General features: G+C 39.7%; 2 protein-coding genes and 2 pseudogenes across 12 annotated transcripts; 3 read left to right on the top strand and 1 right to left on the bottom strand.

Moving 5' to 3' along the window:
- Nucleotides 1–96,216: 96,216 nt before the first annotated feature.
- LOC150001756 (uncharacterized) lies at nt 96,217–208,917 on the bottom strand. Of its 11 annotated transcripts, XR_016512942.1 has the most exons (10): nt 208,822–208,917; nt 206,355–206,559; nt 205,358–205,428; nt 204,924–204,974; nt 200,363–200,449; nt 194,867–195,004; nt 170,540–170,682; nt 138,371–138,448; nt 134,261–134,331; nt 96,217–96,990 (listed from the first exon to the last, which is right to left on the bottom strand). XR_016512942.1 is itself a non-coding variant. In XM_090286744.1 (7 exons), the coding sequence occupies exons 3-7, from the start codon at nt 205,400–205,402 to the stop codon at nt 96,963–96,965; spliced, it is 273 nt and encodes a 90-aa protein (XP_090142870.1). In that variant the 5' UTR covers nt 205,403–205,428; nt 206,355–206,559; nt 208,822–208,917; the 3' UTR covers nt 96,217–96,962. The 11 variants fall into 11 exon arrangements, 4 of the variants coding, with proteins under 4 accessions (XP_090142870.1, XP_090142868.1, XP_090142869.1 ...); XR_016512941.1 differs by lacking the exon at nt 170,540–170,682; XR_016512945.1 differs by lacking the exons at nt 138,371–138,448; nt 170,540–170,682.
- On the top strand, nt 157,020–157,118 carry LOC150001757 (U6 spliceosomal RNA; annotated as a pseudogene).
- Nucleotides 208,918–228,917: 20,000 nt separating the features above from the next.
- Nucleotides 228,918–242,274, top strand: LOC150001755 (non-selective voltage-gated ion channel VDAC3 pseudogene; annotated as a pseudogene).
- Nucleotides 242,275–242,508: 234 nt separating this feature from the next.
- SYPL1 (synaptophysin like 1) lies at nt 242,509–276,949 on the top strand. The gene is made up of 5 exons (XM_090287333.1): nt 242,509–242,700; nt 264,223–264,344; nt 265,694–265,892; nt 274,819–275,007; nt 276,698–276,949. The coding sequence occupies exons 1-5, from the start codon at nt 242,632–242,634 to the stop codon at nt 276,830–276,832; spliced, it is 714 nt and encodes a 237-aa protein (XP_090143459.1). The 5' UTR covers nt 242,509–242,631; the 3' UTR covers nt 276,833–276,949.
- Nucleotides 276,950–288,358: the final 11,409 nt, after the last annotated feature.

The raw sequence follows: 288,358 nt of genomic DNA, 5'->3' as shown, positions 1-288,358 counted from the left end.
AAAGGCTTGTCAATTTTGTTTATCTTTTCAAGGAACCAGCTCCTATTCTTGTTGATCTTTTGAATTGTTTGTTTAGTCTCTATGTCATTTAATTCTGCTCTGATCTTGATGATTTCCTTCCTTCTACTCGCTCTGGGCTTTGTTGTTGTTGTTCTAGTTCTTGTAGCTGTACGGTTAGATTTTTTTATTTGAAATTCTTCTGTCCTTTTTAGGTAGGCCTGTATTGCTTTGAATTTCCCTCTCAGAACTGCTTTTGCTGTGTCCCATAGGTTTGGGGCTGTTGTGTGCTCGTTATCATTTGTTTACAAAAACTTGATTTCTCCTTGATGTCATTGTTAACCCATTCATTATTTAATAGCACGTTATTCATTCTCCATGAGTTTGAATGTCTTTGATTTTTTTTCTTGAGATTAATTTCTAGTTTCAAGGCATTGTGATCTGAGAAGATGCTTGATATAATTTCAATTTCTTGAATTTGCTGAGGCTTGTTTTGTGTCCTACCATTTGGTCTATCTTTGAAAATGTCCCATGTGCATTCGAAAAGAATGTATATTTTGCTTCTTTGGGGTGAAAAGTTCTATGTATATCAATTAAGTCCATTTTGTCTAGAGTTTTGTTCAGTGCCTTTATATCGTTGGTGTTTCTTTGCTTCAAAGATCTGTCCATTGTTAACAATGGGGTATTAAAATTCCCTACTATGAGTGTGTTGCTGTTGATATATTTTTTGTAGTCTTCCAATATTTTCCTTATATATTTCGGTGCACCTATTTTGGGTGTATATATGTTTATCAGGGTTATATCTTCTTGATGGTTTTTTCCCTTAAGTATTATGAAATGTCTTTCTTTGTCTCTTTTTATGGCCTTTGCTGTGAAATCTGTTCTTTTCTGATATAAGTATTGCTACCCCAGCTTTTTTTTTTTTATGTCCATTTGCTTGAAATACTTTTTTCTATCCTTTTCTTTTTAGTCTGTGTAGATCGTTTGTTTTAAGGTGGGTCTCTTGTAGACAGCATATATGTGGGTCATGTTTTCGTATTCATTCCGCTACCCTATGTCTTTTGATTGGACATTTAATCCATTTACAATTAAGGTTATTATTGACCGGTATTTATTCATTTCCCTTTGTTCCTGTGTTCCTCTCCCTCTCTCTTTTTCTCTTTTTCATACAGCATTCCCTTTAACCTCTCTTGCAATGCTGGTTTGGTGGAGATGTATTCTTTCAGTCTTCCTTTCTCTTGGAAGCTCCTTATTTCACCTTCCATTTTGAATGAGAGCCTTGCTGGATATAGTAGTCTTGGTGTAGGCCTTTTTTTTCTTTCATTTTTTGAAATATTCTTTGCCATTCCCTTCTGGATTGTAGTGTTTCTGTTGAGAAATAAGTTGATAGTCTTATCAGAGCTCCCTTGTATGTTATCTGTCTTTTTTCTCTTGCTGCTTTTAGGATTCTCTCATTGTCTTTGAATGTTGCCATTTTAATTATGATGTGCCTTGAAGTAGGCCTTTTTGGATTCATCTTCATTGGGACTCTCTTGCTTCCTGGACTTGCATGACATTTTCTCTCATCAAGTTAGGAAAATTTTCTGTCATTACTTATTCAATCATGTTTTCTATCCCTTGCTCCTCTTCTTCTCCTTCTTGTATCCCTATGATTCTAAAGTTGTTTTGTCTCATGTTGTCCTGCAGTTCTCTTAAACCCTCTTCACTCTTTTTTTGTCTTTTTCATTTTGTTTGGAAATTTTTTTCTACATTGTCCTCTAACTCACTGATCCAATCCTCTGCTTTATTTAGCCTGCTTTTGATTGATTCTACTGTGTTCTTCAGTTCAGAAATTGTATTCTTCATTTCTTCCTGGTTCTTATTGATAATTTCTGTGTCTTTTTTTGTGCTGGTGTAGTTCTCAGTAAGTTCCTTGTATCTTCCCTGTAGTTCTTTGTAGTTTCCCTGGAGTTCTTTATAGTTCTCCTGGAGTTTGTTATAGTTTTCTTTGAGTTTGTCGAGTTCATTGAGCTTCCTCATTACTATTGTTTTGAATTCCATGTCTGATAGCTTGCTTGCTTCTATGTCAGCTATCCCTCCTACTGGGAATTCCTCCTTTTCTTTTGGTGGGGTGTTGTTTCTATTTGGTGGGTGTTATTCCGCCTCCCCATTTTGGGCACTGGTCTTGTTTCTGCTTCTTAGATTGATCTGCTTTTATTTTCTGCCTTTATGGTGTGACCTTGTATACAGTTTTTGAACTGCTGCCTCCAGCTAACAGTTGGAGGGGAGCAGTCTGCTTAAGTGATTTCTCCTGTAGCACTTGGGATGCTTCGGTCCTAGGGCCTAGTTCACTGCTCTCCCAGCTCTTTCTTGAGAGACAGCACCCAAAGCTTGTTACAAAGTGCCTCTAGTTCATTTCACTGCCCTTTGGCCTCAGGCAGAGGCAAGTGCGTTCCCTTGCACAGGCCAGGGGTGGGTTGACCCGTTGCGCACTGGGGCATGCAGGTCCAAGGCAGACTGGTTGCTCTCCTGTTCCGGCAGAGGGGGAGGCCTCTATACGCTGGTGGGCGGTTTTGTTGTAGGCCTATTGGGGTGGCCAGCGCGTTGGTTTCATGCCTGTTGGGGCAGGTCTGGGTGGCACCTGTGCACAGCGGCCAGCATGCTGGCCAGCGTGCGGTGGCTGGCGTGTTGGCTTTGTGCCCATTAGAGTGGGGCCTCGGGTACCTGTGCGCGGTGGCGGTGGGCACTTATGCGCCGTGGCTGGCCCACTGGGGCGTGCCTGGGTGTCACCTGGACACAGCAGCTGGCACATTCGTTTGGCGCCTATTGGGGAAGGCCAGGGTGCACCTGGGCATGGTGGCTGGCAAGTTGGTTGTGTGCCTGGGCGGGCAGACTGGGGCTTGTCCGTGTGTGCACTCGCATGACTCGGGTAGGGTTGGAGAGTGGCAAGTGTGCTTCTGCTCTTGCGCACCTCAAGAATCTCATCCTACCTCTAGCCTCTCCTCCCCTCTCCACAAAAAACGAAAGAAAAAGAAACAGAAAAAACACATTCATACACACACAGTAGTACGCTGCTTCTTGCCTCTCAGAGCCAGATGCCACCTGGCCCTCTCCTGGCTCTGCAAGCAGGCAGAGCCCTGCTCTCCTCTCGATTCCTCTCTGGGGAAACCTGGGGTCACTAAAAAATCTTTGCACACTGCCAGCCACAGCTTGGGGAGCGAACCCAGTCAGAAATCCCATCTTGTCCTGTTCTCCTCTGCTCTCCTCACCAAACAGGTCGCTCCCAGACAAGTCTTTCTGATCCAGCAGCGCCAAGGCTCAACTCCTGTCATTATCCAGATGTTAACTGAGATGTTCTGTCCACAATTAGTCCAAACTACAGACAGGTCTCGGAAGCAAGCAAGCACAGCCTCCCCTCACTCCTCCACCAACTTCCGGACCAAACTAAAATATTATATTTAATTATTTAGGAGTTTTTGCTATATCGCAGGATTTTGTGGTACTGTATACGTATGTTGTTAAAGTTACGTAGGTTTAAGAGTGTAGAATATGTTTAAGAACATAGTGTTTATAAAAGTGTGGAAAATGGTTAAGGGAGTGGAAAAGGTTAATAAGGGACTGGGAATGGTTTACAAGTGTGTGGGAAGCGTTTATAAAGCCTTAAAATATATATAAATACTAAAATAAATGTAAAGTTCCTACTTCGCGGATTTTCACATGTCGTGGGGGGGTGTGGGTCTAGAATCTAATACCCGCGATAAGTGAGGGAATACTGTATATTACTTTCAAACTAACAGGAAAAGGTTAAAATTTTTCAAAAGAATCCCCAAAATGAGGAAAAAGAAAAAGGGAAAATAGCAAAAATAAATAAAAATAAATAAAAATAAAATAATATATATAACGTGAATGAATATATATGTCCTATACACACATAAAAGCAATTAAAAGATAGAATGGTTGAGTTTTGTTTTGTTTTTTAACCCAATTATTTGCTACTTAAAGGAGAAATGTCTAAAATATAAGATGCAAAAGCATCTGAGCTGGGTTTAGGTCCGTTCCCCTTTGTATCAGTAGGTGGAGCAGGAGAGAGACAGGATGAAAATTATCTGGGGTGCTTTTCTGAACCTCATAAGTTTACTCCTGAACATCTGAGAAGTGCCAGGATAGGACAGCGGGAAAGGCCCATGTATCGTTTGGATAAACCACCAGATCATTCTTAAATACATACCATCTCTGGTTGAGAACCACTGCTTTGTGTATAAACCACTACCCAAATGTTAATGCAGGACTTGATCGCTAAGCACTCTATAAACCATACTACCTCCACTCAAAAATCAACAAGTGTTCTCCCTGCTGCTTAGAGAGCAAGGCACGGAGAAAGATAGCCAAGGATGGTTCTGTGACGTTAGTACAGTCATCACCGTAGCCTGTCTGAGGGAGGGATGGTCACTGTAATTTTCCTTCAGTGAGCAAAGAGGAGAGTAATTTAGCTCTGAGAAAAGGATATATGTATTATCATTTCTAGGCTCTGCAAATCTATTAACATGTCAAAACTTGTCATTTCCTCTCCTCTTTGCTAATGATAACCTGGAAAAACAAACCTCTAAGGAGGCTCCTAGCAACAATTTCCATGTACCAAAAAAAAAAACTTCTGGGTATATACTTTTCTATGTACTCTACAAGAGGCAAGTATTACAGTTACCAAGAAATAACAAGTATTTTTGATCAATGGAATTACAAGTGCTGGCTTAATAAATCAAAACAGTCCTGTGTTCAGAATCCTCAGGAAATGAGTTTTCCATCTTTGGGGGTGGGTGAGGAGAGCTTTCTGCTATTGAAGGCCTGGCCCGTTGAAAATCCTGAGAACCATGTAACTACAAAGCAACTTATTTTAGCATTGTGTATGTGAATATGTGTGTGTATGCATACTATGTGTTTATATAAACACACAGAAATGCCTCGTTCCTTTTCCTCTTGGCCAGTTTTGAAAGTAGGAACAGAACAAAATAATATATGTATCATGAATAGTTTAAAAAACTATTTAAATCACATATTATGCCCAGTGGCACTTTAAATCTTGATAGGTAAAATAATATAACTCATTGGATGAAACTGTTTCTTTGGCAGGTGGTTATGTGTTTCCACCACTTAAGGCAATGCTCCATGAGGCAGGAATGATGCCGGACCTTTTTAACTGTGAATCCTAAGGCCTAACCTAGGGCCTGGACCATAGTAGAGGTTCAACAGTAAATATTGAGTGTGTGAAGACTCATAATACTAAAACTCTCACTTCTACCTCAACCACGCCTCCACTGTCTAACAACATCTCATTTTTTTCTATCTGCCTCTTCCACTCCATACCCCTAAGGTCCTCATTACCGGAAGCCAAACACCAGTGCTTTTTAAGGCAACAAATGATTGGTGGAACTGCTCAACCATTCACATATTCCTCATTCATCAGCATTTTGTTGGGAACTTCAGCATTTCCATCTACTTTACCCAGAAAAGGTCAAATTAGATAAATATCCCAAATAGTCTCCCCCAACCCACCAAACTACTACAAGTGGTATGAAGCTTTCCTCCAGAATTTGCTATTCAGAGACGTGAACTCCCAGGATAGTCAGAATCCCCTAAACAAAATCTCTGATCCTCTAGAGCAGTGGTTCTCAACCTTCCTAATGCCACAACCCTTTAATACAGTTCCTCATGTTGTGGTGACCCCCAACCATAAAATTATTTTCTTTGCTACTTCATAACTGTAATTTTGCTAATATTATGAATCATAATGTAAATATCTGATATGCAGGATATATTTTCATTGTTACAAATTGAACATAAAGCATAGTGATTAATCACAAAAACAATATGTTAATTATATATGTGTTTACCTATGGTCTTAGGCAACCCCTGTGAAAGGGTCGTTCGACCCCGAAAGGGGTCGCAAACCACAGGTTGAGAACCGCTGCTCTAGAGCATAATTTGTGCTTATTTGTTTTTACTTCTATACCACAACCTTCAGTCAAAAGCGTTTCCCACTGCAACCCTGTCACACACATATGCAGTTGTTGCTAAAGCCCTTAGTTTGTGCAGTGCACTCTGACACTGCTGCTTCTGCTAGGCTTGGTTCTAGTCTACTCTATTGTTTGTTTTGTAATGCTTGTTCTAGCCCACAAAATTGATTTCTTGAACCACTAATGACCATAGCCTCCAGTTCAAAAACTGGCTTAAAATGACCCCAGTATAGCTTCACCCACCTTGTTCTCATATTCACAAGATCATAGTCCTCCAGGAATCCCCACATCAAGCAGACTCAGAAGCCAAATTTAGGGGCTCCAACTATAACTTGATGAGCATCGGGAACATATGAAGTTAACCACCTTGCTCACTGCTGTTTCCTTTGTAAAGAAAGATAAACGAAGAGAAAGAATAACAGTTATGCCTGCCAACTCTGTGCTAGGCATGCTAGGTACTTTGCAGGAACGACCTTTCTTTTCCTCTCAACAACTATGGTAGGCATCAACTCAATTTTAAAGGTGGGAAAAAAATGATGAAAACAGAAAGTAACAAGCTACGGAGAAACAAAGTTAGGTTTCTAGCCAGGGCTATGTACTCCACAGGCTACCGTGCTCATCTTTCTGACTATATTGCACCAGCCACAAGGAAGGGTCCTTCCCTCTTACCCTTTTTACTTGTGGCTACCCACAGACAGCATCTCGTTCCAGATCTGGCCTTATGTCACTTCCTCCAGGAGGGCTCCTCCAAGAAGCCACTGTTTGCCAATCTCTAGATATACAGCTGGCACTTTATTTTTCCACAAGGTTCTGCAGTGCTTGGTCATTGTATGTGCTATATCTGCACAGTATGAGTGGGTATAAATGGGTGTATCTAATGCTTTTCTGCCAAAATCACAGACAGGCTTTCAGTAAATAGGGGCTTGCAGTTCTTGAATCTGTACATCAGGCTCCACAATTGCCTTTTCTGGTGCTTCATCTGACCCAGCTACTTGAGAATGACTAGCGAGAGAATTTTTGGCTATTTAGTTCCTTCCAAAGCTGACACAGGCTGTTGGTGTTCACTGAGGAGGCAGGAGGAGCTGGGAAGGGCCATATCAGCCTCATCAAAAAGACTTCTCAGGCAGCTTACTTCCTGCATCTTTGGGACAAGGGCTGAAAATAAGGAATTAAATTTGCAGTTTTCCAGGTGGGGAAATAAAGAACAAGTGATCCAGACTGCCACCTCAGCCAGCTGAGACTGTAGGAGAAAAGACATCAAAGAGCATGAAGAGGGAGAAAAGGGCACCCTAACGTATCTGCAACCAACCAACTGGAAAGAGCAAAACCATGAAAAGAACCAGAGATAAGCTCCCCTCCCTGATGTCCTCCTTGAGCTTTCCTCAAAAGTTTTCTGGCATACATAGTACCATGGGAAACTGGGAATAACTTGTCTAGACTATGCACTGGAGAAGCCTTCTGCACTCACACCCTGGTAAAGGGGGAGCAGCCTAATAGACCCAAGGCAAATTCCTTTGGTTGGAATGTCTCCTTCTTCAGACTAGAACACTCTAAGATATCTAACTGCCCAGACGCCAATTCAGCGTATCCTGACCCAATCTCACTTTTACAAACTTTTCTATATCCATTGGTTTAAGGATATGTAGAGAATGTAGATATAGAAAGATACATGGAATATATATGTGATTATGTAAGATATTAAGAGAGACAGAGATTATACTTTACACTTTCACCCTAAGAGACCCACATTAGGGATGATAATTAGTTCTTTAAAAAAAAAATAACTTTTTCAGTTCTTCTAGTTGTATGAATTCACACCTTTGCTCAAAGAAACTAGACAAAAGAACAAGCCAGGCCTTTTCAAATAATTTGAACCAGTCTGTCTTGAGTTAAGTAGACTAAAAGGAATTAGTTTTTCAGTTTTTCTCTGTTTTTTAGAGTAAGATAAGAAAAACACCATTTTTCAGTATAGTCAATGGATCCTTTTCTGTTTTTTGAGCTTATCACAGGTCTGAATGTTATGTCTATATCCATAGCTAGCTCCTTATCAAAAGTTTTGACATTTATATAACCCATCTATCTATGAGCACATTTCTTCATGAGGGGTAGTAGTATCTATTCCAAATTTTTAGCACTTCCAATGAGCTGATTCCTATAAAGTATCTGAAGTGAGAAGGAAAGTATTTTTACTCATTCTAAATGAAACCCAAATTTTGTTATTTATAGTATATTTCTTCATATCTAAGCACAATAATTTTAATATCAAATATCTAGCCAGTGTGCAAATTTCCTCAATTATTTCATAATTCTTTAAAACCTATTGGAAGCACACTTAGAACATTCTCCAGGATAGATCATATGCTAGGCCACAAAACAAGTTTTAATAAATTTTAAAATACTAAAATCTTATCAAGCATCTTTTCTGACCACTAAATCAGAGGCATGGAAACAAGGAACAGACTAACAGTGACCAGATGGGAGGAAAAAGGGGAAGGAACTAGTAAAGGAACTAGTATAAATGGCCCATGGACATGGACAACAGGGCAAGGATTGACTAGGGGTGTTGGGGGAGCAGTGGAGAGCAACGGGAAAATTTGGGATAACTGTAATAGAAAAAAATTTTTATAAAGAAAACTGGAAAATTCACAAATATCTGGAAATGCTGCTGAACAACCAGTGGGTCAAAGAATATCTTGAGACAAATGAAAATGGAAATACAACATATCAACTCATAGGATGCAAAAAGCATCTCTAAAAGGGAAAATCATAGTGATAAATGCCTACATAAAGAAACAAGAGCCCTGGCCAGGTGGTTCAGGTGGTTGGAGCATCGTCCTGTACACCAAAAGTTTGCAGTTTCGATTCCTGGTCAGAGCACATACCTAGGTTGTGGGTTCAATCCCCAGTTGGGGCACACACTGGAGGGAACCAATCGATGGTTCTCTCCACTGTGTGCCCCAACCAATGTTCCTCTCTCTTTCCTGTCTCTAAAATCAATAAACATACCCTTGAGTGAGAATTTAAAAAAGGAAACAAGAAAGGTCTCAAATAAGCAATCTAACCTTACACCTCAAGAAACTAGGAAAAGAACAAACTAAGCTCAATGTTTGTAGAAGGAAGGAAATAACAAACATCATAGAAGAAGTAAATGAAATAGAGATTAAAACCCAATAGAAAATATAAATGGGAAAAAATGACTTTTTTTAAAAAAAAGATAAAACAGACACACCTGTAGCCTGACTCCCCATTAGAGAAGTCAAGTAAATAGAAATGAAAGAGGAAGCATTACAACTGATACCACACAAATACATAAGAGGCTGCTATAAAAAATTATATGCCAACAAACTGGACAACCTAGAAGAAAAGGGTAATTTCCTGGAAACATACAACTTACCAAAACTGAATCATGAAGACATAGAAAACATTAATAGACCAATTACTGGTTAGGAGACTGAATTTGTAATAAAAACACCTCCCAACAAAGAAAAGTCCAGTACTAGAGGGCTTCACTAGTGAATTCTAAACTTTTAAAAGAATAACAATCCTTCTCAAACTCTTCAAAATATAAAATAGGTGGGAATACTTCCAAATACAATTTAAGAGGCCAGAATTACCCTGTACCAAAGTCAGGTAAGGATACTACAAGAAAAGCATAAGCAAATGGCCCTGATAAATATGGATGCAAACATCCTCAACAAAATTTTAGCAAACTGAATTCAACAATACATTAAAAGAATCATACATCATGATCAAGTGAGATTTATTCCAGGGATACAAAGATGGTTCAATATCCATAAATTAATCAATGTGATATACTATATTAACAAAAAGGGATAAAAAATTATGATCATCTCAATAGATGAAGAAAAAACATTTCAGATCTTTTCATGATAAAAAAAACTTTCAACAAATGGGGTTTAGAGATAACATAGATCAACATGATAATAGCCATTTATGGTAAGTCCATATCTAACATTATACTCAATGGTAAAAAAGAAAAAAACTGAAAGCTTTTTTTCTTCAGGAACAAGACAAGGATTCTGACTCTCACCACTTTTACTCAACGTATGACTAGAAGTCCTAATCACAGCAATTAGACAAGAAAAAGAAATAAAAGATATCCAAATGGGAATGGAAGAGGTAAAACTATCACTATTTGCAGATGACATATTTTATATAGAAACTTGAGAGACTCCATCAAAAAAACAAATTCAATAAAGTTACAAGGTATAAAAATCAGTATACAGAGACGATCAAAGATGGCGGAGGAGTAAGTGGAAGCTACATTATCCTCCTCCCAGGACAAATCTGGATTTACAACTTAATTTTGGAGAAATCATCTGGAATAACCAACCGAACACTAGCTGGAGAGAAGTCTTATAACCACGGAGAGACAGAAAAGGCCGCCACATCACAACGTGGCTGGTAGGGAGTGCAGAGACGTGGAAGGGCTGACTGGGCTCCCACAGGTGGCAGCTGAAGGGACTGAGAAACAGATCAGCAGCTTGGGGTTCCCCCTGAGAAGGGCAGGGTCTAAACCCCCAGCTGGGCTTCTCAGCCTACAGCAACAGAGTGGAAAGTAAAATAGTATCCAGCTGTGAAAAGCAAAAAGCCACAGGGTTTCTTGCAAGCCAGAGAGAAACAGCAGGAGTAAAAGAGCTCTTAAGTGGATCACATACGAAAATATTTTGGCCCCCACTTACCCTGGACTCAAGCAGAGGGAAGGCAGCAAGGACTGGAGACACTTGGGGAGAGTTTGGCATGGTAGCTTTGATGGGAGAAAAGGGGGAGCAGCCGACCAGGTCCCAGTGCTGACTCATCCCCAGTACTGCAGGCAGACCATTCCCCTCCAAGTGACATCAGCCTGAGGGGAAGCAAAAGCCCTGCATACAGGAATTAAGCTGCCACACCCATGGTCTTTAAGCCTAATGGCTAATCACAGCCTGAGGGGAAGCAAAAGCCCTGCCTACAGGAATTAAGCTGCCACACCCACAGTCCTTAAGCCTAAAGTTAATCACAGATTGAATAGATTAACAACTAAAGAAGACAGACAAAGGCAGTAGATCCCTGGAAGTCTCCAACAGGCTGCCTAGGGCCAGAATGGTACATGATCTGACACCACCAGGGGCAGATCCAGAAAGTGCAAATCATTCTAAGAAGCACCAACAAACAATAGGAGTCACAAAAATGGGGAGACAGAGAAACAACCCCCCCATCGAAAGGAAAGACAGAATCCCCAGAAAGAGTGCTAAATGAAATAGAGGGGAGCAAATGCTCAGATATGGAATTCAAAACATGGATTATGGAGAAGCTCAATGAGCTCAACGGGAACTACAAAGAACCCCAGGGAAACTACAGGGAACTCCAGAAAAACTACAAGGAACTTACTGAGAATTACACCAGCGTGAAAAAGGACATCATCGTCATCATCATCGGCAGCCGTCCGTCTCGAGAGACGATGGCGTAGCTTCTTGAGAGTCTATCTGCACCGCCGAGAATGGCTGTGCAGTCCGACTCGGGAGTGACAATCCTTGCCGCACTTGTTACAGGTGAAGGCAGATGGCTGTTGTTGCTGCTGTTGACGCTGCTTCCGCCTCGATCTTTTCTGGACAGCCTCCTCGTTGCGCGCAGCCTCTGCGCGTGACGTACCTTGTCTGACCGTGAGCCTCCAGGCTAGGCGGTCGTCTGCTTGAACTTCCCATGTGTTGAGATTGATGTAGCACTGCGTCATGTCCTTTTTGCAGATGTCTTTGAACCGCAGTTTTGGGCGCCCTGTCATCCTCTGGCCTTCTGCTAGCTCGCCGTAGAGGAGGTCTTTGGGAATACGGCCTGCATCCATTCTTTTGACATGGCCGAGCCACCTGAGGCGTCTCTCACTAAGAACTGCATGCAAACTGCTCATATAGGCTCGCTTCAGCACCTCGGTGTTGGGAATCTTATCCTGCCAGGCGACATGCAGGACGCGTCGCAGGCACCTCATGTGGAAGCTGTTGAGTTTCCTTTCGTGCCTTGCGTAGGTGGTCCACGTCTCGCTGCCATAGAGGAGAGTGCTGAGTACGCAGGCTTGGTAGATGCGCAGTCTGGTTTTCTCATTGAGGCTGGAATTGTTCCACGCTCGCCGGTTCAGTCTGGCCATAACTGTGGCTGCCCTGGCGATTCTCCGGTTGACCTCCAAGTTGACTGACAGAGAGCTCGAGATGGTGGACCCGAGGTAAGTGAAGTCGTTGACAACCTCCAGGGTGTATCCGTCGATGGTGATGCATGGGGGAGTCCCCGTGCCTTGAACCATAACATTCGTCTTTGTCAGGCTGATGGCTAGTCCGAACTCCTTGCATGCATGGGAAAGGCAAGTGACTAGCTGCTGGAGTCCCTCTTCGGAGTGTGATGTCAAGGCTGCGTCATCGGCGAAGAGCATCTCACGGATGAGCACCTCTTTGACTTTGGTCTTGGCTCGTAGACGGGCCAGGTTGTAGAGCTTGCCATCGGATCTGGTGTGAATGAAGACACCCTCGCTGCAGTCCTTAAAGGCGTATTGGAGGAGCATGGAGAAGAAGATTCCGAACAGTGTAGGCGCGAGGACGCAGCCCTGCTTTACTCCGCTGCTGACTGGGAAGGCCTCAGAGGTTGCGCCGTTGTATGACACCGTGCTGTGCATGTTGTCGTGAAAGGACATGACCACAGCAAGCAGATGTGGTGGACAGCCAATCTTCCGTAGCAAGCTGAAGAGTCCGCTTCGACTGACCAGATCAAACGCCTTCGTGAGGTCGATAAAGGCGAGGTAGAGTGGTTTATGCTGCTCGTGACACTTCTCCTGCAGCTGGTGTAGGAAGAAGATCATGTCCACTGTTGATCGGCCAGCTCTGAAGCCACACTGGGACTCTGGGTAGACGCGGGAAGCAAGGGTCTGCAGGTGGGCAAGAGCGACCCGGGCGAATACTTTGCCGACGACGCTGAGGAGAGAGATGCCCCGGTAGTTGTTGCAGTCGCTGCGGTCTCCTTTGTTCTTGTACATGGTGATCAATAAGAGCCAGGAGGAAATGAAGAATACGATCTCTGAATTGAAGAACACAGTAGAAGGAATTAAAAGCAGGCTAGAGGAAGCAGAAGATAGGATCAGCGAGTTGGAGGACAATGTAGACAAAAACTCCCAGGCAGTTCAACAAAATGAACAAAGACTGAACAAGACTGAAGAGATTCTAAGACAGCTGCAGGACAACATGAAACATAATAATATCTGTATCATAGGAATTCCAGAAGGAGAAAAAGAAGAGCAAGGAATAGAAAACCTCTTTGAAAAACTAATGACAGAAAACTTCCCTAACATGAGGAGAGTAAGAGTCATGCAAGTCCAGGAAACACAGAGGGTCCCAATGAAGATGAACCCCAACAGGCCCACTTCAAGACACATCATAATTATAATGAAAACATTCAAAGACAAAGAGAGAATCCTAAAAGCAGCAAGAAAGAAACAACTAATAACATACAAGGGAGCTCCAATAAGGCTATCAACAGATTTCTCAGCAGAAACACTACAAGCCAGAAATGAATGGCAAAAAATATTCCAAGCAATGAAAAACAAAGGCTTACAACCAAGAATACTCTACCCAGCAAGGTTCTCATTCAAAATGGAAGGTGAAATAAGGAGTTTCCAAGACAAAAGAAGGCTAAAAGAATACATCTCCACTAAACCAGCATTGCAAGAGATGCTAAAGGGTCTGCTTTAAGAAGATGAAGAAACAGAGAGAGACAGAGGGGAACATGAGTACAAAGGGGGAAAATGACAATGAATAAGTACTTATCAGTAATAACCTTAAATGTAAATGGATTAAATGCTCCAATCAAAAGACATAGGGTAGGAGAAGGAAGATGGCAGAGGAGTGAGGGGAGGCTGCACTCTCAGGCTCCCAAGACCCGTCTGTAGTTTGGACTAATTGCAGACAGAACATTTCAGTGAGCAGCTGGACACTGGCAGGTGTTGAGTCTTGGCACTGCTGGATTAGAGAAAAACCATCTGGGAACAACCTGTTTAATGAGGATAGTGAAAGAAGAAAAAGGGACGAAACAGGATTCCTGACTGGGGTGGCTGCCCGAGCTGCAGCTGAAAGGACACAAAGGCTTTTTGGCAACCACAGGCTTCCCCAGAGGGAAGTCAGGAGGAAAGGGGATCTCTGCCGCCTGGCAGAGACAGTACTCGACCAGGTGGCATAGGCGCTGAAAGACGGGAGACAGCGTGCTGCTGAGCAAGTGAAATCGTAATTTTTTTCTTTATATTTTTCTCTTGGGAACTGCAGAGTGGGGGGGAAAGTTTGGGGGTGAAAGTACATTCTTGAGGAGTGCAGGCGCAGAAGTGCACGCACTCACTCCCCAACCCTCCCCTTGGGTCAGGGGCGCGCATAGGGAAGTGCACTCATTCACTGGCCCAGGTGCGCAGGGCCGAGAGTCCAGGGGCCCCTCAGACACACCCCAACAAACATAAGATCAGTGCCCCAATAGGCGCAGGGAGGGCTCACTGAATACACAGAAGACTGTGCGCAGCCGCCCCTGGCCAGCTCCAGTGGGAGCCAGGCCCGAGTCCCAGGCCAGAATGCAAAGCACTCGCTCAGGCTCGGATCGTGCCCACCCAGGCGGGTGCGGGAATGGTGGGCGGCTGTGGCGTCAGAACAGCAGGCAGCAGCGACTCACAATCACCCGGAGCGCTGCATGGAGGCTAGCTCCCCGGATGCCCTCGGCGAACAGGGGCGCGCGAGGAACAGCAGGCAGCAACGACTCACAGACACTCACCTGGAGCGCAGCGCAGCGCAAAGCAGAGACTAGCTCCCTGGCTGCCCTGGGTGAGCAGGGGCGTGTGAGAAACAGCAGGCAGCAGCGAATCACAGACAAACACCCGGAGCACTGGGCGGAGGCTAGCTCCCCAGCTACTCTGGGCGAACAAGGGCGCGCGAGTGCAAAAATACCTCACCGACATCAATAGGCACCAATCACTCACTTCCACTATACAGGAGTGTCTGGGGCCCAGCACTGGCAGGCAATAGACCAACTCCTGGAGCACCATGCGGCAGACCTGAGAAGAACTCCCTGGCCATCTTGAAAAACTCCTGGAGCGCTATGCGACAGGCCTGAGGCAAGCTCTCAGGCTGCCTTACCCGCTCACAGGTGTGCTTGCAAAGACACCTTGGCTAGCTCCAACAGACACCTAAGGAACGCGCTGTGCAGGGGCCCACTGCTGCAAGGAACAGGAACCTCTGAAGTACCTCATTACACCAGCTGTGGATACAGAAAAACAAGGCAACACACAAAGGCTGAACTGACATCTCCACAAAAGAATTCAAGATAAAGTGGATAGAGTGACTCTCAATCAACTAGCCAGAAGGAATATCCTAACAAAAAACATCTGAAATATAACGAGACAGCATAAACAAACAACATAAAAGGTACCCCAAGAGCATCAGGCTCAGGAGATCAAAGAGACTGTACCACTGAAACCCCCAGATCTACCATAAAGAATCTCATACCACAAAGGTGGAAAGGCAAAGCAGACAAATCCAAAAAACAAAAACAAACAAGAAGAATCCAACATGGTAAGACGCAGAAACAACCTCTCAATGAAAAGAAAAGAGGAGTCCCCAGAAAGAGAGGTAGATGGAATAGACATAGCCCAAATGTCAGACATGGAATTCAAAACAATGGTGGTGAAGAAGCTCAATATACTCGACAACCCTAAAAACAACTATGACGGCCTCCAATAAGTTACCAACAGCTCCAAGAAAATTACAGGGAACTTGCAGAGAACTACACCAGCATAAAAAAAGACATAGAAACTATCAACAAGAACCAGGAAGAAATGAAGAATGCAATCTCTGAACTGAAAAACACAGTAGAATCAGTCAAAAGCAGACTACACGAAGCAGAGGATTGTATTAGTGAGATAGAGGATAATGTAGGAAATAATTCTCAAACGATACAGCAAAATGAAAAAAGATTGAAAAAATATGAACAAGATGTAAGGGAATTACAGGATAGCATGAGAAGAAATAATATCAAGATCATTGGAATTAGAGAGGGAGAAGAAAAGGAGCATGGAATTAAAAAACTGATAGGAGATATAGTGACATAAAATTTTCCCAACCTGATGAGAGAAAAAGTTATGCAAGTCCAGGAAGCACAGAGAGTTCCAATAAAGAGGAACCCCCCCAAACCCACTCAAAGGCACATCATAGTTAAAATGGCAACATTCCAAGACAAAGAGAGAATCCTAAAAGCAGCAAGAGAAAAACAGCAAATAACACAACGGAGCTCGAATAAGGCTATCGACGGATTTCTCAACAGAAACATTACAAGCCAGAAGGGAATGGTCAAAAATACTTGAAGCAATGAAAAACAGAGACCTACAACCAAGAATACTCTACCCAGCAAGGCTCTCATTCAAAATAGAAGGTGAAATAAGGAGTTTCTCAGACAAAGGAAGACTAAAAGAATACATCTCAACCAAACCAGCATTGCAAGAGATGCTAAAGGGAATATTCTAAGAAAAAGGAAGAGAAAAAATTAAAAAAGAGTAGAGGAACAGAGATACAAAGGGAAAAGAATAAATACATGTCAATAATAACCTTAAATGTAAATGGATTAAATGCTCCAATTAAAAGACATAGGGTAACGGAATGGATAAGAAAACAGGACCCACATATTTGCTGTCTACAAGAAACACACCTCAAAACAAAAGATTTACAGAGACTGAAAGTAAAAGGATATTAAAAAAATATTCCAAGCAAATGGACCTAAAAAAAAAAAGCTGGGGTAGCAGTCCTCATATCAGACAAAACGGATTTCAAAACAAGGGCAATAAAAAGAGACAAAGAAGAACATTTCATAATACTTAAAGGAACAATCCATCAAGAAGATATAACACTGATAAACATATATGCACCCAACATAGGAGCAACCAAATACATAAAGCAAATATTAGAAGACTACAAAAAGTATATTAACAACAACACACTCATAGTAGGGGACTTCAACACTCCATTATCAACAATAGACAGATCATCCAAGCAAAGAAACACCAAAGGTATACAGGCATTGAACAACACACTAAACCACATGGACTTAACTGATATATATAGAACTTTTCACCCCAAAGAAGCAAAATATACATTCTTTTCAAAGGCACATGGGACATTTTCAAAGATAGACCACATAATAGGACACAAAACAAGTCTCAACAAATCCAAGAAAATTGAAATCATATCAAACATCTTTTCAGAAAACAATGCTTTGAAACTAAAAATCAAACTCAGGGAAAAAAATCAAAGACACCCAAATTCATGGAGAATGAATAACACGCTATTAAATAATGAATGGGTTAACAATGACAACAAAGAGGAAATCAAGAAATTTCTAGAAACTAATGACAATGAACACACAACAGCCCAAAACCTATGGGACACAACTAAAGCAGTCCTAAGAGTGGAGTTCATAGCAATACAGGCATATCTGAAAAGGATAGAAGAAGCTCAGATAAAAAATCTAACCATAAAGCTACAATAACTAGAACAACAACAAACAAAGCCTAGAGCAAGAAGAAAAAAGGAAATCATCAAGATCAAAGCAGAATTAAACGACATAGAGACTAAACAAACAATCCAAAAAATCAACAAAACTAAGAGTTGGTTCTTTGAAAAAATAAACAAAATCGACAAGCCTCTAGCCAGGATCATCAAGAAAAAAGGGATAAGACCCAAATAAACAAAATCAGAAATGAAAGAGGAGAAATCATGACTGATACCTCAGAAATACAAACAATTATAAGAAATTACTACAAACAACTATATGGCAAGAAATTTGACAACCTAGAAGAAATGGACAGATTTCTAGAAACATATAACCTTCCAAAACAAAATCAAGAAGAAGTAGAAAGTCTCAACAGACCAATAACGAAGAAGGAAATTGAAACAGTAATCAAAAATTTCCCAGCACACAAAAGCCCTGGACCAGATGGCTTCACAGGCGAATTTTACAAAACATTTAGGGAAGAACTAACTCCTACCCTCCTCAAACTATTCCAAAAAATCCAAGAATAGGGAAAAATCCTAAACTCTTTCTATGAAGCCAGTATTACCCTAATCCCAAAACCAGGTCAAGACACAGCTAAGAAAGAAAACTACAGGCCAATATCACCGATGAACATAGATGCTAAAATCCTCAATAAAATTTTGGCAAACAGGATCCAGCAATACATCAAAAAGATCATACACCACAATCAAGTGGGATTCATCCCAGGGATGCAAGGATGGTTTAATATTTGCAAATCAATAAATATAATACATCACCTAAACAAAATGAAAGACAAAAATCACATGGTCATATCTATAAATGCAGAAAAAGCATTTGATAAAGTACAACACCCATTTATGATGAAAACACTCAGCTAAATAAGAAAAAAGGGAGCATACCTTAACATAATTACGGCTATATATGAGAAGCCTGAAGCCAACATCATACTCAATGGACAAAAACTGAAAGCATTCCCCCTGAAATCAGGAACTAGACAAGGCTGTCCACTCTCCCCACTTTTATTCAACATAGTGTTGGAAGTCCTAGCCACAGCAATCAGACAAGAAAAAAAAATAAAAGGCATCCAAATTGGGAAAGAAGTAAAGCTATCACTATTTGCAGACGACATGACAGTATACTAGAAAACCCTATAAAGTTCACTAAAAGACTACTCGATATAATAAGTGAATTTGGCAAAATAGCAGGGTACAAAATAAATATACAGAAATCTAAAGCATTTCTGTACACCAACAATAAAATATCAGAGACAGAAGCAAAAAAGAAAATACCATTTACTATAGCAACAAGAAGAATAAAGTACCTAGGAATAAACTTAACCAAAGAGATAAAAGATCTGTACACTGAAAATTATGCAACATTGAAGAAAGAAATTAAGGAAGATACAAATAAATGAAAGCAATTCCCATGTTCTTTGATGGGAAGAATCAACATCATTAAAATGTCCATGCTACCCAAAACAACTTATAGATTAAATGCAATCCCTATTAAAATACCAATGACATTTTTCACAGACCTAGAACAAATACTTAAAAAATTTATATGGAACCAAAAAAGAGCCCGAATAACTACAGCAATTTTGAGGAAGAATAACAGTATGAGGAATCACAATACCAGATATCAAACAATATTACAAAGCCGCTGTGATCAAAACAGTCTGGTATTGGCATAAAAACAGACATATAGATCAATGGAACAAAATGGAGAACCAGAAATAAACCCAGGTCTACGTGGTCGACTAATATTTGACAAAGGGGGAAGGGACATCAAATGGAGTGAAAAGAGCCTCTTCAACAAATGGTGTTGGGAGAACTGGACAGGGACATGCAAAAAAAAAAATGAAACTAGACCACCAACTTACACCATACACCAGAATAAACTCAAAATGGATCAAAGACTTAAATGTAAGCCATGACACCGTGAAAGTCCTAGAGGAAAAAATAGGCAGAAAATTTTCAGATATCCCACGTAGCAACATTTTCACTGATATATCTCCTAAGGAGAGGGAAATAAAGGAAAGAATAAACAAATGGGACTACATCAAACTAAAAGGTTTCTGCTCAGCAAAAGAAAACATCAGCAAGATGAAAAGGAAACCAACCATATAGGAAAATATATTTGCCAATGATACATCAGATAAGAGATTGATCTCCAAAATATATAAAGAACTCATACGACTCAACACCAAGAAGACAGACAACCCAATTAAAAAATGGGCAAGTGAACTGAGCAGACACTTCTCTAAAGAGGACATACAGAGGGTCCATAGATATATGAAAGAACGCTCAACATCACTAGCCATCAGAGAGATGCAAATAAAAACCACAATGAGATACCATCTCACACCAGTCAGAATGGCCATCTTCAACAAATCAACAAACAACTTGTGCTGGAGAGGATGTGGAGAAATGGGAACCCTAGTACATTGCTGGTGGGAACGCACTGGTGCAGCCACTATGGAAAACGGTTTGGAATTTCCTCAAAAAACTAAAAATGGAACTGCCTTTTGAACCAGCAATTCAATTCCTAGGATTATATCTGAAAAATTCTGAAACACCAATTCAAAAGAGCCTATGCACCCCTATGTTCATAGCAGCACTATTTACAATAGCCAAGTGCTGGAAATAACCTAAGTGCCCATCTGTAGATGAATGAATCAAAAAACTGTGGTACATTTACACAATGGAGCACAATGTAGCAGAAAGAAAGAGGAAACTTCTACCATTTGCAAGAACATGGATGGAACTAGAGAGAACTATGCTTAGCAAAATAAGCCAGGCAACGAAAGAAAAATACCTTATGCTATCACCTATTACAGGAAAATAATGAACAGCACAAACAAATGAGCAAAATTGAACCAGAGGTATATAAACAAGGAGTAGACTAACAGCAAAAAGGGGGGAGGTGGGAGGGAGAAAAGGGGGTAAGAAGGGAATGGGTCTAGTCAAAGAACATGTATAAATGACCCACGGACATGGACAACTGAGTGGGGACTGAATGTGGGAGAAGGGAGGGACAGGGTGCCGGGAAGCAAGAGGGGGAAAAAAGTGGGACAACTGTAATGGAAAAACAAACAAAAAAATTTTTAGTGGGGGAAAAATGAAAATATGAAGAATGGAAATGCCAGTTCAGTGAATATTAGAAAGACAAGAATTCTTCATACTGTATATTTTTCTCCCTATCTGATCCCTCCAGAGTTTGGCATTCTAAAGAAGTAAGTAATGACATAAGTTTGCATAAAACTAATAAGACCAGTTGTCAATAAAGGTTTTTTTTTTTTTGACCAAGACTTTGACTGGAATGTCATGCCTAAAGGAGATATACTTCAGCTCTGGTTGTTACCAAAAATTCCTGAGAAACTGGGATTGACTTTCAAAGGTAATAAAAGCCCAGGAGATAAAAGGCCTGGTACTATGGTTGGTTGTGCGGTCCATAGCAATCTTTCCAGGGAAGGAATGAAGGTTGTTTCCTGAAAGATGGCTAGAAGGGACCTTAAGGCACAATGGAAAACCAGAAGGACTTGGAAAAGACAGGTGTTTACAGGCAAGACTGAATGCCAGGTATGTGGCTCAGCTTCTGTGCCCTGAAGGGCAGACTGAAGGTCACCCTAAATGTTCCTTGTGTAAGTTCCAGCAAAGCAGAACTAAAGATCATAAGTGATCATTTGCTGATCTTGTTGTGTTTATGCAAATGAATAGAATAAATTAAAAATGGACTTAACGCAGTCCCTTTAATGACAAGAAGGGTAATCTAAGAAGAAAAATTGTTATTCAAGGAAAATCACAATGATCAGTGGCAGACTATAAAGTAGTGCAGCTAACCATCTTTAAAGTTTCTTTTCATTTAAAATTTGTTTTCATTTGAAATTTAAACTATGTCTGTGGTATCATCAAAGATGTTTAATTTACAGGCAAGAAGAATGTCAAATGCCTTGCAACTGGATGTCTTTCCAATAAGACAGTCTTACAGATTTAGAGACTTGTTTGTGGGTTATGTTACATAAATTAACATGTGTTTTCTGTTTTCAAAGGGCATAAGCCTATGATCTCATTGCCTGAGTGATTGTCTGTACGTATAGGCCTCACTTAATCCTGCCTGCAGCGCTGCCTCCTGAGACACAGCAGTTTAGCTGAAGTAAGTGGCTGGGTTGGTGAAGTATGGAGTGGTTTGTGGCCTTCACTAAAACTGGTTTCTCTTTTCTGTCCTAATGGCTTGGACAGAAAGGGCCCAGAGGTCTGAGAGGGGGGGAAACCTAAAATATTTCCCTCAGCCCAAACTAAGTATAATGGGCAAAATGGTTTTGGACAGGTGAGCTGTGCCAGGCACACCTTCCTCCAAAGAAGGCCTTTTTTTCCCTAATGTGGGACATTGAAAAATTAATCCCTGCCTTCTGTTATCTAGTGGTTATGGATTGAATGATGTCTTTTAACCCTGTTGTCAAATCTTTTGCCCCCAGAATACAACAAGGATGCCAGCCTGTTAAACCAAGCACGTTGTTGTCTGGGGATATCCAACTGACCTGGAGTCTGCAAGATCCTTCCCCATGTGGGAAGGCCACCCTCCCCTCCACACCCCCACTTTTATTAGGGATTTCTGGACCCAAGTGTAGGTAGGACGACGACCATGTCCAGCTTGAAGCAGCTAGAAGAGCTCGAGACCTTCGCCCATTGTCCTTTATAAGATTATAAAGGGTCTTAAGTCTGAGAGGTAGGGATTGTTATTTTTCATTGTTAAAATAATTAATTAATCATTTATTTATTTTTTAAAAAGAAGAAGAATATATGAAAGGGTGAGGCAGGAGAGCTTGTATGTACGACCCATGGGCATGGACTTGGGGGGGATTTTTAGAGGAGGGGGTGTTGGATGGAGGGGAGCAAAGGGGAAAAATTGGAACTATTGTAACAATATAATCAATAAAATATACTTATAAAAAAGATTAAAAAATATATATATATATACTTTTAAAAATCAGTATACAAAAATCGGTTGTATTTCTAATACATTAATAATAAACTATCAGAAGAGAACTGAAGAAAACAATCTCATTTACAATCACATGAAAAAGAATGAAATACCTAGGAGTGAATTCAACCAAGTAAGTGAAAGACTTATACACTGAAAACTATAAGACATTAATGAAAGAAACTGAAGAAACACAAATAAATGAAACATTTCATGTTCATGGATCGAAAGAATTAACATTAAATTCAAAGTGCTCTATAGGTTCAATGCAATCTCTATCAAAATTCCAATGGCATTTTTCACAGAAATAGAATTAACAATTAAAAAATTTGTGTACAGCCACGAATGAATCTGAATAGTCAAAGAAATTTTAAAGCTAAAGGCACCATGCTTTCTGATCTCAAACTATAGTATAAAGCTATAATAATCAAAACAGGATACTATTGGAATAAAAACATATAAACAGGTCAACAGAATACAATAGGAAGCCCTGCTATAAACTCACACATATATGGCCAATTAATTTATGACAAATGAGCCAAGAACACAAGATGAGGAAAGGACATTTTCTTCAATAAGTAAGTGATGTTGGGAAAACTGGATGGCCACATGCAAAAGAATAAAACTAGACCACTCTCTTACACTGCACAGAAAAATCAACTCAAAATGGATTAAAGCTTTGAACATAAGACCTGAAATCACAAAACTCTTAAAAGAAAACATAAGATCATTGACATTGGTCTTAGTAATGATTAATTAGATTTGACACCAAAAGCAAAGATAACAAAAAAGAGAAAGAAAAACACCAACAAAAGCAAAAATCAACAAGTGGGACTACATCAAACTCAAAAGCTTCTGCGCAGCAAAGATAACCATCAACAAAATAAAAAGGCAATCTATAGAATGGGAGAAAATATCTGCAAATCATGTATGTGATAATGAGTCAATATCTAAAATATATAAAGAGCCCATACAACTCAATAGCTAAAAAAGTTAATTTAGAAATGAGCAGAGGATCTGAGTAGACATTTTTCTAAAGACATACAGATAGTGTAATATCACTTACACGTGGAATCTTTAAAAAAAAAAAAGAACTCATAAATACAGAAAACAGATTGGTGGCGTCCAAAAAGTCAGAGGGTGGGAATTGGGCAAAATGAGTTAAGGGGTTCAAAATGTGCAAACTTCCATTTATAAGATAAATGAGTCCTGGAGATCTAATGTACAGTATGGTAACTATAATTAACAATACTGTATTGTATGTTTGAAAGTTACTGAGTAAATCTTAAAAGTTCTTATCACAAGAATAAAAAATTGTAGCCTTGTATGATGATGGATGTTAACTTACTGTGGTAATCATCTAACAATACATACATATATCAAGTCATTATGCTGTACACCTAAAACTAATACAATGTGACTTCCGGCCAAGATGGAGGCTTAGACGGACATGCTCGGCCTCCCTCTACAACTAGAGAGGAATACAACTACTTCAAAACAAAAGATAACTAGAAATTCCAGAAAATAAAACTACACGGAAGCCCAACGTATGAAGTTATAAACCAGCGGCACTCTTTGGGTAGGTAAGAGCGAAAGTGGGCGGTGCTGTTCGTGGTCGCACCAGGGACAGCGGCAGGGAGAACAATCCCAGCGGCAGGGAGGACAATCCCGGCTGCAATCAAACCCCAGCGGCTCGCGACCCCAATGCTGGGAGAAGCAGCCACCACATTGCCTCGAACAGTGAGGCCCAGGGGGCGGGAGGACGGATCCCGGTCTCCTAGCAGAATAACTGGGCTGCGAAATAGGTTGCGGATCGCCACTGGTAGCTGGGCAGTGACGACAAAGCTCTGGCGAGAAAGGTTGCGGATCGGCGCCAGTCGCTGGGTTGTGAGGAGTACACAGGCACCACCCCCTATAGCCGGCCCAAGAAAACAAAACGCATCTGTCAAAATGAGGCAGACAACTATAGAAATCCCGGTGGCGCAGCTCACCAGGCAATAGATGAAGAATCTGACAGATGAACAAATGAGAAACCAGTCAGAGGCTCAGTTCAGGGCCATTGTTATCAGGTGGCTTACAGAATTAACAAAAGATCTGGAAAAAGATGAGAAAGAATCGAAAAACATACTGAAAGGAACAAAACCACATATGAGACAGATGGTGAGGAAATAAAATCCAGAGTTCAAATCAACAAACCAGAACACAAAGAAGGAACAAACAGTCAACCAGTGCAGAGAGAAAAAACGGGAAGCAAGGAAAATGATGAGAGGATTAGAAACCTCTGGGACAGCTATAAAAGGCCCAACATAAGAATCATTGGTTTGCCAGAGGGCGAAGAAGAAGAACTAGAAATTGAAAAATTAAGTGAAAATATAATAAAGCAGAACTTCCCAAACTTGGGGAAGGAAATAGACTTACAGGTCCAGGAAGCACAGAGAGTTCCAAAACAACTGGACCCAGGGAGAACCACTCCAAGACACATTATAATCAAAATGTCAAAAGTTAAAGATAAAGAGAGAATCTTAAAAGCAGCAAGAGAGAAGAAAAGAATCATGTACAAAAGGGTCCCAATTAGACTATCAGCTGACTTCTCAAGGGAGACCCTGCAGGCAAAAAGGGACTGGCAAGAAATATTCAAAGTAATGAAAATCCAAAACCTACAACCACGAATACTCTATCCAGGGAAATTGTCATTCAGAATAGAAGGGCAGAGAAAGTGCTTCCAGGACAAAATAAAACTGAGAGTTCATTAGATCCAAACCACTGTTATATGAGATGTTAAAGGGACTTGTTTAGAAAAAGGAGGATCAAAACTATGAACACTAAAATGAAAACTGCATCACAAGAAACAACAACAGAAGCTAGGGAATTGAAACAAAGGCAAACTACACAGGCAACAAGAGTGGAAAAAGAACTATAGGTATGGGAAGCATATTGGGGGGAGGTCAGCAGGGAGGGGGAATGGGGAGAGGGAGGGAGATGATATAAGAATTAAGGAACATCGTAGGAGGGAATGGAATAGACAGAGAGAGGTTGAGAAGAACTATATGCACAACTAATGGACATGGTCTAAAAGGGGGGGACAACTGGAGGGAGGGGGGCCACCGGGTGGAGGGGAGCAGAGGGAAGGGAAATTGGGACAAATGTAACATTATAATCAATAAAACACATTAAAAAAATAAAATAAAACTAATACAATGTTATGTTTCAATTATATCTCAATTTTAAAAGAAGTCTATTGGAATCACCATTTAAGTAAGATTCATAAATTACAATTGGTCGATGCCTCTAATATCCTTCTTAATCTCTGGAGCTCCCCCATTTTCTTTTTTCCTCCTTTCACTGCATTTATTTTGTTGAATGAACTGTCTCATGTCTCCTGGACACTCCCACAGCCTAAAGTTTGTTGATTATCTCCCTGTGGTATTTCGCCCCCTATGGGGGTGAAATCTAAAGGCTTGATCAAATTCAGGTTTAATATTTTGGGTAATACTACTTTACTGGTGGACTTGCATACTTCCATAAAGAATTACATAATGTTTTGCTGTCTATTTTTGTGTTGATAGCACACATCTGTGATTTGCCTAGATCAACTAATCAACTGGAATTAAAATCGGTGATATTCTAGTTCCATTATTTGTTTACCATTTACTATCCAGGATATATCTATTTAAGGATCAATCTTGCATCAACCATGTGACAACCATGTGGTACACATCAAATAGAAAATCCATGATAAATGCCTGAATCTTTCCATTACTGGAGCAGTTTTCAAAATAATGAGTTGGTTTCCTAATCCCTCAAGGGTAACTAATGAGTTGGGGGGGTGTTTTTTTTTAACTGAAGTTATCATTATGAACTCAGATATTTTTAGTTAATGCTGTTGATACCCAAGCCCATATTTCCTGAGCTCACCTCAGGTTTTGCCTGCATCTGTGATAGACAGTATCTATGTGTACAATCAGCTTCCCACATCATTCTCCACTTTGCTTCTTTGAGACCTTTCTCTTATGACACAGGAGTTTGCTCAGCTTACCCCGAGGACAGCCCAGAAATGATAAATATCTAATGCTCAAAAAACATCTTTCAACAAATGAGGGGCTGCTTCCCCTTCTCTTGGTAGGACAATTTTTAGAAATATTATACATAATTTATGAGAGGGTCTTCAACTCATTAATGTACCTTTAATTCACTGTTTTCCCTTCTCTGATTTATTTTCTCACTCATTTGGAATCACTTCTCTAACAAACTACCAGTATCCAATTCTTTGTCTCATGTTCTGCTTGGGGAAGCACTCAAACTAAGATAGATTTGAGTGACTTTTGATCTACTTTAATTATTATCCTTATAGAATACTCAAATGGTCCCATCTTTGGTCAGTTGGAGTTTACTCAAGCTGCTTCTGAGAATTTTTGACATGACACCACCACTTGGTATTGATAACTTTCTTTATGGTATGACAAGAAGTTTCAAGCTTATCTTGTATTTCCTTCCCCAAACATGGGATCAACTATTTCTCCAAATAGCCATAGTTTTACTTTATTTTTTTAGGTAAGAAATTACATTTAGAGACCACAATTTTGGCACTAAAGGTGCTTATTGCTACTAGATTTATCATTGTTTCTAGGTCTTTTCTATAGACAGAATAAGAAACTTTCTTGTTTCTTTGCATATGTTATAATTTTTTGTTAAAAATTGACATTTTAAATAATATATGGCAACTCTGAAAATTAGCTACTCCACCCCGGGTTTTTTGTTCCTGATGTTTGTCATTGATGATGCTTGTGTGCTTGTGTAGTGACTTTTCTGGATCAATTCTGTAAAATCTGTGTTCTTTGTCATGTGTGGTGACTGAAGTCTCTCCTAATTTCACTTAGTAGTCAGCTAATGGCTAGACAGAGATTTCTTCATGCCTGAGCCAACAAGTCTCCTACCCTTTTCTGAAAATTATGTGTATGTTTTGTGCCAAACCTTAAATGCTTCAGTCAGGCACTTTAAAAATCTACTTTTGCCTTAATTTCTCCCTATGTAAAGCCTCAAGATCATCATAAGATGAAAAAGTAGAACATTATCTGATCTTTCCTAGGCATACACACAGCCCTGCACAAGTATTCAGCTTTCTAGATTCTGTGGAATATGTGGAGCCTTTCAAAGACACTGTGTAAATCTCATTTCTCAGTTTTTCCATTTTATGTTTTGTTCAGCCTCTTGTTAGCAAAGTTTTGGAGAATCTTACCACACCATTCCAGAAATCAAAATTCTGGACAGTTTTTTTTTAATTTAAAAATATCATGAATTCATATGAATACTTAAAATATCAAATTTTTACTTCCTCATTGATTTTACTTAATCCATTTTCACCCTTGTCAAAAATCATGTTTCTTGATAACACCATCAAAATTGTTATTTTGCTCCATCCCACCCTTCATACACTACAGACTCCAAATAACAATACCAATGTTACTGCCCACAATAGGAATATTAGAAATAGTTTGATATTTTGCATTTATTTCTGCCCTTGGTGTTTGTCCCAGTGTAGTCAAATCACTGTACTTTAGAATTAATTTGAATAGTTCCTCCTGTGTGGGTTTGCTTCTGTATGGATAGGCAGTGGGTTTTGTTTAATTTTACTTTTATTTTTTAGAAATTAAAATTTTTTTACGTTTCAGTTTACTTTATAATATGTAAAATATTTATATGATTCCAAAGTCAAATCTACAAAACAAAATATATTCAAAGAACTATAACTATTAACCCTATCCTTTCTACACTATTTTCTCATCCTTCAACCACAGCCACTTTAAAAAATGTTAAAATTTAATTTATTCCTGCATTGTTATATTTTATCATTAATATAAGAAAATATGTTTGTGGGTATATTTTAATCATTACTCCTATACTAATATCTTTACTTAGTCCCCCTAGGGCTCTTATTTTTTATTGTTATCTGTTAGTTTCTACCATGAGTAATATTAAATTTAGCTTGCAAGCTCTTGTCTCATCCTTTCTTCTCCTTCAACATCTAATTTGAAATAATATTATTTTATTTCCAGGTAACACCTATAAAGCAATCAGCAAGTTTAATCTATTTTTCATATACTCACCCTATTTTTCCCAAGTTTTTGATAGTTTCACTCTATTACACTATCAAAACATATAGTCATTACACATCATACTTAAACATATACCTTTATAAGCTCTTCTTTTAGCTCTAGTTTCTCAGGTATTTAATTCTTATTACTAATTCCAGTTATTTTGCTTTCTGAAAATAGTTCTTTAGTAGGTTCCTCAGGAAAGGTCTTTGAAATAATATTTCCTTAATTCTTGCAATTTCGAAATAATGTGACTGAAGCTTTTATAACTGAAAGTGAGTCTGGTTAGATACAGAGTCTTTGATTTATTTTTATTTTCTCTCCTGGAATAAACCATTGCTGTAAGAAAAAGTGATGACAATTTAATTTGCTTTCTCTAAGAAATGTTTTAGTCCTTTAATAGGAATATCAAAATTTTTTGTTTTTTAAATTTTAAAAATTTTACAAGAATATGTCTCAGTGAAATCTGTTCTGAGTCATTTTACCCCAGATACATTGTTTCTTTTTAAGAGGTAGTTTTAGGGTTTAGTTTTTATGGTAGGTTTTCTTGAATTATACTTTTTCGCATCTGCTCTTTTCAATTGATTGGTTTTCTTTTTCAGGAAATTCTATTATACATATGTTTGATCTTCTTTAAAAATCTTTTAAATTATTATTTTCTCTCAAATCCCACCTCTTCATATCTTTTTCACTTTCAAAATTTTCTTCCTTTTGCTCTTTTTAAAAATAAATTATATGTATTTGCTCTTTTTTTCTTTATTTCTGAAATGATTTTTAAATTTTCTAATTCTTGCCTGAGGTAGTTCTGTCACCTCTATTTTCAAATATTTTTATTTTCCAAATACCTCATTTGAGAATCTCTCTAGCTTTGATTTGTTGCGCCTTCATAGATTTTATCATGTTATTTCATTTTAGCTTATTTTAAATAATAGGTTTTAGAGTTTTCATCTGTTTTGTGAGCATGTACTTTTCACTGTCTGAAAGAATGTTATTATACTTCATACTATATCTTATCAAAACTTTGTATGAACTTTGACCATGGTCTTTTCCTGTTGCTCATATTTAAGTGAAATAAAATTTTCTTTCATTTTTGCAGAGGATAGTTTTCCTAGATTCACATCTCTACAAATCCTTCAATTTTGTTATTTTGTGATAAGATATATGTCCTTAAATATATTCTGAACTTCCGGCCAAGATGGAGACCTAGACAGATATGCTGCACCTCCCTCCATAACTAAGAAGGAATACAACTACCTCAAAACTAGGACAACCAGAAGTTCCAGAAAATCAAGCTGCAGGGAAGTCCAACAAACAAAGATATAAAGAAGAAATATTCATCCAGACAGGTAGAAGGGGAGGAGCTGGGGTGGAGAGGATGCAGTGTGGTGGCAGCAGGACCAGCAGCAACAGCAGCAGGCCAGCAGAAAGCACAGTCACATGTTTTAAAAACTAGGGAGGGACACCTGGGGAGCGCTCTCAGCACCAGACCAGACCGTGCAGCTCATGGTCCCAGCGCCAGGGAAAATAAAGCTTCTTTGCTTTTGACTGTGCAAACCAGTAGGGGTTGGGGTGGGAGAAGAAACTGCCAGTCTCTCAGCAGAATCCACTTGTTTAAAGGGCCCCCATGGTCCTAGAATATCCGCAGATCCACCTACTCTGGGAATGACAGTCAGGGCAACCGGTCCCATACAAATTGGGAGTTCCTGGAAAAGTGGCGAGTGCTGAACAAGCGGCATTGTTCCCTCTCAGACCCCTCACTAACAGCTCCACAATGTGGGGAAATGTGTCACCCTGTATTGACAAATCTCAAAGACTCTACCCCCTACAACATAACAGGAGCGACAACTCTACCTAAGACATGGAGACAAACAAACACAAAAGCCTGCCAGTATGAGGAGACAGAGAAGTATGGCCCAAAAAAAGGAATGGATCAAGGTTCCAGTGGGAGAACTAAGCAACGAGGAGATAGCCAACCTAACAGATGCAGGGTTCAAAACACTGATGATAAAGATGGTCACAGGCTTGACAGATACGCTTAAATATGGCAGACGCATAAGGGAAGAAGTGAAGGCTATGCTAAATGAAACGAAGAAAAATACACACATAACCAATGGTGAAGGAACTGAAACCAGGGTTCAAATAAGTGATTTGGAACATAAGGAAGAAAAAAAACAGTCAGCAAGTACAGAATGAGGAAACAAGAATTGAAAAAATGAGGAGAGGCGTAGAAACCTCTTTAAACTTTAAACATGCCAACATCTGAACCATACGGGTGCCAGAGGAGAAGAGGAAGGGCAAGAAAAAAAAATTTTTGTGAAGAAATAATGAAGGAAAACTCTCAAATTTGGGGGAGGAAATAGACATACAAGTCCAGGAAGCACAGAGAGTCCCAAAGAATCTAGACCCAAAGAGGACCACACCAAGGCACATCATAATTAAAATGCCAAAAGTTCAAGATAAAGAGAGAATCTCAAAAGCAGCAAGAGAATAGCAGAGAGTTTCCTACAAAGGGGTGCCTGTAAGACTATCAGCTGATTTCTCAAAAGAAACTTTGCAGGTAAGAAGGGACTGCCAAGAAGTATTCGAAGTGCTGAAAAGCAAGGACCTTCAACCAAGATTACTCTATCCAGCAAAGCCATTATTTAGAATGGAAGGGCAGATAAAGTGCTTCCCAGACAAGGTAAAGCTAAAGGGATTCATCGTCACCAAGACATTATTATATGAAATGTCAAAGGGACTTACTTAAGAAAAACAAGATCAAAATTATAAACATTAAAATGACAACAAACTCAAAACTATCAACAACTGAGTCTAAAAAATAAAAAGAAAATCCAGCTAAGCAAACCAGAATAGGAACAGCATCATAGATATGAGTATAATTTGGAGGGTTATCTGCTGGGAGGGGGAAGTGGGGGAATGGGGAAATGGTGCAGGGATTAAGAAGCATAATTGTTTGGTACAAAAATAGACAGGGGGAAGTTAATAATAATATAGGAAAGGGTGAAGCCAACGAACTTATATGCATGACCCATGGACATGAACTAAGGGGGGTGGGATTGCTGGAGGGCAGGGTGGTACTGGGTAGAGGGGAGCAAAGGGAAAAAAATTGGGACTACTGTAACAAAATAATCAATAAAATTACTTAAAAAATAATACATTCTGAAATGTTTCAATTTACCCTCACCTTTTTTTTTTTATTCCCTCTTTCCTTTGTCCCTATTGTTCTGTTCTGCTCAATTTTGATTCTACTTTTTCTTCAGTGCAGTACTAAGAAAGCTTATTAGGAAAGAAAAAAAAAAAAAAGAATATGCAGCAGTGATCATAGGTAGCCCATAAAGCCTAATATATTGACTATTAGACCCTTTACAGAAAAGTTTGCCATCCCTTGTCCCAGAGCAACTCAACATTTTCTCTAGAGAGTTCCTCCCCATTCCTCAGGGTCTAGATGGTGCTTTAATTCTTGTGCACCATCATAGCAGTGAGATGGGACTCAAGTCGTCGGCAGCCGTCCGTCTCGAGAGACGATGGTGTAGCTTCTTAAGTGTCTATCTGCACCGCCGAGAATGGCTGTGGGACTCAAGTAGGTGGTAATAAATGAAGTCTTTACTGGAGTTGACATGCAGATATTAGGGTGCTTAGCTATGAATTTGTGAACTTCAGGCTACTGGTGGCCGCACTCTTAGCCACATGGAGGAAGCCTATTTCCAATGGGAGAAAAGGAGGCTCAGGTTATGAAGGAAGTTGGGGTGATTAATGGAATCTCTGAATCAAGCTGGAGCAGCTGAATCAATCCCTGGACTTTTCAGTTACATGAGCCAATAAATTTCCTTTTCTGCTTGAGCTTGTCTAAGGTGCATTTTGAACAGGCAACCCAAAAACCCAGCCTAACACAATTGTATATGTGAAAACACATGCATGTGGCCACTTAAAGGGTTTTTTCAAATTATTCTGTACCAATTCTGGGATGGCTTTTTTTGGGGGGTGGGGGGGCTGTTATAAGAGGATTAAAGACTCATGAAAGAAAAAAAAGCTTAATAAGGGATGCAAGAGAAACTACTTTGTCAACAAGAAAATACCAAGCTCTGGCTGCTGTGGCTCAGTGGATTGAGCATCGGCCTGCGAGCCAAGTGTCGCTGGTTCAATTCCCAGTCAGGGCACATGACTAGGTTGCACATCAGGTCCCCAGTTGGGGGCGCGAGTGAGAGGCAACCACACAGTGATGTTTCTCTCCCTCTCTTTCTCCTTTCCCCTCTCTCTAAAAATAAATAAATAAACAAATAAATTTTTTTAAAAAAGAAAATACCATAGCTAAGATTTCATAAATTAGTCTAAATTTGTTAAGGTATGTGCTTAAATAAATTCAGTTTATGTCTTTATAACTAAAATAAAGGAGGGTAATTGGGTTAGTGAGAACGATGAATGTCACATGGTCCAGTGCTGGTAGAGTTTGAATTAAAAAATATACCTGACTATTTTGTGGAATGGAACTTACCAGTTTCACCAGTGGAGCTTTTTCAAAAAACAGATTTTGAAAGGCTGCACCAAGCACCTATTGTGGTAACCCTGCTAAACAGAAAAGTTTGAGAACCACTGCCCTCTATGGGAATCTTAATCTTTAAACATTATGTATATTTTATATTTTGCTTACTTTCGTGTTTTTTAAATGATAAAAGTTCAAAGTCCTTATTTCTGTCATTTCTAAGCATACATTCATGCCCACCATCAGATGGTCTCTCCAATGCTTCATAATTTTCAGTTGATTACACCTAGTGGTAGCAATGATCTGGATAAATTTTGTAAATCTTTTAAAACAAAGTAAGATTCAAAACAAAAATTAACAATGACTAGGGAATCAAAAAGCCACAGAGCAAACATTTAAGATTTATTAAGATGACTTATGATACTGAGAAACAGTCTATCTTGAATATGTAAACAAAAATCTGACCCAGGTAAATAATTTAGGATTGACTTTAATTAGCTCCTGATTGATTCTCTGAATACTAAAATCATTCATGTGTAAGTATGACAGATGCCAAGCCCTCATGTCTTGAAAGCAACCTCTTTTCTCTCACCATTAAAGTGACTAAACGGACCACCTAAGGCTTTATTATGCACTACAGTGGGGCAACAAGAGTCCCAGAATAACTACAAACTCACTTTGCAAGCCCCAAGAATGGAAAGGACCCAACGTGCTGCGAAGTGGGAGCCTCTAGGACACATCCATGGAGGAAAGCTCATTCCAGTTCTATTGCTATCTGCACTACAATTTGTCAACACAGTGTTCTGTTTGTTCTGCTTAATGCCAGAAGAGATATGCATGAGAAAGAAAAAGGAGGCCAGGAAAAAACAAACTCCTATCATTTTACTCATGATTTTTTTTTTTTACAAAAAAAATAATTATTTTCTAACTTCCAGCCAAGATGGAGGCCTAGACTGACGTGCGCCATCTCCCTCTACAACTAAGGACTACAACTACCACAAAACCAGAAATAACCAGAAGTTCCAGAAAATAAAGATACATGGAAGTCCAATGTATGAAGTTATAAACAAGTGGCACTTGTCTGGATGGGTAGGAGGGATGAAGCCAGGGTAGAGAGGTCAAGCTGTGCTGGCAGCGACAGCTGCAGAGATGGGCGGAGGGACTGCAGTAAGCACAGATGCCTATATTTAAGGGGAGGCAAGAAGTGCCTGGGCGCACCCCTAGCTGCAGACCAAACCAGTCAGCTCGCGATTCCAATGCCGGGGAAGGCAGACCCCCATTGCCTTGAACTGTGAGGCCCAGAGGATGTGGGGATGGAGAAGGCGGCTCCTGGTCTCTCAGTGGAGAGAGAATGGCAGGAATCCATCTTGGACCCCCGCCCTCACACAAAGCGCCACAGTGTGGTGAGACGAGTGCATGGGGCTCCGCCCCCGATAGCAAAGGAGGTGTGACAGCCACGCCCAGGAAGCAAAAAACTGCCAGGATGGCAGGGTTAATGATAGAGATCCCAACCATGCAGATGACCAGAAAGCAAATACATGAATTAACAAACAGATAGATAACCTTTCTGAGGCTCAGTTCAGAGCTATAGTTATAAGACAGCTTACAGAAATAACACTGGGACTTAATCAAGACAGGGAAGAAATGAAGGCTAGTCCTGCTGAAATGAGTGAAAACACATACGAAACAAGTGGCGAGGAAAGAAAAACCGGGGATCAAATCAACAAATTGGAACATAGGGAAGGAACAAACAGTCAACCAGTACAGAGGAAACAAAAAGTGAGAAAAATGAGGAGAAGCTCAGATATCTCTGGGACAACTATGAGAGAGTGAACATCTGAATTATAGGATTGCAAGAAGGTGAAGAACTAAAAATTGAAAAATTATATGAAAAAATAATGAAGCAGAACTTCTGTAACTTGGGGAAGGAAGGAGACTTATAGGTCCAGGAAGCATAGAGGTCCAAATAAACTGAACCCAGGCAGAACCACACCAAGACACATTGTAATCAAAATGTCAAAAATTAAAGATAAAGAGAGAATCTTAAAAGAAGCAAGAGACAAGAAGAGAATTACGCACAAAGGGGTCCCAATAAGACTATCAGCTGATTTCAGCTCTGCAGGCAAGAAGGGACTGGTGAGAAATATTCAAAGTAATGAAAATCAAAAACCTACAGCCACGATTACTCTACCCAGTGAAGCTGTCATTCAGAATAGAAGGGCAGAGAAGGTGTTTCCAGGACAAAGTAAAACTGAAGGAGTTCATCAGACCCAAACCACTGTTATGTGAGATGTTAAAGGGACTTGTTTAGAAGAGGATCGTCGTCGGCAGCCGTCCGTCTCGAGAGACGATGGTGTAGCTTCCCGAGAGTCTATCTGCACCGCCGAGAATGGCTGTGCAGTCCGATTCGGGAGTGACAATCCCTGCCGCACTTGGTACAGGTGAAGGCAGATGGCCGTTGTTGCTGCTGTTGACGCTGCTTCCACCTCGATCTTTTCTGGACCGCCTCCTCGTTGCGCGCAGCCTCTGCACGTGACGTACCTTGCCTGACCGCGAGCCTCCAGGCTAGGCGGTCGTCTGCTTGAACTTCCCATGTGTTGAGATTGATGGAGCATTGTGTCATGTCCTTTTTGCAGATGTCTTTGAACCGCAGTTTTGGGCGCCCTGTCATCCTCTTGCCTTCTGCTGGCTCGCCGTAGAGGAGGTCTTTGGGGATACGGCCTGCATCCATTCTTTTGACATGGCCGAGCCACCTGAGGCGTCTCTCGCTAAGAACTGCATGCAAACTGCTCATATTGGCTCGCTTCAGCACCTCGGTGTTGGGGACCTTATCCTGCCAGGCGACATGCAGGACGCGTCGCAGGCACCTCATGTGGAAGCTGTTGAGTTTCCTTTCGTGCCTTGCGTAGGTGGTCCACGTCTCGCTGCCATAGAGGAGAGTGCTGAGTACGCAGGCTTGGTAGATGCGCAGTCTGGTTTTCTCAGTGAGGCTGGAATTGTTCCATGCTCGCCGGTTCAGTCTGGCCATAACTGTGGCTGCCCTGGCGATTCTCCGGTTGACCTCCAAGTCAACTGACAGAGAGCTCGAGATGGTGGACCCAAGGTAAGTGAAGTCGTTGACAACCTCCAGGGTGTATCCGTCGATGGTGATGCATGGGGGAGTCCCCGTGCCTTGAGCCATAACATTCGTCTTCGTCAGGCTGATGGCTAGTCCGAACTCCTTGCATGCGTGGGAAAGGCAAGTGACTAGCTGCTGGAGTCCCTCTTCGGAGTGTGATGTCAAAGCTGCGTCGTCGGCGAAGAGCATCTCACGAATGAGCACCTATTTGACTTTGTTCTTGGCTCGTAGACGGGCCAGGTTGTAGAGCTTGCCATCGGATCTGGTGTGAATGAAGACACCCTCGCTGCAGTCCTTAAAGGCGTATTGGAGGAGCATGGAGAAGAAGATTCCGAACAGCGTAGGCGCGAGGACGCAGCCCTGCTTTACTCCGCTGCTGACTGGGAAGGCCTCAGAGGTTGCGCCGTTGTAGGACACCGTGCTGTGCATGTTGTCGTGAAAGGACATGACCACAGCAAGCAGATGTGGTGGACAGCCAATCTTCCATAGCAAGCTGAAGAGTCCGCTTCGACTGACCAGATCAAACGCCTTCGTGAGGTCAATAAAGGCGAGGTAGAGTGGTTTATGCTGCTCGTGACACTTCTCCTGCAGCTGGCGTAGGGAGAAGATCATGTCCACTGTTGAGCGGCCAGCTCTGAAGCCACACTGGGACTCTGGGTAGACGCGGGAAGCAAGGGTCTGCAGGCGGGCAAGAGCGACCCGGGCGAATACTTTGCCGACGACGCTGAGGAGAGAGATGCCCCGGTAGTTGTTGCAGTCGCTGCGGTCTCCTTTGTTCTTGTACATGGTGATAATGTTGGCGTCTCTCATATCCTGGGGGATGTAACCCTCCTTCCAGCAGAGACAGAGTAGATGGTGGAGCGGCTGTAGCAGGACTGGTTTCCCGCTCTTTAGGATTTCTGGAGGGATTCCGTCGCTTCCTGGTGCTTTCCCGCAAGCAAGGCGGTCGATGGCTTTGCCGAGCTCTGCTGCAGTAGGTGGGGTGTCTAGCTCCTCCATGACTGGTAGGTCTGGGATGGCGTTAAGAGCAGTGTCTGTTACGGTGTTCTTCGTTGCGTACAGCTCGAGGTAGTGCTTGGTCCACCGCCGCATTTGCTGTTCCTGGTCAGTGATGACCTCACCTGTCTTGGACTTAAGGGGAGCGATCTTGGAGGGGATTGGGCCTGTTGCCTTCTTGATACCCTCATACATTCCTCGTGCGTTGCCTATATCGGCGGCTTCCTGAATGCTTCTGCACAGGTTTAGCCAATAGGTGTTGGCACAGTGGCGGGCGGTCTTCTGGACTTTGTTCCTGGCAGCCCGTAGAGCTTGAAGTGTACTGGGAGTGGGCGTGACCTTGTAAGCCAGTAGGGCCTTCCTCTTAGCCTCGATCACGGGTTCCATTTCTTCCCAGTGAGCCTCGTACCAGTCAGCGTTCTTCCGCTCTTTCTTCCCGTAAGCAATAATGGCGGAGTTGTATATGGCGTCGCGGAGACGTGGCCAATTGGATTCGATAATGTCATCTGCCGCCACTCCCTCGCCGAGTGCATCTTCCATCTTGTTGATGAATTGCTGGGTCTTAACTGGGTTGCTGGCACAACTGGTGTTGATGCGTGGGCGACCCTTCATCTTGGAGTGGTGCAACCTCTTCGGCATTATGCGCACCTTGCTTACCACGAGGGCATGGTCCGTGTCGCAGTCTGCACTGTGGTAGCTGCGGGTGAGGAGGGTGCTGCCAATATCCGTTCTTCTGGTGATGACGAGGTCAAGCTGGTGCCAGTGGCGGGAGCGGGGGTGCCTCCATGACACCTGGTGGATCTCTTTGCACTTGAAGAATGTGTTTGTCACGCACAGGCCGTGGTGACACAAAAGCTCAAGCAGACGCTGACCATTCTCATTGATCTTTCCTCTCCCAAAGTTTCCAAGGCAGGTGGGCCAGGCCATGTGGTCGGCTCCTACTCTTGCGTTGAAGTCTCCAAGGAGATAGAGAGCGTTACTTCTGGGAATCTTGGATAACGCTTCGTCCAGTGCATGGTAGAACTGTTCTTTCTCTTCGGTGGTGGCGCAGAGGGTTGGGGCATACGCGCTAAGAATGCTGGCTGTTGCTTAAAAATAGTTATTATTTTTAATAAAATGAGACACTATTCTATTGTTTTAAAAACCTACTTGTGTTGGTGGTTTACTTAGTGAAACTGATCCAAATGTTTGGCTGCCATTGCACTGCCATTTACTAATTCGAGGCATGGCACTTGGAGGACATTTAAGAGATGTTTATTGTTGGGTGAGTATACCCAAGCAGGGTATTGGTAGTATCTGCTTAGAAGGTTACACTGCCAGTTTTCTATTTTAGCCTGTAAATGCTGCCCTCAAGACTGTAAAGGAGGAAAGAGGAAGGACATCTCTAAAATCAGAGAAGGAAAACTCTGACTCCAAAAAACCTCCGCTGCCTTGCGGCATACCTCTTCAGGGGAAAGGCTAAGGGAGTAAACCCCGACAGAAAATCCGGAGCCGGAGTCCCTAAGGCGGTTTGACATTGTGGTCAACACCGGCAACTCCTGCGGCGCACCTGAAGCCAAGCTGTATTGACTTTGTCTTTCCCTTGGACCCTTCAGCTGCGAAGAGAGGGGGGGTCTGCTGCATGGGCAACAGCAGACCCTCCATATCACCCTGCCCAGGCTCTGTAGCTTCAGTTTCACTTGAGAGGACACTCCAGCGTCATCGCAAGATGTCGACTCAACACGGGAGGAGACAGATACCGGTTATAAGCTCATCTGATTGGCGAAGGAAACGAGCGCCAGGGGTCTCCTCTGACGGTGGGAGAGGTCATCGCACCTCACTGGACAGCTACCGTCTCGCCATGGCTCGCCTGCCCCACTGGGCGCGTGGGGATCAGAGAGGCGCCTCTCGAAAAGTGGGCCACAAAACACCCGCACCAGTTAATTCCAAGCAAACAACAAGAAAGAAGCCTCCGGCTCTTCGCCTCGCTAGCTGGAACATCAGGACCATGTGCCCCGGACTTACTGCAGACCTTCCGTGGATCAATGGTGCCAGGAAAACCGCTGTCATCGATAGGGAACTGGCACGACTAAACATCGACATTGCGGCTCTACAGGAGACCCGGTTGGCCGACAATGGAACTATCAGAGAAACCAACTACACCTTCTACTGGCAAGGGAAGTCTCCGGACCAACCAAGACAGCACGGTGTTGGGTTCGCTGTGAAGAACACGCTTGTTAACTCCATAGAGCCACCCACAGGAGGCACAGAGAGATTACTTACCCTCCGATTGTCAACAACTTTCGGCCCAGTCAGCATTCTTAGCGCGTACGCCCCAACCCTCTGCGCCACCATCGAAGAGAAAGAACAGTTCTACCATGCACTGGACGAAGTGTTATCCAAGATCCCCAGAAGTAACGCTCTCTATCTCCTTGGAGACTTCAACGCAAGAGTAGGAGCCGACCACATGGCCTGGCCCACCTGCCTTGGAAACTTTGGGAGAGGAAAGATCAATGAGAATGGTCAGCGACTGCTTGAGCTTTTGTGTCACCACGGCCTGTGCGTGACAAACACATTCTTCAAGTGCAAAGAGATCCACCAGGTGTCATGGAGGCACCCCCGCTCCCGCCACTGGCACCAGCTTGACCTCGTCATCACCAGAAGAACGGATATTGGCAGCACCCTCCTCACCCGCAGCTACCACAGTGCAGACTGCGACACGGACCATGCCCTCGTGGTAAGCAAGGTGCGCATAATGCCGAAGAGGTTGCACCACTCCAAGATGAAGGGTCGCCCACGCATCAACACCAGTTGTGCCAGCAACCCAGTTAAGACCCAGCAATTCATCAACAAGATGGAAGATGCACTCGGCGAGGGAGTGGCGGCAGATGACATTATCGAATCCAATTGGCCACGTCTCCGCGACGCCATATACAACTCCGCCATTATTGCTTACGGGAAGAAAGAGCGGAAGAACGCTGACTGGTACGAGGCTCACTGGGAAGAAATGGAACCCGTGATCGAGGCTAAGAGGAAGGCCCTACTGGCTTACAAGGTCACGCCCACTCCCAGTACACTTCAAGCTCTACGGGCTGCCAGGAACAAAGTCCAGAAGACCGCCCGCCACTGTGCCAACACCTATTGGCTAAACCTGTGCAGAAGCATTCAGGAAGCCGCCGATATAGGCAACGCACGAGGAATGTATGAGGGTATCAAGAAGGCAACAGGCCCAATCCCCTCCAAGATCGCCCCCCTTAAGTCCAAGACAGGTGAGGTCATCACTGACCAGGAACAGCAAATGTGGCGGTGGACCGAGCACTACCTCGAGCTGTACGCAACGAAGAACACCGTAACAGACACTGCTCTTAAAGCCATCCCAGACCTACCAGTCATGGAGGAGCTAGACACCCCACCTACTGCGGCAGAGCTCGGCAAAGCCATCGACCGCCTTGCTTGCGGGAAAGCACCAGGAAGCGACGGAATCCCTCCAGAAATCCTAAAGAACGGGAAACCAGTCCTGCTACAGCCGCTCCACCATCTACTCTGTCTCTGCTGGAAGGAGGGTTACATCCCCCAGGATATGAGAGACGCCAACATTATTACCATGTACAAGAACAAAGGAGACCGCAGCGACTGCAACAACTACCGGGGCATCTCTCTCCTCAGCGTCGTCGGCAAAGTATTCGCCCGGGTCGCTCTTGCCCGCCTGCAGACCCTTGCTTCCCGCGTCTACCCAGAGTCCCAGTGTGGCTTCAGAACTGGCCGATCAACAGTGGACATGATCTTCTCCCTACACCAGCTGCAGGAGAAGTGTCACGAGCAGCATAAACCCCTCTACCTCGCCTTTATTGACCTCACGAAGGCGTTTGATCTGGTCAGTCGAAGCGGACTCTTCAGCTTGCTACGGAAGATTGGCTGTCCACCACATCTTCTTGCTGTGGTCATGTCCTTTCACGACAACATGCACAGCACGGTGTCCTACAACGGCGCAACCTCTGAGGCCTTCCCAGTCAGCAGCGGAGTAAAGCAGGGCTGCGTCCTCGCGCCTACGCTGTTCGGAATCTTCTTCTCCATGCTCCTCCAATACGCCTTTAAGGACTGCAGCGAGGGTGTCTTCATTCACACCAGATCCGATGGCAAGCTCTACAACCTGGCCCATCTACGAGCCAAGACCAAAGTCAAAGAGGTGCTCATTCGTGAGATGCTCTTCGCCGACGACGCAGCTTTGACATCACACTCCGAAGAGGGACTCCAGCAGCTAGTCACTTGCCTTTCCCATGCATGCAAGGAGTTCGGACTAGCCATCAGCCTGACAAAGACGAATGTTATGGTTCAAGGCACGGGGACTCCCCCATGCATCACCATTGACGGATACACCCTGGAGGTTGTCAACGACTTCACTTACCTCGGGTCCACCATCTCGAGCTCTCTGTCAGTCAACTTGGAGGTCAACCGGAGAATCGCCAGGGCAGCCACAGTTATGGCCAGACTGAACCGGCGAGCGTGGAACAATTCCAGCCTCACTGAGAAAACCAGACTGCGCATCTACCAAGCCTGCGTACTCAGCACTCTCCTCTATGGCAGCGAGACGTGGACCACCTACGCAAGGCACGAAAGGAAACTCAACAGCTTCCACATGAGGTGCCTGCGACGCGTCCTGCATGTCGCCTGGCAGGATAAGGTCCCCAACACCGAGGTGCTGAAGCGAGCCAATATGAGCAGTTTGCATGCAGTTCTTAGCGAGAGACGCCTCAGGTGGCTCGGCCATGTCAAAAGAATGGATGCAGGCCGTATTCCCAAAGACCTCCTCTACGGCGAGCTAGCAGAAGGCAAGAGGATGACAGGGCGCCCAAAACTGCGGTTCAAAGACATCTGCCAAAAGGACATGACACAATGCTCCATCAATCTCAACACATGGGAAGTTCAAGCAGACGACCGCCTAGCCTGGAGGCTCGCGGTCAGGCAAGGTACGTCACGCGCGGAGGCTGCGCGCAACGAGGAGGCGGTCCAGAAAAGATCGAGGCGGAAGCAGCGTCAACAGCAGCAACAACGGCCATCTGCCTTCACCTGTACCAAGTGCGGCAGGGATTGTCACTCCCGAATCGGACTGCACAGCCATTCTTGGCGGTGCAGATAGACTCTCAGGAAGCTACGCCATCGTCTCTCGAGACGGACGGCTGCCGCCGCTGCCGCCGCCGCCAACAGAATTAACAAAAGATTTGGAACAAGACCAGGAAGGTCTGAAAGACACTCATAGTGAAATGAATAAAAACACATACGAGACAAGTGGGGAGGAAATTAAATCCAAAGATCAAATAAACAAACAGAAACATAGGGAAGGAACAAATAGTCAACCAGTGTGGAAAGAGGAAACAGAAAGTAAGGAAAGTGAGGAAAGGATCAGAAACCTCTGGGACAGCTATAAGAGATCAAACATACTGATTATAGGATTGCCAGAGGGCGAAGAAGAAGAACTAGAAATTGAAAAATTAAGTGAAAATATAATAAAGCAGAACTTCCCAAACTTGGGGAAGGAAATAGACTTACAGGTCCAGGAAGCACAGAGAGTACCAGAAAAACTGGACCCAGGGAGAACCACTCCAAGACACATTATAATCAAAATATCAAAAACTAAAGATAAAGAGAGAATCTTAAAAGCAGCAGGAGAGAAGGAAAGAATCATGTACAAAGGGGTCCCAATTAGACTATCAGCTGACTTCTCAAGGGAGACCCTGCAGGCAAGAAGGGACTGGCAAGAAATATTTAAAGTAATGAAATTCCAAAACCTACAGCCATGAATACTCTATCCAGTGAAGCTGTCATTCAGAATGGAAGGGCAGAGAAAGTGCTTCCAGGACAAAGTAAAACTGAAGGAGTTCATTAGATCCAAACCACTCTTATATGAGATGTTAAAGAGACTGGTTTAGAAAAAGGAGGATCAAAACTATGAACATTAAAATAAAAACTGCATCACAAGAATCAACAACAGAAGCTAGGGAACCAAAACAAAGGCAAACTAAATGGGCAACGAGACTGGAAAAAGAACTATAGGTATGGGGAACATACGGGAGGAAGGTCAGCAGGGGGGGAAGGGGGAGAGGGAGGAAGATAGTACAGGAATTAAGAAGCATAGTAGGAGGGAATGGAATAGACAGAAAGAGATTGAGAAGAGCTATATGCACAACCAATGGACATGGACTAAGAGGGGGGAAAACTGGAGGGAAGGGGGCCACCGGGTGGCAGGGAGCAGAGGGAAGGGTAATTGTGACAACTGTAACAGTATAATCAATAAAACATTTTAAAAAATAAAATAAGATACAAAGAAATAATTAAGAATTTTGAGAGAAAATCAAATAAATTGAGATGACTTAATTCAGAAAAAAAAGAAATTGGGACAACTGTAGCAGCATAATCAATAAAACATATTAAATAAATAAATAAATATATAAATTATGTTCTAAAACTCTCTGAAATCTATGGGAGTTTTTCTTGTTTGGATGACATAGGGGATCAATGAAGCCTATCATCCTGTGTTTTGCTTAATTTGTTCCAAAAGAGTAAAGGCACTTTTCCCTGATTTGATCTTGTAAGAACTGAACTTGGCCAGTTCCCAGAAGCTGGCTATAAATCAGAACTTGGGCACAGATTAGAAAATAATTCTTTGAATAACTCTCCTTGACTTTCCCACACATCCTGTCCCCAACCACTTCCTAGAACCTTATAATGACTTGTGGCAAAAGTTTTTTATATGCTTTCATCTTAAATTAGTCTGGAACATAGACCTCCTGCGAGGCTCTTAATAATAGCAGCAGCAGCAGCATCAACAGCAGCAGTAACAGGCAACAAACCAATTTGACAAACATTGTCAGATTTTATTTCACAGCAATTCTATGAGGAAAGTACTATAATCTTCATTCTGTGGACTGAATGAAGATGATATACTGATGGCATCTTCATTCTATGGACTGAATGAAGATGATAGTACTGATGAAGACTGAGATTCAGAAAAATTAAGCTAGAAAGGTAGAGAGCAAGTCCTTGAAATTCAAATCTTTTAGCTATAATTCAGTCCAATAATGTGAACCCCAATGTTCAAAAAAATTACAACACTTGTCCAAGTTGTCACAACTAATTAGTCACAAACCCTGAAGTTGACTGGTTACATAAGTAGTGGACCCAGAGAAATATGCTCTCAGATATTAATAGGAGTATGAAACTGAGTAGCTTGTGTTGTTTCCAGGGGCTTTCTGTGTTAGATGAAATGGCTTAGCTCTGTCATGTGTTAGAGAGCTCATTAGTAACAGAATAAGGGAACAGATTTTAACTTGACTTAAGAAAATATATCTGACTTCCAACCAAGATGGAGGTGTAGACAGACATTCTGCATCTCCCTCCACAATTTAGAAGGAATACAACTACCTCAAAACTAGAAACAACCAGAAGTTACAGAAAACCAAACTGCATGGAAGTCCAGCAAACAAAGATATGAAGAAGAAATACTCATCCAGACAGGTAGCAGCGGTGGAGCTGGGACAGAGAGGATGCGGTGTGATGGTGGCAGAGCGGCAACAGCAGCAGGCCGGTGGAAAGCACAGTTACATGTTTTCAAAAGTCAGGAGGGACACCTGGGGAGCATTCCCAGCTCCTCACCAGACCATGCAGCTCATGGTCCCAGCACCAAGGAAAATCAAGCCTCATTGTTTCTGACTGTGCAGACCAGTGGGGGTTGGGGTGGAGGCAGAAACTGCCAGTCTTTCAGCAGAGTCTGCTTGTTTAAAGGACACCCCATGGCCCTAGAATGTCCGCAGACCCACCCACTCTGGGAACTACACCCAGGGCAGCAGCTAGAGGAGCGCCAGTCCAGTGCAGAAGTGGGAGAGGTGCCTGGAAAAGGACTGAGTGTTGGGCAGGCAGCATTGTTCCCTCTCGAACCCCTCCCCCACAAACAGTACCACAACGTGGTGAAACAGGTTGCTCTGTACTGTTGAATCCCTAAGGCTCTGCCCCTTGCAACATAACAGGAGCGACAGCTCTACTTGGGATATGGAGGCAAACAAACACAGGAACCTGTCAGAATGAGGAGACAGAGAAGTATGGTTCAAATGGGGGAACGGATCAAGGTTCTAGTGGGAGAACTAAGCGATGAGGAGATAGCCAACCTCACAGATGAGGAGATAGACAACATAATAGACATAGAATTCAAAACACTGGTGATAAAGATGCTCACAAGCTTGACAGATATGCTTCCGTATGGCAGACGCATAAGAGAAGAAGTGAAGGCTATGCTAAGTGAAACGAAGGAAAATCCACAAAAAAACAATGGTGAAGAGAAGGAAACTGGGGTTCAAATCAATGATTTGAAATATAAGAAAGAAATAAACAGTCAACCGGTGCAGAATGAGGAAGCAAGAATTGGAAAAAATGAGGAAAACTTCCCAAATTTTGTGAAGGAGATGGACATACAGGTCTGGGAAGCACGGAGGATCCCAGGCGAGCTGAACCCAGAGGGGACCACACCAGGACTCATCATGATTAAGATGCCAAAGGTGAAAGATAAAGAGGAAGTCCTGGGAGCAGCAAGAGAGAGGCAGAAAGTTGCCCACAGAAGGGTGCCTATAGGACTATCAGCTGATTTCTCAGAGGACACTTTGCAGGCAGGAAGGGACTGGCAAGCAGTATTCAATGTGCTGAAAGCAACTTGGAACCAGAATTACTCTATCCAGCAAAGCTATCATTTGGAATGGAAGGGCAAATGAAGTGCTTCCCAGACAAGGTGAAGCTAAAGGAGTTCATCATCACCAAGCCATTATGATATGAAATGTCAAAGGGACTTAACTTAAGAAAAAGAAAATGTAAACTCTGAACACTAAAATGACAACAAACTCACATCTATCAACAACTGAATCCAAAAAAGAAAAAGAAAAAAATCCAACTGAGCAAACTAGAATAGGAACCGAATCATAGTATGAGGATCATCTGGAGGGTTATCAGCTGGGAGTGGGGAAGGGGAGAAATGGGGAAATGGTGCAGAGATTAAGAAGCATAATCGGTTGGTACAAAATAGACAGGGTGAAGTTAAGAATAATATAGGAAAAGGTGAAGCCAAAGAACTTATATGCATGACCCATGACATGAACTAAGGGAGGTGGGATTGCTGGAGGGTAGGGGGATACTGGGCAGAGGGGAGCAAAAGGGGAATAATTGAAACTACTGTAAAAACATAATAAAATATACTTTAAAGAAAAGAAAATATATCTAATGCTTACAGTCATCAATCATATACCTAGAAGTGAAAAAATGGCCATGCAGTGATGGCCTAAAGATGCAGGCCATCCAAGGGGACCTAAGCCACTGTGGGCTTAGAAAATGTCTCAGGTCCCTTTCAGCTCCAGAATTTCTATAAAGCCCTGGAAAAGTGAGGAGGAAGAAAGGACGCTTTGAAAGCAGAAGTGATGATTCAGTGAAGATGACAACTATATTTTTACTCCCAACATAGACTCAGAATAAACAGATTTTTCTTTACTTTTCAAGATCCAAGTAAGTAGAGTGGAGGGAAATGGAATATGAATTGATAAAACTGGAGTTAACACAAAAGAATGGAGGAAATCAAATAGGAGGAAAAAAAGGAACATGTTATGTTTCTTTAGAGAGAACCATTTAAAGGGATACTATGTCTTAACCTGATAATACCTGATAAACTTAACTTTTAAACTATTCTATAAAAATAAGAGAAATGTGTCACCTAATTGAAAAGAATTAAAAAACCTGTTTTTAATCCATTTCTTCACTTCTTCCATGTAGAAATAGTTAACCAAGCATTATGACTCGTGTTATGGTTGGCTTAATTGTGTCTTCAAAAAAAGATATACTGAAGTTCTAACCCCCAATACCTCAAATTGTGACCTTTTTTGGAAACAGGGTCTTTACAGAGGTAATCAAGTTAAAATGAGGTCATTAGGCTGGACCATAATCAAATATGACTTGTGTCTTTATTTTTTTTTAAAAAGGGAAGTGTTTGGATTTGGATACACAGACAGAGAGGCACACAAGGAGAACACCATGTGAAGATGAAGGCAGAGATCAGGGTGATGCATTTACAAGCCAAGGAAGGTCAAGATTGCCCGCAACCATTGGTGGTCAGGAGAGTAGCTTGGAGCATATTTTCTTTCGAAGTCCTCAGGAGGAGCCAACCCTGCAGACACCTTGATCTTGAATTTCTAGACTCCAGAACTATGAGACAATAAACTTCTGTTGTTTAAGGCACCTAGTCCATGCTATTTTGCTATAGTAGCCCTATCAGACTAATACAACTGATGATTCTCAGTTTCACATTTCTTAGACACACTTTCTAGTAAAGGTCTGGAATGCTCTGAAATTGTGAAGCTCAACAAGTTAGATCAGAAAATCACTGTAGAGGTCATTGAGTACAATTCTTGTTTTACAGCCCCCCCCCCCCCAAAAAAAAAATGAAACTCAGGAGAAGTGGGTGACTTGGCCATACTTTCACAGTGGCAGAACCATAACTAAGGTCCACCCATCCTGACTTTCAGGCCTAACTGCAAAGACAGCCCTTGAATAACTGCATCTTGGTTGTATGCATTGTAAGTGTGATACCTCGTTAGTTATATCTTGCTGGCATGTTGACTGAGGGGGGTCATTTTACTCACTAGGGAATATCGACAAGGACTATATCAGTGAGGCCACAGCCGGGAGGACTAGATGCACCTGGTGTCTATAGACACACTGCATTACTCATCCTCCCTACCTCCCTCCTCTGTACCCTTGACCAGATGATGGTCAAACTGCAGAAAAGACGGGGGTGGGGGGACAGTGCTCAAATACCAAGAAAGAACAAGTGACTGTAACATATACTTCACAGAAACTTATCGGCTACTTATCTTCAGTCATACTGATTGGAGAGCAGAGACCTGGAGTTTTTAAGTGGCTTTATTCCCAAATGAGAAGGCATTTTGAAGTGGTCCCTTCTCAAAAAGTCCTCAAAAAGTGAGAGTAAAATAACCTCTTCACAAAGAAGGCTCAAGCAGACCCTTGATTTCTGTCCCACCCACTGAAAGTACCAAGTTCCAGAGAGTCACAGATGTAAAGGGCAGAAATTAAGTGAAACTGGTGAGGGTGACATGGTTTTGTCTAAAGTCAGAGGGAAGGAGAAAAAGGATATGGAGCCTCCCTGGGACTGGGCTGCTTTTGATTTCATCTCTCAGCAGGAGGAATGAGGCAGAGCCACAGATAAAGTGGCCCAGAGCCTCGAGGAGCTGATGAGCAAGGAAGGGTCTTGGGTCTTCTGTACAAAAGGGCACTGGAGGATGCCCTTTGTTCAGATGCTCAAACACAAACCCCTGGGGGGAAAAAAGACAGACTCAGCTGAGGGACTGAGGAGGTGAAAAAGTCCATCCGTTTCATCCAGGGCTGTTGGCCTTATCTTTCTTCGCTGGTCTTCTCACACTCTACTCCTACCCTGACAATAACCAGACATAACTTCCAAACTGATCAGATCCTCAGCTGGCCTTTTCCCAAACCACCATTTTCAGACTAGTGCAGACAGACATGGCAGTGAGGATGAATTTGTGCCTAATTTTCCTTCAAGGTATAGAATCTTGGACTTCTCTACTTGCGATATGACCTACCCTCCCAGTCACTTTTTGTACATCTCTGGGCTTCAGGGAGGACCACATGAATTCAAGACTGAAAAACTATCCTGCCATGACTTTTGCATATATACTATATGTAATAATACATACATACATATATATGTATATACTATGGACTGAATGTGTTCCCCGCAAAATTCATATGTTGAAGCCCTACCCCACCACGTGATATGATGGTATTTGGAGATGGGGCCTTTGAGAGGTAATCAGGGTTATATGAGGTCATAATGGCGGGGCCTTCATGTTGGGATTATTGCCCTTATAAGGAGATGAGACAATGAAATATCTCTGCCACGTGAGGATACAGGGAGAATAAGACTGTCTATAAGCCAAGAAAAGCACTCTCACCAGAACCCAACCATGCTGCCACCCTGGTCCTGGACTTCCAGTCTCCAGAACTGTGAGAAATAAATGTTGTGTAAGCCACCCAGTCTATGGTATTGTTATAGCAGCCTGAACTAAGACAATATATATACACATTTTTTACAGGGGGTAGGGTCTGCCCAAAAATTCATTCTCCAACCTTCACACACTTTACCAGGAATGGCCTACCCTATCCCCTCCTCATCCACAAAGTTACTTGGGGAGCAACTATGTTTGGACAAGGTGCCCCTGTCCCTCTACACCATCACACATTCTTAGCCCAGTGGACCAACCAACTCCAATCTGGCGTGCTTGTAAATGAAGTAGATATGGCCCAGGAGCTTTTGGCAATGGCCATTTTCTGTCAAGTGAACTAGAAAGTATAGAAAACAATTCCTTTAGCCAGATAAATGGATGAACTGGACTTGTTGAGAACCAGGAAAAAAAGAGTAAGGGAATCCTTAGATTTCCATGGGGCTTTTATCCCTGGTTACAGAACATCCCTAAGGCTAGCTTGTGTAGGCTTCTGCTGTTTACAGCCAAAAGTCCCCATTTACCAGAAAGCATCTATGAAACCACTGGCTGGGGAATGGGCAAAGCCAAGGCACTATAGGACTCTCTTGAAAGTACCTTCCAGGAGACCTTGATAATCCACATTTTACCACTACACCTATGAGGGTGAAATTCAACTTTTTAGGATGACTATATCATACCCAGACCACAGCCAGAGTCTTGCACTTTTCTAGCTACCATATTTTAAGAAGAGGATAGGTCACAGTCCCTTATCTGAAGTTCTTAGGGCCCAATGTTTTTGGAATTTAGAATTTTTCAGATTTCATAAGTATGGTCCATACATTATGAATTACATAACTCTCCAAGAAGGGTCTGGGGCTATTGCCTAATCAAACACACTAATATGTCTGTAACAACATGTACAAATACCTTTTAAAGTAGGTTAAATCAAGATAACAGTTTCATGTCATTTTCCTGTCAGACAGGTTCAAATCAGCAGAGGCAAGATTTTGCCCTTGAGTTACTAAAAATCTTAGATTTAGAGTTTTCTATGCTATGATCATGGGCTATTATTAACCTCATTTAATAGATAACCTTTTTGGCCATCTGTTCACTTAAGTACTTCATTCAAATTGGGATCCAAATCCAGAAAGTTTAGCTCCAAAGGGTACAGCCTTAACTACCACCCCATCCTGGCACCCCACTGTTATATGCCTCTCCAGATACACTGTTAGAGGGTATCAGGCTGATTTCACAGCTGGAAAACTGCATGGAGAAAAATTAAGAGAACTAGCAACAAGTTGAGAAAGCTAACAAGGAGATGTAATTATTTTCTTCAAATATCTGTCTCCTTCCAAAAATTCTTCCCTAATTTCACTTTTTTAAAATCCTCACCCAAGAATATGTCTTATTGATTGTAGGGACAGAGAAAGGGAGGGAGGAAGAGAGAGACAGAAGCATCGATGTAAGAGAGAAACATTGATTGATTGTCTCCTGTATGTGTCCCAATTGGGGATTGAACCCACAACATTTTGGTGTATGGGATGATGCTCCAACCAACTAAACCACTTGGCCAGGACACCTAATTCCATTTTTAATAAGAGGACATCAGGGAGGTGACATTAGCAACAAAGCAGCATGAGAGGATCTTCAGGTCTCTCCCCTTGAAGTTAAAACATGATGGACTGCTATCACTCAACAAAGAATTTCTTGATCAACACACAAACATGTCTGAGATATATTGGCACATCTAAAGATGGTCATATCTGAGTGAACAGTGGAGAGAGACAGAAGACAGAGGACAGAGGACAGAGACAGAAGTTGCATACAGTCCCCCACTTGGCATCAGCAGACATGATAGAAACAAAGGGTTGGGGTGCAGCTGTCAACCAGACAGGAGCAGCAGAGACAGAAATTGGGCTGGGGTTGCTGGCCCCAGGGTCAGAGCACAGAAACAGTATAAAAAGTCACAGTACTCCAAGTCTGCAAGCACCTGACAAAGTATTTCACAGCTGCTGAATGCAGCCACTCTATACCCCTGTGGCCTACCCAGCAATAAAATTCTCACCTGAAAGTTTGCAAAAGGGCTGAAAAAACTTTCCAGTCAAAGTGGTCTGTATTTATTGTGGCTAAATCCATTAGGAAAAGCAGAACCACAGTTCTACAAACCTGCTCCCCACACCCCAACCCATCCCAGTGCAGCTGGTAAAGGCAGCTGAGTCAGCTCACATAGAACAACTCTGCCAGAAAAAAGGCACAGGGAACATACAGGAGACCCGTAGCCCACCACTTCTAATCCATGGGAGTGGTGTTTTTGAGACTAATGTGACTGGGTCATAAAGGGAATGCTCATCTCCACAGGGAATAGTTGACAAGCAAGTTGACATCACCCCACAGAGATTCTGGAAGCCCCAGCAGTGCAGGTGAGAGAAAATTAAAAATGTACTTCAGCACCACCTACTGTAGCACAAAGGAAAGACCTCTAATATAAACCTGCCAAATATGAGAGGGAACCCCCCAAAAACGAAGAATTATTTTCCGGAGGGTGGGCCCCATGTACTACAGGCTTCCCCTGCTAGGTGAGTGTTCTAGAAACCCATATGAATCAGTGTAGCAGCTGGCATTGTAAAAGGCTGCGTTCGGCTTCAGTAAAAATTTTTTTTTTTGAAGACTCAGTATGTATGCCTGTTTCGTGATAGGTGTTTCACGAGCGCTGCACTGAGTGTTCAGCAGTTTTTAATAAAAACATAATGACCCCCATCCCCCTCCTTATTCACCCAATTCACCCCAAGTAACTTTGTTTTTGTTTCCCGGGATGAAAAACATTCTCAAAGGGAAATATTTTGTTGATGTGGAAGAGTTGAAACAAAAAATGTCAGAAGCATGAAAAGGCATCAAAATCAATGAGTTCAAAAATTGTTTTGAGCAGTGCAAACTGAAGTTTAAACAAATAAGAACACACAGTTTTTAGAAATAAATTTTGGCTTTTTGGGGGGGATCCCCTCTCATAGTGAAATATCAAATACTTAAAAAGTAATTTTCATTCCTACAAATGCCCAGACAGAGAAGTAATCAATCAAGCACAATGAATAAACAAGATAACAAGGGAATTCAGGGAGAAAAAATGAAAAACCTTCAAAAAATAGACATAGAAGAATGTGATTTAAATGACAGAGAATTCAAAATTTCAGTTTTGAAAAAACTAAATAAAATATAAGAAAACTCAGAAAAGCAACTCAACAAACTCAGAAATAAAATAAGTGAACAAAAGGAGAATTTCAGCAAATAGATTTAAACTATTTTTAAAAATTCAGGAATTCTGGAGTTGGAAAACTCAATAAATGAAATGAAGAATTGGAACTGAGCAAACCAGGGCTTGGCAATGTGGTGCCTTGACACATGACCCAACAATTAGTGTTGAAGGAAACAGGTTTTTATTAACAGGGTTTCAACCTTGGGAGGGGGCTGAGAGCACTCCTGTTCAGAGTCCTCCTTCCCCAAGACCCAGAGCCTCCCTTGCTTTCCAAAAGCCTACAAGCCAAAATCATGCCCAGAAGTTCCCCACATCTTTATCTGTCCTTAAGCCAGTCATGCAAACAGATCTCCATCTTCTCTGGAATATGCACGTGTGGGTTTTAGAGTCACCATACTCTCATAGCAGCTCTCTCCTTCAGGGTTGGGGGAACGCTGTTCTCAATCTCCACGTAGTTGTTCAGGAAAACATGTGCGTGTTACACTGGATCATGGTGGAGTCCAGAGAGGCACACATCTCAAGAAAGTGGCTTCTCCATATGTCCTTCAGAGAAGCAGGAGTAGGTCCTCTCTCACTACAGACTTCATGGCTTTCCCCCTTCTCTTTCAGCCCACCTTTGTGTAAATACTTGGCCTGGAACTTCCTATGTGACCTCCTATCTGACCCATCCTATGACGTGTTAGCATCTGCCATTTTTGCCAGTTCCCCACTATCTTTTACCTTCTTTTGGCTGCCATCTGTAGTCAGAGCAAGAGTCCCCAGTAACACAGGGACATCTGCCTCCCCTAGCTCTGTCATGAGTCACTATACACTCTTAAAGTCACAAATACCTTTCACCCTTGGGGCAGTCCTCTACCCTTCAAGAAAGGCATGGCTATTAGCTTGCCATTGTTATGCAAAGTATCTTAAACAACATATCATTCACTTCCCCCTTCCCCCAACCAAGGGTTGTTGGGGTTTTCTCCTAGCTCTGCACCTTGTTACATAATGAATTAGTGAGCTTAGGAAATAGAGCAGACCAGATGAAGAAAAAAATTAGTGACATAGAAGATAGAAATCTAGAAATGACTCAAGTGGGAGAAGAGAGACTAGAGAGTTTAAAAACGAAATACTCTATGAGAACTGACTCCATTAGAAAGAACAATATGAGAATACTGGGTATACCAGAAGAAGAAGAGTGGGAAAGGGAACAGAAAACCTATTCAAACAGATAATCAATAAGAAATTCCCCAACCTATGGAAACAACTGGATCCTTGAATCCAGGAAACTAACAGAACATCTAATTATCACAATCCAAAATGGCCTTCTCTGAGGCACATTATATTAAAGCTGTCAAAAATTAATGACTAAGAAAGAATTCTCAAGGCATCCAGGGAAAAGAAGACAACAACATATAAAAGAAATCCCATTTGATTATTATAGAATTTTTTGACCAGAAATCTTACAAGCTAATAGAGTGGAAACAAATATTCAAACTGTTGAAAGAGAGAAATCACTAGCCAAGAATATTTCCAGCAAAGTGGTTCAGTAGATATGAAGACATACAGAAGCTGAGGGAATTTATCATCATAAGACCTCCATTAAAATTAATACTGAAGCATGCTCTTCTACCTGAAACAAAAAAATAAAAGGATACAAAACTATGAGTAAGATGACTAACAGACAGACAGAAGCAGAAAATTGTGACCCTTGCTCAGAATAGGGTATTGGCATTTAAATATAGCACAAAGGTGAAAGGGAGTAAAATCATTTTTAAAAAAAGAGAAGAAGGCAATACAGTAGGCCCTCTCTATATCACAATTCACTTATTGCGGTCTCACTGTATTGCAGGATTTTAAAAAATATTATATTTAATTACTTATTGCGCATTATTCACTATATCGTGGGATTTTGTGGTACTGTATATGTATTTATATGCATAGTATTTATGATTTTAATAATTTTTGCCTAAAATTTTTCAAAAATATATCTAAAAATATAATAAATGATTCTAACATTAAAAGAATATTACATCAAAATAAAATACTGCACACTATTTACAGTATGTATTTTTTTTGTGAATGAACACATACATTACTCTGAAAATGTGATGTACACTCGCGCTCGTTTGCCTACATGAGATTGTACACGGCACACGATTGGTTGATTGATAGAAGGCGACCAACCAGAACATTGTCTTGTGTATCCTGGGCACTGATTGGCTCAGTAACCATAGCATCAGTCTGTCTGCTATCCCACACTGTGCGCCTACATTTAGCATCTCGCCTTGTCCACTTCACTCCTACCTCCGATCACTGTGCATAGAAAACTATGCACTATGCTCTGCGGTGTTGTGTTTTGTGAAGTTTTCCTTAAAGACTGAATTTATTGCAAGCCCTACGATGCCACCCAAATGTTCTGCAACTTCTAAGGATGCTGGCAGTGAACCCAAGTGCCAGAGGAAGATGCTTACCATAAAATAGAAAGTGGAACTTCTTGACATGTTGAAGGGAGAATTCATGCATCTGTTGGCCACCATTACAGGATCAACGAGTCCACGGTTTGCTATATAAAGAAGGACAAGAAGAATATCAGGTCTACAGCATCAGTGACTTTCAACAAAACAGCAAAGAGGGTGGTTATTTCCCACAATAAGATCATTGTGAAGATGGAGTCTGCATTAGCTGTGTGGATAAATGATTACAGAAAAAAGAATATCTCACTGGATACAAACACCATCCAAATGAAGGCCAAGCAACTGTATGATTGTTTAGCAGCAAAAAGGGATGATCACATCGGTGGTGAGAATGAAGAAGAGGATGATGACAATGATGCTGAAGCAGGACCTTCGAGTGCTTCTCCAAACAGACCAACCCCATTCAGTGCCAGCAAGGGCTGGTTTGACAAATTTCAGAAACGCTTTGGACTCAAAAGCATTTCTCTGCATGGAGAGGCTGCCTCTGCAGATAAAGCTATAGCCAAGGAGTATGTGAACAATATGTTCAAAGACATCATTGAGGAAGGAGGCTATAAGCCTGAACAAGTTTTCAACATGGATAAAACGGGATTATTCTGGGAACGGATGCCATCTCGCACTTTCATTATGAATGAAGAAGCAAAAGTCCCTGGTTTCAAGGCCCAAAAAGATAGGGTAATTTTAATCATGTGTGTGGGAATGCTGCAGGCTCTCTGATAAAGCCAGGGCTTATTTATAAGTCCAAGAACCCAAGAGCCCTAAAAAACAAAAATAAGAATATGTTGCCTGTGTACTGGATGTACAACCCTAAGGCTTGCATCATAAAACCCCTCACGACTGATTGGTTTCATCAGTGTTTTATCCTGGAGGTTAAGGTTTATCTGGCAGAGAAAGGCCTTGATTTCAAAGTGCTTCTGATAATGGGCCATGCTGGAGGTCATGCTGTTGACCTGACATATTATGGAGTCCAGATAAACTTCTTTCTGCTGAACACCACATCACTCATTCAGCCAATGGATCAAAGTGTTATTTATGCTTTTAAGGTGCTCTACACCTGAAACACTCAGCAAAACCTCATTGAGGCTATGGACTCAGATGAAGACTTCTCGCTAAAGGCATACTGGCATGAGTACACAATTGCATTGTGTCTCCAAAATACTCAAAAAGCCATAAAGGAGATAAAGAGTGAGACTTTGAATGTCAACTGGAAAAAATTGTAGCCAGAAGTGGTCCATGATTACAAGGGATTCTCTCGTGATGAAATCCATCACTCTGAGGTAGATAAGGCCATGAAGCTGGCAAAAATACTGGGAGGCGAGGGCTTCAGTGACATGACTACTGAAGACGTAAATACCCTGATCGATGTGCACTCTCAGCCGTTGATGGACAAAGACCTGGAGGAGCTGACTAAGTCAGCAAGGGAAGAAGAGGATGAGGAACAAGATGAACAATGGGTTGAAGAAGAGGAGGAGGTTGGCCTAACAATTGATCATCTTGCAACCATGGTCAGAATGGCCAAAAAACTTCAACAAGCAACTGAAGAATGGAAACCCCATATGACTCATTTGTTACAGTTTGCAAATTCAATTGACAGTGCCATGTCAGTTTACAAAAACATTCTCAATCAGAAGAAGAAGCAGCGCCAGAAACTCCCCATAACTATGTTCATCACTCGAACAAAGAGATTGGTTACGCCTATGCCTTTAGCAGAAGTAGAAGTTACAGATGAGGCAAAGATACTACTACACCACCTGGGGAAGTGCCTGATGAAGTGCCTGATGAAGTGGTGCCTTTAGAAAAGCTGTAATGCTCTTCTTTGCTATGCAGTACATTCATCTCATCTTCATCACCTGCATTGTCATCAGTTGTCGTCGGCAGCCGTCCGTCTCGAGAGACGATGGTGTAGATTCTTAAGAGTCTATCTGCACCGCCAAGAATGGCTGTGCAGTCCGACTCGGGAGTGACACGGTATCTGTCTCCTCCCGTGTTGAATCGACATCTTGCGATGACGCTGGAGTGTCCTCTCAAGTGAAGCTGAAGCTACAGAGCCTGGGCAGGGTGATATGGAGGGTCTGCTGTTGCCCATGCAACAGACCCCCCCTCTCTTCGCAGCTGAAGGGTCCAAGGGAAAGACGGAGTCAATACAGCTTGGCTTCAGGTGCGCCGCAGGAGTTGCCGGTGTTGACTACAACGTCAAACCGCCTTAGGGACTCCGGCTCCGGATTTTCTGTCGGGGTTTACTCCCTTAGCCTTTCCCCTGAAGAGGTATGCCGCAAGGCAGCAGAGGTTTTTTGGAGTCAGAGTTTTCCTTCTCTGATGTGCCCTGACTGGAAGATCGAACCAGCAACACTTAGCTCGCAGGCCGACGCTCAATTCACTGAGCCAAACCAGCCAGGGTCCATCGTCATCAGTACTGCACAGCTAATTCATCATCTTCATCATTCCAGTTGTAGTATACTTCACTGGTGAGTACTCATAAAATTTTACAGTACTGTATATTTATGTTGTTAAAGTTATGTGGGCTTAAAGGTGTAGAATATGTTTAAGAACATAAGTAGTGTTTATAGAAGTATGGAAAAGGTTAATAAGGGAATGAGAAAGGTTAATAAGGGACTGGGAATGGTTTATAAGTGTGTGGGAAGGGTTTATAAAGCCTTAAAATATATATAAATACTAACATAAATGTAAGGTTCCTACTTCTCGGATTTTCACCTATTGCGGGGGGCAGGGTCTAGAATGTAATACCCATGATAAGTGAGTGAATACTGTAACTACTGCAATTTTGAAATGAACTCACAGTATAAATATAGATAATTTGTGACAATAAAAACATAAAAGGGGACTTCCGGCCAAGATGGAGGCCTAGACTAACATGCTCTGTCTCCCTCCACAGCTAAGAAGGAATATAACTACCGCAAAACCAGAAATAATGAGAAGTTCCAAAAAATAAAGATACATGGAAGTCCAACATATGAAGTTATAAATAAGTGGTGCTTATCCAAATGGGTAGGAGGGGTGAAGCTGGGATGGAGAGGTCCAGCTGTGCTGGCGGCAGCAGCTGCAGCGACAGCAGAGGGACAGCAGAAAGCACAGACACCCGTATTTAAGGGGAGGCAAGAAGCACCTGGGGAGCACCCCTGGCTGCAGACCAAACCTGTCAGCTTGTGATTCCAACACCAGGGAAGGAAGACCCACATTGCCTTGACTGTGAGGTCCAGAGGGCATAAAGATGGAGGAGGAGGCTCCTGGTCTCTCAGTGGAGATTGAACGGCAGGAATCCATCTTGGACCCCTGCCCCCACACAAAACGCCACAGCATGGTGAGAAGGGTCGCCTGGTAGTGACAAGTGCACGGGGCTCTGCCCCCTATAGCATAGGAGGTGTGACAGCCCCACCCAGGAAGTAAAGGTAAACATAAAACTGTCAGGACGCCACAGATCATGATAGAGATCCCAGTGACACAGCTGACCAACCAGCAAATATCTAATCCAACAGCTCAGCAGATAGAAAATCTTTCTGAGGCTCAGTTCAGAGCTTTGGTTATACAAATGCTTACAGACCTAACAGCAGATCTTAAACAAGATGGGGAAGAAATGAAGGCTAGTCCTGCTGAAATGAATGAAAATACATACAAAACTAGTGGTGAGGGAAGGAAAACCAGGGATCAAATCAACAAATTGAAACATAGGGAAGGAACAAACAGTCAACAAGTGCAGACAGAGGAAACAAAAAGTGAGGAAAATGAGGAGAGGCTCAGAAACCTATGCGACAGCTATAAACAGGCCAACACCTGAATCATAGGGTTGCCAGAAGGTGAAGAAGAACTAGAAACTGAAAAATTATGTGAAAAAATAATGAAGCAGAACTTCCTGAACTTGGGGAAGGAAATAGACTTACAGGTCCAGGAAGGACAGAGAGTTCCAAAAAAACTGGACCCAGGGAGAACCACACCAAGACACATTAAAATCAAAATGTCAAAAATTAAGGATAAAGAGAGGATCTTAAAAGCAGCAAGAGAGAAGAAGAGAATTAGGTACAAAGGGGTCCCAATAAAACTATCAGCTGATTTCTCAAAAGAAATTCTGCAGGCAAGAAGGGACTGGCAAGAAATATTCAAAGTAATGAAAATCAAAAACCTACAGCTACAATTACTCTATCCAGCGAAGCTGTCATTCAAAACAGAGGGGCAGAGAAAGTGTTTCCAGGACAAAGTAAAACTGAAGGAGTTCATCAGATCCAAACCACTGTTATATGAAATGTTAAAGGGACTTATTTAGGAGAAGGAGGATCAAAACTATGAACATTAAAATGAAAACTGTATCACAACAACCAACAACAGAAGCTAGGGAATTGAAACAAAGGCAAACTAAGTAGGCAATAAGAGTGGGAAAAAAATTATAGGTATGGGGAACATTATGGGGGGAGGTCAGCAGGGAGGGGGAAGGGGGTAAAGGGAGGGAGATGATGCAGGAATTAAGAAGCATAGTAGGAGGGAGTGGAGTAGACAGGAAGATGTTGAGAAGAACTATATGCATGACCAATGGGCATGGATTAAGGCGGGGGGACAACTAAAGCGAGGGGGGTCACTGGGTGGAGGGGAACAAAGGGAAAAGAAATTGGGACAACTGTAACTGCATGCTCAATAAAGCATAGTTTTAAAAAAACATAAAAGAGGAGGGGGTAAAGGGCAGAACTTGCACAGGTTAAGATAGATACAATACAATCAGAAGAAAAAGGATTACTGTATATGTGAAACTTCCTTTTGTATAAACCTAATGATAACCATGAAAAAAAAATATAGAACTAATATATATAATATAAAAAAGAGGAAACGGGGGGGGAGGGGATTACACAATACTAAAATAACAGACAAAATTACAAGGGAAGAGACATTGAAGACATAGAGCAACCAGAAAACAAGATAAAATGGCTATGTTAATAACCACCCTAAGTGTAAATGGACTGAACTAACCAATTAAAAGGCACAGAGTAGTGGAATAGATTAAAAAAAAGAAAAAACCCGAACTATTTGTTGCCTTCAGGAGATACATCTCAGTTGCAAGAACAAAGAGACTCAAAGTGAAGGGGTAGAAAATGATACTTCAAGCAAACGGCATCCAGAGAAAAGCAGGTGTAAGTACAATTATATCTGACAGAATAGATTTAAAAATGTTTTAAAAGGTAACAAGAGACAAAGATGTACATTTTATAACAATAAAGGGGCACTACATCAAGAAGACAACACTTGTTAATTTATATGAACCCATTCAGTGAGCACCAAAATACATAGAGCAACTAGTAATGAAACTAATGAGAGAAACTGATGAAAACACAATTATATTATGGCAAGGGACCTAAATATCCCAGTGACAACTATGGATGGACCATGCAAACAGAAAATCAGTAAGAAAGTCTGAGTCTTAAATGACACATAAGACCAAATGGACATGATCAATATTTACAGTTTTTTGTTTTGTTTTTTTTCAGAAAGCCAGAATATACATTCTTCTCTAGTACACATGGAAATTCTCAAGGATAGATCATATGTTAGGACACAAAACTAGTCTCAACAAATTTAAGAATATTGAAATCATACCAAGCATATTCTCCAACTATAATGCTTTGACTTTGAAAATCAACTGCAAAAGAAAAGCAGAAAAAAAAGCAAAAATAAGTGGAGATTTAACAACATGCTATACAACAACAAATGGGTCAAAGAAGAAGTAAAAAAAGATGAAACTGAAAAAGTTGACATTTGTGCTACCTGTGTCTACCAGAACAAATAAGTAGAAAAAAGGACTGAATCTTTATGGGCACATTTTTTTCAGATGGCTAGGGATATGAGAAGATGGCAGGTTATGTAGCCTAAAAGACCATCTTACATCTCAATGAAGCCAACCTGTTTTTTAAAAAGTAGGAGTGGGTAGGTAAGGGGTTTGGAATTCAGGGAAAATGGTTAACCAAATAAAAGGTTCAGTCCAGCAACTTTTCTATCATCCTTTCATCTGCTGACTGGTGTTTCTGAATCTGTGTCCTGGTTGGTGAACATTCCCTCCCTGGAGCAAAATGGCTCAGATACCATCTTGATAGCTTGCAATCCTACTGGAGCACAAAGGTCAAATTGCTTGTGGGTCTCTGCAGTCAGGGCTGGTCTGGTCATACATTCCAGTTCCTGGAACAATAATTTTCTATTGGCATTAATCACCAAGCTTATTAACTACATAATGAAAGCTATAAATTTTTAACTCTTGAGTTCCCCCATCCAACAGATGAAAAGAAACATATATACAAATGAGAATGACAATATGACATATCAAAAATTTTGCAGTACAGCAAAAGTAGTAATAAGAGGGAAGTTTGTATCATCATAGGCCTACCTCAAAAATCAAAGAAAATCTTAAATAAACAACCTAACATTTCACCTTTAAAAAAACACAAAGAAAGAAGACCAAATAAAGCTCAAATGAATGAAGGAAATAATAAAAATAGAGTGGAATTAAAGAGAATAAAAAGACAATAGAAAAAAATTAATACAATGAAGAGCTGGTTCTTTTAAATAATAAAATTGATAAACATCTGGCTAGGCTATCTAGGGAAAAAAATAAAAATAATTCAAACAAAATCAGAACTAAAAAAGAAGCCACAATGGACACCACAGCTATACAATGGACTCTACAAGAATACTAGAAAAGGCTAGAAGAAATAGACAAGGTGAAGTCATGAAGAACTAGAAAATCTAAATAGACTAATCAAGAGTAAGAAAATTGAAATAGTCATCCAAAACCTCCAGAAAAGTAAAAGTCCAGTACCAGTTTCTTCACTAGTGAATTCTACCAAACATTTAAATAAAATTTAATATCTATTCTTCTCAAATTCTTCCAAAAAAATTGAAGAAGAGGCAATACCTCAGCACTCATTACAGATGTAAAAATCCTAACCTAAATACTAGCAAATCAAACACTATAGTAGATTAAAAAGATAATACATCACATTTGACAAAATACATTTGACAAAAAATACACCATCCATTTATGAATAAAACACTCAATAAAATGGGTATATAAGTACCTCAACATTATAGGCCATATATGACAAACTCTCAACTAATATTTTACTCAATGATGAAAAACAGAAAGTTTTTTCTCTAAGGTCAAGAACCAGACAAAGATACCCTCTCACCACTGTTATTCAACAATACTAGAGTTCTAGCCAAAGTAATTAGGCAAAATAAATAAATAAAAGTCATTAAAATGGAAACAAAGAAGTATAATTATCACTTTATGTAGATGACATGATTCTTTCTAAGTAAACTTGACTCCGTAAAAAAAACTATTAGAAACAATAAACAAATACAGTAAAGTTGCAGGACACAAAAATTGATGTACAAAAATCCACTGCAGCTTCTGGGCAAGATGGAGGTGTAGGTAAATACACTTCACTTCCTCACACAATCATAAGAAGGATCACAACTAAATCAAAACAAAAGAAAACCAGAACTGCCAGAAAAATGAACTGTGGGGAAGTTGGACAACCAAATTTTAAAGAAACATTCATTCAGATGGGTAGGAGGGGCAGAGACAGGGAGCTGGGGTGGAGAGGAAGTGGTGTTCCAGTGGCAAGGCTGAAGCAGCAAGGTAGTGGCAGTGACCAGGGGAACGGGTGGTCCAACATTCATGTGGCAGATAAAAGCTAGGAGGGAAACCTGGGGAGCAATCCCAGCCCCAGGGTTCCAGCATTGGGGAAATAAAGCCTCATAGCTTCTCGCTATAAAAACCAGTGAGGGTTGGTGTGGTGGAAGAAACTGCTCATCTCTCAAAAGAGTTCATTTTGAGGGTCCTAGAATGCATGCAAACCCACCCACTCTGGGAACCAACACCAGGGCAACAGCTAGAGGGGCACCAGTAGCATACAGGAGTGGGTGAAATGGCTACAAATGGGGTGAATGCTGAGTAAGCAGCATTGTTCCCTCTCTGACCACTCATTCACATACAGAGCCACAACGCAGTGAAATGGGTTGCCCCACCCTGACAAATATCTCATACAGCATAACAAGTGTGCCAAGACAGGGTGTCAAAGCAGCTCTACCTAATACACAGAAACAAACACAGGGAGGCTGCCAAATTGAGGAGACAAAAAAATATAGCCCAAATGAAAGAATAGATCAAAACTCCAGAAAAAGAACTAAATAAAATGGATACAGCCAATCTATTAGATAGAGTTAAAACCACTGGTGATAGAGATGCTCAGAGAACTTGAGTATGGCAAATGCATAAGGGAAGAAATGAAGGCTACACTAAGTGGAATAAAGAAAAATCCACAGGAAACCAACAGTGAAGGGAAGGAAGCCAGGATTCAAAGCAACAATTTGAAATATAAGGAAGAAATAAACATTCAGCCAGAACAGAAAGAAGAAACAAGAATTGAAAAAAATGAGGAGAGAATAAGACTCTGGGAGATCTCCAAAATTGCTAACATTTGAATCATAGGGGTGCCAGAAGGAGAGGAGGAAGAGCAAGAAATTGAAAACTTATTTGAAAAAACATTGAAAGAAACCTCCCTAATTTTGTGAAGGAAATAGACATACAACTCCAGGAAGCATAGAGAGTCCCAAACAAGCTAGACCCAAAGAGAACCACACCAACACACATCATAATTAAAATGCCAAAGGTTAAAGATAAAGAGAGAATATTAAAAGCAGCAAGAGAAAAGAAGATAGCTACCTACAAAGGAGTTCTCATAAGACTATCAGTTGATTTCTCAAAAGGAACTTTGCAGGCTAGACAGGACTGGCAAGAAGTATTCAAAGTGATGAAGAGCAAGGGCCTGCAACAAAGATTATCCAGCTAAGCTATCATTTAGAACAGACTGGCAGATAAAGTGCTTCCCAGACAAGGTAAAGCTAAAAGAATTCATCATCACCAAACCCTTATTCTATGAAATGTTAAAGAGGTTTATTTGTGAAAAAGAAGATAAAAACTGAACAGTAAAGTGATAACAAACTCACAACTATCAACAACTAAATCTAAAAAACATCAAACAGATAACTAGAGCAGGAATAGAATCATAGATATGGAGATCATTTGGAGGGTTATCAACTCAGAGGGAGAAGGGGAGGATGGGTAAAAGGTACAAGGATTAAGAAGTGTAATTGGTAGGTACAAAATAGATGGGGATTTTATAAATAGTAAATGAAATGGAGAACATAAAGAACTTTATATGCGTAGTGGTGAACGGTTATACAACAATGTGAATGCACTAATGCCACTGAACTATACACTTAAAAATAGCTAAATGGTAAATCTTACGTTATGACTATTTTACCACAATTTATAAAAAAACCAAAGAGGTCCTAAGGGTAGGAGGGTTTGAAAAAGCTGTCAGCAAGCTATGAAGTAAAAGTCATGTATTTACATGAGTGAAATCAGTTATAGCCAAAAGGAAAACAAATCTAAAAAACAAAATGCAAGCCCTCGGTCATTGGGCATTCCACAGTGTAAGTACAGAGAAGGGGAAAGAACTGTGGTGGATATCATATGGGTTCAAAGCTTAACTCTCCCACCTCCTAGCTATGTGACCTTGGATAAGATATATAACCTCTATGAACCTATTTTTTTATTTATTAAATCAAAATAATGACCAGATTCACAGATCTATTGGGAGAATTAAACAAGATATTATAGTCAAGGCATAGTAATTGGCTCCTAGTAGGCATTCACTAAATGTTTCCTTTCCCTTTCTACAAGTGAAAGGTTACAAATGCACTATGTTATGGGACACAGAAATTAACTTGAAAAAATGGTAAGGATAAAACTGAAAATATAGGAATAGTATTTAGTGGTGGTTCCTGGCAGAGGCAACCAAGTGCAGTAAGAACACCCTAAATTGATTTTAAAAACTTAAAAACTTGTTACTAGTCAGAGTACTGGCCTAGTTGTTGCAACTGAGAAACACTCTAATACAATGGTTTAAATAAGATGGAAGCTTATTCTTCTGTATGTAATAGTTCAGGGGTTAGCTGTCCAAGGCTGGCAAGGCAGCTCTGTAATTTTCAACATACAATTTCCATCTTTGAGTCCAAATTGGTTCCTTTAGACCCTGATGTCATCTAGGTAGCAGGAAGGGGAAAAGGACCAGGGGTGGCATCAAAGGGCATGACTCAGAAATGGCACACCTTGTTTTTTCACTCACACCTGTTAGAAACAAGGACATAGTGACTCCCAAACCAGTAAAAAGTCATTAGTAACAAAGGGCAAATGTAATTAAAGGGTCCCAAGGGCAAATGTAATTAGAGGGTCTCTGAGAAGGGAGCTGACAGCACTGGCATATCTACAAACCACAGAAGGGGCATTTAGATAACCGTGTTAGATTGTAACTCCGGAGTAACCAGTAATGGAGAAATGGGGAAGAAGGAGAGGGGAGGGGGAGCTAATTGTGTTAGGGCGGGGAAGCTAATCGCTCTCACTTTAGGGCAAGAAAGATAATCACTTTAGGGTGGCAATTTTAGGGTGGAGAAGATAATCACTTTAGGGTGGCAATTTCAGGGTGGAAAAGATAATCACTTTAGGGTGGCAATTTCAGGGTGGGGAAGCTAAGACTATAAACCAGTTTCCTTTGTCTACTTGGCACACACATTCTCCTGGCTATGAGGGTGCGCCTGGCTCTGCAGACTTGTGAATAAAGGCCTTGCTTTACTGCTCAAGTCCTGTGTCCCAGTTTTTATTGTGAGCGTTTCTCACACACCCCATTGACCAAATTTATACTATAAATGATGCTGATAAAAGTTCTAATATTAAAGGAGAGATTGGATGCTGCTGTACACCAGGTCATCTCAGCCACACAACTCACATTATATTTTCTCTAGTTTACAAACCATAGGCTTCCCCCCCAAAAAAGCTGACACATTCCCCAAAATGGAAGCACAATTTCTTGCTCATTAACTTATTTGATAAATATTTATAGACTACTTGCTAGGTGCTACTCAAAACATTGAAGATACAGCAGAATTCAAAACAGATGAAGGGTCTGATCTCATAAATCTGAATTCAACAGGGAAAGAAAATAAACAAAAATTGAAAAGAAAAACATTAAATACCAATAAGTACAAAGATGAAAATTAAGGTGCTATAAAAAGAAGTGACAAGGTGGCAACTTAGATTAGGTGGTTAGGGACACCCTTGCTGAGGAAATGATGTGTAAGCTTAGCCATTTGATGAATGGGAAACAGAAAATTCCAGGCATGGGGAACTGCAGGTGCAAAGATCTTGGAGGAATTATGGTATAGAAGGGCTACTGTGGCTACATTTAGCAGGAGAGGAAGAGATGATACAAGATCAGAGAGGCAGCCAGAAGCAGTTTGTTCTCTGGCATTTTCTAACACTGAGCACAGTACACAGGGTAGACACCCAATGAGCATTTGATGAATGAATAAGCTAAAAGATTTGATGCTGTTGATAGTCAGCCTACTTATAGCTTTCTTCTGCTTTGCTTAGGCAAAGACTGGGGTTGTTCTCTGCTCATTATACACATACCTCTCAGCTCCTCTCTCTCAGAAGCTCAGAACCTCTTTGCTTCCAGTGTTCTTGGTAGCCCAATGTCCTCTTTTTAAAATTAAATTTATTAGGATGACATTGGTTAATAAGATTATACAAGTTCCAAGTATACAATTCTATAATGCAACATCTGTATATTGCATTGTGTTCTCACCACCCAAAGTCTAGTCTCCTTCTGTCACCATTTATTTGACCTCCTTTACCCTCTTTAATCTCTCTCTACTTCCCTTCCCCTCTGGTAACCACCATGGTTGTCTCTGTCTATGCATTTGTTAGTTGCTTTCTGTTTTATATCCTACATATGAGTAAAATTATATGGTTCTTGTTCTTTTCCATCTGACTTATTTCACTTAGCATGATACTTTCGAGACCCATCCATGTTGTTGCAAATGGCAGTATTTCATTTTTTATGGTTGAGTTGTAGTCCATTGTATATATATATTCCACATCTTATTTATCTAATAACCCATCAAAGGATACTTAGGTTGTTTCCATTCTTAGCTATTGTGAATAATACTTCAATGAACATAGGGGTACATATATCTTAACAATAATTTTTTAAAATATTTTTCAGGTAGATACCCAGAAGCAAGGTCACTGAGTCATATGGTAGCTCCACTTTTAATGTTTTAAGAAACCTGTATACTGTTTACCATTGTTGCTGTACCAATTTACATTACCACTAGCAGTGTATAAGAGTTCCTTTTTCCCCACATTCTCTCCAACACATTTCTTTGTCTTATTGGTAATAGATATTCTAACAGATATGAGGTGGTATCTTATTGTGGTTTTGATTTGCATTTTCATTATATCTAAGGAAAATGAGGACCTTTTAAAATATGTGTTGGCCATTAGTATGTCTTCTTGAGAAAACTGTCTGTTCAGGTCCTCTGCCCATTTTTTAACAGATAAATAAAAAAAAAAAAACGACAACAAATTTACTGTATTAAAAAAAAATTTTTTAAAGAATAAAATTGGAGGGATCACAATACCTGATATCAAACTATAAGGACACTGTGATCAAAACAGTCTGGTACTGGCATAAGAACAGACACTTAGATCAATGGAACAGAATAGATATTCCAGAAATAAACCCATGTCTCTTTGGTCAATTAACATTTGAAAAATGGGGTCAGGAGCATACAATGGAGTAAAAATAGTTTCTTCAATAAATGGTGTTGGGAGAACTGGACTGTTACATGCAAAAAAAATGACACTAGACCACCATCTTACACCACACACAGAATACACTCAAAATGGATAAAAGACCTAAATGTAAGTTATGATACCATAAAAGTCCTAGCAGAAAACATAGGCCGTAAAATTTCAGATGTCCCATGTAGCAATATTTTGCCAATATATCTTTGAGAGCAAGGGAAATAAAGCAAAAATAAACAATTACGACTACATCAAATATAAAAGCTTCTGCCCGGCTAAAGAAACCATAATCAACTGTATGGGAGGACATACTTGCCAACAATACATTGGACAAGAGTTTGATCTCCAAAATGTGTAAAGGACTCATATGACTCAGCACATGGAAGACAAATAATCCAATTAAAAAATAGGCAAAGGACCTGAACAGACACTTCTCCAAGGAGAACATACAGTGGGCCCACAGACATATGAAAAGATTCTCAACATCAATAGCTGTCAAGGAGATGCAAATTAAAACCATAATGAGATACCACCACACACCTGCCAAAATGGCTATTATTAATAAATCAACAAGCAACAAGTACTGGTGAGGATGTGGAAAAAAGGGAATGCTAGTGCACTGTTGATGGGAATGCAGACCGGTGCAATCACTGTGAAGAACAGTATGTAATTTCCTAAAAAAAATTAAAATGTAACTGCCTTTTGACCCAGTGATTTCACTGTTGGGAATATACCCTAAGGATTCTGAAACACCAATTCAAAAGAACTTATGCTTCCCTATGTTCAAAACAGTGCTATTTACAATAGCCAAGTGCTAGAAACAGCCTAAGTGCCCATCAGTAAATGAGTAGATCAAAAAACTAGTACATTTACACAATGGGATATTACACAGCAGAAAGAAAGAAGGAACTTCTACCTTTTGCGACAACATCGACGGAACTGGAGAATATTATGTTACATGAAATAAGCCAGTCAGTGATAGACAAATACCATATGATCTCACTTATAAGAGGAATCCAATGAATAAAATAAACTAAATAGAACCAGAGGCATGGGAACATGGAGGAGATTGACAGCAGCCAGGGAGGGAGATAATGGTGAAAAGGAGGAGATGGGACTAGTCAAAGAACATGTATGAATGACCCATGGATTGTACAAATGGTATAGAGACTGACTGTGGGATCAGGGGTCGGCTGGGCAGAGGAGGGCAAAGGGGGGAAAACTGTGGTATAATAACAATAAAAAATATTTTTAAAATAAAAAAATTCTAAACTAAAAGAGGATCATTTAATTTTACTTGAATTTAGCAGGAAATTTTAAATGAAACTAAAGGAGCTGGTGAATATTACATATATATATTTCTGCAAAACAAGAGCTATTAGTTACTAAGAAACTCTTCAAACAAATTACAAAAATATGAAGCTTTGACATTAGGGTTAATGGATATATTTTAAAGTTTATACTTCTTAGTAGCTATAAGTTTATGTTTCCAGATACTGAGATTGAGCTCAAGCTCTAATTCAAACCCAAAGCCATCATTGCTATGTTAAAAACAACAAAATAATTTGTTAAAGAGGAAGGGAAAGAGAAGGAGAGGGATGGAGGGAGAGAGAGAGGAAGAACGAGAATACAACACCACTTATGTAACTTTATACCTAAGTTTACTCTCTGGGTGATTTTTCAAAAAGAACATGAGGGAAAAACTGGTCTGTAAAGAAATATATGTTATTAAAATGGCAGAATACCTTCAGGAATAAAAAACCACATTTACCACAGAGAGATGTTTATATGGAGTACCTACTGAAATTCAAATTGATTTTATTTCATTCAGAGCGCTCATCACTATTTCTTATACACCACCAACTGCTCAAAATCTAACTTGATTCATATTTAGACCATGATTTTCTTGTAGAGTGTTTCACTTATTTCCCAGAGTATCTAGTGGCCATTCTTTTTCTTATTAAAAAAAAAGAGAGAGAGACTTACACCATCTCATTGTTAGCAGGTTGTAGTGACACTTCTAGATCTTAATCACATGACTTGTGCAGTGTTACCCACTTTCTTCCTGAAAACTGTTTCCATGGAGTCCTCTAACTTCCTGTTCTAATTTGGAATCACTGGTGTATAGGCACACAGAGCAACTATCATCATCTTAAGATTTCTTGTTATTATCCTTTAGATTCCATGTTTTTCTCTTTGGTTCCTTTTTTGCTTGGCTCTAGGACAGCTCTGAGTAACTCTTCTAGAAAAAAAATATAAAAAACAATCCTAATGAGTCCTTGCCTGTGTCCAAAGATATTTTTACACTTAGTCTAGCTGGTATTTATTTCTACATTCAGATCATTTCCATCGGAATCTGGAACTTGCCACTTCATTGTCTTAATATCCAGGGTTGCTAATGGGAGCAACCCTTCACAAGCGGTTTTGTTTTCTTTCTGAAAACTTTAAGGATATTCTTTTTATTCTTGCAGGGAAGAGATTTCTACTATGTGTACCTAGATGGGCCCTTTCATCTGAGGACCCAAGTTATTTCTTTATTTTGAAAAAAGTTAACATCCTCTCTCCATGTTCTTTCCATCCTTTGTAGACTGCTGTTGGAGTGGATGGAGGGTGAACTGCTAAGATTTTTTTCTCATCTTCTTCATGTCTTTTTACATCATGCCTTTGAGTTTTGGAAGATTTGTTTTTCCAACTTTATCACCCATACTTCTAATTCAGTCCTTGACTGCATCAATTTTATTTTTTTAGACTTCTGTGAAATTTTGAAATTAATTTTGGTAGATTTCAAGATACCTTTTTTCAAGAATTATAGTTTTCTGATTATTCCTTGAAATTGCAATTGCTTTTGACTTATGAGTATAATTAATATCCTCTTGAATCTGTCCAAAAGTTCCAATGAGACCTTCTCAAAAATTCTTTTCCTCCTCAGCATTCTCTTCATTTCCTCTAGTGGTAGGCTGTTCTTCTTATGCATGGTGTAACTTCTCCTTTGCCCTGATCATTTCTTTAATTGTCTGGTTACCTTTGTCCTTACATGTTGTTAAAGGGAGGGCCAGTTTACCCTGGGCTTTCCCTGAGTGCATTTTGAATAGTATTTTGAAAAGTGAGGACTAGGAATCTGGAAAGTCTGGGTGAGTCATCCCAGGTAAACTTCTAATGCTTTGTGTTTATCATGGGGGCAGAAGTAAGCCAATCACAGTCAAGGGAAAGGCATTAATATGAGTAGAAAGAAAGTGCTATGCTGGGAGTAAAAAAGAAAAATGATATTGGAAGATTTAGGGTAAGTATAAGATGATGATTGACATAGGATTTTTAATGAAGGGAGGGATATGCATGCCACTGTAATGAGAAATGAGAATACTTCTAATTCACTGATCAGCAAAGACCCTACCACTGTCACCACCTGCTGCTGTACTCCTGAGAGAGACTTAAAGGCTACCTTCCATTTTTTACTTGCCTCCCCAGGAAACAGAAATATTTGCTCCTGCCTCTTCACGGGGCCCTGCAGAGCTGGGACAGAAGCCATGAAGCAATCAGAAAGAGCAGAGGCCCTGTCATTTCGAGTCCAAGGGCCCAGCATAGTCTTGGCAGAGTGCTCAGGCTCTGGCTTAGTTTCCACTTTGGGAAACTATTGCTCAACACCACCGTGATGAAGCTATGTCCCTTCCTAGTTGACTTTCCAGGTCAATTTAACAAACATCCTTGCTGCTTAGTTAACTCTGACTAGAATAGCAACCTTCATGAACTTTGCATGCTGGCAAAAGTTTTTCTTTCAGAGCTCCTCATTTATGGAAATTTTCAATTATATTTAAAAGTAAAAAGAACAGTATAAGGAATCATCAGTATGTTAGTTCATTTAGGTAGCCATGATAGAATAACATAGACTGGTTGGCTTATAAACAACAGGAGTTTATTTTCCACAGTTCTGGAGGCTGGAGTTGATCATGGTACAAGCATGGCTGGATCTGGTGAGAGCCCTCTTGGTTAATAGACAGCCATCTTCTAAATGTATCCTCACATTGGGGGGGGATGGTGGAACTCTCTGGAGTCTTCTTTATAAGAGCACCTATCCCATTCAGGAGGGATTCACCCTCATAACATAATCACCATCCAAAAGCCCAGTCTCCTAAAACCATCACATGGGCGTGGGGGATAAAATTTCAATGTACAAATCTGGGGTCCATACAAACATTCCACCTATACCATCCAGCTTCAACAAGTATATCAACATTTTGCCAATTCAAGAACCTACTTTTAAGCAGCACCCATTTTTCAAAATGAGTCTCTCTTTTTTCATAAACACGTGCCTAAGCTGAACCTCTTGAAATTTTGTGATCAAGCCCCCCAAAACATAATTTCCCACAGCTTCACAAGTGATTCTGATGTCCACAGAAAGTTGAGAGCCACTGCTATAATGAAATGAGAACAAAAGCATGATTTTAGTATATACATGTCACTCAAAAGCCTTTGATAAATAACAGGGTACCCAGAAGACATAAAGGAAAAATGGATACATTGGTCTACATGAAAAATGTAAATAGCAGTATAGCAAAAGAACATGAAATAAAAGGACAACTATATAATAAGGAAAATATTTTCAACATAGTTAATATCCTTAATTCATTAGGAGTTCTTATAACTTAGTAATATTTATTCAAAATAACAGTATTTGTAAAATCCCATAGACAAAGCATAGGCTGTTCAGAGTTGAGGAGAATCTGAAAATAGCCAATAAATCTAAGTATAGATGCTCAGTCTCTTTTAGAAGTCAGGAAAATGCAAATTAAAATGATAAGAAACCATTTCTGCCCATTATATTGGCCAGAATTTAAATGATTCTTAATCCTGTGTTGGTAAGGTTTGGGAAAAAGACCACTCCCATTCACTAATTGTAGGATGGTAAATTGCTGCAAACTTTTTATTTATATTTATTCTTTTTATTTATTTATTTTTATCCTCATCCAAGGACATTTTTTCATTGCTTTCAAAGAGAGAAGAAGAGAGGAAGTGAGAGCATTGATGTGAGAGAGAAGCATTGACTGGTTGCCTCCCAGAAGCACCCAGACTGGGGATCGCACACACAACCTATGTATGTGACCTGACTGGGAATCGAACCTGCAAGATTTTGGTTCTGGGATGACACAACAACCAAGCCACACCAGCCAGGGCTGCTGGAAACATTTTTAGATAGCAATCAAGCACCATGCATTAAAATGTATGATGCACACACACTTGAACCCAAAAATTCTAATTCAAGGTATCCAGTCAGCAGAAATAAGTGTACAAGCATACTAAGACATGATGTCTGTCCAGAAAAAGTCCAGCCATTGTTAATATAATGAGAACAATTTGCATGACATTGATGTAACCTGGCAGCCAAGGAGAACTGGAATGTGCATGCATGAACAATAAGACTTCACTGTAATATCAGTAGGGGTAGTAGACACTGTTGAGTGAACATGTGTACTGTGTGGCCATAGATTTCAAAATGACTGAGTAAGTAGAGCAATAAATCTCCAACCAATTTTGCATTAAGCCTGAACATTCCTCTACAGAAATTATTCAGATGATTCAGAAGGCCATAGCTATGGACAACTGGTGATTGGCAGCTTCACAATGACAACACATCTGCTCATGTATCATGTCTTGTTGCAGAATTTTTTGGCAAAGCATAAATCACACAGGTGACTCAGACCCCATACAGCCCAGATTTGGTACCCTGCAACTTCTGGCTTTTCCCAAAACTAAAATCATCTTTGAAAGGGGAGAGATTTCACACTGTCAATGAGATTCAGAAAAATACGACAGGACAGCTGATGGCGATTGGGAGAATTGTGTGAGGTCCCAAGGTGCCTACTTTGAAGGGGACTGAGGCGTCATTGTCCTCAATGTTTCTTGTATCTTCCTAAGTATCTCTGTTTTTCATATTACATGGCTGGATACCTTCTGGACAGACCTTGTATGTGCTTTATAATAACATCAGTAACTAACATTTACTGAATGCTTACTGTGTGCCAAGAGCTGGGAAAAGTGCATTACAAAGGAGGTCTAAATTAATCTTCATAACAATTTTATAAAGTAGTTAGCATTATCTCATAGATAAGAACTAAAATTTAGACAGTTAAATGTGTTACCGGTTATTTTTTTCAATTGTACTAGTATGTGGAGTTAGAACTTGAAACCTGTCACTACAACTGCAAAGTTCATGCTCTTAGCCACTGCAATGTGCTGTCAAACTAGAGACAAACAAATAAGAAAATGTAAGCCAAATACTCTTGATAGAGAAATAGTCTTGGGAACTGGAGAAGATGGCGGAGGAGTGAGGGGAGGCTGCACTTTGTGGCTCCCAAGACCCGTCTGTAGTTTGGACTAATTGCAGAGAGAACATCTCAGTGAGCAGCTGGACACCAGCAGGAGTTGAGTCTTGGCACTGCTGGATTAGAGAAAACCATCTGGGAACGACCTGTTTGGTGAGGATAGCGGAGGAAAAAGGGATGAGATGGGATTTCTGACTGGGTTGGCTCCCCAAGCTGCGGCTGGAAGGACACAAAGACTTTTTAGCGAACACAGGCTTCCCCAGAGAGGAGTCGGGAGGAGAGCGGATCTCTGCCTGCTGGCAGAGCCAGGAGTGGGCCAGGTGACATCTGGCGCTGAAAGACAGGAAACAGCATACTGCTGTGCATGTGAGAACATGATTTTCCTTTATATTTTTCTCTTGTGTACTGCAGAGAGGGGAGGGAAGGTTGGGGGTGATAGGACATTCCTGAGGAGCGCAGGCACAGAAGTGCGCTCACCCACTCCCCAACCCTCCTCTTGGGTTGCGTGGGCACACATAGGGAAGTGCCCTCATCCACTGGTCCAGGCACGCAGACAGGTCACTGGCCATGCGTCTGGGTGCCCCTCAGTAACACCCCAACAGACATAAGATCAGTGCCCCAACAGGCAAGGGGAGGGCCCGCTGGACATGCATAAGACTGTGCACAGACACCCCTGGCCAGCCCCAGTGGGCGCCAGGCCAGAGCACAGCCCACTTGCGCAAGCTCTGCTCGTGCCCGCCCACGCGGGTGCAGGAACAGCAGGCGGCTGCGGCATGGGAAAAACTGGCGACAGTGACTCACAAATGCTCACTTCCACCGAGAACAAGTCTCCAGGGCCCCGCCCCAAGGGGCGAGAGACTGACTCTCAAGGCACAACTTGGCAGGCATCAGGCTAGTGCACAGGCCACCTTGTGCACGCACGTGTGCGTGTGCAGGAGCACCCTGTCTGGCTCCAACAGGCGCCAAACAAATACCGGCCACCGTGGGCACACAGAGCTGCTGCAAGAAACAGGAACCTCTGGCCCGCCTCATTAGACCACCTGTGGATCCAGAAAAAAAGACGACACACAAAGGTGAACTGAGAAAAAACTTTCCTTTTGTATTTTCTTTTAATTTTTATTTCTATTTTAGTTTTTCTTATTTGTATTTTATTTTATTTAAATTTTTTATTTCTTATTTTTAATTTTAATTGTTACTTTTATTTAAAAAAATTTTTTTTACTATATTATGCATTCTTACTATATTATGCATTCTTCCCTCTTTTCTTTTATTATTATTAACATACAATGTAAATATTACCTACTGTCTTGCACAGTCTCAACACTACTTGCTACTATTATTAGTCTATCATCCCCTCTCTCAAAAATCATATTTTTCCTCTTTAAAAACAACTCTTATCTATTCTTCCTAGAGTATAAACGCCCTAACCTCTCTACATTAATATTAATACTGCCTCATTTGCTGACAATAGTTGGATAGAGGGAGGGGGATATTTTTGAGGGTGTGGGTTTTCTGCCTGGGCTGTGTGTTTATGTTTTTAAGAGCATCTCCACAAAAGAACTCAAGACAAAGTGAACAGAGTGACTCTCATTCAACTAGCCAGAGGGAAGATCCCACCAGAGAGCATCTGCAATATAATCAGACAGCATAAAAGAATGACATAAAGCATACCCCAAGAACATCAGGCTCAGGAGATCAAGGAGACTGCACCACTGAAACCCCCAGATCTACCATAAAGAATCTCATACCACAAAGACAGGAAGTCAAAGCAGACAAATCCAAAAAACAAAAACAAACAAGAAGAATCCAACATGGTAAGACGCAGAAACAACCTCTCAATGAAAAGAAAAGAGGAATCCCCAGAAAGAGAGGTAGATGAAATAGACAAAGCCCAAATGTCAGACATGGAATTCAAAACAATGGTGGTTAAGAAGCTCAATATACTCGACAACCTCAAAAACAACTACAACAACCTCCAAGGAAGTTACCAACGGCTCCAAAAAAATTACAGGAAAATTATGGAGAACTACACCAGCATAAAAAAAGGACATAGAAACTATTAATAAGAACCAGGAAGAAATTAAGAATACAATCTCTGAACTGAAAAACACAGCAGAATCAATCAGAAGCAGGCTAAATGAAGCAGAGGATTGGATCAGTGAGTTAGAGGACAATGTACAAAAAAATTCCCAGACTATACAACAAAATGAAAAAATATTGAAAAAATATGAAGAAGATGTAAGGGAATTATAGGATAGCATGAGAAAATATCAGGATCATTGGAATAAAAGAGGGAGAAGAAGAGGAATGATGAATAGAAAAGCTGATAAGAGAAGTAATGACAGAAAATTTTCCCAACCTGATCAGAGAAAAAGTTATGCAAGTTCAAGAAGCACAGAGAGTCCCAATGAAAAAGAACAAAAAAAACCCCACTCCAAGGCACATCATAATTAAAATGGCAACATTCAAAGACAAAGAAAGAATCCTAAAAGCAGCAAGAGAAAAACAGCAAATAATATACAAGGGAGCTCCGATAAGGCTATCGACCGATTTCTCAACAGAAACACTACAAGCCAGAAGGGAATGGTCAAAAATATTTGAAGCAATGAAAAACAAAGGCCTACAACCAAGAATACTCTACCCAGCAAGGCTCTCATTCAAAATGGAAGGTGAAATAAGAAGTTTCCCAGACAAAGAAAGACTAAAAGAATACATCTCCATCAAACCAGCATTGCAAGAGATGCTAAATGGAATGTTTTAAGAAAAAGAAGAAAAAAAGAGGAGAGAAACACAGGTACAAAGAGAAATGAATAAATACATGTCAATAATAACCTTAAATGTAAATGGATTCAATGCTTCAATTAAAATACAGAGTGTAATGAAATGGATAAGAAAAAAGGACCCACATATTTGCTGTCTACAAGAAGCACACCTCAAAACAAAAGATTTACACAGACTGAAAGTAAAGGAATACAAAAAAGTATTCCAAGCAAACAGACATGAAAAAAAAGCTGGGGTAGTAGTACTCATATCAGACAAAATGGATTTCAAAGCAAAGGCAATAAAAAGAGATAAAGAAAGACATTTCATAATACTTAAAGGAACAATCCATCAAGAAGATATAACACTGATAAACATATATGCACCCAACATAGGAGCACCCAAATACATAAAGAAAATACTAGAAGACCACAAGAAGGATGTTAACAGCAACACACTCATAGTAGGGGACTTTAACACTCCATTATCAACAATAGACAGATCTTGGAAACAAATAAACACCAAGAATATACAGGCATTTAACAACACACTAAACCACATGGACTTAACTGATATATATATAGAACTTTTACCCCAAAGAAGCAAAATATACATTCTTTTCAAATGCACATGGGACAGTTTCAAAGATAGACCACATGATAGGACACAAAACAAGCCTAAACAAATTCAAGAAAATTGAAATCATATCAAGCATCTTTTCAGACAACAATGCCTTGAAACTAAAAATCAACCTCAGAGAAAAAAAATCAAAGACATTCAAACTCATAGAGAATGAACAACATGCTATTAAGTAATGAATGGGTTAACAATGACATCAAAGAAGAAATCAAGAAATTTCAGGAAAGTAATGATAATGAACACACAACAGCCCAAAACCTATGGGACACAGCAAAAGCAGTCCTAAGAGGGAAGTTCATAGCAATACAGGCATATCTGAAAAGACTAGAAGAACCTCAAATAAAAAATCTAACCCTAAAGCTACAAGAACTAGAACAACAACAACAAACAAAGCCTAGGGCAAGAAGAAGGAAGGAAATCATCAAGATCAAAGCAGAACTAAATGACATAGAGACCAAACAAACAATTCAAAAGATCAACAAAACTAGGAATTGGTTCTTTAAAAAATAAACAAAATCGACAAACCTTTAGCCAGGCTCATCAAGAAAAAAATAGAGAAGACCCAAATAAACAAAATCAGAAATGAAAGAGGAGATATCACGACTGATACCACAGAAATACAAAAGATTGATTTTTGGGAAGATGGCCACGGAGTAGGAGCAGTGTTCTCAGCTCGCTCCTGTTAAGGAGACAATCCAGGAGGAACAAACTCGGGGAGGAATGACTGAGTGAGTGGGAATATCTGATAACGTGAACGGGGAGGAGATCGTGGGAGCAGCGTGGAGGGGGGTGGAGGGGTTTATCACAAACTGCAGGCTGAGTCATTCTGAGACTCCGTGCATTTGCAGTATCAAGCCGGAGAGCTCACTAGCCGGGAGTGAATTCTTGTAGGGAGTTAGGGAGAGGATTTGGCCGAAAAAGCCAGAGGAGGGAGAGAACAGTGAACAACCAGGACTGGGAGAAACTGTGATCTGAGTCTAGAGAGAAACATCCTCAGCTGCAACCTCCGACCGAAAGCTCGGCAACCCGGGCGCGCCCAGCACTTGCGCTAGGGCCCTACAGAACAAAGGAGCAGTTTTGGGGCAAGGAGACGGGCCGCACAGAAAAGCTGCAGCGGAACTCCGGACCGGGGGAGAACTGTGTTCTTGAAATCAGTGTTTGCTCTTTAGTCGCGCTAGAATCCCACAGAACAAAAGGCCGGTCTGGGGCTAGGAGGGAAATAGGACGTGCAGGGTGTGTAAGTAGGGAAGAGAGCGGAGGCGGAGGTTCTGGAGGGGAGACGGTTTTAGGGCAAGGAGAAGGGCCCGCAGGGAAGGGCTGCTGCGGAGCTCCAGACCGGCAGAGAGCTCCGGGGAAGGAGAGTGCTGCGCTGACCGACCACACTAGAGTCCCACAGAACAAAGGGACGGTGCTGTGGCGGGAAGAAAGATAGAGCGCGCAGGCCGATAGACAGGGAAGCCAGCGGAAGCGGTAGCTCGGAATAGAGAAAGTTTTGGGGCAAGGAGAAGAGCACAGGCAGGAAAGCCACTGCAAAGCTCCAGACTAGGGGAGAGGCCCTGGGCAGGAAAGGGCCACTGGGCCCGGCACTTTGACCGACTGTGCCAGAGTCCTGCAGAACAAAAGGACGATCTTGAGACAGGGAGAGAGGTAGGGTGCGCAGGCATATAGACAGGGAAGAGAGCAGAAGCTGTAGCCTGGGAATAGAGACAGGACTGGAGGCGGGGCGGGGATTGCTGGCAGGCACAGGCTGGACCGACAGAGGGAAGGAGTAGCTGGACAAGCCTGAGGAGGGCTGAGGCTGCCTCAGGAGGGGACAACTAAAGGCAGCTCACAGCAGAGCGGTGGTAGGCCCACGAAAAAAAGACTAGCAACCCCAGAATCAAGCAGAACCCTCCCACAGCCAGCCAACCAACCAGAAAAGATTTGAAACTCATAGAATTTTGAATAGGAGCAGACTCAGGAAGGAAGCAAGGAAAAACCAAAAAACAAACCAAAAATACCCAGAGACTGTGCATAAAAGTTGAATTGAGTTAAAATCCTCATTCTTTTATCTCTCACTCTCTAACTACCCCTACCGTCAGTCCCTTCTTATTCTCACTCCTTTTCTCCCCTCCCCTTCCCTCCCTTCTCTCCCCTTAGCATTCTCCCCTGCATCCTATTCTCAGTTAATTTTATAATTTTAAGTTCTCTCCCTTTATCACCCTCTCCTTTCTCTGCGCTACGCACCTTCAACTTTATTAACTTTCTTTCTTTATTTTGTCCCCCTTCAGTCTACATTCATTTTTCTTTCATCTCTTGTCCTTATTTTCCTTCTCTCCCTATACATAATCTCTCTCTCTCCCTATTACACTTTATATTCTAATCTCTTAATATTCAAATTATAATTCTAATCTATCCCCCTCTCCCTTTACTCTCCCATTCTTACCCCTTCTCTTTTTCTACCCCACCACCCCACTTCTTTCCCTACCTCTTGTATTTCTCTCCTTCATCCTATCTTTTGCCAACTCTTCAATTTCAATCCTCCCCTCCCTAATATCTCCTCTTCCTCCTGATTTCCTTCCCTCCTCTGAGCTCTTTTCCTCCCAAATCCTCTTGCTTTCCTATCTCCTATTCCTCTCTCTCTATACTCACCTTTTCTCTCTATCTTGCAACTTTATATCATGTTTTAATCTCCTAATCTTTTTTATAACATATAATTTAAAAAAAGAATTTTAATCCAGTCCCCTCTCTTCTACCTCCCCTTCTTCTTTTGTTCTCTCTCCTACCCTTCTCTTCTCTACTTTCTCTCTCTCTTTCCTCTCTCCCTTCCTGTCTTGCTATTTTCTACTCTGTATTTTTACCCTTAAAAAATTCTCTCTCAATCTATTTCCTACCTTCTAACCTCCCCAGCCCTCTCCTTCAATTTCTGGCTGTCTGTCTACCTGGATGTCTGTTGTGTCTACCCTACCTCCCACGCTAATCATATAGTATATACCGATTATATAATCCTAATACTATACACTTCCACTTTCTCTCTCCACACTGTAACCCTCCCCTCCTTTTCAAACAGACAGTGTAAGTGTTAATTGCTCTCTTACATAACCTTGATCCCAATTGCTAATATTAATACTCTATCGACTTCCAGCTCAAAAATTACCCTTCCTTCATTTAAAACAACTCCTTTCTGTTTCTCCTACGAAATAAGAGTCCCAGTATCTCCACAAGTATATTAACACGGGCTCATTGGCAGCCTATAGTGGGATTGTATTTGGGGGAGACATTGGAGGGTGTGGGTTTCTTGCCTGGGTTGTATAATTATGTTTTAGCAGCACCTTCACAAAAGAACTCAAGACAAGGTGGGCAGAGTGACTCTCAATTAACTAACCAGAGAAAAAGATCCACCAAAAAGTAGCTGAAATACAACCAGACAGATTAAAGAAATATCATCAAGGACAACACAGACGGAAATCCAGGAGGGCGGAGGAGTAAGTGGAAGCTACACTAACCCCCTCCCAGGACCAGCCAGTGCTGACTCAGCCCCAGTACAGCAGACAGACCATCCCCCTCCAAGTGGTGTCATACTAAGGGGAAATAAAAGCCCTGCCTACAGGAATTAAGTTGCCACACCCACGGTCCTTAAGCCTGACGGCTGATCACAGATTGAGTATAGTAACAACTAAAGAAGAGAGACAAAGGCAGTAGATCCCTGGAAGTCTCCAACAGGCTGCCTAGGGCCAGTCTGGTACATGATCTGACGCTACCAGAGGCAGATCCAGGAAGAACTGATCATTCTAAGAAGCACCAACAAACAAAAGGAATCACAAAAAATGGGGAGACAGAGAAACAACCCTCCATCAAAAGGAAAGGTAGAATCCCCAGAAAGAGTGCTAAATGAAATAGAGGGGAGCAAAATATCAGATACAGAATTTAAAACATGGATTATGGAGAAGCTAAATGAGCTCAGCGGAAACTACAAAGAACTCCAGAAAAACTACACTGAACTCCAGAAGAACTATAAGGAACTTACTGAGAATTATACCAGCATCAAAAAGGACATGGAAGCTATCAATAAGAGCCAGGAGGAAACGAAGAATACAATCTCTGAATTGAAGAACACAGTAGAAGGAATTAAAAGCAGGCTAGAGGAAGCAGAAGATCGGATCAGCGAGCTGGAGGACAACGTACACAAAAACTCCCAGACAATGCAACAAAATGAAAAAAGACTGAACAAGACTGAAGAGGTTCTAAGACAGCTGCAGGACAACATGAAACGTAACAATATCCGTATCATTGGAATTCCAGAAGGAGAAGAAGAAGAGCAAGGGATAGAAAACCTCTTTGAAAAACTAATGACAGAAAACTTCCCTCACATGAGGAGAGAAAGAGTCACGCAAATCCAGGAAGCACAGAGGGTCCCAATGAAGATGAACCCCAACAGGCCCACTTCAAGACACATCATAATTAAAATGGCAACATTCAAAGATAAAGAGAGAATCCTAAAGGCAGCAAAAGAGAAACAACTAATAACATACAAGGGAGCTCCAATAAGGCTATCCTCAGATTTCTCAGCAGAAACACTACAAGCAAGAAAGGAATGGCAAAAAATATTCCAAGCAATGAAAAACAAAGGCCTACAACCAAGAATACTCTACCCAGCAAGGCTCTCTTTCAAAATGGAAGGCGAAATAAGGAGTTTCTCAGACAAAGGAAGACTAAAAGAATACATCTCCACCAAACCAGCAATGCAAGAGATGCTAAAGGGTCTGCTCTAAAAAGATAAAGAAACAAAGAGAAACAGAGAAGAACACGAGTACAAAGGGGGAAAATGACAATGAATAAGTTCTTATCAGTAATAACCTTAAACATAAATGGATTAAACGCTCCAATTAAAAGACATAGGGTAGCTGAATGGATTAGAAAGAATGACCCACATATATGCTGTCTACAAGAGACCCACCTTAGAACAAAAGATCTACACAGACTGAAAGTAAAGGGATGGAAAAATGTATTCCAAGCAAATGGACATAAAAAAAAAAGGCGGGGTAGCAATACTTATATCAGACAAAACAGATTTCACAGCAAAGTCCATAAAAAGAGACAAAGAAGGGCATTTCATAATACTTAAGGGAAAAATCCATCAAGAAGATATAACCCTTATAAATATATATGCACCCAACTTAGGAGCACCCAAATATGTAAGGAAAATTTTGAAAGACTCCAAGAAAGATATAGGCAGCAACACACTCATCGTAGGGGACTTTAACACCTCATTGTCAACAATGGACAGATCTTCAAAGCAAAGAAACACCAAAGATATTGAGGCACTGAACAACACTTTAGATCAAATGGACTTAGTCGATATATATAGAAGTTTACACCCCAAAGAAGCAAAATATACATATTTCTCAAGTGCACATGGAACATTTTCAAAGATAGACCACATGGTAGGACACAAAACAAGCCTCAATAAATTCAAGAAAATTGAAATTATATCAAGCATCTTCTCAGATCACAATGCCTTAAAATTGGAAATCAACCTCGAGGAAAAAACTCAAAAACATTCAAACTCATGGAGAATGAATAACATGCTATTAAATAATGAATGGGTTAACAATGACATCAAGGAAGAAATCAAAAAGTTCCTGGAAACCAATGATAATGAACACACAACAACCCAAAACCTATGGGATACAGCGAAAGCAGTCTTAAGAGGAAAGTTCATAGCAATACAAGCCTACCTAAAAAAGCTAGAAGAATCTCTAATAAAAAATTTAACCCTACAGCTACAAGAACTAGAGGAAGAACAACAAGCAAAACCCAGATCAAGTAGAAGGAAGGAAATCATCAAGATCAGAGCAGAATTAAATGACATAGAGTCTAAAGTAACAATTCAAAAGATCAACAAGAGTAGGAGCTGGTTCTTTGAAAAGATAAACAAAATTGACAAGCCTTTAGCCAGGCTCATCAAGAAAAAAAGAGAGAGCACCCAAATAAATAAAATCAGAAATGAAAGAGGAGAAATCACAACTGATACCACAGAAATACAAAGAATTATAAGAAATTATTACAAACAACTGTATGGCAAGAAATTTGACAACCTAGAGGAAATGGACAGATTCCTGGAAAACTATAGTCTGCCCAAACTGAATCAAGAAGAAGCAGAAAGTCTGAATAGACCAATAACAGCTAGCGAAATTGAAGCAGTAATCAAAAAACTCCCAGCACACAAAAGCCCAGGACCAGATGGCTTCACAAGTGAATTCTACAAAACATTTAGGAAAGAACTAACTCCTATCCTCCTCAGACTATTCCAAAAGATACAAGAAGAGGGAAGACTCCCAAACTCGTTCTATGAAGCCAGTATAACCCTAATTCCAAAACCAGGTCAAGACACAACAAAGAAAGAAAACTACAGACCAATATCGCTGATGAACATAGATGCTAAAATCCTCAACAAAATATTGGCAAACCGGATCCAGCAACACATTAGAAAGATCATACACCACGATCAAGTAGGATTCATCCCAGGGATGCAAGGATGGTTTAATATTCACAAATCAATAAACGTGATACACCACCTAAACAAAATGAAAGACAAAAACCACATGATCATATCAATAGATGCGGAAAAAGCATTTGATAAAGTACAACACCCATTTATGATAAAAACTCTCAGCAAAATGGGAATAGAGGGAGCATACCTCAACATAATAAAGGTCATATATGAGAAACCTGAAGCCAACATCATACTCAATGGGCAAAAACTGAGAGCATTCCCCCTGAGATCAGGAACAAGACAAGGATGTCCGCTCTCTCCACTCCTATTCAACATAGTCCTGGAAGTTCTAGCCACAGCAATCAGACAAGAAAGAGAAATAAAAGGCATCCAAATTGGAAAAGAGAAAGTAAAACTGTCATTATTTGCAGATGACATGATGGTGTACATAGAAAATCCTTTAGACTCCACAAAAAAACTACTCAATCTAATAAGTGAATGCGGCAAAATAGCAGGATACAAAGTCAATATTAAGAAATCGAAGGCATTTTTATACACCAACAATAAAAACTCAGAGATAGAAACTGAAAGAAAAATCCCATTTACCATAGCAACAAGAAAAATAAAATACCTAGGAATAAACTTAACCAAAGAGGTAAAAGACCTGTACACAGAAAACTACATAACACTGAAGAAAGAAATTAAAGAAGATACAAATAAATGGAAGCGTATACAATGCTCATGGATGGGAAGAATCAACATCATTAAAATGTCCATACTACCCAAAGCAATTTATAGATTCAATGCAATCCCTATTAAAATACCAGCAACATATCTCACAGACCTAGAACAAATACGTCAAAAATTTATATGGAACCAAAAAAGAGCCCGAATAGCCACAGCAATTTTGAGGCAGAACACAGTAGGAGGAATCACAATACCCGATATCAAACTACACTACAAGGCCACGGTAATCAAAACAGTCTGGTACTGGCATAAAAACAGACATATAGATCAATGGAACAGAATAGAGAGCCCAGAAATAAGCCCAGGTTCATATGGTCAACTAATATTTGACAAAGGGGGAAAGAACATCAAATGGAGTGAAAAGAGCCTCTTCAACAAATGGTGTTGGGAGAACTGGACAGGGATATGCAAAAAAATGAAACTAGACCACCAGCTCACACCATACACCAGAATAAACTCAAAATGGATCAAAGACTTAAATGTAAGCCGTGACACCATAAAAGTCCTAGAGGAAAAAATAGGAAAATTTCAGATATCCCACGTAGCAACATTTTCACTGATATATCTCCTAAGGCAAGGGAAATAAAGGAAAGAATAAACAAATGAGACTACATCAAACTAAAAAGTTTCTGCTCAGCTAAAGAAAACATCAGCAAGATGCAAAGGAAACCAACCATATGGGAAAATATATTCGCCAATGACATCTCAGACAAGGGATTGATCTCCAAAATATATAAAGAACTCATACGACTCAACACCAAGAAGACAGACAACCCAATTAAAAAATGGGCAAAGGACCTGAACAAACACTTCTCCAAAGAAGACATACAGAGGGCCCATAGACATATGAAAGTATGCTCAACATCACTAGCCATGAGAGAGATGCAAATTAAAACCACAATGAGATACCACCTCACACCAGTCAAAATGGCAATCATCAACAAATCAACAAACAACTTGTGCTGGAGAGGATGCGGAGAAACGGGAACCGTGGTGCATTGCTGGTGGGAATGCAGATTGGTGCAGCCACTGTGGAAAACAGTTTGGAATTTCCTTAAAAAACTAAAAATGGAACTGCCTTTTGAACCAGCAATTCCATTGCTAGGATTATATCCAAAAAATCCCGAAACACCAATTCAAAAGAACCTATGCACTCCAATGTTCATAGCAGCACTATTTACAATAGCCAAGTGCTGGAAACAACCTAAATGCCCATCTGTAGATGAGTGGATCAAAAAACTGTGGTACATTTACACAATGGAATTCTATGTAGCAGAAAGAAAGAAGGAACTTCTACCATTTGCAACAACATGGATGGAACTAGAGAAAATTATGTTTAGTGAAATAAGCCAGGCAACAAAAGAAAAATACCCTATGCTGTCACCTATTACAGGAAACTAATGAACAACACAAACAAATGAGCAAAATTGAACCAGAGGTATGTAAACAAGAAGTAGACTAACAGTAACAAGGGGGGCGGGGGGGAGGAAAAAAGAGGTGTAAGGGGATGGGTCAAGTTAAAAAATATATATATATATGAATGACCCACAGACAGGTGCAACTGAGTGGGGACTAAATGTGGGGGAGGGGAGGGACAGGGTGCAGGGAAACAAGAGGGCTAAAAAAGTGAGACAACTGTAATGGAAAAACAAACCAAAATTTCTTAGTGGGGGAAAAATGAAAATATGAAGAATGGAAATGCCAGTTCAGTGAATATTAGGACAAAGATTTTCCTTCACATTGTATATTTTTCTCCCTATTTGATCCCTCCAGAGTTTGGCATTCTAAACAAGTAAGTAATGACATAAGTTCCTTTGCATAGAACTAATAAGACCAGTTGTCAACAGAGGTTCTTTTTTTTTGACCAAGTCTTTGACTGGAATGTCAAGCCTAAAGGAAACATACTTGGGCTCAGATTGTTACCAGAAAGCCCTGAGGAACTGGGAATGACTTTCAAAGGTAATAAAAGCCTGTGAGATAAAAAGGCCTGGTACCATGGTTGGTTGTGCGGTCCACAGCAATCTTTCCAGGGAAGGAACGAAGGTTGTTTTCCTGAAAGATGGCTAGAAGGGACCTTAAGGCACAAGGAAAGACCAGAAAGACTTGGAAAAAACAGGTGTGTACAGGCAAGGATGAATGCCAGATATGTGGCACAGCTTCTGTGCCCTGAAGAACAGACTGAAGGTCACCCCAAATATTCCTTGGGTAAGTTCCAGCAAAGCAGAACTAAAGATCATAAGTGATCATTTGCTGCTCTTGTTATGTTTATGCAAACGAACAGGATAAATTAAAAATGGACTTAATGTAGTCCCTTTAAAGACAAGGAGGGTAACCTTAGGGAGAAAAATTATTATTCAAGGAAAATCACAATGATCAGTAGTAGAGTATAAAACAGGGCAACTAACCATCTTAAAAGTTTCTTCTCCAGATTTAGAGACTTGTTTGCGGGTTAGGTTACATAAATTAACACGTGTTTTTTGTTTTCAAAGGACATAAGCCTATGATTGCATTACCTGAGTGATTATCTGTATGCATAAGCCTCACTTAATCCTCTCTGCAGCGCTGCCTCCTGAGACTCAACGGTTTGGCTGAACTAAATGGCTGGGTTGGGGAAGAACGGGGTGGTCTGTGGACTTCACTTTAAAACGGGTTTCTCTTTTCTATCCTAATGGCTTGGACAGAAAAGGCCCAGAGGTCTGAGAGGGGGAAAAACCTAAACTATTTACCTCAGCCCAAACTAAGTATAATGGGCAAAAGGGTTTTGGACAGGCGAGATGTGCCTAGCACACCTTCTTACAAAGAAGCCTTTTTTTTTTTTTTTTTTTCTTTCCCTAATATGGAACATTGAAAAATTAATCCCTGCCTTCTGTCATCTAGTAGTTATGGATTGAATGATGTCTTTTAACCCTTTTCGCCAAATCTGTTGCCCCCAGAACACAACAAGGACACCAGCCTGTTAAACCAAGCACGCCGTTGACCGGAGACAGCCAACTGACCTGGAGTCTGCACGATCCTTCCCCATGTGGGAAGGCCACCCTCCCCTCCACACCCCCACTCTTATTAGGGTTTTCTGGACCCAAGGGTAGGTAGGACGACGACCATGTCCAGCTTGAAGCAGCTAGAGGAGCTTGAGACCTTCGCCCATTGTCCTTTACAAGATTACAAAGGGTCCTAATATTTGAGAGGGGGGGGATAGTTAATGTTTATGAACCAGGGGTATGGACTTGGGGGTGATTGCTGGGCGAGGGGGGTGCTGGGTGGAGGGGAACGGGGGGAGAAAATTGGAACTGTTGTAACAATATAATCAATAAAAAACATTATAAAAAAAAAGAAATACAAAAGATTGTAAAAAATTACTACAAACAACTGTATGGCAAGAAACTCAAAAACTTAGATGAAATGGACAAATTTCTAGAAACATATAACCTTCCAAAACTGAATCAAGAAGTGGAAAGTCTCAACGGACAAATAACAAAGAAGGAAATTGAAACAGTAATCAAAAACCTCCCAGCACACAAAAGCCCTGGACCAGATGGCTTCACAGGCAAATTTTACAAAACATTTAGGGACGAACTAACTCCTACCCTCCTCAAACTATTCCAAAAAATCCAAGAAGAGGGAAAAATCCTAAACTCTTTCTTTGAAGACAGTATTACCCGAATTCCGAAACCAGGTCAAGACACAATAAAGAAAGAAAACTACAGGCCAACATCACTGATGAACTTAGATGCTAAAATTCTCAACAAAATATTGGCAAACAGGATCCAGCAATACATCAAAAAGATACACCACGATCAAGTGGGATTCATCCCAGGGATGCAAGGATGGTTTAATATTCACAAATCAATAAATATAACACATCACCTAAACAAAATGAAAGACAAAAATCACATGATCATATCAATAGATGCAGAAAAAGCATTTGATAAAGTACAACACCTATTTATGATGAAAACACTCAGTAAAATGGGAATAGAGGGAGCATATCTTAACATAATTAAGGCTATATATGAAAACCCTGAAGCCAACATCATACTCAATGGACAAAAACTGAAAGCATTCCCCCTGAAATCAGGAACTAGACAAGGATATCCACTCTCTCCACTCCTATTCAACATAGTGTTGGACGTCCTAGCCACAGCATTCAGACAAGAAAAAGAAATAAAAGGCATCCAAATTGGGAAAGAAGAAGTAAAACTATCATTATATGCAGATGACATGGTAGTATACCTAGAAAACCCTATAAACTCCACTAAAAGACTACTCGATATAATAAGTGAATTTGGCAAAATAGCAGGGTACAAAATAAATATACAAAAATCTAAGGCATTTCTGTACACCAACAATAAAATATCAGAGACAGAGGCAAAAAAGAAAATACCATTTACTATAGCAACAAGAAAAATAAAGTACCTAGGAATAAATTTAACCAAAGTGATAAAATACCTGTACTCTGAAAATTAAGTAACACTGAAAAAAGAAATTAAGGAAGATACAAATAAATGGAAGCAAATACCATGTTCTTGGATGGGAAGAATCAACATCATCAAAATGGCCATACTGCTCAAAGCAATTTACAGATTCAATGCAATTCCTATTAAAATACCAATGACATATTTCACAGACCTAAAACAAGTACTACAAAAATTCATATGGAACAAAAAAAGACCCCAAATAGCCAAAGCAATCTTCAGACAGAAGAGCACAGCAGGAGGAATCACAATACCAGACATCAAACAATACTACAAAGCCACTGTGATCAAAACAGTCTGGTACTGGCATAAGAACAGACATATAGATCAATGGAACAGAATAGAGTCCAGAAATAATTCCAGGACTATACGGTCTACTAGTATTTGATAAAGCAGGAAGGAACATAAAATGGAGTGAGAAGAGCCTCTTCAACAAATGGTGCTGGGGGAAGTGGACAGGGACGTGCAAAAAAATGAAACCAGACCACCAACTTACACCACACACGAGAATAAACTCAAGATGGATCAAAGACTTAAATGTAAGTCGTGACACCATAAAGGTCCTAGAGGAAAACATAGGCAGGAAAATTTCAGATATCCCATGTAACAATATTTTCATGGATACATCTCCTAAGGCAAGAGAAATAAAGGAAAAAATAAACAAATGGGAGTACATCAAACTAAAGAGTTTCTGCTCAGCAAAAGAAAACATCAGCAAGATGAAAAGGGAACCAACCATATGGGAGAACATATTTGCCAACAATATTTCAGACAGGGGACTGATCTCCAAAATATATAAAGAGTTTATACAACTCAACATCAAGAAAACAAGCAACCCAATTAAAAAATGGGCAAGGGAACTGAGCAAACACAGCTCTGAAGAGGACATACAGAAGGTCCATAGGCACATGAAAAAATGCTCAACATCACTAGCCATCAGAAAGATGCAAATAAAAACCACAATGATACCACTTTACACCAGTCAGAGTGGCCACCATCAACAAATTAACAAACATGTGCTGGCGAAGATGTGGAGAAACGGGAACCCTACTGCACTGTTGGTGGGAATGCAGACTGGTGAAGCCACTATGGAAAACATTATGGAATTATCTCAAAAGACTAAAAAATGGAACTGCCTTTTGAACCAGTGATTCCACTGCTAGGATTATACCCGAAGAATCTTGAAACACCAGTTCAAAAGAACTTATGCACCCCTATGTTCATTGCAGCACTGTTTACAATAGCTAAGTGCTGGAAACAACCTAAGTGCCCATCTGTAGATGAGTGGATCAAAAAACTGTGGTACATTTACACAATGGAATACTATGTAGCAGAGAGAAAGAAGGAACTCCTGCCATTTGCGACAACATGGATGGAACTAGAGAGAATTATGCTTAGTGAAATAAGCCAGGCAAAGAAAGAAAAATACCATATGATATCACCTAATACAGGAAACTAAAGAACAACATAAACAAATGAGCTAAATAGGACAAGGAGCAGAATAACAGTTAATAGGGGGGAGGAGGGAGAGAGAGAAGGGGGATAAGGGAAGGGTTTAGTCAAGGAACGTGTATAAATGACTCATGGACATGGACAACAGGGAGGAATATGATTGTGGGGGAAGGGGAGGGTTGGGTGGGGGGGAGCAATGGGGGAAAAATGGGATAACTGTAATTGAAAAACCAAAAAATTAAATTTAAAAAAATAGTCTTAACAATAACGTCAGCCACTGGAAAAACAAAATGCCTAGTCCTGCTTTGCTTTACAGTTAAAATCCACTTTGGTGTAGGGAAGATGGAACAAATACATTTTCCAAAGAAAAAGGAAAAAATGAGACAAATATGAAAGTCTTTGCTGGGTGGGTGATTGGAAAGAGATTTCTCTCCAAAGCCACCTCAACTTTTCCCTGTAAATGCCTGGTTAGAAGATTTCTAAGTATGCCATGGATGGACAGAGTGCAGGTTCCCCAAGTTTCCCATCAGAAGCAGCTCAACTGGCCTCACCCTAACTGGCCCTCTCAAGAAAAATGGTTGAAGGTGTCAGCAACTTTTTTACTTGGCAGAGGAATGGTGATTATCAGGATTTGCAGGGCACTGGAACATGGCCTCAATTTTCCTAGAAAATGATCAATTACTTGTTTTCTCTTCTTGGAATTTGGAGAGGAGGTCATGAATACTGTGTTTTCCCCAAGCCTGTGGCTGACTCTGCCCTAAAAAACTTAACCCCTGGTGGACAGGAGAGAAGCTTATCAAGGGCACTGACATTGGCCATGTTCTGGGGCTCAGAGCTCACTCTCCAAAGCCATTTCCTCCTGGGTTTTACATCCAGAATATGGGGGAAGATTCCACAGAAAAACCAAATGCTGGAGCTGTCTGTTCTGGGTCCAGGGTACCCAGAAGCATATATTGGAACATGTTCTCAATTATTCTTTAAAATAGAATTATTTAAGTGCACTCTTTCTCTCCCTTGAGAATACCTGTGTCGTTTCCCATCCCCCTTTTCCCCCAGGGCACCCTCCATCTCTGGAGCAGGTCCATGCCTTTCCCCCTCTCCTTCCTCCTGGCACCATCTTCTTTACCTTTCTTTTTCCTAAGCTTCAAGGGCCCCTCTTTTGCCTCTGTAAGCTTGTTTCCTAAGCCCACACAGCGCAGATAGCTCAGTTCTTCCAGGGCTCATTTCTTCTACCTCTGTGACTTTCTAAATAAACTTTTGCTTGTAATAATAAATAAAATAGAATAGAATTATTTAAAACAATAAGCAACACATACCAGTTATAAGTACTAATGTAGAGAATGTGTTATAAAGGGTTATAATTAATCTAATAATTCTGTGTACCTGAAACCAGTAACAATAATACAAAATAAATAAATAGTAAATATTAGCTGTATAACCTATTTAACAGACTGTAGCAACCACAGTCCTGTGGTGTTTTTTCTTCCTTATAGTCAACTGTTATTAATAGCTATATAATCTCACCTTGTTCTCTCTTCAGACTCACTGGAGTAAACACACTCCTAACTTGTCCAAACCCCCACATTACAGTGAAAATCTCTGAAGCATATCTACTATTCTCAAGCCCAATAATGAGTGGTATTTCCAGACAACTATCCTCACACCAAAGTCCTCGTATAAAGTTCCTATTAAACTCACTTTTCTTGTAAGAAAAGTTTGCTTATTACCAGCTTGTCCAAGGTGGCGTGATGTTGCTCCCTTGACATGCCCAGGAGCCCTGAGCTCCTTAAACAATCAAACATCCCCCAACTTCTCCTTACCCTAGCCTTTGACCAAAGCAACGAGAGAATACTGGGTTGAAGCATTAGATAGATGGGAAGTATCCAGATTCTGGGAAAAATATTATTTGGGTTCAGATCCCAGCTTTGCCACTTAATAACTGTGGGAATAGAGCAAGACACTGCAGCTCTCTGTGCCTCAGTTGTACCGTCTATAAAATTGAAGCAATGACTGATACTCCTTCATAATTTTGTTGTAAGGAGCAAATGAGAAATTGTATTTAAAATATATAGCACTATGTCTGCACAGAAGAAACACCCAATAAACATTATTTATAGTTGTTTTTCTGTGTTTTCTTAACCTTTGATGAATCCTTCTTGACAGTTGAAAGAGTGCTTCAGCCCTTAACTCTGGCATCTATCAGGCTTGGGTTCAAATATAGTTTTGCTATTCACCTCCTCTAACTTCAGAAGCTCTTTCCTCATCTACAAAAAAATGGAAATGACTATAGTGACCTGCTTCTTAGGGTTGTGGGAGGATTAAATGAGAAAATGCATGTATTTTTCAAAGCCTACCATATAGTAACTGTTCCATAAATGTTAATGGCTTTTTTAATTTTAATTTTATACTCTTTCAATTTCTACTTGCTTCAAGACTTAGAGATTAGAACACAACTGGTTTCCTCACTGAGATTTGCGGGTTTACTGCAGTTTTATAGTCAGTCCATTTGAAGAAGCAAGTCCTGGTAATAGGAGTCAGAATATGAAGACCCTGGAAATGACTCTCAAATTCTAGCAAAGTGATCTCAAGAATTATCAGAAGCTTGGGCTTCTTACTGTCAAATCAAATAAAATATCCTTCATTACAGAGTAGGTAGATTTTTCATGGAGTAGGATAAAACATGCTTTGTAAACTATAAAACAATACAAAACTAAATTTTCCAAGGCTATATGAGCACTTAATAGAATAAATATAAACAAAGCAACCTAGACCTATGATGTGGCTTCTCCATTGACAGGAGTGGAGTTTTATTTCTAAATAACTTTTAAATGATTAAGAATTTCTTGGATATGTGCTTTAGGAAAAATAATGCCAAAAGAATGGGGAAACAAATTAGCCTTCTGCTAAACTTTATTTCTAAGTCACAAGCCAAGTAAATTTGGTCATAGGTTATGCTTTGGCATTTGGTGGATATCTGCTTCTTGCTAATTTTTATTCTATGTTTCAACAAACTTTCTAATGCAGACAAGTAGCTAAATACATGAAGGTCTCTCAATCTCTAAATAAATCCAAAAACATTAACAGAATGTGGTAGGCAAATATTCACACTTCTCTTACAAATAAATTGTAATTAACTCAAACAAACAAACAGGAAAATACAATTATTACCAGTTCTCAAAATTGTAGTTGGTAGGTATTTTTTTCTTTTTTTAAGAATATACATTTTGCTTTTGAATTTATGAATTGTTTTCTGACTGAGAAATTAAGAGATCCAGAAATTAAAGAAAATTCATCTGTTTTACCTTTTACCTTTATGAATGTAGCAGTACTGGTAAACCAAATATCTGGCCATTTGGATCTCTGTGTTAATCCAGTTTTCAAATCTCCCATTATTAGATCCATATAATCGTTTTGACCAAGAAGATGCTTGGAGCAGTCAATATTTTCTTAAAACCCATGAAAGAGGAAAAGGAGGAAATGCTTTCATCTTACAATGAGCAAATCAATGTATAAAGAAACTGAAGCATGCCCCTTGCCCACAGCTACATGCCAGCCTGTAGTAGTTGTGAGGTAAGAAACATCCCCTTGGTATCTGAATCTATTCCTAATTGCCCAACTTAAAAGAAAGCCTCCAAGAAAATGTAAGTTAGAAAAATAATAAGTCACTGTGCATGTAAACATATATTTCTTCAGTGTATTTACTGAGTGACTGACTGCTCCAAGCAGAGCACTGTGGGGCACGCAGAGCCAGGGGAGAAATGAGCCGCTCCATGCAGAGGTTTCCTCTAGCAAAGCAGGCTACCCGGACAATGAGCCATGATTCCTGCCTGCACCCCACCAAACATGACCACAGCTCCTAATCTGAAGCAGGGTATACATCTCTTCCTCTAAAACCTTCCATAGAGCTCTAGAGTCCTCCCCACATTATCAGCCTCTTCACAGTTTGAAACCAACCACTGCAACTTGCACTCTTTGCCCAGCACTACACACACACACAAAAGTAAAGGCTGTGTGCCTTTGCCTTGATCATCTCTTGAGCTTTCTTTGCTGCTAGAATGGCCTTTCCCTTCTTTACCCCCAAACCTTGCTCTTGGTCAAGCCCACCTCAGACTCCAACTTCCTGGGCAATCTCTCCCTCTTCCCTCATGTGGGGCAAAGTCATCCCTCCTCCCACTACAGCAGGCTTTACCTCTGCTCCAGCCTGCCCCCCAAAGCTATCTCTGTCTCTTTGCCTATGTCCTGTCCTCCATCATTCTACCTGCTTCAACCCAGAGCCCAAGAAGGCAAGAACTGTTTTTTCCTTTGTGCACCCAGACCCCAGTTGCAGAGATACTTGAGAAATCTGTTCAATTAAATAGAAAACTATAAGGCAGCTTGTGGTATCTCCAGAGAGACCCTGAGAGTTTTCAAAGTCCAGTGAAAGAAGAGAGGAGTCATTGAAATTATAGGAGTGCTTCAACCTGCCTTTAAGAATTTGCAAAGCCAACCACAAATCAACAGATTCTAAAATCTCATAAACACACAGGGATGAGAGCACATGCTTTTACAAGTGCCAACAGAAGCCCTTGGCTAAATAAACAGTGATGGGTTACTAGTATAATCAAAATTAACCTTTTAAAAACAAATAGTAATGAGCCACAGCTTAAGCTAGTAAACTGATTTTTAAAGGGGCACAGGACAGAATTTAAGAATCATTAGTAAAGTCTACACACTCTGAAGCAGTGGTATGCTGGCTAAACACAAAGCCTATGGACTCAAACAGCTGTAGTTCAAATTCTGGTCCTGCCACTTGATAGCTGTGTGACCTTGGGCAAGTTCCTTAACCTCTCTGGACCTCAACTTTCTGTCATTTAAAGAGAGAATGCTAGTAAAAATGCTTAGCGTAGTTTCTAGCACATAGTACACACTAAATAAAAATTTGTTGTTAACTAGCTTGAAATAATTTGCATTTTTCTGTGGATGCCTAAACTAGTAGGCCTCTTTTGATCTGAATATGGCTAATTCTAATAATGAATCATTTTGTAAAAACACATGCCTTCCCTCATCTCTCTCTAGCCAGAATCATCCATCTTAGCATTTCTAAATTCCAGACCCTCAGAAACTGAGAAAGATAATGAATGATGAGTCCTGTTTTAAGTGTTGGGGTGATTTGTTATGTAACAATAAATAACTAATATAAAGGGATATTCTGAGTGTTCTCACTGCTTTATATATAGAAACTCATTAATATTCATACCAATCCTAAAAGGTAAGCACTATTTAGTAGCCCTGTATTTTTTAAAACAGAAAGAAAAGAAAATGAGGCAGTAAGAAGTTAAGTGCTTAGCCAGGGCCATTCACTTCAGTGAAAGATCAGAGATGGAAATGAGTTGGTCTGGTTCCAACCTCTGTGCTCTTAGGTACCACACTGCCCAGCTTTGAGTGTGGGAGTTGCCTTGAGAAGAAAGTATTTGTATTTCTTAACTTATTCTGAATAATACTTTCTACACTAAAAATTTCTACTCTGTTAGCATTTAAACATAGAACATTTTTAGAAATTGACTCCAGTTCAGGACATGATTTTTGACTTGAAGTAAACATTATTTTCTTCCAGAAAACACATTTCTAATATTGTTAAAATATCATTGGGGAAAAGCATTCAGTAATCAAAAATTCATTTCACTGCCAAGTTATTTGGAAGCACTCAGATTGTTCAAAAAAAGGCATACCTCTTTCAGCCCATCAGCCATGTTTATTTATTCAGTGAATATATGAGACATTGTGGAGGAAATGTAAAAACAGCTAGCAGTGGATCATCCTTGAATTCCTACCACCCTAGTTAATCTGCATAATTTGACATTTACTAATACTGTCTTGTACAGGGTGGGACAAAAGTAGGTTTACAATTTTTTTATGGAAAATAATACAATAATTAATAAATAATAATACAATAATAAACTCTGTGTTTTGTGTACTCACAACTGTAACCCCCCTTTTGCCCCACCCTGTTTATATCTCTTGAAGGTACACATCAGGGTGTCAGCAGTGATGGAAGCCACAGGATGAACACAATATACATATTTTAGAACAAAAATCTGACCTGTTAGTAAAAATTTAAAACATGTTTAAAAATAATCAAATATATTATTGTTACTAGTGAAACGCCATCTGCTACCAGTGGCAGTATCTAAAGGAGAAAATTTTCTGAGACCCGTACAGGAGAATGTGGTTCTGTGGTATGGTTTATTGATGATGTAAAATTAAGGGATTCCCCTACTGACTTCCCAATGTCCTATCTTCATCTGTTTTTCCATGGAAAATGTCCAACGTTATCTTCAGTAGGGCCAGTATGAAAGCCACTGCCCAGAGTTTATCCTCCATATCAATGTTGAATCCAGTTCAGCATCCAACTAGCTCAGCACAGGTTTTCAGCTGTAGTCCATTTCAGGTTCCCTCCTGGAGCTTGCATATGGAGTTGTGCTACCATGGACCACGTGGCTGCATGATTCTGGGAAAGAGAGAGCACAAATGAACAAGGCAAGTTCATTGCCAGCTGGGCAAGAGAGAGAGTGGCTCCCTCCTGGAGTTTATGGGCTACATGGCTGCTAAGGCCATGTGGCAATGGAAAGAATAGGCAAGGCAAGTACACCGTGCTAGTGCAGGTCTCAAGGGGGGGGGGGGGGCGGGGAAGAGAGAGAGAGAGAGAGAGAGAAAGAGAGAGAGAGAGAGAGAGAAAGCTTCTATGTTCCCTGGGATTATATTGGATTTGGGATGGACCTGGTGCTTTCTCAAAATGGTCAATCAACTTCCCAAACTTTCTTGAACTTTGGTTGGTCCACTTCCCAACCAATCCCATCTTTCCCCAGGCTAGACTAACAGGCCTCTATGGTCTATTTTGAGTTCTATTGCACATGTGCCTGCTTTCAACCGGAGTGTGAAGCTGTAGCTTCCTGGCTAGCAAGCAGACTTATGCTTCCTAGTTTATTAAACTCAATGTCTAGTTTCCTAGCTAAATACTGCTGGTAACATTATGATATGAAATACAAATTTTGTTCAATTTTAGGATAAAAATCAGACTTAGAAAAAATACTCAGCCTTGGGTTACCTGAGGCCATGCCCTCAGACTCTGGGGAGGTTCTAACCATTCTCTTGCATGGATATGGGTACTTGCATGAAAAATATTGAGAAGCCTTTCTCTAAGACTACAGTGGCCCTAAAAAGGTAAGTTGAGAGGAGGTGCTAATGAAAGGCCTACAACAGGGCAATGGGCTTAGAGGGAGATGTTGATGGGCCAAGCCAATGCAGACACCCTCAAGAGCTACCAAAAAGGGGACAAGATTATTCCACTCACTCTTACTTCCCTGTTGATCTATCCATCCATTCATCCATTTTATAAACCTTTATTAAATGCCTCTTAGGTATCTAGTATAGAAATAGATGATAATGACAAAAAATGTTTAAAAAATAGACTGCGATATCAAATAATTTAATGTCTATTGCAAAAGTTCTCAAAGCTCTTCCTGCCCCAACATACAGGGGTGGGCCAAAGTAGGTTACTAATTTTAAAAACTACAATAATTAATTAATTAATTAATTAATAATACAAGAATAAATTCGGTTTCACATATTAACAACTATAAACCTACTTTGGTCCACCCCTGTATTCCACCAGTTACAAAACCTCTGTGGATACCATCACTCAAATCCACTTGCTCCATTTAATTTGTTCTATGTGTAGACTCACACCCTGGAATTTGATGTTTCAGATCCATTTTTGTTCCTGCCAATAATAAATCTCTAGCTGTATTCTGGAAGGCAGGAATTTATCAAGTTTATTGATGTATTGCCTTGAAGCATAAAGGGAAAAGACACAAACATGGAGTCTAAGGATTTTCTGTCTGACAAAGAAAAATAACCATTTATATAACTTTTAAAGGAACAGTTCTTAATTCAGATATCATTACCCCTGAAAACCAATTAGCATAAAAGGCATTCAGAGGCTTTTAAAGGCTATATTACACAGGAGATAGATGTCTGAAACCTAACTGGATCAAACGAGGGTTTTTTTCTCACAAAGATATGTTTTAATTTCAAAATACAGGCCAATCCTTCATCCTGAAAAGGTTTTCTGTTTTCAAGTTTATGTAATATGTTTCTCCTAATTAGTCTTACTGTTTACTTGCCCTCCCTTCTGCACCTGCATCACTTAATCCTCTGACCTACGCAGAGTTCCTTCTGTATTTTACTTCCCAGTTTAGAAGCAGGATTTCACTTGCAGGAACTGAATAAAAATGCTAGGGCCTAAAGAAATCTTATACATAATAAGAGAATGTACAAAACATGTTTTAAAGAAAAATATGTATCTATGCTTTCTAACCCTCCCTCATCTGGAATATAGATAGCACTTTCTCTTATCCACCCCTACAGGAAGTTTGGGCTGTGCAACCATTCACCCCAAGCCCCGCTCCCAATACAGTATTCCCTCACTTATCATGGTATTACATTCTAGACACCCCCCCCCATGATAGGTGAAAATCCACAAAGTAGGAACTTTACATTTATTTTAGTATTTATATATATTTTAAGGCTTTATAAACCCTTCCCACACACTTATAAACCATTCCTAGTCCCTTATTAACCTTTTCCACACTTTTATAAACACTACTTATCTTCTTAAATATATTCTACACTCTTAAACCTACATAACTTTAACAACATACATATACAGTACTGCAAAATCCCGTGATATAGCGATAAATCTGCAATAAATAATTAAATATAATATTTTTTTAAATCCCGCAATACAATGAGGCTGTAATAAGTGAACCACGATGTAGAGAGGGACTACTGTACCCCAGTCTCAGCCAAAGTCTCAGACCAGCCCTGCTCAGCTAAAAAGAAGGACGACAAGAATACGCTCCAACTAAAGTTGGGTAGAGGGAGTAATCTTTCCCAATATTTATTTAATCAAGGCCTTGACTAAAGGCAGAATCTGGAAACTTTTTTTCTGACCAAGATGGAATAACAGGAACTGTATTTACCATCACTTCTGAAACAATAAATAAATATATATATGAAGTAAATATATATGGTTTTCAAGACACTAGACACCAGGCAACAAAGAATGTGATCCCAAAGAGACTGAAAACAAATAAGAAATAAACCAAGAAGAACTTGATGGATTCTCTAAGTTAAAGAAATGCACCCAAAGGACAAAGAAGACCATGACAGCTAGAAATCCTGTGATTTGCATGCAGGGCAGAGTACCATAGAAGAAAGAATTGCAGAGCAAGAGTGAGAGAAAGAGAGAGAAGAGAAAGAGAGCACTCCAGAGATCTGAGGAGGGTTCCTCTTGAGAATTCAGCTGAGTACTGATCAAACCATGTGTGCAGAGAACTGGCTGAGAGGGTTAAAGGAAATAGTATCTAGAATATATGCAGATCCAATATTAGTGGCTTTTACTTCTAACCAGACAAAAAGGGGCCACATACCTGACAAGCTCAGAGGAGGCCTGCATGATGCCCTTACAGACTAAGAAACTGAAAGTAACAACATAGGATGGTCTGATATTAAAACTTTTAACTAAAAGCAAGTCATGGCAGGTAGTTATGTCATAGTTTAGTATCTTCCCTGACAAAGGTAAATCTTTACCTTAACTGAGTCTATTTTCTTTTTACATCTAACATACCTTTGGAAGCTCTGAGTAATCCTTTTCTCATACCCCTCAAGATACAATCTCCCACCAGAGCAGCAAGATCTCAGAACTCCTTATTGTTATCTTGTTGCTTCCTCCTCCTGTGCACCACCTCTATGTGCTATTAATGTTCATTGTTAACTATACTGTACCCACCAACGTAAGAGATGTATTTGTCTCTCCATTTTACTTTTTATCCAATCCCAGAGACTTCCCCACTTTGCTTTCTCCGAGCTCCCTAATCTAACACCAATGGACTCAATGTAACCCCCTTACATCTCCTGTTTTGATTTTAATGTATAAAATAAGGTGAAAAACTGCTATTCTCTAGAGCATTTTCTCAATCTGTTGTGTGTTTGCTTCCTGGCAATTGTCATCAGTTTGCCTCAAATAAACTCATAAAAATGCTTACAGGTTTGGACATTTCTTATATTGACATAAAAAACAGAGCACCACTGAACTTTGGAAAACATTAAGTTGCCTAATATACATACAATTAAAGTCTCCAAAGAAGAGGAAAGAGAGGGAGACACAGAAAAATATGTAAATAAATCATAGTTGCAATTTTTTTAAAATTGATTAAATTCATAAACAGATTTAAGAAGTTCAATATATGTCCTTAAATACATTCTAAACTTCCAGCCAAGATGGAGACCTAGACAGACACGCTATGTCTCACTCCACAACTAAGAAGGAATACAACTACCTCAAAATTAGAGACAACCAGAAGTTTCAGAAAATTGAGCCACATGAAAGCCCAACAAAGATATAAAGGAGAAATACTCATCTAGACAGGTAGGAGGGGCAGAGCCAGGGCGGAGAGGATGCAGTGTGGTGGTGGCAGCAGATGGAGTGGCAGAGGCAGAGGCAGAGGCAGGCTGGCAGAAAACACAGTCACATGTTTTAAAAAGTCAGAGGGACACCTGAAGACCATTCCCAGCCCCAGACCAGACCATGCAGCTCACAGTCCCAGTGCCTGGGAAACTCAAGCCTCATTGTTTCTGACTGTGCAAACCAATGGGGGTTGAGGTGAAGAAAGAAACTACTGGTCTCTCAGCAGAGTCCGCTTGCTTAAAGGGCCCCCATGGTCCTAGAACATCCACAGACCACCCACTCTGGGAACGATGGCCAGGGCAGCAGCTAGAGGGGCACCAGTCCAGTGCAGAAGTGGGAGAGGTGCCTGGAAAAGGGGTGAGTGCTGGGCAGGTGGCATTGTTCCCTATCGGACCCCTCCCTCACATACAGTGCCACAAAGTGGTGAAACAGGTCGCCCTGTACTGATGAATCTTTAAGGCTCCACTCCTTACAATGTAACAAGAGCAACAGTTCTACCTGGGATGCAGAGGCAAACAAACACAGGAGCCTGACAGAATGAGGAGACAGAGAAGTATGGCCCAAAATGGAGAATGGATCAAGGTTCCAGTGGGAGAATTAAGCGACAAGGAGATAGTCAACCTAACAGATGAGGAGATAGACAACCTAACAGACACAGAATTCAAAACACTGGTGATAAAGATGCTCACAGGCTTGACAGATATGCTTGAGGACGGCAAACGCATAAGAGAAGAAGTGAAGGCTGTGCTAAGTGAAACAAAGGAAAATCCACACAAAACCAATGATGAAAGGAAGGAAACTGGAGTTCAAATCAATGATATGGAACATAAGGAAGAAAAAAACAGTTAACCAGTTCAGAATGAGGAAGCAAGAATTGGAAAAAATGAGGAAAACTTCACAAATTTTGTGAAGGAGATGGACATACAGGTCCGGGAAGCACAGAGGGTCCTGGGCAAGCTGGACCCAGAGGCGACCACACCAGGACGCATCATGACTGAGATGCCAAAGATGAAAGATAAAGACAGAGGCCTGGGGACAGCAAGAGAGAGGCAGAGAGTTGCCTATTGGGGGGGGGGTGCCTGTAAGACTATCAGCTGATTTCTCAGAGGACACTTTGCAGGCAGGAAGGGACTGGCAAGCAGTGTTCAATGTGATGAAAAGCAACCCACAACCAAGATTACTCTATCCAGCAAAGCTATCATTTGGAATGGAAGGGCAGATGATGTGCTTCCCAGACAAGGTGAAGCTAAAGGAGTTCATCATCACCAAGCCATTATTATATGAAATGTCAAAGGGACTTATCTAAGAAAAAGAGGATCAAAACTATGAACACTAAAATGACAACAAACTCACATCTATCAACAACTGAATCTAAAAAATAAAAACAAAATCCAACTAAGCAAACCAGAATAAGAACAGAAATCATAAGTATAGGGATCATTTGGAGGGTTATCAGCTGGGAGGGGGGAGGGGGAGGACTGGGGAAATTGCGCAGGGACTAAGAAGCATAATTAGTTGGTACAAAATAGACAGGAGGAAATTAAGAATAATATAGGAAAGGGTGAAGCCAAAGAACTTAAACGCATGACCTACGGACATGAACTAAGTGGGGTGGGATTGCTGGACAGAAGCGGGGCACTGGGCAGAGGGGAGCAAAGGGGGAAAATATTTAGAACTACTGTAATAACATAATCAATAAAATATAATTTAAAAATAATATAAATAAATAAATAAAACTTCTGTTCTTTGAAAGAGACCTTTAAGAGTAAAAAGACAGCCTGGCTGGTGTGGCTCAGTGGATTAAGCACTGACCTATGAACCAAAAGGTCATTGGTTCAATTCCTAGTCAGGGCACATGCTTGGGTTTCAGAACCAGGTCATCAATATTTCTCTCCCTCTCTTTTTCCCTTCTTTCCCCTTTCCCTAAAAAGAAATAAATATTTTTTAAAAGAATGAAAAGACAAGCCATATATTAAGGAAAAATATTTATTAATCATATATTCCATAAAGGACGTATATCCAGAATATATAGTGAACTCTCAAAACTCAGTAACAAGAAATAACCCACCATAAAAAATTGGGCAAAATATTTGGACACTTCACCAAAGAAGACATTAGGAGGGCAAATAAACACATTTAAAAAAAAAATATGCCTAACATCATTAGGCATAAGGGAAATGCAAATTAAAGACAATAAGCTAACATTGTACAACTATTAAAATGGCTAAACTTTTAAAAACTAAAAACACACTAAGGTTGGTGAGGTGTGAAGGAACTGGGAATCTCATACACTGGTAGTGGGAATGTATTAAATGGAGCAAGGACTTTAGAAAATAGTATAAAAGTTTCTTAAAATGTTAAACAGACTCCAACCATATGATCCAGCCATTCCACACAAAGACCTGCACAGAAGTGTTCATAGTAGCTTGATATGTAATAGTCCCAAACTAGGAACAACTCAAATGCCTACCAACAGGTGAATGGATAAACCAACTGTGGAATATCCAAGCAATAGAACACTATTCAGCAATAGAAAGGGATGAGCCACTGATACATACAACAACACTGATAAATCTCAAAATAATAATTCCAGCTGAAGGAAGTCAAGCAAAAACATATACAAGTTGTATGGTTCCATTTCTATAAAATTATTTAAAGCACACACTAATCTGTAATGATAAAAAGTTGATCAGTGGTTGGGTAATAAGGTGGAGAGACAACAAAAAGAAATTACAAAAGGGCGTAAGAAAACACTGGGGAGTGATAAATATGTCTGCTATCTTGATTTTGGTGATAGTTTCATGGACATATACATGTGCCAAAACTTATCAAATTGTATACATTAAGATGTGCAGTTTATTGTGTGTCAATTATACCTCATTAGAGCTGGTAAAAAATTTAACAGTGGTAAAAAGAGAATAAATGCTAATTTGATCAAACCAGTAAATGTCAGGAAAGGGACAAAGAGAAACCAGCAAAGTAGAATAAACAATAAACATCATGCAAGTTGACAGACGTAAATTGAGCAGTATCAATTGTCATTAAATGTAAATAAACTGAATTACCAATTAAAAGTGAGAGTGTCAAATTGACATAAAAACAAAATCTACTCTGTATTATATACAAGCAAACAGATGTAAAAGTGACTTAGAAAAGATGAGATTAAAGGAGTGGACAAGGGCTATCAGGCAAAAGCAAAGAAAGGGAAAGCAGAAGCAGCATATTAATTAAAATGAACATAAACAACAATCTACTAGATGCAGACTTCCCTGATCTGGAATTTTTGAATTGTAGTAAATAAATTATTTACTAAAATTTAATAGATAGGTGTTAAAATGGGATACTTACTAACATGATTGTATAAATGATGACCCAAAAGAGAGGCCTGTATTGATTTTTAAATTACGAATCTATCTAAATTAACTATTTTTTTCACAAGTATGTTGTCCTTCTTGGAGGTCTTGGAATAACACTACTTGCTCTGAAAGCTTGCTTAAATGACGCATTGTGCTGGTCTTTTATGTTTTATTTCCAAGGGTTCTAAGTTGTTGCATCTAAGTAGCTACATGTACTGAGAGTCTCTGGGGTGCAAGTCATGACATGTAATTTAACCCATGAGTTATTAGTATTTTATCATTTGGAAAAAGGCTGGAGGATGCTAGTTTAATTTATTATTCATTTGTTGATCATTGGTGGTCAAAAGATATGACAAATCTTGGATAAAAAACATATCTTGTCATTCCTTTTAATTGTGGAAGTAGGATTTTGGCCAATGTGATGATTGCTCAGTGTATTTTGCTGTTCATTACTGCTCTTATAATTGGTCCAGAATTTCTATCAGTGTACAGAAGAGAAAGACAAGGATTGTGTTTAATCTACAATGTGCTTTGAATGACCATCTACAAAGGAACAGAACTCAGTACATACTCACTGAACTCTTTAAATCAGTCCTGCCACTGGGATAGTCTGGAGCAATGTTTCTCACACATTAGCTTGCATCGGAATCACCTGAGGCTTGTTAAAACACAGATTCCTGGGCCCCTTTCCCAACTTGCTGCCTTAGGAGTGCTGGGGTGGGGCTGAGAATGTGCATTTCTAAGAATTTCCAGGTGCTGCCGCTGCTGATGACTGGGGGACCACACTTTGAGGACCATTCATTCTGTTTCACCTGTTTGCACAGCTTCAGCCTTTGGCTAGTTCTCTAGCTGTCTTTGGCATGAACGTATCTGGTAGTACATGTCGTGGTACCTCCCCCAGACCCTCCCTCCACTATGACCTACTGCCTCAGTGCCCAGCGGTACCTCCTCCTCCATTAGCCTCAGAGACCTGGACACTCAGAGACCTCTTGCGTGGCCCTAGGTAGCAAGAAACAGGGAACACACACAGGTAACTCCAAAGGCATCAGCAAGGCAGGGAGAAGGTAAGCCTTCTCTGCCTCTTCAGCCTCTGGCTGTCATAAGGATGATGGGTGACGCTGTGGCCGCTGCCACTGGAGTCAGTTGGAAGCATGATGCTGGTAAGCCAGTGAGAATCAATCCAAGCATTGGCTCTGCCATAGAAAATGTGCAGTCAGCAATGCACACACACACACACACACACACAGGTGGGTGGGAGAGGAAATGGGAGGAGCCTGAAGGGTTCCTGCAGGGTAAGGGTTGCTGGGATCTCTTTGCTAGTTCCCCCTGAGATGCCAGAATGTCTCACCTTCTAATTCACAAACCCCTCAAAAACATTAGGTCTAAGAAATGCAGGGCAAGAAAGAAAACATATATATAAAACATAAATATAGGACTTCCGGTCAAGATGGAGGCTTAGGCAGACACGCTAGGTCTCCCTCTACAACTACAGTGGAATACAACTACTTCAAAACAAAGGATAACTAGAAATTCCAGAAAATAAAGCTACACGGAAGCCCAACATATGAAGTTATAAACCAGCGGTGCCATTTGGGCAGGTAAGAGTTAAAGAAGGCAAAGCTGTTTGCGGAGCGGCGGGGCGGGGCGGCGAAAAATCCTGGAGGCAATCAAGCCCCTGGCGTGCGCGACTCCAATCAAGCCCCTGACGTGCCCGACTCCGGCGCTGGGGAGCAGCCGCAGCATCGCCTTGAACAGTGAGGCCCAGGGGGGCGGGAGGACGGATCCCGGTCTCCTAGCTGAATAACTGTGTGAATCCATCTTGGACCCCCGCCCCCACAGAAAGCACTACAGGGCTGCGAAATAGGTCGCGGACAGGCAGGCGACTCCGATCAAGCCCCTGGCGTGCCCGACTCCGGCGCTGGGGAGCAGCCGCAGCATCGCCTTGAACAGTGAGGCCCAGCGGGGCGGGAGGACGGATCCCGGTCTCCTAGCTGAATAACTGTGTGAATCCATCTTGGACCCCCGCCCCCACAGAAAGCACCACAGGGCTGCGAAATAGGTCGCGGACGGGCAGACGCCGGCGGTCGCTGATTTGTGACGCGTACGCAGGCACTGCCCCCTGCCCCCGACAGCCGGCCCAGGAAAACAAAACGCATCTGTCAAAATGTGGCAGACAAATATAGAGATCCCGGTGACACAACTCACCAGACAGCAGATAGAGAACCTGACAGATGAACAGATAAGAAACCTGTCAGAGGCTCAGTTCTGGGCCATTGTTATCAGGTGGCTTACAGAATTCACAAAAGAGCAGGAAAAAGATATGAAAGAAGCGAAAAACTTTCATAACGAAAGGAACAAAACCACATACGAGACAGATGGTGAGGAATCCAGAGTCCATTTCAACAAACTGGAATATGGAGAAGGAACAAGCAGTCAACCAATGCAGCGAGAGGAAATGGCAAACAACAATGAGAGGATCAGAAACCTCTGGGACAGCTATAAAAGGCCCAACATAAGAATCATTGGTTTGCCAGAGAATGAGGAAGATGAACTAGAACTTGAAAAATTGAGTGAAAATATAATAAAGGAGAACTTCCCAGACTTGGGGAAGGGAATAGACTTGCAGGTCCAGGAAGCAAGGAGAGTTCCCAAGAGACTGGACCCAGGGAGAACCACTCCAAGACACATTATAATCAAAATGTCAAAAATTAAAGATAAAGAGAGAATCTTAAAAGCAGCAAGAGAGAAGAAAAGAATTATGTACAAAGGGGTCCCAATTAGACTATCAGCTGACTTCTCAAGGGAAACCCTACAGACAAGAAGGGACTGGCAAGAAATATTCAAAGTAATGAAAATCCAAAACCTACAACCACGAATACTCTATCCAGCGAAATTGTCATTCAGAATAGAAGGACAGAGAAAGTGTTTCCAGGACAAAATAAAACTGAAAGAGTTCATTAGATCCAAACCACTGTTATATGAGAAGTTAAAGGGACTGGTTTAAAAAACAGAAGCTAGGGAGATGAAACAAAGGCAAACGAAACAGGCAACGAGAGTGGAAAAGGAACTGTGGGTAAGGGAAACATAGTGGGGGGAGGCCAACAGGGAGGGGGAGTGGGGAGAGGGAGGGAGATGATATAGGAATTGGGGATCATGGTAGGAGGGAATGGAATAGACGGAGAGAGGTTGGGAGGAACTGTAAGCACAACTAATGGACATAATCTAAAAGGGGGGGACAACTAGAGGGAGGGGGCCACCAGGTGGAGGGGAGCAGAGGGAAGGGAAAGTGGCACAAATGTAATATTTTAATCAATAAAACACATTAAATCTGAAAAAAAAAAAAAAAACATAAATATAGACAACAGTGTAGTGAAAGCCAGAGGGAAAGTAGGTGGGGGTAGGTAGAGGGGTGCAAGGGTGGAGGATGGGGCCAGAAAGAAACTTTGTTGAGGCAATGGGTGCAAAATGCAATGCACAGATGATATTTTGTTGAGTTGCACACTTGAAACCTGTGCATTTTTGTGAACCAATGTGACCCCAGTAAATTGTTTTTAAAAAAAGAATAAATTTATGACAAAAAAAGGAAAGAAAAATGGAGGGCAAGAAACAATGGTTAAGCTGACCATCTTGTTTTTTTCTTTCATTTATTCAACAAACATTAGTTTGAGCTTCTGTGATGGGTTTTGGGTTAAATCTTGAGATCCAAAAAGAACTAATCATGCTAAGTGAAATAAGTCGGACATAACCACATGACTTCACTCATATGTGGGATATAAAACTGAAAGTAACAAATGAACAAACAAAAAAAATGAACAAAACTCACAGACACAAACAACAGTATGGTGATTGCTAGAGGGAAGGGGGTTGAGGTGTAGTAAAGAGTAAAGGGGGTCAAATATATGGAGACAGAAGAAAATTTGATTTTTGTGGTGAGCACACAATACAATATGCAAATAAGGTATCATAAAAATGTACACTTGAAACCTAATCTTTTTAACCATTGTTATCCCAATAAATTTAATTTAAAAAATAAATAAAATTTATGCTAATATTGTGACTGAACAGCACTGTGGGGTTCTACTTCTCACCACTCCATAAGCAAACTTTGGAGGCAGAGGCTTGGTGAAAAAGGAGTCTTTAATTCAAAAGCTACATGATTTTGGAAGAGTGGCAGGCTTCTGACTGAGAGCCCATTCCCTTTAAAACCCCCAAAGAAAAATAACTGTGCCAGAACAGACCAGTCCTAAGTTTTGCCTGGAATTCCTTCTCCCATTTAAAAGACCGTCCTTTGGGAAATGCAGGTGGCTGCAGCACAAGCATCCAGGCAGCTTAGCTGGTTCCCAGTCACAGTCTGGCCTCAGGTGTCTTTTGGAATCTGTGTGCCCTGGCATCCTATTTGTTGCATGCTGCCCTTTTCTTTCCACACTGCCCACCAGCCCAGCACCTGCGCCCTGTCCCTCTGGCCATCGGCTCACCAGTGTGTCCACGTGCTCAGCCTAGCAGGACCATGCAGTGCAGCACCAGTCACCCATGCCATCACCATTTCTCACACAGGGAGAGGCCCAGGAATGCTGCCAGACAATGTCATCTCCAGGGCCCCGCTGGCCTGGGAACTCTTCGGACCCCAACCAAGTAAGCAAGAGGAATGAGATGCGTATCGCCACATGACCTCCATTTAAAAATACAGGCCCAAAATCCCATGCATGGCAGAAGCATCCAAATTCCCAGCCAATCCAGGCTGCCACCCATTACTCTCATCAGCCTATGCAGTATCTCTGCCTCTCCTCCTGCCACCATGTTAATCTCCACAGTACATGTGTGTTATGACATCTTCAGCCCGTGCATATGCTGTGCAAGCTTCCTCTGGCTGTGTCATGAGTCATGCTCATTTGTTTACCCTTCTATGGGGGTGTGGAAATCTGTCATATGTCAGCTACAGTTTCAATCCCCCCTACCCCCTACCCCCTCCTTAGGCACTTCCCAACCCACCTCAGGGGTCCCAATGCCCAGTGATCTGGCCAGATCCCCACTGTAACAATATCAAAATTTAAAAAATCCCTTTCATCAAGTAATTCATAGTCTGGTGTAAGAGATGGACAAGAAATAGGTAGTCCCAATGAAGCACCATGAGGGGCAATATACACCGTGGTTAAGAGCTCTGCTGCTAGAGAAATACCCAACTCCAAATCCTGTGTGACCTTGGCAAAGTCACTTAACCTCTGTAAGTCCCCATGTCATCTGTAAAGCAGAGATGATAGCAGTGTGTACCTCATAGGTAAGTCTGGTTTAAGGTCTAAATGAGTTAATACATGAAAAGTGTTTAAAATGTGCCTGGTGTAGAGTCCTGATTGCTAGTTCTTATCAATATTAGCAGGACAAACAGAAAGATACTGAAGACATGATTCAGGGGAGAAGCCAGAGACCCAGACATAAAACAATCTCTGAGAGCTGCAGCTGGCCTTATGTAACAGAATCCCAATCTCCTTCTAGTGTAAAAGCTGTGGTCTAGAGGTGCCATCCAGTTGCCCCTACTGAGTACCCTGAGTGTCAGGCACTAAGCACAGTACCCAAGAGAATCTCTTCTGCTTGGAACAACTAGGAGTTAGGGAGAAAAGGAATCATCCTATTTCACTTGGATTCAAGGGCCTCAGTAAAGAAGAGCCAGGGGTGGTTCCCATGTTTGGGCATGCCCCTCCTCCATCCAAGGATCCTCAGGACTTAGGAGCTGCATCCTCCCTCTCTGTGCATCTCCCCTCCTCCCCACCCAGTCAATGCCTCTGCTCCATCTCTGGGCCCATTTTCCTCTTCTTTTTGTAACTGCCACTGAAAGCCTGTGACTCTGTACATACATTTGCTCTCTTGGCCAAAGGGACTACCAACCCCCCGCCCCCCCCCCCCCTAGCATGCCCTAGCTAGAAACTTTCAGAGGACTGTGCGTCAAGGCTTTTGGGCACATAGCCCTGTTGATGAATACTCAGGTTAGGAAAGGACACAGGATGACACATGAAGAATGCTGGAGCTCAGAACAAGGCTGGTGACTTCCTGAACAATGACTCAGGCTGGGAGATAACAGGCCAGCCAGCGGGCAGCTCATCATTGTGCAATGCAGACCATACCCTCCTCTCAGTCACCAATCAGGAGGTGGCCATGACCATGTGAATCACCCTCATGCTTAGCTGGAGTGTGTGATCTCCAGCTGCTGATCTTCCAGCACTCACATGCCATAAAGGTGACTGACTGAGTGAAAGGAAGAAATGACCAATAAATTCAGTGGGTCCCCAAGGTCTGTCCTCTTGTTTTTCTGTCTACCATTTGTCTCCTTCAGTCTCCTGAACTACAGTTAAGAAAAAAAGGGGAGGAAACAAGCCCTGAGAACAAGCTGGAGGCTAATTTCAATGCAAAACACTGGGTGTGACCTGGCCAGCATCCCTCACAACTTCCAGCTCAGCCACCCTATGCTCCTAGTGCTGAAAATACCCAAGCATCTGATGGAGCAGCTGCAGCTAAATTTAATTCTGGCATACCGGAGCTGGTCTGGGTGCTAGAAGCAGCAGAGTAGACCTACAGATGCAGCCATCACAAATGTAAGAGCTGCCAGCTATAAAGGACAGAAACTGTGATGATGATGATGACACCTGGAAGAAAGGAGAGCAGGGAAGAGAGGTTCATGGTCTAAAGGCAGGTCTCATATCACAATAGTATCACCCTTCATCCCGGTGCTGCCATCAGATGAGAGACCAGGCAGGTAGCACAGATGAGTAAAAAATGAAGATGGAAGGAAAAGGTAATGGTGGGGCCTGGGATGAACTACAGGGCAAATGTCTCATTTAAAACTATTCAAATTTCTAGTTTTAAATAACACCATGTTAGCCAAATAAAATCTTGCATTATGTCTGCAGAATTTCAGTGTGACTGACACCTGGGTGTAGGTACGTGGGGTAGGCAACCCCATGGTTACTATTTACTATCAGACATTAATTCTTTGTTTCTTCAGTCACATGTTAAATGCAAACAGACCATGGGCTTTAAGACTTCTTAGCTAACTCAGTTATTCTAACTAGTGCCCATGTTTAATAAAGAAAGAAAAAGAAAAAGAAATAATCAGCACACACAAATAAACTAATTGGTAAATTAGTATTTATAAATATGTTCAGAATCAATTAAAGTTTACCTGTGTAAAGTAGCAGTTATTGAATGCAAAGAACACTGAGCTTGGAGTCAGACAGGCTTGAATCTAAATCCTGGCTCTCATACCCATGAGGAAATTAATTAACTTCCCTAAACTGCAGCTTCCTCTTTAGTAGAATGGAAATAATAAGCTTACTTTGAATTGCTATGGAGATTAAATGAAACAACCCAGGACAGTGCTTGACATGAAATAATTCATTTTAAATAAATGTTGTATGAACTCTAATCATCTGAGAGCCAGGTTTTATAGGACAGCGCCTAAGAGTGAGAGGGAGAAGTTGGTGAGCCAGCCCTTCACCAAGTCAGAGGCTTCCTGCAACGTAGTTCAACCCTCCGTTAGTGCAGTAGGTTCTAAGCCACATGGAGCGACACTGCCCCCTGTGTCCATTTGCTGCACTGGAGCCACACTCAAGCTGAGTTGAACCTCACCTTTCTCTCCTTTGTCATTTGAGATGGAGAATAGGGTCCTGCAGACCTTCTTTGCAGTTGTTTCTACTCCATATGAGCCCCTCATGCTGTCATGTGTTGAGTTCTGTGGTTGTGGAAAACTATTATTTGAGACTGGAACAACCCAGCTTGTACAATCACCCAAGCTGCCTGCACTGGGGAGCATTTGCTTGGATTCTCTGATTCAACGCTAATGCAGATTGCTAGCCCTGACAGCATACTGGAATCCTTGGAAATATTTTAAAATAGATATCCATTTGTACATTATACCTCTCTCCAGACCAACCAGATTAGAATCTCTGAAAGTGGGCTGGAGAATTCATATAAAAAGAATAAACTCCTCAAAGGATCTCAAATTCAGCCAATTTTGAAACACATTGCTTTAACTCCTTACTGTGCTGCCCCGGCTCACTTCTTGGGTAGGCATTGGCTTTGCAAATAACACAAGTAAGAAAAAGACAGTGATGTCTGCGCAAGAAATTAGTGTTGCCGTGGAGCTGGAAAGCGAGTGGTGAGGAGCCAAGTAAGAGGGGTTAGACAGAGAGCAAAAGAAAGAAGAGAGATAGACACAAAGAAGGACATAGAAACAAAGGCAGGGAGAGAAGAACATAAACAGGCACCCAGAGAAAGGTGTGGGAAACAGAGGGAGTGGAGAGTGAAGAATACATATATATGTCTAACCATTGTTAATATAATGAGAATGGTTTACAAAACATTGCTATAACCTTGCAGCAAAGGAGATTGGACTGGAATGCAAATGCATGAACAATGGCAACTTCATGTACTAGTCAGTGGGTGTGGCTGAGTGAACATGTGTACTATGTGAGTACTGTGTGGCCATCGCATTCAAAATGAGCAAGTAGAGCAATGAATCTGAAGCTTGAACATTCCTCCACAGAAACTATTTGGGTGATTCTGAAGGCCACAGGTATGGGCAACTGGTGACCGGCAGCTTCATCACAACAATATGCCTGTTCATACATCACATCTTGTGCAGAGTTTTTTGGCAAAACATCAAATCACCCAGGTGACTCAGCCCCCATACAGACCAGATTTGGTGCCCTGTGACTTTTGGCTTTTCCCAAAATTAAATTCACCTTTGAAAGGGAAGAGATTTTAGACCATCAATACGATTCAGTAAAATGCAATAGGGCAGCTGATGGAGATTGGGAGAATTGTGTAAGGCCCCAAGGTGCCTACTTTGAAAAGTACTGAGGAGTCATTGTCCTATGTACAGTGTTTATTGTATCTTGCATCTTCTTCAATAAATGTCTCTTTTTCATATTAAATGGTGGGAGATTATATGTATATAATATATTTATGAAACAATATATTTATTTAAAAATTGTGTGTTTATTCTTACATGTTTAAACTTCAGTCACCTTCAAAGTACTATCATTTGATGCAATACATCTATAGACTTTTATTTTTACTGCTCAAAACAGTTTTTACCTCATTGATTTTTATACCATTTATGCTTCTGCTATTTTTTATTTCACCTCTTCCACATAAGCAAAATGTTTCCTTGTGATGACTTTTTTCATCCGGGGAAACAAACAAACAAAAAAAGTTACAGAGGGCAAGATCAGGTGAATAAGGTGTTGGGGCATAGGAGTTACGCCATTTTTGGTCAAAGGCTGCTGAATACTCAGTGTAGTGTGGGCAGGTGTGCTCATAAATCACTCACTATGAAATGGGAAAACACGTTGAAAGAGCCTTCAAAAAAATCCACTGAAGCTGAACTTAGTGTCTCACAACATGCTGGCTGGTATAGTGATATAACTGGGTTCCTGAACACTCACTTCGTGGGGGAAGCCCGTACTACAAGGGGCATGCCCTCCAGACACCTTTGGGACAACATGAAGTGTAACAGTATCCACATCATGGGAATATCAGAAGGACAGGAGAGTAAGGGGTTGAGAACCTGTTTGAAGAAATAATGACCCAAAACTTCTCTAATCTGGTGAAGAAAAAGACACACAAGTCCAGAAAGTACAGGGGGTCCTAAAGAAGATGGACCCAAAGAGGCCTGCACCAAGACACATCATAATTAAAATGCCAGTGCTTGAAGACAAGAGGAGAATCCTAAGAGTCACAAGAGAAAAGCAGTTAATTACCTACAAGACAGCTCCAATAAGACTGTCATTTGATTTCTCAACAGAAACATTTCAGGCAAGAAGAAACTGGCAAGAAATATTCAAAGTGATGAAAAGCAAAGGCCTACAACTAAGGCTATTTCACCCAGCAAGACAATCATTTGAAATTAAAAGAGAAATAAAGAGCTACCCAGAAAATAAAATGCTAAAGGAATTTGTTAACACCAACCAGTACTACAACAAATGTTAACTGGCTTTCTTTAAGAAGAAGAAAAAGGAAAAGAAAAAGAGGAAAATAGTTTAAAAATAAAATGGCAATAAATACGTCTCTATCAATAATCACCTTAAATGTCAATGGCTTAAATGCGCCAACCAAAAGACACAGAGTAGCTGAATGAATAAGAAAACAAGGTTCATATGTATCCTGTCTCAAAGAGATCCAAACCTCAGATCAAAAGATTCATATAGACTAAAAGTAAAGAGATGGAAAAAGATATTTCATGCTAATTTGAAATGAAAAAAAAAGCTGGGCTAACAATACTTATATCTGACAAAACAGAATTTAAATCCCAGGCTATAGTAAGAGACAAAGGACCCTAAATAATGATAAAGGGCAAGAGGATATAATCCTAGTAAACATTTTTGCAGTCAAAATAAGAGCATGTAAATATGTAAACCAAATCTTGATGGGCATAAAGGGAGAGGTCAACAAAAATACAGTCATAGTTGGGAATTTTAACACCAAATTGGCTTCAACGGATAGATCTTCCAGACAAAAAATTAACAAGGGGACAGTGGCCTTAAACAAGACACTAGATAAAATGTATTTAATTGATATTTTCAGAATATTTCACCCCAAAGCAGCAGAATATACATATTTTTTAAGTGCACAAGAAACGTTTTCTAGGATAGACAACATATTAGGACACAAAACAAGTCTCAATAAATATAAAAAGATTGAAATCATATCAAGCATCTTCTCTGACTACAATGCTATGAAACTAGAAATCAATTACGACAAGAAAACTGAAAAATACATAAAGACATGGAAGCTAAATAATATGTTATTAAATAATAAACAGGTCAACAATGAGATGAGACCAAAAAAGAGATCAAAAGATATCTGGAAACAAATGAAAATGAGTACACAAAAACCCAAAATATGTGGGACACAGGGAAAGCAGTTCTAAGGGAAAATTCATAGCATCACAGGCCCTTCTCAAGATAAAGTATTCTTGGCTGGCAACTTTTTTCTTTCAACACTTTGAAGATAAAGCTCAAATAATCAATCAAACTTTACCCATAAAGCAACTTGAAAAAACAACAAAGCCCAACGTGAGTAGAAGGAAGGAAATAATAAAGACCAGAGCAGAAATAAGAGTCTTAAAAATACAAAAGATCAGTAAATATAAGAGCTGGTTCTTTGAAAATATAAACAACATTCACAAGCCTTTAACTAGACTCAAGAAGAAAAAAGGAGGGAGGACACAAATAAATAAAATCAGAAATGAAAGAGACAGCTGCAGGACAACATGTCTAGCAAAGTTATCCCTCAGATATGGAGAAATAGACTTTCCTAGACAAACAAATGCTGAGAGAGTTTATTGCCACTAGACTTGCCTTGCAAGAAATGCAGAAAGGAGTTCTCCATGGTGAAATCAAAAGATGTTAGTGACATAAAAACACAAGAAGGTACATAACACAACACAACAAGAGAAATATACAGATTTAGAAAACTCTAATTCTGTAATACAATGGTGTGTTAACCACTTAATCATGGTAAAATATTAAAGAAAAATGTATTAAAATAACTACAACTACTATAATTTGATAACAAACAATATAAAAAAGACAAATTTTGACATAAAAAATATAATAAGGGACAAAAGAAGTGGTTAATCACAGTTGAGCTATAGAATTGGGTCTCAAGAGCTAAACACAAGTGAATCAGAGAACCACAGAGGTAGCAGCCAGAAGCCAGCACCATTCAAAGTTTCTGGGACATAGAGACCATGAATAGCAGTGGGCTACAGATGGCCAAGAAGCGGTCATAGGCCATCACAGCCAGCAGGAAGGCATCAGTGATTGAACATGTGCAAAACAAGTAGAACTGTACCATGTACCCCAGGAAAGAGATGGTTTTGTCCTTGTTTAAGATATTGAACAGCATCTTTGGCATGATGATCATGAACTAGCATAAATCTACAAAGAACAGGAGGGTGAGGAATAAATACATGGGAGTGTGAAGTTGATAGCTGACCTGAATCAGTGCAATCATGCCCAGGTTAGCAAAAAGTGTGACTCCATATATGAGAAGGAACAGAAGGGAGAAAAAGACTCTCAGCTCTGGGACATCTGATAATACAAGAAGAAGGAAGTCTGTCACAATGGTACAGTTCTCCTCCCCCATTTCAACCATATATCAGATTTGGGAAACCAAATAATAAGGTTTGTGTTTCTTCTGAGGTGGGAGTAAGAGAAAATACACATTTATATTAACTTAGAAAATATAGCATTAATCTCAAACAGTGTCAATGAAATTCAATTGTCAAAAAATTCTCAATGTTCAGTGTGTCAGTGGGTCCCACTGATCAAATTTAAAGTGTCATCAGAAAGCTGTGTGATTCCCAACTGTTATCTACCTCAATAAATTGAGTTAATGAATTACACACACACACACACACACACACACACACACACACACACACACACACACAAAATGGGAAAGTTAAAAGGTGGAGTATTTGTATGCAAAGTTAAGTTTCTATCAGCTTAAAATGAACTGTTTCATTTATAAGAGGTTTTATGTAAATCACATGGTAACCACAAACCAAAAATCTAAAGTAGATCCACAAAAGATAAAGAAAGGGGAAACAGAGCATTCCACCACAGAAAACCACCGATTTTAAAAAGGAGGTAGAAACAGAGAAAGAGGAATCAGTAGACTACAAAACAGCCAGAAACCAATAAATAGGAGGACATTAGCACGTCCATATATGTTAAAATTTACTCCAAATATAAAAGGATTAAATTCACCAAGAGAAAGTTATGGAATGGCTACATGGATTTATTTTAAAAACAAGAACAATAAGCTGTCTACAGAAGACACTTCTGATTTAAGGGCATATATAGGCTCAAGATGAAGGGAGAGAAAAAGATATCCATTTGGAAACCAAAGAAAGTAGGGGTAGCTATACTTATATCAGACAAAATAGACTTTAAGCCAAAACAATGGTAAGAAGAGACAAAGTGCACATTACATAATGATAAATGGGCAATTCATCAAGAATATATAATAATTATAAAACTATACACACTCAGCATCAAGGCACCTAAATATATTAAGCAAATACTAACAGATCTGAAGGGAGACATTCAATACAATACTATTATAATAGGGCACTTCAGTACTTATCTTTCAACAATGGATCAACCATCCAGGCAGAAAAGTCAACAAATATCAAACTTCAAACATACATTAGACCAAATGGACCTAACTGGCATTTAGAGAATATTCCATCCAACAGCAACAGAATACACACTCTTCTCACATGCTCAGGGCACATTCTCCAGGATAGATCATATGACAGGGGACAAAAATGTCTTAGAAAATTTAAGATTGAAATACAGGTACCCTTCGTATAACACGATACTTCCATAACATGGTTTCACTCTAACACGTTATGACTGTCGAAGATATCCAAGAATAGCTGGTAGAATAAACTGATGAAGTAACTTTGGTGGAAATGACATCTGGAATGTGCCAAGATAACTTAGGGGATGATAGCACTGATGAAAACAAAGAAGTTAAACAGTTTACTCTAAAAAGCATAAAGAAAGGCCTGGACTTAGCCAAACAGTTAGAGTCATATTTCTTAAATGAAGATCCTTGCACTGAAAGGAGCACAACATCTAAGAGAGAACATCAGAAGTGCTTAGCACTGTATAACAAATTTTATAAAGGTCTCTCAGCTAAAAGCAAGCAATCTAAAATAACATTTTTTGCAAAAAGTAGAGCAGAGAAATCAAGATAATGCTGAAGAAAATTCAGAGGATGAAGATATCTTGCCAAAAAGGGAACACATTCAGTTAATGGAGCTTAGTAGTGATGACGAAGAAAACATTACTTAATTCATATTAATATGTAATACTTTTGATGAAAATTGCTTTAATAAAGATATTTCTCTTAATTATAAAAATACAATAGTTTGTATTTTTTAAGTTTTTGGAACCTAACCCCCCCTTTTTGTACTAGTTCTTTGTTTCATATAACATGGATTTGTATAACATGGAATTTGTTAGGAACCTAACAACCGTGTTATACAGGAGTTATCTGTAATATTGTACCAAGTATCATTTCTGACTACAATGCTATGAAACTACAAATCAACATAAGGAAAACAAGAAAATTTAATTGTTTAGTGGCAAACAAAAAACACACTCCTAAACACACCAATAGAGCAAAAAATAGATCAAGGAGGAATTTAAAATATCTCAAAACAAATAAAAATGGAAACACTATACATCAAAACATATGGAATATTGCAAAAGCAATTCTGAGGGGGGAAGTTTATAGCAATAAATGCATACATTAAGAAAATAGAAAGATCTCAAACAACCTAACTTTACACCACAAGAAACGAGAAAAAGAAAAATAAACTAAGCCCAAACTTAGTAGAAGGAAGGAAATAACAAAGATCATAGCAAAAGTAAATGAAATAAGAGACCAGAAAACCAAATGAAGAGATCAACAAAACTAAGAGCTGTTTTATTAAGGGAAAAGAAAAACAGATAAAATTGACAAACCTTCAGCTTGACTAATTAAGAAGAAAAGAGAAAAAACTCAAATAAATAAAATAAGGAATGAAGAAAACATTATAACTGATACAACAGATATAATCATAAGAGACTATAACTAACTATATGTCAACAAATTGGACAACCTAGAAGAAATGGACTAATTTCTAGAAACACAATTTACTGAGACTAAATGGGAAAAAAAAAAAAAAACAGAAAATCTGAACAGAACAACAGTGAATAAAGAGACTGAATCAGTACTCAAAAAACTCCCAACAATGAAAAGCTCTGCAACAAATGAATTCACTGTGAATTCTACCAAACATTTAAGAATTAATGGCAACCCTTCTCAAGCTCTTCTAGAAAATTAAAGAGAAGGGAACACTCTGAAATTTATTTTACAGAGCCAGCATTTCCCTGATACCAAACCCAGATAAAGACACTAAAAAAAAAAACTAAAGAGCAATTTTCCTGATGAATATAAATGAACAAATTCTCAATAACATATTAGCAAACCAAATTTAATAACACAATTAAAAGGTCATACAAATGTCAGATGGATACCAGATTTATCAAGGTGATGACTTTGTAAGTTATTCAAATGTCTACTCACAGGGTTGTACACCTAAAACTAATATAATATTGTATATCAATTGTAATTGAAAAATTAAAAAATATTTAAGAGAAAGATAAACAAATAAAAGAAAGAATCATATACCTTGACCAAGTGGGATTTGTCTCTGGGATGCAAGGATGGTTCAACATACACAAATAAATAAATGTTATACACCACATTAATAGAATAAAAAATAAAAATTATGTGATCTCAACGGATGCAGAGAAAGCACTTCACAAAATACTAAATACTTTCATTATTAAAAAAAACTCAAGACTTCCAGCCAAGATGGAGGCCTAGACTGACATGCTCCATTTCCCTCCACAACTAAGGACTACAACTACTGCAAAACCAGAAATAACCAGAAGTTCCAGAAAATAAAGCTACATGGAAGTCTAGCGCATGAAGTTATAAACAAGTGGTGCTCATCTGGACAGGTAGGAGGGACGAAGCCAGGGTGGAGAGGTCAAGCTGTGCTGGCAGCGGCAGCAGCAGCAACGGTGGTGGGACTGCAGTAAGCACAGGCACCCATATTTAGGGGAAGGCAAAAAGCACCTGGGGAGCACCTCTGGCTGCAGACCAAACCCGTCAGCTCGCATTCCAATGCTGGCGAAGGCAGATCCCCATTGCCTTGGACTGTGAGGCCCAGAGGGTGTGAGGACGAAGGAGGAGGCTCCCAGTCTCTCAGCAGAGAGTAAATGGCAGGAATCCATCTTAGACCCCGCCCCCACACAAAGTGCCACAGTGTGGTGAGAAGGGTCACCCGGTAGTGACAAGTGCACAGGGCCCCACCCCCTATAGCATAGGAGGTGTGACAGCCCTGCCCAAGAAGGAAAGGTAAAACGAAAACTGTCAGGATGGCGGGATAATGATAGAGATCCCAATCACGCAGCTGACCAGACAGCAAATACATGAATTAACGAAGGAACAGATAGATAATTTTTCTGAGGCTCAGTTTAGAGCTATAGTTATAAGACAGCTTACAGAAATAACAGTGGGACTTAATCAAGATGGGGAAGGAATGAAGGCTAGTCCTGCTGAAATGAATGAAAACACATATGAAAAAAGTGGTGAGGGAAAGAAAATCAGGGATCAAATCAACAAATTGGAACATGGGGAAGGAACAAACAGTCAACCAGTGCAGAAAGAAGAAACAAAAAGTGAGGAAAATGAGGAGAAGTTCAGAAAACTGTGAGACAGCTATAAGAGAATGAACATCCGAATTATAGGGTTGCCAGAAGGTGAAGAAGAAGAACTAAAAATTGAAAAGTTATGTGAAAAAATAATGAAGCAGAACTTCCCAAACTTGGGGAAGGAAATAGACTTACAGATCCAGGAAGCACAGAGAGTTCCAAAAAAACTGGACCTAGGGAGAACCACACCAAGACACATTATAATCAAAATGTCAAAAATTAAAGATAAAGAGAGAATCTTAAAAGCAGCAAGAGACAAGAAGAGAATTATGCACGAAGGGGTCCCAATTAGACTATCAGCTGATTTCTCAAAGGAGACTCTGCAGGCAAGAAGGGACTAGCAAGAAATATTCAAAGTAATGAAAAGCAAAAACCTACAACCATGATTACTCTATCCAGCGAAGCTATCATTCAGAATAGAAGGGCAGAGAAAGTACTACCAAGACAAAGTAAAATTGAAGGAATTCATTAGATCCAAACCACTGTTATATGAGGTGTTAAAGGTACTTGTTTAAAAGAAGGAGGATCAAAACTATGAACATTAAAATTAAAACTGTATCATAACAACCAACAACAGAAGCTAGGGAATCGAAACAAAGGCAAACTAAGTAGGCAACGAGAGGGGGGATAAGTATTATAGGTATGGGGAACATATTGGAGAAAGGTCAGGGGAGAGGGGGAAGTGGGAAAAGGGAGGGAGATGATGCAGGAATTAAGAAGCATAATAGGAGGGAGTGGAGTAGACAGGAAGATGTTGAGAAGAACTATATGCACAACCAATGGGCATGGACTAATGTGGGGGGACAACTGGGGGGAGGGGTGGTCACTGGATGGAGGGGAGCAGAGGGAAATAAATTGAGACAACTGTAACAGCATAATCAATAAAATATACATTTTTAAAAAACTCAAAAATTGGGCATAGAAATAATATACCACAACATAATAAAACCATATACAACAAACCCACAATTAACATTATACTCAATGGTAAAAGATTGAAAGCTTTTCCTCTGAGATCAGGAATAAGACACTCCTACCTTTTTACTTAACATAGCACTGGAAGTCCTAGCAAGAGCAATTAGAGAAGAAAAAAATTAAAAGGCATCCAATTGAAAAGGAAGACATAAAATTGTCATTATTTGCAGATGATATGCTCTCAATAGAGAAAATATTAAAGGCTCAATTGAAGCACTGTAGGAACTAATCAGTGAATTCAGTAAAGTTGGAAGCAACATACAGAAATCAATTGTGGTTCTGTAGACTAACAGGATGTAACTTTAAAAGATATAAAGAAAACTATCCCATTCACAATAGTATCAAAAATAGTAAAATACTTAGGAATAAATTTAACTAATGAGGCAAAAGATTAGTACAATGAAATTACAAGACTTTGATAAGAGAAACTGAAGATGACACACACAAATGGAAAGATATTGATGTTCATGGATTAAAAGAATGAATACTGTTAAAATGTCCATACTACCCAAAGTCATCTATAGATTTAATACAATACCTATAAAAAAAAAGTCCAATGGCATTTTTTACAGAAATAAAAATGTTCTAAAATTTGTACAGAACCACAAAAGGCCCTGGAGTAAAAAAGAACAAAGCTGAAAGCACTTCCTGATTTCAAATAATACTACAAAACTAAAGTAATAAAAACATTATGGTACTGGCATAAAAATAGACACATAGACCAATGGAACAGAATAGAAAGCCCAGAAATAAATCCCCACATATATAGTCAACTAATAATTGACAAGGGAGTCAAGAACACTTAGTGGGGAAGGGAGAGTCCCTTCAACAAATGATGTTTAGAAAACTGGATAACCACATGCATAAAAATGAAACTGGACCCCTATTTTACACCAGTCACAAAAATTAACTCAAAATGGACGAAAGACTTTAAAATAAGACCTGATACCATAAAACTCCTAGAAAAACAACACAGAAGAAGCTTCCTGACATTAGTCTTGGCAATGATCTTTTGGATATGTCACCAAAAGCACAAGCAACAAAAGCAAAAATAAACAACTTGAGCTACATCAAACTAAAAAGCTTTGTACAGCAAAAGAAAATCAACAAAATGAAAACTGAGCCTATAGAGTAGGAGAAAATATTTGCAAAACATACATCAAGTAAGGGGTTAATATCCAAAATATATTTCTTTAAAAACTCACCCCTAGTGGTATGGCCCAGTAGGTTAAGAGTCGTCCCACAAATTGAAAGGTTGCTGGTTGATTTCCATTCATGGCACATGACTGCATTGAAAGCCAGGTCCCGGTTGGAGGCATGCGAGAGGCAACCAGGTGGATGTTTCTCTCACACATCGATGTTTCTCTCTCTTTCTTTATCCCTCCCTCCCTCTCTCTAAAAATAAGTAAATAAATAATCCTTTAAAAATTAATTAAATAAAAACTCATACAACTCAATAACAACCAAAAAAACCCAATCTTACTTCTTAATGGGAACTTAATAGATATTTTTCCAAAGAAGATGTAAAAATGGACAACACGTCCAAGAACAGTTGTTCAACATCACTAATCATCGAGAAAATGTAAATCAATACCACAATGAGATATATGACCTCATACCTGTTAGAATAGCTATCATCAAAAAGATAACATATGTTGGCAAAGATGCAGAGAAAAGGAAACATGTGAACTATTGGTAGGAATGTAAGCTGGTTCAACCACTATGAAAAACAGTATGGCGGTTCATCAAAAAATTAAAAATAGATCCAGCAGCCCATTTCCAGATATATGTCCAAAGGAAATAAAAGTAGAATACATCAGAAAGATATCTGTACCCCTTGTTCATTGCAGCATTATTTACAGTAGCCAAGATATGGAAACAACCTAAGTAGATGAATGGATAAAGAAGAGGTAAAATATATGTGATAGAATATTATTTAGCCATAAGAAATAAGGATATCCTGCCATTTGTGACATGAATGAACCTCAAGGGCATTATGCCAAGTGAAATAAGTCAGCAAAGAAAAACAAATATGAAAGATTCATTTCTATATAGAATCTTAAGAAATAAAACCCATAGAAACAGAGGATAGAATGGTAGTACCGGGGGGGTTGGAGGAATTGGGGAGGTGTTGTTTAAGAGTGCATACTTGCAATTAGTGCTGGCTGGTTTGGCTCAGTGGATTGAGCGTCGGCCTGCGAGCTAAGTGTCGCTGGTTCGATCTTCCAGTCAGGGTACATCAGAGAAGGAAAACTCTGACTCCAAAAAACCTCCGCTGCCTTGCGGCATACCTCTTCAGGGGAAAGGCTAAGGGAGTAAACCCCGACAGAAAATCCGGAGCCGGAGTCCCTAAGGCGGTTTGACGTTGCAGTCAACACCGGCAACTCCTGCGGCGCACCTGAAGCCAAGCTGTATTGACTCCGTCTTTCCCTTGGACCCTTCAGCTGCGAAGAGAGGGGGGGTCTGCTGCATGGGCAACAGCAAACCCTCCATATCACCCTGCCCAGGCTCTGTAGCTTCAGCTTCACTGGAGAGGACACTCCAGCGTCATCGCAAGATGTCGATTCAACACGGGAGGAGACAGATACCGTGTCACTCCCGAGTCGGGCTGCACAGCCATTCTCGGCGGTGCAGATAGACTCTTAAGAAGCTACACCATCGTCTCTCGAGACGGACGGCTGCCGATACGATACGATACTTGCAATTAGTAGACAAATAAGTACTGGTGATCTAATGCACAGCATGGTGATGATAGTTAACACTGTAGTATAAACTTTAAAGTTACTAAGAGGCTAGATCTTTTTTTAAGATAGATTTTTTCATTTGAAATCAATTAGCTTTCATTATAAAGGAATACATGTATATATTTTAAAAGTTAAAAAATACAAATAAGCAAAAATAAAATACAGTTTAAATACTTATAATTCCAACTACCCAGAGGCAATTCTCTTTGTTATATATAGTTCCAGATTTTCCTGTGCACCAAAAGAAAAAAAAAATTTAATACTATACATGTTTTGGATCTAGATTTTTTTTAGAGAGTTTGATTTTAATTTTTTAAAGATTTTATTTATTTATTTTTAGAGATAGGGGAAGGGAGAGAGAGAGGAGAGAAACATTGACATGTGAAAGAAACATCAATCAGTTGCCTCTCGCACATACCCCAACCGGGGAACCAGGTCCGCAACCCAGACATGTGACCTGACTGGGAATCAAACCAGGGACCCTTTGCTTTGTGAGACGATGCTCAACCAACTGAGCCATTCCAGTCAGAGCCAGATCTAGATCTTAATTGTTCTCACCACGAAAAAAAGAAATGAAAGTTATGTCATGTGAGTGAAGTGTTACCTAATGCTACAGTGATAATTATGTTGCGAAATATAAATGTTATCAAAGAAATGTTGTGTATCTTAAACTTACACAATGTTGTATGTCAATTATATTTCAATAAAAAACAAAAACTTGTGTCTCACATTCCATTGTCCAAAGCAGGTTACATCCCCAACCTGTACCAGTGGAATAAGAAAATATAGGGGTAGTCAAAAGTAGGTTTACAGTTGTGAGTACATGAAATGGAGTTTATTCTTGTATTATTTATTTATTAATTATTGTATTATTTGTCTTATTATTATTGTTATTATTTTGTACCCTTACTTATGATTTATCTTTTAGGTAATGATGGTTGGGATTTTAAACCTACTTTTGCCCACCCTTTTATACCCTCTTCCCATGAAAGTGTGTGGGACGGGGGTTGGATAGGAATGAAGGGAGAGTAATACTTGCTAAATAAAAAACCATCACCTGAGTTGGGAAGATGACGGAGGAGTGAGGGGAGGCAGCACTTTCTGGCTCCCAAGACCCATCTGTAGTTTGGACTAATTGCAGACAGAACATCTCAGTGAGCAGCTGGACACTGGCAGGAGTTGAGCCGTGGCACTGCTGGATTAGAGAAAAACCATCTGGGAACAAACTGTTTAGTGAGGATAGTGGAAGAAAAAGGGACAAAACAGGATTCCTGACTGGGGTGGCTGCCTGAGCTGCGGCTGGAAGGACACAAAGGCTTTTTGGCGACCACAGGCTTCCCCAGAGGGGAGTCAGGAGGAAAGCAGATCTCTGCCCGCTGGCAGAGATGGGACTCAACCAGGTGGCATTGGCTCTGGAATACGGGAGACAGCATGCTGCTGAGCAAGTGAAATTGTAATTTTTTCCTTTGTATATTTCTCTTTGTGAACTGCAGGGGGGGGGAAGTTTGGGGGTGATAGGACATTCTTGAGGAGCGCAGGCACAGAAGTGTGCTCACCCACTCCCCACACTCCCTTTGGGTCACTGGAACACATAGGGAAGTGCCCTCATTCACGGGCCCAGGTGCGCAGGGCTGCGAGTCCAGGTGCCCCTCAGACACACCCCAACAGACATAAGATCAGTGCCCCAACAGGCACAGGGAGGGCCCACTGGTCACGCAGAAGACTGTGCGCAGTCACCCCTGGCCAGCTCCAGTGGGCACCAGGCCCGAGCGCCAGGCCGGAGCACAAAGCATTTGCTCAGGCTCTGCTCGTGCCCGCCCAGGCAGGTGCGGGTACGGTGGGCAGCTGCAGCGCCAGAACAGCAGGCAGCAGCGACTCACAGACACTCACGTCTACTGAGCACAAGTGTTCGGGGCCCCACGCTAAGAGGCAAGAGACCAACTCTTGGAACGCTGCGAGGCAGGCCTGAGACTAGCTCCCCGGCCACCTTAGGCTAGCATGGGCACGCGAGTGCAAAAACACCTCGTGGACATCAATAGGCACCAATTGCTCACTTCCACTGTGCATGAGTGTCTGGGGCCCAGCACTGGCAGGCGAGAGACCAACTCCCGGAGCACAGTGCCGCAGGACTGAGGCTAGCTCCCCGGCCACCTTGGGAAGCTCCTGGAGTGCTGCGTGGCAGGCCTGAGGCAAGCTCTCGGGCTGCCTTACCCTTTCACAGGCGTGCCTGTAAGGACATTTTGGCTAGCTCCAACAGGCACCTAAGGAACGCGCTGTGCGGGGGCCCACTGCTGCAAGGAACAGGAACCTCTGAACCACCTCATTAGACCAGCTGTGGATACAGAAAAACAAGACAACACACAAAGGCTGAACTGACATCTCCACAAAAGAATTCAAGATAAAGTGGATAGAGTGACTCTCAATCAACTAGCCAGAAGGAAGATCCTAACAAAACACATCTGAAATATAACCAGACAGCATAAACAAATGACATAAAAGGTACCCCAAGAACATCAGGCTCAGGAGATCAAAGAGACTGCACCACTGAAACCCCCAGATCTACCATAAAGAATCTCATACCACAAAGGTGGGAAGGCAAAGCAGACAAATCCAAAAAACAAAAACAAACAAGAAGAATCCAACATGGTAAGATGCAGAAACAACCTCTCAATGAAAAGGAAAGAGGAATCCCCAGAAAGAGAGTAGATGGAATAGACATAGCCCAAATGTCAGACATGGAATTCAAAACAATGGTGGTGAAGAAGCTCAATATACTCGACAACCCTAAAAACAACTATGACAGCCTCCAAGGAAGTTACCAACAGCTCCAAGAAAATTACAGGGAACTTGCAGAGAACTACACCAGCATAAAAAAGGACATAGAAACTATCAACAAGAACCAGGAAGAAATGAAGAATGCAATTTCTGAACTGAAAAACACAGTAGAATCAGTCAAAAGCAGACTAAACAAAGCAGAGGATCGGATTAGTGAGTTAGAAGATAATGTAGGAAAAAATTCTCAGACGATACAGCAAAATGAAAAAAGATTTAAAAAGTATGAAGAAGAGATAAGGGAGTTACAGGATAGCATAAGGAAGAACAATATAAGAGTAATCGAAATTAAAGAGGGATCAGAAGAACAAGGAACAGATAAACTGATAGGAGAAATAGTGACAGAAAATTTTCCCAGCCTGATGAGAGAAAAAGTTATGTAAGTCCAGGAAGCACAGAGAGTTCCAATAAAGAGGAACCCCCAAAAACCCACTCCAAGGCACATCATAGTTAAAATGGTAACATTCCAAGACAAAGCGAGAATCCTAAAAGTAGCAAGAGAAAAACAACAAATAACATACAAGGGAGCTCCAATAAGGCTATCGACCGATTTCTCAACAGAAACACTACAAGCCAGAAGGGAATGGTCAAAAATATTTGAAGCAATGAAAAACAGAGGCCTACAACCAAGAATACTCTACCCAGCAAGGCTCTCATTCAGAATAGAAGGTGAAATAAGGAGATTCTCAGACAAAGGAAGACTAAAAGAATATATCTCCACCAAACCAGCATTGCAAGAGATGCTAAAGGGGATATTCTAAGAAAAAGGAAGAGAAAAAACAAAAATAAGAGTAGAGGAACAGAGGTACAAAGAGAAATGAATAAATACATGTCAATAATAACCTTAAATGTAAATGGATTAAATGCTCCAATTAAAAGACATAGGGTAATGGAATGGATAAGAAAACAGGACCCACATATTTGCTGTCTACAAGAAACACACCTCAAAACAAAAGATTTACATGGACTGAAAGTAAAGGGATATAAAAAAATATTCCAAGCAAACGGACCTGATAAAAAGCTGGGGTAGCAGTCCTCATATCAGACAAAACGGATTTCAAAGCAAGGGTAATAAAAAAAGACAAAGAAGGACATTTCATAATACTTAAAGGAACAATCCATCAAGAAGATATAACACTGATAAACATATATGCACCCAAAATAGGAGCACCCAAATACATAAAGCAAATACTAGAAGACCACAAGAAGGATATTAACAACAACACACTCATAGTAGGGGACTTGAACACTCCATTATCAACAATAGACAGATCATCCAAGCAAAGAAACACCAAGGATATACGGGCATTGAACAACACACTAAACCACATGGACCTAACTGATATATATAGAACTTTTCATCCCAAAGAAGCAAAATATACATTTTTTTCAAAGGCACATGGGACATTTTCAAAGATAGACCACACAATAGGACAGAAAACAAGCCTCGACAAATTCAAGAAAATTGAAATCATATTCAAACATCTTTTCAGACCACAATGCCTTGAAACTAAAAATCAACCTCAGAGAAAAAAATCAAAGACACCCAAACTCATGGGGAATGAATAACATGCTATTAAATAATGAATGGGTTAACAATGACATCAAAGAGGAAATCAAGAAATTTCAGGAAAGTAATGATAATGAACAGACAACAGCCCAAAACCTATGGGACACAGCAAAAGCAGTCCTAAGAGGGGAGTTCATAGCAATACAGGCATATCTGAAAAGGACAGAAGAAGCTCAAATAAAAAATCTAATCCTAAAGCTACAAGAACTAGAACAACAACAACAAACAAAGCCTAGGGCAAGAAGAAAAAAGGAAATCATCAAGATCAAAGCAGAATTAAACGACATAGAGACTAAACAAACAATCCAAAATATCAACAAAACTAGGAGCTGGTTCTTTGAAAAAATAAACAAAATTGACAAGCCTCTAGCAAGGCTTGTCAAGAAAAAATAGAGAAGACCAAAATAAACAAAATCAGAAAAGAAAGAGGAGAAATCACAACTGATACCTCAGAAATACAAACAATTGTAAGAAATTACTACAAAAAACTGTATGGCAAGAAATTTGACAACCTAGAAGAAATGGACAAATTTCTAGAAACATACAACCTTCCAAAACTGAATCAAGAGGAAGTAGAAAGTCTCAACAGACCAATAACAAAGAAGGAAATTGAAACTGTAATAAAAAATCTCCCGGCACACAAAAGTCCTGGACCGGATAGCTTCACAGGTGAATTTTACAAAACATTTAGGGAAGAACTAACTCCTACCCTCCTCAAACTATTCCAAAAAATCCAAGAAGAGGGGAAAATCCCAAACTCTTTATATGAAGCCAGTATTACCCTAATCCCAAAACCAGGTCAAGACACAACAAAGAAAGAAAACTACAGACCAATATCACTGATGAACATAGATGCTAAAATCCTCAATAAAATTTTGGCAAACAGGATCCAGCAATACATCAAAAAGATCATACACCACGATCAAGTGGGATTCATCCCAGGGATGCAAGGATGGTTTAATATTAGCAAATCAATAAATATAATACATCACCTAAACAAAATGAAAGACAAAAATCACATGATCATATTAATAGATGCAGAAAAAGCATTTGATAAAGTACAACACCCACTTATGATGAAAACACTCAGCAAAATGGGAACAGAGGGAGCATACCTTAACATAATTAAAGCCATATACAAGAAACCTGAAGCCAACATCATACTCAATGGACAGAAACTGAAAGCATTCCACCTGAAATCAGGAACTAGACAAGGCTGTCCACTCTCTCCACTCCTATTCAACATAGTGTTGGAAGTCCTAGCCACAGCAATCAGACAAGACAAAGAAATAAAAGGCATCCAAATTGGGAAAGAAAAAGTAAAACTGTCACTATTTGCAGGTGACATGATAGTATACCTAGAAAACCCTATAAACTCCACTAAAAGACTACTTGATATAAGTGAATTTGGCAAAATAGCAGGGTACAAAATAAATATACAGCAATCTAAGGCATTTCTGTACAGCAACAATAAAATATCAGGGACAGAGGCAAAAAAGAAAATACCATTTACTATAGCAACAAGAAAAATAAAATACCTAGGAATAAACTTAACCAAAGAGATAAAAGGCCTGTACACTGAAAATTATGCAACAATGAAGAAAGAAATGAAGGAAGATACAAATAAATGGAAGCAAATACCATGTTCTTGGATGGGAAGAATCAACATCATCAAAATGGCCATACTACCCAAAGCAATTTACAGATTCAATGCAATCCTTATTAAAATACCAATGACATATTTCACTGACCTAGAGCAAATACTCCAAAAATTCATATGGGACCAAAAAAGACCCTGAATAGCAAAAGCAGTCTTGAAACAGAAGAACACAGCAGGAGGAATCACAATACCAGACATCAAACAATACTACAAAGCCACTGTGATCAAAACAGTCTGGCACTGGCATAAGAACAGACATATAGATCAGTGGAACAGAATAGAGAGTCCAGAAGTAAACCCAGGCCTCTATGGTCAACTAATCTTTGATAAAGGAGGAAGGAACATAAAATGGAGTGAGAAGAGCCTCTTTAGCAAATGGTGCTGGGAGAACTGGATAGGGACTTGCAAAAAAATGAAACTAGACCACCAACTTACACCACACACAAGAATAAACTTAAGATGGATTAAAGACTTAAATGTAAGCCGTGACACCATAAAAGTCCTAGAGGAAAACATAGGCAGGAAAATTTCAGATATCCCACGTAACAATATCTTCATGGATACATCTCCTAAGGCAAGAGAAATAAAGGAAAAAATAAACAAATGGGACTACATCAAACTAAAGAGTTTCTGCTAAGCAAAAGAAAACATGAGCAAGATGAAAAGGAAACCAACCATATGGGAAAACATATTTGTCAATGATATCACAGACAGGGGACTGATCTCTAAAATATATAAAGAGCTTATATGACTCAACATCAAGAAAACAAACAACCCAATTAGAAAATGGGCAAAGGACCTGAGCAAACACTTCTCCGAAGAGGACATACAGAAGGTCCATAAGCACATGAAAAAATGCTCAACATCATTGGCCATCAGAGAGATACAAATAAAAACCACAATGAGATATCACTTTACACCTGTCAGAATGGCAATCATCAACAAATCAACAAACAACGAGTGCTGGTGAGGATGTGGAGAAACGGGAAACCTACTGCACTGTTGGTGGGAATGAAGATTAGTGCAGCCACTAAGGAAAAGAGTATGGAATTACCTCAAAAAACTAAAAATGCAACTGCCTTTTGAACCAGCGATTCCACTGGTAGGATTATACCCCAAAAATCCTAAAACCCTAATTCAAAAAAACTTATGCACCCCTATGTTCATAGCAGCCCTGTTTACAATAGCTAAGTGCTGGAAACAGCCTAAGTGCCCATCTGTAGATGAGTGGATCAAAAAACTGTGGTACGTTTACACAATGGAATACTATGTAACAGGAAGAAAGAACTCCTGCCATTTGCGACAACATGGATGGAACTAGAGAGAATTATGCTTAGTGAAATAAGCCAGGCAAAGAAAGCAAAATACCATATGATATCACCTAATACTGGAAACTAAAGAGCAACACAAACAAATGAACTAAATAGGACAAAGAGTAGTACAGTAGTCAGTAAGGGGGAGGAGGGGGAGAAGGGGGATAAGTAAGAGAAGGGTCTAATCAAGGAACGTGTATAAATGACTCATGGACATGGACAACGGGGAGGGATATGATTGTGGGAGAAGGGATGGGCTGGGTGGGGGGAGCAATGAGGGAAAAAATGGGACAACTGTAATTGAAAAACCAAAAGATAAAAGAAAAAACAAAAACCATCACCTCCTGAGTTATGTGGAAAGCTAGAGGTAAGAGGATAAGCTCAACTTGGAGAGTACTCAGGTGATGATGGAGAGATTGACGTAATGAAAATGTCAGTCTTGTTGTACAAACAGCAGTCACTTGAAGAGCACAGAGCACTTTTGTGATCGCAATAGAAAAGAGACTTGTTGGGAGAAAAGTATAAATTGTTGCAACCTTTTTGGAATGTTGTTTAACAATATTCATTGAAATATAGAATGCACATAGTTTTTGATCAACAATTTCTCTCATAGAATGATATCTGTGAATATACTAACCAAATTACATCAGGTAAAGCAGTGTTTACAATAGGAAGTAAAAATGGGAAATATCTAAAATATCAGAAGGACATGATTAAATAAATCACGCTCCATCCATAAAATGGGACATTTTGTAATTGTTAAAAATATATACAAATACTCTACGTATGCACATTAGAAAGATCTCCAAGATATATTATTAAATTTTAAAAATCAAAGTTCATAAAAATGATCAAAGAATACACACACAAAAAAGTATAGGAAAGAAAAACCCAGACTGTCAATGAATATGAAAACATGCTCAACTCCAGTAGTAATTAGGGATTTCTAATTATAGTAATAATAAGATACCATTTCACCCTCAGAAAATAGACTTATGATAATACCAAGTGTTAGCAAAAATTTGGAATAGCAGGAACTCTTGCACATTAGCAATAGTATCATTCACAAGTAATAAAGGGACCTGGCCTCTTGGGTCTTCTGCCCAAGAGACAGCTGGGTATGTAAAAGTGACAAGACCTTTCACTCTCTTTTTTGATAAAATTATACAACTATAGATCACATATAGGCTATGAATTTTTAAAAAGTACTTGAAAAAGCCACTCATGACATCCAGGTGGAGGGTTAGAACAATTTGGAGCATCCACAAACCAGCTAAGTAAACAAAGAGTCAGGTTGATTAATCAGCTTATACCAGCCAAAAGGCATCTAGACTGAGATCTTTTAATGTCTTGAGGGACAAGATGACTGGACTGTTCATCCAACGGGCAGATTCTTCATCCCATAGTGCACATCCAAGAAACGATTCAAAACGACTGGGAAGTAAAATGGATGCGTCCACAAACACAAAGCAGAATGTCATGGGCATTGATGTGAAGCCAAGTGTTTAATTACAAAATTTTAACAGGCCAAGTGCCAAATAGGAGAGCTGTAGTTTATCATCAGTTTATGTAAAAAAAGAAGCAGGGTGGTTTTGTTCATTTAAGATCAATTTGTGTTAACAGTATGTTGTAGCTATCCCCCCCCCCCAAAAAAAAGATATTTTGCAGACTAAGCTATAAGTGTTATGTCATAGTTATACTATGGGGCAGGTACTAAAACCCCCATTTCACAATAATAAACAATAACTCAGAGAGGCACAGCTTGTAAATGGCCAAGCCAGGACTCAAGCCCAGGTCTCTAAATCTAAAGCCCTGGCCTTTACCTATGAGATTCTATCACTGCTAACTGGAGGGTGGCCAGAGAAAGGCAAAGATAGAGAGGGCTGTCCCAGTATTGAGGACCTCAGGATCAGAACTCCTGCAGCAGATGCTCTCAAAACTTTTTACATGCCTATGTGGTATGATTTCAGGAGTAAAACCAATCACCAGACTCAGCAGGCTGATACAAACTAATCAACACTTGGTCATAAAGACAGAAAATAATAATGAAAACCATAAACACTTTAATAATCATATAGTTAGTTACTAAATGTAAATAATAGTCAATAAATAAGTTGACATCTTGTGGAGGCACCACTGCCTCATCTAAGTTATCTATGCCCTCTCTGTCCTACCACCTATATTTTAGAGCTTCACCTATGGCAAAAAAGAAAATCCAAGCAGACAGAACTCTAGGGTCATTTTTGGCCTAAGCTAGAATTCAGAGAAGCTCAAAGTGGGAAGGCTAGGTACATTGACCCTGAACTGTCCAGTTACAATCACTCAGATGTTTCCAAACACCACAGGGAGTAGCACAAGGAAAAATTAACACTAAATGCTCAAGCAGGAAGTGAACAAAGTCAGCTTCATGAGACTGAATTCCAGAAATTTTCTTTATCCATTGCATAGGAGAAAGCCACTTACTCTTTGAGGGAGCTTGGCTGTGAGCATGGAGTTGCCAGCTGCTGTTCTGCTGCTGCATGAGGAAGGTCTGCCTGGTAGTAAAGGCCACAAAGAGGAAAGCGTTACTGGGAGCTAGGGAGGGTGAGGTCATCAAGCTTTCCCTGGAGAGGATGTGTAAGCCAACCAGAATTCTTAAACGTCCTATATGACCCTTGATAACATTTTTGCGTTTATTCTGCCTGGATTTATTCTAACATTCTGAGTTCTTCTCAGCTAATTTAGCAAGACTGTGTCAGTGTGAAAGCATGCCAAACTCAGAATTTTACTGCCAGAAATGACAGTGAAAAGAATTGGACCATCAGGAGTGCAATTTGCTTGTCATGCTATTATCACCCCATGGAAGGAAAAACTTGAAATAAAAAGAAATTTTAAAATAAAAATACATTTAGCTCAGTTAATGGCAAAAAAATTAAATTAAATTAAAACCCGAAATTGGATTTTTTTTTTGTTTACAATGCCAATTAAATGAAAATAATATTGATATATAAATGATATGGAAATTTGACAATCACTTGCATAATTTTAGCAGAAAGAACCATTCATGTTTCTCTGGCTAATAAACTATACTGTAGACAATACTGAGACTTGAGAATCTTCACTTCTACACTGATCTTTACATTTTTATTCCATTTAGCACCCAATCATAGGGTGTTACTTGTCTCCCAATCAGTCAACCATAAGGGGAAAAAAGTCAGAAAAATTGATTTGCTTTAGAAAATATATCATCTGAATAGTATTGCCTAAATTATACTATTTTATTCATTTTAATCTTCACCCAAGGATATGTTTACTGATTTTTGAGGGAAAGAGACAGAAACATTGATGTGAGAGAGAAACATCAGTCAGTTGCCTCCTATACGTGCCATGGCCGAGGATGGAACCTGCAACCTTTTGGTGTATGGGTCAACACTTCAGCCAACTGAGCCACCAAGCCAGGGCAAATTATACTTTTTTTTTTTTTTAAGTCAGTAATTGTGTGTTTAATATAACATTTTCACATGCACAGTGGTATTCTACTTCCCTCTCAGTTAGGCACTGTCAAGCTTCCATGGGCTTCTGAACCCATCTGGTGGGGGAGACTTGTTAAAACACAGTTGGCTGGGTCCCATCCCTAGTGTTGGTCTGGGGTAAGAACCTAGAATATGCACTTTTAACAAGTTCCCTGCTGCTGCTGCTACTTGTGGTCGAGAACCAAACCCTAAGAACCAGTGCTCCAGATAAATAAACTACTTCCTCTCACAGCTACTTCAGTCCCTTGCTGATTCCCGTAGGCTCTAGAACTCTCACCACTCTTGGGTGATGCTGGTTCTCCAAACAACACCCTTCTTTTTTGCTTCTAAAATTTCTTCTAGTTAGCACATGCTAACTTCCTCAAACAATCTCAGATTTCCCGTTCACTAAAGGATTTCTACAGTTTCACTTTAGAAGTGGAAGGTGTAGGAACCATGTGAACTCTTGCTTAAAGAGTAACAAAACTGGAACTAGGATTCTTATAAAGTATTAGCAATGGAGAATTTAATTGATTCATAAAGCCTAATAGAACTTTTTAATCTAAATGATAATGTACTAATTTAATTTTTTATTGTAGTAAACAATTGTTTGGAAAAAGAAAAGTGAAAGAATTCAAATAATTTCTGTGCCACTCAAGGACAATGATTTCTTAAATTAAACCTTTTTCCTTTCCGTGCAACCAATTTGTGTTTAGGCAGAGCCTAGGCATGTAGTCAGATTTCAAGAGGAAATATATTCAAAACAGATGAGATGGATTATTTAATTAGTTGCGCAACAAAGAAATGCCATCCAATTTTATATATGTCAGTCAAAGAAACTTTGAAGTTGTCATCAACTATAACTGAACAGAAAAAATATTCAAAAAATTCTATATTTCTTTGTCTTTATTCACCAAACTTCTAAATCAATTTTTTCAGAACCACACAAAATGGAAGGTTGTAGAGGGTAGTTTCAGTGGTTGCTTATGGAAATACTGCAGAATTTATTCTTATCTTCATTTAAAATGGAATTGATCTGTTGGTTTTTTTGTTTGTTTGTTTTGATGTCTTCTCATGTTTGGGACTTTCCTTCTTTGATAAATAAATAGGTGACTAAAATTCACCCTGGCAGGAACTGCTGTATTTTTCACTCTGTATATAGTACTTCATACATAGTTGAACATTCTAACTTAAAAAAACATGTAACTTGAGTCTCATTATCAAGTATTCACTAGTTTATTCATTTACTCAGGTATTTATTAAGTAACTGCTAGATACTAGGGTTGAAAAGTGAACAATATATGTTCCCTGCCTCAGGAAGTCTAAAGTCCAGTGAAAGAGACAGCCAGAAATGGATGGTTACAGGTGTCCAGGCTGAAGACCTGGACTTGGTAGCCAGAGTACGTGAGTACTGGCCACCATACACTCTGGGGCTGGGTATGGACTGAGAAGTTGAGAAAGAATGAAACCTGGAGCAATGCCAACAATTAGGAAGAGAAAAACAAACCTTGCACAATGAGGGCCAGGGCTTATGTCATGGAAGCCAAAGGAATCTTTTCAAGGAGGGAAAATGCTTAACAGTGTAAAACGCAGCAGCGAGCCTGGGAGAAATGAGCCTGAAAAGAGTTGTTGGGGTTAGCTGTGGTGTTAGTAGAAGGGTCAGGGGAGCTTGATGCCAGAGTTGAGCAGCAGATGTGAAATGATTTAAAGAAAACCAGAAGAGAGACATTCTTCCCATACTAAAGAGCTGATGAAAATGCTTTCCTGGTTAGAGAACGTGTTCCTCACCAATAGAAGGTGAGATAGGAATCCGCCAATCTCCTAGGTTGCATAGCACCTGAATAAACCTGTTTCCTTTTGCACCAGCACCTGCCTCAGGAGTCTGGCCTTTTGTGGTGACAGGCAGCCAAACCTGTTTTTGTTAGGTAACAACATGAGCATGTCCTATCATACTCAGCTCTGGAAGTATGAGGGTAGTTAAGGAGAAACTAAATTTGAAATGAATGGAACCAGAAGCTAGACTATGGAAAATTCTTCCAACTTCCATAATTCATCACGAAGAAATTTGTTTGAGGATTTCCCAACTTTTACAAATTTATTCTAAATTTCTAAATGACATTAAAAATAATGTATTATGAAGCTGAAAGTAACTTTTCTAAAATCTTAGACATTAACAAAAAAGTATTTTGACCAGACCATGCTAAAAGGGAAGGTATATTTATCTGTCTTAATCCATTCAAGTTCCTATACCATAGACTGAGTGGTTTCAACAGCAAACATTTATTTTTTCACTGTTCTGGAGGCTGAGCGTATGGTAAGAGCCTTGCTTCCTGTTCAGACATCCCTCTTCTCGCTGTGTCCTCACATGGCAGAAAGGCAAGACAGCTTTCTGGGGCCTCTTTATAAGGGCACTAATGCCATTCATGAGGGCTCTGACCTCATGATCTAATCACTTCCCAAAGGTACCATCTCCAGAACCATCACATTGGAGATTAGGCTTCAACATTTGAACTGGGGGGAAAGCGGACACAAACTTCTAATCCATACCACTACTCTTCTGTCATCTCTTACAAAATATTACAAAATCTTTTACATGTTAAGATGTGCCCAAAGAGTATGCAGTCACAAATATAGGGAGAAAAATATTGTAGATGAACATTGGGCAGCTAATGTATTTCGTTATTTTGCTGGATTTTTGTGACATTTCTGGTATTTATTAGTTTAAAATTTTTAAATTTGTTATGACTTCTTTCTCATTCGAAATAAATATTCACTTTCACATCTAGTTTCTATTTCTACTTTTGTGTTCTTTTCTTTAGGGCATGTGCACACACACACTATATAGGCTTCAGGTCCCACAAAACCTGGGTCTGCCCCATGGTGTAAGACTTCATAGGAGGTACCTTGAGGAAAAAATGGAAGAGTGGGTGCCCATCATGTCCTGGGATGGACTCCCCCTCCTCCCTCTCCCAAATTGGCAAAGGAAACTCACTGAAAGTTTCTGATCTAGAAAGTGTTCTAAGCACTGAGTTCCTAGGAGGAAGTTGCATGTCCTCAGGAATGGCATGAGGAGGCAACATACCCCTTTAGCACTGGTCTCCACACTTCCAATCCCTCCAGGACTCAGGGCCAGGTGAAGCCATACAGGGTCAGTAGATGCCTGTAAGAAATAACAGCTGTTGCATGTACTGTCTTAGATGTCAAATCAAGTAGTATTTTCAATATTCTCCTTGGACATAGAAGGATCTAAGGATGGAGGCAGAGAAAATCCATGGGGTTTGACCAGATCTGATTGACTTGGTGGAAGCAGATGACTGACTTTTTGCCAAGACACAGCTCCCCTGAGCTTATGTATTTATATTCATACTCATCAGCTCTCTTTCCTACAAGGATGTAAGCTCCTTAAGGTCAGCATCTTTGTCCATCAGTGTTACACCTATGTAAAAACAGAAAATTAAAACTTCAGAAACTTGATTCAACCTTGGTTAAGATGAAATCAGAGGCTACATGTTACAAAAATGGTTAAGGATCTCTAATAAAAATAAAAGTACTATTATCACAAATGCTTTGAAAATACCAAGCCCATAGCTAGTCTTGAAGACAACAAAAGTATAAAAATTAGCCAAGTTAGAGTAAAAGCACTTTCACACTAAATCATAAAATTGGGTTCTTAGTTTGCCGTAAATGTTCATGTGAAATTCTATTTTAACTACAATAATTTACTGTTACATAAACCTTAACCTAAAGACTATCCTGACACTTTTACTTTTTGCTATAGAACATTCAACTTGCTGCCCTGGGCAGGTGGCTCAGTTGGTTAGAGTATCATCCTGTACACCGAAAGGCTGTGGGTTCGATCCCAGGTTAGGTGACAGGAGGCAGCCAATCGATATTTCTCTCTCACATTAATGTTTTTCTCTGTCCTACTTCCTCTCTATCTAAAATCAATAACATATCCTTGGGTTGAGGATTAAAAAAAAGAAAGAAAAAAACTGAACTTGCTCATTTTCCATTTGTTATGAAAATTTTTGGTTTACCATAAATATTGTATTGTTTATCCTATTATATATTAACTTCTCTGAACCTATTACAATTAACCAAGCCAGCATTAAAAAGTGGCATAGATTCAGTTGGGATTAGAAAGAGCAATGTGAACATCTTCTCTTCATGTAAGTCATGCAAGTTATGTATGTGTGTGTGTGTGTGTGTGTGTGTGTTTTGTATTTAACATTATAGCAGAATTGGTTTTGGAATACAGTGGAGGATATTTTCTTCCAGCTGCGTCCTAGTGTCTAGAAGAGTGTGTGGAACTTAGGTGTTCAGTAAATGTGTGTAGACTGACTTATTTGTTGACTTCTCATTACTTTAAATAATTGCACATTCTTTAAACATATAATTTAGTATTATAAAGGAGGCTGAATCCAGTCAGAGATGAAATGCAGTCATTAACAGACATATCTTTAAAACTGTAGCTCTCAACAACTGCTCTAATTTACAAAGGTTAATCTCATACAGATAAAGCAATAAGTCATGAGGCCACTAGAGGGAAACAAAGGGCCAGGAATTTATGGCTGAACCAAGAAAGTCTAGTGTGGGGGTCAGAATAATGTGACTCCTATTTAGGTCCAACTTGTATAAGCCAAAGGGCAGAGGAAAAACATTATTCTGAAGGACTGATGAAGACAGAGCTCAGGAATTTAAACATTTTAATCCAAACCAGCAGAGAATAGATAAGGTAGGAAACATTTAAAAAATGTGGATACAGGAATTAGAGAACAATAGTGTTACTAGAAATGCTAAATGTAGGGTTGAAAGCATGAAGGATCTTGGAGAATATGAAAAACCAAGATCACAAATCACTGGAAATTCAAGATTTTAACTACAGAAAGCAGAGGACATGTGGTCCAGTAAACTTGGATTGCCCCTCTGAACATAAGCAAAGAACTGACTTGAATAACCTGCAGTGACTATACATTCCTGAACTAAGTCTCATGGTAAAGAAAAAACATTTTATTCTGACCAAGATGGAGGCATAGGTAAACACGCTTTGCCTCCTCACACAACCAAAAGAAGCGTTACATCTATCTCAAAACAAAAAACAACCAGAATTGCCAGAAAATTGAACTATATAGAATTCCAACACCCAAGAATTTAAGAAGAAATAATCACCCAGACAAGTAGGAGGAGTGGAGCCAGGGAGCCAGGACATAGTATGGCAAAGGCAAGGTGGCAGTGGCAAGGTGACAGTGGCAAGGCAGCAGCTGCAGCCAGCAAAAAAAAAGTGGTCCCACATTCACATGTGGCAGATAAAAGCCAAGAGGGACAACTGGGGGGTGGTCCCAGGCCCAGGATAGACCATGCAGCTCAGGGTTCCAGCACCAGGAAAATAAAGTCTCATAGCTTCTGGCTGTGAAAACCACTGAGAGTTAGGGTGGTAGAAGAAACTGCCCCTCTCTCAGGAGAGTCCATATAAAGGATCCCCATGGTCCTAGAACTATGAAAACCCTGGGAACCATCACCAGGGCAACAGCTAGAGGTGCATCAGTTGCATACAGGAAGTGGCTGATGTGACTGAGAAAGGGGCGAGTGTCAAGCAAGCAGCATTGTTCCCTTTCTGATCCCTCCCCCACATACAGTGTCACAAAGTGGTGAAACAGGTCTCCCCACACTGACAAAAACCTAAGGCTCAGCCCCTTATAGCCTAACAAGTGCCGCAGCTTTACCTAAGACACAGGAGCAAACACAGGGAGACTGTCAAATTGAGGAGACAAAGAAGTATGGCCCAAATGAAAGAACAGAACAAAACTCCAGAAAAAAACTAAATGAAATAGATACAGCCACCCTAGCAGATGCAGAGTTCAAAACATTGGTGATAAGAATACTCAGAGGAATGATTGAGTATGGTCAAAATATAAAGGAAGAAGTAAAGGTTAAATAAATTTAAATAAAGAAAAATATACAGAGAACCAACAGTCATGGGAAGGAAGCTGGGATTCAAATCAATGACTTGGAACAAAAGGAAGAAATATTCACCCAGAACAGAAAGAAGAAACAAGAATTGAAAAAAATGAGGAGAATATGAATGCCTGAAGAATAGGGATACTGTCTGCTTTATTCCCATTTTATTGGTGAGAAAACTAAGGCATGGAGAGGTCACATAGGTATTAAGTGGTAGAGCCAGAATTTGAATAAAAACAGTCTGGCACTAAAGTCTATGTTATTGATCATTATATTACATATCTTAATAAAAAGAAGTGTAAGTAATAAGATGTTGTAGAAAACTCTGGGACTCTGAGTCCCAGTGTGGCTTCAGAGCTGGCCGATCAACAGTGGACATGATCTTCTTCCTACGCCAGCTGCAGGAGAAGTGTCACGAGCAGCATAAACCACTCTACCTCGCCTTTATCGACCTCACGAAGGCGTTTGATCTGGTCAGTCGAAGCGGACTCTTCAGCTTGCTACGGAAGATTGGCTGTCCACCACATCTGCTTGCTGTGGTCATGTCCTTTCACGACAACATGCACAGCACGGTGTCCTACAACGGCGCAACCTCTGAGGCCTTCCCAGTCAGCAGCGGAGTAAAGCAGGGCTGCGTCCTCGCGCCTACGCTGTTCGGAATCTTCTTCTCCATGCTCCTCCAATACGCCTTTAAGGACTGCAGCGAGGGTGTCTTCATTCACACCAGATCCGATGGCAAGCTCTACAACCTGGCCCGTCTACGAGCCAAGACCAAAGTCAAAGAGGTGCTCATCCGTGAGATGCTCTTCGCCGACGACGCAGCTTTGACATCACACTCCGAAGAGGGACTCCAGCAGCTAGTCACTTGCCTTTCCCACGCATGCAAGGAGTTCGGACTAGCCATCAGCCTGACGAAGACGAATGTTATGGCTCAAGGCACGGGGACTCCCCCATGCATCACCATCGACGGATACACCCTGGAGGTTGTCAACGACTTCACTTACCTCGGGTCCACCATCTCGAGCTCTCTGTCAGTCGACTTGGAGGTCAACCGGAGAATCGCCAGGGCAGCCACAGTTATGGCCAGACTGAACCGGCGAGCGTGGAACAATTCCAGCCTCACTGAGAAAACCAGACTGCGCATCTACCAAGCCTGCGTACTCAGCACTCTCCTCTATGGCAGCGAGACGTGGACCACCTACGCAAGGCACGAAAGGAAACTCAACAGCTTCCACATGAGGTGCCTGCGACGCGTCCTGCATGTCACCTGGCAGGATAAGGTTCCCAACACCGAGGTGCTGAAGCGAGCCAATATGAGCAGTTTGCATGCAGTTCTTAGTGAGAGACGCCTCAGGTGGCTCGGCCATGTCAAAAGAATGGATGCAGGCCGTATCCCCAAAGACCTCCTCTACGGCGAGCTAGCAGAAGGCAAGAGGATGACAGGGCGCCCAAAACTGCGGTTCAAAGACATCTGCAAAAAGGACATGACACAATGCTCCATCAATCTCAACACATGGGAAGTTCAAGCAGACGACCGCCTAGCCTGGAGGCTCGCGGTCAGGCAAGGTACGTCACGTGCAGAGGCTGCGCGCAACGAGGAGGCGGTCCAGAAAAGATCGAGGCGGAAGCAGCATCAACAGCAGCAACAACGGCCATCTGCCTTCACCTGTAACAAGTGTGGCAGGGATTGTCACTCCCGAGTCGGACTGCACAGCCATTCTCGGCGGTGCAGATAGACTCTCAAGAAGCTATGCCATCGTCTCTCGAGACGGACGGCTGCCGACGACGACGACGAGAAAACTCTGAGCTCTAAACCAGACCTAAGTATTGTAATGCTTTATTTCTGAAGCCAGAATGTCTATTGGAGGCATCAAATCACTGTTCATTGTTAAATGAGATGGTAATGGGGAAGAAAAGCATTAAGAGAACTTCACTGCCCTGACCAGTGTGGCTCAGTTGGTTGGGTATCTTTTACAAAGCAAAATGTCACCAGTTAGATTTCTGGTCAGAGTACATGCTTGAGTTGTAGGTTTGGTCCCTAGCTGGTGTGTATACAAGAGGCAATCTCAATGTTTCTCTCTCACATCAATGTTTCTCTCCCTCTTTCTCCCTCCCTTCCCCTCTCTCTAAAAACAAATAAGTAAAATCTTCTTTAAATGTTTTTTAAAAAACAAAGCTGCACTTATTAGAAAGCCACACGAGTCCATGAGACAGCCTAGAAAGGTCATCTTTTCATCTCTCTGCTTCAGCCTTATTAGGAAAACTACAATCAGCTGTGAATGTTAGTTTTCAAGACTTATTTCCACAACCACCTCTGGAAACATATGTCATTGTCTCATATTTCCATCAGCCGTTTTCTTAATGGGAGACATAAAATTTTCAATTTAATTGTACTGTGACTTGGGTGAGCTCTTTCCTGTTAAGTTTAGATACAGGGTTGCAAACTGATAGACTGTGGGCCAAAACCAGCCTACAGAAATATTTTGTTTTGTCTATGTGATGAAAGTGTCTCCACAGTTGCCAACATTTAAACAATATGGGCAATTCTATTAAAAATCCAGCTATTGTTGAAAAAAGTTCTCTGAAAAACTTTGCTTATAATCAGAATTACCTCGTTTTTGAAAGTTTGATGAATGTCACCTAAAAAACCTCTGAACTTGCTTCTTTCTTTAAGGGATGATGCTAGCTGATTCAAGTTATTTAAGGATTATAAGACTGCTCATTTCTTAAATTTATTCTTTTTTTTTTTTTTTTGGTATGTTTTATTGATTATGTTGTTACAGTGTCCCAATTTCTTTTTCCTTTGCTCCACTCCACCCAGCAACAACCCTCCTCCAGCAGTCCATGTGCATGGGTCATATGTATAAGCTCTTCTCTACATACCCCTGTCCATTCTGGACCCTCCTACTATGCTTCTTAATTCCTGCACCATTTCCCTCCCTCTCCCTCCTTCTCCCTCCCAACTGACCTCCCCCCACATGCTCCTCACACCTATGATTCTGTTCTCACTTTGGTTGTCTTAGTTTCCTGTTTCCATTCCCTAGCTTCTGTTGTTGATAGTTGTGATACTGTTTTCACTTTAATGTTTATAGTTTTCATCTTCTTTTTCTTAAATAAGTCCCCTTAACATTTCACATAATAACAGCTTGGTGATGATGAACTCCTTCAGCTTTACCTTGTCTGGGAAGCACTTCCTCTGCCCACCCATTCTGAATGATAACTTTTCTGGATAGAACAGTCTTGGTTGTAGGTCCTTGCTTTTCATCAGTTTGAATATTTCCTGCCAGTCACTTCTTGCCTGCAGACTTTCTTTTGAGAAATCAGTTGACAATCTTATAGGTACCCCTTTATAGGTAATTCTCCTCATCTCTTTTGTTTCAAGATTCTCTCTTTATCCTTAACCTTTTGCATTTTGATTATGTGTCTTAGTATGGTCCTCCCTGGGTCTAGTTTGTTTGGGACTCCCTGTGCTTTCCTTTGCCAAATTAGGGAAGTTTTCCTTCATTATTTTTTCACATAATTTTTCAATTTCTTGCTCTCGCTCTTCATCTTCTGGCAACCCTATGATTCAGATGTTGGCACATTTATAGCTGTCCCAGAGGTTTCTAAGCCTCTCCTCAGTTTTTTAAATTCTTGTTTCCTCCTTCTGTATAGGTCAACTGTTTATTTCTTCCTTATGTTCCAATTTGTTGATTTGATCCCTGGTTTCCTTTTCTTCACCACTTGTTTCGTATGGATTTTCCTTCATTTCAGCCAGGATAGCCTTCATTCTTTCCTTGTACTGTTTAACCTTTGCTGTTAAGTCTGTGAGCATCTTTATTACCTGTGCCTTGAACTGTGCATCTGTTAAGCTCACTATCTCCTAATCCGTTAGATGTGCTATCTGCTCATTGCTTAGTTGTGTCACGGGGACCTTCATCTGCCCCGCTTCTCTGTCCCCTCATCAGGACAGCTTTCCATATTTGCCTCTGTGAATTCTGTGGGGCTGTCGCACCTCTTACATTATAGGGAGCACAGCCTTAGGTATTGGTTAGTGCTGGTGACTGTTTCACCACATTTTCGCGCTGTATGTAAGGAGAGGGGTCTAAGAGGGAAAAGTGCCAGTTGCCACTACTTTTCCAGGAAGTTCTCCCCCTTGCCATACTAAGCAAGCTGCCTCCTTTTCGAGACTAGTAGCTTCTTCCTCCGCCCTAGCTCCCACTTGATTTCACAGTCAGAAGCAATGTGGCTCTATTTTCCTTGGCACTGGAACTGCAAGCTATGCAGTCTGGTTTGGGACTGGGATCACTTCTTGGGTTTAAACTGTATGACTGTGTTTCTCACCCCAGGTACAGCTAGCTGCTGCACCCACCAGCCACCACTGCCTGCCAAACACCACCCCTGCAGCCGCTGCTCCACTCCTCTTTCTCTCCATCCCAGCTCTGCCCCCCTCAAGCTTTCTGGCTGATTATTTCGTCTTTATTTCTTTGCTGAACTTCCCTGTATTTTCAATTTTCTGAATTTTCTGTGTGGGTTTTTTTTTTTTTTTTTTTTTTAGTTTTAAAGGGGTTGTAAATTTCTTCTTAGTTGTGAGGAGATGCGGCATGTGTATTTATGCTTCCATATTGCCCAGAAGTCCAAATTTATTCTTAAGTAAATGTAAGTTATACTGTTCAATGAATTTAATAATTTAAACTGTCTTCAAGTGTATTAAAAAAGGTTGTTCATAACATCCTTTTATTATTATAATGTCTGCAGTATCTGTAGTTCTCTTTCCATTTTCATCCCTACTGTTTATTTATATCTTTTTATTTTTATTTATTTATATTTTTTGTATGGAATAATTTTGCCTGAAGTTTATTTTACTGCTGTGAACCAATTCTTGGTTTTGTTTCTTTTCTTGATATATGTTTATTTGTGTCAATAAATCCTCTCTTATTTCTAAACTACTATATTTCTTTGTGTTTGATATGCTAAATTTATTATTAAAATTTTGAAGATGAAATCTTAGCTCATTATGGTTGATCCTTTCTTTTCTGATATAAACATTTAAGCTATCAGTTTCTGGGTAGCATTTTTTAAAGTATATTTTATTGATTATGCTGTCACAGTTGTCCCAATTTTTTTCCCTTTGCTCCCTCCACCCAGTACCCCACTTTCCTCCAGCAGTCCCACGCCCCTTAGTTCATGTCCATGAGTCATGCATATAAGTTCTTTGGCTTCACGCTTTCCTATACTATTCCCAACATCCTCCTGTCTATTTTGTACCTACCAATTATGTTTCTTAATCCTGGCACCATTTCCCCATTTCTCCCCCTGCTCCCTCCCACCTGATAACCCTCCAAATGACCCCCATACCTATGATTCTGTTTCTATTGTAGTTGTTTTCTTAGATTGTTTTTGTTTTTGTTTTTTAGATTCAGTTGTTGATAGTTGTGGAGTTTGTTGTCATTTTATTGTCCGTAGTTTTGATCTTCTTTTTCTTAAATAAGCCCCTTTAACATTTCATATAATAAGGGCTTGGTGATGATGAACTCCTTTAGCTTTACCTTGTCTGGGAAGAACTTTATCTGCCCTACCATTATAAATGATAGCTTTGCTGGAAATCTTGGTTGTAGGCCCTTGCTTTTCATCACTCAGAATACTTCTTGCCAGTCCCTTCTTTTGAGAAATCAGCAGATAGTCTTATATGCACCCTTTTGTAGGTAACTCTCTTCTTTTCTCTTGCTGCTTTTAAGATTCCCTCTTTATCTTTAACCTTTGGCATTTTAATTATGATGTGTGTTGGTGTGGTCCTCTTTGGGTCCAACTTGTTTGGGATTCTATGCTTTCTGGACTTGTATGTCTATTTCTTTGCCAAATTAGATAAGTTTTCTTTCATTATTTTTTCAAATAAGTTTTCAATTTCTTGCTCTTCCTCTTCTCCTTCTGGCACCCCTATGGTTCAGGTGTTGACACGTTTAAAGTTGTCCCAGAGGTTCCTAAGCCTTTTCATATTTTTTTTCAAGTCTTGTTTCTTGATTCTGTAGTGGTTGACTATTTATTTCTTCCTTATGTTCCAAATCATTGATTTGAACCCTGGCTTCCTTCCCTTCACCATTGGTTTTGTGTGGATTTTCCTTCATTTCACTTAACATAGTTTCCTTTCTTCCCTTATGCATTTTCGATACTCAAGCATGTCTGTCAAGTCTATGAGCATCCTTATCACCAGTGTTTTGAACTCAGCATCTGTGAAATTAGTTATCTCCTCATCTCTTAGTTGTCCCACTGGAACCTTGATCTGTTCCCTCTTTTGGGCCATACTTCACTGTCTCCTAAACTTGACAGCCTCCTGCATTTGCCTCTGTGCCTTAGGAAGAGCTGTTTCTCCTGTTACATTATAAGGGGTGGAGTCTTAGGTATTTGTCAGTGCAGGGAACCTGTTTCACCACTTTGTGGTTCTGTATGTGGAGTAGGGGTCTGAGAGGGAACAATGCCACTTGCTCAGCACTTGCTCTTTTCCAGGTACTTCTATCACTTCCCATATGTGACTGGTGTCCCTCTGGCAGTTGCTCTGGTTATGGTTCCCAGAGTGGGTGGATTTGCAGACTTTTTAGAACTGTGCAGGCCTCTAGACAAATGGACTCTGCTGAGAGACTGGCAATTTCTTCCACTGCCCCAACCCCCACTGGTTTTCACAGTCAGAAGGAATAAGGTTTTATTTTCTCTGGTGCTGGAACTGTGAGTTGCACAGTTGGTCTGGGGCTGGAATTGCTCCCCAAGTGTCCCTCCTGGCTTTTATAATGTGTGACTGCACCCCGTTGGCTGGCCACAGCCACTGCCTTGCTGCCACTGTGGCCACACAATGTCCTCTCCACCCTGGCTCCACCCCTGCTACCCATCTGGATGAGTATTATTTCTTTATATCTTTTTTTGTTGGACTTCCATGCAGTTCGACTTTCTGGTAGTTCTGGTTGTTTTTAGTTCTGAGGTAGCTGTATTTCTTCTTATTGTTGTGGTGGGTGGTGAATCATGTCTACCTATGCCTCCATCTTGGCCAGAAGTCAGGGTAGCATTTTAACTGCACCTCACAAATTCTGATACTTAGTGTTACATTGTTCAATTCTAAATAATGTTCAATTTAAATTATAATTTTTTTCTTTGACCCACAAGTTGTGGTGGATTTGGTAAATTGGCATTTGTCAACAATGTCAAACCTCTTTCTAGTTGCCTTCTAATCCTTCAGCATCTGGAAATATAAAAGATTCATATGTCAAACTTCCTTACAGCTACAGTTCTAGATGTGACTTAAGTTTTTCCACTGAATGTACTAACACATGATTTGAAAGGTGGAACAAAAGTAAACGACTAGGAGGGGGGACCAAGATGGCTGCGGAGTAGGAACAGTGTTCTCAGCTCGCTCCTGTTAAGGAGACAATCCAGGAGGAACAAACTCGGGGAGGAATGACTGACACCTTCACAAAAGATCTCAAGGCAAGGTGGGCAGAGTGACTCTCAATCAACTAACCAGAGAAAAAGATCCACCAAAAAGTAGCTGAAATACAACCAGACAGATTAAAGAAATATCATCAAGGACAACACAGACGGAGATCCAGGAGGGCGGAGGAGTAAGTGGAAGCTACACTAACCCCCTCCCAGGACCAGCCAGTGCTGACTCAGCCCCAGTACAGCAGACAGACCATCCCCCTCCAAGTGGTGTCATACTAAGGGGAAATAAAAGCCCTGCCTACAGGAATTAAGTTGCCACACCCACGGTCCTTAAGCCTGACGGCTGATCACAGATTGAGTATAGTAACAACTAAAGAAGAGAGACAAAGGCAGTAGATCCCTGGAAGTCTCCAACAGGCTGCCTAGGGCCAGTCTGGTACATGATCTGACGCTACCAGAGGCAGATCCAGGAAGAACTGATCATTCCAAGAAGCACCAACAAACAAAAGGAATCACAAAAATGGGGAGACAGAGAAACAACCCTCCATCGAAAGGAAAGGTAGAATCCCCAGAAAGAGTGCTAAATGAAATAGAGGGGAGCAAAATATCAGATACAGAATTTAAAACATGAATTATGGAGAAGCTAAATGAGCTCAGTGGAAACTACAAAGAACTCCAGAAAAACTACAGTGAACTCCAGAAGAACTATAAGGAACTTAGAATTATACCAGCATCAAAAAGGACATGGAAGCTATCAATAAGAGCCAGGAGGAAATGAAGAATACAATCTCTGAATTGAAGAACACAGTAGAAGGAATTAAAAGCAGGCTAGAGGAAGCAGAAGATCGGATCAGCGAGCTGGAGGACAACGTACACAAAAACTCCCAGACAATGCAACAAAATGAAAAAAGACTGAACAAGACTGAAGAGGTTCTAAGACAGCTGCAGGACAACATGAAACGTAACAATATCCGTATCATTGGAATTCCAAAGGAGAAGAAGAAGAGCAAGGGATAGAAAACCTCTTTGAAAAACTAATGACAGAAAACTTCCCTCACATGAGGAGAGAAAGAGTCACGCAAATCCAGGAGGCACAGAGGGTCCCAATGAAGATGAACCCCAACAGGCCCACCTCAAGACACATCATAATTAAAATGGCAACATTCAAAGACAAAGAGAGAATCCTAAAAGCAGCAAGAGGGAAACAACTAATAACATACAAGGGAGCTCCAATAAGGCTATCCTCAGATTTCTCAGCAGAAACACTACAAGCCAGAAGGGAATGGCAAAAAATATTCCAAGCAATGAAAAACAAAGGCCTACAACCAAGAATACTCTACCCAGCAAGGCTCTCTTTCAAAATGGAAGACGAAATAAGGAGTTTCTCAGACAAAGGAAGACTAAAAGAATACATCTCCACCAAACCAGCAATGCAAGAGATGCTAAAGGGTCTGCTCTAAGAAGATAAAGAAACAGAGAGAAACAGAGAAGAACACGAGTACAAAGGGGGAAAATGACAATGAATAAGTACTTATCAGTAATAACCTTAAATGTAAGTGGATTAAACGCTCCAATTAAAAGACATAGGGTAGCTGAATGGATTAGAAAGAATGACCCACATATATGCTGTCTACAAGAGACCCACCTTAGAACAAAAGATCTACACAGACTGAAAGTAAAGGGATGGAAAAATGTATTCCAAGCAAATGGACATGAAAAAAAAGCCGGGGTAGCAATACTTATATCAGATAAAACAGATTTCACAGCAAAGTCCATAAAAAGAGACAAAGAAGGGCATTTCATAATACTTAAGGGAAAAATCCATCAAGAAGATATAACCCTTATAAATATATATGCACCCAACTTAGGAGCACCCAAATATGTAAGGAAAATTTTGAAAGACTCCAAGAAAGATATAGGCAGCAACACACTCATCGTAGGGGACTTTAACACCCCATTGTCAACAATGGACAGATCTTCAAAGCAAAGAAACACCAAAGATATTGAGGCACTGAACAACACTTTAGATCAAATGGACTTAGTCGATATATATAGAAGTTTACACCCCAAAGAAGCAAAATATACATATTTCTCAAGTGCACATGGAACATTTTCAAAGATAGACCACATGGTAGGACACAAAACAAGCCTCAATAAATTCAAGAAAATTGAAATTATATCAAGCATCTTCTCAGATCACAATGCCTTAAAATTGGAAATCAACCTCGAGGAAAAAACTCAAAAACATTCAAACTCATGGAGAATGAATAACATGCTATTAAATAATGAATGGGTTAACAATGACATCAAGGAAGAAATCAAAAAGTTCCTGGAAACCAATGATAATGAACACACAACAACCCAAAACCTATGGGATACAGCGAAAGCAGTCTTAAGAGGAAAGTTCATAGCAATACAAGCCTACCTAAAAAAGCTAGAAGAATCTCTAATAAAAAATTTAACCCTACAGCTACAAGAACTAGAGGAAGAACAACAAGCAAAACCCAGATCAAGTAGAAGGAAGGAAATCATCAAGATCAGAGCAGAATTAAATGACATAGAGTCTAAAGTAACAATTCAAAAGATCAACAAGAGTAGGAGCTGGTTCTTTGAAAAGATAAACAAAATTGACAAGCCTTTAGCCAGGCTCATCAAGAAAAAAAGAGAGAGCACCCAAATAAATAAAATCAGAAATGAAAGAGGAGAAATCACAACTGATACCACAGAAATACAAAGAATTATAAGAAATTATTACGAACAACTGTATGGCGAGAAATTTGACAACCTAGAGGAAATGGACAGATTCCTGGAAAACTATAGTCTGCCCAAACTGAATCAAGAAGAAGCAGAAAGTCTGAATAGACCAATAACAGCTAGCGAAATTGAAGCAGTAATCAAAAAACTCCCAGCACACAAAAGCCCAGGACCAGATGGCTTCACAAGTGAATTCTATAAAACATTTAGGAAAGAACTAACTCCTATCCTCCTCAGACTATTCCAAAAGATACAAGAAGAGGGAAGACTCCCAAACTCGTTCTATGAAGCCAGTATAACCCTAATTCCAAAACCAGGTCAAGACACAACAAAGAAAGAAAACTACAGACCAATATCGCTGATGAACATAGATGCTAAAATCCTCAACAAAATATTGGCAAACCGGATCCAGCAACACATTAGAAAGATCATACACCACGATCAAGTTGGATTCATCCCAGGGATGCAAGGATGGTTTAATATTCGCAAATCAATAAACGTGATACACCACCTAAACAAAATGAAAGACAAAAACCACATGATCATATCAATAGATGCGGAAAAAGCATTTGATAAAGTACAACACCCATTTATGATAAAAACTCTCAGCAAAATGGGAATAGAGGGAGCATACCTCAACATAATAAAGGCCATATATGAGAAACCTGAAGCCAACATCATACTCAATGGGCAAAAACTGAGAGCATTCCCCCTGAGATCAGGAACAAGACAAGGATGTCCGCTCTCTCCACTCCTATTCAACATAGTCCTGGAAGTTCTAGCCACAGCAATCAGACAAGAAAGAGAAATAAAAGGCATCCAAATTGGAAAAGAGAAAGTAAAACTGTCATTATTTGCAGATGACATGATGGTGTACATAGAAAATCCTTTAGACTCCACAAAAAAACTACTCAATCTAATAAGTGAATTCGGCAAAATAGCAGGATACAAAGTCAATATTAAGAAATCGAAGGCATTTTTATACACCAACAATAAAAACTCAGAGATAGAAACTGAAAGAAAAATCCCATTTACCATAGCAACAAGAAAAATAAAATACCTAGGAATAAACTTAACCAAAGAGGTAAAAGACCTGTACACAGAAAACTACATAACACTGAAGAAAGAAATTAAAGAAGATACAAATAAATGGAAGCGTATACCATGCTCATGGATGGGAAGAATCAACATCATTAAAATGTCCATACTACCCAAAGCAATTTATAGATTCAATGCAATCCCTATTAAAATACCAGCAACATATCTCACAGACCTAGAACAAATACTTCAAAAATTTATATGGAACCAAAAAAGAGCCCGAATAGCCACAGCAATTTTGAGGCAGAACACAGTAGGAGGAATCACAATACCTGATATCAAACTATACTACAAGGCCACGGTAATCAAAACAGTCTGGTACTGGCATAAAAACAGACATATAGATCAATGGAACAGAATAGAGAGCCCAGAAATAAGCTCAGGTTCATATGGTCAACTAATATTTGACAAAGGGGGAAAGAACATCAAATGGAGTGAAAAGAGCCTCTTCAACAAATGGTGTTGGGAGAACTGGACAGGGACATGCAAAAAAATGAAACTAGACCACCAGCTCACACCATACACCAGAATAAACTCAAAATGGATCAAAGACTTAAATGTAAGCCGTGACACCATAAAAGTCCTAGAGGAAAAAATAGGCAGGAAAATTTCAGATATCCCACGTAGCAACATTTTCACTGATATATCTCCTAAGGCAAGGGAAATAAAGGAAAGAATAAACAAATGGGACTACATCAAACTAAAAAGTTTCTGCTCAGCTAAAGAAAACATCAGCAAGATGCAAAGGAAACCAACCATATGGGAAAATATATTCGCCAATGACATCTCAGACAAGGGATTGATCTCCAAAATATATAAAGAACTCATACGACTCAACACCAAGAAGACAGACAACCCAATTAAAAAATGGGCAAAGGACCTGAACAAACACTTCTCCAAAGAAGACATACAGAGGGCCCATAGACATATGAAAGTATGCTCAACATCACTAGCCATCAGAGAGATGCAAATTAAAACCACAATGAGATACCACCTCACACCAGTCAAAATGGCAATCATCAACAAATCAACAAACAACTTGTGCTGGAGAGGATGCGGAGAAACGGGAACCGTGGTGCATTGCTGGTGGGAATGCAGATTGGTGCAGCCACTGTGGAAAACAGTTTGGAATTTCCTTAAAAAACTAAAAATGGAACTGCCTTTTGAACCAGCAATTGCATTGCTAGGATTATATCCAAAAAAATCCCGAAACACCAATTCAAAAGAACCTATGCACTCCAATGTTCATAGCAGCACTATTTACAATAGCCAAGTGCTGGAAACAACCTAAATGCCCATCTGTAGATGAGTGGATCAAAAAACTGTGGTACATTTACACAATGGAATTCTATGTAGCAGAAAGAAAGAAGGAACTTCTACCATTTGCAACAACATGGATGGAACTAGAGAAAATTATGCTTAGTGAAATAAGTCAGGCAACAAAAGAAAAATACCTTATGCTGTCACCTATTACAGGAAACTAATGAACAACACAAACAAATGAGCAAAATTGAACCAGAGGTATGTAAACAAGAAGTAGACTAACAGTAACAAGGGGGGCGGGGGGGAGGAAAAAAAAGGTGTAAGGGGATGGGTCAAGTTAAAAAAAATATATATTTATGAATGACCCACAGACAGGTGCAACTGAGTGGGGACTAAATGTGGGGGAGGGGAGGGACAGGGTGCAGGGAAACAAGAGGGCTAAGAAAGTGAGACAACTGTAATGGAAAAACAAACAAAAATTTTTTAGTGGGGGAAAAATGAAAATATGAAGAATGGAAATGCCAGTTCAGTGAATATTAGGACAAAGATTTTCCTTCACGTTGTATATCTTTCTCCCTATTTGATCCCTCCAGAGTTTGGCATTCTAAACAAGTAAGTAATGACATAAGTTCCTTTGCATAGACTAATAAGACCAGTTGTCAACAGAGGTTCTTTTTTTTTTTTTTTTTTGACCAAGTCTTTGACTGGAATGTCAAGCCTAAAGGAAACATACTTGGGCTCAGATTGTTACCAGAAAGCCCTGAGGAACTGGGAATGACTTTCAAAGGTAATAAAAGCCCGTGAGATAAAAGGCCTGGTACCATGGTTGGTTGTGCGGTCCACAGCAATCTTTCCAGGGAAGGAACGAAGGTTGTTTTCCTGAAAGATGGCTAGAAGGGACCTTAAGGCACAAGGAAAGACCAGAAAGACTTGGAAAAAACAGGTGTGTACAGGCAAGGATGAATGCCAGATATGTGGCACAGCTTCTGTGCCCTGAAGAACAGACTGAAGGTCACCCCAAATATTCCTTGGGTAAGTTCCAGCAAAGCAGAACTAAAGATCATAAGTGATCATTTGCTGCTCTTGTTATGTTTATGCAAACAAACAGGATAAATTAAAAATGGACTTAATGTAGTCCCTTTAAAGACAAGGAGGGTAACCTTAGGGAGAAAAATTATTATTCAAGGAAAATCACAATGATCAGTAGTAGAGTATAAAACAGGGCAACTAACCGTCTTAAAAGTTTCTTCTCCAGATTTAGAGACTTGTTTGCGGGTTAGGTTACATAAATTAACACGTTTTTTTGGTTTTCAAAGGACATAAGCCAATGATCGCATTACCTGAGTGATTATCTGTTCGCATAAGCCTCACTTAATCCTCTCTGCAGCGCTGCCTCCTGAGACTCAACGGTTTGGCTGAACTAAATGGCTGGGTTGGGGAAGAATGGGGTGGTCTGTGGGCTTCACTTTAAAACGGGTTTCGCTTTTCTATCCTAATGGCTTGGACAGAAAAGGCCCAGAGGTCTGAGAGGGGGAAAAACCTAAACTATTTACCTCAGCCCAAACTAAGTATAATGGGCAAAAGGGTTTTGGACAGGCGAGATGTGCCTAGCACACCTTCTTACAAAGAAGCTTTTTTTTTTTTTTTTTCCCTAATATGGAACATTGAAAAATTAATCCCTGCCTTTTGTCATCTAGTAGTTATGGATTGGAAGGGCTGGAGAAGCGATGTGCGCTTTTACCCGGGTCTTTTCGCAGGATGTTTGACCATTAAGCCTGCCTTCTTAGAGATCCAGCCCTTCACACCTCCAGGTCTTGAACCCTGACACCTGCCTCCTCATGGAGGGTGACTCTTTGCTCTTGTCGCCAGATTCAGACGCGGATTGCTAACGAAAAGTACCTAAGGACCCACAAAGAAGTGGAGCTGCTCGTAAGTGGTTTTTTCAGGTAGGTGGTATTCTAGACACCCTGGCTGGTTTGGCTCAGTGGATTGAGCGTCGGCCTGCGAGCTAAGTGTCGCTGGTTCGATCTTCCAGTCAGGGCACATCAGAGAAGGAAAACTCTGACTCCAAAAAACCTCCGCTGCCTTGCGGCATACCTCTTCAGGGGAAAGGCTAAGGGAGTAAACCCCGACAGAAAATCCGGAGCCAGAGTCCCTAAGGCGGTTTGACGTTGTAGTCAACACCGGCAACTCCTGCGGCGCACCTGAAGCCAAGCTGTATTGACTCCGTCTTTCCCTTGGACCCTTCAGCTGCGAAGAGAGGGGGGGTCTGCTGCATGGGCAACAGCAGACCCTCCATATCACCCTGCCCAGGCTCTGTAGCTTCAGCTTCACTGGAGAGGACACTCCAGCATCATCACAAGATGTCGATTCAACACGGGAGGAGACAGATACCGTGTCACTCCCGAGTCGGACTGCACAGCCATTCTCGGCGGTGCAGATAGACTCTTAAGAAGCTACACCATCGTCTCTCGAGACGGACGGCTGCCGACGAGTTATGGATTGAATGATGTCTTTTAACCCTTTTCGCCAAATCTGTTGCCCCCAGAACACAACAAGGACACCAGCCTGTTAAACCAAGCACGCTGTTGACCGGAGACAGCCAACTGACCTGGAGTCTGCACGATCCTTCCCCATGTGGGAAGGCCACCCTCCCCTCCACACCCCCACTCTTATTAGGGTTTTCTGGACCCAAGGGTAGGTAGGACGACGACCATGTCCAGCTTGAAGCAGCTAGAGGAGCTTGAGACCTTCGCCCATTGTCCTTTACAAGATTACAAAGGGTCCTAATATTTGAGAGGGGGGGGATAGTTAATTTTTACGAACCAGGGGTATGGACTTGGGGGGGATTGCTGGGGGAGGGGGTGCTGGGTGGAGGGGAACAAGGGGGAGAAAATTGGAACTGTTGTAACAATATAATCAATAAAAAACATTAAAAAAAAAGTAAACGACTAGGACAGTCTTTAAAAGTGGCAACACAAGAGGCTCCTGAGCTCCCCCTCCTCCCACAGACACACTGAATAAAAAGCTACACATAGAGCAATTCTCTCTGAAAGAAATCCAGAAACTACCTGAGTGATTCCTATTCACTGAGAAAACAATACCCATATCAAAACAGGTAATAATATCTCCATAAATCCCACCACGGCATACAATTAGAGCAAATCCCAAACTCCAATCTTCATCCTGAGTAGTAAAGAGGTTGGACCCCACATTTAGAGACTCAACTTTTAAGACTACCACCTGAGTGCATGCTTCAACAGCATGTATACCAAAAATATAACAATGCAGAGATTAGCCTGGCCCTGTGCTAGGTTGACATGCAAATTTGTGGTGCATTCCATATTTTTTCACAGGAAATAGTCAATAATACTGTAGTAACTTTGTACAGTGGCAGATGACTATTAGACATATTGGGGTGATCACATCATAAGGAATATAAATCACTGTGTTGTATACCTGAAATATAAATTAATACAATATGTCAACTATACTTTCATTTTAAAAAGAATCCCACCTGAGAGATAGATCCACAAAACACTTAGCACTGACAGCCAACAGGGCTTGAATACATGAGACCTGCCAAACTATAGCAAGCAAAGAAGCAGCTATTTATTTATTTATTTTGATTGGTTGATTTTAGAGAGAGAGGAATGGGGAGAGGTGAAGAGAGAGAGAGAGAGAGAAACATCAATTTGTTTTTCCTCTTATTTATGCATTCATTGGTTGTATCTCATATGTACTTGACTGGAGATTAAACCCACAACCTTGGCATATCAGGGCAATGCTCTAACCAAGTAAGCTACCTGGCCAGGGCCACAAAGAAGCAGTTATTAAAAGGAGCAAGGAGGGTCCAATATGGCTGTGGAACAGGTAGAAGTTACACTCACCACTTTCCAGGACCAAACAAGAATGACAACTAAATTACAGAACAACCAAACCTAAATAACCAACTAAAGACATGTGAAACAAAAGTCTAATAATCAAGGACTTCCACAAGAAGCCACACTGAGACTGGTAATAAGGGCAGGGCCATGAAAAAGGCTGGCCCCATACCCACATGCAACTGTTGAGACTCTAGAAGGATATCTCAGCTGCAAAGAACACCCCTGAGGAGAAAGGGGTCTCAATCCCATGCCAGGCTCCCCAGCCTGGAGCAGCAGAGTGGGTAAGAAGTGCCCACATAAGATCTGGCTGTGAAAATCAGTGGGGATTCTGTCCACCAGAGAGACATAGGAGTATGCTAGAAACTCAGATGCCCTCTTAAAGGGCCAGCACACAAAATCTGATTCGTGGTCACTCACCCTGTGCTCCAGGGGAAGGAAGGCAGGGCAGAGCAGACTAGAGTCATACAGGAAGAAACGATTGTATGGCCTGAGGGAGAGGGCTGAAAGGGCAGCCACCAGAGTCCCTGTGCTGACTCCCTCTCCTATACCTCCCACAGATGCCATATTCCTGGGCCAAGCACTCTCCTCCATACAGCATCAGCCTGGGACAATGCATTAGCCCCAGCCTCCCAACTCCCTGTGGCTCTGCCTTGCCATGCTCGTGGGCTGCAGAGGAGTCTGCTGGCTGAGGCTAGCCTAGGCCAAGAGTGCAGACTTTCTTGGAGGGCTCTTGAGGAGGTCCAGGCAGACTCATGAGATGTCAAGACTAAGTTGTGTGGCTCAACAATGTGGGCCTTTTTCCCACACACACACTTAACCAGTGCCACCTTATCTGTGCATAACTCTCCCTCCACATGTCCAAATCTTGGTCTGTTTTAGCTCAATATATTCTGCTGGCCTCACTCTGATGACTCTCTGAGGTCCCACCCCACCACAAAGGTCCATGGGCACCAGGTGCGTGGCAGCTGGCATTGGTGTACCCTGGGATTTTTGTTGTGTGGCCTCAGACCCACAAATGGTGCCAAGTTTGAATCTACATTAATTTGATGAACACCACTCATACAACTCATATACTGCCTGAGGCTCTTTCAGTGACTGGACCTAACAGGTAGTCAGCAGGCAAAAGTGAATCTTGGGGTGCCTTGGGCCTTTACTGATCTTCCCTGGGTTCAGTGCCAGCTTTTATACACAGCTTGGCCCCTCCCATGTGCACCAAGGAAAGTAGAGGCAGACACAAATGGTGGATCACTCTGTGGCACCTAACAGGCAACCCAGGCCCAGACACAAGCAGCGTCTGACTTTGACATGCATTTGCATCCCTCACAAGAGGCCCCAGAACTAACACACCTGGTAGTAGACTACCAACAACATGAGAACATGACCCAGTTGGCTCCAAAATGGCATATCCAAAGGGAAGTCTCCACAGGCACCAGACCCTACTGGGGCAAATTCCTCTTTATGGTGTCAACCCCTGCAGAGCAGCTTGTACACTTTGGTCAGAGTCAACCCTCATAGTCAGCCAGCCTGAGGGTTGAATCAATCCATGGTCTATCCAGTGACAATCAAGACTTAACTACAACAGGAGGGCTTACATAACCCACTCAAGGGGAATTTCTAGGAGTAGATAGCCCAGGTGATCAGGGAGGCTGAGCTACTGAGCCTAACAGGACACCTACTACATAAGGCCACCCTACCAAGACTGAGAGTCATAGAAGCTCTACATAATACACAGAAAAAATACAGACAGGCAGTAAAAGTGAGGAGACATAAAACATGCCCCAAATGAAAGAACAGAAGAAATTTCCAGAAAAAGAACTAAATAAAGTGAAGGCAAGCAATCTACCATTCGCCGAGTTCCAAACAATAGTTATAAGGAACCCAGAAGAAGAATGGATGAACTCAATGAGAACTTAAAAACAAAGAAACAGTAATCATAACAAAGGACATAGAAACCATTAAAAAATCAGAGGTAAAGAAAACAATATCTGAAACAAAGAATATGCTAGAAGAAATCAACAGGAGACTAGATGAAGCAAAAAAAAAAAAAAAAAAAACTGAATCAGCAATTTGGAAGACAAGGTAGATGAAAATGCCCAATCTGAACAGAAAAAAAAAAAATTAAATGAGGATTGTTTAAGTAACCTCTGGGGCAAGATCAATCATAACAACATCCATATCATAGGGGTACCAGAAGGAAAAGAGAGAGAGCAAAGGATTGAGAGCCCATTTGAAGAAGTAATGACTGAAAACCCCCCAAACATGGCAAAGAAAAAGGAAACACAAGTCCAGGAAGCACAGAATCCCAAACAAAATAAACCCCAAAAGGCCCAAACCAAGACACATCATAATTAAAATGGCAAAGGTTAAAGACACAGAGGGACTCCTAAAAAGAGCAAAAGGCAGTTACTTACAAGGGACTTTCCATAGGAGTGTCAACTGATTTTTCAACAGAAACATTTCAGGCCAGAAGAGACTAGAACAAAATAGTGAAAGGGATGAAAAGCAAGGACCTACAATCAAGACTACTACACCCAGTAAGGATATCATTTAAAATTGAACAAGAAATGAAGACCTACCAAGACACACACACACACAAAAAAAAAAACCCTAAAGAAGTTCATTATCACCAAACTAGTATTACAATAAATGTCAAAGGGGCTTCTTTAATAACAAGAAAGAAAAAAAGAGGAGCATAAATATAATAAATAAAGTTACAGTAAATACATACCTATCAATAATCACTTTAGGTCGGGGGACCAAGATGGCCGCGGAGTAGGAACAGTGTTCTCAGCTCGCTCCTGTTAAGGAGACAATCCAGGAGGAACAAACTCGGGGAGAAATGACTGAAACACAACAAGGACACCAGCCTGTTAAACCAAGCACGCCGTTGACCGGAGACAGCCAACTGACCTGGAGTCTGCACGATCCTTCCCCATGTGGGAAGGCCACCCTCCCCTCCACACCCCCACTCTTATTAGGGTTTTCTGGACCCAAGGGTAGGTAGGACGATGACCATGTCCAGCTTGAAGCAGCTAGAGGAGCTTGAGACCTTCGCCCATTGTCCTTTACAAGATTACAAAGGGTCCTAATATTTGAGAGGGGGGGGATAGTTAATTTTTATGAACCAGGGGTATGGACTTGGGGGGGATTGCTGGGGGAGGGGGGTGCTGGGTGGAGGGGAACAAGGGGGAGAAAATTGGAACTGTTGTAACAATATAATCAATAAAAAACATTAAAAAAATAATCACTTTAAATGTAAATAGCTTAAATGATACAATCAAAAGACATACATTAATTAAATGGATAATAAAATAAGACCCATATATATATATACTGTCTACAAGAGACCCACCATGGAACAAAATACACACAGAGACTAAAAGTAAAAGGATGGAAAAAAGATTTCATGCAAATGGAAATTTTTAAAAAGCTGGGTTAGCAATATTTATATCAGACAAAATAGACTTTAAAACAAATACTATAATCAGAGACAAAGAACATTACATAATAATAAATGGAGTAATCCAACAAGAGGATATAATCCTTGTAAACATTTAGACACCCAACATAGGAGCACCTAAAAAAATAAAGCAAATCTTGATGGACATAAAGGGAGATATTGACAATAATACAGTCATAGTAGAAATTTTAACACCCCATTGACACCAATGGACAGATCTTCCAGACAGAAAATCAACAAGGAAGCAGTGGCTTTAAATGACACACTAGACTAGATGAATTTTTTTCGATATTTTCTGAGCATTTCACCACAAAGAAGGAAAATATACATCCTTTTTAAGTGTACATGGAACAGTTTCCAGGACAGACCACATGTTAGGACACAAAACAGTCTCAATAATTTAAGAAGATTTAAATTATATCGGGCACCTTCTCTGACAACAATGGTATGAAACTAGAAATCAATTACAAGTAAAAAACTAGCCCTGACTGGTGTGGCTCAGTTGGTTAGGTTTCATCTCACAAAGCAAAAGGTCACTGGTTCGACCAGGACACATGCCTGGGTTGCTGGCCCTGTCCCTGGTTGGGGTGCATGTGAAAGGCAACTGATTGATGTTTGACTCCCTCTCTTCCTCCCTCCCTTTCTCTCTCTCTCTAAAAATAAATAAATAAACTCTTTTTAAAAAAGAAAAAAAAAAACTAAAAACACACACCAAGACTAAATAACATTATTACACAATGAATGGGTTAACAAGGAGATGAAGGGAAAAAATCAAAAGATACCTTGAAACAAATAAAAATGAAAATACAACAACCCAAAATCTATGGGACACAGCAAAAGCAGTCCTGAGAGTAAAATCATAGTAATACTGTCCTACCTCAAGACACAAGACAAATCTTAAATAAACAATCTAACCTTATATGTGATGCAACTAGATAAAGAACAACAAAGCCAAAGTGAATAGAAGGAAAGAAATAATAAAGATTAGATTGAAATAAACCAAACAGGGTTTTTAAAAAGCAATATAAAACATCAAGGGAACCAAGAGCTGGTTCTTTGAAAAGATAAACAAGATAGATACATCTTTAACCATACTCATCAAGCAAAAAAAGAGAGAAGACCTAAATAAACAAAATCAGAATTGAAAGAAGAAAAGTAATAACTGACACTACAGAAATAAAGATGATAAGAAAAGATATTGTGAACAACTATATTGAACAATCTAGAAGAAAGAGATAAATTCCTAGAAACATACTATTTTCTAAAAGTGAATTTAAAAAAAAAGAATATCTAAGCAGACCAATTGCAACCAACAAAATCAAAGCAGTAATCAAAAAATTCCTAACAAATGAAAGTACTGAACTGGGTGGCTTCACAAGTGAATTTTATCAAATATTCAGAGAAGTAACACCTATTTTTCCCAAACTATTTCAAACAATTCAAGAGGATGGAAGACTCCCAAGCTCATGTTACAAGACCAGCATTATCCTAAGTCCAAAAACAGATAAAAAATCTACAAAGAAAAGAAAAATTATATGCCAATATCCATGATGAAATCCTCAACAAAATATTAGCGAACTGAATTCAGCAATACATTAAAATGATCATACACCATGATCAAGTGGGATTTTCCCCTGGAATGCAAGGTTGTTACAATATCTGCAAACCAATTAATGTGTTATACCACATAAACAAAATGAAAGATAAAAATCATATGATCATATAAATAGATGCAGAAAACATTTAACAAAATCTGCCACCCATGTATATTAAAACTCCAAGCAAAGTAGCAACAGAGGGAACATATCTCAAGATAATAAAGGCCATATATGACAAACCTACACCTAACATCATACTCAATGGGGAAAAACTAAAAACGTTTCCCTTAAAACCAGGAACAAGACAAGAATGTCCACTTTCACCACTCTTACTAAACATAGTACTGAAAGTTCTAGCCACAGCAATCTGACAAGAAGAAATAAAATGCATCCACATTGAACAGGAAGAGGTAAAACTGCCATTATTTGCAGATGACATGATATTTTATACAGAGAATCCTAAAGATTCCACCAAAAAACTACTAGAACTGATATATGAATTCAGTAAAGTAGTAAGACACAAAATAAATATTCAGGAATCATTTGCATTTTTATATGCCAATAACAAAAGGATCAGAAAGAGAAATTAAGAAGACAATCCCATTTACAATTGCATAAAAAAAAAAAAATACTGGGGAATAAATTTAACCGAGGAGGTAAAAGACCTGTACTCAGAAAATTATAAGGCACTGAAGAACGGACCTAAAAAAAATACACATAAATGGAAACATATATCATGCTCATGGATAAAAAGAATTAACAGCATTAAAGTGCCCATACTACCCAAAGCAAACTATAAATTCAATGCAATCCCTATCAAAATATCAATGGTGTGTTTCACAGAACTAGAAAAAATAATTCAAAAATTTACATGGAACTACAGAAGACCCAAAATAGCCACAGCAATCTTGAGAATGAAGAACGAAGTCGGAGGTATCATGCTACCTGATATCAAACTATAGTACGAGGTTATAGGAATCAAATCAGCATGGTACTGGCATAAAAACAGACATATAGATCAATGGAACAGAACAGTCCAGAAATAAATCCACTTCCACATGGTCAGTCAATGTTTCACAAAGGAGGCAAAAAAATACAATGGAGTAAAGACAGTCTCTTTTATAAACGGTATTGGGAAAATTGGGCATATCCATACAAAAAAGAAAAGAAAAGAAACTAGAGTACCTTCTTACACTATACACAAGAATAGACTCAAAGTGGATTAAAGACTTAAGTGTGCCCTGCCTGCTGTGGCTCAGTTGGTTGGGCATTGTCCTGCAAAGTGAAAGGTCATGGATTCAATTCCCAGTCAGGGCACATGCCTGGGTTGCAGGTTTGGTCCGCCATTGGGATATGTTCAAGAGGCAACTGATCAAGGACTTCTGGCCAAAATGGAGGAGTAGACAGACACGCTGTGTCTCCCTCCACAACTAAGAAGGAATACAACTATCTCAAAACCAGAAACCACCAGAAGTTCCAGAAAGTCAAACTGCATGGAAGTCCAACAAACAAAGATATAAAGAAGAAATACTCATCCAGACAGGTAGAAGGGGCGGAACCGGGGTGGAGAGGACATGGCGTAGTGGCGGCGGCAGCAGCAGCAGTGGTGGCAGCAACAGCAGCAGTGGCAGGCCGGCGGAAATCACAGTTACATGTTTTAAAGAGTCAGAAGTGACACCTGGGGAGTGTTCCCAGCTCCTGAACAGACAGCGAAGCTCATGGTCCTAGCACCAGGGAAAATCAAGCCTCATTGCTCCTGACTATACAGACGAGTGGGGGTTGGGGAAAAGGAAGAAATTGTTGGTCTCTCAGCAGAGTCCACTTATTTAAAGGGCCCCCATGGTCCTAGAACATCCCCAGACCCATCCACTCTGGGAACAACAGCCAGGGCAACAGCTAGAGAGGCATCAGTCCCATACAAAAGTGGGAGAAGTGCCCGAAAAAGGGACAAGTGCTGAGCAAGTGGCATTGTTCCCTCTCAGACCCCTCCCCCACATACAGCGCCACAACATGGTGAAACGGATCATCCTCCCTGTATTGATGAACCCTTAAGACTCCGCCCCTTACAACATAACAGAAGCGACAGCTCTAAGACACAGAGGCAAACAAACACAGGAGGCTGTCAAGATGAGGAGACAGAGAAGTATGGCCCAAAAGAGGGAACGGATCAAGGTTCCAGTGGAAGAACTAAGTGACAAGGAGATAGCCAACCTAACAGATGCAGAATTCCAAACACTGGTGATAAAGATGCTCACAGGCTTGACAGATATGCTTGAGTACAGCAAATGCATAAGGGAAGAAGTTAAAACTATGCTAAGTGAAATAAAGGAAAATCCACACAAAGCCAATGATAAAGGGAAGAATACTGGGGTTCAAATCATTGATTTGGATCATAAGGAAGAAAAAAACAGTCAACTAGTACAGAATGAGGAAACAAGAATTGAAAAAAATGAGAGGCTTGAGAGCCTCTGGGACAACTTTAAACATGCCAACATCTGAATCATGGGGGTGCCAGAAGGAGAAAAGAGAAAGAAATTGAAAGCTTAAGTGAAAAAATTATGAAGGAAAATTTCTCAAATTTGGCAAAGGAAATAGACATACAAGTCCAGGAAGCACAGAGAGTCCCAGGTGAGCTGGATCCAGAGGTGACCACACCAAGACACATCATGATTAAAATGCCAAAGGTGAAAGATAAAGACAGAATCCTAAAAGCATCAAGAGAGAAGCAGAGAGTTGCCTACTGCCTATAAGACTATCAGCTGATTTCTCAAAACACACTTTGCAGGCGAGAAGGGACTGGCAAGAAGTATTCAATGTGAAGAAAGGCAAGGACCTACAACCAAGATTACTCTACCCAGCAAAGCTATCATTTAGAATGGAAGGGCAGATGAAGTGCTTCCCAGATAAGGTAAAGCTAAAAGAGTCCATCATTACCAAGCCATTGTTATATATAATGTCAAAGGAACTTAAGAAAAAGAAGATCAAAACTACAAACACTAAAATGACAACAAACTCGCAACTATCAACTGAATCTAAAAAGTAAAAACAAAATCCAACTAGGCAAACCAGAATAGGAACAGAAGCATAGGTATGGGCATCATTTGGAGGGTTATCAGCTGGGAAGGGGAAGGGGGAGAAACGGGGAAATGGTGCAGGGATTAAGAAGCACAATTGGTTGTTACAAAATAGACAGGGGGAAGTTAAGAATAACATAGGAGAGAAACAAGATGGCGAAGGAGTAAGTGGAAGCTACACTAACTTCCTCCCAGAACTAGTCTGGATTTACAACGCAATTTTGGAGAAATCATCCGGAATAACCAACCGAACACCAGCTGGAGAGAAGTCTTATAACCACGGAGAGACAGAAAAGGCCGCTACATCACAACCTGACCGGCAGGGATAGCGGAGACGCGGAAGGGCTGGCTGGGCTCACACGGGTGGCAGCTTAAGGGACTGAGAAACAGCTCAGCAGCCAGGGATTACCCCTGAGATGGGCAGGGTCTAAACCCCCACCTGAGCTTCCCAGCCTACAGCAACAGAGTGGAAAGTAAAATAGTATCCAGGTGAGAAAAGCGAAAAGCCACAGGGTTTCTTGCTAGTCAGAGAGAAACAGCTGGAGAAAAAGAGCTCTTAAGTGGATCACATACAAAAATATTTTGGCCCCCACTTACCCTGGGCTCGAGCGGAGGAAGGGCAGAGAGGACTGGTGATGATTGGGGAGAGTTTGGTGTGGTGGCTTCGAGGGGAGAGCTGGGGAAGCGGCCGGCCGGGTCCCAGTGCTGACTCATCCCCACACTGCAGGCAGACCATTCCCGGCCAAGTGGCGTCAGCCTGAGGGGAAGCAAAGGCCCTGCCTACAGGAATTAAGCTGCCACACCCACAGTCATTAAGCCTGACAGCTAATCACAGATTGAATAGATTAACAACTAAAGGAGTCAGACAAAGGCAGTAGATCCCTGGAAGTCTCCAACAGGCTGCCTAGGCCCAGACTGGTACAGGATCTGATGCCACCAGTGGCAGATCCAGGAAGTGCAGATCATTCTAAGAAGCACCAACAAACAATAGGAGTCACAAAAATGGGGAGACAGAGAAACAACCCCCCATCGAAAGGAAAGGCAGAGTCCCCAGAAAGAGTGCTAAATGAAATAGAGGGGAGCCAACTATCAGATATGGAATTGAAAGCATGGATTATGGAGAAGCTCAATGAGCTCAGCGGAAACTACAAAGAACTCCAGAAAAACTACAGTGAACTCCAGAAGAACTATAACGAACTTACTGAGAATTATACCAGCATCAAAAAGGATATGGAAGCTATCAATAAGAGCCAGGAGGAAATGAAGAATACGATCTCTGAATTGAAGAACACAGTAGAAGGAATTAAAAACAGGCTAGAGGAAGCAGAAAATCGGATCAGCGAGCTGGAGGACAATGTAGACAAAAACTCACAGACAGTGCAACAAAATGAAAAAAGGCTAAACAAGACTGAAGAGGCTCTAAGACAGCTGCAGGAGAACATGAAACGTAATAATATCCGTATCATAGGAATTCCAGAAGGAGAAGAAGAAGAGCAAGGGATAGAAAACCTCTTTGAAAAACTAATGACAGAAAACTTCCCTAACATGAAGAGAGAAAGAATCATGCAAGTTCAGGAAGCACAGAGGGTCCCAATGAAGATGAACCCCAACAGGCCCACTTCAAGACACATCATAATTAAAATGCCAACATTCAAAGACAAAGAGAGAATCCTAAAAGCAGCAAGAGAGAAACAACTAATAACATACAAGGGAGCTCCAATAAGGCTATCATTAGATTTCTCAGCAGAAACACTACAAGTCAGAAGGGAATGGCAAAATATATTCCAAGTAATGAAAAACAAAGGCCTACAACCAAGAATACTCTACCCAGCAAGACTCTCATTAAAAATGGAAGGTGAAATAAGGAGTTTCCAAGACAAAAGAAGGTTAAAAGAATACATCTCCACCAAACCAGTATTGCAAGAGATGCTAAAGGGTCTGCCTTAAGAAGATGAAGAAACAGAGAGAGACAGAGAGGAACACAAGTACAAAGGGGGGAAATGACAATGAATAAGTACTGAAAGAAAGAAGGAACTTCTACCATTTGCAACAACATGGTTGGAACTAGAGAGAATTATGCTTAGCAAAATAAGCCAGGCAACAAAAGAAAATTACCTTATGCTATCACCTGTTAAAGGAAACTAATGAACAACACACACAAATGAGCAAAACTGAAGCAGAGGTATGTAAACGAGGAATAAACTAACAGTAACAAAGGGGGAGGTGGGAGGGAGAGAAGTGGTAAGAAGGGGAAGGGTCTAGTCCAAGAACATGTATAAATGATCCATGGACATGGACAGCTGGGTGGGGACTGAATGTGGGAGAAGGGAGGGACAGGGTGCAGAGAAGCAAGAGGGGGAAAAAAGTGAGACAACTGTAATGGAAAAACAAACAAACAGAAAAATTTTTAGTGTGGGGGAAAAATAAAAATATAAAGAATAGAAATGCAAGTTCAGTGAATATTAGAAGGACAAGGATTTTCCTTCACACTGTATATATTTTCTCCCTGATCCCTCCAGAATTTGGCTTTCTAAAGAAGTAAGTAATGACCTAAGTTTCTTTGCATAAAACTAATAAGACCAGTTGTTAATAATGATTTATTTGACTAAGACTTTGACTGGAATGTCATGCCTAAAGGAGACATGCTTGGGCTTTGGTTGTTACCAAAAAGCCCTGAGCAACTGGGACTGACTTTCAAAGGTAATAAAAGTCCATGAGATAAAAGGCCTGGTATCTTGGATGGATGAGCGGTCCATAGCAATCTTTCCAGGGAAGGAACGAAGGTTGTTTTCCTGAAAGATGGCTAGAAGGGACCTTAAGGCACAATGGAAAACCAGAAGGACCTGGAAAAGACAGGTGTTTACAGGCAAGGCTGAATGCCAGGTATGTGGCTCAGCTTCTGTGCCCTGAAGGGCAGACTGAAGGTCACCCTAAATGTTCCTTGTGTAAGTTCCAGCAAAACAGAACTAAAGATCATAAGTGATCATTTGCTGCTCTTGTTGTGTTTATGCAAATGAACAGGATAAATTAAAAATGAACTTAATGCAGTCCCTTTAATGACAAGGAGGGTAATCTTAGGGAGAAAAATCAAGATTCGAGGAAGATCACAATGCCCAGTGGTAGACTATAAAGTAGTGCAGCTAACCGTCTTTAAAGTTTCTTTTCATTTAAAATTTGTTTTCATTTGAAAGTTAAACTATGTCTGTGGCATTATCAAAGATGTTTAAATTACAGGCAAGAAGAATGTCAAATGCCTTGCAACTGGATGTCTTTCCGATAAGACAGTCCTACAGATTTAGAGACTTGTATGTGGGTTATGTTACATAAATTAACATGTGTTTTCTGTTTTCAAAGGGCATAAGCCTACGATCTCATTACCTGAGTGATTGTTTGTACGTATAGGCCTCACTTAATCCTGTCTGCATTGCTGCATCCTGAGACTCAATGGTTTGGCTGAACTAAGTGGCTGGGTTGGTGAAGAACGGGGTGGTCTGTGGGCTTCACTTTAAAACTGGTTTCTCTTTTCTGTCCTAATGACTTGGACAGAAAGAGCCCAGAGGCCTGAGAGGGGGGAAACCTGAAATATTTCCGTCAGTCCAAACTAAGTATAATGGGCAAAAGGGTTTTGGACAGGTGAAATGTACCTGGTATACCTTCCTCTAAAGAAGTCCTTCTTTTCCCTAATGTTGGACATTGAAAAATTAATACCTGTCTTTTGTCATCTAGTGGTTACAGATTGAATGATGTCCTTTAACCCTGTTGCCCCCAGAATACAACAAGGATGCCAGCCTGTTAAACCAAGCATGCCATTGTCCAGAGACAGCCAACCAACCTGGAGTCTGCATGATCCTTCCCCTTGTGGGAAGGCCACCCTCCCCTCCACACCCCCACTCTTATTAGGGATTTCTTGACCCAAGGGTAGGTAGGACGACGACCATGTCCAGCTTGAAGCAGCTAGAGGAGCTCGAGACCTTCGTCCATTGTCCTTTATGAGATTGTAAAGGGTCTTAAGTCTGAGAGGAAGGGATTGTTATTTTTTATTGTTAAAATATTTAACTAACTAATTATTTTTTTTTAAAAAAGAAGAATATATGAAAGGGTGAGCCATGGGCATGGACTTGGGGAGCGGATTGTCGGGGAAGAGGGGTGCTGGGCGGAGAGGAGCAAAGGGGAAAAATTGGAACTATTGTAACAATATAATCAATAAAATATACTTAAAAATAAATAAATAAATAAATATTTAAAAAAAAAAAAAAAGAATAACATAGGAAAGGCTGAAGCCAAAGAACTTATATGCATGACCCGTGGACATGAATTAAGGGGGTGGGATTGCTGGAGGGAAGTGGGGTACTGGACAGAGGGGAGGAAAGGGGAAAAAATTGAAACTACAGTAACAACATAATCAATAAAATATACTTTTTTAAAAAAGAGGCAACCGGTCGATGTTTCGCTCTCATATCTGTTTCTCTCCCTCTCTTTCTCCTTCACTTTTCCTCTAAGTAAATAAATAAAATCTTTTTTTCTAAAAAAGACATAAATGTAAGACTCAAAACCATAACACTTCTAGAAGAAAACATAGGCAGTAGAATTTCTGACATTTCTCTTAGCAATATTTTCCCTGATATATCTCCTCAAGCAAGGAAAACAAAAGAAAAAAAATAAATAGAACTACATCAAACTAAACTGGTTTTGCCCAGCAAAGGAAATCATCAAGATGAAAAGATAGCCCACTGAATGAGTGAAGATATTCACCAATGTTGTATCTGATCAGGGTAAACATCCAAAATTTATAAAGATCTCATATGGATCAGAAGATGGTAGCTGAGTAGGCGGAAGCTGAGTCCACTTGCTTTTGCTCCCAGCTCCAATTTTCGGCTGATTTTCTGAGAAGTAACCTGAAAAATCAATGGAACCTTAGCTGACATGAAATTTTGAAGCCAGAAGTACAGAAGTAGCCTCACACCATCTGGACTGCAAGCAACACATCCAATGGGGAATAGTCAGGCCAGGCTCAAAAACCCCTTTCTGGGTGCATATACACAGGAAAAGAAAGGGAGATGCCAAGTGGACCTTTCTGAATTTTTTTCAGCCAGGACAAGATGTGCTGGTTCCTTGGGCACTATTTAATTGGGCTGAGAGTACAGAAAGTGGTGCAGCAAGGGGATTTCAGGGCCACACCCAGCCTCAGCTCTTACACAGAACTGCCATCAGTGCCAGGCAGGAAAGAGATGACCCTCTTACACAGATTGGCCCCTCACATGAAATGGACAGATAGTATATCAGGAACTATACATTATTGGAAATAATCTGGGTTAGACCAAGATGTGTGGCACAGGGGCAGGGGAACACACTCACAAACTTCCCTGAAGACTGAACAGCAACCCCCATGGGAAATCTCCCACCCTCCCAATCACACCAGAAGCACCCTCTAGAGATGCAGGTGGAGACAACAGGCAAACACCAAACCTTGCTAAGATGAATTCCACCTTGTTCTTTCTCAGTATTTGTGTTATTTTTTCTCTCATGTAGCTTTAAACGAATTTTTTTCTTCAATATTATTCCTATTATTTCACTCCTTATTTTATTTTTATTTAAAATCTCATATTTTACTCTTCCCTTGCCTTAGTCCATTTTGCCTTCTTCCTTCCCTCTTATTCTTGTTTTAACTTTTATTTTCTCCCTTTCTACAGTTTCTTTTTTAAAATTTTTATTTTTTCTATTACAGTTGTCCCATTTTTCCTCCATTGCTCCCCCCCACCCAGCGCACCCCTTCTCCCACACTCATTCCCTACCCCGTTGTCCATGTCCATGGATCATTCATACATGTTCTTTGACTAAACCCTTCCTCTACTTACCCCCCTTCTATCTCTCCCCCCACTCCCCAATAACTGTTATTCTGTTCCTCATTAAATTTTGTTCATTTGTTTGTGTTGTTCATTAGTCTCCCATATTAGGTAATATCATATGGTATTTTTCTTTCATTGCCTGGCTTATTTCACTAAGCATAATTCTCTCTAGTTCCATCCATGTTGTCGCAAATGACAGGAGTTCCTTTTTTCTTTCTGCTGCATAATATTCCGTTGTGTAAATGTACCATGATTTTTTAATCCACTCATTTACAGATGGGCACTTAGGCTGTTTCCAGCACTTGGCTATTGTAAACAGTGCTGCTATGAACATTGGAGTGCATAAATTCTTTTGAATTGGGGTTTCAGAATTCTTCAGGTATAATCCTAGCAGTGGATTAGCTGGTTCAAAAAGCAGTTCCATTTTTAGTTTTTTGAGGTAATTCCATACTGTTTTTCCATAGTGGCTGCACCAGTCTGTATTCCCACCAACAGTGTACTAGGGTTCCTGTTTCTCTATATCCTCGCCAGCACTTGTTGTTTGTTGATTTGTTGATGATGGCCATTCTGACTGGTGTAATGTGGCATTTCACTGTGGTTTTTATTTGTATCTCTCTGATGGCTAGTGATGTTGAGCATTCTTTCATGTGTCTATGGACCCTCTGTGCATCCTCCTTGGAGAAGTGTTTGTTCAGATCCTTTGCCCATTTTTTAAATTGGATTGTCTGTCTTCTTGATGTTGAGTAGTATAAGTTCTTTATATATTTTGGAGATCAATCTCTTGTCTGAGGTATCATTGGCAATATGTTTTCCCATATGGTTGGTTCCCTTTTCATTTTGCTGATGTTTTCTTTTGCTGAGCAGAAACTCTTTAGTTTGATGTAGTCCCATTTGTTTCTTCTTTTCTTTATTTCCCTTGCCTTAGGAGATGTATCAGTGAAAATATTTCTATGTGGGATAGCTGAAATCTTCCGGCCTATGTTTTCCTCTAGGACTTTTATGGTGTCACGACTTACACTTAAGTCTTTGATCCATCTTGAGTTTATTCTGGTGTGTGGTGTAAGTTGGTGGCCTAGTTTCTTTTTTTTTTTTTTTTTTTTTTTTGCATATCCCTATCCAGTTCTCTCAGCACCATTTGTTGAAGAGGCTCTTCTCACTCCATTTTATGCCCCTTCCTCCTTTGTCTAATATTAGTTGACCATATAGACCTGGGTTTATTTCTGGGCACTCTATTCTGTTCCATTGATCTATATGTCTGTTCTTATGCCAGTACCAGACTCTCTTGATCACAGTGGCTTTCTAGTATAGTTTGATGTCAGGTATTGTGAGTCCTCCTACTGTGTTCTTCTGTCTCGAGATTGCTTTGGCTATTCGGGGTCTTTTTTGGTTCCATATAAATTTTTGAAGTATTTGTTCTAGGTCTGTGAAATATGTCATTGGTATTTTAATAGGGATTGTGTTGAATCTGTAAATTGCTTTGGGTAGTATGGACATTTTAATGATGTTGATTCTTCCCATCCATGAATATGTTATATGCTTCCATTTATTTGTATCTTCCTTAATTTCTTCCTTCAGTGTTATGTAGTTTTCTGAGTACAGGTCTTTCATCTATTTGGTTAAGTTTATTCCAAGGTACTTTATTTTTCTTGTTGCTATAGTAAATGGAATTTTATTATTATTATTTTTTGTTTCTATCTCTGATATTTTATTGTTAGTGTACAGAAATGCCTTCGATTTCTGAATATTGACTTTGTACCCTGCTATTTTGCCAAATTCACTTATTAGGTCAAGTAGTTTTGATAGTGGAGTCTATAGGGTTTTCTATGTACATTATCATGTCATCTGCAAATAATGACAGTTTTACTTTCTCTTTTCCAATTTGGATGCCTTTTATTTCTTTTTCTTGTCTGATTGCTGTGGCTAGAACTTCCAACACCATGTTGAATAGGAATGGAGAAAGTGGACATCCTTGTCTTGTTCCTGATCTCAGGGGGAATGCTTTCAGCTTTTGTCCATTGAGTATGATGTTGGCTTCAGGTTTCTCATATATAACCTTAATTATGTTGAGGTATGCTCCCTCTATTCCCATTTTGTTAAGAGTTTTCATCATAAATGGGTGTTGTACTTTATCAAATGCTTTTTCAGCATCTATTGATATGATCATGTGGTTTTTGTTCTTCATTTTGTTTATATGATGTATTACGTTTATTAATTTGTGAATATTAAGCCATCCTTGCATCCCTGGGATGAATCCCACTTGATCATGGTGTATGATCTTTCTAATGTGTTGCTGGATCTGGTTTGCCAATATTTTATTGAGGATTTTAGCATCTATGCTCATCAGCGATATTGGCCTGTAGTTTTCTTTCTTTGCTGTGTCTTGACCTGGTTTTGGAATTAGGACAATACTGGCTTCATAGAAAGAATTTGGGATTTTTCCCTCTTCTTGGATTTTTTGGAATAGTTTGAGAAAGGTAGGCATTAGTTCTTTCCTAAATGTTTTGTAAAATTTGCCTGTGAAGCAATCATGTCCAGGGCTATTGTGTGACAGGAGTTTTTTTATTACTCTTTCAATTTCACTATTTGTTATCAATCTGATTTACTTCTTGATTCAGTTTTGGGATGATTATACATTTCTAGAAATTTGTCTATTTTATCTAGGTTGTCAAGTTTCTTGCCATACAGTTGTTCGTATTTTCTTATGATCCTTTCTATTTCTGTGATATAGGTTGTAATTTCTCCTCTTTCATTTCTGATTTTGTTTATTTGGGTCTTCTCTCTTTTTTTTCTTGATGAGGCTCGCCGAAGGCTTGTCGATTTTGTTTATCTTTTCAAAGAATCAGCTCCTACTTTTGTTGATCTTTTGAATTGTTTGTTTAGTCTCTTTGTGATTTAATTCTGCTCTGGTCTTGATAATTTCCTTCCTTCTACTCGCTTTGTTTGTTGTTGTTGTTCTAGTTCTTGTAGCTGTAGGATTATATTATTTATTTGAGATTCTTCTATCCTTTTCAGGTAGGCCTGTATTGCTCTGAACTTTCCTTTCAGGACTTCTTTTGCTGTGTCCCATAGGTTTTGGGCTGTTGTGTGTTCATTATCTTTTGTTCCCAGAAACTTCTTGATTTCTTCCTTGATGTCATGTTAATCCATTCATTATTTAATATCATGTTATTCATTCTCCATGAGTTTGAATGTCTTTCAGTTTTTTCCTTGAGGTTGATTTCTAATTTCAAGGCATTGTGGTCTGAGAAGATGCTTGATATAATTTCAATTTCCTTAAATTTGTTTAAGCTTGTTTTGTGTCCTACCATGTGGTCTATCTTTGAAAATGTCCCATGTGCACTCAAAAAGAATGTATATTTTGCTTCTTTCAAGTGAAAAGTTCTATGTATATCAACCAAGTCTATTTGATCTAGTGTGTTGTTCAATTCCTCAATATCCTTAGTGTTACTTTGCTTTGAAGATCTGTCTATTGTTTACAATGGGGTGTTAAAATCCCCTACTATGAGTGTGTTGGCATTGATATCTTTCTTGTAGTCTTCTAGTATTTTCCTTATATATTTGGGTGCTCCTATGTTGGGTGCATATATGTTCACCAGAATTATATCTTCTTGATGAATTTTCCCCTTAAGTATTATGAAATGCCCTTCTTTGTCTCTTTTTATGGCCTTTGCTATGAAATCTGTTTTTCTGATATAAGTATTGCTACCCCAACTTTTTTTTTTTTCATGTCCATTTGCTTGGAATACTTTTTTCCATCCCTTCACTTTCAGTTTGTGTATATCTTTTGTTTTGAGGTGTGTCTCTTGTAAACAGCACATATGTGGGTCATTTTTTTGTATCCAATTTGCTACCCTATGTCTTTTTATTGGAGCATTTAATCCATTTACATTTAAGGTTATTATTGACATGTATTTATTCATTTTCCTTTGTACCTCTGTTCCTCTCCCTCTCTCTTTTTCTTCTTTTTCTTTAAGCATTCCCATTAGCATATCTTTCAAGGTTGGTTTGGTGGAGATGTATTCTTTCAGTCTTCCTTTGTCTTGGAAACACCTTATTTCACCTTCCATTTTGAATGAGAGCCTTGCTGGGTAGAGTAGTCTTGGTTGTAGGCCTTTGTTTTTCATTGTTTGCAATATTTTTGCCATTCCCTTCTCGCTTGTAGTGTTTCTGTTGAGAAATCTGTTGATAGTCTTATCAGAGCTCCCCTGTAGACTATTTGCCATTTTTCTCTTGCTGCTTTTAGGATTCTCTCTTTCTCTTTGAATGTTACCATATTAATTATAATGTGCCTTGGAATGGACCTTTTGGGGTTCATTTCATTGGGAACATCTGTGCTTCCTGGACTTGCATGACTTTTTCTCTCATCAAGTTAGGATAATTTTCGTCATTACTTTTTCAATCAGGTTTTCCATCCCGTGCTCCTCCTCTTCTCCTTCTTATATCCCTATGATATAAATATTTTTTCATTGCATGTTGTCCTGCAGTTCTTGAAAACCTCTTCATTATTTTTCAGTCTCTTTTCATTTTGTTGTATTGTCTGGGGATTTTTTTCTACATTGTCCTCTAACTCACTGATCCAATCCTCTGCTTCATTTAGCCTGCTTTTGATTGATTCTACTGTATTCTTCAGTTCAGAAATTGTATTCTTCATTTCGTCCCGGTTCTTATTAATAGTTTCTTTGTCCTTTTTTATGCTGGTGTGTTTCTTCATAAGTTCCTTGTGGCTTCCCTGGAGTTCTTTGTAGTTTCCCTCGAGTATTTTGTAATTCCTCTGGAGTTCATTGTTCTTTTCTCTGAGTTTGTCAAGTTCATTGAGCTTCCTTATAACCATTCTTTTGAATTCCATGCCTGATAGTTTGCTTACCTCTGTTTCATCTAGCTCTCTTTCTGGGGATTCCTTTTTTCCTTTCATTGGGAGGTTGTTTCTGTGTCACCTCATATTAGATGCTTCTTGTTTCTTTTGTTTCTTAGTTTTGTCTGCTTTGATTTCCCACCTTCGTGGTATGAGATTCTGTGTAAGAGACCTCGGGAATTCAGTGGTGCAGCCTCTTTGATCTCCTGAGCTTGATGCTCTTGGGATGCCCTTTATGCCATTTGTTTAAGCTGTCTGGTTGTATTTCCATTACTCTTCGGTGGATCCTTCCATCTGGCTAGTTGATTGAGAGTCACTCTGCCCACCTTGTCTTGAGTTCTTTTGTGGAGATGCTGTTAAAACATAAACACACAACCTTGGCAAGAAACCCACACCCTCCAAAATATCGCCCACCCACAATCACACTATCAGCAGCAAATGAGCCAGTATTAATATAAATGTAAAGAGGTTAAGACTATAGGAAAAAGAGATGAGAGTTGTTTTAAATGAAAGAAAAATGATTTTTGAGAGGGAAGGCGGTAGGATAATGATAGTAGCAAGTAGGGTCAAGGCTATGTGAGGCAGTAAGTAATATTTACACTGTATGTTGAAAGAGGAAGGGAAGAATGCAGAATGAAGTGAGAAAGTGGAAGTGTATAGTATTAGGTTTATATAGCAGTTATGTGCTATATATTTAGTGCGAGAGGGAGGATAAACAAAACAGACAAATAAACAAAAAAACTAAAGAAGAATAGGAGGAAGAGAAGGTAGGAAACAAATTAAAGAGTTTTTCCCCAGTACAACCTTTGGACATTGTCTTATTTTTCTGGCTCCTCCCCTGGTCAAAATTCCATGGGTTTCAAGTCTTTTCTGGCTGGCTGGCTGTGAGGAGATATAGCTGGATTCTGAGGCTGCTATTCTCTCACTCATGGGCCTGCCACAGCTCTCTGCTGTGAGCTGCTTAGTTGAGTCCCCTCTGCCCTGGTCCTGCAGCACCCTCCAGCCTCCTCAGGCTTGTCTAGCAATGTTGTTCTGCTGACAAGACAGTGTGCGTGCCAATAGTCTCTGACCAGCCTCAAGTCCTATCTCCGCTCCTCCTCTAAAACAGTCTCTGTGTTGCCTCCAAGCTGCAGCACTGGCCTGTGTCCCTGCCTGGCAGAGTCTTGTTGCATGCCTGCATGTGCCACTTGCCTGCCTGGGGTCCCTACCTAGTCTGCGGTTCCACCACAGCTTTCCTGTATGGACCCCTCTCCCCGGCTCAGTTCTGCTTTTTTGTTTGGTGGAGCCTTGGTACAAGCACTCAAGACACAGGGTTGCCAGCCCAGGGTTTCCAGCCACGGGAGTTCCTACCTAGACTCAGTTAATACAGTTTCTCACAGTCCGAGCTGTTCACTATCTTCCCACACCTCCAGCTGTTTCAACCAAACCTTCTCGCTGACTCCCTCTGGGACTTTTCTGGCAGAGCGGGGGCGGGGCAGGGCAGTGGGAAGTTTCCAAGGAGATCCCAGGTAATAAGCTGGTCAGCAGCTGCTCCTTTTGGGTTCGGTGCAGCAGCCCAGTGACTCCACTTGGAGAGCTCAGGCCAGGCCAAGCTTTCTGACCTCTTTCACACTGCTCCCACACTCTCTTCCCTGTTCTCCCTATCTGAAATCCGCACTCACTCACTCCACTCCGTGTTTGTACTCCAAGTCCTTCCATGATGTGAGCAAACAGACAACACTGCTACCTACTCCGTCGCCATCTTCTGCCTCCTCCTACACTGTGTTTCTATTCCTTACTCTTAATATTTCTCCCCCCTCTAGCCTCTGAAAATCAGTTTTCTTTCCTTTAGTGACCACACATTCTTTTTCCCTTTCTTATAATACTCTTATAATCTTTCCACCTTCATTAATCTATGCTTGTTTGTTGATATTGCAGTTGTTGTTTTTCTTCAATTTTATTCCTATTCACTTCTTTAAAATTTTCAAATCTCATGGTATACTCTTCCTCTGTCTTACTCCATTTCACCTTCCTTCTACCCTTTCTAGTTTTGTTTGAAATTTTTTCCCTTTCTTATCACAGTATCTATTTCTTACTCACTATTTCTCCTCCTTCTATCCTCTCCAAACTATTTTTTATTTCCTGTAGACACCACATATTCATTTTCTCTTCATTATAATATTCTCATTCTCTTTCCACCTTTCTTAATTTTTGCTCAATTGTAGTTAATATTGCTGCTATTGTTGTTTTTCTTCAATTCTGTTCCTACTGTTTCACAATTTTTTATTTTCTTACTCCATTTTGCCTTCTTTCTTCCATTTTTGTTTTAATTTTTTCCCTTTCCTCACCTTGTTTCTAATCCTTGTGCTTAATATCTCTCCTACCTCTACCCTCTCAAAATCATTTTTATTTCCTTTACTCAGCTCTTATTCTTTTTTCCTTTTTATAATATTTTAATTCTCTTTCCATCTTTATTAATTTTTACTCACTTGTTTGATAGTGCTGTTATGGTTGGGGGATATTTTTGCAGATGCGGGTTTTGTTTTCTGGGTTGTTCTGTCTTGTTCTGCCAGCATCTGTACAACAGCATACAAGATGTGGTGGAGGTGGTGACTCTCAGTCAGCCAGCCAGAGGGGAGAACCCACCAAGAAATGAATCAACAACAATCGAAACCAAATTACAATAAAAAAGCCCATATAAACTGCATAAAGGGTATCACTAGAGCATCTAACTCAGGCGACCAAAGAGACTGTATCACTGAGTGCCATGGGAATCCTACCAAAGAAGGCCAACCCACAAAGATAGAGAGTCAAAGCAGATCAATCTAATATGCAGAAACAAACAAAAAGAGTCTCCTAAAATAAGGAGACAAAGAAACAACCCCCAATCAAAAGGAAAGAAAGAATCCACAGAAAAAGAGCTAAATGAAATTGAGGCAAGTGATTTATCAGACAGAGTTCAAAGTAATGGTTATAAGGATGCTCAAGGAACTCAGGGAGAACTACAAAGAACTTTATTTTAGCTTCAAGGAATAGAGTAGGAACTACATCAACATTAAAAAGGCCATAGAAACTATGAGTAAGAACCAGGTAGAAGTGAAGAATACAATCTCTGAAATGAAAAGTACACTAGAAGGAATTAAAAGCAGGTTAGATGAAGCAGAGGACCAAATCAGCGAGTTGGAAAACAAATTCTGTCTCAACTTGCTTGCTTCTACCAAGCCAAATTGTCCCAGAATAACCACTTACCATCTAAGTTATTGTACCTTATAAGGACAAGTAGGATAATATTCTACATTTCAAAAACACATCTTGTTCATCTATTCTCATTTGACAGGAAACATCAAGAGGTGGATTTTTCTGAATTATCCTTGCCCAAATTTTCTTTTATTGTCCTGAAACTTGGGGTTCTGAATGTGCAATACAATATAGAGATGATATATGATAGAATCATACACCTGATACCTATGTAATTTTACCAACTAAGTGTCATCCAAATAAATTGAATTAAAAAGAAAAGAGAGAATAGGCGCCAATCGTGGGGCAAGCTCTCGGGCAGCCCCGAGCGTGCAAGGGTGCACGCGCAAGGACACCTCAGCTGGCTCCAGCGTGCAGCAAAGGAGCGTGCTGTGCCAGCAACCATGGGTGCGCACCATTGCTGCAAGAAACAAGAACCTCTGAACCGCCACACTAGACCAGCTGCAGATGCAGAAAAAGAAGATGACACACCAAGGCTGAAATGAGTAAAAACATTCCTTTTTTTCTTTCTTTCTTTCTTTCTTCTTTCTACTTGCTTTTTTCTTTTTTTCCTTCTTCTTTCTTTTCTCTTTCTTCTTTTCTTTCTTCTTTTTTCTTGTTCTTTTTTCTTTTTCTTTCTTTTTTCTTTTTTTCCTTCTTTCTTCTTTCTTTTCTCTTTCTTCTTTTCTTTCTTCTTTTTTCTTGTTCTTTCTTTCTTCTTTCTTTTTCTCTTTCTTTCTTTTTTTCTTGTTTCTTTTTTTTCTTTTTTCTTTCTTTCTTTTTTATTTCTTTTCTCTTTTTCTTTCTTTCTTCTTTTCTTTCTTCTTTTGTCTTGTTTCTTTTTTTTCTTTTTTTTCTTTCCTTCTTTCTTCTTTTTTATTTCTTTTCTCTTTTTCTTTTTTTCTTCTTTTTTCTTTCCCCTTCCTTAAAAAAAGGAGACAGGAGGAGAGGAGAGGAGGGGAAGAAAAAAGGAAAAGGAAAAAAAACTGTATCTCTAATGTGTTTCATATAATCTCTCCTTCTTATCCTTTCTCTTTAATCGTTCTTTATTTGTTTGTGTGTCTAGTTTAGGCCCACTATCACTCTAAATAATAGAATATAATTACTATATAAACCCAATACAATACAATCCCACTTTCCTACTATATTATGCATTTTTCCATCCTTTTCTTCTATTTTTATTAACATACAATGTAAATATTACCTACTGGCTTGCATAGTCTCAACTATTATTGATCTATCACCCCCTCTATCAAAAATCATATTTTTCCTCCCTAAAAACAACTCTTATCTACTCTTCTTATAGTATAAAAGCTCTAATCGCTATACATTTATATTAATACTGGCTCAATGGCTGATGATAGCGGGATAGAGGGTGGGGGATATTTTTTGAGGGTGTGGGTCTCCTGCTTGGGCTGTGTGTTTATGTTTTAACAGCACCTCCACAAAAGAACTCAAGACAAAGTGGATAGAGCGACTCTCAATCAACTAGCCAGATGGAAGATCCTAACAAAGAGCATCTGAAATATAACCAGACAGCATAAACAAACGACATAAAGGGTAACCCAAGAACATCAGGCTCAGGATATCAAAGAGACTGCACCACTGAAACCCCCAGATCTACCATAAAGAATCTCACACCACAAAGGAGGGAAGTGAAAGCAGACCACCACCCCCCAAAATAAATAAATAAATAAGTAAGTAAGTAAAAACAAACAAGAAGAATCCAACATGGTAAGATGCAAAAATAATCCCTCAATGAAAATAAAAGAGGAATCCTCAGAAAGAGAGGTAGATGAAATAGACATAGCCCAAATGTCAGACATGGAATTCAAAACAATGGTGGTAAAGAAGCTCAATATACTTGACATCCTTAAAAACAACTATGACAGCCTCCAAGGAAGTTACCAGCAGCTCCAAGAAAATTACAGGGAACTTGCAGAGAACTACACCAGCATAAAAAAAGACATAGAAACTATTAACAAGAACCAGGAAGAATTGAAGAATTCAATCTCTGAACTGAAAACACAGTAGAATCAGTCAAAAGCAGACTAAACGAAGCAGAGGATCGGATTAGTGAGTTAGAAGATAATGTAGAGAAAAACTCCCAGACAATACAGCAAAATGAAAAAAGATTGCAAAAATATGAACAAGATGTAAGGGAATTACAGGATAGCATGATAAGAAATAACATCAGGATCATCAGATTTAGAGAGGGAGAAGTAAAGGACCATGGAATTGAAAAACTGATAGAAGAAATAGTGACAGAAATTTTCCCAACCTGATGAGAGAAAAAGTTATACAAGTTCAGGAAGCTCAGAGAGTTCCAATGAAGAGCAACCGCCAAAAACCCACTCCAAGGCACATCATAATTAAAATGGCAACATTCCAAGACAAAGAGAGAATCCTAAAAGCAGCAAGAGAAAAACAGCAAATAACATACAAGGGAGCTCCGATAAGGCTATCAACAGGTTTCTCAACAGAAACATTACAAGCCAAAAGGGAATGGTCAAAAATATTTCAAGCAATGAAAAACAAAGGCCTACGACCAAGAATACTCTACCCAGCAAGGCTCTCATTCAAAATAGAAGGAGAAATAAGGAGTTTCTCAGAAAAAGCAAGACTGAAAGAATACATCTCCACCAAACCAGCATTGCAAGAGATGCTAAAGGGACTGTTCTAAGAAAAAAGAAGAAAAAAAAAAAAAAAGAGAGAGGAGAGAAACAGAGGTACAAAGGGAAATGAATAAATACACGTCAATAATAACCTTAAATGTAAATGGATTAAACACTCCAATTAAAAGACATAGGGTAACGGAATGGATAAGAAAACAGGACCCACATATTTTCTGTCTACAAGAAACACACCTCAAAACAAAAGATTTACAGAGACTGAAAGTAAAGGGATATAAAAAAATATTCCAAGCAAATGGACCGGAAAAAAAAGCCGAGGTAGCAGTTCTCATATCAGACAAAACGGATTTCAAAGCAAGGGCAATAAAAAGAGACAAAGAAGGACATTTCATAATACTTAAAGGAACAATCCATTAAGAAGATATAACATTGATGAACATATATGCACCCAACATAGGAGCACCCAAATACATAAAGAAAATACTAGAAGACCACAAGAAGGATATCAACAACAACACACTCATAGTACGGAACTTCAACACTCCATTATCAACAATAGACAGATCATCCAAGCAAAGAAACACCAAAGATATACGGGCATTGAACAACACACTAAACCACATGGACCTAACTGATATATATAGAACTTTCCACCCCAAAGAAGCAAAATATACATTCTTTTCAAAGGCACATGGGACATTTTCAAAGATAGACCACATGATAGGACACAAAACAAGCCTCAACAAATTCAAGAAAATTGAAATAATATGAAGCATCTTTTCAGACAACAATGCCTTGAAACTAAAAATCAACCTCAGAGAAAAAAATCAAAGACACCCAAACTCATGGAGATTGAATAACATGCTATTAAATAATGAATGGATTAACAATGACATCAAAGAAGAAATCAAGAAATTTCTAGAAACTAATGATAATGAGCACACAACAGCCCAAAACCTGTGGGACTCAGCAAAAGCAGTCCTGAGAGGGAAGTTCATAGCAATACAGGCATATCTGAAAAGGATAGAAGAATCTCAAATAAAAAACCTAACCCTAAAGCTACAAGAACTAGAACAACAACAACAAACAAAGCCTAGGGCAAGAAGAAGGAATGAAATCATCAAGATCAGGGCAGAACTAAATGACATAGAGACTCAACAAACAATCCAAAAGATCAACAAAACTAGGAGCTGGTTCTTCAAAAAAATAAACAAAATCGACAAGCCTCTAGCCAGTCTAATCAAGAAAAAAAGAGAGAAGACCCAAATAAACAAAATCAGAAATGAAAGAGGAGAAATCACGACTGATACCACAGAAATACAAATGATAGTTAGAAATTACTACAGACAACTGTATGGCAAGAAATTTGACAATCTAGAAGAAATGGACAAGTTTCTAGAAAAATACAACCTTCCAAAACTGAATCAAGAAGAGGAAAGTCTCAACAAACCAATAACAAAGAAAGAAATTGAAACAGTAATCCAAAATCTCCCGGCACACAAAAGCCCTGGACCGGATGGCTTCACAGGCGAATTCTACAAAACATTTAGGGAAGAATTAACTCCTATCTGCCTCAAACTGTTCCAAAAATCCAAGAAGAGGGGAAAATCCCAAACTCTTTCTAGGAATCCAGTATTATCCTAATCCCAAAACCAGGTCAAGACACAGCAAAGAAAGAAAACTACAGGCCAATATCACTGATGAACATAGATGCTAAAATCCTCAATAAAATACTGGCAAACAGGATCCAGCAATACATCAAAAAGATCATACATCACGATCAAGTGGGATTCATCCCAGGGATGCAAGGATGGTTTAATAGTCGCAAATCAATAAATATAATACATCACCTAAACAAAATGAAAGACAAAATCACATGATCATATCAATAGATGCAGAAAAAGCACTTGATAAAGTACAACACCCATTTATAATGAAAACACTCAGCAAGATGGGAATAGAGGGAGCATACCTTAACATAATTAAGGCTATATATGAGAAGCCTGAGGCCAACATCATACTCAATGGACAAAAACTAAAAGCATTCCACCTGAAATCAGGAACTAGACAAGGTTGTTCACTCTCTCCACTCCTATTCAACATAGTGTTGGAAGTCCTAGCCACAGTAATCAGACAAGAAAAAGAAATAAAAGGCATCCAAATTGGGAAAGAAGAAGTAAAACTATCATTATATGCAGATGACATGATAGTATACCTAGAAATTCCTATAAACTCCACTAAAAGACTACTCGATATAATAAGTGAATTTGGCAAAATAGCAGGGTACAAAATAACTATATAGAAATCTAAGGCATTTCTGTACAACAACAATAAAATATCAGAGACAGGGACAAAAAAGAAAATACCATTTACTATAGCAACAAGAAAAATAAAGTACCTAGGAGTAAACTTAACCAAAGAGATAAAAGACCTGTACTCTGAAAATTAGATAACATTGAAGAAAGAAATTAAGGAAGATACAAATAAATGGAAGCAAATAACATGTTCTTGGATGGGAAGAATCAACATCATCAAAATGGCCATACTACCCAAAGCAATTTACAGATTCAATGCAATCCCTATTAAAATACCAATGACATATTTCATAGACCTAGAAAAAATACTCCATAAATCCATATGGAACCAAAAAAGACCCCGAATAGCAAAAGCAATCTTGAGATAGAAGAACACAGCAGGAGGAATCACAACACCAGATGTCAAACAATACTACAAAGCCACTGTGATCAAAACAGTCTGGTACTGGCATAAGAACAGACATATAGATCAGGGGAACAGAATAGAGTCCAAGAAATAAACCCAGGCCTCTATGGTCAACTAATCTTTGATAAAGGAGGAAGGAACATAAAATGGAGTGAGAAGAGCCTCTTTAACAAATGGTGCTGGGAGAACTGGATAGGGACTTGCAAAAAAATGAAACTAGACCACCAACTTACACCACACACGAGAATAAACTCAAGATGAATCAAAGACTTAAATGTAAGCCATGACACCATAAAAGTCCTAGAGGAAAACATAGGCAAGAAAATATCAGATATCTCATGTAACAATTTCTTCACGGATACATCTCCTAAGGCAAGAGAAATAAAGGAAAAAATAAACAAATGGGATTACATCAAACTAAAGAGTTTCTGCTCAGCAAAAGAAAACATCAGCAAGACGAAAAGGAAACCAACCATATGGGAAAACATATTTGCCAATGATATCACAGACAGGGGACTGATTTCCAAAATATATAAAGAGTTTATATGACTCAACATCAAGAAAACAAACAACCCAATTAAAAAATGGGCAAAGGACCTGAACAAACACTTCTCCGAAGAGGACATACAGAAGGTCCATAGACACATGAAAAAATGCTCAACATCATTAGCAATCAGGGAGATGCAAATAAAAACCACAATGAGATACCACCTTACACCTGTCAGAATGGCCATCATCAACAAATCAACAAGCAACAAGTGCTGGCGAGGATGTGGAGAAACGGGAACCCTACTGCACTGTTGGTGAGAATGCAGACTAGTGCAGCCACTATGGGAAAGAGTATGGAATTACCTCAAAAGATTAAAAATGGAAGTCCCTTTTGAACCAGCGACTCCACTATTAGGATTATACCTGAAGAATCTTGAAACACCAATTCAAAAGAACTTATGCACCCCTATGTTCATTGCAGCACTGTTTACAATAGCTAAGGGCTGCAAACAACCTAAGTGCCCATCTGTAGATGAGTGTATCAAAAAACTGTGGTACATTTACACAATGGAATGCTATGTAGCAGAAAGAAAGCAGGAACTCCTGCCATTTTGCAACAACATAGATGGAACTAGAGAGAATTATGGTTAGTGAAATAAGCCAGGCAAAGAAAGTAAAAATACCATATGGTATCACCTAATACAGGAAGCTAAAGAACAATACAAACAAAAGAACTAAATAGAACAAAGAGCAGAATAGCAGTCAATAGGGGGGAGGGGGGAGGGAGAGAAGGGGGATAAGTAAGGGAAGGGTTTAGTCAAAGAACCTGTATAAATGACTCATGGACATGGACAACGGGGAGGGATATGATTGTGGGAGATGGGGTGGGCTGGGTGGGGGAGAGAAATGGGGGAAAATGGGACAACTGTAATGAAGAACCAAAAGTAAAAATAAATAATAAAATAAAATAAAATAAAGAAAGAAAAAAGAAATTTCATGCTCATAGATTGGAAGAATTAATATTGTTAAAAATGTCCATACTACCCAAAGTGATCTATAGATCAGTGCAATCCCTATCAAATCCCAATGGCAGTTTACATAAAAAAAGTTTTAAATCCCCAAATTTGTATGAAACCACAAAAGACCCCAAATAGCCAAAGCAACTTTAAAAAAGAAGACAAAACTGGAGGTATCATACTTCCTGATTTCAAGCTATAGTACAAAGCTATATTAATCAAAAGAGGATGGTACCGGCATAAAAACAGACACATAGATCAATGAAACAAAAAAGAAAGCCCTGAAATAAACCCACACATATATAGTCAATTAAAATAGAACTATGACATTATCCAGTAATCGCAGTTCTTGATATATATCCAAAGGAAATGAAAACAGAATCTTTAAAAGAAATCTGCACTCCATGTTCATTGCAGCATTATTCACAATAGCCAAGATATAGAAACAACCTAAGTGTCCCTAAAGAATATGTGGTACATACATACAATGGAATACTATTGAGCCATGAGAAAGAAGGAAATCCTGCCACTTGCAACAATATAGATGGACCTTGAGGGGATTACACTAAACAAAGTAAGTCAGAGAAAGACAAATTAGCATAATCTCACTTATATGTGGAATCTTAAAAAGATGAACTCATAGACAGAATGTAGAACAGCAGTTACCAGAGGCTGGGTCAGTGGAAATAGGGAGATGCTGGTCAAAGAGTACAAACTCCCAATTATAAGATATTCTGAGGATGTAATGTACAGCATGGTCATTATAGTTAATAATACTACATAATGTACTTGAAAGTTGCTGAAAGTACATCTTAAATGATCTCACCACAGGAAAAAATGGTAATTATGTGAGGTCATGGAAGTGTTAGCTAAAGCTATCATGGTAATCATTTTGCAATATATAAATGTATCAAATCAACACCTTGTACACCTTAAACTTTCATAACGTTATATGTTGATTATATCTTAATAAAGCTGGGGGTGGTTTTTTAAAAAGAGGTAAACATCATTACCCTGACAAGCAAGGTAATGCAATGTACAGTTTTCTTCAGCAGCATTCTGGTGTCTCATCTTTTTGAGGAGGGTAGTCCTAAACTCAGGGATCTTATGTCTGGTCCCTGGCTTCAGGGGTGTGGCGAGACAGTTGTGACAGCAGCAATGGCTGCTCCCTGACCCCTGGACTGCAGTCTGGTGGTCTAGCTCCCATTTAGAATCACACACACTGCCATGGGTCCCCACCTATACAACCTCTGGTTCCCACCTTACACCTGCAACACAGGTCAAGGGAATTACACGCAGGGTATTTGTTCTAGAAATCACTTCTGGAAGCCCCACCTAAAATTCACTTCTCAATCCTTTCCCACAAATTTCTATTCACTTATTTCCCTTTATTTCTTTTTTGCCTAACATTGCTAGAAATTTTTGAATCACTGACTGCTGAATGATACAGAAGATATTTTAGTGTTCACTTTTTATTTTTACTTTTTTAAGATCTTATTGTTACCCTATTACAGTTGTCCCAATTTTCCCCCCTTTCACCTCCTCTGCCCATCCCATCCCTCACTCCCACGTCAATTCCCACATGTTGTCCATGTCTATGTGTCATTCATACATGTTCTTTGACTAGTCCCTTCCCCTTCTTTTCACCAATATACCCCTCCCCCCCTTCCCTCTGGTCACTGTCAATCCATTCCATGTTTCCATGTCTGTGGTTTTATTTTGTCCATTAGTTAATTTTGTTCATGAGATTCCTCTTATAGGTGAGATTATATGGTATTTGTCTTTTAGCAACTGGCTTACTTCACTTAGCATAATACTCTCCAGTTCCATCCATGCTGTCACAAAAGGAAGTTCTTTCTTTCTGCTGCATAGTATTCCATCACGTAAATGTACCACAGTTTTTTGATCCACTCATCTACTGATGGGCACTTTTTATATCTCACAATTGGATTGTTATCAGAGACCATGTTCTGTATGATACTAATTCTTTAAAATGTGTAAAAGGTAGATTTGTGATCTAGCACATGGGCAATTTTATTAAATTCTATGTGTTCTAAAAAATGATGTGTTTTCTCTAATTGTTTGTGTATATTATTTATACAATGCTTGCTAACTGTACTTTTCAAATCTCCATACCTCACTGATTTTTGTCTGCTTGAGTCAAAACTAAATGAAAGTGGTATGTTAAAAATCTTGAAGGATAATGATGGAATTCTCACTTTCTCCTGGTAGATATATCATTTTGCTTTAAATATTGTGATGCTGTATTATCAAGTACATACAAGCTTAGAATTATTGTAACTTTCCAGTAAGTAGATTTTAATCATTATCCAGTAACCACCTTTGCTATCCTTTGACTTTGCACCCTTTTGCATCCTATGTCTCATTTAACAGTATGATTTTATTTTTAATTCAGTCTGAAATTCTTTATTTTTGAGCTAAATTGTTGTCCATTTACTTCTTTCTCTCTCTCCCTGCCTTCTTTTAATAACCACAAAAATGTTTAAGATGCACTCCAGTATGCATATTTTTACAAAGACTGAAGTTAATCAGTATTATTTTCTTTATTGTTGTTTAATTACAGTTGTCCCAATTTCCTCCCATTGCTCTCCCCTGCCCTCCCCCCCCCCCCCGCTCCCACAGTCAACCCCTACTCTATTGTTCATGTCCATGGGTCTTTTATACTTGTTCCTTGGTTAGACCCTTCCCCTTCTTCCCCTCCTTATTCCCTTCCCTCCTCCCCTCTGGTCGCTGTCAGTCTTTTCCTTGTTTCCATGTTGTTGGTTCTGTTTTGCTCATTTGTTTGCTTTTGTTCATTAGGTTCTGCTTATAGGTAAGATCATATGGCATTTGTTTTTCACTGCCTGGCTTATTTCACTTAGCAAAATACTCTCCAGTTTCATCCATGCTGTCATGAAGGGTAGGAATTCTTTCTTTCTTTCTGCTGCATAGTATTCCATTGTGTAAATATATCACAGTTTTTTGATCCACTCATAGAGTGATGGGCACTTAGGCTGTTTCCAGCACTTGGCTATTGTAAATAATTCTGCTATAAACATTGGGGTGCCTAGGTTCTTTTGAGTTGGTGTTTCAGAATTATTACAGTATAATCCCAGCCATGGGATCACTGGACCAAAAGGGAGTTCCATTTTTAGTTTTTTGAGGACATTCCATACTATTTTCCACAGTGGCTACACCAGTCTGCATTCCCACTAAGAGTGCACTAGGGTTCCCTTTCCTCCATATCCTCGCCAGCACCTATTGTTTGTTGATTTATTGATGATGGCCATTCTGACAGGTGTGAGGTTGTATCTCATTGTGGTTTTTATTTGCAACTCTCTGATGGCTAGTAATGTTAAGCATCCTTTCATATGTCTATGGGCCCTCTGTATGTCCTCCTTGGAGAATTGTCTGTTAAGGTCCTTTGCCCATTTTTTAATTGGACTGTTTTTCTTCCTGATGTTGGGTTGTATAAGCTTTTTACATATTGTGGAAATCAAACCCTTGTCCAAGGGATCATTGGCAAATATGTTTTCACATATACTTGATTCCCTTTTTATTTTGCTATTGTTTTCTGTAGCTGTGAAGAAGCTTTTTAATTTGATGTAGTTAAACTATACTACAAGGCCACTGTAATCAACAGTCTGGAACTGGCTTAAAAACAGACACATAGATGAATGGAACAGAACAGAAAGCCCGGAAATAAACTCAGGTCTCTATTGTCAATTAATATTTTACAAAGGGGGCAGAAGCATAAAATGGAGTAAAAATAGCCTCTTCAATAAATGGTGCTGGGAGATCTAGTCAGGTACATGCAAAAAATGAAACTAGACCACCCACTCACATCATACACCAGAATAAACTCAAAATGGATAAAAGACTTAAATAAAAGTCCTGACCTCATGAAAGTCCTAGAGGATAACATAGGCAGTAAATTCTCAAATATCCCATGCAGCAATATTTTCACTAATATATTTCCTAGAACAAGGGACATAAAGGAAAGAATAAATGAATGGGACTACATCAAATTAATTAATATTCTTAACCTGCCAAATAATACCAAAAGAATAAAATATTTTAACTCCAAGCACACAGTTATAACTTAATGCTATTTTTGTTCAGTATTTTGACTATTTTGTTTGCCTCCAGAAATATACTTATTAATATCATTTTAAGGGGTTGACATTAGTTTATATATACCCACACAGTTACCATTATCTTGCTTATCATTCTTTTTTGGATTTCTAGAAACTTTCCTTTCTTCTTGAACTTTATCCTTTAATTTGCTTCTGGTGAAGATTTGTTGGAAAACTCTTAAATTTTATTTCTCTGAAAATATCTTCATTTTTGTCCTAATACTTGAGAAATAGTTTATGAGTATAGAATTCTAATGTGAAACTTTTCTGTTAGCAGATTGAAGCTGTTATGCCACTATCTTCTGTCTTCCATTTTGGCTGTTAAAAATCAGGCTTCTCTAATTACCGCTCCTTTTTAACACGGCTTTTTATTTTCTTTGCAAGCATACAAGTTTATTTTTTTTTAATATGCTTTATTGATTATGCTTACCACTGTCCCAAATTCTTTTCCCGTTGTTCCCCTCCACTCAATGACCCCCCTCTCTCCAGCTGTCCCCCCCTTAGTCCATGCCCATTGGTTGTGCATATAGTTCTTCTCAACATCTTTCTGTCTAGTCCACTCCTACTATGCTTCTTAATTCCTGCACCATCTCCCTCTCTTTCCCTTTCCCCCTTCCCCTCTCCCAGCTGACCTCCCCCCAATACCTATAATTCTTTTTCCACTCTCATTGCCTACTTAGTTTGCCTTTGTTTCGATTCCCTAGCTTCTGTTTTTGGTTGTTGTGATAGTTTTCATTTTATTGTTCATAGTTTTGATCCTCTTTCTCCCAAACAAGTCCCTTTAACATTTCATATAACAGTGGTTCGGATCTGATGAACTTCTTCAGTTTTACTTTGTCCCGGAAGCACTTTCTCTGCCCTTCTATTCTGAATGACAGCTTTGCTGGATAGAGTAATCAAGGTTGTAGATTTTTGCTTTTCATTACTTTTAATATTTCCTGCCAGTCCCTTCTTTCCTGCAGTTACTTTTGAGAAATCAGCTGATAGTCTTATTGGGACCCCTTTGTATGTAATTCTCTTCTTGTCTCTTGCTGCTTTTAAGATTCTCTCTTTATCTTTCATTTTTGACATTTTGATTATAATGTGTCTTGGTGTGGTTCTCCCTGGGTCCAGTTTATTTGGAACTCTCTGTGCTTCCTGGACCTGTAATTCTCTTTCCTTCCCCAAGTTACAGATGTTCTGCTTCATTATTTTTTCACATAATTTTTCAATTTCTAGTTCTTCTTCTTCACCCTCTGGCAACCCTATGATTCGGATGTTGGCCCGCTTATAGCAGTCCCATAGGTTTCTGAGCCTCTCCTCATTTTCCTCACTTTTTGTTTCCTCTTTCTGCACGGGTTGACTATTTGTTCCTTCCCTATGTTCCCATTTGTTGATTTGATCTCTGGTTTTCCTTCCCTCGCCACTTGTTTTGTATGTGTTTTTGTTCATTTCAGAAGGACTAACCTTCATTCGTTTCCCATCTTGTTTAAGATCTGCTGTTAGGTCTGTAAACATTCTTATAACCAAAGCTCTGAAATGTGCCTCAGAGGATTTCCTATCTGCTGATCTGTTAGATCAGATATTTACTGTCTGGTCAACTGAGTGATTGGGATATCTATCATGATCTCTGCCATCCTGAGAGTTTTGTCTTTACCTTTGCTTCCTGGGCGGGGCTGTCACACCCCCTACGCTATAGGGGGTGGACCCCCATGCACTGGTCACTACCGGGCAACCCTTCTCACCACACTGTGGTGTTTTGTGTGTGGGGGGGGGCATGGGTCCAAGATGGATTCTTGCTGTTTGCTCTCCGCTGAGAGACCGGGAGCTTATTCTTCTGCCCCCTCCGCCTCTGGCCTTCACAGTCCGAAGCAACGGGGGTCTGCCTTCCCCAGCATTAGAATGATGAACAGATGGGTCTGGTCTGCAGCCAGGGGTGCTCCCCATGTGTTTCTCACCTCTTTTTAAATATGGGTGTCTGTGCTTACCGCCGTCCCACTGCCATTGCCTCTGCTGCCGCTGCCAGCACAGCTTGACCTCTCCATCCCGGCTTTGCCCCTCCCATCCATCTAGATGAGCACCATTTATTTATAACTTCATACATTGGACTTCCATGTAGCTTTATTTTCTGGAACTTCTGGTTATTTCTGGTTTTGCGGTAGATGTATTCCTTCTTAGTTGTGGAGGGAGACAGGGTGTGTCAGTCTAGACCTCCATCTTGGCTGGAAGTCTTAACATGGCTACTTTTAAGGCCTCTTCTTTATATTGTTCTGTGATTTCCTCATGATGTATCTTATTAGATTTCTATACCACTCAGAATTTCTTGGGCTTCCTGAATATAAGTGTTGGTTGCTTTCATCAGATTTGTAAAATTCTCAGCTGTTGTCTCTTTGAGTGTTGTCTCACTGAAATGTTTTCTAGAACTCTGACTGGTCATCTGTTAGATCTTCTCTCTCCTCCAAGTCTTGTTACCTCTGTTATTATCTCGTGCCCTTGTTCCTCTGATGTGCATTATTAATCATTTGTTTGAATGTATTTCCTGGTTTACTATTTCTCTCTTAAGGTTCATCTAAAATGTGATATTTAAACCATCCTTAGAATTTCTAGCAATAAAAAAATAATAAGTGAAAATAAAAATTCCATCTGTTTCTTTTTAAAATTGACTTGGGCATTCCCTGCAGTCTCTTTTCCAATTATATTTCCAAGATTTTTAATTTTTTTAATGTATGTTTCATGGTTTTAAATACGTTTGATTTATAGTTTGCATCTGATAATTCCCATATCCAAAGTCCTTAGGGTATGTTTCTGATACTATTTTTTTCAATTGACTTTCAGTCATGTGTTTCACCACCTCCCTTTTTAATTTTTTTACCTTGAATCACTCACTAGGAAGTAAAGAAATTCTCTGCAGAAAATCTCGGAAGCTGTTGCTGAGGTTGCATTCCTCCAGAAAAGGATTATGTTTGACTCAGCCATTTCCCTGGAGACACTATCAACTGAGAACCATTCTAAATTTAATGATCTGTTTGAGGCTTTTTTTAACCACACACATTACATAAGTTTGGATCACAATTCTAAGAGAGCCAGCTAGTCATTATGAATTCTCAAGGGAGATTTTTAATTCCCCTCCATTTGCTGTCAAGGTTGAAATGATCAAGTCTCCATGCTGTACTTTATAGCACATGAGGTTTATTCTTGCTCATGCATAGCCTAACATTGTAGTCTGTTGCATTCCCAACCTTGGCGGAAGGGTCTAACATAAATTCCTCTTGGGCATGCCCTAGATTTATTCCCTATCTGCTGAGTCCCCTGCGACTATCAAAGAAGTTCAGAGTCTCCACACTTTGGCAGAAACCCTCTATGCAGAAGCTAGCTTTGTCATGAAATTAACTTATGAGATTCCTGCTTCTTTTTCTTTTCCTTTTTTTGACTTCTGAATATTTATTTAGGGAAGCTCAATGATACAGTTTTAAAATTTTGGTGTTTTTCAACTAGAAGATCATTTAGAATACCCAACCTGCTATATGAACAGAAACAACCATCTCACCCCATGGAGAGTGGGTCACCAGGGAATAAGGTCCCTTTGATTCTGGATCCATAGTGACCAGTGCCAGAACAAGTGGACCAGTATTTCTGGGGCCAGCTTGGGCTTTGCAAAGTCCTGCAAGAGCCAATGGCTAACAGGTCAGGCTTAGGAGGGTTTAAGTAATCCAGGATTGTGTAAGATGTTAGTATTACCTTTCTCTAAACAACCACTGCCACAGGAGAGCATCTCCTTATAGATGTGGTCTTACTAGTAAATGAAATAAAAAAGAAATGATAGTGTCAGAATATCACTATTTCTCAATGCACAATGAATTAGCAGTTTTAGACACTAAGATCAATGACCGCTAACATCATACAGTCAGAGGCTATGAGATAAAGAAGTCTCATCACCTAGCCCAGACCGGTGCAGCTCGGTTGGTTGGGCATTGCCCTGAAAAGCCAAAGGTTGCCAGTTTGATCCCCAGTCACATGTCTGGGTTGTGGTTCGTCCCTGGTCAGGGCATATACGAGAAGAACCCAATCAATGTTTCTCTCTCACATAGATGTTTCTCTCCTTCTCTTTCTCCCTTATTTCCACTCTCCCTAAAAATAAATAAATAAAATATTTTAAAAAAAAAGAAAGAAGAAAAAGGAAAGTCTCATTACCTAGCATCTTGCCCAAGGGTTCGAACCCAAGTGTGATCCAGTTTCCAATCTTCACAGAATGTGGAGGTCAGAGGAACACAAGAGGTGATATGCACACACAATCACAAGATCCAAACTGCAGGTCAAGTGTCCCAAACTCTGCAACCAATAAATTTTAAGGAAAAGAAAGGAAAATGGTGGGGAAACCAGTAGATTAAAAATGACTTGAGAGACACATCAAATCATTTTTACAAAGGGGGCCACTTTTAAGTAGAATGTCTAGAATTGCACACTTGAATGACCAACTTAATAGAAATAAAAGAAACATAAGGAAATAATTGCTATAGAAGAATAGTGGTTACTTTTGGGTAAGAAAGCAGTTGTGTTTGAATGCTCACACAAAGTGGATAGTCACCTTGTAATAATTCACTAAGGTACACCTTCATTTTGTACAATTTTCTTATCTGGTTAAATTTTATAATAAAAAAGATGAAAAGAGTGAGAATATTCATATCTCAAAATATTATCTCACTGAATAGTCCAATCCCGCACAAAACATTTGACATATCTCAGGGTTAGTCTCTAAGAAACCCAAGGAGACCTCATACCACTCTTTTACAAACATAGATGGAGATATACATAGGTCTTTTATACATGGGTGTATATATATGAGAGTACATACACATAGAATTAGTGACGACATTAAGTAAATTCAGTTTATTAACCATGAACTTCAAACAATAAAAATACAGAATAAAGGATGGAAAGAATTAAATTCCCCAACTTCTCCCTGCGACTCATATATGCTCTAATCTCTGGACACACTTGACTATTCCTCAATTTCAAACATGAGCCAAATACGATAGAGACCTTGTCCTGTTATTCCGTTTTTGGAATACTCACAGCCTACAGTATTTGTTGCTTTTGGAGACCCTCATTTCCTGATTTCTAGCTTAGTCTGAGCTCTCCTTCACCCCAACACTATCTGGTACTCTCTTCAGGGGATTTATCTTGATCTGCCTTATTTTATAATTACTTCCCCTCCTCCTGGATAATAAGATTATAATCTCACTGCAAAGAGAAACTGCATAACTCAATTTATAGGTTCCTTTAAGGATGAGCACATTATCTTGTACAGTATACTCATTACTAAACATTTTTTTAAAGTAGAAGAAATTTGTTTTGTCTTTCTTGGTTGATAATTAACTGCTTTCATTCATGCCTTTTTAACAATCGTGTTGCTCATTATATGGTAATAGAGCATTGACTTTACTTAGTATTCAGTTATAAGTCATAAAAGTCTGTATTTGCTTGTAAGTCTCTCTCTCTGTTATAGACCACGAAGAAGCATCAACAATTGGTCAAGAGCCCCAGAATGCTGTAAGGTAAACTCCAGTGGTGCTAGCAGCACCATTCCAGCAGAGGGCAGCAGAGAGCCAAGGGAAGGGCAGAAATCTGCCACAGGACTTCAGGACTTCAGGAGGCTGAGTCAGGAGGGGAGGTGGATGGGCCCTGGGAAATCTTCCATTTCAAGGCAAAATGTTTCCAAAGTTAGAGAACAAGCAGAGCTAGAATGCTCCACATGTCTCTTGAATCTTAAAGTGACCACAGTCGTGATGGGATCTGCACCTGTTCGAAGTTCAGACTACTGGGGGTGAGGGTCTGTGGTAGGGACGGGTCAAAGGGCTTCATTTTCTATATGAAACATCCAGAAGCAACCTTCCTCCTGACTCAGAATCAGCCTCCTAGAAAGCTACCTTCCTTCTGAATACTGCTTCTGAAGAACTCCAGCAAGGAAGAGCTTCCCCTCTGTTCTGAGAAAGGGGTCAGTTTTTGAAGGAACCTTGTTTTCTGCTGTGGACTGCTCTATGCCTTACCTAATTCTACTCAGCAGGTTCTTTCTATTTAAGGCTGATCCACTCAGGATTGCAAAAAGACCATCTTTATTTCAGGCTTAAATAACACATGTTAGCACAAATTTGATTCCAAACTTTAAGAAGCACATGTTTAAAAAGGAAATTCTGCAATAGTTTTATTCTAAGCATTTGTCTTACAGGAAGCCCAGCTCTGATCATTGGCTGGGGTGGGGTGGGGGGGGTCTCACTGCTCCAGGATCTTCTCCCCCAAGAAGGGAACAAGTGCAACGCCAGGCATGTCTGTGACTTTAATGACTGTCAAAGAACACCAATGAGCCTAACCGTACAGGATTAGAAAGAAACATTGGAGATGATATGTGAGAACCTTCTGTTTGTGGAGAGCAGGACCAATAAAATGGCACTGGTCAAATCAAGATAGCATAAAGTATATAAAACAAAGTGAAGTGACTCATGTCAACCATCATGGCTATTAGTCAGCCATGACATTGTGGTCAGGAGGGAAACTACCTAAGTCAGAGCAGACACATCTAGCAAGGAGACACACCTAAGATATCTGCACATGTGACCAGAACAGCCATGTCTACAGAGCAGGACCACACATAGATAGGCTCCTGGGGATTTTCCCCACTTGCCATCAGGGGTGCCAAGCAGAACAGCCACATATCACCCATTGGCTCCTGGGAAAATTCCCCACTTGGCATCAGGGGTGCCAAGACATTTATCAAAAGACCCAGAAGGGTGGAATACACCACTTTCAAGGTATAACTGAGGCAGGTTTCAGTCCACTGCTGAGACAGCTGAGCTCCAACACCAGAGTCCTGCTCCATGCCACGCTGATCTCCCTTGGCATCAGCCATCAGAGGCTCTCCCCTCCTGGACTCAGGACTTCATCTACCCTACTGCCCACCTGGCTCAAGAGATCCTTCTTTGTAAGACGCTAATGACTCCCTTGCCCACTGTACTGTCTTCTGGGCCTGCAGACTGAGACTCTGGGACTGGGTTCATTATTCCCCATTGATTATTCTGTGTGTGTGTTATATTTCTCTTAGCTTGTCAGAGTGTAAGTAGAATATTAACGTATGTTGATGTTCTACTTTGAGTGAACCTGCCTTCAATAAAAGCTGAGTGAATAGCACAGTTACTGTGTGTAACTCTTGTCTATTCCTTAGTGCCAGGCTGCTCAGCAGGCAGCTTAGCCAAGCAGCTGCCTGGCTGACTTACATGAAAGACTATATCACAAACATATGCTTGTGACATTGTTCTTGTGCTAGCTTCCCATGGATTGTCTGTATAGAGACCATTGTGCACTGCTAACCAGCTGACAGATGTCAGTCCAGCATGGATCTGCTGCACTGATCCCCAAAGGTGAACTGGAGGTGATCCAGGCTGGCCAACTGCAGCTGAAGAACTATCTTGTTGAGCAGACTCTTCCCATGGGGCTGATTACAGTACCTTTGTTTTTCCAATTTTTCAAATATCCACCTTGATCCTGAAATCCCTGGAGCACTTATAAATTAGGGATTTTGCTGCAGAAAGCAGAACTTTTACACTATGTGAGACTGCTTGCTGCCTTCCTAGGGCTTAGTCTCTCCTTCTCTAGTAATGGAATTCTGGCAATGTGCCAATTATTTATTTATATAAATAAATATCTATTTAAACATTTAACTATATAGGTTTATTTACTTATAAATCAATTAACTAACTATAGTCTGAGCTTCTTGTACAAATTAGGTGTCACCAAATATGAGGGCAAGCCTTGGGGTGAGGCTTCTTGGAAAGCACGACCCTCCTTTGCCCAACCAATTGCAGCTGAAACAGGGAAACAAGGATTGCAGGCCCAGCAATGGTACTGCAAGCTCAGGGAAGCTCCAAGAGTGGCAGAGCAGAGACCAGAAGGAGCCTGGACACTAATGACCTTCTGGAGCCACAATACCAGCTCCAGACTCCTCCCTCTGATCCCTAAGCCACTGACCTCCATGATAAACTGCAGAGGGCAACCCTCTGCTCTATAAACATCACTGCCGGATAATGAGGAGAATTAGAAGAAGAGGTATAGTGACTTTCAGGATGTATCCTGACTCATGAGGTAGTCAGGAGAGGTGAAGACCCTCCCTGGAGACTCCTGTGACAGCAAATCTTGCCCTGACTAAATATGGCAGCCGAAAGAATGTAAACAATATGGGGAAACTGGCAAATGTAGTTCATTGTGGGAGAATTAGGAGATGAGGTCACATAGGAATTTCTGGGTCAGGACTTAAAAGGACAGGCGGGCAGCCTTGAGAAGAGGAGGAGTATGTTGTAGCAGCCATATGAGAAGTGCCATGATATAGGAGTGATACACAAGCAGTTATGCAGTTTATAGTCATGATTCAGCCATGCGGCTTGGCTAGTAAGAAAGCAGGCATGCTGCTGCTTTGGTTATGCCCACTCTAGCTGATTCCAAAGCCACCAAGAGACTCTGCCTTGCACATCCAGACTCAGTCTGGACTCTTGGAACTCAGAACATATGGAAAGGACACCCTCTTAGGACTTGTACCTTTCCTGGACATCACCATGATCCAGTGTAACACAGCACATGTTTCCTGGACTATTATATGGAGGCTGAGGACATGCCACAGACCCTGAAGGAGGGAGCTGACAGATAAGGAAATGGGGAACTAATGGGCTTGATTTTGGCTTATAGCCTTCTGGAGAGCAAGGGAAGTACTGGGTCTTGTGGGAAAACAGGGCTCTGAGCAGGAGTGCTCCCAGACCCCCCAAAGTTGGAATATTGTAAATAAAGACCTGTTACTCTCAACAGTAATTGTTGGGTCTTACACCAACCAAGATGCCACGTGAATGGGCCCTGGTTTGTTCAGTTACACCACAAGCATCTTTCCATTTCAGTGGAACAGGTACAGCCATTTCCTGCCCAGCTCCATCCAGGTACTGAACCTACAACAGTTTCTCCCGTGGTGCCACCACCTCCCTCTGTTTCTAGAAGGGCTTTTGAGGTAGTGGTGGACTTCAGAGAATGGCCCTGAGGCCAAAACAGCCAAAGTCACTTCTCTGCACTGTTATCAACTGGCATAGCTTGGGGCAACGATAAGTTGAATGGCTGTCTTTGGACATGAAGGTTTTTCTGGCTAACACCAACACCCCTACAGTTACCCCAACCCAGCCTTCAACCATCCCAGGATCACATCTCTCCATTCCTCACCTCACTCAATGCACTGTAGGGGTGCCTACCTCTCTAGTTGTTTTCCAGTCTCTTAGAGGTATAATCTCATTGCTTCATTCCACTGGGCTCTTTCATTTTGGTTCCCCAATAAACTGAACATAAATTGTATGTTTCTCCCTACCATATATAGCAGCCCTAATAATGCCAACTCTCCTTGTAGCTGCACATACACCCCTCAGCTTAAAGCCGCACATACACCCCTCAGCTGGGAAAGGTCTCCAAGGCAGTAAATATCCACTAGACCAATAAGCAGGAAAGGGCTTATCAGAAACTGCTGTTCAACAGGTCTAGAATAGGACCCTGGGGCATGACCCTGACCCTCTCCACTTATAATTTCTATGGTAAACATTAGGTTCAAAGAATTTAAGGAGTTGGTATATTAGTTAATTTCCAGCCAAGGATATAAACCAACTATTTTACCTTCAGACTGCTGAGGGGCAGATGATGACATTAGGAACCCCCTGCAGATGCATGTGCAGAGTCTCCAGCAAGTAAAGCCCTCTGAACCTTAGAAATGCAAAAGAAATGTTATTATGCCATTCTTTTAGATGAGTCTCAAAGCTCTTGGAAAGGAGAAGAGTTCTTCTTAAGAATAAGAATAGCTAACATTTATCAAGCTCTTATTCTATGCCAGCTCCTTTTCACATATTATCACATTTAATCTTCACAAACACCCATGATGTAGATACTATTATTATTTTTTATGATTTCATTTATTTATTTTTAGAGAGAGGGGAAGAGAGGGAAAGAAACATTGATGTGATAGAGGAATGTTAATTGGTTGCCTCTCATATGCACCCCAACTGGGATTGAACCCACAACCCAGGCATGTGTACTGACTGGGAATCGAACAGGCAGCCTTTCTTCACTTTGCGGAATGACACTCAACCAACTGAGCCACACTGTTCAGGGCTGTAGATACTATTATTCCATTTTACTGATGAGAAAAATTGAACCCAGGAGGTTCACTAATGTGCCCAGGGTCACATGGCTAGTAGTTGGTATACCTGGGAGTTGAATGAAAAATATGACTCCAGAGCTCATTCTCTTTCTAGGGTGAAGTCCCAGGAAGAGGGCTGATCTCTCAGTCAGCAACCCATTTCCAAAGATCAGATGATTTGTCTAGAAAAGGCCACAAGCGATTTCAGATTTAATTGCTACACTTCAGCCTGTTCCAAAAAGCAGTTTAAATATGGGAATTCCATTGGGTTTGCATGAATTCAAATCAGATTTTTCTTTAAGCCATGGATCAGAAAGTCCCTGAAAAGGACCATCTGGGAACTTAGGTAAGTAACTGCTAAGAACATAGCTCAGGAAAGAATAATAACTCCATGCTTCCAAAAAGGAAGCTCCAGGTTTGAGTGAGTTCTTATGTAAAATGTCAATCTTAATCAAGTCATTCTTTTTTTAAAAAAGATTTTATTTATTATTTTTAGAGAAAGAGAGGAAGAGAAACATTGACTTGAGAGGGAAACACTGATTGGTTGCCTCTCATGTCAATGTTTGGGCTAGGGTTGCCTAGCCTTGACTAGAACTGAATACGCAACCCAAACACATGCCCTGTCTAGGAATTGAACCAGTGACCTTTTACTTTGCAGAATGACACCCAGCCAACTGAGCCACACTGGTCAGGACAGCCAAGTCATTCTTGAAGTAATACAGAGAAAGAACTTGCACAGTCAGATGTCAAGGCTTATTATAAAGCTATAGTAACTAAGAAAAAATGTGTGTGTGTGTGTGTGTGTGTGTGTGCACGCGCGCGCGCACGTTGACGCGCGCAAAAATAGAAAAATAACCAATGGAGAGAATGGAGATCTCCCAAACAGATCCATACACAGAGGCAACCTTTTCTTACAGTGACGGTAGCACTGTGGGGCCAAAGAAAGGAGCATCTTTTTAATAAATGCTATTGTAGGGAGGAAATGAAACTGAGCTTGTACCTCACACCATACACAAAATCTCCTCCAGGAGTGCTCTAGATCAAATTATGAAAGGCAACTGATGAGATAACCTATGTCTTTTTGACTCCAGTTTAGGAAAGATTCCTTAGACAAATCACAGAAATAGTGATAAACTGGACATTAAAGAACTTCACCTTACGAAATGACATCCTTGCCCTGACTGGTGTGGCTCATTTGGTAGGGCATCATCCTGCAAAGCAAAAGATCGCCAGTTCCATTCCCAGTCAGGGCACATGCTGAGGTTGTGGGTTGGGTCCCTGGCTGGGGCACCTATGAGAGGCAATCAATCAATGTTTCTCTTTCTCATCAGTATTTCCCTCTTTCTCCCTCCCTTACCCTCACTTTAAAATAAATAAGTTTGGGTTTTTTTAAGAAAATAAATCCTTACAAAAGTAAAAGGACAAACCATAGAATGGAATAAAATATTTTCAACACATTTATAGAATTAACTTCCACTGATCAGTAAGAAAAGGAGAGACAATAAGAGTAGGAAAATAGTCAAGAGGCTTGAATAGGCACATCACAAGAGATGAAATCTAAGCGGCCAACAAATACAGCGAGGGCAAAAGTAGGTTTACAGTTGTTCCTAGGAAAATACTACAATAATTAATAAACAATAATACAAGAATAAACTCTATGTTTCATGTACTCATAATTATAAACTTACTTTTCCCCACCCCACATATGAAAAGATGCTCAATGTCAGAAATTGAACACATGTGAATTAAAACAATGAGACTAATCTAATCAAGTCTTCAAACCTAACTTCCAGTTTATAGAGGACAGGGAAGATACCAAGAGGAAATATCAAACAACTGTAATATGTGAGGTTTCTTCAAGACTACCGGCCTACTCTCTTTTAAAGGTCAGTGTCATAAAAACAAAAGAGACTAAAGATATAATAACCAAATGAGCAGCACAGACTTTGAGTGGATCCTGATTAAAAAAAAAAAAACTAGCTACAAAAGACATTTTCAAGTCAACTCAAGAAATCTGAATATGGACTAAATATTGCATGATTTTAAGTAATTGTTGTTAATTTTCTTGGTTATTGTGACTAAATAGTAAAATATCTCTCTTAGAAGAGTTGTGTCAAAGTATTTAAGAATGAGCGTCATCTGACTACTGTTTTCATACAATTCATACCCACAAAACAGATAAATGTAGATTAAAGAGCAAACATGCCAAAATGTTAATAATTATTGACTTACTAGTAGATATGTGGATGTTCTCTGTATTATTCTTTTTATGTTTTACATTTTTAATAAAAATTAGGTTTATCTATAATACATATTAGGTTAAAATCTCTCTCTGACACACACACACACACACAAACACAATTATATTTTAATGCACACCAACAAAAAAACTAATCTTCCAAAGACTAGTATTATTAAGTATTGGTGAGGAAGTGAAGCACTGAGACCTCTCATACACAGCTGGTGGGAGCACAAATTACAGAATCACTTTGACATCATCTAGTAAAGTTGAAGGAAAATATCTCATGTTTTCTACCCTACTTAAATGTTTGTACTTGAGTACAAGGAGACATGGATGAAAATACCCAGAGAAGATGTGTGCCCCAAATTAAAATCCCCTAATTAAATTAATAACAGTTAAACCTCACAATTAAGTGAATTTGTAAAGACCTGCTGATTACTCATATACTGTAATAAAATGCTATACAACAGTACAATGAATTAACTACAGCTGTGTGCAATATGAATACCTCTTACAAACATGTTGGTAAAAGTAGCCAGACATGAAAAACACATACTGTATGGATCCATTTCTATAAATTTCAATATCAGATCAATTCAAGCAATAGTGTCAATGGATACATATTTATGTAGTAAAATTTTAAAGAAAAGCAAAAAAGTGAATGGCCATAGAAGTAGGGAGAGTAGTTACCTCTGAAAAGGGGAACTACAGTTGAGAAGGGATATGCAGGAGGGCTCCAGAGGCTAGCAGTGCTGTATTTCTTAAGTTGATATGAGGTTTACTTTATATGCAAAATTAAACTACTTTATGTTTAGTATACTTTTCTATATGTGTTGTAGCTTGCAATAAAGAGTATTAAAATGGAAAAAAAAAACTGTCTACAGATAAAATACACATCTGGCCTAATATCCCTCAGTGGTATGGGGCAAGACTCCTTTGCACCATGTTTGCTGGAGGAAAAGGGCCTTTGAAATGAAACAGCAGGTTGCTAGGACTCTGCCAGGGGAGCCTTTCTGGATTTACACCAGCCTTGCTGCAGAGAGTTTGGTCAGTCGTCACCAGACTTTGAGGTGTGGTGTCCACAAAATAAACTAAATTATTTATTTATTTTTGGAAATATGTCCATGCTACCAGAGGTAATTCTTGTTCCCCCAGCCTGTATGCTCAGTGAGGGAGGGTGAATATCTTCCATACTTGTTCTGTATTTGTATACCCAAAGCCTACAGCCCAAGGCAGAACATCACAACACTGAGGGGCAGGGCTGCTCAGAGCACCGTGGTCCTGCCTTGATATTGGGCCTTGGGGGTGGAGGGGCTGGCTCAGGGGCACAGAATGAAATAACATTTGGACTTCAAACCCAGGCCAGATGCATCATCCTGTGCTCCTAGAAGGAAAGCTTCTCTCCTATTTCTGTTCACGTGGAGCTTTTCCTTAATATTTTCACTCATCAGTAAGAAATTTCATTCAGCTATGAGTAATCAAAATCAATGGAACAGGTGAAGTTTTCCTTTGCTCTCATCCAACAATAAATCTCTGAGGTAAGTGGTTGCTGGTGTTGGATCTGTGATAGGGGGCAGGGGAGGTGGGCTCGAGACCTCTGCGACCGTCTAGGCCTTTTCCTCACGGCCCCGAACCTGGGCTAGCATTAGGATATGTGGCACCTTTGTGAAAAAGACAAAAGGCACCCTTCTGAGCAGATGAAGTACAATAGGATTCATCCAACCCCTGGGTGATCAATTTACCGAAGGACACGCCCACCAACAACTTCTGAGTGTTTCAGCTGTCTCCACCATACTCACCAGTGTTTGTCTGAACATCTCATATGAACTTCGGGAGTTGTTTACATAGTGCTGAAATATGAATGATATAAAATCGAGAACCTGAGTCCTAAAGTAAAAATGACTACCACCTCAAACCCACACTGATTGCTGAAAATTAGTTAGAGGTCCATCTAGTGGCAAAACCTAGGCAATGCATTGGATGGGCTCAAAGTGTTTACCCTCCAGCTGCGTGAGTGGAGAGGAGGGTATTGCAACTCCCTTGCAGAGACGTGACCTGAGCTGTTCAGACACAAGTTCAATGCCATGGCAGCTTCAGTGCCTGTGGACATATACCCTAAGCCATGCAGTCCCAAGCTACAAAAATCTGAGTTTCACTGTGGCATCCACTTTTATGCTTTGATCAGCTTGCTTTCAGAATCACGGGGGAAACTTCACTTAGACCCCCCACATACTTCCCTCATCCACAGGAAAAACATCATGAGGGGAGTAGTTTTCATTGCATCCAAGTGGAGATGAAGGCTGACTTCAGGGAGGGAGAGCATGAAGCAGGTCAGCATTTCAATCAGTTTTCACATTTATGACTCACAGCACCCAAAGCCATAACAGTAAGGGATCTGAGTAGAGCAGGCACAGCAACTACACTTATTAAATATGAATCAAACCACTACATTTATAGCTGCCAAATCATTGTCTACACAACTGGCAAAATTGGGGACATGCATAATTTTTTTCTTTCCTAGATCCACATCAGTCCTTAAAAAGGACTTTAGAGGAGCCCTGTTTGGGTCCATTTCCAGAAACCAAATGTGGCCTCCTTGATTAGATTTTACCCTACTTTCAAGCTAATTAGTTAGCCTATTGCTGGTTTTTGCATGCTGCCAGAAGACAAGGAATGGGCCAAAAACAAGAGACTTCATTACCCACAGCACAATGCCCAGCATGACCATCAGCATCTCTGCATTGGTCTTCCTCACCCTAGTGTCTCATGGGAGCAGCCAGGTGGCACAACCCAGAGGGATACCACTCAGGCCATGTGTGTGCACCACAGCCAGGGAACCCCAGCTTGGGGAATCCACCACATTTATAGCAAATAAGCCTGCTCTTTGTCCAGAGGAGACAGTTGTATAAATAACCCTGAGAAATGGCCGAGATGATGGAGCAGCAGGGTTTTGCATTCTTGGAACACAGCACAGGACACACGAGAGCCCATGAAGCCCAGGGAGGACTCTGTCTCCCAAGTGACTAACTCTGTGTCTGGAAAAGCAGAGCCACATGATTAACAGCCCCACCAGAAGCTCATGGAATAGAAAAAAGCAATTCCCAAAAGAGAGGTGCAGGAATAAACAAAGTGATAACAACAACAGAAGCACCTCCTGACCAGCCTGAAGTTAATTGGAGTTGGATATTATCCCAACCCATGTACTCACGGGTACACACAGCATATCCTACCAGGAATGGAGCATCCACCATTTTCTTTTGTCCTGCTCTGTCTCTGTCCAGGAAGACCCTCTGCCAGGCTTTTGGCTCCTGCTGAGCTGTGGAAATGTGCCTCCTGCTGCTTCCGTGGGGCCACAGAGGAGCAGCTGGTTCCAAATATGAGATGCCCAACACACGCGTGTCTTCTTAGAATGAGTTCTGAAGTCACATCTCCCCCCTGCAACCAGAAAAGAGGGAGCAGCTGCCTTTTTGTGTTACAGTCCATTAGACCTGACCCAAACACTATTCTTAGTATCCAGGTGACTGTGGCTTCCAAGGAGCAGATTTTGCCAGTTTACTCCCTTTTCTTGGGCACCCCCTCCCTCCCTAAATTGAATGCAGATGTGTGGCATGGCGAGGGGCCAGGGGGAAGGCCAAGAGGCGGAAGGGGACAGACCTCTATGAGGGCCCGCTTCCCTGAGGAGTTTTTTGCCAGGGAGATTTCCCAGCCCCTGTATAAGGACTCAGGCTGGCACCTAATAGTTTGTGAGAATGGCCCACACCTGAAAGGGGTGGACTTTAATTAGGCTCAAATTCAGCCACCTCAGTATATATAAACATTTTTAGTATTTCAGAATATGATCACCCTCCTCATTCTGCTTTCCTTTGTCTTTACGTCCTCTATCAGTTCTAACTCCTTTTCTCCTTTCCCACATCCAATAGACGTACCCAAAGAGGAAGGGATAAGGGAGTTGTTAGTTGTGAATTGTCAGGACTGGTGGAAACAAACCATTTTAGTTCCCAATTGTCACCTCAAATCTTCAATTAAAAAATTTTTTTTCTTGAGAAATTCAAGTATTTCAGCACAGATACCCAGGGCTCCCTTGGTGACAGGCAATGTCTTTGAGCCCACTAGTGGGGAGGCCTCTGTGCCATGGGTATAAGCCATGTTGAGAAGCAAGCACCTCCACCGGGAGGCAGGTAGTAGAGCCTCTGTGGATGGAGCAGACACTGCTGACTATACTGAGCAGGACATGGACTTTAGGTGACCAGCTTTATCTACACTCACTTCCCTATGTCCTTGTGATCCATGGATTAGATTTCTAAGAAAGCTAGCAAAGATTGAGTACTCACAGAAGAAAGCAAGGCCAACTAAGCTTGGCCTCATTAGCAGAGGCAGATTTAATGGCAGGCGTACCAGACACACTGGGCATGCGCCCTGGGCCCTGACTTCTGAAGGGTCCCACAAAACCCAACTTTACACTTTTTTCTAATGACACCAAGTTTGGTTTCATATGTGCAATTTTAATTACGTACAAGTTGTAAACTTGCGGGGTCCTTCAGAAGTCGGGGCCCAGGGCACGCTCCCAGTGCACCCGCCGTTAAATCCACCTCTGCTCATTAGCACAATGAGCTATTCTCCCAACTCTAGCCTAACGCTAGAGCAGGAATGGCAAACAAGCTTCACATTTTATTATCAACGCACAGGGATCTATACTAACTGCCTACAGCAGGGGTCCACTTTCTTGCATTTCTGTAAAAAGTCAAAATAATAAGAATCTGAGGCTTTGGGACTATATGATCTCTGAGATAGTTACTCAGCTCTGCCACTGGAATACAAAAGCAGCGAAAGACAATACATAAAAAAGTAACCGTGTCCCAATAAAGCTTTATAGAAATATGTGGCAAGCTGTATACGGCCTTCAAGCCATAGTTTCTGCCGCCACCCCCCACCCCCAACACACACACCTGGAGACCACAGTATTGTAATGGAGCTTGAGGATGCCTCCAGACCTGGGAGAAGTGTTTAGTCAATTAACCTGTCTGCACAGGTGCTATAAGCAGAAAAGTTTCTAGATCAGTGGTCCACAAAGTGGGCTGTGCCTATCCCAGTTGTGTACAACATGGTCCATTGAGATATGTGGGGAAAAAAAGAATTTCTATTTATTTCCATTTTATCTGTTTTCATTTTAGGCTATTGATCATATCTACCCCACCATGGGCCCATGGAATCTGGTGAGTCAGTTCTTCTATATAATATGCTAATCAGAAATAAGGCTCACAAACCTCTGAAGAGGATGTCACAGCAGATGGTACCGTGGAGTGGCAATATCTGCACATTGCCTCTCCCTGCAGATCTGGTCTGGTGCCTTTTTAATTCCACAAAGGTACTGCACAGGTTGGCAATAGCCACTAGTAGGTAAAGAATGGAAAAGAAATAAAATGCACAGTACAAATAGATTCAAACCCTTCTAGAGGCATGGAAACAAGGAACAGACTGACAGTAACCAGAGGGGAGTGGGGAGGGGGAGATAGGGGAAAGAAAGGAAATGGTCTAGACAGTCAAGTAACTAGTATAAATGACCCATGGACATGGACAGCAGCATGGGAATTGACTGTGGTAGTGGGGGGTGTGGACGGGGCCATGAAGAGCAACAGAGGAAAAAATGAGACAACTGTAGTAGAACACCAGTAAAAAAAGATATTAAAAAAAAACAACCTTTTGGGGCAGAGATGTCTTGTGCACACCGTATATAATGTGGGGAGACTTTCCACACGGAGCCAGCGTTTGAGTGCTGAATCCTTAGCACAGACCTGTAAGAGTAAGGGCCAGAGCTGATGGTCTACCCTCAGTCACCTCTCCTTATGGAGGTGAAGGGGCAAAGGGACAGAAATTACTTCTTTCCCCATCCCGGCTGCTCTCCCTTTAACACAGAGAAGAGGAGCTGGAAGAGGCAATCAGAGCTGTCACATCAACCCACACAAAAGCTAGTGATGAAGTAAGACTCTCCTGAGACAAGAGCCAGTTGTTTTGTGGCTTTCCAGTATCCATTTCCCTTTTTCCTGGTAACAGCTCCCCACTTTCCCTATGGGAAATAAGCTCTGCCACATGGCACATTCTCTGGAATTGACAAACAAAACACCCTGCCATCTACAGGCTAAAAACACGGTCAATGACTCAAGCTCAGCCAGTTGTGCTCTCCCTCTCCCTCTCCCTCTCCCTCTCCCTCAACCTCTCCCTCTCTGTGATGGCCAATTTTATGTTTCAACTTCACTGGGACATGAAGTATACAGATATTTGGTCAAACATAATTCTGGGTGTTTCTGCAAGGGTGTTTTTGGATGAGATTAAAATTTTAATCAATGGAGTAAAGCAGATTACTCTCCATATCTGGATGGGTCTCCTCCTGAGTAGGATGGAAAAGAACAAAAAGATCCTTCCTTGAGTAAGAGAATTCTGCAGCAGACTGCCTTTGGATTTCATCTGCAACATCAGCCCTTCCTGCCTGACAGTCCTTGTACTGGAACATACACTGTCTGTGGCTCTCCAACTCCAATCTACAACCACCCTGCAGAGTGGGCTTTTCAGCCCCCATATTCCCATGAGCCAATTCCTTACAATAAATCAATATATCTCTCTAGATTGGTAGGTAGATGATAGATAGACAGATCTCCTATTGGTTCTGTTTTTCTCTGGAAAGTTATAGACACTCAAAAACTTAAGAATAGTTGAGAGCATTCATTTTAGCAGTGAACTCCTGATGAGACTGTCAGGGACCTAGTTCCTGGCCCCTAAACCCCTTCAGAGAAGTTCTCAGTCTTCCTAACAATATCTTTTAGTCTACAAACAGTAACTGAGTAACATTTAAGGTACTGTTCTATTGGGGAAACAGCAGTGAACAAGCTATCCCTGCTCTCATGGAACTTATTTTCTAAAAAGTTCTTTCTTCTTAAGTAGATTAACTCTTATAAAAGAGTTGATTTCTGTTACTTGGCACCGGAGTCCTCACTGATACTAACATCCTCCCTTCAGGACAGCTAGCTCTGCCCCTTCTCTGGGTCATCTTGGATAAGCCAGACGCTAGTCTTTCAGAAGTCAGAGAAAATAATCTTATGTAATTCTTGAAAGCCACTTATGATTACCCCAAGAAAACCACCAAGAGACTTGTCTAGTGTGCTCATTTTAGAAGAACGAGTGGCTCAACAAGATCACCTGCCTCAGAGCAGCTTCTCAACTAGATGGTCTCCACCTGAACCAACTTTTCTACTTTCCTACATCACAATGAGCATTGCATTACTTTTGCCTCACTTGTTTCAAGTTTAATCTTCATCACCAGAAGCCTTTTTAATGCCCTTCCGCCAGGGCCACTGGATTTATTCTGGGATTAGTTAGGAGACAAGATGAAAGAAGCCGATAAAGTAGTCAAACAGTGTTTCCCACCAGGTAGCATCAGACAGCTATTTAACACAATGAAACTATCTTGCAGCAAGTAAGTATACTGTTTGCTCACTGTGGGAGTTTCGATGACTACCCACAGTTTACTTTAGCACTCCTGGCAAACTTTGGAGCCAGGCTGCATAATGCAGTGTCCAAAAAACATGATTCCTGTTGAACAGAGCATACCTGCAGTTAAAAATAGACCTCAGTCACATAACCAACTCATACATAAATCGTGAGGCTGGGGAGGGTCAAAATTAAATAATAGTCACTGGCCATTCCTGAACACCTGCCCCAGTCACTCATCCTGTGCTCTCTGGGAATTGCCAGCACACTGAAGCCAGACCTGCACTGAAATCAAATGTCAAAAATAAACAACCTAACTGACCCAGTTAGACAAAGAAACATGAGCGTATCTTTAAGCAGGCAGCAATTCAGTTAGCCTCTCCTGGCCAGGCCTCCTTGGGGATTTAGCTCTGAGTTCTGAAAGAATTAACTGCTGTAGATCCAGTGGCAGACATGCTGGGTTTACAGCTGGATTGAAAGCTGATGCTGAGTGAAGTCTGAATTCCACCCCTACTGATGCGTTTCCACTGCACATGCACGTGTTATGCTCTGTACAGAATGTACCAAGGTCCCTAGCTCCTCCTAAACAGATGCAGGAGTCTCATGACTCACTGCTTGGGCTTGCAAAGAGCTAAGAATTACAAAATAAAGATTTGGGTTCCGTACCAGAAAACACATGAACACAGCAGTATAGATCTAATTGGAAAGGTTGCCCCAGATAAGGAATAGAAATCTCATGCCTGCGTACATAAAAAGCTAAGCCCTCAGAGCTATTGATTCTGTGATATACTACCAGGAGGGACCTGGAAGAACATAAAAGGAGCTAACTCCTACCTCAACTCTGCCCTCACCAGCCTTCTGTCCAGGCAAATTGCTTCTCTTCTTTGTGCTCTCTTCCCCTCTTTAAAATTGGTCTGCAGTGCCTGCTTCCCTCCCAAGCTCACTAAAATAGTGCAAAGTTTAATTGGACACTTGTGTCAGTTCTTTGTTTCTATTTCTGAAATTCTAGAACAATAATACCCTCTGTTCTTCACAACCACCTGCAGAGCTTATAAAAATTACAGTACCTGGGCCACACCCAAGAAGGGATAGATTTAAAAAGCACCCCAGGTGATTCTAATGTGCAACCAGGACTGAGAACCATGTGCCATGACAAGGGAAAGTCTCCTCAGGAAAGGGTGACAGGTGAAAGACAAGGATTCTCCCACCACCTCCCTCAAAACCTCAAAGCCTTTCCATTCATGCGGTTGAACAAATTGTCTTCTTCCCAGACTTTCTTTCACCAACTTCCTGGCCCACCGCCCACCCCTCTGCCAGCATCAATCAGCATGGGAATGAGCTAAATATTTCGAAAAGGTAGCTGGGGACTTTTTATTGTTTTAAAGTGAAGCAAACCCCTAAGTAGCTCTTAACTGTATTATGGCCTTTACCCCAACGAAGTTTATCTTTTAGGATTTACTCAGTATGGAGCATTTTTAATGAACCAGAGGGTCTTACAATCCTCAGTCTGTGCTTTCACACACAGCTGGTGACACTTCACCCCCTGCTGTGCCATAGGTCGCTATCAGTAAGGGATACCTTGGTGTTAAGCACCCCACCCTTCTACAAAATATGAATGATTCAGAGCAGAGGATTTGTAGTAAGCCTCTTAGTGAGGGACTTACTGCCTCAGTGTGGGCTGGTCAGTCCTGTTTTTCCCCATCCCTACACCAGACTCCATGCCCCTCCTGATGAAGACATGTGCTGTTGCTTTGCTGCGTGGGTCAGTTGTGTTTCCCTCTGGAATAAGTTCTGGAGGACCCATTGTTCATCCTGTATCTTCCCACAGCCTATAGCTTGTGTTTTGTCCTTGAAAGCACCCAGAGTATCTCTGCTGTTTTGAATTAGACATTTGGAAGGAGGTGGAAACCTTAAAGAGAAACCAAAGGACACAGCCAGGTCATGGAGTGCAGGGTTAAGAGATGGGGAATGAAACACACCTGGGCTTGAATACTGTCTCCATCATTTACTAGCTATGCACCCTGGAATAACATATCTAACCTCTCTGAGCCTCAGTTTACTCAACTGTAAAATAAGTTTAGTTATAAAATCTGTATCATGGCACTGGCATGAGGACTAAATGAGATGTACCTGGCATCATAGGACTACCCCAAATGTCAGCCACCATCACCACTGTTATTATTAATAAAGGAAGAGTGAGGAGATCAGGGTGGACAATTGGCATCTACTTAGAATCAATATAAATTGTGGAGGAATAGGACTGAGAGCAAGAAAGCCTGAGGTCAGAACCATTCCTTTTCTCTATGAATTTAGACTAGTCACATCACCTCTTTAAGCTTAGGTTTCCCAAGCTGTAAAACTGTGATAATAATAATGCCTACTTCACAGGGTGATTGGAAGGACTAAATGCAATAATACATGTAAATGTGCTTTGCAAACTACAAATAACCATCTAATATTAGGAATTATTATTCACACCCAATTCTCTCCATTTTCTGAGACTGCTCCTGACATCTGACAAAAGGAATAAATGGATTCTCTAAGATTAGAAATGGAAGGAAATGAGGCTCAACTCTCATGCCTTTAATCCAGCAGTTCAATCAAGTTCAGGACAAAGAGTGAGCTCCATGGGAGAGTGGGGATTCTGATTAAAAGGGAGCACCCATGCTGGGCTAATTGTGTTCCTGAATGATCCCTTCCTTTGATTCAGCAACTGCCTACTGTCTACTTATCAAATCATCTCACATTGTCTCAGGAGATATCTTAACATTAGTGTAAGTTATTGGTTTTCTTAAGAGAATACCTTCCTAACAGATGGCCTAATATCACAAGGAAAAAGAAACAGGGTAAAAAAATATCATAGTGCATGTTTATTCCCTCGAGGGGTCTTTTTTCATGAATCTCATGTTTTTTTAATGTTTAACTTTGTTTGAAATATTGAATTTTGGGTGACACTCTTCAGCTATTTTATTTTTATAGGTTCTCCAATCTTTGCTGACTTTGCTAACCTACACTATTTTCCATTGCTACCATAAACAAACATTTCTAATTTGAAAGTTAAAGGCTGAGAGTAGCTATACCAGCAAGGGATGGGGAATTCAAGGTCAAAATGTTACTTGCCACCAAGTGGCTCCTATAAAAGCAGAAGCTCTATCTGGGTCCTGAGCTACCCAATTACAGCCTCCCCGCCTCCTCAATCCCCCAGCTATCCTCAGAGCCTCTGCTGACCCAACCTGTTCGCCATTCACATTGAAGATATAGGTGACTTATAACATCTTAAATGTCAATCCTCAAGTATATTGATGCTTTAATCAAAATTTAGCCAAAGGAAAGTTCCAGTAGTAGAATTCCAGGCTTTGACCTTGGGGACCCAAGAGGTGTTATAGGGACAAGCATAAGATCATTTCTCCACTAATACTCAAAGTCAGTGATGTGAAGTCTTTAAATGACTTTCTATTCCCTTGCCCACTGCCCACTAGAATGAAGTTGGGGCCAGTTGAATCCATGGACATAGGAAGTAAGCCAGAAGGGGGATGCCAAAGGAAATCTGCCAAGAGTATGCAGGAGTGCCACTCCTTCAGAATTTTTTACATGTTTTTAGGGGCCACAGGGTCAGCTCAAAGGGAAGAGAAACAATTTAGAGATTAGGAATGTACTCTGAAAAAGGCTCTGGGAGGAGTGTCTGGGAGCATGTGTAAAATATGCATTAATAATAAGGGCAGCCCTTTTGAGAGTCTTCCAGTCCCCACATAACTTTATTCTATCCCCAAATTAGAAAACAAATTAAGTACTAAACATTTTAAGTCATCTAAATCTACAAAATTAAAACTTGCACTTACACAACACTACATTTTACCAGCAAAATAGCAGTATGCACTTATTTTAGCCCCTGTCATGTATCCAACACAAGAACCTATGGAGGTGCTATGAGAGGCAGTGGCACTTAATTGTATAAGGCAGGCAAATCAGGAAATGGATATTCTTAAATGACCAAAAAGAAAGTGATATCTATCAACTACTAAGTTCTGGCTAACCTAGTCACCCTTTGAGGGGCTCTAGAAACATAAAGGAATGACCAAGTGGACAGGTGACCAGGATAGCAAGTCATAGAGGGGCTAACACATCTGTGAAATGAATTGGAAATCTGCCATTTGTGACCTTGGGTCCTGTCCCCATGCTCAACTCCCAACACACTAGTGAAAGGTGCCTTTGTCTTCCTGGGGTCAGCTCTGCCCTCAACCAAAGTAAATATTAGACTAATATTTGAAAAATATCACTTACAGGGGATAGTAAATTATTTGCTTGCTTGAAACACCCACCAGTTTGGGATGCCTCTTTTTTTTTCTTTTTCTTTTTTAAAAGTGTGAGGTGATATCTCATTGTGGTTTTAATTTGCATTTCTCTGATGATTAGTGATGTTGAGGATTTTTCTCAAATGTCTATTGGCCATCTGTATAACCTCTTGGAGAAGTGTCTGTTCAGGTCCTTTGTACATTTTTAAAATTTAATCTTTATTGTATTTTTTTCCATTAGCATTTAGTCCCCTTATACCTCCCTCCCCCCAGCAATCAACACAATATTGTCCGTGTCCATGAGTCCTTTTTACATTTTGCTCAATCCCTCCACCCCTAACATCCCCTCCCCAGCTATCTTTAAACCCAAAAGTTTTTCAAACCAAGAGCACAGAGGAAAAATACAGCCCCACAACTATCAATGTTAGGAAGGGGGTAAAACTGTCTTTTCTCTTTTATCCTATAACACAGGTGCCAGTGCCTTTGGGCTGCCCAGGGTAGGAAGAGAGTGGAGTGAAATGAGGAAAAGAGAATAAAGCCACGCCTGCTCCTTCGTCCCAGTACTGTCTCAATTATGTTTCATGGCATGAAGTAGGGCAGAAGGAAATACCATCGTTTTTAGAACTTCTTAGATGCTAAAGATTCTGCAGTTTGCATTAAATACATTATCTCTTAGATTTTCATAAGAACTTCTGGAAGTAGTTACCACTATTCCCACATTCCACACGAAGCTCAAGGGAAGTTAAGAAATTTACCCAAATTCACATAGGGATTCAAACCTGGGTCCAACTCTGAGCCCCTGCTTATATAGGACACATCTAAACCTCCTAGGTTCCCTCAGTGTCATTCTGGCCTGGACTCAGCCACACGCTCCAGCTCAGTTCCCTCCAAAACCCAGGAACTAACTCCACCTGGAGCCAAGCAGAGTCTTGCATGGGCAAGCCTTGCTGCTGCGCAACTGGGCTGATAAACCACATGCCCTGAGATTTTGGTTTCTCCCACCACTTCTGGACTCAGCTAAAACACAGGCTGTGAGATCTGGGTCTGTCCCCAAAAGGGGCCAGAGAAGCAACCCAGAAGTGGTGCCTATGGGAAGTTACTTCCCATTGAAGATTTTCCAATTTTCCTCTCCCTTCTCCCTCCCAAGGACTGCTCCAAGGCACAGTCTCTCTGAATATCCTCCCTGAACACTTCTCATGCAGCTGAACAGATACACTGCTAACTTATTTGGCCCAGTGTCTTCAGAGCTCTTTATAAAGCAATGTAAGTTGTCCCCTGACATTGCAATCCACACTCTCCTACCTCCCTTCACTTTTTCCTCACCATAACTGTTATGAGATTGTACTTTCCAAATGAAACACCATCCTCAGGCTGTTTCCTAGGGAACCCAGGCTTTTGGGTTTCTTTCTTTCTTTTTTCATTTTTTAATTATTTCATTATTCTTAATAATGCAATAAGTACCTGTAAGCCTACAATCCAAAACAAAAGCTAGAACTTTCACATAACCTTCATTTAACCATGTGATCCCCATCCCATCCCTACTTCTTTACACACAATATAACCATCATCCAGGATTCCTCTGCTTTTTTAAATATACAGTTTAATTGTATTTTATGTATTTCTATAAAGTATATTCTAATATTAGTTTTCAACTCTATAAAATTATGTCATATTGAATATATTATATACATTTACTTTCTTCACTTACATTTTATTGTTGCATCACTAGGATTTATTTACATTGTTGTGAACTAGTATACTTCATTTGTTTTTATTGCCATAATATCCAATTGTGAGAACATACCACAATTCATCCATCCACTCTATTGCTGATGGGCATTTAAGTTGTTTCCAGGTTTTTGCATTATGATCACTGAAGTTATGAACATTCTTGCACATATATCTGCAAGAGTTTCCCTGGGTCCATCTCTTGGAGTGAATTGCTGGGTCACATGTATACAACTGTTCAACTTCAGGCAATAATACCAAACTGTTTTCCGAATTAGTCACACAAACTTGTTCCCTAAAATCCAATTTTTATAGTTCCCCTTGTTCTTATAGCTGCCAAAAATAAGAATTACTGGTTGACAAAAAAATACCTTCTGTCTCCTCTGGGCATTTGCATTTTTTAAGAGGCTGCTTGGATTTCTCAGGCTGGCTATTCCAGGGCCTCATATCAGATTCAATCATTGAATGCTTCATTTAATGTTTACCAAACTCTGGGTCTGTGCTCGACCTGAAGATCCAGTAGTGGGAGATACAGAACCTGCCTTCAGACATCTTAAGGTCTGATGTGTGAGGAAGACAAGACTAATTATATTGGATTTGGATGCTATCTTGGTCTATTTCTTCTTCACTCTTTTTTCCAGGTGAATCTGGTAATTCCGGTTCATATAAGGCGGCAGGGAGCACAAGAAGGCTTCAAGGACAGGTATAGACTAAGCTTGAAATTACCCAAGGGCAAATAACTTCAAAAAGTCCCAGCCTTCTTTTTTGCTATCAGACCCCTTCCAATGTACATTTCCTGGAAGAGCTTGGCCCCTCCTGCCAAGGACAACTGTTTCTACGGTGAGTCACAGCCCTGACTGCCCCATTCTCAGATACTGGTAGAAATCTGTCCTACTCAGCTTCATCTTACAGTGGACATATTATCAGTTAGGACCCCTCTTCTCCCACTCCCTATCCACTTTTTGCCTTTGCTTGGTTTCATCTTCAAGTTGACTCCAAGTGGCAGCAAGATGGATGTTGGCTGCCCCAGAACTATAGAGTTCTTAGAGCCTATGATCCTAAAGAAAGGGTGTTTTCTGGATAGCTGGTAAAATACTCAGAGACTTCTGATTGGTTCAACTTATATCACATACTCTTTCACGAGACAATCACTGTGACTAGGAAGATATTGAATAAAATACTCTGATTGACTGACCTGGGCCAAATACCCATCCTTGGGCCAAACCACCTGAACAGGAATACTTAGGAATGAGGGTGGGGGATGTGTTCCCACAAAGGATGCTGGGCAGACACAAAAAGGCTTAGGAAGCTAGTTTTACTTGATTGCTGGTGTTCATTTTTCTCTTATTACTTCTTTACTAGTAGGTATGTGAGAACCAGGCATAAATATATTTTATATTGTCCTTAGTAGCCTATCAACTATAGCACAATTATCCTTGTAATATAAAAATAACATTAAGTCATCTACCTGACTTCCTACTTCTAATGGCTTTAGTGATCACATGCATAAAAGAATGTTTAGGACTGTGCATGCGGCCTCTCATAGTATATATTTTTAGTCCCCCATTAACAACTGAGCATACAGAGACTTCAAGTGGCTCCCCACATTCTGCCCTTAAGTTTAGGAGGAATTCCATTCCTCATTCTGCCTCTTCTCTTTACCTAATTTACTGATCTGGAATGAGCAATGGTTTCAGTTTCTTTGTTAGTTTTTCTCTGGGGCTCTGCATATATTTCTTATTCCTCTCTCTCTCCTTCTCACCAGCAGTTCCATGAATGATCATCTTTCTCTGTTTTCTTCTCCTAATGCCTATATATTAGAATTCTCAACCCTGGCAGTTCTGGAAGTGTAGCCAGAGGATGGGCATGGTGTTGAGGTAGGAATAGTGAACAGTAGGTCTTAAAATCAAACCTGATAGGCAGGGGTCAACCTCACCTGAGCAGTCACTTAGTGTTCAGGAGTCTATAGAATTTCAAAGGGTTCTGAGTGTTGGAAGATTATCTTTAGAAATCCAACATAGAATTCCTTATATAGAATCTAACTTACAGTAGTTGATCACATAGATCAGCAGTCCCCAACAATTTTGGCACCAGGGATGGGTTCTGTGGAAGACAATTTTTCCACAACCAGGTAGGATAGAGGGGATGGTTTCGGGATGATTCAAGCACATTACATTCAAGCTCACCTCCTGCTCTGCGGCCCAGTTCTTAACAGGCCATGGATACCCCTGACATGGATTATGAAGATTGCAGTCTGTAGTCTGTCTACCAGATTTTGCAGGGTAAAGCAGAAAACAAAAATATAAAAAGTGTGTTTTGTGTTCTTCATTCACATATCACAACTTGAAAATATTTTTTCATTGATCACTTTTTTCTTTTGGCCTATATTTATTTTTAGAATATAAACTCTTTGAGGATAAGAATATCTTGTTCCACTTTGTATGATTAGCACTTAGCAACTACCTGGTCTGTATGGGTGATAAATAAATACTGGAAGGAATAGGTCTCTATTCAGGTCTCTCTCTCATATGATTGGCAACCATTGATTAACTATGCTAAGAAAATTTAGTCTTCCCTAAACTAAATTGTGCATAAATCCAAGTTTACTTTATTTCTGCTTTCCATTTTCCTTTTCTTCAAAGCTGAGCAGCTTCTCTACCATACTTCTCAGGCATACATATCCCTACTGCAACTTCTTCGCAGCCTGCAACTTTTTCCTTTAGTTAAGCTTGTCCTCCTAGGATGGTACCTTAGATGCCCAGATTACCCCTCTTTCCTACACTCTCATTAAAACACCCATTTTTCTCACTCTCAGGTGAAAAATAATCAAATAATTTTCCATTAAATGCTATGCTGTAATAGAACAATTAATGGAATAATTCTCCAGGGTGTTTGTATTTTAAAACACAAAGCTATCAATCTAAGATAACGAATGTATTATGGTGGCCTTTCAGGATCCACATGACAGCACAGTAGGGTGTAGGTATATTTCCATAGACACATGGTAGGGCGGTTGGGGCTTTCCTCATTTTTTTCAGGGTTATACCTTGACAACCAAGTCAAAGTCAATAACTTCCTAATCTTTTCATCATTTGGTCATTCTAGGAAGTGAAAAAAAAACAATAAAGAGAAATAAGAAAGCAGAAGAGTTTAAATACAAATGAACAAAAAACTTTATGTTTCCCTCACGGAAAATAATAGTCAAATTGTTTCAGAAATAAAAGACCAACTTATTTAGCTTGTAAAAATATTACAAATGATTGTTGCATTAAACAAATTGGAATGGTGGAGAGTATAAAAAAATACATACCTATGATGCAAAAAGAATGATCACAAAGTTCTCCAAAAGAATCCTTTAAATGAATGACCAACTCCTAAGTGTATTAAAGTGAAACCCCACTTGCAAAAACTACATTTACAGTTAACTTTATAGAAAACAAGCTACTGTATAAAATATTTTCTTCTGAATCCTATAAAAACGATAAACAAACTTCACTGCCATCATTTCATCAGCATTAGAATTTTCCTGGCCAGCTTCTACTCAGGTATTTCCTTATTTCCCCTCTTTGTATCATGTTAGAAGATTCTCATTTTCGGTAAGATTGCAGATTTCCTGAGCATGTGACTGACTAGTGAACATTAAAAGTGGTCATCCTTGGTGATCTATTTTCTCTTAAAAGATGCTACAACATCACTCAGAAGATCATGGTAATCCTGACACAAAATTTACAGCGTCAGAATCAGGAGGGAAGGGCTATCGTGTTTTTCTTTGGGTTTCCTGTGTTAAATATAGGAAATTCAGATCCTGAGATCCTGTCCATGGTTAAAAACAAAGCATTTCATCAGCTCAGTTTACTATCCCAGATCTACCACACCCAGTTCTCTCCCTAGCAGGAAGTCAATTCTCTGTGCTTGCAAAAAGAATAAACAAACCATCCATATAGAATTAGTGCACATTTTGTTTTGCTTCCTATCTGACTTCAAGAGAAAGCCTGGACATAATTTGAAATATGTTTAAATTTTTGGGGACACTCTGCTTCCCAAGGAGACAATAAAAACGTAGAAGTTCTGGAAATAATTCCTTATGATAGAGTGGCTCTAAATTGGATTCTAAAATCTCCGTACACACCCTACTACATAGTTTAGGCAACCTGCTGAACCCTCCACCTCTGGATGTGATTCCAGGACTAGCTTGTAACATCTTCACATTAGTCTTCAGTCCCAAATCCTGATTTGTTGTCTGAAGTACTCTAGCAATGTGAATTCACATATGTAAAGCTGGTGCCACACAAATACTCTCATTACACAGAGGTAGATCTGAAGAAGCCAGGGCAGGAACCAAGGTTTCTGCATCTAAATCTCTTACTTTTGTTGCAGGCACATTGTGCTGCTAGTGTCAAATTGGCTGTCTACTCTTGCTCATTGGCACCATATCTGGAACCTGAGATCTCATGGCCAACAGATTTTGAAAATATGAGCTATCTTGAGCCTACATGCTGAAGATCTTTCAAGTTCATCTTTTTTCCTACTGCCATAATGATTTTCCAAAACTGAAATTTGATCATGTTACTTTTCTGCCTCAAAGAAACTCATTGCCAGAGAATCAAGTCCAAACTCCTAGCCTGGCATATAAAACTCTGCCTACCTTTACACTGCTCTCCTTACCCAAAGCATCAGACATATTGAGGTATTTGGTCCCACAAAAGAACTCCTTTCTCTATTACTCTACTTTCTGCTGCATCTCTGCCGAGAACCCTCCATTCATCTGGGGAAACCCCTTTACACCTCTCAAGCTTCAGTGCTGTGTCACTTCCTCTATGAGGCCTTTCATGATATGCTTTCTTCCCACTGAGCTTCCCTCTCAGCAAAATATGGATCATGATTCATACACCTTCCCTTAACTCAAGGGTCATGTGACAAAAGTGACTATAAAAAGTCTCCGAAAAATGCCAAACACTATACAAACTCCAAGTTATGTTATTATGAAAGCTACTAAACAATAAGCTTTATTTCTTTAGAAACCTAATTACAATACTTGTGATGATTATTATAAAATTAACATCGACAATTTAGAACATTTTTCCTGTTTACTCATTGCTTAAATATGAGCTAAGTTTAAAATAGTGATGAGAACTGTGGTCACTTCAGCCACAAATAGATTAAAATTGGACCCATACAGAAAGAATTAGCATGACCTTTGCCCCACATGATTTTCAGCAGTTAAAAATTGCATTTTATTTGCTTTCTAAAATTTGATTCCCAAGTTTCATATTCCTTTCCTTTTATCAATGAAATTGTCTTCCTTAGGACTCTAGTTCTCTTTTAGTCAATAAGTAAAAGTTTGATTTCCCTGAATGACTTTTGCTGTAGCATTGAGTCTTTGTTGCTTCTTGACTACCCAAGCTGGAGACTGATCCACCCACTGTTTCTGGAACACTGATAACAAAAGGTAACTTTAATTAAGTGCTTAACTCTGTACCAGGTACTTTTCTATACAATCTCTGAATATAATAAAATTTAAACCTCACTACAACTCTCATTTCCTCTCAGAAAGTGGGAATGAAAAAATGGAAACCTAGGAAGGTTAAACCCCTTGCTGCAGATTACAAAATGGAGGCAGGATTTACACATCCCCGCTGTTACCCACTGAATTGTACCACAGCTCTAAAGGAGAGTAGTATAACTAGAGCACTTCCTTGCTCTCCACAAACTTACACTTAAGGCAATGGGTTGTGGGATCCCAAGGCTGTTGAAGCAGACATCAGATATTCAGAAAAGATCTTGTTAGATTAAATGTGGTATCCTGGTTTGAATCCTGAAACAGTAAAAACACATGAATGACAACTGATGACGTCTGAAAAATTCTGTAGTTTAGTTAATAGTAATATACCAATGTTAATTTGTTTGGATAAATGTATCTTAATTATAGAGATGTTAGCATTAGGGGAAACTGGGTGAAGTATATACAGAAATTCTTAGTACTTTGCAACCTTTTTGTACATCTAAATTTAGAGTGATTTTTAGATTTTTCTAAAATGATTGTTGAATTCATGGGTGAAAAAGAAAATAGCTATGTTTAGAGGCAAAACTCAGGTTTTGAACTCACTGGTATTAAACACTATCTTTTTAGTGGGGAAAAAGACAAATATGGGTTAAGAGTGCATTACAAAATTTTATCTTCCTGTTAAAATGACTGGAACCTCACATGACTATTAAGAAACACAAAAGAATGTTTTTTAAAAAGCATTTTTTAAATTTATCTATTTATTTATTTTAAAGAGGGCAAAAGAAGAAGAAAGAGTGAGAAACACCAATGTAAGAGAGAAACATTGACTGGTTGACTCTTGTACACGCCCCAAATGGGACCAAACGCGCAATCTAGGCATGTGCCCTGACCAGGAATCAAACCAGCAATCTTTCGCTTTATGGGATGACACCCAATTAACTGAGCCACACTGGTCAAGGGGCAAAAGAATGTTTATAGTTAGCCAATTATATGATTTCCCTATACTCAGCTTCCCTCTTATCTCTTTTATATCTTTAAATCCTAAGTATCATGACCTGGCATATGTTTTATAAATATCAAAGAGAAAGTAAAACAATGACAATTTATGTAGGTAATTTTGTTATAATTATACTACCATAGACAGGGATCAATAATACTACCTCAAATAGGACAATTTTGCATTACAAGTATTATTTTCCATAACAGCCTGGAAGAGAATCATTGTTCCCAGAACTTCTGGCTCTTTCCTCAGTATTTGAAGAACAAATCAAAAAATGACCAGTATTGTAGTCAATGTTATAGTCATCTGAACATTCTTCCCAGATTTTTAATAGTTGTATCTTCAATTAGATGCTATTGTTTAAACACTCATTTTTTTAGGATTAAAAAAATTCACAACCCAGGACCCAAGATGGCAGTAGCACAGGTGGAAAGTATGCTCACTTCTTCCCAGGACCAAACTGGAATTACAACTCAAGTATAGAACAATCAACCTGAATAACCAACTAAAGACTAGCTAGAAAGAAGCCTTAAACCAAGGAATTACAGAAGAAGCCACACTGATAATAGTAGGAAGGCAGAGATTCAGAAAGGGCTGGCCTTGCTCGCATGGGCAGTGGCTGAAGTCCCCCGCAAGGAGTGGGAACCCAACACTGGGATCCACAGCTGAGAGCACCAGAGCCAGGAGGAGGTGCCCACATCATATCTGGCTATGAGAAGCAGCAGAGAATCTGTCCACCAGAGAGACAAGAGTCTGTTAGAGACCCAGGTGCCCTCTTAAAGGGCCAGCACAAAAAATGTCATTCACAGCCACTCACCCTGGGCCCCAGCTGAGGGAAGGTGGAGCAGACTAGAGTCATGTGAGAAAGAAAAGGGACTGGGGCTTGTGGCCCAGGGGAGAGAGCTGAAGAAACAGCTGCCAGGATCTCTGTGCTAAGTCCCTCTCCACACCACAGATGTCATCTTTCTTGGGTAGGACACTCTCCTCCATGTGGCACTATCCTGGGGAATGCAATAGGCCCAACTTTGGACTCCCTGTTGCCCCACCCTCTGAAGCTCACACCCAGCTGAGGATTTAGCTGCCTGGGACAGGGTGTAGAGGTCCAGGCAGACTCAGGGAGTGCCAATGACTGAGCTGTGTGGCCTTGGAGTGGGCACCCTTACCCCACTTTCCTGTGAACCTGACAGGCAGCACCTCCCCAACACAGGAGACCTTCAAGTCCCACCTCAGGGCTCCTGGAAGCCCAAACCTCCAAAACCTGATTGCCTGCCTTGCTGAGCTCAGACTCCCAGCAGAATCTGGGACAGACTAAGTTGTGTGGCTCTTTTTTCCCTTGCACTCCAAACCAGTGAAGAGTCTTCCCTTCATATAGCCAAATCTTGATCTGTTTGGGCCTGATAAACTTTGCTGGCCTCACCTTGATGATTCCCTAAGACCCCACCCCACCATAAAGGTCTGTGGGCACCTAGTAGGAAACAGCTAAACTTGGGATGACCTGGGACTTTTGCTGAGTGGCCTCAGACCGAGCATGGGCACCAAGTTTGAACTTTATCAAGGGAGCGAACAACACTCACCCCTACCTGGTGACTCACTGAGAATCAAACTCATACAACTCAAGTACTGCCAGAGGCTCTTTCAGTGACTGAGGCTACAGGAAGGTGGAAGCAGATCTCAAAGTGCCTTAGCCTTTTGCTGACCAGCTCCCAAGAGTGGCGTTGGTAGAAGCCAGCCTTTGTGTGCAGTGTGGTCCTTCCCATGCACAGCAAGGACCAGGAGAGGCAGCCACAAATTGTGGATCACTTTGTACCTCCAAGCACATTGCCCAGTGCCAATCATGTACAGTGTCTGACATTGATCTGAACCAGAATCCCTCCCAAGAGGCCCCAGGACAGACACACCTACTGGCTAGTTTCAGACATCAGAGCAGGATTAAATTAGCTTAACAGGTAGATATTAAGGGAGATCTTGGCAGTCACCAGACACTTCTAAGGCGAAATCAGCTTCATGTGGTCAGCACCTGTACAGCATCTCATACACTGTGGTCAGGGTTGATCCTCACAGTTAGCCAGGCTGAGGGTCCTCCCCACACAAGAATGGGCCAATAGCAATCAAAGCTCAATTACTGGGTTAGCAAAAATGTTTGAGTTTTTCCATATAATGGCTCTAATAGTGCTTAGTTGTCTTTAACTTCATTTGAAACAATTTTGTTAGATTGTATGTGACAGCTGATATATCAGTGTGCATTTTTAAAAAACGTCAAAATTGGTGAATTTTTGTGCAGCCATTTTAATATTGAAGATGAAAGAAAATGTACAATATTTGCAGTGTATTATGCTAAATTATTTCAAGAAAGGTAAAAATGCAACTGAAATGCAAACAAAGATTTGTGCAGTGAATGGAGAAGGTGCTGTGACTGAACAAACATGTCAAAAGTGGTTTGCGAAGTTTGTTGGGGGCTGCCTTATGCAATGGAAGATGTTTAGCAGTACCCTTGGCCTCTACCCACTGGAAGGCAATAGTGGGAGATAGCTGACATACTCAAAATATCCAAATCAATAAAGTTATTGGTGAAAATAAAAAATGTGTCTTTTATTTTACAGGAAAAAACTAAATGGAATTTTTTGCCAATCCAATACAACAGGAGGTCTCACATAACCCACATAAGGGACATTGCTGGGGCACTCAGTTCAGGAGATCAAAAAGACTACACCACTGGGTCCCAAAGAATACCTACTACATAAGGCCACCCTACCAAGACTGTCAGACATAGTACATCTATTTAATACACAGAAGCAGACACAAGGAGGCAGCCAAAATGGAGAGACAAAGAAATATGCAACAAATGAAAGAAAAGGAGAAATGTCCAGAAAAGAAAATCTAAGTGAAATGTAGGCAAGTAATTTACTAGATATATAGTTCAAAGTAATGGTTATAAGAATGCTCAACAGTATGAAAAAGGACATAGAAACCATTCTAAAAAACAGTCAGAAATGAAAAATACAAGCCTGGCCAGATGCCTCAGTTGGAGTGTCATTCCCTACACAAAAAGGTTGTGGTTTAATTCCCAGTCAGTGCACATACTTAGGTTGCAGGTTAGATCACAGGTCAGGGCATATAGAGGAAGTAACTGATTGATGCTTCTCTGTCCCATCAATGTGTTTCTCTCTCAGGCTACCTCTCTGGCTCTCCTCCCTTTCTCTCCCTTTCTCTCTTTTTAGAACATATCCTCAGGTGAGGATTAAATAAATAAATAAATAAATAAATAAATAGAAATGAAGGATACACTAGAACAGTGGTTCTCAACCTTCCTAATGCCGTGACCTTTTAATACAGTTCCTCATGTTGTGGTGACCCCCAACCATAAAATTGGTACAAAAGAATATTGTCTGTATTGTAATTGCAGTGTTTAAACCAAATCAAACTTATGGGTGGCTATCAGGTATTATTGATAATATATTTTCTTTTAATTCACTATAAGCCCCTTAGCACATTTTGCGAAGATGTGTTCTTCTTAATGCTACTAATCTTTATTTAGATACATTTAAAAATCAGCTTAAAATGATTTCCTACCAGAAATTACAGGATGAAAACTTTTACTGAAAGTGAATAATGCTTATTATTCACATTAAATAAGTGTTTAGAATCATCTGCAAAAACTTGAATTCTTTTTAATGATGCTTATAAAAGACATTTAATAAAGGTAAATCACCTCTCAGATTATTCTCACAAAATACTTTCTCATGTCACTGTTCAGGTCAGATGATTTACGGCTTTTCAATTTATAAAATTTCACATTTAATATCATGTTGTTAAAGCTTTTCTAAATCGGTCTTCCAATATCAGATTCTTAGATGAGAAAAGAAAGGACAAAAGACAGACAAACTCTGTATCAACTTAGCCTTCTCCCTTCCCTGAAAAACAAAATTTCTCTTAAAATTCAAGGCACACTCTTAAAAGGCCAGATAATAAATATTTCAGGCTTTCTGGGCCATGTGATCACTACTGCAACTACTTCTGCTGCTGTCTAAGAAAGCAGCCACAGACAAAATGCTATTTACAAAAAAAAAAAAAAGAAAGAAAGAAAAAAAGCAGTTTAATTGGCCTGTGGGCCATAGTGGTGGCCCAACTCCCTGCCTTAGAAGAACAGACCTAAAATAAAGGAATCATTTACAAATCAAAAAAAAACAAACAAAAAAATGGCCTCCTGTGGGATGTGATGACTGACTCAGAATCTAGCAGTTAATCACTTTACAACACTGTGATGTTGAACACTTTGAATTTAGTCAGCTTTCTGCTTTTGATTAAGATTCTTCTATTCAAACATATCATCATGCTTTTCATTGGGGATAATACGTCTTCATTTAAAAATGTGATGAAATGTTATTTATTAAGGGATTCAGCTTAAAATTAATAAATGATGTCCATACAATTTAATATTTAATTTTTTAAAAACTTAATGAAAAATATAATAGAATCAAAAAATTTAAGATAAGTACACTCACTACCCATTCCAGTATTAAGTCATATCAACTATAGAATAGGAAAAATAAATTTAGATGTGTAATTACTTTAAAATACACTACTTCCACTTTTGTCAATATTTTACATTTATGTATATATTCTATAGGGGAAGCAGAAATTCTTTCTAAAAACATTATCTCCTTAAAATCTTGAGGTGCATATTATAGCCACAGGCAATATCTGAGAAATAAAACTATAGTTCCTCATGTTGTGGTGACCCCCAACCATAAAATTATTTTTGTTGCTACTTCATAACTGTAATTTTGCTAGTTATGAATCGTAATGTAAATATCTGATATGCAGGATGTATTTTCATTGTTACAAATTGAACAAAATCAAAGCATAGTGATTAATCACAAAAACAATGTGTAATTATATAAGTATTTTCCGATGGCCTTAGGCGACCCCTGTGAAAGGGTCGTTCGATCCCCAAAGGGGTCGCAACCCACAGGTTGAGAACCACTGCAATAGAAGGAATAAATAGTAGGTTAGATGAAGCAGAGGATCAATTCAGTTATTTAGAAGACAAGGTAGCAAGCAGAAAGCACCCAATCAGAGCAGCACAAAGAAAAAAAGAATTTTATAAAATGAGGCTAGTTTAAGGGACCATTGAGACAAAATGAAGCCTAACAACATATACATGCCAGGAGTAACAGAGGAAGGAGAGAGAGAGCAAGGGATCAAGAACCTATTTGAAGAAATAATGGCTGGTGAAGAAAAATACACACAAGTCCAGGAAGCACAGAGAGTCCCAAACAAGATGAACCCAAAGAGGCCCACATAAAGACAAATCATAATTAAAATGGCAAAGGTTAAAGACAAAAATGGAATCTTTCTTTTTTTTAATCCTCACCTAAGGATATGTTTATTGATTTTAGAGACAGAGGGAGAAAGAGAAAAACATTGATGTGAGAGAGAAACTTCAATTGGTTGCCTCCTGTATGCTGCCTGATCAAAGATTGAACCCATGACCTATGTATGTGCTCTGATTAGGAATCAAACCCACAGCTTTTTGGAGCATGGAATGATATTCCAACCAACTGAGCCAACCAGCCAGGGCCAAAGAGGGAATTTTAAAAGACACAGAGAAAGACAGTTAGCTACCTACAAGGGAGCTCCCATAAGACTGTCAGCTGATTTCTCAACAGAAACATTTCAGACCAGAAGGGACTGGCATGAAATACTCAAAGTGATGAAAAGCAAGGACCTATATGACCTTCAGAATTGCCCTAGTAGAGTGGAAACCTGCTCTCTGGGTGGAGATATGTGTAACACACCAACTTACTGTGTCCTAGAAAAGGCTGCCAAAGATATCTTCAACAGAGGATATGGGTTTGACATGGTCATAATAGATCTGAGAACCAACTCATGTAGTGGAGTAGAATTTTCTACTCCGGTCATACTTATACTGATACAGGGAAAGCATCAGGCAACTCAGAAACCAAATATAAGGTCTGTAACTATGGACTTATCTTCACCTAAAAATGGAACAGAGATAATACTCTTGGAACAGAAATCTCTTTGAAGAATAAATAGGCTGAAGGGTTGAAACTGACTCTTGGTAACATATTTGTACTGACCATAGAAAAGAAGAGTGGGAAACTGAAGGCCTCCTATAAACAAAATTGTTTCAGTCTTGGCATAAATGTAGATATAGATTTCTCTGTCCTAACCATCTATGGCTGGGCTGTGTTAGCCTTTGAAGATTGGCTTGCTGGCTATCAGATGAGTTTTGACACAGCCAAATCCACACTGTCACAGAATAATTTCACCCTGGGTTGCAAGGCTGCAGACTTCCAGCTGCACACTCATGGTAATAATGACACTGAATTTGGAGGGTACATCTAACAGAAGGTTAATGAGAAGACTGAAACATCAATAAGCCTTGCTTGGACAGCTGGCAGTAACAACGCCCATTTTGGCATCACTGCTAAATACAAGTGGGATTATAGAACGTTTCTCTCTGTTAAAGTAAATAATGCCAGCCTGATTGGTCTGGGTTATATTCAGACTTTTCAGTCAGGACTCAAACTGTCCCTATCAGCTTTAATTGATGGAAAGAACTTCAATGAAGGAGACCACAGGTTGGGTTGGGATATGAACTACAAGCTTAATGCAGTTTTGAATAAAGCATCAGATTTCTCCCTAGAGGTGAAGAGAAATGAACTTACTATGTTTTGGCCTTAAAATTCTTCCCTGAAATTTCAAAAGTGTGAACTTTTTATTCTTCAAAACAATTGTAATCCCCCTGTACACTGAAGTCTATTGATCTTAAGGTCATCCTAAAGGAGGTGCTGAAAGGCCACATTTCAGTTCAGTTCCACAGTACTATTTTAAATGTGTTCCACAACCACAATGTAGTGTCATGATATAAAGGAAATAACCTGATTCTCCAGCTTGTTTATAACATCACGTCCTGCATGTCTCACACCACTTTTTCACAACCTTTTAATATATTGGTCTCTGTGCTGCAGTGGAATCTTTGGTTTTGCATCAAAGTAAAATAAAATAAACCCACCACATTTAAATATTTAAAAAAAAAGAAAGAGTCTACAACCAAGACTACTTTACCCAGTAAGGCTATCATTTAAAATTGAAGGAGAAATAAAGAGCTTCTCAGATATGACAAACTAAAAAAGGTCATTACAACCAAACACCAAACCAGTATTTCAAGAAATGTTAAAAGGTCTTCTTTAAGAAAAAGGAAAACAAAACAAAAGAGAGGAACATAGTTATAAATAATAAAATGGCTATAAACGCATATCTATGAAAAAAGATAGGGTAGCTAAATGGGTAAGAAAACAAGAGCCATATACATGCTGTCTCTGAGAAACCCACCTCAGAATGAAAGATACACACAGACTAAAAATAAAGGGTTGGAAAAAGATATTTCATGCAAATGAAAGGGAAAGAAAAGGCTAGAATAGCAATACTTAGATAAAGTAGGCTTTAAAACAAAGACTATAGCAAGAGACAAAAAAAGACACTATGTAATGATAAAGGGAGCAATCCAACAAGAGGATATAACCCTTATAAAGATTCATGCACCCAAAAAAGAAGCACTTAAAGATATAAAGCAAATCTTGATGAACATAAAGGGAGAGATCAACAGTAATACAGTTATAGTAGGGTATTTTAACATCCCATTGACATCTATGGATAAATCTTCTAAACAGAAAATAAACAAAGAAACTGCAGCCTTAAATGACACACTAGATCCAATGTATTTAATTGATACCTTCAGAGCATTTCACCCTCAAAGAAAGAGAATATACATTCAAATGCACATGGAACATTTTCTATGATACATGTTATGTTAGGACACAAAACTAGTCTCAGTAACTTTAGGAAGACTGACAACACATCAAGCATCTTCTCTGACCTTAATGGTATAAAACAAGAAATAAATCACAAGAAAAAAACTGAAAAACACACAAACACATGGAGGATAAATAAGATATTACAAAAAAAATGGATGGGTTAACAATGAGATCAAGGAGGAAATCAAAAGATACCTTGAAACAAATGAAAACAAGAGCACAACAACCCAACATCTATGGGAGACAACAAAAGCACTCCTAAAAGGGAAATTCATAGCATTACAGGCCTATCTTAAAAACAAGAAAAATCTCAAATAAACAATCTAACTAGAAAAAACAACAAACAAAACCCAAAATGAGTAGAAGAAAATATTAAAGATCAGAGCAGAAATAAAATAGAGTCTAAAAAAACAATACAAAAGATCAATGAAACCAAGAGATATTTCTTTTCAAAGATAGAAAAGATTGACAAACCTTTAACCAGATTCACAAAGAAAAAAAGAGGACTCAAATGAATAAAATTAGAAATGAAAGAAAAGTAACAATGGATACAACAGAAATGCAAAGGATTATAAGAAAATATTATGAACAACTATATGCCAACAAATTGGACAAGCTGGATGAAATGGATAAATTCCTAGAAACACACAATCATCCAAAGATGAATCAGAAAGAACTAGAAAATCTCTATAGGCCACTTACAACTAATGAAATGGAAGCAGTAATCAAAAACTTCCAAACAGAAGTCATGGACCAGATGGCTTTGCAGGTGAATTTTACCAAACATTAAAAAACACCTATCCTTCTCAAAGTATTCCAAAAATCCAAGAGGAGGAAAGACTCCTAATCTCATTTTAGAAGGCCAGCATTATCCCAACTCCAAAATCAGATAAAGACACTACAAAGAAAGAAAATTATAAGCCAATATCCCTGATGAACATAGATGCTAAAGTCCTCAACAAAATATTAGGCAACTGGATCAAGCAATACATTACAAAGATCATACACCATGATCAAGTGGGATTTATTCTGGGGATGCAAGGTTGGTACAACATTCACAAATCAATAAATGTGATTCACCACATAAACAAAATTAAAGACAAAAATCACATAATCATATCAATAGATGCAGAAAAATCATTTGATAATATTCAGTACTCGTTTAGATAAAAATGCTCCACAAAGTGGGAATAAAGAAAACGTTCCTCAATGTAATAAAGGCCATACATTACAAAGTCACAGGCAACATTATACTCAATAGGAAAAAACTACAAACATTTCTCTTAAGATTGGGAATAAGACAGAAATGTCCGCTTTCACCACTCTTATTCAATATAGTACTGGAAGTCTTAGCCACAGCAATCAGAGAAGAAGAAATAAAAGACATCCAAATTGAAAAGGAAGAAGTAAAACTGTCATTATTTGCAGATAATATGATACCATATATAGAGAACCCTAAAGATTCCATCAAAAAACCACTAGAACAGATAAATGATCAGTAAAGTCGCAGGATACAAAATAATATCCAGAAATCAACTGCATTTTTATACACCGATAATGAACTAGCAGAAAGGAAACTAAGAAAACAATCTCATTTATAATTGCATCAAAAGAGAAGATACCTTAGAATAATTTAGCCAAGGAGGTGAAAGACCTGTACTCAAAAAATTATATTACACTAAAAAAAGAAAATAAAGATATAAGTAAGTGGAAGCATATACCCTGTTCATGGATACAAAGAATGAACACCATTACAATAATCACACTATTCAAAGCAATCTATAGATTCAACACAATTCCTATCAAGATACCAACTGCATATTCCACAGAACTAAAACAAATAGTTCAAAAATGTATGTGGAACCACAAAATATCCTGAATAGCCACAGTAATCCTGATATCAGATTATATTACAAGGCCAAAATAATCAAAAGAGCATGACACTGGCATAAAAATAGACATATACATCAACAGGCCAGAATTGAAAGCCCATAAATAAACCCATGCCCTTATGGTCAATTAATATTTGACAAAGGAGGCAAGAACATGCAATGGGGTAAAGACAGACTAGTTAATAAAAAGTGTTGGGAAAATTGGACAGGTACATGAAAAAGAAATTAAACAAGACCCCCTTCTTATACCATACACAAGAATAAACTCAAAATGAATTTAGACTTAAATGTAAGAATCCATAAAAATCCTAGAAGAGACTTATGGTCAAGATGGAGGCATAGGTAGATACGGTTCGCCTCCTTGTGCAACCATAGAAAGAATTGCAACCAGATCTCAAAAATAAATAACAACCAGAGCCATCAGAAAAACTGAGCTATATGGAAGTCTAACAAACAAGGATTTAAAGAAGCCACATTCACCAGACAGGTTGGAGGGATAGAGTTGCAGAGATGGGGCGGAGAGGTGGTGTGGTGTGGACTGGCAGCAGCATCAATGGCAGAAGGACGGTCCTACATTAACATGTGGTAGATAAAAATCAGGAGGGATACTCTGGGAGTGAGCAATCCCAGCCCCATGCCATATCACACAGTCCAGGATTACAGCACTGGGAGGATAACCCCTATTACCTCTGGCTGTAAAAACTAGTGGGGTTTGGGGTGGCAGAAGAAACTGCCAGATTTTGCTCGCATGGCCTTAGAACATACGCAAAACCCAGGGCAGCAGCTGGAAGGGTGCTAATCACCTATGGAAAGTGGGTGAAATGAGTGGAAACAGGACAAGTGCCAAACAAATTGCTAGAAGCCAAGCAGCGGCATTGTCCTCTTTCCAAGCCTCCCGCCACACACAGAGCCACAAAACACTGAAGAGTGTTGCTCTGCCCTGGTAATTACCTAAGGCTCTGCCCCACACAATTTACAGGTGAGTTTGCTACACAGGCCACACTACTAAGGTAGTAAAAGAAGCTCTACCTAATACAGAGAAACAAACACAGGGAAGCTGCCAAATTGAGTAGGCAAAGAACTATGGCCCAAATTAAGGAACAGAACAAAACTCCAGAAACAACTAAACAAAACAGAGATAGCCAACCTATCAGATGTAGAGTTCAAAACACTGGTGATAATGGTGCTCAGAGAACTCATTGAGTATGGCAAAAAAATAAAAGAAGAAATGAAGGTTACACAAAGTGAAATAAATAAAAATATACACAGAACCAACAGTGAAGGGAATGAAGCTGGGATTCAAAAAATCAACAATTTGGAACAAAAGGAAGAAATAAACATTAAATCAGAATAAAAAGAAGAAACAAAATTGCAACCAAAAAAAAAAAAAAAAAAAAAAAAAAGGAGAGGCTGAGGAACCTGTGGGAAAACTTTAAATGTACCAACATCTGAGTCACAAGGGGGCTGGAATGAGATGAGGGAAAGCAAGAAATTGAAAACTTATGTAAAAAATAATGAAAGAAAACTTCCCAAATTTGGCAAAGAAAATAGACATACAAGTCCAGGAAGATAGAGAGTCCCAAACAAGTTGGACCAAAAGAGGACCACACCAAGACACATCATAATCAAAATGCCAAAGGCTAAAGATAAAGACAGAATCTTAAAAGCAGTAAGAGAAAAGCAGACAGTTACCTACAAATGAGTTCCCATAAGACTATCAGCTGATTTCTCAAAATAAACTTTGCAGGCAAGAAGGAGCTGGCAAAAAGTATTCAAAGTGATGAAAAGCAAGGGATCTACAACCAAGATTACTCTATCTAACAAAGCTATCACTTAGAATGAAAGGGTAGAGAAAGTGCTTCCCAAACAAGGTAAAGCTAGAGTTCACCATCACCAAGCCATTATTATATGAAATGTTAGCGGGACTTATTTAAGAAAAAGAAGAAAATCAAAATTGTGAACATTAAAATAAAAACAAACTCACAACTATCAACAACTGAATCTAAAAAACACAAACAAAAACAAAAACAAACTAAGCAAACAACCAGAACAGGAACAAAATCATAGGTATGGAGATCATATGGAGGATTATCAGCTAGGAAGGGAGAAGAGGGAGAATGGGGAAATGGTGCAGGGATTAAGAAGTATAATTGGTAGGAACAAAACAGACAGGGTGATGTTAAGAATAGTATAGGAGCCCTGGCTGCTGTGGCTCAGTGGATTGAGCGTCGGCCTGCGAACCAAGTGTCACTGGTTCGATTCCCAGTCAGGGTACATAATTAGATTGCACGTCAGGTCCCCAGTTGGGGAGGCATGAGAGGCAATCACACAGTGATGTTTCTTTCCCTCTCTTTCTCCTTTCTCCTCTCTCTAAAAATAAATAAATAAAATTTAAAAAATAAATTAAAGAATAGTATAGGAAAGGGAGAAGCCAAAGAACTTTTTTTTTTTAATTATTTATTTTTAGAGAGAGGGGGAAAGGAGGAAGAGAAGGAGAGAAACATCACTGTGTGGTTGCCTCTCACTTGCGCCCCCAACTGGGGACCTGATATGCAACCTAGTCAGGTGCCCTGACTGGGAATCGAACCAGTGACACTTGGCTCACAGGCCGACACTCAATCCACTGAGCCACAGCAGCCAGGGCTAGAAGCCAAAGAACTTATATGCATGACCCATGGACATGAACTAAAGAGGTGGAAAACTGTTGGAGGAAAGGTGGGTACTGGGCAGAAGAGGGCAAAGGGGAAAAAAATTGGGACAACTGTGACAGCATGATCAATAAAATAAAAAATCCTGGAAGAAAACAGGCAGTAAAATCTCGAACATTTCTTGTAGCAAGTTTTGTTTTTTCTGATATATCTCCTTGGCAAGGGAAACCAAAGGAAAAAAAATAAACAAACAGGACTACATCAAACTAAAAAGTTTTTGATAGCAAAGGAACCATCAAAAAAATGAAAAGGGAACCCAATGATTAGGAGAACATATTCACCAATGCTACATCTGATAAGGGGTTAATATCCAAAATTTATAAAGAACTTATATTGTACAACTCAAAACCCAAAAAACAAATAACCCAATTTAAGAATGACTCAAAGCCCTGAAGAGACACTTCTCCAAAGAGGACATACAGAGGGCTAATAGACACATGAAAAGATATTCCACATAAGTAATCATCAGAGAAATGCAAATTAAAGCCAGAATGTGCTATCACCTCATACCTGTCGTAAAGACTATCATCAGTAAATCAACAAACAGCAAGTGTTGATGAGAAAAGGGAACCCTTGCGCACTATTGGCAGAAATGCAAATTGGTACAGCCAATGTGGAAAACAGTATGAGGTTTCATCGAAAAATTAAACTGGAACTGCCTTATGACTCAGCAATTCCACTTCTGGGAATGTATCTGAAGAAACCCAAAACAATAATTTGAAAGAATACATGCACCCCTATGTTTCATTGCAGCATCATTTACAATAGTTAAGATTTTGAATAGCCAAAGTGCCCATCAGTATATTAGTGGATAAAAAAAGCTATAGTACATTTACACAATGGAATACTACTTGGCCATAAAAAAGGAAATCTTACCATTTGCAATAGCATGGATTTGGAGAGTATTATGCTAAGTGAAATAAGCCAGTCAGAAAAATAAAAATACTGTGTGACATATAAGTGGAATCTAATGAACAAATAAACTAACAAATAAAATATATACACAGAACAGACTGACCAGCGTTGGAAGGAGGGGGGTTGGGGCACTGAGTGAAAAACATGATGGGATTAAGAATAAAAATTGTATAGTCACAGATATCAGTATGGTGCTTACCAGAGGGAAAGGGGGTGGTGCGGGGGAAGGTAGAAGAAGGTACAGGGGTGTTGTGTCAGGGTGACCATAGCCAGGACCTCACCTCCACATGCATGTATTTTCATTTGCCTAGGTCACCCTTATCTAAGGATAATTTCTCAGTGCGTGTTATGCCATCGCATAGCTCAGACTGGCTGGGTGCCACCTTTGTTAACTTCATGTATAAGTAGGCCCCTACTGTTCAAGGGATACAGATGATATTGGAACACTAAGTCCTTGCCTGCCACCACAGGACAAGACTAAAAGTGGATGATACATTGGCTCCCTAAGTCGTTGCCCACCGCCTCATGACGAGACTAAAGGCAGATAATTTTGGCTTCCATGACTACGTCCTTGCCCACCGCCGCAGGACAAGAGTGAAGGTGGATGATCCTTTCTCCTGTGACTCCCCTGTTCTCACTCGCCCCCATGAGAATTGTAAGGCATATCCTGTTGTTCCCGTCCTTGCCTGCAGGAGCAAGATTAAACTGGTATGATTTCCCTCTCCAACGCTCCACTGTTGTTTTTAAGTCTCCATGAAACTAAAGTAAACCTAATTTGAGTTGAACTCCTGTGCTGATAGAAGGAAAATTGTGATGGAAGTAGCCTTGACTTTGGATGGTGAGCACACAATGTAATGTACAGATTATGTATTATAGAATTGTACAGTTGATGCCAATGTCATCTCAATAAATTTTTTTTAATTAAAAATATTCACAGCTCTCTGATTGCCTAATCACATCTCTTTCTCTGCCAGCCACTACTAGCTCCTCAGGAAAACATGAGCTCTTCTGAGCTCAGCTGACCAGCAGAAGTAGTGCTGGACTACAGTATATGTAACTGAAGGTGACAGCTATAGCTTGCTCCTGGGTTTGTTTGTTGTTGTTGTTATTGTTTGCCCTGTCAGATCCTATGACTGAGTACTGGCAAGTGACCTGATAATCTTCTGCTCACTGTAAGTGATCTAGTGGTCTCTATCTTTTAATTGGCACATGGCCAAGGAACAAAACTTCTTAAAATTCAAGGTGTGCACTCTAGTACTAAATGTTTCCAGAGAACATCCATGCCTTCCACTGGTTGGAGTTAACAAGAAGCAGGAGAGAAAGCAAGAAGAGTCAGAAGAGAGGAAATAGAAAGTTAATCTCAGGAGTTGAGAAAGGGGCTAATTCCTATATCTGATACTTCCAAAAAATGGGGGGGAATGCCAAAACTGGGTCACTAAATTACAGTATATTTTACATTTTAAAGTTATAGGTTCACTGTTAGATTTTTTAAATCCTTAAGTCACGTTGCAAAGAAAACATTGTTCTTATCTGTCATGTATATCTCATTTGGAAGTAACATTAGAGTCTACTTTGAATCTTTGTGAATATGAAGCCCAAGCCAAATAGGACTACTATCCACAACCCGCCTCCAGGTGCCCACCCAAAAAGCCTCAACAGAATGAGAGTAAAAGTTTAGAAAAATAAAGAGAATACAGAGTAGCAAGGAAGCCTGTAAGATGATTACTGTCTTGGGACTGGGATAACTAGGTGCCAGGAGAAAAGCAGAAACAAAGTAGTAAAGTATTAAGACCTGAAGTACGCTTATAGTGGTCTCAGATGTACTGGGTGCCATGCATGGTCACTTTCTACTAATTTAGTCCCAAGGGGCATCACTGTCTTATTTAGTAAGAGGAATCTGCAACTACCCACTAGGTGCCACTGAACATAAGGCACTGTGCTGGAGCTGAGGAATGGGAATCAGGATAAAAAATAGAGTAATGACTCTGTAGACAAGGAAATTGAAAGGTGTTCTCTGCACTCTCTGGGAAGCAAATAATGAGGTAAATAGGCTTCTAAACAGAAAGGGTTGCCCTGGCTGGTGTGGCTCAGTGGATTGAGTTTCAACCTGTGAACCAAAAGGTTGATGGTTCAATTCCCAGTAAGGGCACATGCCCGGGTTGCAGGCCAGACCCCAAGTTGGGAGTGCACAAGAGGCAACCACACATTGATGTTTCTCTCCCTCTCTTTCTCTCTCTCTTCCCCTCTAAGAATAAAATAAATAAAAAATATTAAGAAAATAAATAAAATCTTTTTTAAAAGAGAGAAAGGGTTAACTACCTAGAAAGGCCTTCAATAAGTTGTCAAACTGCCCTAGAATAACTTCAATAGCAAGAAACCTGGTAATTCAAGATAATTGCTTGGAAAATCAGTATATGAGGTCTGTCCAGAAAAAGTCCACCCACTGATAACATAACAAGAGAAGTTTGCACAACATCGATGTAACCTGGCAGCCAAGGAGAGTGGACTGGACTGTGTATGTGTGAACAAGGATGACTTCACTGCACTAGTCAGTGGGGGGGTGGTAGATGCTGTTGAGTGAGCATGTGTACTGTGTGGCCATTGCATTCAAAATGACTGAGTAGAGCAACAAATCTGCACCAAATTTTGCATTAACTTGTACATTCCTCTGCGGAAATTATTTGAATGATTCAGAAGGCCACAGCTATGGGCAACTGGTGATTGGCAGCTTCATCACAATGTGCCCACTCATGTATCACATCTGGTACAGTTTTTTGGTGAAACACCCAGGTGACTCAGCCCCCCTACAGCCCAGATTTGACACCCTGAGACTTTTCCCCCAAACTAAAATCACCTTTTTAAGGGAAGATATTTCAGATTGTAGATGAGATTCAGGAAACAACAACTGGGCAGCTGACAGCAATTGGTAGGACTTTGTGAGATCCCAAAGTGCCTACTTTGAAGGGAACTAAGGCATCATTGTCCTGTGTACAATGTTTCTTGTATCTTCTTAAATAAATGTCTCTATTTTTCATAGTATGTGGCTGGATATTTCCTAGACAGACCCTGTATAAGCAAGTACTTAGAGGTTGGCATGGAGATTCTATTATGTTAAGTTCTTTTCTTCCTTACTTACTGTGATTATGGTGTTAACTACCTTACAATCCATATACAACATTAGGCCATCATGCCAGCTCTCCAAAAACTTCCAAGATATTGGGGAAGCCAATAAGATCACTACCTCGGGCCTCCAATAACTGGATACCAGGAAGGAAGTGTCACCTAAACTGAATCTTGAAGGGGGAGCAGGATTAGTCTTCTATAGAAGGACACCAACAGCCCCCCCAAGTAAGACATGAATGGCAGGGAGGAGCCTGTCCCACCAAGCCCTTTTCTATTAGGTATAAACTTTCATCTGTATCTTCAATCTTGCCTCCAATAGTAACTCTGACAATGAACTTAATTTCCATTAGGAATTATGAATCACACTTCTGAGATACATACCTCACGGTTGCCCAAAGTCCGTTGTTCTGTACTAACACTCCACCATTTTAGTGAATAGCCTCTAACACCAGCTTTGAAACACGGCTTCATCTGTACCAATATTGTATAAATCCATCAAAAAGTTGGGAACTCTAAAGGGAAGCAGTTGAACATGGTTACACTGGGCAACACAATTTTTGTTGAGTTATCTGACACTTGTTTTTGACTAACTTTTGGCATCTGAATCCAAAAATGACCCCAGTTTTTCTCTACCACATCAACTTTTTAAGGTACAAGATACTCTCCCTTTGTCCACAAAATCATACAAAATGTACATACAAATGAAAATAAGGAAAAAATTACCTGAATATACTGTTTATTTAGAATTATTTTATTCATATAAAGGGTATATATTGTTACTGTAAGTCCAATTGTGTACAAGTAGCAAAGTTCTGCTACCAAACATACATATTAAGGTATTTTATCTTTTCAAACGACAGGCTAGGAAATGCCAAAATGAGATCCTTGAAACAGTCTCCTTCAGTTGGCAAAGCTTTCACAAATTGCTTCATGAGACACAGTTTTATGTGCAGAGGTGGGAATATAATGTTCTTTCTGTCAACAAGTGGCTCCTGTAGAATGTTTGGATCACCAGGTTTGAGGTCAGATCTTAGAGGCCAATTCGACTCCACCCAATGCTTCTCATAAGCTCTGCTGTCCCACATCCACAGAAAACAGGGATACTTGGTGCATCCGCATTGCTGACAAAGAAGGAAGCAGACCATTTTAAGGTCAACACAGATGGTCCGATTGTGCTTGTGATATTGCAACAGATCAATGACTCTCTTTATGTCTTCATATTCTTCATGAAAACAAACTGAATGGCCAATTGGGACTGCACCAAATAAATTGCCATTGTGGAGGAGGTCACACTTCAAGCTGTGCTTTGAGCTATCAATGAACAGTTGCCGTTCACTTGTGTTCTAGACTGGAATTCCCAATTCCTCCATTAAACCATGTATGTTATGGCAATGCACAAACCCACCGTCACTTCGAAAGTACTACAGAAATGCACTTTCTTTTGATCGAAAGTAGGATGACTTCGCTCCTTTTTCAAGCAAGTTTTTCTCATGCAGTCTTAATGATAGAAGTTCTGAAGCCTTTCTGGATAGTCCCAAATCTCATGCCAAATCATTCAACTCATGCTGATCAAATCCCTTATGAACTGAGTCATCTTCAATTTCAAAATCTTCATCATTGCTGTCACTTAATTCTTCACCATACTCCTGTTTTTTAAAAAAGGGTAGTTCAATGAAAACTCGCCCTGGGATTTCAGCTGAATGAGGCACTGGGTGTATAGCTGATGATAGACTATAACACTCTATTTTACATTTATTTTTGTTATATCCTGACACTTTCACTATACAAAAGTAACAGTCACTTGAATGATCTCTGGGCTCTCGCCAAACCATAGGTATACCAAATGATAATTTATCACGTGTTCCCTTCATCCACATCCGTAAACTCTCGACACAATGCTTGCACACCTTGTGAGGGGCCCAAGACTTATCTTGATCACCAAGTTTTACTTTAAAATATGCAAAATAGGCTTGCTTGAGAAATGCGCTGCTATTTGTCCTTTGGCAATGGTGAAATTACCACAGATATAACAAAACTAATCAGGGTTGTTTATGTACTTGGAACGAGAAATAGCAGAGGCAGACATGATCTAAAGGAAAGGAAATACGTATGTATGTAAATAAAAAAATAAATTCTGCTAACTCCTTGTACATAGACAAGAACTCGGACTACACTTCGAAATACGATTCACTATATAGAGCGGCACACAACCTCTCACCATACTGTCTCATGTGTAACTGAATAGCTTAGACAAGTATGAACCTGTTGCTGATCTCCAAGGTGGTCCTCCACCCCCTCCCCACTCGGGGAGGTTTGCTCTCAGCCAACAGGAGAACACTAATGCTTCCCTCCATCCAGGTTCTTCCATCCAGCCTAAAGTGGTCACATTAAGATAAGCTGTACAGAAAAAAACTTGACATGATAGAAGAAAACTAACTAGTTTTGAAATCAGCATGCCTATTTAAGTCTAAAACAGCTGAAAAATCAAACTCAACAGAAATTATGTTCAAAATTGTTCCCCTGTGTTATTTTTCCTCAAGGTGGGAGCCCAAAAAACCCAAATCAAGAGCAGTGTGCATGGGGCACCGACCCTTGACCCTCGCTGCGCAGACACGGAAGTGAACAGGCGCAGGCGCGGGAGGAGACGGAGCGCCAGAAGCTGAACTTCAGGGAAGGGGGCGCGGCGCACACAGCATGGCCTCCAACCAGTATTTGGTTCGTCAGCAGATCAGCCGGCTGGGCCAGGTGGGGCCGGAGAAAGCTTCTCCAGTTCTCAGCTGCCTCCATCCCTCGCCTACCGCCACTGCCCTTCCTAATCTCCACCCCAGTGCCTACGCCAGCAGCTCAACTGCTGACGCCCCGCCCCGCCCTGCCCCTCCCTGGCCCTCTCTGCCCCTCCCGAGCCGCCTCCCGGAGCCCGCCCCGCCTCTCCTTCGTCGCCTGTGGACCGCGCGGTCTTGTTGGTCCCCCTCCTACTCCGCCCTGCAGTCCTGATTGTGTCTCCCTTTTTCCCTTAGAGGATGTCTTCCTTCCAGCTCAACCTCAACCCTCTCAAGGAGCCGCTCGGCTTCATCAAGGTCCTCGAGTGGGTGAGTGCAGCCGGGCCCGCTGCGGCCCGGCCGGCGCCGTCGGCGAAGAGGCGGGGAGCCTCGTGAGCCGGGCCAGCTCTGCTCGCGCAGACCCTGTAGTTGCCGCCTTCCCCAGGACGGGACGTGCGGGGAGGGCACGAGAGGCCGCCGCTTGGGCCCGTACGGGGCGGGGACGCTGCGGTCGGCGTGGAATCAGTAGCCCCTTGGCGGCCTGCGTCCAGGGCGGAGCCGCCCTCCCGCACTAAAGCTCACCTCTGGGTGCCCCCGTGGAAATGGAAGTTCATATTTCTCTGTGGCTTCACTGCTTGCCGCAAGGGAAGAGAAAACTTCCTATTGCCGTCTAACCGAAACCCGGCGGGCGGGAGGCGTGCCCCGGCCGGCGCAGCCTCTTGAGTGTCGGTTGGAAAGGGCCGGCCGTGCTTTTCTGTCGGGTGCTGACTCCTTATGAGGCTGCTCCCTCGAAAGCTACTGTAGTTGTGCCTTGTCGAAGGGATTTGACGAGCACTCACTTATTAATTTATTTTAAACATTGGCTCCAAGTTAAAAATGGATAAAGGTAAGCAGTGGGTCAGGGAAGCTGGCGATGATGGTAACGGGAAACCCGAGGAGCGGTGGTGGAAAGGTCTTTTAACAAAACGCATCTTGTCAGCACGATTCACTTAGGCACATACTAGGAATCGCCATCACAGTTTAAGGATTTCCAAGCAACAGCCTGTAGTCAGCTTTTAGTCCTTTCCTGAGAATACTCAATAATTAACATCAAAGGAGGTTTATTAATTCGACCATGACAGTGATCAAGTCACTTGGAGGAGTTAGCGAATACACCAGCCACTGCAGGTTTTCCTCAGACTTCATGGCCTCATACATATTTTAGGGCTGATTTCAGGTGCATATTAATGGACAGCTGGCATCCGTCCAGCGTGTAGCGAGCAAAATTTACATCTAATTCTGTAACGCTGTATTTTAGTGTTAGATTGGTGAAGAGTAAGAACTTTCGATTTTCTGTTTTAAATAACCTACCCAGGATGTTTTTTAAAGTAACACAGAAACCCAGATTCTCTAATGGGCACTCAATCTGATTTCCTACCTACTTTTTCCCCACGGTTTCACTTGATGTTTTCTGTAAACTGAAATTGTGCTGATTTCACACAAATATCTATTTTAAAGACATATAAATGTATATACTTAGGGTTCTGTAAACTGGGTCCCGATTTAAATACAAAGAAAATCATTAATTGAACATATAAAAATATTAAATTGAAGGAGAAAAATCACATTTAACTAAGCTAATCAAATATAAATATTAAGAAAAAGACTTATACCTAGTAGATTTAATCGCATTTAGGATTACAAGTAAATTTATAATTTAAATTTTCACTTGCACAAAGAGGCAGTTTATATTTGTGCTTATATTATTTTTCTATATTTTCATTAAAAAGATGTAAACTTGACTTTTGTCTTAGTATTTCCAAAACCAATAAATTGAATAGTGATTGTAGTTCGATGTATTTTGAGTAATATCCTTTTTAAAACTTTTTAAAGGAAATACTAGAGTTAGTTTTAACAACTCATTACACAGAACCTTTTATGAAAAGATTATTCATTGTTAATGGTGTAGCGAATGTTTATTCAACAAATATTTGAGTATGTATTATATACAGGTGCTGTGCTAAGCACTAGCACACAAACATGAATAAAACATTGTCTTTTCCTCATGAACTGTTAAGAAAGACATGAAAACAAATATGAAAATGCCATATGATGAATACTGTATTAAAAGTATAGGCAAGATGTAATGAGTGAAAGGAAGGAAAAATCAATTGCTTAGATGAACCAGGACGAATTTCATAGATGAAATAACACTTGAAGGATGAGTACTTGTTCACTGGGGAGTGACTTTCCAGGTAAAGGGAATTTTATTTTCAGTGGTGTGAAAAGTTGAAGCAGCATAGCTCTGTTTGAGAACTTAAAGTATTTGGGGTTGGCTAGAACACAGACTGAGTTTTAAACAAGCGAATGATAAGATTATATTTGCCTTTTAGAAACTTTCATTTTGTCAGCAGTGTAGGAGATTAGAAAGGTTATACTTGAAGGAAGGGAGACCTGTTGCTTGAGAATTTATGAGGGCCTAAAATTAATTGCAGTGGGAATAGAGAAGAGAAATTTAGAAATTAGAATATATCTGGAGTGTAAAGAGTAAGTACTCTAATATGACTGCCACATATATTTATGACTTGGCTTGGTAGTGGCACTGCTAAGATAGATCGATCACTAAGGAAAAGAAGCAAATTTTTGGTGGAAGATAAATAAGGTTTTGGATGTATTAAGTTTGTGATCTCTTTAAATCAAGTAAGTGGAGGTGCTCTATATGGACTTGCGTTTTAAAAGATAATATGGGCTGGATCTACCAGCAAAGGAGAGAAGAAATAGTTTGGAAGATGGAGAGAAAACATCTTGGCCTCACTATTAGAATTTTAAGAAAATATTATTCAACATTATCAGGTCCAATAGAGAAGTTAACTAAAATAAGTACTAAAATGCATCCTTGGTTTTGGTAATCAAGAGGTTATTGGTGGCTTTAGTAAGAGCAGTTTCAATAAAATCAGAAACAAGGATGGTTATGGGCTAAAAAGAGGTATGGTACGAAAATGAAGACAGAGAATAATACATTATGTGACTGAAAATGGGAGAAATTTAGTGGTAACCCATCTTAAAGATGGGAGAGACGGAATGGATTTGTAAACAAGAGACTTCGGAATAGTATTATTGGAAGTTAAAAACAGGCATAGAGGGGAATGAATGATAAAACAAGGTCCTAGAGGAAAAGGGCCCATTGTAGGAATTTTTAAATGTGTTTGGAGTAAAATAGTCAAGTTTCAGCCCTGGCCAGTGTGGCTCGGTTGGAGTGTTGTCTGTGAACCAGAAGGTCGTGGGTTCAATACCTGGTCAGAGCACATGCCTAGGTTGTGGGTTCCATCCCAGTCCAGGTATGCACAAGAGGCAACTGATGGATGTTTCTCTCGCTTTTTCTCCCTTCCTTCCCCTCTCCCTAAAATCAATAAGCATGTCTTTGGGTGAGGATTTTAAAAATACTTTTCATAAGGCCTTGATTGAGGTATGTTGGGGGCAGGGTTAACTAAAAATAGTCAATAAATTAGTTTACAAACAAATTAAAATCTAGATAAAGGCTCCTTACTATCCATATAACTAAAAGAATAATTCCCCAAATCAACGTAACGCTAGCAAGGTTCTAAATGATCTTAGGACTAAGATATAATCTGTTAATATGTACCTTTCAGGAATTACAAATTTGAATGTCTCATAGACATGAAGGCAAGATGCCCGGTAAATATTTATTGACAGAATAAAAATATAGTTGCCAAAGCAGATGCATTTTCACTTTGCCTCTAAACTGCATATTTATATATGAAGACTTTTTTTTTTTTTTAAATATTCTCCTGGCCCCTAGTTACAGTGCCTGGCAGTGACACTATCTTGGTTCTCTGTGTAATTCAGTAGAAGTTGAATTTTTGTTATATTTATATGGGAATATCAATACTTTACAGGGCTGTTGGAATGATTGGGTTATTTTATAAATAATGTGAATGATGATAATGCACTTGAACAGTTTTGGTTTTTCCATGACTGAGATACTGTGTTTCAAAAAGACTAGACCTAGAGGGTGGATAGAATTTGAGCCTTATATGACTGACTGCCATATTTCCTGGTCCTTCAAGATCACTGTTTTCTATGAGATATTTTAAACTTTAGAAATGGCATATTGTATGATTTTATTTGTCTTCCAGTATGTTTTCCTGCATTGAGCGGCCTATCATGGTGACAGTATGAAATTTAGATAAGAGAATAGATGCCCTGCCCTGTACTGTACACTAAAAGATTCGATCCCAGATCCTTCCCTTCCTTCCCCCCTCCCTTCCTCTGTCTAAAAATAATAAACATATCCTCAGGTGAGGATTTTAAAAAAAGGAATAGATGCCCCAGATGTAAGAGTTGAACACAAAAGAAAAGTCAAGAATTAATTTTATCAAAGCAGCTTTTTAAAGTATTTAATATTTCTCTTATTAATTTTAATTTGGTTCTATATGGTCAGTTATCCCTACTATTTAAATCAAAGTGATATCTCGTTTTATTATTGAACACTGTGTTTTGGACTTTCTTGATGCTGTCTTGAATAGGGTAGACGCTGGACAAATGTTTAGCCCTTAAGGAATGCAAGTGATATGCTGTTCTAATTCCACACACATACAATTATAGAAGAGATACTGTTTGGGGAGTACATAAGGAATTATAGTCTAACTTGAATTTTAGAATTATTAACCATCTCTAAATATTTTTGTCACTGCTGGTCAGCTTTATTCTCACTATTAACGAGATATTTATTGAGTACAATATATGTGCTAGGGCTTTACCTGTATTTTTCATTTAACTTTAACAACTAATGAGGGTTGTTATCCCCATGTTACTGAAGTTTAGAGAAATTAAATAGTTTACCCAATATCCCATGAATATTACAATCTGTTCTTAGTCATTTTGATAATTTACCTTTGTGTTTCTAATGGTCTTTTCATAAATTATTGAAAAGATTACAAAAAAATTCAAGCTTAGAAAATACAAACATAAGGTATCTGGAGTAATTGTTTTTCTTGTTTGTTAGATGCATGTTTATAATAAAATCTTCAGAGTTAAAATAAGTAGTGTCTTCTCGATGTAATTTATCAAGTTTGAAGTTTTTTCTGGTTTTATACTTATGCCTTTGAAAACATTACTTTGGGATAAATTATTATCCATGAAAATTAGTGCGAAAAATTATTGAAAAACCTGTAACCCTTTGTGCATTACATATATCAATTTCTTTAAACCACAGACTTTCAGAAATACATAATAGTTTATGTAAAATATTTAGAAGTTTAGTCACCCCAAGTAGATTATAAGATTTTTGCAAACAGGGACCATGTTTTTTTCTAATTTTGTGGTTTGCAGTATGGCACAGAGGAGCACCCCAGAAAATACAAACTGTATTGCAGACTGTGGGGGGGTGGAACATATATAGAGTGATGTTTGTCTCATCAATTTGCTTAAGTTACTTTTTGAGGCTATAAGTCTGTAACACTGACTACATTTTAGGAAACTTATCTTTCTCTTAACCCTGCCATTTGTGTTATTTTTTCCCCCTATTATGGAAAGGGAAAAAGGATTTCAATAGTAGTTTGTTCCCACCAGGACTTTCTACACTTAGAGCTCGTTACTAGACTTATTGATTCATGCCTTCTGCTCTCTTGTTTTTTGTACCTGGAATCCTCTCAGTATTCACCATGAGCACTATGGGGCAGATAAGATGTAATTTTCAGAGACAAAATATATGTGTTGTCACTACTTTCAGAACACACACACACACTCAACCTCCACACATACAATAGCAATCTATGATAACAGAGTGATGCTCTCATACAGTGGTTCTCAAACACTGATCTCAGAACCCCTTTATGTTCTTAAATATTGTGGATCTCAAGGAGCTTTTGTTTCTGTGGGTTATATCAATCAGTAATGTATTAGAAATTTAAGATGATTCATTTTAAAACATTTATTTTAATATAACAATAATAAATCACTTGAAATCTTGAATTACATCGATGGCAACAAATCCTGCCAGTTTTCCTTGAAGTTAAAGTTTCACTTCATCTCCCAGATATCCAAGTCTGAATATATTTTGCCTATGACTTATCCTTTCAAGTAAAAATTGTGTTTCAGGAAGAAAGCAACTAGTTCAGCATAAATTTCAATTCTTTAAATCCTTTCCCTGGAGAAAACCATTGTATTTTGGTATGCAGTAAAAGTATTTGTACACCCTATTTCATCAAAGAATATTAAGACTCAAATTTATCAGGATTTTATAAAATAATAATTTTTTTACTGTTTCATCAAAGGCATTTGTAAGTGAAACTGGCTTTTTTTTTTTTTTTAACTCCAAGTTCATAACTGTTTGATGTTATTGCTGATTGTTACCAAAGCCCAGCAGTTTCACCCACCAATGCCTTTGCTTAAATCGGTACAAATATCAACACAGTATAAAAGGCAAATAATGTCTTAGTGATGTTATGAAAATATTTCTGACCTCATGGATTCCCTAAAAGGATCTTGGATACTTCCAGGAATCCACAGACCACACATTGAGATTGGTGTTGTCATACAAGGTAAATATCATTGGGGACCAGAAATAGAACAGAAAATATGGGTGGGAGAAGGACTGTTCCCAGCTCGGGAAACAAATCTTAACATAGAGCTGAGTACTTAAAGAAGTAGCAAGCTAGAGATACAGTCTCCAAACTGAGACCTGAAATCAATCTACCTGCCAGCTTAGGGTCTAGATTTGTGGTGACTTAAATATTCTCCTGTTGGTCATTATGGGGGCCTCATTCTAACATGTGCTGTTTATGGGCTGGCAGACTGAGAGGGCCAGATAGAAAGGATTATAAAACGACCAGACAAGGAGATGACTATGAAACCACTAGACGGGTAAAAAAGGGGGAAATAACAAACTCTCAAGTTGAGCCTACATCAGGTATCCTAAAACACATAAAGGAAACCTATTTTCATGTAAAGCTCAAATTATATCAGTGGAAACAAATACTACCAGCTTTCTGTGAAGTGACAGACTCACCTCAAGACAGCCAGCTAACTCAACAGTCCAAAAGGCATAAATATAATAATAGAGCAATCTGAAATGATTTAAAATAAGTATATTTAGGTTCCCCAGAAATTTCTAGTTCCCTACTCAGCTCAACAATTAAGGAAAAAAAGGTGACATAAAGGTATTTTCAACATATAATGAGTTAACAAAAAACTTCTCGCTGTTTATTTCAGCAGGAATTCAGGTTTACTTCTCATGATCCAAATTCTTAAGGGTTATAAAACTGTACTAACAGGCTGTTTAGAATTTTCTATGATTGTATTTGACAAGCAGAGGGAGATAGTACAAGGGTGAAACTGAAGCGCTTTGTAACTGACTTCTTTACTCAGTGCTCAGTGGAAATAAACTAATCAGCACCAATCAATAACAAAATGTTTTTTAAAATATCTTCAATAAATGCTTCAGACTTGACTCATAAAAATAAATACCTTGGCTCTAGGCTCTAATCTTAGTGATTGTAAAGGCCAACATCCTGTGATAGTTCATTTTAAATACTAAATGATAATTTGATTTAGTAAAAGAGCATATATTTGGTTTTGCACCTGAACACTTATATGCCATATACTTTAGATCTATTTCTGGAGATTTCAGTTACACATTTTATTTTTTTAAACTATACCATAGTATCATTTTCCCAAACTAACCCTTGGACAGAAAGAAATTTAAGTAGATGATATGTAAGATTAATGATGAAACCAAATAGCAGTGAGGACCCTACAACTAGAAACATGTAGAAGAAACCCATAAATTAGATGAGTACCAGTGTTCCTCAGTAGAACCCTTAGTGTGCATAGCAAGGTCTAGGAATGGGTGCAAGGACTGGGACTGGTGTAGGGTAAATAACTCATTAAAAATACTAGGAATCATCAAACTTTTCTTTTTTATCATGAATTCCTATCAATGTAAAATTTTACCCACAGAGCCCCAGTGTACATCTATAACTTAGATGCATATTTTACCATGTGAGTATCATAACTCATGACATACTCAGGGTAAATTTCATTCATATTTTTAAATCTTCAGATACTCGTTTGATTTCTTTCTTTCTTTTTATTCTTTTTTTCTTCTTCTTCTTCTTTTTTTTTTCTTTTTGCCACCTTGTGATCTGATAAAGTGGAGTTTATTTTCCACCTTGTAATTTTGTTGGTGAATATAGCTCACATAGAATGTTTTAATTCCTCTATTTTCTCTTTTGGATGTGAGTTTTTGTATTATCAGTTTGGTTTCTGAAGATGTGTTTAAGCTACCAATCTATTTTTTTAAGGTTTGGTTAAAACTAGATAACTTTATTCCATAAAGTCACTTGGCCAGGTACATTCACGTTGTGATACACAAACACTAAAAGTGAAAGACTAGGTGAAGATTTCACAGGCTGTCCTTCTATGTTGTGGGACTTCCCATACCTTCAGGAAACCCAGCATACTGTACTAACATGTGACTCTCTGACATGCAGCCCCAGCATGGGTTTCAGTGGTATATTAATTTTAATAAAGCTTTCATTCCTTGTGTAAGTCTAAAAATATCCATAAATAGGTCAGGTATTTTCTCCTTGTACACCAGTTGAGAACTGTAGTCATTTTGGAGAGTACTGTTCTAGAGAACCAGGCCGTAATATTAACTCCAAAGTTACAGATTGCTCAATTAGTGAGAGGGCTGCCATGTTTCTGGTATGGGTCTCGTGGGCAGAGAGATAAGTAGAACTGTTTTCTCTGGTGACTTGAGACTGTCATAATGAATATGGAACCCTTTAGACCTGAAGAGAAGCTTGTTGTCATCCTGTTGTGGATTCTTACTCTTTCGGTACAGATAGAATCTCATGTCCACAGTTTCATTCTTCACGGGATAGAGAGGGATGGAAAATGAATGTGGCAAAGAAATATAAATTAGCATATCAGTGTTCCTCATATTAGACTAGGAGTACACACTGAAGTGCTCATTGGAACCACTCTCATAAAGTATGTAAATAAATGAAACAAGCTGTTGAGATGAAAGGCAATAGTAAAAGTTAATCGATAACTAGAGAGTGGTCATAATCTGGAAAGCACATGCCCTGTCTTGCTTTATGGGACTATGGGTCTTATGTTGCCATATCTTCAGTTTCCCTACACTCACTCAGGAAAAGCAGGGTGTCCAAATTTTTATGTACAGTAGTATGCTGATATTAAAATATTGACAACAAATTCACAATTTTTGTGAATACTGATAAGACCACACAAACACACTTTACAGGCCAGGTTTCACCCAGTATATATAACTTCAAGTCTAAATAAAAATAGCAGTAGAATGGGAGAGGTGAGATGATAAGATAATTTACCCTCAGATTGTTTTGTACTCCATTTAGTAAAAGTGTGTACCTTGACTCTTTTCACTGGTAAGATAAAAACCAGAATCTCAAATATGACACTTATTTTTCCTCCTAACAAAGAGGCAGTTTCAAAATGATGGTTATATAAGACTGAAAATATAGATTTATTTGTAGAGTATTGGAAGTTGATCTTTCCTTTAAACAGTGATTTAACATACATTTTATATATGCCAGGTCTTCTGCCAGGGAGGCACCAAAAACCCTGTGTAAGAACAGGTACAAAGACAAGACAGTCTGCCACAAGAGAGATAAAGGCATAGTTTGAAAAAAACAATAAACTATGGTACAGTATGCTATTTATTTACTGATATTTCTATTAAGTGGGAAACTAGGTTTTGTTCTTTTTTCTGTTGGGGTTTTTATTTTACAAGGCAAGATACACAAGAAAAATGTTTATGGTAGAATTAATGACCTAAGTCTGGCAGGTCAAGGAGACAGAATAGTTCTACCACAAAAAATTGGGTAGGATCTTTAAGGATAAGCTTGTTAGAGAATGGAGGTGGGGCAATTCCTGACAGAAGAAATATGTACATCCAAGATGTAAATACATGGTGTGTTTCAGCAATAACAGGTAGTACAGTGTGACAGTTGTACAGAACCTGGCAGGGAGTATAGTGTACATAAATCTGGGAAGATGAAGTTGAAGCTACATCAGCCATACTTCTTAGACCAAATTAAGAAGTTTGGGTTTGGTTTTGTTTTGTTTTGTTCTTTTTTTTTTTTTCTTTCTTTCTTTCTTAAATTAGGTCTGGAAAGTCATTGAGGAAATCCCTTTAAATGGGGTAGTGACATGATTAGATCTTTACTTCAGATCAGCAGGACATGTTAAAGTACCTCTGTCCAATTGAAACACAATGCAAACTACAAATGCAAGCAACATTAAGTGTTCTACTACCCACACTAAAAAAGTGGGGCGGGGGGGGAAATAGGTGAGATTAAACTTAACGATATATTTTACTTAACCCAGTATATTCAAAATATTGTTTCAACAAGTAATCAATATAAAGAATTATTGATGAGGCGCTTTTCATTTTTTATGCTCAATTTTTGTATCCATTGTATATTTTACATTTATAGCCATCTTAATTCAGACCAGCTATTTTTAAAGTGCTTTCCCCCTTTTTTGTTAACTACCTGAGATATCGTGGTAAGGCTAATGAAACCAGCTGTACTTGCTTTTCACATATTTTGTCATGAGCAAACAATTTACAAAGGCATTTTAAAAGCTGTTCTTTTTCTCCATCCTCCAATCACAGGCTTTGGGGAATTTGGGGGGACTTCTTTCTATAACAATCCCTCCTCTCAGACTAAGACCCTTTATAATCTTATAAAGGACAATAGGCGAAGGTCTTGTGCTCCTCTAGCTGCTTCAAGCTGGACATGGCCGCCGTCCTACCTACTCTTGGGTCTAGAAATCTCTAATAGAGTGGGAGTGAGGAGGGGAGGGCGTCCTTCCCACGTGGGGAAGGATTTTGTAAAGTGCAAGTCAGTTGGCTGTCCCTGGGCAGTAGATGCTTGCTTTTCAAGGGCTGGCATAGCTGAATAAACTGGCATCCTTGTTGTATTCTTTGAGTCTCAGGAGGCGGCGATGCAGATGGGTTTTAATGAGGCCTGTACGTACAGACAATTACACAGGTAATGAGATCATAGGCTTATGCCCTATACAAACAGAAGGAAGAACATGTATGTTAATTCACACAACATAACCCACAAACCAGTCTTTGAATTTGTAAGGCTGTGGAGACATTCAGTTACAGGGCCTTTGCTGGAATGATATTTAACAGTGGCAATTTGATAAGTCCTCCTTGCCTGTAGACTGAACATTGCTGATGATGTTACAAACCTAGTTTTAACTTCTAAATGAAAACAAACTTTTAAAGACAGTTTTCTGCACTAGTTTATTGTCTACTACTGAGCATTGTGATTTTTTTCTTGAATTATGATTTTTCTCCTTTAAGATTACCCTCGTTGAAGTGACTGCATTAAGTCCAGTTTAATTTTGTCTGTTTGTTTGCATAAACACAACAAGAGCAGCAATTCAATATATATCATCTTTAAGTCTGCTTTGCTGGAACTCACACTAGGAATCTACAGGTTGACTTTTAGTCTGCCCTTCTGGGCACAGAAGCTGAGTCACACACCTGCCATCTAGCCTTGCCTGTAAAACCCATGCTTTTTACAACTTTCAGGTTTTCCATTGTGCCTTAAGGTTCCTCCTAGCCATCTTTCAGGAAAGCAACCTTAGTTCCTTCCCTAGAAAGATTGCCACAAACCGCACAATCAATCAGGCTTTTTTGTCCTCAGCTTTCATTAGCTTTGAAAGTCAACTCCCGTTCCCCAGGGCTTTTTGGTAACAACCAGAGCCTAGGTAGGCATGCCTCCTTTAGGCATGACATTCTAGTCAAAGCCTCAGTCGACAAAACTACTATTAGTAACTGGTCTTGTTGGTTTTATACAAAGAAACCTTATGCCATTGCTTCTTTAGAATGTCAAATACTGGAGGGATAAGGTAGGGATAGAAATATACAGTGTGAAGGAAAATTCTTGTCCTTCAAAACTGCATTTCCATGCATTGTACCTTCCATTACTAAAACCATACAATTTCTTTTCAAAACTTTCACAAACTTCTAATAAAACTTCTGTATACTTTTCATAAACCTTTTTTATCTTTATAAGTTTTCACAGACTTTTTGCAACATTCACAGACTTTTTAAGTACCCTGTACTTTTTTAGATTTAACCATAACATGCTTCCAATTCTTGTTTTTTTCCACCCTGTGAAGGACTATACTCAAACCCAGTATTTGGCAGCTAAAACTTTCTAGATTAGCAGAGATATTCTGCAGCTTTTTGAAATTTTTGCTTTTCTTCCTCTTTTGTAACATACACTTTCTGAGTTTTCCTAAGGAGTTTTTGAATTGTCTGGGCCATTCATTTACCTTTTGCAATTTTTTACAAATATTTGGCCAACTTTTGTTACAAAAGTGACTTTTGAGAGTTTTTGCCCTAGAATGGCCACCCCACTCCTGCCCTGCTTTCAGGGCAGGGGCTGGAGAGAAACGGCTGGAGTTTAAAAATGTCACCTTTTTTTTTTTTTTTTCTATTTGAGAGGCAGGCATCCTGCTGTTTCCTATATGGGTTTGAATAGCAGCTTAATTACCCTATTGTTTCTAGGTTTTAGTAGTTCCTAGGTTTAGAATTTAGATATTTTTTTAAAGACTTATATGCTTAGTTTTCTTTATTATTTTCTACTTTCAATGTTTTTCTTTCCCATGCCACACATGGATGTGGCATGTGTCCTTTCTTTATTCCTTAATTCCTTGCTTTCTCCTTCCTTTTAATTTATAGAGACTATTTACAATTTACATGCTTAGATGCTTTATAATATATGCAATTTACAATATTACATTTTAAAATAATTATTAGAATTATAGGTAATTAGAATTCTGTAGACTTTTGGAGATTTTTGTAAAATTTTCTTATTTGACAAAACTTTCCAAGTATTTTAAAATGTATTAAGCCTGATTAGTCTAAGGGTTTTTTTTTTTTTTTTTTTGGTAAGAAGAAAATAATAAATCCTTGAGATATTTCAAGGGCCCTTTGAAATACCCCAAAGCTATAAGGAAGTCTTCTAGATTTTAAATCTTGGAAATTTTGTCAACTAAGGAATATATATTATGAATGATATTTGGCTATTTATTTAAAGTGATAATAAGTATATAACAATATACGCTGACAAAAATTCAGTTCTTAGCTTGAGAGACATGAATTTTTTAATATTAGTTAAGTATTTGAGTAATATACCACAACACATAATTATTTTACTAAATGGAACCTTAGCTATTAGGCAAATACAGTATTCCCTCACTTTCGCGTGTATTATGTTCCAGAAGCCCCCGGGATAGGTGAAAATCCGCGAAATAGGAACCTTACATTTATTTTAGTATTTATATATTTTGTAAGGCTTTATAAACCCTTCCCACACACTTATAAACCATTCCCAGCCCCTTATTAACCTTTCCCACTCCCTTATTAACCTTTTCCACACTTTTTTAAACACTACTTATGTTCTTAAACATATTCTACACTCTTAAACCTACGTAACTTTAACAACATACATACACAGTACCACAAAATCCCGCAGTATAGCGAAAAATCCGTGATAAGTAATTAAATATAATATTTTTTAAAATCCCGCGATACAGTGAGGCTGCGATAAGTGAACCGCGATATAGAGAGGGACCACTGTATAGGAAAAACTTTTACAGTTTTTCTGTCAAGGCTTGGGTTAGGCAGTCAAGGAATAGCATCACATCCTGCTAGGTGACTAGGTGGCTGCTTGGATGGAAAACAAACACAATTACTTTGTAAAGCAGATAGAAATGGGGGTGGTAGATATGTAAATAGAGAAAAGAGAAAAAGACTTTTGAGCAAGGCATTTTGAAAGAGAAGGCTTAGTTAAGACTAGTTCCTGAAAAAGCTAGGGCTTTTTGTTGCAGGCTACATCTCCTTTCAAGAACTGTCTTGACCTATGCCCACAAAGTGTGGCGATTTTTTGAGAGGAGAGATAGCAAAACTGAAAATAAATATACAGATGTGAACCGAATAGCTGAAAGTTTTAGAAAAGAAAGAACCCTTTCTCATAACTGAAAGACGTCGGCGGCCTTACCAATGAAGACGGTGCCGCTGTCCCTTCCCCTGGGATGAATATGGCCAGTACTCTCCTCTGTCTAGATGTGTTGTCTGCATCCTTGGCTCGCAGCCAGCAGCACTCTGGCAAGACCCTCTCACCAGTTCCTGTTCGGGCGCCGCTTCAGAGGTTCCCGTCCCACAGCTCCCTCGGCGTGGAAGAAAGAACTGACTCAGAAACAAATTGTCTGAGGAGAGAGAAGGGTGAGCATCCCTCATAGGAGATCACTCATCACTCTTTTCTCAGTCAGAGTTTTTATTGAGTTTGCTATGTGCAGAAATGCACGGGGTAAGCATGCAGACCTCCACCAAATGGTTGGGAGTATGAACAAAGGGAAGCATAAATCAACATAGGGAGATAGGTAGCAAAACTGTGAAGTGCATATCACAGAAATCCAGATATATCTTTTTACTTAAACATTTTGTTTTCACATTTTACCAATGAGAATTTGGGGCTACACAGAGCAGGCAGGCTTCATCAGCTTCAAAGAGTACATTGCATTCCTATGCTACTTCTAAAACCCCCCAGAATGTGGGACTGGCAGCATGATATGTGGGGCACATTTGCCAGCCGGTTAAGTCTTAAAGGTTCATATTTTTGGTCCAGGCTCCACTCAGTGGCTACAGCCCTCTGTACCATACATACCAGTCTCCCACAGTGTTTAATAGCCACATGTGGCTTGTGACTACCTTATTAGATACTGCAGCTTTAGAGCTCACACTGTAGATGAATGGTGATAGGAATGAGATTAGAAATGAGAAGAAGAGTCTGTTGGGTTGGTCCCAGTGAAAAATGGTGAGGGTCTGAACAAAAACAGTGGTAGGAGTGATGAGGACAAGTAAACAGCTTTCAGAAGAGTGGCAACATACTCTGTGTAGTCTTAGGCAACATTTTTTCCCTCAGCATTTGGTTTCTATGATTCATCTATGTTGAAGTGAGTAGCTGTAGCTCATATGTGTTCGTTGCTATATAACTTCCCATTGCAAATATATACTAGCATATTTTATTCATTTTCCTATTGCTTCCCCTTTCCCCATATTTTGATACAATAATGTCACTGTGAATATTCTTGTGTGTGTGTCCTGTAGTACACAGGAGCAAGAAGAGTTTCTCTTAGACCTAAGTTGACATTAATCCTTTGTGACATTATTGCAAATACTTTCACCTAGTTTGTAGCTTGTTTTACATTCAAAAGCTGACATACTTTTAAAAAATTCTTCCTGTAATTGAATTTAACAAGCTTTTAACCATAATGGATTTTTTAAAAATCATGAGATTCTTTCCTTCTCTATGGTCACAGATTTTCTTTTATTATGTATTGTCTTTAAAGTTTTTTTTTAATATTTATTCTTAGAGGGGAAGGGAGGGAGAGAGAGAGGGAGAGAAACATCAATGTGTTGCCCCTCGCGCGTCCCCAACTGGGAATCCGGCCCACAACCCAGGCATGTGCCCTGACTGGGAATCTTAACTGGCGACCCTTTGGTTTGCAGGCTGGCGCTCAATCCAGTGAGCCCTACCAGCCAGGGCATCTTTAAAGTTTTTAAAGACTTACTTTTTATATTTAAGTAGTACATCTGGATCATTTATTGAACAGTTCTTCTTTACATTAATTATTGCTACATAACAAATTACCTCACGCTTATTAGCATTTAAAATAATAAGCATTTATTATATCGCTGTTTCTGTGGGACAGGAATATAGGAGCAGCTTAGTTGAGTGGTTCTGGCTCAGGGTCTCCCATAAGATTGCTGTCAAAACTCCACACTCCTTTCCTTAGTGATCTGTTTGCAATGACAGCTCTGTTAAATATAATTTGTCCATACACACAGGTCTGTTTCTGGCCTCTTGTTCCATTGGTTCAATTTGTATGTTCCCTTTTTTTTTTTTCCCCTAATCCTAAATGTGAGCACATGCCTATGACTTATTTCCCAGCCTTCTGTTTCCACTCTGTGTATTTATGTACATCTATGCCCAGAGAGTAATCATTCTAACTTTACCTATTAACTCTTAATTGAAGACTCCAAACTATGTGCTTGACATTACCCTTGACTCTTTATATATGTAACCAGATTCCGTTTCTTAAATTTCTTCTTCCTGGGGAAAAAAAAAATCCCTTGATAGGTATATCATGATGATGGCTGGATTCAAGGCCTTGAATCCATGGAAAGCATTACACCACTGTTGAACAGTATAGGCTTTGATCTGAGGTCTGCACTGAATATATTTGCTGGATATCTGTGACCTTGAGCAAAACGAAGTCCATGCCCTCTTTGAATTTACATTTTAAAGAAAAACAGACAAATAATTGTAAGTACAGTCAGGCAGTGGTAGTTACAATGGAGGAAAAATAGAGCAGCATAAAGGCAATAGGCAGTGTGGAGCTGAGGACACTTATTAATATACTGTGGTTAGGGAAAGGCCTCTCTGATAAGGTTATATCGTAAGATTGAGTTGTGAAGTAGGAAGTGAACCATGTACCATAGTCCCTCCTTATCTGCAGGGAATACGGTCCAAGACCCCCATTGGATGCCTGAAAGTACGGATAGCATCAAACCTTATGTGTGGTATGTTTTCTTTTATACACACATATCTATGATAAGGTTTAATTTATAAATTAGGCACAGTAAGAGATTAACAACTATAATAATAGGACAGTTACAACAATATACTATAATAAAAGTTATGTGAATGTGGTCCCTCAAAATGTAGTTTTTTACTGTTCTCACCCTTTTCTTGTAATGATGTGAGATGATGCACTGTAAACCTGATGAAATGAAGTGAGGTGAATGAATTAGGCATTGTGATGTAATCTTATGCTACTATTGACCTTTTGTCTATATGTAACAAGTACTTCAAGGCATCTCTTTGACATTTACTTTGCCAGCATCACTACTCATGAGCTTTGGGGCCATTGTTAAGTAAAATAAGCATTACCTGAACACTGTCTCACTGTGATACCAGAATCTGATAACCAATTAGGCTAATAGGTGCCTGATGGATGGGTAGCAGATACAGTGAGGATACCCTGAACAGAGAATGATTCCCATCCCAGGCAGAGTATGATGGTCCAAGATTTCATCACACTACTCAGAATGGCCTACAATTTAAAACTTAAGAATTGTTTATTTCTTGAATTTTCCATATAATATTTTCCAACTGCTGTTGGTGATGGGTAACCATGGGTAACTGAAACCATAGATGAGGGTGGGCTACTTTATTCCAGGCAGAGAGAATAATCATTACAAAGGCTCTGGAGGAGGAGTTTATCCCACATCTTTAAGGAATAGTAAGAAGACCATTTTGTGTAAAGAAATTTGGCAGGGGAAAAGTAACGTGAAGTCAGAAATATTAAGGGAGGAATGGGTCTTGTAGACCATTATATTAACTTTGGTTTTTATATAGAGAGAACTCAGAAGGTGTTGGAGAGTTTTGAGCAGAGGATAAAATTTTCTGCCTTGTATTTTTAAGTTTACCCTGGCTGATATATTGATATAGACTGAAGCGGAGCAAGGATATTTACAAGGCTTTTAGTATATAATTTAGGCAAGAGGTAATAGTGGTTTAGAACAGGATGTTGTGATCGTGGTAGTAAGAAGTGATCTGATTCCATATATATACTTTTTTTTCCTTTTAAAACCTTCACCCAAGGAGCCCTGACTGGTGTGGCTTAGTTGATTGGGGGCATCGTCCTGCAAAGCTAAAGGTTGCTGGTTTGATTCCTCCTGGTCAGGGCACATGACTGGGTTGCAGATTTGGTCCCCAGTTGGAGCATGTACGACAGGCAACCAATCAGTGTTTCTTGCATTGATGGTTGTCTCCCTCTCTTTTTTTCTCCTTTCTCCTCTCTCTAAAAATAAATAAATAAAAATTTTTTTTAAAAAAGTCCTCACTCAAATATGTTTTATTGATTTTAGAGAGAAGGGAGGAGTGAAAAAAAACATTGATCAGTTGCCTCCCATAGGCGCCCGAACTGGTGATATAACCCTCAACCTAGGTATGTGCCCTTGTTACCGAGCAAAGCAGGGCTTGTTCATGTGGCGCCTTGGTGTATGAACCAAAATTCAGTGTTGAGAAAAACAGGTCTTTATTTACAATATTCTAACCTTGAGGGGTCTGGGAGCACTTCAGCTTGCAGCCTTGTTCTCCCATGAGACCCCGCACTTCCCTTGCTCCCCAAAAGGCTATATATAAACCAAAACCAAACCAAATAGTTCCCCATTCCTTTTCTGTCTGCTCTCTCCATCAGGATCTGGGGTATGTTGTCTTCAGCCTCCATATAATAGTCCAGAAAAACATGCCATGTTACACTGAATTATGGTGAAGTCCTAAGAGAGTGTCATCTCTGCATGTCCTGAGTTCCAAGAGTCTGGATAGAGTCTAGGTCTGCAAGGCACAGTCCTTGGTGGCTTCAGACTCAGCTGGAGCTGGCACGATCCAAGCAACAGCATGCCTGTTTTGTTGCTAGCCCAGGCCACGTTGCTAAATCCTGACTACAAACTGCATAGCTGTTTGTTGTTTCCCACATGGCTGCTACAACATCCTCCTACATCATGGCACACTTCCATCATGCTCCTCTATCTAACATGCTCCTTTTTTCTCACCAGCCCTCATGGTGGATGGTTGTGGAGGGGCCTTCTACATACTTTCAAACCACATGGACCCTTCTTTGTGGCTCCCCCCTAATTTTAAATGCTGACCTGGAGCACCATATGTCATTGTTATGAAAAGTATCTTAAGTTGTATCAATACGTATCAGTATCACTCTTTTACCCTGGTGGCAGTCGTTATTATGAAAAGTATCTAGCTATCAGCTAACCATAGATATGCAAAGTACCTTAAAAGCTTATTATCTCCTTCCCTCATCCCCAAAACCATGGGCTGTGGGGAATTTGGGGATCCCTCCCCTGCTGTTAAACCCTGACTGGGAATCGAACCCGCAACCTTTGGGTGTATAGGATGATGCTCCAACCAACTGAACCAACCAGCCGGGGCCCAAATATGTATATATTTATATAATCTTTTTTTTTAATATGCTTTATTGATTATGCTGTTACAGTTTTCCCAATTTCTTTTCCCTTTGTTCCCCTCCCTCCAGTTGTTCCCCCGCTTAGTCCGTACCCATTGGTTCTGCATATAGTTCTTCTCAACTTTTTCCTGTCTACTCCACTCCTTCCTACTATGCTTCTTAATTCCTGTACCATCTCCCTCCCTTTTCCCCCTTCCCCCTTCCCACTGACCTCCCCCCAGTATGTTCCCCATACCTATAGTTCTTTTTCCACTCTCATTGCCTAGTTAGTTTGCCTTTGTTTTGATTCCCTAGCTTCTGTTGTTGGTTGTTGTGATACAGTTTTCATTTTAATGTTCATAGTTTTGATCCTCTTTCTCCTAAACAAGTCCCTTTAACATCTCATGTAATAGTGGTTTGGATCTGATGAACTCCTTCAGTTTTACTTTGTCCTGGAAGCACTTTCTCTGCCCTTCTATTCTGAATGACAGCTTCACTGGATAGAGTAATCGTGGTTGTAGGCTTTTGCTTTTCATTACTTTGAATATTTCTTGTCAGTCCCTTCTTGCTTGCAGAGTTTCTTTTGAGAAGTCAGCTGAGAGTCTTATTGGGACCCCTTTGTACATAATTCTCTTCTTGTCTCTTGCTGCTTTTAAGATCCGCTTTATCCTTAATTTTTGACATTTTGATTCTAATGTGTCTTGGTGTGGTTCTCACTGGGTCCAGTTTTTCTGGAACTCTCTGTGCTTCCTGGACCTGTAAGTCTATTTCCTTCCCCAAGTTCAGGAAGTTCTGCTTCATTATTTTTTCACATAATTTTTCAATTTCTAGTTCTTCTTCTTCACCTTCTGGCAACCCTATGATTCAGATGTTGGCCCGCTTATAGTTGTCCCATAGGTTTCTGAGCCTCTCCTCATTTTCCTCTCTTTTCGTTTCCTCTTTCTGCATTGGTTGACTGTTTGTTCCTTTTCTGTGTTCCGATTTGTTGATTTGATCTCCGGTTTTTCTTCCCTCACCATTTGTTTCGTATGTGTTTTTATTCATTTCAGCAGGACTAGCCTTCATTCCTTCCCCGTCTTGTTTAAGATCTGCTATTAGGTCTGTAAGCTTTCTTAAAACCAGAGCTCTAAACTGAACCTCAGAAAGATTATCTATCTGCTGGTCCAATAGATCACATATTTGCTGTCTGGTCAGCTCTATGATTGGGATCTCTACCATGATCCCTGCCATCCTGACAGTTTTGTGTTTACCTTTGCTTCCTGGGTGGGGCTGTCACACCTCCTATGCTATAGGGGGCGGAGCTGCGTGCACTCATCACTATTGGGCGACCGTTCTTACCACGCTGTGGCACTTTGTGTGGGGACAGGGGTCCAGAATGGATTCCTGTTGTTCACTCTGCTGAGAGACCAGGAGCCTCCTTCTCTGTCCCCATGCCCTCCAGCCCTCACAGTCTGAGGCAATGGAGGTCTGCCTTCCCGGGCGTTGGAATCGCAAGCTGATGGGTCTGGTCTGCAACTGGGGGTGCTCCCCAGGCGCTTCTTGCCTCCCTTTAAATACGGGTGTCTGTGCTTACCGCTGTTCCACCACTGTCGCTGCAGCTGCCACCACCAGCACAACTTGACCTCTCAGCCCCGGCTTCGTCTCTCCTGCCAGTTGGATGAGCACCACTTGTTTATAACTTCATACATTGGACTTCCACGTAGCTTTATTTTCTGGAACTTCTGGTTATTTATGGTTTTGTGGTAGTTGTAGTCCTTCCTAGTAGTGGAGGGAGACGGAGCATGTCAGTCTAGGCCTCCATCTTGGCTGGAAGTCTGAAGAATCCCAAATATATTTTTAAATAGGACCATTAACATTTGCTAAAAGATTGATCTCTTGATCACTCACTGCATCGTATCTGGGTTTCTTTGGTGTGTTTTGTTTTTTGTTTTGTAGAAAATTTAGAAGAAACAAGTAGAAAAAGGAATTATCTTTTATCTTCTGTTCAGAGGTTACCGCTGTTAAAATTCTGATGTATAATAACCTTTTGAATTTTTGTTGTGTGTGAATGCAGAGATGTAGACACATGCACAATGCATTATTTAAACAAACTATATATAATGAACATTTTTCTATATCACTAGCTATTCCCTAACATGTTAAATGACTATATCATATTTCATTGTATGAGTGAATTTAGTTTATTTGGTTCCCTGTCAATATTTAGGGTGCTTCCAATTTTTTTCTGTTATGGATAGCACTTGAGAGAGGATGATTACCGGGTTTTTTTTTGTTTTTGTTTGTTTTTTTTTCATGATTAGGAAAACAAATCTCAAGCTACTTTTTGAGATGTGGGACACCCTCTGTGAGACCTTTTAGGCTCATGAAATAGCATCCCTTTTTGACAGTCTCTTGGCTTTACAGTTAACTTTATTCCAAATAAAAATACTTCCAATTCAACCTTTTTGATTTTGATACTAATAAATAAGACATCCTCTGAATTTCATACTAATATTTAGTAGGTACACGTGGAGTATGAGCAAATGAATTTTTATGTTGGCTGGAATACTAATTTCTATATTATATTCAGGGGGAAATAAAATCACATTTGTTGAGAGTTGAAAGTAAATATTTAAATGTTTTTCACTATATTTAAATTTGTATTTAAAATTTTTTATTTTCTCTAATATCTATTTCTATAATGTTAGTGAGCCAGTTTTTAATAATAATTTAAGTTTTAATGACCCCTCCCCCTTTTTGTCTCATTTTGATTAGATTGCTGCTATCTTTGCTTTTGCCACCTGTGGAGGTTTTAAGGGCAAAACAGAAATTCTAGTGAAATGTTCTAAAGATGCTGACAATGAAACAGTTATAGCTACATTTGGTTATCCATTCAGGTGAGTTATTTGTTTGCTTCTATGGTTTAACAGCTCTTTTTACTTTCATATTGACTTGTTAATGTTTCATCCTCATTTGTAGTGATCATTGCCTATCCAAACTGGTACATAGACCAGTGCCTGTCTGCAAACTATTTTCCTGGTCTGTGGTGAAATAAGTATAGAAAATGGGAGTAAGCATTAGAAACTATTATATGCCATTGCCTTGACATTTTTATTCTGTCATTGCAAAGTGGATTAGAAATTTAAAAACGAAACAGAGACTGCTCTATCACCATAGCATGAGAAGCCACAATGTGAAAATAAAACACAGCTTATAAAAAATCCAAATTTCTTGTGTGTTTGCCATTACTAAATAATAGTGTTCTTGATATAGTTTTAGGACATGGATATATGTGAAATGAGGTCCTATGCTTCTTTTACTAGCATAAAACTTTATTTTCTTCTCTCAAATTAAACGAATATTTTGTTTGTGAATTCTTCTGTTTGACTTTAGTATTCATTGAACAATTTATTGAATGTGCTGTGTTTAAACCAGGTTATAAAGTTTCTTTCACTTACTATTTACTTGACTTCTCTAGGCCTCAATTTTTCTATCCAATATATTGGAAAATTACCTTTTAAGGTTGTTTTGATGATTAAATGAAATCTTACATTAAAGATATGTCAGATAATAAGGGCTTGGTATCATTGCCTATCCATCTTCCAACGCTTCTGTTATAATTTCCTGTACAAGGAACTGTTACTGCATCTTTAGCATTAAGTGCACTTGTGATTATGGGTAGGGAAAATTAAAATACAATATGAAGTTAGCAGGTAATTAAATCCAGGGTTAAAATCTGAATTATAATTGGCACTCCTGATGCTAGCCATACAGACTGTCTCCTAGAATGGAATATCATGTCTCAAATTGTAAATTATTTTGTGTCAGCCCTCTTACTTTGCTAAAATGTTATTGCAGGAAGATAGTATTTGGGTTTGTAAGTATTTAAATTCAGTCTGTATTCAACTCACAAGTCAATTTCCAAGTGTAATTTATAACATGTATGATTCATGAAAATTTTAATTTACTTAAATATTTGAATTTTTTTTTTTTCAAAAGGAAAATGTTTTTGATATACAGGGTGGGGCAAAAGGAGGTTCACAGTTGTGAGTACATGCAACAGTTTATTCTTGTATTATTTATTAATTATTAGATTATTTTTCATGCAAACAACTGTAAAGCTCCTTTGCCCCACCCTGTATTGGGGGGAGTAATTTTTGAAATGTCATATCAATATTCTGTATATTTCTGTCTGTTGGGAGAGTGCAGGTAATTTATAACTTTATTTGATTTTTTTTTTTAATAGGTTGAATCAGGCATCATTTCAGAATGCAAATGTGTGTAATATAGATTGGAGACAACAAGTCCTTATCGGAGATTACTCTTCTTCTGCACAATTCTATGTTACATTCGCAGTCTTTGTCTTCCTATACTGCATTACTGCTCTTTTGCTCTATGTTGGTTACATAAACCTGTATCGGGATAATCGAAAACTTCCCATGATTGTAAGTATTTACTTTCTTTTTATACAAAAGTAATTTGTATAAGATAAATATTCATTATATTTGAAGTAAAATACAGATTTCTTTTTTACACCGGAAATAAAAATTCTTGGCATAAGCTAGTTAAACATATTTTGACCTGTGTTTGCCATGAGTTGTTCTCCTGCTGTCATGTTTAAGCCAACTCTTTTAAGCGTGTTTGCAGCACTCTTTTCTGTACTCTAGGGAGTGCTGAGGTTTGTTTTCACCTGGGGAAAATTCAAATACATAATAGAGCATGTTAGGTTGTAAGTAGCAGAGAAAATACGTAGAATTGTTGTCCATACTAGCAGTCTCATAACTGTGTTCATAATTTTTACCTTTTTTCTCTCTTTTCAAAGACCCCCTTTATTCCTCTGCAGTGTCTTATTGAGGTTAATAGTCAGGAATCAGCAGACTATAGCCCACAAGTCAAATCTAATTCACTGTTTTATTGTTGTTATAATTTTTTATTTATTGATTTGAGAGAGAGAAACATCCATTTGTTGTTCCACTTATTTATGCATTCATTGGTTGCTTCTTATATGTGTCTTGACCAGGGATTGAACTTGCAACCTTGGTGTATCAGGATGATGCTCTAACCAACTATCCCGCAAAGTCCTGATGTTTTTGGTTTTTTATTTTATTTATTTATTTACTTTTTGGAACACAGCGACAAGCCATCATTTACATAGTGTCTGTGACTGCTTTCACATTTTTCAGGATAAGTTTGCTGACTCCTGGTCTAAATTCCTTAATTTAAAACCTGATCCAGATAATTCTATAAGAATTACAGAATTTAGCATTAGTGGCATTCATGAGCTAATTTGGAAACTTTAGATAGCAACAAAGGATTTGGATTTGAAGTCCTAGTACCTTTCTTGACTTCAGAGTCTGCCGAGCTAAAAATAGAAGTAATCTCTAATATTTAGTTAGTAGAATCTGCCCTGGATTCTTGGTTGCAGATTCAGAGATAAACCCATGGGTTTAAGCTGGACCTCCACTATGGAAAAATAAGTACATAGGCAGTATTAGTGTTACTGACTTGAAAAGAGAACAGAGGTGTTACTGGTCATTTCTATTTTGAAAAAATACTGATATATGCTAATTATTTGTGAAGTTACTTTAAAGGGAAGGCTATTTAAATATGAAGAGATTATAAAATAACAGGTTTTATTTATTTACTTATTTTTAATTTTTGCTGCCTGGATCATAAGAATACAAATGGTAAGTAAGGGATAAAACAATCTGTTTTCATCCATATTTATTTTATTTCTTAAATTTGAGAAGAGATCCTTAAACCTGACATTTTCTTAAAGTATTTCTTGGTTGTTAGGTGCCTTCCAAAAAAAAAATAGACATCACCTATTTGCAATGCTTAATGAATAAAAATTACATATTAGGAATCTCTAATTTCTGTAGACTTTAAAGCCTTATTTAAAAGGAAATGGTGATATTCAAATATTATTTTTTGTTAAAATTTTTTGTGATTTAAATTTTAAATGAAGCTGTAGCTTGCCATTATGTCATTATCTCAACAAATTTTAAGTTAAATTTAGCAAGCTTTTTATTTCTCGTATTGCATTTAGTAAGCTTTAAAATGACTACCCTTTGAAAAGCAGCATTCAAATCTATTTTTTGAAGGCTTCTTTTTGTCTAATAAAGCAAAGTTCTGGATGATTCTTTTGCATCATACAGAAAAGTCAAGTAATTTTTCACCTCAGAGTGATCAACTAGCGGTCATTTAGAGAGAGAATCCAGAATGAGTTCCTTAAGCGGTTTTTATTGATATAATATTAGGTTGGCCAAAAAGTTTGTTCATTTTTTTTCGTACAGTGGCTCTGTAGTGCTTAGTTGTCTTTAACTTCATTCAAAACAATTTTGTTAGATTGTATTGTGACTGTTATATCAGCATGCATTTTTATTTTTATTTATTACTTATTATTTATGTTTTTTTTAAAGATTTTATTTATTTATTTTTAGAGAGGAGAAGGGAGGGAGAGAAACATTGATGTGTGAGATATATCATTTGGTTGCCTCTTGCACGCCCCCAACTGGGGACCTGGCCCGCAACCCAGGCATGTGCCCTGACTTGGAATTGAACCAGTGAACCTTTCGGCTCACAGGCCAGCACTCAATCCACTGAGCCAAACAAGCCAGGGCTCAGCATGCATTTTTAAATAATTTATCAAAATTGGTGAATTTTTGTGTAGGCATTTTAATATTGAAGATGGAAGAAAATACATGACATTTTTGGCATATTATGCTTTAATATTTCAAGAAAGGTAAAAACAACTGAAATGCAAAAAAAGATTTGTGCAGTGTGTGGAGAAGGTGATGTGACTGATCAAACATGTCCAAGGTGGCTTGTGAAGTTTTGTGCTGGAGATTTCTCTCTGGACGATGCTCCATGGTCAGGTAGACCAGTTGAAGTTGATAGCAATCAAATTGAGACATTAATTGAGAACAATCAGTATTATACCATGAGGGAGATAGCCTACATCCTTGAAATATCCAGATAAATAAAGTTATTGGTGAAAATGAAAAATGTGTCTTCTAATTTACAGAGAAAACTAAATGGACTTTTTGACCAACCCAATATATAATAGGTGCTTCTTGTCTGTAAAAGTTTAGTTTCTAAATTAAATTTTGAATTCTAATTTTAATTTATTTATATAAATGTAAAAATAGTTTTCTTGAGATACCAAATTTTTAAATATGACATTGATTTTTTTTTTTTTTTTAAGTACCGTTTATTAATGAGGACATGCTTTTATTTTAGTTAAGTTCTCAATCCTCTGCTAAGGTATTCCTAAGACCATTTTAATTGTGACATTTTAAATCAACTTTAGTTCCTTTTTAAAGTAAATGTAGTACTCTTTTGTGTTAAGTAGCAGGGGCTTAAGGTTCCCAGGCCATGTGGAGAACCAGAAATGCCGTAAAATGAAACTAAACAAAGATAGGTTGTCTGAACCCTAAAAATCTCTTATGAATCATATCCTGATTATTGGTAGGACCAGGGCTGCCACAGGCAGCTGCAGGTTGTGAACTGCAGAACTCCAGACATGCATGGTGCATCTTTAAACTAGAGTTCTGAGTAGGACAAAGACTATCTTCAGAGCCCCACGTTTCCCCCACCTCTCCTCACCCTAGGGTTACTTTGAGCATCATTTTCAGAAAAATTTTTGAAGTCTAAGAATGTAGTGCTTTAAGCCATCAGCAAAGTAGATTTAAAGACCATCTCTAGGATACAGAAAAAAAACGACGCTTAATTACGAATTTGGAAGGAAGAAACCTGAAAATTAAGATGATTTGATATATATTGGTCAAAGCTGTGAACTTCAGCCCAGAGGTAACTTTTTTAACATGTAATAACCTCATACATACTATTTATCAGTTCTCCAAAAGGCATTGTATTTCTAGCAAGTGTTTACTAAATGTCTGCCTGCAGCAAAAAGAAAAGGAATTCCTCGGTGCAAGAATTTAAGCTATAATGTTTCTGTCCTTTTCTCTTTGATCTGCATTATTTAAGAACACCAGTAACAGAGGAGAGTTTAAATGCAAAATGCAAATACCTCTATATTTGTAAATAGTCATATTTTGGTTCCCTAATCACAAGACATTTATTCAGTGTCATCTTGACTAAGTAGACGAGCTATATGTAGCACAGTTTCTGTATCTCATAGTGGTCTCTGGTGTTTATCCTTAATAAATACTAAGAGCTGGCTGGCAAAAAGTAGTTAAAACTAATCAGAATCACTTTGAAAACAAAACACTTTTGTGATAAACTCCAGACGCCATTCCTGAGCTTGGAGAGATCTGCTGCTATTGTGTACAAACTCATAGCCTTGAGTGTAACTTAATACATAAATAATATTAAAAGATACACATTTTACATTATTCTTCCTTTGATCATTAATTTATTTTATTAAGTATATTTTATTGATTATGTTGTTACAGTTATTCCAATTTCTTTTCCCTGTGCTCCCCTTTGCCTAGTACCCCCTTTCCCTCCAGCAATCCCACCTCCCTTAGTTCATGTCCATGTCCATGGGTCGTGCATATAAGTTCTTTGGCTTCACCCTTTCCTATATTATTCTTAACTTCCCCCTGTCTATTTTGTACCAACCAATTATGCTTCTTAATCCCTACACCATTTCCCCATTTCTCCTCTTTCCCCCTCCCAGCTTGTGACCTTCCAAATGATCCCCATACCTGGGGTTTTGTTCCTATTCTTGTTTGCTTAGTTGGATTTTGTTTTTATTTTTTAGATTCAGTTTTTGGTAGTTGTGAGTTTGTTGTCATTTTACTGTTCATAGTTTTGATCTTCTTAACATTTTGTATAGTAATGGCTTGCTAATGATGAGCTCCTTTAGCTTTACCTTGTCTGAGAAGTACTTTATCTGCCCTTTCATTCTAAATGATAGCTTTGCTGGATAGAATAATCTTGGTTGTAGGTCCTTGCTTTTCATCACTTTGAATACTTCTTGCTAGTCCCTTCTAGCATGCAAAGTTTCTTTTGAGAAATCAACTGATAGTCTTATGGACACCCCTTTGTAGGTAACTCTGCTTTTCTCTTGCTGCTTTTAAGATTCTCTCTTTATCTTCAACCTTTTGCACTTTAATTATGATGTGTCTTGGTGTTATCCTCTTTGCATTCAACTTGTTTGGGACTCTCTGTGCTTCCTGGACTTGTATTGTCTATTTTCTTTGCCAAATTTGGAGAGTTTTCCTTCATTATTTTTTCACATAAGCTTTCCATTTCTTGCTCTTTCTCTTCTCCTTCTGGCATCCCTATGATTCAGATGTTGGCACTTTTAAAGTTGTCCCAGAGGTTCCTAAGCCTTTCCTCGTTTTTTTTTCAGTTCTTGTTTCCTCATTCTGTACTGGTTGACTGTTTATTTCTTCCTTATGTTCCAAATCATTGGTTTGAACCCCCGTATCCTTCCCTTCACCATTGGTTTTGTGTGGATTTTCCTTCGTTTCATTTAGCATAGCCTTCACTTCTTTCCTTTATGTGTAAGCATATCTGTCCAGTCTGTGAGCATCTTTATCACCATTGTTTTGAACTCTACGTCTGTTAGGTTGGTGGTCTCCTCGTTGCTTAGTTCTCCCACTGGAACCTTGATCCATTCCCTTTTGGGCCATACTCCTGTCTCCTCATCTTGACAGGCTTCTATGTTTGTTTGCCTCTGTGTCTTAGGTAGAGCTGTTGCATCTGTTACACTGTAAGTAGTAGAGCCTTAGGTATTCCTCAGTACAGGATGACCTATTTCACCAAGTTGTGGTGCTGTGTGTGTGGGTCGGCGGGGGGGTCGGAGAGGGAACAGTGCTGCTTGCTTAGCACTTGCCCCCTTTCCAGGCACTTCTCACACTTCAGTATGGGACTGGTGCCTCTCTAACTGTTGCCTTGGCCTTCATTCCCAGAGTGGGTGAGTCTGCGGACTTTCTAGGACCGTGGCGGTCCTTTAAACAAGTGGACTCTGCTGAGAGACCAGCAATTTCTTCCTCCAACCCAACCCCCTCTGGTTTTCACATTCAGAAGCAATGAGGCTTTATTTTCCCCAGTTCTGGAACCGTGAGCTGCACGGTCTGGTCTGTTGCTGGGAGCGCTCCCCTGGTGTCCCTCCCTACCTTTTAAAATGTGTGACTGCGCTTTCTGCTGGCCTGCCGCTGCCGCCACTGCCACTGCCACTGCCACCACACCAAGTCCTCTCTGCCCCAGCTCCGCCCCTCCTAACCTGTCTGAATGAGTATTTCTTCTTTTTTTAAAAAATTATTTATTTATATTTATTTGTTCGTTTATTTATTTTTAGAGAGGGGGAAAGGAAAAAGAGAGGGAGAGAAACATCACTGTGTGGTTGCCTCTCACTAGCGCCCCCAACTGGGGATCTGACATGCAACCTAGTCATGTGCCCTGGCTGGGAATTGAACCAGTGACACTTGGTTTGTAGGCCGACGCTCAATCCAGTGAGCCACAGCAGCCACGGTCGTATTTCTTCTTTATATCTTTGTTTGTTGGACTTCTGTGCAGCTCGATTTTCTGGAACTTCTGGTTGTCTCTAGTTTTGAGGTAGTTGTATTCCTTCTTAGTTGTTGAGGGAGAAACAGCCTTTCTATTTAGGCCTTCATCTTGGCCGGAAGTCTTTGATCATTAATTTAAAGAAATACAAAAAAAAGTGGGACTTATACTTTAGATTAAACAAATGCAATTTATTTTTTAATTATTTTTTATTGTTAATTCTATTAGAGTTTTCTCAATTTTTCCTCCTTTGCCTTCCTCTGCCCATCCCATCCCCCATTCCCACGGTCACTTCTCACACTATTCTCCATGTCCGTGGGTCATTATACGTGTTCTTTGTCTAATCCTTTCCCCTTCTTTCCACCATTATGCCCCTTTCCCCTCCCCTCTGGTCACTTTCAGTCAGATCCACGTTTCCTTTCCTGTGGTTCTATTTTGTTTGTTAGTTTATTTTGTTCATTAGATTCCTATTATAGGTGAAATCATTTGGTACCTATCTCACTCCAACTGGCTTATTTCACTTAGCATAATATTCTCTAGCTCCACCTATGCTGTCGCAAATGGTAGGAGTTCCTTCTTCCTTTCTGCTGCATAGTATTTCATTATGTAAATGTACCACAGTTTTTTTATCCACTCATTGTCCTCCATGGAGAAGTGTCTGTTCACATTCTTTGCGCATTTTTTAATCGGATTGTCTGTCTTCCTGGTGTTAAGTTGTAAGAGTTCTTTATATATTTGGCAAATCAAACCCTTGTCTGAGGTATCATTGGCAAATATGTTTTCCCATACAGTCGGTTCCCTTTTCATTTTGATGATGGTTTCTTTGGCTGAGCAGAACCTTTTTAGTTTGATGTAGTCCCATTTGTTTATTTTGCACTTAATTTCCCTTGCCCTAGGAGAGATATTGGCAAAAATATTGCTACACGGGATATCTGAAATTTTTCTGCCTGTTTTCCTCTAGGAGTTTTATGGTGTCATGACTTACATTTAAGTCTTTTATCCATTCTGAGTTTTTTCTGGTGTATGGTGTAAGTTATTGGTCTAGTTTCATTTGTTTTGCATGTAAACCAGTCCAGTTCTCCCAACACCATTTGTTGAACATGCCTTCTTTACTCCATTGCATGCTCCTGCCCTCTTTGTCAAATATTAATTGACTGTAGAGACCTGGGTTTATTTCTGAGCTCTATTCTGTTCCATTGATCAGTGTGTCTGTTCTTATGCCAGTACCAGATTGCTTTGATTATAGTGGCCTTGTAGTATAACTTGATATCGGGTATCCCTCCTACTTTGTTCTTCTTTCTTAAGATTGCTGAGGCTATTCAGGGTCTTTTTTGGTTCCATATTAATTTTTGAAATATTTGTTCTAGATCTGTGAAATGTGCCATTGGTATTTTAATAGGAATTGTGTTGAATCTATAGATTACTTTGAGTAATATGGACATTTTAATGATGTTGATTCTTCCCATTCATGAGCACGGTATATGCTTCCATCTATTTGTATCGTCCTTAATTTCTTTCTTCAGTGTTCTGTAGTTTTCCAAGTACAGGTTTTTTACATCTTTGTTTAAATTTATTCCTAGGTACTTTATTTTTCTTGTTGCTGTAGTAAAAGGGATTTTATTTTCCCTAGTTTCTCTTTCTGGTATTTCATTATTTGTATACAAAAATGCCGTTGATTTCTGAATATTGAGTTTGAATCTCACTATTTTGCCGAATTCACTTATTAGATAAAGTATTTTTTTGGTGCTAGAAATTCTAGCCACAACAAGAACAAGAAAAAGGAATAAAAGGCATCCAAATTGGAAAGGAGAAAGTAAAACTGTCATTATTTGCAGATGACATGATAGTGTACATAGAAAACCCTATAGGCTCCACAAAAAAACCCTACTCAACCTAAATAAGTGAATTTGGCAAAATAGCGGGATACAAAGTATTTTAAAAAGTGGTTTTCAGAACTCTTTAACGGTACTGGTTGACAAAATTTTAGTTTTCCAGTAGAAAAGATTACAAATAAATGTCTTTTCTTTATTAATGTTATTAGTTCAATAAGAAACTGTCCAAAATATTAAAAACCTCAGTCCTATTTTTAGAAACGTAAGAAGTGAGAAAGACTTCAGTAGAAATTTACTAGGGTAAGGTATTTTCAGAGAGATTTCTTTCTTGTCCTTATTATAATAAGCATTCTTAAAATTTTGTGATCATACATTTAAAAAGACAGGTCTTCTGGATATATGCTTTTCACCATTTCATTGTCCGTATCACAGAGAATGAGATTGAACTGAAGTTAGTTTTGCCAGAACAATATGAGAAAGCAGGAGAAGGGTAAGGGAGTTAGGGATATATGTGAGGGATTATAAGGAAGGACCTTAGAATATAAATTAAGGAGGGAACTGAGAGCAAATATGATGTTGAGAGACCGTTAACAAGTGGTAAGATCAGATTGTAATTCTCAATAGGGTCAGCAGGTATTTTTGAGGTTGGGCGCCAGAGGGAAGGAGCTGGAAAGAAGTGATGTTAGTGAGTGGGGTAATTGAAATAGAGATTATGGAGGGATACAGATATAGGTGATAGCAGGGTCTAAGATGTGATCGTGGGAGTTAGTGGGTTAGGTATGATTGTGGTAAGGGCTATGTAAAGCCTTGATTTCTAGTGAAATATATTTTATTCCTAAAGAAATGATTAAGTCTTATTTAGTGTTGTAGCTCAGGCACTGGGCTGGTAATAATAAACAGCAATATTTATTATATTGTCTGTGCCCTTCTCTATAAGGTATATCATGAAGGCCATTTCTCAGTACATGGGATTCGATGTAAATCCTTCATTATGGATTTAAATTTAGTATTTTAAAATTAACTGTTGGTTATTAATTCATACTTCTTTTTATTTTAGGACTTTGTTATTACTCTTGTTGCCACTTTCTTGTGGCTGGTGAGCACTTCAGCCTGGGCTAAAGCTCTTACAGATATTAAAATAGCTACTGGTCACAATATTGTCCAGGAACTTGGACCCTGTCATTCTCAAACAGTGACGTGTTATTTCGGCTCTGTGACTAGTATGGGATCCCTAAATGTATCTGTGGTATGTATGTAGTATTTATAAAATATTTTACTTATTTGAAAAACCTTGTTAGTAATTTAAGAAAACAACAGCTTTTAATAATTTCTGGGTGTGTGGGTTTTTATTTTTACTAAGCTGTCAGAAACCTGGTCACCATATAGTCTTTACCTTTATAACAACAGAGAAAAGTTCAGTTAAGAAAATTAGGAAACAGGTTTGAACAAGATGATAAGAGTCTTTCTTTTCATTGAAATTGACTTTTGCCTGAAAGGTACTTGTAAGAGTCACTAACATTTATTAAGTCCATATGCCAGACATTACACTAAGAGCATCACACTCATGTCTTAAATTATCCAATAGCCCTAACAGGAATGTGGGAGGTAGTAGTCTTATCTTCATTTGTACAACTGGGAAAAAATAAAGCTCGTGTTAATTCATCCAGGTAGACACAATAAGTTGGAAGCCAAGGTTTAAACCCAATCTGACTTTAGACTCTGAGTCTATGAAAGTAATACTTTTATGGGTTCTTAAATAACCTAAAAATTAGGTCTATATAAATTTATGTATTCTTTAGTCCTCTATTTACCAAAATACAGATAAATATATTATTAAATATAATATAGAATATATTATGTCTTTTCAAGAAAGTGGTAGATGATGTCAGCACTGCCTTATAAAGCAATTTGGCCAAATTTTTGCCCTATAACTATAATTAAAGTCATTTTTGAACTAATATTGATAATATCTGAGATGGTCAATTTCAGAAAATTTTTGTATGCAAATATACAAAAAAACACACAAAGCATTTGGCCTACAAAAATACAAAGCATTTGATAGTAGTTTAAAGGTTCTTACCCTGCTCTTCGTTCATTCTTTTTTTATAAGTATAAGAATATATTAACATTTCTTGTATTCAGAAAAAAAACTGTGAAAATAGGGTAGCTTCAGTTTATTCATATCTGAGACTTTTCATCTTGTCAGATTTATACCTGGGAAGACTAATTTCTTTTAGGTTGATTAATGCAAGGTGTGAAATAAAGTTCTTCTGACTCCTTTTCTCTTCTGGCTGCAGCTGTTGGGGTAGGAAAGATGGTAGGTAGTAGGGGGAACCAAGTAGGGAAATAGGAAAAGATAAACAAAGGCAATTTAAAAGGAAGGTTTTCGTAACTTTTTCAAATTTAATCCCATTTTTAAAAATAATGTATGCAAAAACTAGGTGTTTTTTAATCATGGTTTTATATGGTACAAGATTTAGAGATTTAGCTTTATTTCATTGAGAATAAGTCGTTATATACCCAAATTTGGTGTTGAAATGTGAAGTCCTTTTTTTTTTTCTTTTTTTAATTTCATTTATTTGTTTATTTTATTTTTAGAGAGAGGGGAAGGGAGAAAGAGAGGGAGAGAAACATCACTGTGTGGTTGCCTCTCACTCACGCCCCCAACTGGGGACCTGACATGCAACCTATTCATGTGCCCTGACTGGGAATCGAACCAGCGACACTTGGCTTGCAGGCCGACGCTCAATCCACTGAGCCACAGCAGCCAGGGCTTTGAAGTCTCCCTTTTTTATTCCACTTCATATGTAGCTTAAAATTCAAATGAAATAATTATATACTTCCTGGAAATGTTAAATATTTAAAAAGAAAAACTAGGATGCCTATGAATTTTTAACAAGTTATTAGACCTTCATTTTTATTTCTCTCTTTCTTAGATCTTCGGCTTTCTGAATATGATACTTTGGGGAGGAAATGCATGGTTTGTATACAAGGAGACCAGCTTACATAGTCCATCAAATACTTCTGCTTCCCATAGCCAAGGAGGTATTTCACCTCCTCCTGGAATATAATTAAAGGGAGAAGACACTATGAAATGTATGTCTATGCTATGTATGACCTGTTGCCAACATCTGGAGAAACATTTGTTTCTAATAAATGGCTTTTTCAATAAATTGGTGGGTTTAAAATTTTGCTGCTTTTTTTTTTACATAAAGCCTGTGCCTTTCCTAGAAATTTAAGATGTAAATGTATTTTCACATGTAAACTTTAAAATTCAGGGGCCTGTTATGATACATTTATAAATGAACATTAATTTCTTCACTAGGTTGTTTACACCTTAAGCCTTAAAATATATGTTCACTCAGAAAAAGCATATTATAATAGGAAGAAAATCTATTTGGAATATACACTACTGTCAGTTTGTGTAGATCAAATAGCTGTGGCTTATCTTTGGTTAAGAAAGCCTTGATTACATAAGTCGTATTTAGAAAAAAACATTCAGTTCAGAATTTCAGAATTTATATCTGAACATTGTTTATATGTTATGAAAACTTTTCATTGCAATGACTAGGTGTGTGTTTTATTTGTTTTTCTAAATGACCTACAGTACTTTAATAGGTACACTAAAATATTTTGGGAGTGGGGGTTGAAATTTTCTAGTAATTGTATAGTTAACTTAGTAATTTGTCACATGAGATGTAAGCTTCCATTATGCTGAGTGTTTAATATAATGGATTTGCTATGTAAGTAGAAATAACGTGGGTCCACTAGATGTTTTGATACGTACGGACATTATTCTTAGTGATACTTGTTTGCTGTCCTTTGTTGCTCATGCTACTTAAGTGTAGGCTGGGACCTATTCTCCTTGAAATAGAATAAAAAACCCACCTTTTTTTTTTTGCAGACCCTACTCATAAGTTTAAAAAATTAAGATTGCCTTTTGCTTTTGAAACATTTAACACTTAGATTCAATGAATTTGCTATTTTGAATTTAGTGTTGATATTGTGAAAATAAATTCAATTCAAACTCATGTTTTTTAATGTTCATTCTTATTTCACAAATGGATGATTAAGGAATTACACATCATAAACAGGGAGCCTTTGATGTTTTTTAATTTGATTGCTATTGAGGTTGGTGATCTTTTTTTGTATTTATTGGCCGCTTAGGTTTCTCCTATTCTGTATTGCCTATTCATCTTCATGGTTTGTGCTTTTTTGTGTCTTTAGGTATATACTGAATTCAGGGCTTCTTCACTTTTTGCTTCCTAATCTTTTTGTTGTACAGAGCCAGATTTCCTATTCTGACCACTTGATTATTTGTGAAACACACCTTGCTAGTGCCTTATTTTTGTTGATTTTATTCATGACAAGAATTGTCAATATGAGAATATGTCTTTTATGCAACCAATTTAATAAAGAAGTTAAAAGAGTGCACTGATTGTTATATTACAAAGAATCCTTCATCTTAAAGGTATGAGCAATGCAAAATGGAATTAATTTCCAAAGCAAGAAATAGAATATCACAGTAGTTTTTTAAAAATGGCAAGGAATAAGACAATAATGCTTTGGAGACCCTGAGTATATCCTTTTTTTCTTTTAATCTCATTTTTAAAATGTTTGTTTATAACTTTCAGGTTAAGTTTCCTTTATAAACATTTTCTAATTGGCTGTCCATTCAGTTAGGCACAAAGCTTCTTGATTGTGTATGTTCTGGAGCCAAACTAAATTTTAATCTTGACTTCACCATGTTCTATCTAATTAACTTTAAGCAAATTACTTACTTTCTGTATTCCTCAATTTGCTTATCTTAAAAATGGGAATAAGAATACTGCTGACCTAAAAGAGTATTTATGAGGATGAAGTAGTTAATGAAAGTCCTTAGAAACAGTGTTGAGCATATAGTACGTTGTTTATATGTTGACTAAGATTACTAACTCGATAGCATCTAATATACAGATTCTTAACCTGGAGTCCAAGGGACGGGTGGGGGATGGGTGGTAATCTTGGACGGAAAGGTAAGATAAGCTTCAGAATTACTGCTTCTCTCTATATTCCCCAAAGAGTCTGGGATGTTTTGGTGTTTATTTTAGTATTTATTTTTCTGTTCATGGTAGATGTACATAAAGTTAATGACATTAAAAGTTAAAACTAAGCCCTGGCTGCTGTGGTTCAGTGGATTCAACATCAACCTGCGAACCAAGTGTTGCTGGTTCGATTCCCAGTCAGGGCACATGACGAGGTTGCAGGTCAGGTCCCCAGTTGGGGGCACGTGAGAGACAACCCACACAGTGATGTTTCTCTCCCTCTCTTTCTCCTTTCCCCTTAAATAAATAAGTAAATAAAATTGTTTAAAAATATATATATTTTTAAAAAGTTAAACTAGCCCTGATTGGTGTGGCTCAGTTGGTTGGACATGGTCCTGCAAACCAAAAGATTGCCAGTTCAATTCCTGGTCAGGGCAAACACCTAGGTTGCAGGTTCAGTCCCTGGTTGAGTCACATGCAAAAGGCGACAGATCTACTTTTCTTTCACATGTGGCTGTTTCTCTCCCGCTCAATCTCCTTCCCCTCCCCTTTCTCTAAAAATAAAGCAGATTTTTTTTTTTTGAAGTTAATAACTATTGAGATTACAATAGATCTAGAAAGGAGTCCGTTTTGTTGACTTTACACTCCCTGATGTTGAGTCAACATCACAGGATTAAGCAATTTCAGTATAATTTCCAGCAGAGGCAATAAAGCCTTTGAACTTACTAGGTGGAAGATTACAAAGAATTATTTGTAAATAACATCATTACTAACATCTTCGTGAATTGAGATCAACTGGATAATAATAAAAATAATTACTAACTTGCTGTAAATGTTAAAACAATATTGCTTGTTATGTACTCTATATGTCAAACTTAATTTTTAATTTATGCAGTATTTCAGATAAGTATAAGCAATAATATATATAGCCAAGTCCCCACCACTAGGTTGAACAAATATTAACATTTTGCAGTTTTTGTGTCAGATTTGCTTTGATTTTGTCTTAAGGAAGTAAAACATTACAGATACAGCCTTTTCCTTATGGAAGTACACAGATTTTTCTCACCTTTCACTATTACAAATTGCACTGAAATATTTTTGCAAAATCTGAAGGCTTCTCTGGGACATCACTAGAAGTACAACTGTTGGAATGGAAGATACCAATCATCACCTTTAAAGTGTTGTGACTTCTGGTTTTGTAGGTAAAGGACATGTTTTTATGCCCCCCTGCCCATAATTATTTAAAAATATAACTATAGTCCTGACTGGTGTGGCTCAGGATTGAGTGACAGCCTGCAAACCAAAGAGTCACCTGTTTGATTCCCAGTCAGGGCACATGCTTGGGATGCAGGCCAGGTTCCCAGTTAGAGACACATGAGAGGCAACCACACATTGATGTTTCTCTCCCTCTCTAAAATGAATAAATAAAACAGGCTGATTATAACAGTAACATTTTAAAATATATATAACTATAAACCTATAATCACATATGCAACAAATATTAAATATTTACTTTGTGCCACGGATACATCAGTGAGCAAAACAAAGTGCTTTGTGGTGTTTACATTTTGGAAGGAGAAACAGAAAGAATGCACATAATTTCAGTAAATTTTTTAATATATTTTGTGATGGGAAGAAAAGGCTCAAGAGTTTGAGGGAGGTTTGGAGAAGAGACTGAAATGTTAAGTAGATGGTTAAGACGGGCCTCTGAGAATTGGTTTTTTTTTAATCCTTACCTGAAACCATATCCACTGATGTATTAAAATATTTTATTTATTTGTTTTTAGAAAGGGAGAGAACCATCAATTGGCTGCCTCTCATAGAGGCTCCAACCTGGGACCAAACCCACAACCCTGGCATTTGCCCTGATCAGAATCAAATGAGAATCGAACTAATGACCTTTCACTTTTGCAGACCAACACCCAATCAACTGAGCCACACCAGTCATGGCTATCCATTTACTTCAGAAAGAGGAAGAAAGAGAAGGGAGGGAAGCAAGGAAAAGAGGGGAGAGATGTGAGAGAAATAAATTGGCTGCCTCCTACACACACTGCAACTAGGGATCTAATCCACAACCTTTGAAAAGGTAGAGTGAGGGTGTTGTCTGAGGGAAGTGTGTCCAAGCAGAGAGACTAGCCAAGACAAAGATGCTGAGCAGGGGACATGTCTCACTTCTATAATGGAGTTCAGTCAGGAAAGCAGAATCAGTATGAGTAATATGGGATAAGGGATTTATTTAAAAGATTGGGCCTTGTAATCTCAGAAGCTGATTTTTTTAAAAACCTGTGGAAAGCGATTGCCTCTGCATCTGGTGGTGGATATGGAGTCATAGTAGACCTGCAGGACTAGCAGTCAGGAAGGAAGGCTGAACATGAGACAGGGAAGACAGGAAACAGAACAACTGGCATCTGTGAAGCCAAACTGGAACCTCTGCCCCCTTCTCTTTCTGCTTCCCCTGGCAACTGCTCAAGTGAACTGCAGAGCAGCCTTGCCCTTCACTGCAGAGCTGCATGTGCCTCAGAGGAGATGAAGGATATCAGGCAGCTGGCCCTCATTAACCAAGTGAGCCAGCAGGTCAGCAATGACACACGAATTGCACAGCACTTGGAATCCTACTCTTTCACAGCATCCTGGTTGCTGCTTCACTGCTGCCTTCCATATATCAAACCAAGTTCTCTTGAGGCTATTGCCAAGAGAAAGAGATGGGAATTCTGGGATGTGTAGTTCAAACTACTAAGTTGACACATTTTAAAATCACAATGAAGAAGAGCAAGAAAGCCAATGTTGCCAGACTCGGGTAAGCAAGGAGAAAAGTAGTTAAGGGAGGAAGTCAAAGATGTGTATTGGGATCCAGGTCATAATGAGTTTTATAGGCCTCTGTAAGGACCTGGGCTTTTAGGGAAATGAGTAATTGTTACTTTTAAAAGGAGCAACTAAGCAGTTTATTAATGACATAGTACAATAGCTGGCCCTGAAATATATCGTCTTATAATCAATGGCTTAGAATAAAAGGAAATGTCTGAAATCAGTGGGTAGTGGAAACATCATTCAATAATTGGTATTGAGAAAACTGGACATGTAGGGAAAAGCAAGTTAGATTTTTATACAATTCCCTGAAGTAGATTTCAGATAGGTTAAATAAGTAAATGCATAATATTTAAAGTAAAAGCAAATGGCTAGTAAACTTTCTGGAAAATTTATATCCAATAAATGTTGATTAAATATCTGCTAAGTGCTAGACACTGTTCTATATGCAGGGGATACAAATATAATCATTGTTCTATTCCTGTGGTTAAAAAGTCCATATTCTGCTAAACTTTTGCAGTATATACCTAGAGTCTTGAAATTGCAAAGGGTAAAATATTTTCTCACCATAGTCATGTATATAAAAATGTAACTTGCTGTTTATTTTCTATAAATATCTATTTTGAGGCTTTATTAATATAACCTTAGGTAAATTTTTGGTAAATTTGCTTTATATTAAATTCAGTTACTTCAAGTTTTTTTTATTTTTCCCCTCCTCTCCAATGTAGTATTTAGGTTATGGGGAGCTTGCATTTCATCATAGCCCTGAAAGGTGCCATTTGTCCCTGATGGCCTCGTCCGCCATCTGGTCTTGGGTAAGACCACCCTAACCCCCATATAAAATACACTGACATGTTCCTGAAGCCAATAATTAGTCCTGAGAGCTTGGTCTTCCTCAGCCTCACCTCATTCCGAAGTCCCCTGTTCTCAGCCATTTCCCACTTGTTTCTGGATGTTCCTGCACTGCTCAGAAGCATGAGAGAAAAAAAAACTATCCCAAGCTCCCCCTGCCCACACAACCTTACCAGCATTTCCATCCCACTGCCCGACCCAGAGAGCAAACACAGGTACTCTGCCCTCAGATCCTCAAAATTGCCTGAAACTATCACCTGTTGTCCACATGACCTCAGCAGGATGTCAAACAAAGCTTCCACCGGGAAGCTTTGGGAGCAACAGACTTTCTCTTCTCCCCTCTCCCAGCCGTGGATTTCTTATTCTGATTTATTTTCCTAAGGCCTTTTTTTAAAAAAAGATTTTATTTATTTTTATAGAGAGGGGAAGAAAGAGAAACATTGATGTGTGAGAGAAACATCAAACGGTTGCCTCCTAGACACCCTCAACTGAGGACCTGACTCACAACCCAGGCATGTACCCCAATTGGGAATCAAACCAGTGACCTTTCAGTTTGCAGAACAGTGCCCAATCCACTGAGCCACACTAGCCAGGGCTGGAAATTTTTTTAATGCCAAGACCCAGTATGCTGGGTCAGGGGGTTGGGATGGGGGGAGGCTCTTTAAGCCTTTTTTCTACCAAAGGCTGCAAAAATATATACTGAATATATGATACCAGAGCATTAACTCATTTGATTTCCTCTACATTTCTCTTGAGAACAACCTACCAAATGTAGTGTCTTGATTTGTTGGGCTGGTAGAATGCCTTCAAAGTATATGGCACTGGTGATTAAAACTAGTTAAGATTTCAAATTTTCCTTCTAATGTGAAGATTTTTATACTTTTGTCCCTGGTAATTTCACTTTGAGTATCTCAAAAGAAATGATTAGTGATGTGGTTTGTACTCTTCTCTCCTGACAAGAGGACAGTGTCTCTGGTTTGGCCCAGAATGAAGCTCTGAAATCAGGAAGTAGGTAAGTTTACCTATGGGTTAAAGAATTACCTTACAGATTTTATATCTTGCAAGATATCCATGTGATATTAGCCTACCTGCCTATCTTAGTTGCTAGGCAACATCCCCAAGATAGGGTAGAGCCTACCCATTTCCAACCAAAAATCAGTTTGTCCTTCCTATCTCAAATTTACAGAACTCTTTGCCCTCTCCCACTCAGCTAAAAGACTGTTTTCCAGCCTCTCTTGCAGCTATGCATAGCATGATGGCTAAGTTCTGGCAGATGGAATGAAAACAGGATGTTGTGTGAGAATCCAAAGGCTCATCTAAGTTCAATCTTAAATAAGAATCCTCCAAAAAAATCATGCTGAGTAGGAAAACATTGAAAGTTTGTCTTTGGAAATCAGGAACAAAGTAAAGGTATCTGCTCTCATTTCTAGTCAGCACTTTATAGAGATCCTGTGCAACACAAAAAGTCAAGAAAAGGAAATTAACCACTACGAATTGAAAAGGAGAAAATAAAACTGATATTATTTGCCCTGACTAATGTGGCATCGTCCCACAAACCGAAATGTCACCGGTTCGATTCCCAGTCAGGGCACATGCCTGGGTTGCAGGTTTGGTCCCCAATCAGGGCACATAGGAGAGACAATTGATCAATGTTTCTCCCTCACATTGATGTTTCTTTCCCTCTCTTTCTCTAAAAATAAATAAAATATTTAAAACTTGTTATTTGTCTATGTAGCAATCCCCCAAAGAAGCTAAAAAATTAGATATAACAGAAAATTTTGATGTTAATAGTGTTTAAAAATTTCATTTTTTATATACTAAACAACTTTAAAACCTAATTTATTATTTTTTTATTTGATCTTTATTGTATTTTTTAAATTACCATTTAGTCCCCTTATACCCTTTCCCCCCAGTAATCAACACACTGTTTTCCATGTCCACGAGTCCTTTTTCCTTTTTGCTAAATCCCTCCACCCGCTAATCTCCCCCTACAAGCTGTCATCCTGCTGTCCATCTATGAGTCTGTCCCCATTTTCCTTGTTCAGTTTGTTCATTAGATTCCACATATGCATGAAGTCATATGGTATTTGTCTATCTCTTACTGGTTTAGTTCACTTAACGTAATGTTCTCCAGGTCCATCCATACTGTCACAAAGGGTAAAATTTTAAACCTAACTTCTTTTTAAATGTCAACATTATTGATTTATAATACTATAAAAACTTATCAGCAAGACAACAAGACCTCAGTTCTTGTCTTCTTGAAGGAAAGATTTCACTCGACACAAAGTGCAGTAAAGGAAGCAAGAATATATTGGCCACAGAAAAGGCATACTCAGGACAGTGAAGCAAGGAAGGGCTTAGCATAGGAGAAGCAACAGGAGAGCCTGGGCTGGGCTGATTTGACTCACTTGGAAATCAGAGAAAAGGGGACATTGGAGACAGGTTCAGGGGGTTAGACCAGGATTAGCTGCTACTGCCCATTGCTCCCCTGGTTTCAAGTCTCATGGAGTATCCTAGAGCTTAAGAAATGTGTGCCTGTGGGGGAAGAAGAGGGAGAAGGGAATGACACAGGTATGCTTCCCGGAGGGAGAGTGCATGCTGGGTCCTTTGTCTTCAGGGTTTTCTCTCTCTTGCAAGAGGAAATATTAGGTGTGGTCTAGGAGAGGATCTCAATAGAATATTCACCAGCTTTTCAGGTGTGTACTTTCAGGGTCATGGTCTCCACTGACTGGCCAGGGCAGGGGGTCACTAGTCAATGCAGCTGGTCCTGAGGCAGCCATGGCATCACTTGTCTGGTTTTGCTGCATTTATGGGCCTAGAGCTCAAATACAACTGATATCTAGATGTTATCTTTAGGAAAGAAAGTTTAGGGGGTCTAAACCACATGACAGTGATATGAAAGGTCAGGAGTTCCAAACTGCATGACTAGTGATATGCTAGGGAAGGAAAGTTTACCCTAGGGACAAAGTCCTTGTTTTCTTATTTTTTCCCATTGCTAGACACCCAGAGCTTTTCACCCTGATGACCTTCTGCACTTGGCCCATTGTCCTTACTCTGTTCATGTCTGTCTAAGTGCCTACCAAAAAATTATAAACGTTTTAGGGGGGAAATGTAATAAAAGATGTGCAAAGTGTACGTAGAAAGTTGTAAAATTTTTGCAAAACATTAAAGAATATCTAAATAGAGGAATATCCTATCTTTATGGATAAGAAAGCATTACAGTCAAAATCTCAACAAGGTTTTTCATAAAACATGAGTCAATTCTAACATACACGGAGGAGCAAAAAGCCAAGAATAACCAAGACATCTCTGAAGAAAAAAAATCATGAGGGGGAATTATCATAGCAGATATAATGATTTATTATAAAGTTTGTAAATAAGATAGTGTGGTAGTGGTGCAGGAATAAATGAACCAACCAATGGAAATAGTACTCCAGAATCAGACCCATATATATCTGAAATTTTAATACATGTTGGAAGTAAAGAAGTGGAGGAAGGAAACACTGAACAACAAATGGAGCCAATAAATAAATAAATAAAATCTTACTTCATGCCGTATACAAAAATCAAACCTACAGGCATTAACAGCTTACATGTCCAAAGAACTAAATTTTAGGAGAAATTATAATGCATATATTTCTAATCTTAAGATCCAGAATAGTTATCTAAACATGACACAAAAATGCTAATTCTATAAAGGTGCTCTTAACAAAACCAGATACATTAAAATTATCAAAATCTGTGGTCAAAAGATATATTATTGAAAATAAAAGTTACAACCAGAAACATTACAACACAAAGAATTAGCATGCAGACTATATAAAGATTCCTATAAACATATAAGAAAAAGAAAAGTAATAGAGAACTGCAAAAGATTTAAGTGAGCATTTCACTGAACAGGAAATAGATACAGCTAATGAACATGAAACACTGCTCAACCTCATTAGCAAGGAAATGTAAACACAAACTATACATAAATACCGTTTTTAAACTATTAATAAAAGTTAAGGAGGAGAGATCCAAGATACCAAAGAAGTAAGTGGAAGCTACACTAATCTCCTGCCAGGACCAGTCTGGAATTACAACTAAATTGTAGAGAAATCATCCTGAATAAATAACTGAACACTAGCTGGAGAGAAGCCTTATAACCAAGAAAAGACAGAAGAAACCACTTCACCACAATGTGACTGATAAGGAATGCAGAGGTACGAGAGAGCTGGTTGGGCTCCCACGGGTGGCGGCTGAAGTTCCAGATGTATATTTCAGTGGCTAGAGGGTTCCGCCTGAGAACTATGGGTTCTAAACATCAAGCTGGACTTCCCAGCCTACAGCACCAGAGCCAGAGAGTAACCCAGATAACACCCAGCTGTGAAAAGCATCAGGGTTTCTGTAAGCCAGGGAGAGACAGCTGGAGACACAGAGAGCCTCTAAAAGAGTCAACTCACAAAATTTCATTTGCAGCCACTTACCCATGGCTCTGGCAGAGGAAGGGCAGAGTGGACTAGAGATGCTAGAGGAGAGTCTGGGGTTGGTGGCTCTGGGGAGAGACTGAAGGAACAGCTACTAGGATCCCTGTGCTGAGCCATTCCGCATACTGCAGAAGCCATCTTTCTCAGGCAGAGCACTCTTCTTCAAGTAGATTCAGCCTAAGGGCTAAGGGGAAGCAATATCCCCGCCCACAGGAATTACTCTGACTCACCCAGCTTAAGCCGGGCTGCTGATTGCTGCTTGAGACTGTATTACTGATCAATTTAACAATTAAGTCAGGAAATACAAAGGAGCCAAAAAGAGAAGACAAAGGAAAAGACCCCAAATGAAAGAACAAGAGAATTCTCCAAAAGAAGAGATAGAAGAAATGGAGGTAAGTTATCAGATAGAGAGTTTAAAGTAATGATTATAAAGACACTCAACAGCATAAAAGACCTAGAAACCATATAAAAGGACCAGTCAGAAATAAAGAATGCAATACTGAAATAAATAATACACTGGAAGGAATAAACAGGTTAGATGAAGCAGAGGATCAAATCAGTGGTTTGGAAGACAGGATAGAAAGAAAAAATAAATAAAAATAAAAAAACACCCAGGCAGAACAGCAAAAAGAAAAAAGGATTTTTAAAAATGAGGAGAGCTTAATTTTGGACAACATGAAGCATAACAACATCTGCATCATGGGAATACCAGAAGGAGAAGAGAGTGAGAGAAGGATCTAGAACCTATCTGAAGAAATAATAACTGAATACTTCCCTAATCTGGTAAAGGAAAAAGACAAGTCCAGGAAGTACAGAGAGTCCCAAACAAGTTGGACCCAAAGAGGCCTACATTAAGACACATCATAATAAAAATGGCAAGGTGTAAAGACAAGGAGAGAATCCTCAAAGCTGCAAGAGAAAAGCAGATAGTTACATACAAGGGTGCACCAATAAGACTGTCATCTGATTTCTCAACAAAAACGTATCAAGCCAGAAGGAAGTGGCATGAAATATTCAAAGTGATGAAAAGCAAGGACCTGCAACCAAGGCTACTTTACCCAGCAAGGCTATTATTTAAAATCAAAGGATAAATAAAGAGCTTCCCAGACAAGAAAAAACTAAAGGAGTTTGTTAACACTGTTACAGCTACATAGGCGAGATTGAACACTCTGAAGCGGTGTATAAAGTAAGCAAAGGATTTTTAATGATGGCCAGGAGTTGGGCAGACCCTGAGCTGGTCTCTAACATGTTCCAACCTACAATGGAGTCTAAACGCTGGGTTTTATACTGGTACAGTCTCTTTGTTTCTTCTTTGGCAGGAAACAGCCTTAGGAAGAGGGGGCTGGGTAGGACTGCAGGAATGTCTTGGCAGGGGCAGAAACAGAAATTCACAAGGCTATAAGGTTATCTCCGGCGGCAGCATAGCTCTTCAGCCAGGGACGAACTC

The sequence above is a fragment of the Furipterus horrens genome, unplaced genomic scaffold (genome assembly GCF_987537825.1).
Source record: "Furipterus horrens unplaced genomic scaffold, mFurHor1.1.pri manual_scaffold_9, whole genome shotgun sequence".
NCBI classification, from domain to species: Eukaryota; Metazoa; Chordata; class Mammalia; order Chiroptera; family Furipteridae; genus Furipterus; species Furipterus horrens.
This window is presented reverse-complemented; position numbering and strand designations above follow the sequence as displayed.

Coding starts and splice junctions, on each gene's coding strand:
- LOC150001756 (XM_090286742.1), bottom strand. CDS start 205,402: ATGAAAACTACTCCCCTCATGATGTTTTTCCTGTGGATGAGGGAA. Junction 138,449..204,923: donor AGATGTTCAGACAAACACTG/GTGAGTATGGTG, acceptor TATTTCTTACAG/GCATCTACTGACCCTGTATG. Junction 134,328..138,370: donor TGGAGACCAGTGCTAAAGGG/GTATGTTGCCTC, acceptor ACTACCAGGCAG/ACCTTCCTCATGCAGCAGCA.
- SYPL1 (XM_090287333.1), top strand. CDS start 242,632: ATGTCTTCCTTCCAGCTCAACCTCAACCCTCTCAAGGAGCCGCTCGGC. Junction 265,893..274,818: donor ATCGAAAACTTCCCATGATT/GTAAGTATTTAC, acceptor TTTTTATTTTAG/GACTTTGTTATTACTCTTGT. Junction 275,008..276,697: donor GATCCCTAAATGTATCTGTG/GTATGTATGTAG, acceptor TCTCTTTCTTAG/ATCTTCGGCTTTCTGAATAT.